Raw genomic sequence first — 238,787 nt, forward strand, 5'->3', positions numbered from 1 at the left:
GCTATTTGCAGCTTTGGAAAACTGGCTTTTTTTCAAAGCACACGGAGTTACAGTGCTCCTTTAATGAAAATATCCACTATCAGACTGCTTTTTTTTCTAAAAGCACTTTTACAAAAAAGTTTACCAAACACTCCGCTAATTTATTTCACAGCCGCTTATTCTCACATCACAACCGCTTATTCTCACAGCAGCCTTTTTTCAAAGCACAGCAATACCAAACCAGCCCTATGTTTAACACATACTCCCAAATACAAGTTTTCTCCCCGTTCATTTGTAACGCATGACGTCATGAGTCACGTTTTATTCGTGTGTAAAAGGAAAAGGGAAAGAGTACTGGAGTGGACTAATAAGTTTGCTAAGCAATGTTCAAAGCACTTCATGCATAAAACATTGACCAAAACGCAAACCTTGTCAAACATGTTATATTACAACTCAATTATTGTACCACTCAAATTAACCAATAATGATGTTTTTGAACACAATAAATGATAGTTTTGATAGTTTATCTAATGGAGCGCATGGAACCGTCAAAATTATAGAAGCAAGAAATTTTGTGTGTAAAAATAATATCAGCATATAAAAATAGCGGATTGTTTTAGTAGCTGAAGTTTTTTTTTTTTTTTGACCTAATGTGTTTTGAGTTCAAATATTTCTCCTCTCGTTAATATAAATTAGTATAAAATATCGTTCGTAATAAGAAAAATAATATAAGTAGGAAAGAAGATTTGAAAAAAGAAAAATCATTTGCATCAATAACGTCAACTTATTTTTACCATATTTTTAAGGGAATTATTATTAACACTCTAAAATTTTCATTGTACACTTCTCATAAATGTATTTTTTTAATTATAGAAAATTTTGAGTTCAAAATGAGATTTTTAAAATGACAATAACAATTTGTTGTTTAAGATAGCAATCCAAATGGTTTATATTTAGCATGAGTCCAAGACCAAGCCGCATTCTCACACCCCATTGTAATGAGGTGTATTTTGCATACAACATCTCCACATAAACCTTAACATTATAGGACGATCTTTTGCAGACACATGCAAAATCATGAGAAATTGTTCTGAATGCCAATAATACGGTCTAGTATGTTAAGTGTCATAATATAATTGGTTAGAAATTTTGAGAAAAACAAATAAACCAATTGTATTATGACATTAAATTTAACGTGTTGTGTTCCCACCAGACTGAAAATTCTTCAAAATCATATCAGAAGGAGGGGGTGCCAGGTTGCCTTTACGTACTTGTTGGTTCCTAACATTCCAAACATCGATTAGCTGCAATTAATACATAGACTTTAAGATTCGGACAAATTTTCAAAGATTTACACACTTGTTGGTTTCTATCATCGCAAACATCGATTAATAGCAATCTAATACATTGTGCGTTTAACTTTTGTACAACTTTTAAGGATGAAATTCTGTTTATTAAATAGAAACCATAACATTTCGAACTAGAGAATAACATGACTTGAGGGAAAAAATACTTACATGGATGTGTTCGACATTGTCAACTCAGACACTTTTCACAACCAACCGAGAGATACGAATTGGAGCCTTCAATTTTTTCGTAGTATATCAGATTTACATTGTTTTGTGTGTGAAGATCAATAACCACGAATGATTTACGTTACTTAATTTGTGTTGTTTACGTGTTAAATTTAAAAAATTTGCCGCATGCGAGGAGGTGTGTCGAGAGTATAAACTATACATTAGATAAATAAGTTTGTTTGTGCTTATAAGTAGTTAGGTTATTCCACACATATTATCAATTGATTTTATGGTGAAACTTCATACACAAACAACACAAAATGGATGACGTGGTGAACCATACGTGATCGTTATATTTCACGCGTGAGTAAGCTCTGATACCATGACATGACAGAAGTTGAAGTTCCACCAATATGTAAATAAATTGGCAATATAAATAGTAGCACAAATTTTATGGCTAGTTTGGGATTACTGGGTTTTATTCAAAATTGCTTAAGCTGTGATGTGAGAATTAAACAGTTATTAAAAAAAATATGTTTGGTAAAATATAAAACTAAAAGTGCTTTTATCAAAAAAAAAAAAACAGGGATTGAATTGTCAATACGTTAGTTTCATTAATTGGTATTGTTCACATGCATTTAATAAAAAAATGCGTTTTTTTTAAAGCATGCGTAGAAATGATTTTATGTAACATCTCATATCGCCCAGGGGAGTGGATCATGTAAGCTTTATATTCACATCTCTTCTTAGCACGACGCATTTTTGGAGCTCACTATCTTTGGATTCCATCGAAACTCCAAAGTTAAGCGAGTTCGTGCGAGAGCAATCTCAGGATGGGTGACCCACTGGAAAGTTCTGCTCGCGTAAGTTCCCATAAACAAAACGTGAGGGCATGGTAGGGGCCCAAAACGGACAATATCATGCTACGGTAGAGTCGAGCCTGAGATGTGGTTGAGGCCCAAGTCGGGATGTGACAATTTGGTATCAGAGCCAATCCCTGGCCGAATGTGTGCCAACGAGGACGTCGAGCCTCTAATGAGGGTGGATTGTAACATCCCACATCGTCCAGGGGAGTGGATCATATAAGCCTTATATGTATATTCTCATCTCTTCCTATCACGAGACCTTTTGGGAGCTCACTGGCTTCGGGTTCCTTCGGAACTCTGAAGTTAAGCGAGTTCGCGCGAGAGCAATCCCAGGATGGGGATGGGTGATCTAATTGGAAGTTCTGCTCGTGTGAGTTCCCAGAAACAAAACCATGAGGGCGTGGTCGAGCCCAAAGCGGATAATATCGTACTACGGTGAAGTCGAACCCTGGATGTGGTGGAGGCCCGGGCCGGAATGTGACATTTTACCTTTTGCTGTTTTGAACTCGTGATTTTGAAAATAAATAAATAAATAATTTCCATTTACCAAACACAACTAAGACCCTAATTTTTTTTTTAAGAAGTTGCTTTTAAAAAATTTTAACAACCCCAAATCAACCATTAATAAGAAAATATAAAGTTCATTTTTTCTCTAATATGTGATTATTATCAACAAATCTCACCCATCGATACAAAATTCTCCCTTAAACATAAGAGTGTCCTACAATTAACAACTTTCTTATAGGACATTAGTATGATTTATCAATAAATGTCAAGGAGACTTTTTCATAAATGCAACTTGCTGTCATTTCATACTTTTACTTAAAGTTTTATAATATTAGCACGAATAACGTTAAATTATAAGATAACAGAGAATCTATAAAGAGTTTCATTCTAAAAAAGTCTCGCTGACATTTCTCATATCAAGTATGATCTAGTAGGTTGGTCCCATGCAATATAATATTGGCGCGCGCGCCATCGACTAGGGACTGCAGTTGCAAACGTATCCGTAACAGATAGCTTGAAGCTGGAAGCACAGAAACTCCTTGAAACTCTACCCACCGACGGAACCAACAAGAACCCGCCTTGTGCAAGTGAATTTTCTTTTTTCTTTTGGGTCCGAAATTAATAAGAAAGTAATAAAAAAGTTATAAAAGTGAGAAAAAAGGGGGAAAGGATGGGATGCTGAATATTGACAGGGTACAAGTAAGCTTTATTGACCGTTGAACAACGTACTGGCCTTAAAATAACCACCACACACTCCATTAGAACATTTCACGACTTTCCTTGTCTCTTTTTGTTAATTACTGTTTGGATCCAAATTTACACCATCGGTCCGTGTAATCAAGGTCGTTAAGTAAACATAGTTCTCAACCGTCGGATGGAAAAGTGGGGATAATTTTTATTGTTAAAGGATAATATTATGATTTTTATCATAATATTTATCGTTTAAAAAATTATCTTGATATTTTCTTGTACAAGATGAGGTGCTGTTTGGGCCCAAAATAATAGTTTGGGCCGAGTATAGAATCATTCTCGGCCCGGAAGGCCTTGCGACAAGAATACCATGGATCGTTTAGTACGTGGGCCTCCAAACCTAGGTCGGCTAGGTCATAACGCAAGAAGTCGAGTCCTAATGCAATGAGGAGTCTCGGCAAGACCCGGAAGCGAATCCGGCTCGGTTAAGGACTAGGTTCACAATCCTAGTGAAAGTAGGACTGGTCGAGTTGGTACTGATCAGGAGAAGAAGACCTAGTCCGAGTAGGTTTTTAACTCGACCTTGGGGGGGCCGTTGCTATAAATAGAAGAGACTGCGCATCATTCTAGAGCCCTGCAAAAAACAATACAAAACTGCCCTGCGCAAACTCAACAACTTTGAGATTTTTTCTTTCTTTTTCGCTGACACATCTTCCGTTGGCATCAACAGCACTGTGAAAGCAACCGGTGATATCTTAAGTCGGCATAGATAGCTCTGTCACCGTAGAATCAGCCGGTCTCGCAGCATCTTCCGTTGGCATCAACAACACTGCGGCGAGGACGGTTGATTACCTATCCAAGTCTCGGTCGAGAAGGATTTCTGAATCCTTATTGGTCGAGGTCATCTCATCAGCCTTCTCGGCAAAGTGAGGTGTTACAGTTATTACATTCGGCACATTGAAAGCCGAATTTGATATTGAACTTCGTAAGAATAGTAACCTTGTCTTCAGGTTCGAGAGCCCAAGAGGCCGAGACGTGTTCCTTTCTTGGCCGCAATCGCAAGACGTAGAAGTCAGCCGCGCACCCAACGCAACATCAACAAAATTTACTCCTCGGCCGAGCTCAGCCGACGAGTTGGCACGCCCCGCATTCACCGAAGGACGTAGTTAGCTTATAGATTACTCGGCATGTGCGCCACGTAGGCTTGGTAGTTTCTAGGGTCAACAATTACAAATTCGATCCCTACATTGTAATGGTTATTCCAATTTGATCTTTGACTTTCGAATTGTCTCAAGTTGGACCTTTAATTATCTAAAATAAGAGGAAAGATTTGAACTTGAATGCAGAGAGAGCAGTTATTATCGTAGTCAATTTGACTATTTGTTTCTACAATTGTTACATAACTTTTTAATTTTAAATTAGAAAAAATTGACATTAGTTATAAAACTCAACAAGATTACTAATAAGTAAAATTTAGTTTGACAGAATTTTTTTTTTTAGTGAAACAAACAATGATATCAACTATGACAAAAAGGAGCCTTTCGAATCATCACCACTTGTGTGTTGAAGGAGATTGGTTAGTCATTTTGAGAACTAATGAATCACAAAAATGATCACGTAAATAAGACACTTACATATAAATCATATTATTCAGCCAAATCAGATATTGTCAATTTTCTTAAGATCAAAACTAACAATTCTAGTTGGTCAAATCTAATACCGGTTAAGGAAAACAAGTCCAAACTTGATTTGGTTGGTTTAATTTATATGATTTACAACCTAGTCGTAAGTAGTAACCTACTAGTAGAGGGAAAACATTTTGGTCAAAATAGATGGGTTAAGAAAATGTCAAACAAATTCTCATATTATATGCTAATATTTGGAACGAAAACGATTTCTTGCTCTTATCAAATCCATTCGAAAGTTTAGAGTTAATTATGAAGAGCTTGTAACTAAAGTGATAAAAAATATTTAAATTTTTACTCGATGTTATAAGTTCAATTCTATACTCCCTTGAGATAGAATTTAGGACTAATTTGAGACAAAAAAAATTATAAGACTAGAACCAGAAAAACCTCAAAAATTTAGGGGACAAATGTGAGATCAAACCTAATTATTCTTGTAATATTTGAATTCGACATTCTAAAGATACAATAGGCGGCACACCCTTTACACGCTCCCCCTCCATTTCTGACTAAATCCCAAAACCAAAGTAGGTCAACATAAGTCAATTCAATTCCCAAATAAACAAATTACGACCCAGTCGTTCTGACTTTACTTTATACTAGCCTCTTGTCACGCACAGTTAATTACGAGATTTTGTTTTGTATTTTTATTTATTTTTTAATTATAATTTAAATATTATGAAAGTTTCGCTTATTTTACTTCTCCCTATATATACACCCCCTCCATTTCCCGCTGTCGACCAAATCACACACAGCAAAGTGTTGGTATATGGTCCAGCCCATGATCAATGTTCTAGATTATTCTAGTAAGCAAGAGATGAGGCTGGAGCTTGCTAGACAATTCTAGAATGTTATTAAGTTGATGGAAGAAGCTAGAGAGTACTAGCTTCCTTGGTTGCAAATGGAAAGATCTAGAAGCTACAAGTATATGGCTAGTCTAGATTTTTCTATACTAGAGGTTTGAAGAAGGAACTAGAAACTAGTAGAATGCCAAGCCCTCACCTATAAATATGGGTGTGATGTAACCAATTGAGAACCAAGAGTGAGTAGCAAAGGATCAAGTCCAAAGCTAGAGTTCCACTCCAAGAGTGAGAGTGAGAGTGTTCCACTACACATTGTGTGAGTGAAGTTTAGAGTGATAGAAAGTGTGTGTTATACTTTCTTGTATCCATCAAGCCTTGTCTTTGGCTTGGTAAGACTACTCTTGTTGTATTCATCTTTTTTCATATAGTGAAGATTCCTTGTTTGGTGGACGTAGGCATAAATTGCCGAACCACATAAATTCTTGGCGTCCATTTTCTACTTTACCTTGTGCATTCTCTATCTTGTAGTACCGACATTCCTAACAAGTGGTATCAGAGCCCGGTTGGCTCGTACTACGAGATGGAAGGAAGTGGCACTATGATCAAACTCACCAACTCCAATTGGGTAACATGGAAGCCAAGGATGGAGGACATTCTCTATTGCAAGGATTTGCATGAGCCAATTGAAGGAGATGCCGCTAAGCCCGAGAGCATGTCCGATGCCGAGTGGAAGAAGATGAATCGCAAGGCTATTGGCACAATTAGACAATGGGTGGATGATAGTGTTTTTCACCATGTGTCTAATGAAACCAATGCTCGCGAGTTTTGGACGAAGCTTGAGTCCTTGTTCGAGAAGAAGACCCCAGCCAAGAAAGCCTTCTTGATCAAAGAGCTCATCAATGTGAAGTACAAGGATGGTTTAAGTGTAGCAGAACACTTGAACAATTTCCAGAATATCATCAACCAGTTGGCTACTATGAAAATGACGATCGAGGACGAGCTACAAGCGCTCTTGTTACTTGGATCCTTGCCAGACAGTTGGGAGACCTTTGTGGTGAGTATAAGTAACTCTGCTTCTAATGGTGTTCTTACTCTTGATAATGTTAAAAATAGCATGCTCAATGAAGAAACAATGAGAAAGACTTCTGGCACAGATAGCAGCCAAGTATTTGTCACAGAGAACCGCGGAAGAAGCAAGAGTAGAGGGCCTAGAGGTCATGGCAGGAGTCCTAGCCGATCCAAGTCAAGGTTCAGGGGTGCATGCCACCATTGTGGCAAAGAAGGCCATATGAAGAAAAATTGTCGAGTTTGGAAGAGAGAGCAAAGGGAAGGAAACAATCAGAAGAAAGATGATACTGGCAATACCACCGCTGTCATATGTGGTGATGTACCAGAAATATTGTCTGTTGGTGAATGTCTGCATATGGGCAACTCTGACAGAGACATTGAATGGATCTTTGATAATGGAGCTTCCTTCCATGCTACGTCCAAACGGGAGTTCTTCAGTACATACAAAGAAGGTGACTTTGGCATAGTGAAGATGGGGAATGAAAGCTATTCCAAAATTCTTGGAATTGGTGATATCTGCTTAAGAACTAATCTCGGCTGCCAATTGATGTTGAAAGATGTGAGACATATTCCTGATATACGTCTCAATCTGATATCCATCGGTACCCTTGATCGACAAGGATATTATCACCATATTGGCGAAGGAAAATTGAAGCTTACTAAAGGCTTAATGGTGGTAGCAAGAGCACGACTTTGTTGTACGTTGTACCGGTCAAATGCCAAGGTTTTGAAAGGTGAGTTGAATGCTGTGGAAGACTCATCTCTAGACTTGTGGCATAAGAGGCTAGGCCACATGAGCGAGAAAGGCCTACAAGTTTTGGCAAAGAAGTCTCATATTCCCTTTGCCAAAGGTACGTCGTTAAACTCTTGTGAGCATTGTTTATTCGGAAAACAAAGAAGAGTTAGTTTTTCTGTTCCATCTACAAAGAAAGGAAACTTGTTAGATCTTGTTTATTCAGATGTGTGTGGTCCCATGGAAGTCGAGTCACTTGGAAGAAATAAATATTTTGTTACTTATATTGATGATGCTTCACGAAGGGTGTGGGTGTATTTGTTGAAATCCAAAGACCAGGTGTTTTAGACATTCCAGGAGTTCCATGCCATGGTGGAGAGGGAAATTGGGAAACCTCTCAAGTGCCTTCGTAGCGACAACGGCGGCGAGTACACATCTCACCAGTTTAGAGAGTATTGTGTAAAACATGGCATACGTCATGAGAAGACAGTTCCTGGAACTCCACAACATAACGGTGTTGCTGAAAGAATGAACCGAACCATCATGGAGAAAGTCAGGTGTATGTTGAGGACTGCAAAGTTATCTAAGCAGTTCTGGGGTGAAGCTGTAAGGACAGCCTGCTATTTGATCAACCGATCTCCATCAGTACCATTAGGTCTTGATGTTCCAGAGAGAGTATGGACTGGTAATGATGTGTCTTACTCTCATCTGAAGGTGTTTGGTTGCAAAGCTTTTGTGCATGTGCCCAAAGAGCAGAGATCGAAGTTAGACTACAAAGCTACACCGTGCATCTTTCTTGGTTATGGCGGTGAAGATTTTGGTTACAGATTATGGGACCCATACCAGAAGAAGTTTATCCGAAGTAGAGACGTGGTCTTTTATGAAGAACAAACAATTGGGGATTCGGATAAAGAGGCACAACCAGATGGCGCAGTCAGAGGAGTTGATCCATTAGCTTCAGATGAAGAAAGTCACGATGACATCCCTGAAGCAACTGCCAATGAAGTGCCTGCAGAATCAGATAATGCTAATCAAGAGGAGCCTGATCAAGATGTGCCAGACCATGAGATTGCTGATCAGGGGGAGCCTAGTCAAGAAGAGCAGATTCAAGGAGAACCCAATCAGGGGGAGCCTCCAGCCCTACAAGAGAATGAAGATCAGGTCAGAAGATCCATCAGAAGTCGAAGACCGTCTACCAAGTATTCTTCATCAGAGTATATCATGTTGACTAATTATGGAGAGCCCGAAACATATGAGGAGGCCAGAGCTCATAACGACAGTGACAAATGGATGAAGGCAATGGAGTCGGAGATGGATTCCTTATCAAAGAATGATACCTATGAGCTGGTGGAGCTTCCAAATGGCAGGAAAGCATTGAAAAACAAGTGGGTGTTCAAATTGAAAAGAGACGACAACATGACAAGGTACAAGGCTCGTTTGGTTGTCAAAGGTTTTGGTCAAAAGAAAGGAGTTGACTTTGATGAGATTTTCTCACCGGTGGTGAAGATGACTTCCATTCGAGTTATCCTTGGTATGGCAGCAAGCATGGATCTTGAGCTCGAGCAGTTAGATGTTAAAACTGCATTTCTCCACGGCAATTTAGAAGAGGAGATATACATGGAGCAACCCAAAGGCTTTGAAGTCAAAGGTAAAGAAAATTTGGTGTGCAAGCTTAAGAAAAGTTTATATGGTCTTAAGCAGGCTCCGAGACAGTGGAATAAGAAGTTCAACTCATTCATGGTGAGTAATGGGTACAAGAGAACTCATGCTGACTCTTGTGTCTATATCAAACAATTTTCTGGAGGTACATTCATCATCTTATTGCTTTATGTTGATGACATGTTGATTGTCGGACAAGATGCTTCTATGATTAAAAAGCTCAAAGAAGAGTTATCTAAGTCCTTTGACATGAAGGACTTAGGGCCAGCCAAGCAGATTTTGGGCATGGAGATAATTCGTGACAGAAAATCCAAGAAGTTGTGGCTGTCACAAGAAAAGTATGTTGAACAGGTGCTTGAAAGGTTCAACATGAAAGCAGCCAAACCGGTAAGCTCACCTTTAGCCAATCATATCAAGTTGAGCAAAGAGTCATGTCCAAAAACATATGAAGAAAAGGAGAAAATGGCAGTTGTTCCCTACTCTTCAGCAGTAGGAAGTATCATGTATGCAATGGTGTGCACACGGCCAGATATTGCTCATGCAGTAGGTGTGGTGAGCAGGTTTCTCTCTAATCCAGGGAAGGACCACTGGGAAGCTGTTAAGTGGATTCTCAGATATTTGAAAGGGACTTCTAAGATGTGCTTGTGCTTTGGCGGTTCCAAACCAATCTTGGAAGGATTTACAGATGCTGACATGGGAGGTGACCTGGATGGTAGAAAATCTACGTCTGGGTACTTGTTTACTTTTGCAGGGGGAGCCGTGTCTTGGCAATCCAAGTTACAAAAGTGCATTGCTTTGTCCACAACCGAGGCTGAATACATAGCCGCTACAGAAGCATGCAAGAAGTTGTTGTGGCTGAAGCGGTTTCTCCAAGAGTTGGGTTTGAAGCAAAGTGATTATGGCGTTTATTGTGATAGTCAGAGTGCTCTGGACTTGAGCAAGAACACTACATATCATTCACGCACTAAGCACATTGATATTTGTTATCACTGGATTAGAGACGCTATCGAGAACAAGTTGCTGCAGCTGAAGAAGATTCATACCGATAATAATTCTTCAGACATGTTGACAAAGGTAGTCACAAAATCAAAGTTGGAATTCTGCATTAAGGCTGCTGGGATGAACTCCAGGTAACTTGGAGTCATGATCGGAATTCCTCCCTCATGGACTGGAGGGGGAGATTGTTGGTATATGGTCCAGCCCATGATCAATGTTCTAGATTATTCTAGTAAGCAAGAGATGAGGCTGGAGCTTGCTAGACAATTCTAGAATGTTATTAAGTTGATGGAAGAAGCTAGAGAGTACTAGCTTCCTTGGTTGCAAATGGAAAGATCTAGAAGCTACAAGTATATGGCTAGTCTAGATTTTTCTATACTAGAGGTTTGAAGAAGGAACTAGAAACTAGTAGAATGCCAAGCCCTCACCTATAAATATGGGTGTGATGTAACCAATTGAGAACCAAGAGTGAGTAGCAAAGGATCAAGTCCAAAGCTAGAGTTCCACTCCAAGAGTGAGAGTGAGAGTGTTCCACTACACATTGTGTGAGTGAAGTTTAGAGTGATAGAAAGTGTGTGTTATACTTTCTTGTATCCATCAAGCCTTGTCTTTGGCTTGGTAAGACTACTCTTGTTGTATTCATCTTTTTTCATATAGTAAAGATTCCTTGTTTGGTGGACGTAGGCATAAATTGCCGAACCACATAAATTCTTGGCGTCCATTTTCTACTTTACCTTGTGCATTCTCTATCTTGTAGTACCGACATTCCTAACACAAAGAACACTCAACAGAGAAAGAAAATTTGATAAAATCCCCCCCCCCCCCCCCCCCCCAAAAAAAAAAGAAATCCACACAGAGAAAAGCAAAATAATGCCTTGCGCTTTGGTGGTGCCGAACTCGCCGATTTGTTCGCCGTCGCAAATTCCCTCCCATTTTTTCCGGTCGTCGGCTTTAGCTTCCCCTTCTGCCTGTTCTTTACCTAGAGTCCTCCATGGCGCGCCTCCCACACCGTCGCGGTCGCCGGCTTTGACGACGCCGGCTTTTGAGTCTCGGTTTCAGAGGCAGGAGATAAGCGAGTGCCAGAAGCAGGCTTCGGGTTTGGCTCTGAAGAGGAAGAGGCCGAGGATGATTGATATTCCGGTGGCGCCTTTGGTGAATTTTAAGGTGGAGTCGAGTGAGGGTGCGGCGGAGAGAGTGGAGGTGCTGGAGGTTGATGAGGATGTGTATTCGGTTTATTGTAAGAGGGGGAGGAGAGGTCCAATGGAGGATCGTTACTCTGCCGTTGTCGATCTTCACGATGATTCGAGACAGGTAAATTGTGATTATTTCGCTCTCAATTTTCTGTTTGTTTCCCAGGAAAATTTCACAAATGGAAATTAGTATCTTTACTAGAAACTTCAAGCATTTAGCTTTGATTAGATTGTTTTACAATTTTATTTGGAGTGGAGCTTCAACTGAGAAAATTTAGGATGAAATCAAAAGTACAAGAATTGGGTTTCTATAACTTTTGAGAAAGATATAAAATTGTGGAATTTATGTTTTTGAATTCGCTGTTCGAATTCGTTCTGATTAGATTATGTGACTACAGGCATTCTTTGGTGTGTTTGATGGGCATGGAGGAGCAAAAGCAGCTGAATTTGCAGGCAAGAACTTGACTAAAAACATTGCGGATCGTTTGACGGGTGAAAGTGAAGAGGAAATCGTGGAAGCAGTCAAAGATGGTTATCTAACCACCGATGTCGAGTTTCTGAAGGAGGATGTTGCTGGCGGCGCATGCTGTGTGACTGCCTTGATACAAAAGGGTAACCTTGTGGTGTCCAGTGCCGGTGACTGTCGTGCTGTTATGAGCCGAGGAGGGGTTGCCGAGGCCCTTACATCCGATCATCATCCTTCAAGAATAGATGAAAGGGAAAGGATTGAGACCACGGTGAGCATTCAAATATGTGCACATGGATCCGAGGATTTGATATTCGTACGTCAAGATTGAAATGGAAGATCGTGGACTTTGTCGCTGATTGGATTTTGCGATTTTTGTTTTGCAGGGTGGTTATGTAGATTGTTGCCGCGGTGTTTGGAGAATTCAGGGATCTCTTGCTGCTTCGAGATCAATTGGAGATAGACAGCTTAAAGAATGGGTGATAGCAGAACCAGAGACTAAAGTCTTGAGAATAGACCCCGAATGCGAGTTTTTAATGTTAGCTTCTGATGGCCTTTGGGACAAGGTAATTTTAGAACTAAGCTCATTCATTCCGCTTCACGTGTCTTCGTTTAGAGTCATTACTTCGGAATTACCAAAATCTAATACGAAGTTTTCATCTCTCTTTTCCAGGTTACTAATCAAGAGGCGGTAGATATAGTTCGCCCTTTATGCGTTGGTGTTGATAAGCCGGAGCTCTTTTCTGCTTGCAAGAAGCTCGTTGATCTGTCAATAACGAGAGGTTCCATGGATGATACAAGTGTGATGATAGTCCAATTAGGTCGTTTCGTTTTATGATAATTGACCTTTTTCTTGCACTGCAAGTAAACTTTTGAAGAAAGTTGCAGAAAGGAAGGCAGGAGGACAATTCTTCTGGGATTTGGTACCAAAGTAAGTTCCTTTATATCAATGGTAGAAAACGAATGCAGGAAAGCCATGGTGCAGAAAAGCAACAATCGTAGGATCAATTGTAAATGAAAATTTGTATGCTCGCCGGAGATTTTGTCTCGGCTGTAGGAAGAGGGTACTAGAAGCACGTTACACGTTACGATAATTGTAATTTTTCCAAATTTATAATAAATGATCAAATGCTTACCCTTTAAGCTCAGTTTCTATTTCTGTTTTACTGCATAAGTAGCTTAATCGTTTATTTACGATTTGTCACTTTGTGGTCTTAACGAATTCAACACGTTATAATTTGAGTACAACAGTAATTATTCTGTAGTGGTCTGCTTTAGTACGTTGAACAAGGTTTTGGCTTTGTCTTGTTTAAGTCAACTTCTAGAGCACGTGCTTTTATTTTGGTTAAACTGTTGTTGGACCAGGTCACGGTCCTGTTTGGCAGCTGCGGCCTGCATGCATAGTATGCACTTGTTTTAGTGTTAAAATTCAATAAAAATAATATTATGTGGGTGAATTCGGACGTAGTCACCACCAGTCTATTTAGACTTCGCCTTTGCATTAGAAAATTTAGAACATGCACTAATCAAGTGATTTGTGACTGTGTTAGTGGACATCACACACTCCATTAGAACATTTCACGACTTACCTTGTCTCTTTTTGTTAATTACAAATTCGATCCCTACATTGTAGTGGTTATTCCAATTTGATATTTGACCATCTAATCGTCTCAAGTTTGACCTTTAATTATCTAAAATAAGAGGAGAGATTTGAACTTGAACGCAGAGAAATAAGTTATTACCGTAGTCAATTTGACTATTTGTTTCTACAATTGTTCCATAACTTTTTAATTTTAAATTAGAAAAAATTGACGTTAGTTATAAAACTCAACAAGATTACTAATAAGTAAAATTTAGTTTGACAGATTTTTTTTTTTAGTGAAACAATGACACACCCCGATCCTAGAATCAAGGCGTGTTGGCCGTCACGTGAGTGTGACGTAACCAAAAGTGCGACGCGGAAGCAATAGATAAGAGAAATACGAAGAAATAAAAAAAAAACAAATACTAGCAATAATATCCAACTGGCATGCTAGAATGAGTTTAAGTGTGAAACACATATATTCAGAGCATAAGTACTAGGTGCAGTCAAGTAGGACCATAACTAAATTACAACACCCGAAAGTGAGTCCTACATTTATGTAGTATGTCAGTACGTCATGGGAATCCTCGTGGGCCACCAACGCTGTTAACTAGAACCTGGAGGGGCGCAAAACAAAATTGAGTGGGTCAGTAAAACAAAGCTTTTTGAAAACATTTCAATTAATAACATTTCTAACCCCTCGCTGTAAAACATGTATACTTTCCCAGAAAATAACATAATATACATATAAATCTTCATATATCTCAAATCACAAATCTTTATCCAATAACAAAAAGTGTGCCATGCTATAAATGTCAATAACAGATTAAGAATGTATCAATATAACATGTGACATAATGAATCAACCGGAGACCCTGCAGTTGGTCCTGTACGGTTAATTTCATAGCTCAATATCCAAACCAACCGGAGTCACCACAATGACATGTACGGCACTACTCTGCACATAAATCGGAACTACCTGAAGTAGTCTGTACGATAACAATGGTGTAAGAATACGCTCTAGTGCTTCTCTCATCAACAGCTGTATAATAATCTAAAATCACCTACAGTCGGAACCACTCTATGGTCTGTACGACATGTCGGAACCCTCTCATGGTCTGTATGACATGCACCTACTTGGATCCAAGGTGAGCGTGCGGTGCAGGGTGAATAATATAAGCATTAACACCAGGGGTGCAGGTTTTAGCTTTCAACACGATTCACTTCATCGATAGTTCACATGAATAACATAAAACTCACCTGATACTCACATGTGCGTCCACAACACAATTTCACATATATATGCATCAATTACTAATTCATATAATTCATAATATGCATGCATGGCATTTTAAAAACATACTTTCATTTAAATTCAATTTATGGGAAATTCAGTAGTATATAGGTAATAATAGAAAATAACTGCCCACTCACTGGTAAGTCGAAGGGTCGTAACCCCCGTGACGTCCTTGAATGCGCTCATCCTCGGGATAGGTATCACCTACATGCGAAACAACTATAACAACGTTATTGAAAGCACATAACTGACAATTCATAATAACTTCTCATACGATGCTCAATTTGGGTATATGAATATACCAAAGTGACCTACTCGACGTCGAGGTATTTTTAGAAAAAAAAATTCGAGGCCGCACGGGCCCCCACGTGCGTCACCTTCTTCCTCCAGTCGCCAAAAAACTGGAGGTTCAATCTCCTTGTTCTCCGTCATTTATCAACCATTTTTCACGCATTTTATATCAATTTGAAGCCCTAAGCGTGTAGAATTACATTACACTACTTTAAGGTTAAAAAACATACGAAATCTCACCGGAGAAATTCCAAGAAAACCGGCCAACTTCGAACCCGGCGATCCCGACGTCCAAAACTTTCAAACTAAACACTCTGAGCTTCCTTAGGACCTTACTAAGCTCACTGTAAGCTTAGAATTCCCTGAAATTCAACAATTCACGCGTGCATGAACAATACTCAAATCGGACCTTGAGGTTTCAACGTGATATCGAGGGTTTCCAGTTCTAAAAATGACACCAATCAAATCAGGAGATTGAAAGGATGAAGAAACTCACTTTTTTGGCTTCGATCCGCGAAGAAATTGAGGGATTGGTGCTTTGGTCCGTACGGGTTCGAGAGGAAGAGAGAGAGAACTGCGATGGAGGAGAGAGAGAGAGCACGGGGAAGAACTTGTCCCGTGTGTGTATGTGTGGTCCACCCAAAACAAGCCATACTTTCATTCCCTAACCACACAAATTTCAAATAACTTTTAATCCATTTAAAATCTTCCAAAAATTTGGGAGAGTATGAATTATTCCAAATTATACGTCACACGTACCTTAGTCACCTTAAGGGTAATTTCGTCATTTTACAACCTCGATAAATAAAAACTCGGGACGGGCTGTGACAAACAAACAATGATATCGACTATGACAAAAAGGAGCCTTTTCGAATCATCACCACTCGTGTGTTGAAGGAGATTGGTCAGTCATTTTGAGAACTAATGAAACACAAAAATGATCACGTAAATAAGACACTTACATATAAATCATATTATTCAGCCAAACCAGATATTGTCAATTTTCTTAAGATCAAAACTAACAATTCTAGTTGGTCAAATCTAATACCGGTTAAGGAAAACAAGTCCAAACTTGATTTGGTTGGTTTAATTTGTATGATTTACAACCTAGTCGTAAGTAGTAACTTACTAGTAGAGGGAGGAAAACATTTTGGTCAAAATAGATGGGTTAAGAAAATGTCAAACAAATTCTCATATTATATGCTAATATTTGGAACGAAAACGATTTCTTGCTCTTATCAAATCCATTCGAAAGTTCAGAGTTAATTATGAAGAACTTATAACTAAAGTGATCAAGAATATTTAAATTTTTACTCGACGTTATAAGTTCAATTCTACACTCCCTTGAGAGAGAATTTAGGACTAATTTGAGACAAAAAAAATTATAAGACTCGAACCAGAAAAACCTCAAAAATTTAGGGGACAAATGTGAGATCAAACCTAATTATTCTTGTAATATTTGAATTCGACATTTTAAAGATACAGTAGGCACAACCTTTATACGCCCTCCCTCCATTTCTGACTAAATCCCAAAACCAAAACAGGTCAACATAAGTCAATACAATTCCCAAATAAACAAATTACGACCCCGTCGCTCTGACTTCACTTTATATTAGCCTCTTGTCAAGCACAGTTAATTACGAGATTTTGTATTGTATTTTTATTTTTTTAAATTATAATTAAAATAATAATTTAAATATTATGAAAGTTTCGCTTATTTTACTTCTCCCTATATATACACCCCCTCCATTTCCCGCTGTCGACCAAATCACACACAGTAAAGAACACTCAACAGAGAAAGAAAATTTGATAAAATCCCCCCCCCCCCCCCCCCCCCAAAAAAAAAAAGAAATCCACACAGAGAAAGGCAAAATAATGCCTTGCGCTTTGGTGGTGCCGAACTCGCCGATTTTTTCGCCGTCGCAAATTCCCTCCCATTTTTTCCGGTCGTCGGCCTTAGCTTCCCCTTCTGCCTGTTCTTCGCCTAGAGTCCTCCATGGCGCGCCGCCCACACCGTCGCGGTCGCCGGCTTTGACGACGCCGGCTTTTGAGTCTCGGTTTCAGAGGCAGTTGATAAGCGAGTGCCAGAAGCAGGCTTCGGGTTTGGCTCTGAAGAGGAAGAGGCCGATGATGATTGATATTCCGGTGGCGCCCTTGGTGAATTTTAAGGTGGAGTCGAGTGAGGGTGCGGCGGAGAGAGTGGAGGTGCTGGAGGTTGATGAGGATGTGTATTCGGTTTATTGTAAGAGGGGGAGGAGAGGTCCAATGGAGGATCGTTACTCTGCTGTTGTTGATCTTCACGATGATTCGAGACAGGTAAATTGTGATTATTTCGCTCTCAATTTTCTGTTTGTTTCCCGGGAAAATTTCACAAATGGAAATTAGTATCTTTACTAGAAACTTCAAGCATTTAGCTTTGATTAGATTGTTTTACAATTTTATTTGGAGTTGAGCTTCAACTGAGAAAGTTTAGGATGAAATCAAAAGTACAAGAATTGGGTTTCTATAAATTTTGAGAAAGATATAAAATTGTGGAATTTATGTTTTTGAATTCGCTGTTCGAATTCGTTCTGATTAGATTATGTGACTACAGGTATTCTTTGGTGTGTTTGATGGGCATGGAGGAGCAAAAGCAGCTGAATTTGCAGCCAAGAACTTGACTAAAAACATTGCGGATCTTTTGACGGGTGAAAGTGAAGAGGAAATCGTGGAAGCAGTCAAAGATGGTTATCTAACCACCGATGTCGAGTTTCTGAAGGAGGATGTTGCTGGCGGCGCATGCTGTGTGACTGCCTTGATACGAAAGGGCAACCTTGTGGTGTCCAATGCCGGTGACTGTCGTGCTGTTATGAGCCGAGGAGGGGTTGCCGAGGCCCTTACATCCGATCATCATCCTTCTAGAATAGATGAAAGGGAGAGGATTGAGACCACGGTGAGCATTCAAATATGTGCACATGGATTCGAGGATTTGATATTCGTACGTCAAGATTGAAATGGAAGATCGTGGACTTTGTCGCTGATTGGATTTTGCGTTTTTTGTTTTGCAGGGTGGTTATGTAGATTGTTGCCGCGGTGTTTGGAGAATTCAGGGATCTCTTGCTGCTTCGAGATCAATTGGAGATAGACAGCTTAAAGAATGGGTGATAGCAGAACCAGAGACTAAAGTCTTGAGAATAGACCCCGAATGCGAGTTTTTAATGTTAGCTTCTGATGGCCTTTGGGACAAGGTAATTTTAGAACTAAGCTCATTCATTCCGCTTCACGTGTCTTCGTTTAGAGTCATTACTTCGGAATTACCAAAATCTAATACGAAGTTTTCATCTCTCTTTTCCAGGTTACTAATCAAGAGGCGGTAGATATAGTTCGCCCTTTATGCGTTGGTGTTGATAAGCCGGAGCTCTTTTCTGCTTGCAAGAAGCTCGTTGATCTGTCAATAACGAGAGGTTCCATGGATGATACAAGTGTGATGATAGTCCAATTAGGTCGTTTCGTTTTATGATAATTGACCTTTTTCTTGCACTGCAAGTAAAGTTTTGAAGAAAGTTGCAGAAAGGAAGGCAGGAGGACAATTCTTCTGGGATTTGGTACCAAAGTAAGTTCTTTTATATCAATGGTAGAAAGCGAATGCAGGAAAGCCATGGTGCAGACTAGCAACAATCGTAGGATCAATTGTAAATGAAAATTTGTATGCTCGCCGGAGATTTTGTCTCGGCTGTAGGAAGAGGGTACTAGAAGCACGTTACACGTTACGATAATTGTAATTTTTCCAAATTTATAATAAATGATCAAATGCTGACCCTTTAAGCTCAGTTTTTATTTCTGTTTTACTGCATAAGTAGCTCAATGTTTATATACGATTTGTCACTTTATGGTCTTAACGTTATGCTTAATTCAACATGTTATAATTTGAGTACAACAGTAATTATCATGTAGTGGTTTGCCTGAGTATGTTGAACTAGACCTATAAACGGGTTGGGTTTATCGGGTTTGAGTCAGGTTCATTCCGATCCGTTAAGTTAACGAGTCATCCGAACCCGACCCGTTAAGCTAACGGGTTATCCTTTTCACCCGTTAACAATTATTATTATTATTTTCCTAGAGTTTTTTTTTGTTGTTAAGACTTTACTGAAATCACTAAAACATCTTCAACTAACGAGTGCTAACGGGTCTAACGGGTTGACCCAAAGTGACCCGTTAGCAACCCGATCCATTAAACATCCATCCAAATACTAATATTAAGAGGTCGGATCCAAAATACCAGGTCTACGTCGAACAAACTCCGCCTTCTGGACGTGTTTTGGCTTTGTCTTGTTTAAAGTCAACTTCTAGAGCACGTGCTTTTATTTTGGTTAAACTGCTGTCGGACCAGGTCACGGTCCCGTTTGGCAGCTGCGGCCTGCAAGCATAGTATGCACTTGTTTTAGTGTTAAAATTCAATAAAAATAATATTATGTGGGTGAATTCGGACGTAGTCACCACCAGTCTATTTACACTTCGCTTTCGCATTAGAAAATTTAGAACATGCACTAATCAAGTGATTTGTGACTGTGTTAGTGGACATCAGGACGTGCCAAACTTTTTTATCCACTCTTGTGCCGGCTTTTATCTTTTGTTTTCAGTCAACGAAAAATGAAATTCAAACTTGGTGGTATGAACAATTGATCAATTTATAATAAGGCCCACGCAACCACCATGGGAAGAAGGCCTCATTGGGATATATTGATGTGGAATACAAAAGTTGTTTGTATTGCTATTGAATCATTGAATTTTTGTGTTCATTGTATTGCAGCTCTTGAATCGAACTCCTTTGATTGTGCATTCGAATGATTTCGTTTAAGATATTGTTGCTTACTGAGTTTCGTAGCTGTTTTTTTTTTTAGTATATCGATATTTTTATACTAAATGGAGGGGGAGTTTGGCTAAACCACATAATAGGCAGCCAAATTTGGTATCGAATTTGTCATCCACGAGATTCGAACCTAAGACCTCTTACTTCCAAGTGAAGAGGAATACAACCAGACCGTAGTCATGAGTAACAAAACATTGCATATGATTAAATTTTTTTTTTTTTTTTTGTAGCTGTTTTGATAGCGTTGTTTACATTAGATGTTTTATACCTTTCTCTTGGGTTTTTGAACTCTTGTAGTTTCGTTTTGAGGTTTATTTGTAAGAAATGGTAATGGAATTGTTTATATTTAGGTCTAAAAACTTTGAAGAAGTTACTTTTTGCTCTTAGAAGTAATGTGAAGTGCCATCTCTTTGGGCGGAAAGCAATAATACTTATGTACCCCATTGTAGTTTTGATCCCCACCATTTTTTCCTCTAACAACCAACAATTTATGACTCATTTTGATGTGCTTTTAAAATGACTGAAAGCGATTTTAGAGAAAATATTTTTGAGTTCCAAAAGTACTTTAAGTGCTTTTTGCAACAAGCACCAGTTATGTGATTATTCCAGGAAGCACTTTAAGTATTTTTCCAGGATTTACTTGCATTTTTATTAAGGATTAGTTACAAAAACATTTTCACAAAAAATATTTTCAATCATTTTAAAAACACATCCAAACGAACTCTTAATCTATTAAAACTATCGTTTGTCATTGATTATCTTCTTAATTATTCAACCTAATTAACCTAACGGCTAAAAAATTGCCAAAAGTTAAAAAGTGGAGTGTGGAAATCATTCACGAATTAAATGGGCCAAGTTTTTCTTGGGCTTATACATTTTTGTCAAAGGTTATTGGGCTTCTCAGACATGCTTCGACTTTAAAATAAATTTTCCAATTTTGCATCACAACACCGTGTGCTATAATAGGCCCATAACTCGGCATTAAAAGAAAAAGAAAAAGAAAAAGAAAACCCTGTGTTATAGTACAAATGAATAATTATGCTTTTGCTTAGCCAAAAAGATTACATGTTAATAGGTTACTGGTAAACTTCCAAAAACTTATATTTTAAACAAGACGTGCTTATAAGAATCAGATACGAACCAAAAACTCAAGATTTCAAGTTTGGATCCACCTCACTAATAATAAAAAACAAAATCATCGATTTGAGATTCCGAATTTAAATCCTCCTCGTTAATTTTATTTGTATCAAAAGAAAAAGAAAAATTAAACGAGTAAACCTAAATTTACCTCTGTGTATAAGAAAACTTAATATTAAAAATGATTTTTATCACAAATGATTCTTGAAATTGATTTTCATCATCAATATGACATTTGAAATTGAAAATCAATTAATGTAATCCCTGAAAATAGGTATCGCAAATTAATATGGTCATTCCGTCACAATTCTGTTAAATTTTTTGTTAAATGCTGATGTGACACATACATGGGCCCCACAAGATTTATGAGTTTTTATCACAAATGATTCATGAAATTAACCCACACTATCAAGATGATCCATAAAATTAAAAATCGGATAATATAGTCATTGAAAATAGGTGTCGCAAATTAATGTAATCATTCCACCACAATTCTGTAAATTTTTTTGTTATGTGTGTGATTTTAATAATTAATTTAAAAAGTTGTCTAAATACCTTTTGACAATGAATTTTTTTTTCTTATAGTAAGATTTGATCGATTTTCAATTTTATGAACCATTTTAATATCGCAGGTCAATTTAGGGACATTTTGATGTTGTGGGTCAATTTTAAGAACCATTTATGAGGAAAAAAGACTTATGAGATCCATTTATGTGCCATATCAGCACTTAACGGAATCTTTAACATAATTGTGATGGACGAACCATATTGATTTGCGACACCTATTTTTAAAGACTACATTAATTGATTTTCAATTTCAAGGACCATATTAATGATGTGGTTTAATTTCAATGACAATTTGTGATAAAAATCCTATTAAAAAAGAATGTATTCTCGAAATACTTTCCTATATATATATCACACTTACTACATCTACATGTTACCATGTGCACAGTCGTTGAAAAAGGTCGGGTTAAATCCGGACCCGCATCTAATGACCCGGCGACTATCCACAACCACTTTTGCATGAAGAAGTTCAGCCAATGAGTAAAGCGCACGACAGAACATTTTTAACACGTAATTATTTTAAAATTTTTTCTCCTCCTCATCCGAATATTTTAAAATATTTAATTTATTTAATATTTTAGCTCTCGAAGTGGCCTGGGTGAGATCTCTGCGCCTCGTTTATATTTTTCACTGGAATAAAATTCCATTTCATAAAATCCCCTAAAAAAAAATCAGACCTGCGTTCTAACCCCCTTTCTCCTCAGATCTCTCTCCCTTTGTTCGCTTTTGCGGGTCCAAGGGTTTCGGTGCTGCTAGATCTCTCTCAGCGATTCGAATCCCTCTCCGGGTTCGAACGCTCTCTCTCTCTCTCTCTCTCTCTCTCCGCGGTGGACTCACACTTCACGGCTGCATCGCATCCGTAGATCCAAGCCGCCGATTCCGAGCCGTCGATCTGCTCCGCAGCCATGGCGGCCGCGAACGCTCCGATCACCATGAAGGAGGCCCTAACGGTCAGTTTTAGCTTCCGATTCGAATGCTTCTTTAGCTCAATTTAAATTTACACTTGCTTTTTAGCTGAATTAGTTGCTTTTTTGGTCAATGACTTCGCTCGATTTGTGATTTTTACTTCGTTTTTGCTACTTAGTTTTGTGTTAAGCTTCAGATAGATCTGAAAGTTTCTGGAATTTTCGGTTTCTGATCAGATCTGAGGAGTTGTGTTACTTAGAACTACTGAGTTTAGCACACGATTAACTGTTCACAGAGGTTTTGACAAAAAATATAAAGTGATTGATGAGTTTGTACGATAAGTGGTTGATGAGTTTGTATGATCTGATCTGATTGCAGCTTCCGAGCGTTGGGATTAATCCGCAATTCATAACGTTTACACATGTTACTATGGAATCCGATAAGTACATATGCGTTCGGGAGACTTCGCCTCAGAACAGTATTGTTATTATCGATATGAGTATGCCGATGCAACCTCTGAGGAGGCCTATCACTGCGGACTCTGCGCTTATGAATCCGAATTCCAAAATTCTTGCCTTGAAAGGTAGGTTATAACTACTTGTTCGCATTGCTGGAATACCTCTTTTTGCATATACGTGTTGTCACTTTTGAAAGGTGGTCTGGTTTAGTGGTCTGCTCTTGATCTGAATGCATCATGCATGTGTGCTGCTATTGCACCAACTTTTTGAACCTCAGATTACTTAATTAGTATGCAGTAAGTTTCGTCGTAGACTAATAGATTCACTATTCATCTTGCTGATATGTTTGCACCATGTAATTAGTTGAATCAGTAGTTACTATCATATACAATCTAAGTTTTTAACTTTATTTATCTACTGGATCTTACTTACCGGCGCCTTACCTTTCTTTATGAACCACAATTTTTTTAATTCTTATTGATCATGTGTTGTCATATCCACTTGAAGCTGGAGTCCAAGGTACTACTCAGGATCACCTTCAAATATTTAACATCGAGATGAAAGCAAAACTGAAATCACATCTTATGCCGGAGCAGGTACTCGCTTCATTTGTTTACTAGTTAGTGTGTTTTTCGCCATCTCTTGTATTTGCTTAAGAATACCTGGGTCTCGTTTTCTGCGAGGTTTTAAACAGTCTAGCTTACCTTTCCCCATTGTTTCTTTTGTAGATTGTTTTCTGGAAGTGGATAACCCCAAAGATGTTAGGTTTAGTCACTCAGACTACAGTATACCACTGGTCAATTGAAGGTAAGATGCCTTAAATAAGTTATTTGAGTATTATACAATCATACTTCTTCTGGCTTTTGTTGCATGGAAACATTACAAATTAATGGTATCAACTTGCTTGTTGTGTTAAACTTTTGGTCTTTATTTGTTTGTTCCTCGCTGCATCTCCTTGTAGGTGAATCTGAACCTGTAAAGGTGTTTGAGCGAACAGCTAATCTGGCTAACAATCAGATTATAAATTACCGCTGTGATCCTTCCGAGAAGTGGTTGGTTTTGATTGGAATTGCTCCTGGTGCACCAGAGGTGTGTTATTATGTCTATTTATGCCTGTCCAGCATTATTTCTTGTGTCCACCAGTTTTTTTTTTCTCAGCCGAGGAAAATTGTTAGAAATTGCAGAACTGTTGGGATCTTTAGCTACCCTGTTTGAGTTCCCATAAACGAATCCCATTTTCTTGAATCTTGCCCATTGAGTGTTTGCAGGCCAGCCCTCTAAAAGTCAGTCTTTATTTATATTCAAATTTGTACTTCTATTCTTAATACATTCAATATATCCTCATAAACTATTGTGGGAACTATAGTTCCCAATGATTGATATTGTGAAACAACTCTGCTTCTGTACTAGTTCTGTTTTTCTTCTCTTTTTTGTTTATAAAGTTCACAATTTTTCGGAAATTACAACCCCTCTCTTTTAAAGCCACTTCTCTGCTGTACTGCTTCTCATTGTTAATGTTGTTTTTCTAGAGGCCACAATTGGTGAAAGGAAATTTGCAACTCTTCTCTGTGGATCAGCAGCGCAGTCAAGCTCTTGAAGCACATGCTGCATCATTTGCCCAATACAAGGTATGCAAGTTTCACCCTTTCTCCTACTATTTATAATTTCCTGCACCTCGCACTATTCACAATCTATTAATACACAAACATATATGCATCTTTGAATATTGTTGACCTGGTGTCTCTATTTTGCACAGGTTCCAGGGAATGAGAATCCTTCAACTCTTATTTCTTTTGCCACTAAGACCCTCAATGCTGGACAGATTACATCAAAGTTGCATGTTATTGAGCTCGGTGCCCAGCCAGGTTGATATTAGGATTATATTAAATTAAAGTTATATGTTCATTCATGAAATGAACTGGCTGCCCGGTTCTGTTTAGACACATGATTTTTTGTTCCCTTACACAAAATCTCCTCTCCATTAAATCTGTAAGTGCTGATTATGGTTTCTTGGATAGGGTATATCTTTAATCATTAAAACTAAATAACCATGGAGATAGTGGTTACATCTACAACAACAACAACAAAGCCTTATCCCACCAAGTGGGGTCGGTTGTATGAATATTGGTGACGTCTGCTGGGAATATATATTGGAATAAGTTTAATATTATTAGCTCATAAACTTGTATAGGTTAAATTATATGTGATATCGACTAAGTTTGTACACGGTTGGCACTTTCAGTTAAAATCAAATTTTGGGAAGATATTGAATATATATTGTTTTGTGTTTATTTTGGTGATTTTCAAGTTAATGGAAGTAACTGTGAGTTTGATCATATTGCAGGGAAACCATCTTTTACGAAGAAACAAGCAGATCTTTTCTTTCCTCCAGATTTTAATGATGATTTCCCAGTCGCCATGCAGGTACTGAATTACGCCAGTGTTTTTTAACTAATTGTGTATACTGTACATATGTTAATATTGAATTCGTTTATCTGGCAGATGTCTCACAAGTACAGCTTGATTTATGTAATTACAAAGCTTGGGCTACTATTTGTGTATGATTTAGAGACAGCTAGTGCCGTTTACAGAAATAGAATTAGTCCGGATCCAATTTTCTTGACAACGGAGGCTTCATCTGTTGGAGGGTTTTATGCGGTTAATAGGCGGGGCCAGGTGTTGTTGGCTACAATTAATGAGCAAACAATTGTGCCTTTTGTCAGCGGCCAGGTATGTTTGAAATGTTTTTTTTCTTTCTTGCTGTGGTGCTATGGTATTGAAAGTAGCAAGTTGTTCTTAAAAATGTTATCTTGTTTGCATTTGCAGCTAAACAATTTGGAGCTTGCTGTCAATCTGGCTAAAAGAGGAAATCTTCCAGGTGCTGAGAATCTGGTAAGATATTCTTTTATAATTCAATTTATGCTTGAGTAGTACTAGATTTTCCACAGGGGCAGTATTTAAGTAAGCATAGTTAAGCTGTGTGGAATTAACTTGAAGCTCACTGATAAGAAGCACATTGGTTGCTTTTATTGTATCCAATTTGAAGTTGTCATTATAAGGAAGTTATTTAAACTTGAAGCTCACTGAAGATGTGCTTGTTAAGGTCAGAGAGGCAAGGGATTTCATCCATGTAGTGTGTAGAGATGAAATTTAATCCATAATCTTTTTTTGTTAACGTTTGGACAAGTTAATAACGCTTTGAGATAAGGGAGGTGAAGCTAGAGAAGGCCTTAATCTATATGGTGAACAATTATTGTTGATTGTTGGCTGGGTTGTACTTGGCTATCTCATTTGTTATGCCATGATTTGATAAGGTATAATCCTCTCTACTTTAATTTCTGATGTTCCTACATGATTTTTACAGGTTGTCCAGCGTTTTCAAGAACTGTTTGCCCAAACAAAGTACAAAGAAGCTGCTGAGCTTGCTGCGGAGTCCCCACAAGGAATTCTCCGCACACCTGATACTGTTGCTAAATTTCAGGTTTCCATTTTGCTTCTGTATTATTTGCACATGTTTCTTTCTTTAAGCAGTAGTTCTCTCTTCACATGACTTGTCCTGGAGGTGTTTCACATGTATCTAATATTTTTGTTTTCAATTCTATTTGTATCAAGCTTCTGGTATGCAGTTTGATGTGTTCTGGTAGTTCTTGTTCTTGGGTGTTTGATATATCTGAGTGTTCTCTAATTGGCTAGATCGAATACGAAGTACGTATAGCATTTTTCTGGTAGTAGAACATTTATGAGTAGTGTTATTGATGCTTTGTAGAGGTTAGGAGAATTAAATGAATTCAAGTGGCTGCATCTGTGTCAGAACCGGTGAGAAATGAATATATACTAAATGGTATTCTAGCGGACTAAACTGAGATACAGCATACTTGGTCAAAAGACATATTGTGCTTGATAGGTTTAGATTGTATGTTCATTTGTTTGAGAGGGTGAGAGTTACAATTCTTGCACTCTGCTAATGACTTTTGTTTTCTGATGTGTTGCAGAGTGTTCCTGTCCAAGCTGGGCAAACACCACCTTTGTTGCAGTACTTTGGGACACTCTTGACAAGAGGGAAGCTCAATGCATTTGAATCATTGGAATTGTCACGTCTTGTAGTGAACCAGAATAAGAAGAACCTTTTGGAGAACTGGTTGGCCGAGGACAAACTCGAATGCAGTGAGGAACTGGGAGATCTTGTGAAGGTTGGCTTTGCGATTTGAATTTAAATGTCGATTTTCAGTTATTTACATTTTTGGTATTAATCTCTCTGATTTTTTTTCTTGTAGACTGTGGATAATGATCTGGCTTTGAAAATATATATTAAAGCCAGAGCAACTCCCAAAGTTGTTGCAGCTTTTGCTGAGCGAAGGGAGTTTGACAAAATACTGATCTACTCAAAGCAGGTGAGGAATTGTTACGTAGTAATTGGTTTTCTAAATGTTTGTTTTTATATTTGTTAAATGGTTGTTTGGTGTCTGAGCATTGCCATTGTCTTTGTTGCTTTAGGTTGGCTACACACCTGACTATCTGTTCCTTTTGCAAACAATTCTTCGAGCAGATCCTCAGGTATTCATATAATACTCCGAAAGCTTATATTTTCTATTTAGTTCTTGAAAGCTGAAAGCATAAACAGATCGCGCACTGATCTTTTTTCGGTGAATGTCCCATCGAAAACAAAATCCTTCCGTTTGTATTTTTTCAGTTAGTACCCCCCGCAGTTTGATGTACTGTGTACATTTGGTTTGCAATTGTATATAGATGGAATTGAAACTTGTTTACGACGTTGTATAAATTTAAACTAAACCAGGTTAAAATGTGGTTTTTAATGTAGGGTGCTGTTAATTTTGCATTAATGATGTCTCAAATGGAAGGTGGTTGTCCAGTTGATTACAACACTATAACAGATCTCTTCCTTCAGGTGTGTTTACTTTCATGATTACTAACTTTTTACGTTATACTGTGCTCACCTTAGCAGTTATGGATATTATTTAATAAAAAATACGGCTCACATGCTTCTTGTTTCTCTTTGTATATTTTAGAGGAACCTTATTCGTGAGGCAACCGCCTTTCTATTGGATGTTTTAAAGCCAAATCTTCCAGAGCATGCATTCCTGCAAACAAAGGTTTCTATCATTAAAGCTACTTATAAATGATCTGTAGATTCCTATTTCAGCTGGTTGACATTTTTCATCCATGCAGGTCCTTGAAATCAATTTAGTGACCTTTCCTAATGTGGCTGATGCTATTTTAGCCAATGGAATGTTCAGTCATTATGACCGTCCTCGTATTGCCCAGCTATGCGAAAAAGCTGGTCTTTATGTGCGAGCTTTGCAAGTAAGATGTGTTGCAAATTCCTTTTCTTTTAATTGTCCTCTATTTCTAATAGTAACATTTGTGCTAAACATTTTGCTTCTGTTGCAGCATTACTCAGAGTTGCCTGATATTAAACGTGTCATAGTGAATACACATGCAATAGAGCCACAGTCACTTGTGGAGTTTTTTGGCACTCTGTCGAAAGAATGGGCATTGGAGTGCATGAAAGATCTTTTATTGGTCAACTTAAGAGGAAACCTTCAGATCATTGTGCAGGTACACCTTTTTTTTCTTTTTGCTACCGTGATGTTAAAACCATGCCTGGAGCATTAACTGAAACAATTAGTAATACCTGCGCAGGTTGCTAAGGAATATTCTGAGCAGTTGGGTGTTGATCAATGCATGAAGCTCTTTGAACAGTTCAAGTCATATGAAGGGTTGTACTTCTTCCTTGGTTCGTTTTTGAGCTCAAGGTAATCTGTTGAAGAAGTTTTCTTTATTTTCTTGTGTTTGGATATCTCCTCCAGTTTATTCTTGATTTTCATATAACTTTAAAATTTGATACAGTGAGGATCCTGATATCCACTTCAAGTACATTGAGGCAGCTGCTAAAACTGGACAAATCAAGGAGGTGGAGCGAGTTACAAGAGAATCAAACTTCTATGATGCTGAGAAGACAAAGAACTTCTTAATGGAAGCTAAGCTCCCCGATGCGCGTCCATTAATTAATGTTTGCGATCGTTTTGGATTTGTTCCAGATCTCACCCACTACTTGTACACGAACAATATGCTTCGTTACATTGAAGGTTACGTTCAAAAGGTACTATTTGAGGCTTTGAGTCTTCTTTCGACACTCTGAATTCTCTTTTGGGTTCCATCACTGAAAATTTTACTGGCTCATTGTGTAGGTGAACCCTGGGAATGCTCCATTAGTTGTGGGACAGTTGTTAGATGATGAGTGCCCTGAAGATTTTATCAAAGGCTTGATTCTTTCTGTTCGTTCATTGCTTCCAGTGGAGCCCCTTGTGGAGGAATGTGAGAAGAGGTATGTATTCACAATGCCACCCAATCCTAATTTTTACCCTTCCATCATCTTTTTTGTCTCTCACTTAATTTTCTTATTCTTTTCCCTCTCTCTAGGAATCGCCTTCGTTTACTCACACAGTTCTTGGAGCATCTTGTGAGTGAGGGAAGCCAAGATGTACATGTGCACAATGCTTTGGGTAAAATCATCATTGATAGTGGCAATAATCCAGAGCACTTCCTTACCACAAACCCATATTATGATTCACGTGTTGTTGGTAAATATTGTGAGAAACGTGATCCTACCCTAGCTGTTGTTGCTTACCGCCGTGGACAATGTGACGATGAACTTATTAATGTCACAAATAAGAACTCATTGTTCAAATTGCAAGCAAGGTTGGTGATTAGTATCTTATGACTAATTCTTTGTTCAAATTTCATCTCATTCGAGTACCTGGAGGTTTACTGACTAATTCTTTGTTACTAGGTATGTGGTTGAGAGGATGGATGAAGATCTTTGGGGGAAAGTTCTTGACCCTGAGAATGAGTACAGAAGACAGCTTATTGATCAAGTTGTTTCTACTGCCTTGCCCGAGAGCAAGAGCCCGGAGCAAGTTTCTGCGTCTGTTAAGGCTTTCATGACTGCTGATTTGCCTCACGAATTAATTGAGCTTCTTGAAAAGATTGTGCTTCAAAACTCTGCCTTCAGTGGAAACTTTAATCTGCAAAACCTGCTAATTTTGACAGCCATCAAGGCAGATCCGTCTAGAGTTATGGATTATATTAATAGGCTAGATAATTTTGATGGACCTGCAGTTGGGGAAGTAGCTGTGGAAGCTCAATTGTATGAGGAAGCATTTGCAATCTTCAAGAAGTTTAACTTGAATGTCCAAGCTGTTAATGTCTTGTTGGATAACATCCGAAGCATTGATAGGGCTGTGGAGTTTGCCTTCCGTGTGGAGGAAGATGCTGTTTGGAGCCAGGTTGCAAAGGCTCAACTTCGGGAGGGTCTAGTGAGCGATGCTATTGAATCATTTATCCGTGCGGATGATGCCACCCAATTCTTGGATGTTATTCGTGCTTCTGAGGATGCAGATGTGTACCATGACTTGGTGAAGTACCTTCTAATGGTTAGGCAGAAGGTCAGAGAACCCAAGGTGGACAGTGAGCTCATTTATGCATATGCAAAGATTGATAGGCTTGCTGACATCGAAGAATTTATTCTTATGCCAAATGTCGCTAATCTCCAAAATGTTGGTGATCGCCTATATGATGAGGCTCTCTATGAAGCTGCAAAGATAATATATGCCTTCATATCTAACTGGGCCAAGTTGGCTGTCACACTTGTGAAGCTCAAACAATTTCAAGGTGCTGTTGATGCAGCACGAAAAGCTAACAGTTCAAAGACATGGAAGGAGGTTTGCTTTGCTTGTGTTGATGCTGAGGAGTTCCGCTTAGCTCAGATTTGTGGTCTCAACATCATTATACAGGTGATTTTTTATTTTTTTTTTGCATCTGTTTGTCTCGTATACTTCTAAGGTGAATTTTTACTCTAGGTTTGCTCATATTTATACAGTTTTCACTAATTCTTTGTGTTGATTTGAATTTTATAGGTGGATGATTTGGAAGAGGTCAGTGAATACTACCAGAATAGAGGATGCTTCAATGAGCTTATATCTCTAATGGAGAGTGGTCTTGGGTTAGAGCGTGCTCACATGGGAATCTTTACTGAGTTGGGGGTTCTATATGCTAGATATCGTCCAGAGAAACTTATGGAGCACATCAAATTGTTCGCAAATCGTCTAAATATCCCCAAGCTTATAAGAGCATGTGATGAGCAGCAACATTGGAAGGAGCTGACCTATCTGTATATTCAATATGATGAGTTTGATAATGCTGCAACTACCATCATGAATCATTCCCCTGAAGCCTGGGATCACATGCAGTTCAAAGATGTGGCAGTTAAAGTTGCTAACGTGGAGCTATATTACAAGGCTGTGCACTTCTACTTGAAAGAGCACCCGGATCTCATTAACGATCTTCTAAATGTGCTCGCGCTTCGTGTAGATCACACACGTGTTGTTGACATCATGCGGAAGGTAATTGAATGTGCATATATTTATTTACGGGATTCTTAGATACTTGGTGCCCTCCCATCCAACAAAAAAGCATTGGAAGTTTAGATTTCATCTCCATGGCTTTGATGTTTACATTCTTCTGTGCTTGAAAATTGTAGGCTGGTCACCTGCTTCTTGTGAAGCCATACATGGTTGCAGTTCAGAGCAACAATGTCTCTGCTGTGAACGAGGCTTTGAATGAGATTTATGTTGAGGAGGAAGACTATGAAAGATTGCGCGAATCAATTGATTTGCATGATAGCTTTGACCAAATAGGCCTCGCTCAAAAGGTAAAATGCATTCTATTTCTAGTCTGTTCTTTGTTTAAGGTGTTCCATGTGCAAGATCCTTATATTGTTTGTTTGGTCAGATTGAGAAACATGAGCTTCTGGAAATGAGACGCGTTGCTGCTTATATTTACAAGAAAGCTGGAAGGTGGAAGCAGTCCATTGGATTGTCAAAGAAAGACAAACTTTACAAAGATGCCATGGAGACAGCCTCACAATCTGGTGACCGTGAACTGGCCGAGGAGTTGCTTGTTTACTTCATTGAACAGGTATGGAACTCTTTATAAGACTCCATTTTTTCACGAATTATGATTTTAGAATGTGAATGCATTCTCTATTTTATGAGTGCATTCTCTTCACTGTTGTTCCCGGCCTGCTGACATTTCTGATAATTCATGAATTTTCTTCCTCAAATTGCAGGGAAAGAAAGAATGCTTTGCATCGTGCCTCTTTGTCTGTTACGATTTGATAAGGCCGGACATTGCCCTTGAACTTGCATGGATGAACAACATGATCGATTTTGCTTTCCCATATCTGTTACAGGTAATTTTTTTGTCTTGTTCCTAACTGATTCTTGCGTGTAAATGGTTGTTGAATTCTTTCATCAAGTCTTGCTTACATGGTTGAGAACCTTATGTAACCTTCGTTGTACAGTTTATCCGTGAATACACTGGCAAAGTTGATGAACTGGTTAAAGACAAAATTGAAGCACAAAAGGAGATCAAGGCTAAAGAACAAGAAGATAAAGAAGTTATTGCACAGCAGGTAAACACTTTGAAATCATCTTATAAATTTGCATGCCTTCTGGTTCTAATCACGTCAATCCCCGCATTCCCAATTTACGGTTTGTTCTTTTCTTACACATCGTTTTGCATAATGACTTCTTGAGTTAACTTGCTTTGCAGAACATGTATGCTCAGTTGCTGCCTCTTGCTTTGCCTGCACCACCAATCCCTGGTATGAGCGGGGGTATGGGAGGAGGGTATGCTCCACCGCCACCTATGGGAGGAATGCCACCGATGGGCATGCCGCCTTATGGCATGCCACCAATGGGCAGCAGCTACTGAGGCATGTTGAACTATCCCTTCGGAGTTCGATGTTTGATTTTGATGTTTTAGTCAGTAGGGCAACCTATTTGATAGAACTTACCATTTAGTGTAATTTTATGAGGTTCACGAGCCCGTCACATGGTTTTATTTTGTTCTTCTGTTGTTTTATTATGGGTTGGAAAGGGTGCAGCTTAAATAATTGTGTCATAGGTTGTGTGGATATGTTCTGTTGTCTTGTAATATTCTTTTGTAGCAGAGGCATTTTTGTTTTGGCTGGTGGTTGAGGGCGAGCTTAGAATTTTCTCCTCTGTATTATTTGTTCTGGTTTTTCGAACCTGCCCGAGTCCGAGTATAATACAAAACAGTACACTCATCATTTTGGTATTGTGCTTTTGTTCCATTTTTTCTTGGTGTGTATTTGTTCCAACGATTTGTTTTCTGGTGGAAGCATGATCTAAAATATCCATAATATCCCGATATATTCATCGAAATTTTCGTGTTTTTGGACTAACGATATTTTTTTGGACTACCAATATTTTCAATATTATCGATATTTTAGACATTGCTAAGTCACTCATGTATCTTACCATGCAATGTATAAAGTCTAAAATATTGTATTAATTCATTGTATATAAATGATTATGGTGTGTTTAAATTTCTTTCATTAATTACTATATATTATCTACACTCACAATGTTTGCCAACTCGTTATATAATTAACTTAAATAAGTTATATCTATCATGCAATGCATTTCTTTCCAATTTTTTTGTGATAAATTAATAGATAATTGATTAAATAAACATCCTGTAAAGTTTCAATAAAAATTTCTAAGTTTTTCTTACTATTTTCGTGGTTTTTATTCAATTTATATTGATATTGATAATATTCCGATATTTCCATTGAAATTTCTGTGTTTTTGGACTATTGATATTTTTGATATCATTGATATTTTATACCTTGGGTGGAAGTGAGGCTTTTTTGAACGATTTCTGAATCGGTCTTTTGTATGTCATGGACCAAAGTATCAACTCCGGTGGTAGAATTCGGAATAATCCGACGGTACAAGTTGGCGGTTCATTTTGTTTCGGTGTGTTTACGTTTTCTCTTTTTGGTTCTGTCAAACGATAAATTTTGTTTGATTAGACATTAGATAAACCATCAACATGGTTTGAACTCACGTTGTCATGTAATGGCTCAACACCTCAAATTTGAGTCTAAAATTCGAAACTTACATGAGTTTTAACATTTGGAGCAAAATTTTCAGGGACTTGGGAAGCATGGAAAGCACTGCTACAACCAAAACTGACCCCTTCAATCAAACACGGCATTATCTCGCTAGACCCGAATCCAAACTTAAATCATATATCATGAACTCGAAAGAGAGTGAACCCTTAAATCAGTTGCTTCTACATAAATACTGTTATGATAAAAAAAAATACTTGCAAATTATGATAAAAAAATACAAATTTTCGAATTAACCATTCCCCTCTCAGGGTTGTGGTCATCAAACAAGTCCTTCCGTTCTGAACACACCTGACCTTTGTAATACTACAACGACTTCACAAAGAGTTATGTAAGGAGCCGTTTGATAGTCATTTTGTTTTGAGTTTTGAGTATTTGGTTTATGGTTTCAGTTTTCAAATTTTTAAAAACTAAAAGTTGAAATTGTATTTAATAATTACTCTCAGTTTTCAGTTTTTCAAAAAAATAATTGAACATTAAAAAGTGAAAATTTTAGGCCAAATTTTAAAAACTCAATAGAAAGTAATTCTCTTTTTTTTTTTGGTTGAACAGTAGAAAATAATTCTCAGTTCTTACTAAAAGTAACTAGCAAAAAAAATTTTAGTTCTCATTTTCCAAAAATGTGAACAAAAACTGAAAACGAGATAATTATCAAACGGCCGTACAGTTTTTATCCTTTCAGTTTGGTCCTTTCGGGCCTCCCGAGTCACTGAAGTTCATTGACCTGCCACTCTCTCCCACCAAAAAAAACAGAAGAAATTCTACCAATTTCCACATCGATTTCTCTTTATCCAATTTCCAACCCCCAGCGACATCGATCGACTGACGCAAATGGCTTACCAATTCGTTATTTGGGGTCTGATCACTGTTCTCTCGGCCCTGATCCTGAGAATCTCCCTCCAAATATCCGCCGGCAGAAGCAACAGAAAACGCGCTGTCGCCTTCTTCCACCCCTTTACCAATGACGGTGGTGGCGGGGAACGAGTCCTCTGGTGCGCCGTCAAAGCCATCCAGGACGAAAACCCCTCCCTCGACTGCCTCGTCTACACCGGCGACCACGACGCTTCCCCTCACTCCTTGACCGCCCGCGCAGTTGACCGCTTCGGCGTCAACCTCCTCCGCCAACCCAAGGTTGTCTCTCCCTCTTCCTTTCTCTCTGAATTCAATTTTTATTCATTAATTTCGGATTCGAATTGAAGGTGGTGCATTTGAGCAAGAGGAAATGGATCGAGGAGGCCACCTACCCGCGGCTGACGATGATTGGGCAGAGCCTCGGCTCTGTCTACCTCTCATGGGAGGCGTTGACGAAGTTCACTCCAACTTTCTACTTCGACACCGCTGGCTATGCCTTCACGTACCCAATTGCCCGGCTGTTTGGTTGCAGGGTTATCTGCTACACCCATTACCCCACAATCAGCTGCGACATGCTCTCCCGGGTCCGCCGGCGGAGCTCCATGTACAACAATGACGACTTCATTGCTCGGAGGTAGGCCTATTTGTCAATTTTCACATTTGCTAATTGCTGGTCATGAAACCCATTGAAACAAAATGGGTGGAAGATGATCACTTTTCGCATTTTTTTTGTTTAGCCGAAAAAAGAACTTGAATTGAATTGAATTGTTGTTGTAGCAATTTGTTGTCCAGCTGCAAAGTCGTATACTACAATTTGTTTAGCCGGATGTATGGGATTGTAGGATCTTGTGCTCATCTGGCTATGGTTAATTCGTCATGGACTCAGTCCCATATCGAAAAGCTCTGGAGCATTCCACAACGGACTAAGCGGGTCTACCCTCCTTGTGATACTTCTGGACTTCAGGTTTACTACATTTTACTTGGAAACTTGGTTTTTGATTTAAAAGCTTGTGTGTAATTGTGTAAGATGAGCTGCAAATGTGCAATTGCCTTTCTGTGTGATGGTTAACAAGTTGCTGTCTGTGTAGGCGCTTCCCTTGGAAAGGCCAGCTGAACCGGCTAAAATTATATCTGTTGCTCAGTTTCGGCCAGAGAAGGTGGGCATATAAACCTTATGAGCACAAGGTACTAAGATTTTGGTGGCTCATTTATAGGGCCTTTATTTGTTGTGGCTATTGGCTAGTCCTTCTTAATTGATTGTTCTGTTCTCAGGCACATGGTCTCCAACTTGAGGCCTTTGCAGTTGCCATAGGTAAATTAAATGCACACTTCCCCAGGCCTAAGCTTCAGTTTGTGGGTAGCTGTCGGAATAAAGCTGATGAGGAAAGAGTCCAACGTTTGAAGGATAAAGCAATTGAACTGAAGGTGGACGGGGATGTAGAATTTCATAAAAATGTCATGTACAGGTCTGTGTTAAGGATTTCATGTTATGCATCCTTTCATGCAACTTATAAGTAATGTGTTTCTCTTGCTCTTATTCTCTATTGAACCATGCATGCATGGTGTGTTCACAAGTTTAATATAGTTGGCTGGCTTGAGTTGTTGATTGCTTCCTATTTGAGGTTTGAACCATATCAGTAGTGAGACTAATATATACGGCATATAATACTTCTGGAAAGGACTCGGGTAATTAGCATAGTTTCCGCTTTAATCAAGTGAACCCTGTTTGGATTGTGTTATCACATTCTCAGCCTTGGTTAGTTTTCACATCTACAGGGACTTGGTTCAACTTTTGGGAGGAGCCATTGCAGGAATCCATTCAATGACGGATGAACACTTTGGCATAAGTGTAGTGGAGTATATGGCTGCAGGAGCCATTCCAATTGGTGAGCATCTAAAGTTATCTGTCGTTTGAACCGAACTTTTTATCTTACCTTAATGATTTTTTTTTTCCAGAGGTCGCACTTGGTGCGATGGCAAGTGCCTTCGCCTATGAGCGGTAGGTCTCGGGTTCGAGACTTGGGAGCAGCCTCTCCATAAAATGGGGGTAAGGCTAGCTGACATTCACCTCTCCCAGACCCTGCGTAAAACGGGAGCCTTGTGCACTGGGTACGACCTTTAATGATTTTTTTTTCCCTGTGCTGATATTCTTCATGTTTTCCCTTCTTGCCTCAGCACATAACTCTGCCGGCCCGAAAATGGACATTGTTTTACAGGAAGATGGATGGCAAACGGGATTTCTTGCCCGTACTGTGGACGAGTATGCAGATGCCATTCTCAATGTCATAAAGATGCCAGAAAATGAGAGGCTGGAGATGGCTGCAGCTGCGAGAAAACGGGCTGGCAGATATTCGGAGCAAAGATTCTATGAAGATTTCAAAGCTGCAATCTCTCCAGTACTCACTTAAATGGACTTCACATCAATCACAATATACTTGTAACTTAACAGAGGAGCTTTTTGCGTGGGACTTCAGTTGTATTGCATATTTTGTTACCCTGAGTCTTACCAGTAACTGATCAGATTGTGCTACTGTAACTCTAAATGTTTGGTAGTATCGGCTTTCACATCATATACCAGCATTCGATATCCACCGTCTACTACTCTTCACGACGCTCTTTATTTTCGGGTTCTCTGTCTTTCTTTTCCATATTATTATGGAGAAGTTGAGTATAATTTTTTTATTATTTTTGATTTTTTAAAAAGCGATATTATCTACATTAAGGGGTGGGGAACTAAGCTGTACAATGAGCTAGCAATAATATGGTTCGAATTTGTCTTTGGCAAGAATCGAATCTACGACCTCACTAACAAGTAAAGAGGAATACTACTCGATCGTAGTGCTGAGTGTCAAGTTGAGTATACTTCTAGTCTTGTTGAACAAGTGATAATAGTGGTGGATAGCATCTTATAACACATTCCACTGTGTCGAGGGTTCAAACTCTCTCTCCCTCTTTCTACATCGTAGCATAGATAATAATTGGATTATCGTTTGTAATAGAAAAAAAATAAAAGTTTAATGTACAACATTGGAAGATGCAAAATCTAACCAAAACTTGTTAGGGTTGTGAAATCCAAAGTCCATTTTTATTTTTTATATACTCCTCTCAATTTTTGGCAGTCGGATCGATGAATTGAAGAAGATTAACGAAAAAAAATTAATAAGGGTGTGTTGGAGGTGGTAAAAATTAGTGTGAATTGCAGCACTTTCCAACTTGTTATTCTATCAATAAACGACATGCCGTTCCGGTATAGAAAACCAAATGTAAGAACGTGGCAGGCACGCGCTAGGATTTGGTGTGGTGGCATCAAATTCTCATCTCCATTTCCTTGGATTACAGACCATCCACACCATTTGCTCGCACCACAACGCAGACAGTGAACAGTAAGCTATTAGCTCTCTCTTTTTCTCTCTAAATGGTTGGGCCGTAGACGACCATAAAAATGGCTGTTTCATTCCACTCGGTGCCGGGCTTCAATTCCACGGTAACTTCCATGTTCCCTCACCTGCTCCATCATATCTTCAACAGTTTCTACCTTTTCTTGATTTTTATATTTTCCTTTTCAAAGTTTTTGTTATTCTTCTTTGTGTTGAAATATATTCAACTGGATATGCACTTTAACAGCGAGGGCGGAGCTACGACATAGTGTGGCTCCGCCTTCTTGGTTTGGAGCAATCATTTTCTAGGTTGCTTGCTTTTTGTATGATAAATTAGGTAGGGTGGTGCTATCCGCACACTCTTTCTTATCTATCATGCTCTCTTTTAATTTTTATATATTCTTTGATTAATTTGATTCGACGGTCGAAAATTTAGAAGAGTATGTAAAAGGTAAAATGAGACATGTGAACAACACCGCTCAATTAGATATTAGATGGTGTTAAAGGAAGAATCTTGGTTCAAGGAGTGAAAAAGCTACATGAGCAGAGAGAAAGTTACCTACACTAGGATGGCACCGTCATGGTATTCAAAGCCAATCATGCATTGTGAGAAGGGTAAGTTCGTGGCAGTGCGTGATTGACTTGGTATACTGATGAGAAATTAGATGGTCAGGATAAGGCTTTCTTGTATTGGTTTAAGGTTTTAACTGTGAAGAGCTCCTGATGAAAGAGATGATTGTTACAGTCCATCGTGCCTTTAAATTAGACATTGTTGCTTTACAAACTATGTTGTATGTAGCGGAATAGTTTCATGCTTTCGTTGCTCATAAACTGGTTCAAGGGAACTGTTTCTAGCCATGAAAGAGATGATTGTTCAACAAAATATCTGCGCTTTTGTTATCTGTGACGAAAGACGAAAATATCTCAGCTTACAGTTTTATGTTTTGTTGTGGTCCATTCCAAATATCTTGGAAAGTGGATGCTTCCCTCGTTAATTTATGGAGGTTTTTTTGTTCTTCTCCGTTACAAGTTACAGGCTAAGTACCAGAATGTGTCAAAAGGTTCTGTTGGAGCTTCTATACCAGCGGCCACCACCCAATTCACATCCTTCTTTGGAGCGTTTGGACAAAGGAGGAATGTAAGCGAAAAACGATGGGGCTTATGTCTTTCAGTTGCAGATAGCAATCAGCTCACCACAGACACTGGTGTCATTGATAAGTCCGGATCTCAAACTTCTGATGCTCCCAATGGCTCTTTGGATACTTCAAATCCAAAGCAGGAGGCATCTCTTTCACCTGACGTTCAACCCAAGTAAAAAAGATCGCCGCTAACAGCAAGGGAGAGATTGAGGGTGGCCAAGGTTCTCAGTCGTTACACAGACTCAAAGCCATTGAAAAAATCAGCTAGGGGCAAGAATGTATTAGATGCTCTCAGAGACAGCGAGCGTGGGAAGAAAAGGTCCGGACTTCCAGAGGCCCCTACAAACATTTTTGACGACAGCAAGCGAGGAATGCCTAAGCAGGGCCTAACTTGGGATTTTCCAGGGGGCAATGATCTGTTTCTAATTCTCTTTTCATTTGTATTTATCAGCACGGTGATGTTCGCTACAACGTTCGTAGTTTGGAAACTTGGTGCCATCCATTTCAATGAAAATTGAGACGGACTGCGGTTGGCATCCCGGAGTTTTGCACCAGCCACCTTGATGCTTCTGTGTACTGAAGTTCTCGTCTTCCACAGGACTAGGGTTTGAAACCATTGTAGGCAAGATATACATATCAATGTAAAAAGATTTGCAGGGTTAATATTTGTATCATCAGTATTCAACATCTACTGCAAGTATACTTTTGTAGCTTCATTGGAGAGAAACATATGGTAAAGCTATTCAGTTCCTTTGAACTTCTTCCCTTGTTTTTCACTTCAACTACTTCAAAATTAACAAGAAAGTATTTCACTTTGTATTTTTGTTAAGATTAACATTGACTTTAGGGCTCATTTTATTTTATTTGTGTACTAGGTTTGCTTTGTTGACACACTCAACTCATGAGAGAATGTAAACTTACCTCCTTCAAGAGATATAACCTATAACTACAGATGTTGTCTTGCCATGCACCTAAACATAAAACTTTTTAAGATTGATCAGAGGAGAGAGACTTACCTACACTAGGTAGGTTAATAGATTTCAAACTAATAATCTAATGTCATGAGTGTAAATTTTTTCACACATCAATATATTATTAGTTTGAGATATCGCAGTAGTGCTGGTTCCAATGTAAATAAGTCGTTCTCCCATCAAACACCCATGACCATGAGTTCATCTATGACCAGAGCCAAGACCAAAGTGGCCAACCCACTGGAGCCATTTCATACTCAGATTTATATCGTGGCTCCTGCCGACGATACATTATTTAGGAAAAACGATGAACCAAACAAATGGGACCCAAAAGACATGCATTCGTGATATCAATACTAGAAAAAAGAAAAAAATTGAGGGAAATAAAGAGTAGGTTGAGCAGATGTCGTATCAATCTTTAAAGACCCTTTCTATTTTTTACAATTAATAGCGTCAATAAGTTAAATAATTAATTTAAAAAGAAAAAAAATCAATGAATATAATTATATTTAAACTGTCCTCATAATACGTAAATATAATTATATTTTGCCACAACAATAAAACGTCATCCTCCATTAACGCTCTTTTACACTGTTTGAGTGTAAAATCAAGGGCCCTATATATATGTACGTATCCTGCCATTGTTTATTGCTATTTCAAGCTCTTTTGTCTGCTTGTGTAGTACCAACAAACCCACGAGAGAAGAAGACAAACAAAGTCACTAAAAATGTGGGTATAGATGGAGATCTCACAAAACCCTAAAATGATCTTGTCTGACGGTACGTGAGAAATGTTGTGTTGAAAAATCGTCTATGGAGAATTCCGAGACCATACCATATATGGTTAGAAGCTTTTATCAACGGATTAAAAACGTAACATGTTAGAATGTTGTTAAAATTGAAAACTATTCAACTCGATAATACTTAACAGTTGTAATTGACTGTTAGAAAATAGAATATGTACGTTGCTTGTGTTGGGAGAAAACTATACAATTTAAATAATACTTAATAGTTCTAATTGATGTTTGAAAACATAGCACAAGTCATAGTGTCACGATGAGAAATCTAGAGCATTCAACATGAACTATACTTAACGTATTGCCTGAAGCATAAGGTCATCTTCAACCGATGGCTGGGCAAATGTCTCGTTTTAGCCATCTGGCCCTTCAAGATCCTCTAAGATATTAATATTTTAATGAACAGTACATGATCATATTTGTCTCCGTCTCCAACCGAGGGCCAAAGAGCTCGTTTTAGCCCTGTCACAAAAAACCGTCGACAACCGAGGGCCAGAGGGCCATAAGGCCAAACATAATTTATTATTTAAAAATTACAAATTAAAATAAAATGAAACAAATTTTGTGAAATAGAACTTATAGGAAAAAATGGAATTTAAAAAAAATATGAAACAAATTTTGTAAAATAAAAGTTATAGGAAAAAATAAAAGTTATATGAAAAATTTTGTACATAAAAAATAATAATAAAACTGTAAAAAAAAAAAAATTCAAATGCAACGGCTAGTCAACTAGCTGTTGCATTTGAATTTTTTCTTAAGAATCCTGTCGGTTATAACCGACAGAAAATCCAACACATTTAAAAAAAATTTGGCTAGCCTAGGGCTGGCTGGAAGTGGCCAGCCCTCTAGCCCTTTGGCCTTTTCTGATTTCGTGGGGCCCTCTCAGATTCCACAGCTCTCTGGCCTTGCCCTCGGTTGGAGATGGTTTTCGGCCCTCTGGCTCTTTGGACCATTCGGTTGGAGATGGCCTAACGAGTGAGAAGAAGGATACAATTATTCTACAATATTTAACGGTTCTAATTGACTATATAAAAAACATAACATGTTATATTATCCTGGTAAGATGAAATTGTTCAACATAAGCAATCCTTAGTGGTTCTAATAAATTGACTAATACTATTACAATTTATCATATGAGATACATTCTATGTGTGAGAGTGGAGTGCGAAAATTGTCATGTTCTAGTTGTGGGGATGAAAAAGCACCATTGGAGTCTGGAGAGGTTTCGATAGTGGTTGCTGAAAGCAACCAAGTCAGTACCCAGCAGCTAGCTGTATGTCACTTGGAATTGAGTGGTGTGGCAGCGTGCTTTGTAGGCTAGCTAAAGGTGTTTTAGAGTAAGTTAAAACAGCCTAACAGTGCTTATATAAGGAATTAAATATACGAGCGTTGTATATCTAAAGGCTGAAAAGCATTGTGCTAATATGCTCAAATTCTCATTTAAAATCATAATATTTCGTCTCTAACTAACATTCATGCTAGTACTTGTTTTGGGTTTGGATAAGGATCAAGTTACAAAGCACAGATTAAGACCATGTTAATATGTTATACCCCTAGAGTTGATGATCCCTCCAACCCGACTATTTAGAAGTTGTTTAATTAGTGCAACTGTTGTATGTAGCAGTATCTTCACAATTGGTGAAATTGGGTGAGACCAACATGTAAGTAGTCCAAGGCTTCCCAAGACTTCTCGTACAAGTTTGTTCTTTCTTTTCTTTTCTCGTTCTAGTGCCATTTATTTCAACTCGAGTTATTTATTCTTCAAACCCTAGTAATGGTGGAAAAGGTAACAATAGCCTCTCCTTTTTTTTCTTCTTCTGTTTCATGATAGCCTAGTTGGAAATAACCATCTTAAGGTGTGGAGGTGAGAGGGGACACAAAAAGAAAAGAAACATAAAAGATGATGCCTACATCCCATTTGAGTATTGTGAAAATTTTATAATGACAAAGACGAGAGACCTAATTTAGTTTTTGCCCTAGGGCCCCTAATTAGCCAAGGCCGGCCTGGTCGACAACTGCACTTAAGAATTTTTCCTACTACTGTTATCAAGTCAATCCATCTAATGCCATTGTCGGTACTGTTTTACTTAGTTGGATGTACAGTTGAGCTACTGCCAAATGCGTATTACTATCCGATTCACTAATTACCACGGAACCCTAAAGAGAAAGAGAGAAGAAAGAAATTGTACTGAGGACTTGAGGTGACAGCCGGATACATCCAAAAGCAATTTTCATTTGACCAAGTGTAAGGGCTTGGTGGAAAAATACCAATCACACATTATGAATAGTAGATCTTAGAATATGTGAGATTAAAATCAAGGAGGGATTGGAGGACTGAGGTTTTTAGAATACGGTTTACTAGTGTGTTTTCTGGCCATGGATTACAACTGTTGTTATGCTGGGACTGGAGGGGTAAGCTGGCCACAGCAGTACAAATCTGGTGCAGCTCCAGCTGCTGCTGCAGTAAGCAATGAGTCTTCTTCCAGCTTTCTGGTTCCACGGCCTCCTCCTCCTCCTCATGTGTCGAGCACTAATCAATTCCAGTTTTGTGGGTTGCCGCCTAACTCGTGGTCTTTGACGGCAGCTGACGGTTTTGAAGACGATAGAGATGCATCTGCTTCGAAGAGCCACAGGCAGGCTGAGAAAAGGCGCAGAGATAGAATCAGTGCACAGCTTGCTACTCTTAGGAAACTCGTTCCCAAGTCCGACAAGGTATATATAATGCCATTTTCTCTTCTATTTGTGGAAATTATAATTAACGGTCTAACAACATAATATAGAATATCTCGCACGCACACGACAGTAACACTTGGCCTAGTTCATTTCTCCCTCTTTCTCGACATTCTGCCTCCTTGATGATTCAGTCTAATAACGTAGCATAATATGTCTCGTGTACAGAGCCAGAAATTTCTTCTAGCAGGGGCAATTGAAAACAACTAAGAAAATCTTATTATAGTATGGTTATACACAATATGATATTAATGATGGTTTCAAATGATGATGTATCACTATTCTAATGTTACAAAAATTTCAATATAGTAGTGGAAAGTGTGGCAAAGTGATGAGAAAAAAATAAGTACATGATAGGAAGGAGAGGATTTTTTTGATTTGAATGATAGAACAAGAGCACTATTGCTTAAATAATATTTGATATGGAGTATAAGTAGAATGAATGTATGTTGGATATTAGATACATATATTTTCTTCAAAGATAACCATGTATATTATATAATTGTAGTATGCAACTAAACAAATGAATTACTTGAGTGGGGCATCTGCCCCCAGTGAGCCTTCTTTGGCTCCGTCCATGCATGTACGCATATAACACTTTGCCTAGTTCATCTCTTCCTCGTTCTCGACATCTGCCTCATTAATGATTCAATCTAACAACATAACATAATATGCTCTTTCTTTTTCTTGGTAGTCTAGCTAATTCATAATTCATAGTCTAACAATATAAACATAACATGCCTCATCATGTCGAGATAAAACTTTGGCTCATTCATGATTGACAGTTTCCGACAACATAACATCTCTTCTGCATGCATACATGACTTGACAGTCTCAACTAATTCATGATTAACAATTTGACAACATAATATGCATGTCTCGCAACATGAAAACTTTCCTCATACAAGTTGATCTTTGTTTGTGTAGATGGACAAAGCGGCTCTATTAGGAAGCGTGATCGATCATGTGAAGGAACTAAAGCGAAAAGCGGTGGAAGTGAGCGAAGCCTTCATAGTTCCAACCGAAGTTGATGAAGTAACAATCGACTGTGATCCTGCTTATGGTGTAACCTCCACCACTACAAGTAGCACTAACATAAACAGGGGCAATTTTCTCATAACGGCATCCGTTTGCTGCGACGACCGGCCGGAACTCTTCTCGGAGCTCGTTCAAATCCTCAAAGGCCTAAAACTGACGGCGGTAAGAGCCGACATGGCAAGCGTCGGAGGCAGAATCAAAAGCGTTTTGGTGCTTTGTTCTAAGGATGGCGAAGAAGCAGTTTGCTTAAGCACTCTCAAGCAGTCCCTCAAGTTGGTTTTGAGTAAACTTGCCGCGTCGCCAACGGCGCCAAACTGTCGAATTCGAAGCAAGAGGCAGAGGTTTTTCTTTCCATTCCAAGACCCAAACTAATTAAGAAGATTTTGGAGTTCTATGTGAATCAAGTGCTTTCAGTACTTGGTCTATTTTCTTTTTTCTTTTTAAAATGAGAAGGATTTACATGACACAGATATATTGTTGTATGCACTGTGGTATTAGTGCTAATAATATAATGATGTGTCATTTTTCTCCATATAGTATTGCATTATTGACACAGAACGTCACAATAACAATATATGTGTCATATAAATTGCTTTCCTTTGGCAATAAGGCAGAAGGATGTGGCTTCCTACCACAAGACGTGGAGTTCATTGACAGATACCATATAGCTTACACTTTCCTCAACTGATCGTATATAATTATTCGACTGAACAATGAATGATGTTTTGCCTACTTCTGTTCAGTCTCATGTGTTTGGTGGCTATCAGGCATCTTGTCATTGTAATTAGTAAGGAATTTGATGGCAATTATTTGTATTATTAGTACCTAATAAACTCTGTGGTATGTGCTCCCAATTTCTAGATTAAGGAGGGCTATAGTTCTATTTCACCTGGTGTCAAAGCTCAGTAATTATAATCTGGTTATGAAATGCTACAGGTTGAGCAACAAGTTGGGGTCATTGACTCGTTGGCCCATTAACTTGGACTTTGGAGACTTGTAGTGCTTGTCAAAGGGTTTGCTATTGACAAGGCTGTGATGGGAAATCCAAATAATATTTTCACGAATGGCAAGAGAGGTTTTAACGTAGAATTTTTATGTTTAGAGGAGATATATCACCAGATTAAGAGTTAGGCGGAAAAACATCAGTAAGTCCATCTTGTGCATGTCAAAGAGAAAAGTGAGTACCTGCACCAATTTGAAACTAAATTCAATCTAATTTAATCAATGCTACGATTAGTAGATGATTTGAACTTGTGACATTTTCAATGTTGAAAAGAGAAGTACTATTAAATCAAATTAATATAACCAGTTGAATCGTGCATATTTTCCCTTATTGTGAACTGAAGCTTTTGTTGATTGAATCTAAATTACAATCACGAATTGATAACACAAATTAAATTTAAGAATCTTAGATTCTCAAACACCAGACTTGAATATAATCCTCAAAAATCAAATACACAAATCAAAACAATTACGATGTAGATTAGGTTGCACGTGTGCGGTGTACCTAACTAAAGATTGGTCTCACATGAGATGGTGTTTGAAAGATGTAAAGTTTCACGTCAAAAACTTGACGAAATGAAATACAATTTGTACCGAGTAGTTTTATTGCTATTTACATCGATAACCTCCATTTTTTGCTAAAATGTGCACCTAGTTAAGTTGGCAATTTTTCAAATCGAGGCCTTTTTAGGAGGTCCCGATGGAGTCCCAAGCAAATTCCTACCCCTTCATTTTGGTGAAATTGGGTAATCAATAAGTTTGATATTGCCAAACTGTATCATGTCAGCATTTGAGGTTTAAATAAAAGATTATATGACTAATTATATCTAGCTACTCCACTTTCTTTAGGTTAAAACAAACTTTGAACTCTGATGCTATACAGTGTAGTAGTTGAATGTGATTATGTAATGTCTAAGTGCTAGAAAATAAAATTAATTTGATCACCAACTTCTCCATTGCAACTCCACAAAACTACCGTAGAAAATAGTTGCCTTGCAGTTTGTGCTTCCGTTCGTTCCACTAAGAAACGGATAGCTGTTACACCTTACAAGCGATGTTGTATGAGTACATTAAGCACCTTCGTACAGCTACCAGTAAACTCCTAACAGCTACCATAAGCATAACCAAATAAGCATAACCAGTAAACTCCTAACAGCTACCATAAGCACCTTCGTACGAGCATAAGAACCTCCGTACAAATCGCCACTAAGACAACAAATGCAGCAAACCTATACTGAACACACGCAATGTCATCGTCGGTAAGCGAAACCACAAAGTACCATTGTTGACAAGCGATGCCACATCATTGCTAGGCAAGACATTATCCGCTAGACGCGGTATATACGAAACATACACTAATCCGGAACGGAGTCCATCTTTGGCTTACCTCCACCTGCCGAGTTCTTTCCACCTGAGACGATACCGCATCTGTAAGATCCACCGCTCCTACAAACCAAGCAAGGCAAAGCAGCCACAAATCTGGCCAGGTAAGGGCGGCGCCGTTGTGAATCAGTCAAGAAGAAAAACACCGTTGGAACAAGCCGTGATGAGGTGTCTGATTCACCAACAACCAATAAACCAACCACAAGATGAAAGGGAGGGGTAGGGAGGCGAGGCAGAAGGAGCGGGAGGTGGAGGGGAAAGGAGTCGTTTCACTTTACTGGAGGGACTTGCTAAAACTTTTTATGGGAGAAAGAAGATGTACGAACACGTAGGTGTATTTTACAGGGATAACTAGTTTTATGTATAGCCTTAGTAATACGGTTTAGTAGTATTTCTCTTGACTTGTAAGTGAAACGTCTTAGATTCGATTCTTGCCAAATGCAAAGTTGAACCACATTATTATGGCAACCCATTATAAGACTTAACTCACTCTCCCACCTTCTTAGTGTAGATATTATCGTTTGTTAAAAAAAAAGAACAACAAAACAACTCATTGTAAAACTTAACTTACTCTCCCACCTCTTTAGTGTAGATATTATCGTTTGTTAAAAAAAAAAGAACAACAAAACAACTCATTGTAAAACTTAACTTACTCTAGACTATCATTTGTTAAAAAAAAAACAACACAAAACAAAACTAGTTTCATGTATGCAATCATGATAAATGACATGAACGCCTTTGACGGACATGGATCCTCTTCGGATCCATGTATCCTAATCATAGGAATCCACCAATCTGGACTATTGAAATTTGATTCAATGGTTAAAGTTATTATAACTTTAAAGCAGAACCCTGTTTATAGCTGTCAAATTTCAATGATCTAGATTAATGAATCCCTAGAATCAGGAGACATGCATCCCTGAGCGCTTTTGACAAATGACCCTCCTCAAGTTTGAGTTCCAAATTGCAACACAACCTGAAGTTTGTAATTGCATAAAACTAAAACGCATGTGCCATTTGTGCAATTTTTCCATCTTTCTTTTGATTAGAGTGCTAATTATTAATTAATCTCCCGAATATTTGGAAGCGTAAAGAATGAAGGGGGAAGGTGCAACTTCCTACTAAAAACACAACAACAAAAACCCACTTCTTCTTAAACCCCTCCCTCTCTAATCTAATCTCATCTCTAATTTCAAGAGAAGTTTCCAAAAAAAAAAAAACAAAGTTCAAATTAAAAAATGAACACAAAAAACAGAAAGAAAGAAACGCGTTTGGAGTTAATTTCCGTTATGTGAAATCAGAGCGGTTTTACGGTTCATGCATGTCACCACCGACCCCCCTCCATCTCTTCCACCGAACGGTTAAAACCCACTCATCAAATCAAAACTCCCCTCTCTCTCCCATTCGAATCCAAATTTCCAATCTCTCTGTTCTTATGATCGCATGACGACGATGGGAGCGATGAGCAGTGAGGATCGCGTGACGGGGTCGTGGAACCCGCAGGAGGACGCCACCCTGATCAAATTGGTGGCTCAGCACGGCCCCAGCAACTGGTCCCTCATCAGCACCGGCATTCCCGGCCGCTCCGGCAAGTCCTGCCGCCTCCGCTGGTGCAACCAGCTCTGCCCCACCGTCCAGCACAAGCCCTTTTCGCCTCAGGAGGACTCCATTATAATCCAGGCCCACGCCCTCCACGGAAACAAGTGGGCCACCATCGCCCGCCTCCTTCCCGGCCGCACCGACAACGCCATCAAGAACCACTGGAACTCCACTCTGCGGCGGTGGCGGCGCCAACTCGCCAAGTTGTCTTCCGAGTCGTCCTGTTCCGACTCGGCGGCCGCGCACGGGGAAGAGCCGGACTTGAAGCGGCAGTGCCTACGCGCGTCGCCGGAGCATGAGAGTTTGAAGGCGGACGCGGGAGGGGAGGGAGTGATAGTCAAGACGTCGCTGACGCTATCGCCGCCTGGTGAGAATGCGGAGAACGATGTCGCTGTGAAAAGTGAGGAGGAAGAACACGATCGCGAAGCGGTGGACAATAACGACGATGGGGAGAAATGTGCGGTGGAGATGGATGAGACGTGTTTGCTGACGATCATGCAGCGGATGATAGCGCAGGAAGTCAGGAATTACATCTACGGCTTACGGCCCGATGGTGGGCCCACATTTGGACTGCACTCCGCGCATCAAAACGAAAACGACGCGTAACGTCGATTACTTGGAAGGTTTCATTTTTCAATATTTTTCCTTTTTCTTTTAGTTTCTTCGGTTGGGTGAAATTTCGGTTTCAAAATCTTGGTGAACCTGGAAACCTCTCGTATGCAGTGTAATGCTTTTACTTGCGGGCACTAGAAATACAAGAGATTAATATGCCACATTGAAAAGTACGATGGGTTGAGACGTAACCACATTGAATAGAACAACATATTGGGGCGTAGCCACATTGAATAGAATGCATGTGATGCACCACGCTCTAATCCCGCAGAGGAAACCTAATACTAATATGGATTTAGATGTGACGTAAACCGAAACTACGAGAACAAGCATCTGCATCGATACATAGAAACAGACCACGTCGGTTCCAAAATGTTTTGATACACATACAGGAGACTTCGGTTGATGAACAATCAACCCAACAGAAACGCTAAAACAAGAACGTTCCAAACCTACGTTTTAGTTAACCACATTTCCTGCACAAAACTACACATCTCATAGCAGAGTTCCGCTCTCAAAATATAACAACGCGGTGCTTTTGTTACAAAAATTCCAGCTTAATGCTTCATTGAAATCAATCAACCTATCCAAAATTTAAAACCCTACACAGAATGAACATCCAATGCGAAGCACACATGTTCATCGACATTGGGGATTCCAAATTTTCGCCATTGGGCGTGCCTAAACCAAAAACCCTGACCAAATTAAGTTAGATCATTACCCAGAACAATGGTGTCAACCAGTCAATCAAAAGGGTATCGGCTCCTAAACCCAACAGTGAACCCTAAACAGATAATTTCCCGTAACATACCCCGCCTATGTCAAACTCTTAAAACACAAATGAATGAAACATTGCATAGCGAAATATAAACAGATTAACATCAAAATATTCCAAATCGCCACCGATGCTATAGGATATAAAAATAAATTATCTGACTGAACTGATTAAAGCAAAACTTGTTCCAAACGATAACACAAAGCGTACAAAACGACTACAAGTTCACTAATGGGGTACTGATTACTTGATTAGACAACAAAACATGGAGACGGAAGCGAAACGACGTCGATTGATGATCGGTGACAGCGAACGAGCAAACTACTTGGATCTCTGTCTCATCTTTCGGCGCTTCCTCTTCAACCTCCTCATGCGCTTCTTCTTCCACTGCAATCACCGCCGTAAAAAAATGCACAGAAAACGAATCAATCAACGGACACAAAGCGAGGACGAACAGAAAGCGTAGGTGATCGGGAGAGATTGAGAAATTACCTTGGCTCTCATGGTGGCGGTAAAACGACGTTCGCTCCCAAACCCTAGTCTTGAAAGCTGCAGAGGACGGAAGAAGATACAGTGGCGTGAGAAGGTTTGGAGTTCAGAGCTTTGCGAGCATTTATACTGGACGGAGAAAACCCTAATGTGTAGTCGGCTTTCATATTTGGGTTGGGCCGATTGGTGCAAAATCTTTTAAAAATCTAGAGGCCCATTATGTATATTTGGGGGAATGAGCAAGATTAGTTGGGCTCACATAGAAGGAATATGGAAAGAAGAATCATATTTGGGAGGGGCTCCAAACTTTAACTCATCGTTGTCTCTCTCTCCCTTCTCCCTCGTGTCTGACCTCCACAATTATGTGAGAATCTGAAGGTAAAATAGTGTCATGTCCACGAAAAAAGAAACCTTATTAGAGTTTATAAGAGGTTGGACTACCTCCATATTGCTAATTAGTTTATGGTGGAATCTCAACTTTCTTTATGTTATCAAAATAAGCTAGCCCACATGTGAGGTTCAACGGCTATACTTGCTCACGTCACTTAATTAGTGCTGTTCTTGTGGACTGGCTGTTGACTGGCCGAGAAAAAACCAATGCTTTTAGCTTAAACGGATTTTCACTGGATCGAAGCCTTTGACGGAAAAAATTGAGGAGTTGAGGAGGCGGCTGGCAGATTAGGATGCCATTGTGGTATATCCCCTGCTACAACCACCAGAATAGACTTGTATTAGATTCTATTATTGTACTTTGCTTCAATGTACACTTTTAATAATATATATAGAATAATTTGGTCATTATTTTTTACACACTCCGACCCGGAATGTCCACCTAGACTTTGAATCGAGCTGTGCTGGCCAACACCTAGAGGGTGACAAAGCCATAAAGTGTAAATTTAAACCTAAAATTGCCTAAATATAAGAGTGCACTTGTGAGCGGGAATGAACCCATTTCACAATTGATGACAAAGCATAAGTAAAGTACAGTAAAGTAGGATAAGAATTATACCATCGAAGGTAACCACGTATACCAAGATTTGCCAACAATTTTCACCAACACGAAAGCTCAGCACTTAAACCTAGAGGGGAGAAAAAAAAAACAAGGGTGAGTGGGCCTAAAAATAAAGTTTTGTAAAAACCTTTTTGAAAACATAATAACCCCTCACTGTAAAACAAGTATAGTTTCCAAAATATACATATTACGTATAGTAAGAAAATACTTACCATAGCTTGCAATATCTCAAGAATTTAATACGACATAATATTTCGTAAATAAACATATGACGTCTGTAATCACATAATCTCGCATAAGCAAACATATCATATCAAGTGCTCATCGACACACGCTGACACACGAGTTCATGCAAAGGTATTCTGACATGAACATGACTCGGTGTAACAATGATATACGCTCTAGTATTACAATCACGTGAAGATTGGCGCTATACGCAGCACATACGAGTCCTAATTACCTATAGCAATCTAGGATAGGGCTGGCACGTACAATGGATCCAAAGTGAGCGTACGGTGCGATGTACACATACAATGTGAAAGATTGGCCCTGACCTGTGCGAGTTCTAACACCAATGCAGCAAATGATGAACATATAACATAAATATAGTTATGCCACAGTGATTCAATAATTCTAGTTAACATAATATTATTTGTACCCATAAATATAATTATAGCATCAATAATAATATGTATACCTGTGCATCCCGTAGGACATAGCATAACTTCATAATTTATATCCATGTGCTAAATCTCATAAACGTCACGCAAATCTAGGCTTATTGTGGAAAACTCTTTATGAAATGTATAAATGGAAACTAACAATTATATATACTATATAAAAGAAAAGACCCACTTACAGTTATTTGCGATGTCACATTCGTTCGAGCTAGGAAGGCCGGAGTCTCCGATAGTCATCGCACCTAAGCATAATATTGGGGACCGTTAGTAAAACTCAACGAAAACAACTAAATTTGGGAAAATGGAGTGCGGATTTGGAATTAGTGCGTCAATTTACGTTAAGAAGGGTCTCGGGCAAATTTTGTAAAAAGTAAACAAAAAGTCAGTGGTCAACCCTAAGTCAACTATGTTAAAACTTTATAATTTCACTAAATGGATGCCAAAAATAGACTCAGGGCATTGAAATTAGCCTAGGAAGGTTTCTAGAAATTTCCGAAAAAGTCAACATAAGTCAACTAACGATCAACAATTAATTTTAACATAATATTCCTTCCTCAAAAGGAATATTCCCTTTCAATCTCTAAGTGGATCCGGGTCGAATTTGGCCCACGGATCTGGGTTTGGGTAAACGGGTCGTGGGGTTGCGTCGGTTCTAGGTTGGGCTTTTTTTCTCTACATCGAATCGGGTTGACCCATTGGGCTCGCGGGTTGTACCCGCCGGACCCAGGAAAGAAGAACACCGGATTCGGGCCGATTTGGCAGGGAAACTCCCGAGCTCCGTTCAAGCTCGATTTTATAACCAAATCTCACCATTTAATTGGCAAAATAAAGCTAAGAGAGTAGAGATTCAAGTTATACCATTTTCATTCACATCCATGGTCGAAAATGGCCAAGAAACGCTTGCAGCTACGGTGAGTTCGCTGGAGATCTGGGTAATAATTTTCCCGAGTTGATTTCTGTATATAAGCTACCAAAAACTCGCGTGTAAGCTTGAAATCGAGCTAGACATTGAAAACTAAGAGATAATGAAGGGGTGCGAGTCCTTACCGAGGTCGAGAAGTGAGGTGGTCGCTGGATTTATTCTTGGTGTTCATATGCAACGAGCACATAGGGAAGATAGTGTAGAGAGTTTGAACGGAGGAGGAAGATGAAGGTCACAACGAGGTGGTCATCGCTGGTGGCGGAGGACCTCATCGGAGTGGTGAGTTACATGGGTCGCCGGTTTCTCTGCGTTTGTAGAAAGAGAGCTTAAAGTTAGATGAAAGAGTTTTAAAATAAGGGAGGTAAGAAGGAAGACACGGGGACAAAGAGGAGAGGAAACCCACGTGCGTGGGTCCCATGAACACAGATATCCCATAAGAAAATCATAAAATAGTAAGAATGACTATTTTAAATAATGAATTTACTAAAATGCCCTTTTACTTTGTAGTTTCGTAAAATCTTCAATGTAGCTCCAAATTTGATTATGCTTGTGCATGCGCGCTCATATTGTCAAGTACTATAAGGATACGCTAAAAGAATATTTTGTACGTTTCACTACACGCTGGTCAACGAAAGTCAACACCCTCACCTCTAGGGGCATTTTCGTCAAATCACTTTTTAAAAATTTATAAAATCGTAAAATTAGGAATAAGTTGTCACAATTTTCATATGTAATATTAAATAAATTAAAAGAAAAAACTAAATCCATACAATTTAATTAATAAAAATAAAAAATAAAAAAATGTTGCACTACGAAATATTTCATTACACAAACAATTAATAAAATTATATTAAATTAAGAAATATACAAACCCAAAAAATTAAAAAACCTTGAGCAAACAATTAGTATAACTAAATTAAAATAAAAAATATTAAAACTAAAAAATGAAAAATGGAAAACCTTGCTCGACGATTTATTTTGTTGTGCAAAAATAAAGAAATTAAATTAAATTAAAAAATAAAAATAATAAAAAACTTTGCGCGATGAAATCTTATTTGGCACGACATATCTGATTTCTTGTAGTAGTGTCTCGAGATATCATTATAAAGTAAATCATCAGCACTTCACTTTTGATCGTGATAGTAAATAAACAATAATTAATTGTTAGACAAGTAATATGATGATGAGGGGATAATGCATGGGAAAAAAAATGTGTTACCTGAAAGCATATTTGCATTGGACCCCTTTAGATTTTGTAAATCAAAACTCGCAATTTGTAGTATTAATTATGTTTTCACACTATATAATTATATATAGCTACAATGCCAAAGTAATACATATCGATTAAGGACTGTTTAAAATTGTTTTCAAGTTTTTTCAGAGATAAATGTACTTTTTGAACAACAAATCAGTAGGAGCCTTGTTAAAAAGATATACACATTTAAAGTTAGTGGCTGGGAACTATTGAAGGTAGAACCGATTAATTTAGCCATCCAGATAATGAAAGCCAGCTTAATCTTTGAAAGGACGTTTTCCAGGACAATTATATTCCATTCAGCTGTATATGTGATATACACGAGCCATATAAAAAAAAAAGAGATGATCGACTACTTGTGTTTTTGAGATGATCGACTGCCTATCTATCTCTCTTATCTTCTGGTGCTGCCATCGATTATGAATGAGCTTAAGTTTACCAGATGTCCAACAAATAAGTTCCAACACAAAATCTTACACACAAATTCTTAATATTTACATATCATATATACCATGCATATAAATTAATTAGAGTATAGAATAGTACCCAATACCTGAATATCGATTGTATGTGATGTGTCTTTGAGTATTTATCAAATATGGAACAGAGCTACTAATTCTCCTTTTGGTATTGCCCCCGAAAGAGGAAGATTACAGTGGGATAGCCCAAATTTATTTAGGGGATCACCAGCCAAAAGCCCTGTTATAAGTGTTTGGGTGAAAACTTGAACTTTGGGCTCAAAAGGAAGTTAGCCCAGAAGAAGGTCTAGAAGGAAGGAAGCTCAAGGTTCAGCCGAAGCCCAGAAGGCAGAATAAGCCCTTTTCCCGACTAAGTGCAGATCACTTGAGCCACTTGCTCACCTGCCTAGAAGTCAAGTGGTGTAGACTAGCCAGCTAATCAGCCCAAAAGTACTTTATAATGGCAGTGAAAGTAAAAAGCTGACGAGTCACTACCCTTCAGCTGCATTCGGGCAAGATTGATGTTTCAGGCAGCCAAGCCAAATCGTCTATAAAAAGGGAAAGAGAAATAAGAGATAAGGACACTCAATCAAACAAACAAACAAACACACAAACTCTGCTCAAGCTAGATTTGCATACGAAGTTGTAGTCAGCATCAAGCCTTTATCCTTTTTAGGATCAACCTTCACCTCAAACCCTTTGTAAAAGCTCTGTTACCTTGTTTGAATCTTGTTGTAGTATCGATTTACTCATGTAAACTCATCTCCCAATTTCCCCTTCTATCTGTCAAACCCTTTGTAAATCACAAAGATAAGAAGTTGCAAGACGATCAGCCTTGCCCGACCCTCTTTGTTTTGTCTTTTCATTCATAAATCTAGTAATATAATGTATACTTCTATTTGTATTCAAGTTATTTCTAGCAAGTTTATGATTAAAAGATGTCTTGGTTCTTGAATCTGGTCGGTTTAGTGGTGCCCAACCATGTAAAAGTAAAGTTGGAATCGTCACTCATAGCATGACCAGATCTAAGTTCTAATCGTTCGGGCATATAAGATTGATCAATCAAAAGTCCTTGGTCTCAAGGCATAAAAAAAATAACTTTATGTTGACTTAACCCATCCACGACAATCCTTGATAACAAGAAGACCGAAGTTACTTGGGGCGCAAGTAATCAGCCTATTTCTTAGTTTTATTTCTGTTATATTATGATTGCCACAAAACGTTTAAGTATAGAATGAATTCAGATGGGAAGCCTCAAGGCCTAACCTAAGGCCCTACAAAGGCACCTATCTAGGTTTGTTCTGCTCTTCGGGCTCAGGTGATTAAAATATAACAGTTGTAATACTCCTGCAACAATGAAAAAGCCACTATATGTTCAAGTACTTGGTTAGCTTTGATTGCGAGTCTCAAGGCCTACATGTAAGGCCCCACAAAGACAACTTTCCTAGCTAATTTGGTCTCTCGGGCATATACAATTAAACGAAACATCTGTTTTACATCTATCATACTAAAGATGGCAGTGCCACGCCTGAACACTTAAAGTTAATTTTGATTGTGAGCCTCAAGGCTTACACTTAAGGCCCCACAAAGGCACCTTTCAGAATTAACTCTGTCATTCTCTTACAGCCCGCCAATAAGTAGAAGCCTGACAGACAATCAACTGGCACCAACCTCTTGGGGAGCTGGGTGCTCGTTGGTCAGGAAACGTCCCCATCGGAAATTCCTCCAAACGAACAACAGGAGAAAGATTTTCATGACATGAGTTTACTGTCACGTGGCGTTCCATACCAATGATATAAGGATATACGTTAATTTTTTTTCACATATCCTTGTGTTTTTTGAACTGGACGTTACAGTGACAGTGAACTTTCTCCTACCATATAGACTAGACACAAGATAGATGATTACAGAGAGAAGATAATTAATACAGGAGACATTACCAAGGACAATATTAATTCCTCGCTGCTCCCCTTGCTCATGTTGAACAGTACGAAAATTTCAATTTTCGGTAATGCATTTCCACATATAATAAATTACACAATGGATCAAACTTTCTGTTGAGATCAAGAAAGAACAATTCTATCTAATTATATATTTATTCGTAACTGTATAGGAAGAAAATTCTAACTAATTGTATCCTTGTATTTCTCAGTTCAGGAAGAAAAAACACGAAGAAAGATCAATCGAATTTCTTCTTTTATCCCAAAACTACATCCTAATGAATAAAATTCCCAATACTATAATCTGAGTTATAAAAATAAAAAATAAAGTCCTAATATTTATGGAAACGTTCCATCCCAAAACTCCACAACACTTTGAGATCTTTATGATAAACTGATGATGAATAAGGAACCTTACCTCAGATGGATCTTTCTGCAACATATTATAAGACCACCATCATTAATCAAATTGACAACCCCTTGTGTTCATCAAGAGCTTCTATCGACCGATCATACAGTAATGTGGTATGCTTCAATCCAATACTAAAATGCACTCTTTCCTCCTAATCAATCTTCGGGTATTTTTGGTTTCCAGAGTTGGATCTTGTAAACCAAAATATATTCTCCATGGAGACCAAAAGTACAATGAATTCTTGCATGCAAGCCTAGTATATATATTAAGCTTGAATTTTGAAAGGAATTGAATATATATATATATATATCTCTCTCTCTCTCTCTCTCTCTCTCTCCCGTTCTTCGAAAGAGAGTGACTCGAATATATATTAAGCTTGATCAAGACCTCGAATTCTTGATCCTCACAAATCCAATCCCTTCAAATCCAAGAAGAAAGGATCGCCGTAATCCCAAAGGCTCGGCACGCACTCTTCCTCGCTTGTCAGCGGCCACATCGACGGCGAAATGGGCCCCACTCCCCCCATCGAAATGTCAGAACACCCCGGTGCAACCGCCATAGGCTCCGTAGACAACCCCGATCCCACAAGCGAATTCATGACATCGTCGTGCGAACAACACTCCAGATTATTGTTATTCTGATGGTGTAGTTGTAGTTGGTATTGATCGTGACTAGAGTTTGGATATTGATACGAGGTTGATGATCTGTCAGATAACGAGATGGGGTACTGATGATGAAAGTGTTGCACCACAACCTGCTGCTGTTGCTGTAGTTGTTGGTGCAATGGATTAATGTTGTCTTGAGGATGATCTTGATCTAACATATTATTATGATGAGGATGCTGATTCAAACGCACGGACGAAGTTGCACCACCACCGGCGACGGCGGCAGCAGTAGCAACGTTAGGGTAGACTCCTAACCCTACTTCAACACCGTAAGGAACGAACCCCGAAGCCATGAGTGGGACCGGGTGAGCGGAGGAGAGGTGGGGCAGAGTAAGGCCGAAGCCGGAGGGGCGAGGGAGAAGGGGTCTTAGGGTTTGGGTGGACGAGCTCGACGATGAGGAGGAAGAAGAGGAGCCGCGCGTGGAGTTCTGGGACGAGGAACCGGAGGGCTGGAGGTTGAGCTGTGCCCTGGAACCGTAGAGGATGATGGCGGCCCGGTCGTAGGCGCGGGCAGCATCCTCGGCAGTGGAGAAGGTCCCCAGCCACTTGCGAGTGCGCTTTCGCGGCTCGCGGATCTCAGCTACCCATTTGCCCCAGCTCCGCTGACGCACGCCGCGGTACCTGAACTTGTTGTTTTCGGGGCCTCCTTTGCCCTTGCACTTTCTGTTGTTGTTGTCCGTTGTTTCTGTTGTGGCGGTGGATGCGGTGGTCGAGTTGTCCTCGGTGGTTTTGTTGCTGTTTTCTTGGGGAAGGTGATGATCTGGTGCTGCTTCAGCTGCCGAATCGCGGTCTTGGTCTTCTTCCATAGGGTGAGGAGGCGGCGAGCTTAATTTAAAGGTGGAAAACTCTGTGTGTGTAGGGGGGTGGGGTGGGGGTGGATGGCTAGAGCACTACACACCACCTCGTTCAGTGTTCTCGATTTAGTCGAAAGAAGAGAGGTTTTTCTGATATTGGGTCTGATTATTCAATGCCATTTTTTGTTAATGGTGGACTAGGGCGGTGGTCTCTCTTTCTTTAAATATATTTTAGGGTTTTACTTTGCTGGTTTTTTTTACATCGAGGAAGAGAGAGATTGTAAAGTGAGAGAGAGAGAAAGAAAGAGAGTGATTGCTGGGCAGTGAAGAAACAGACCGGCGCAGTGCGCACATTGGCTTTGGAATTTGCAATCAACAATTGCATTACTTCCAACCTTATTAGAATGGTACATGATGTTTATCATTTCATCATGTTCATATACCTTGGTTTTGAATGTTTTTGCTTTCCTTTTCTGAATAAAGTCTTCGTGACTGATGTAGTATTCTGAGTCGTACAATTAAGTGTACATAACACAAACGTAATATACTTAAGCTCAAAGTATAAGTAAAAAAATATAATTAGGTTATTTTCGACATCTAAAAATTACAAAATATTTAAAAGTCAAACTTATCAATGATCAGTTGGTTTATGACATGTGGAGCGTAGTTACCTGGTTTCATTCGGGTAAAAAAATCATGTTGGGTTTAAGCAAAGAAAAGTGTCCTTTAAGATCTTTATTTAAATTATATGACGTAGTTATTGATTAATAGATTATTACTTAAATATTGATTTGCAAATATAATTTGAACTGCCTAGCATAGGGTGTCCGAAGTGAGTTAAGCCTCACAATGGGCTAACAACAATGTGATTCAAATTCACTTTGGCAATAATCGAACTTAAGACCTCTCACTTACAATGGGTTAGCATTACTCTTCTTTCTTTGCTATTGCTTTTTTTAAACAAAAGATATTATCTACACTAAAGAGGATGGGGTTGACTTAGCCTCACAATGAGCTAGCAATAATGTAGTTGAAACTCGCCTTTGGCGATAATCGAATCTAAGACCTTTCACTTACAGGTGAAGAGGAATACCACTAGACTGTAATACTAAGTGGCTTCTTTGCTATTGTTAATTGGTTCCGACCTAGAGACAATAATTTGCGCTGCTCTACTTCCTTATACTAGGGGTGGGTTCAAAAAACCGAAAACCAAATCGAACCGAAACAAAAAAAACCGAACCGAAACTGCCAAACCAAATTTGGTTGGTTCGGTTTCAGTTTTTAAGGTCCGGAAACCGAACCGAATCGAAAAAAAATCATATATAAATAATAAAAAACATACTGGCGTCAAGGTTAGAACCCTTGACCTGGAGTTAGGTGTAGTTGCTTCAAGCCAACTTGATTGCAAGCTTTGTGTTGTTATAATTGTACCAACAACTTATTTATAGTTTCTAATATTTAATGCCTTATAAAATTTCTTAACTCTACAAACCCTAGCCGTCTCACTCCAATTTCAACTTTCACCTTTTCTCAAACATTCTCTCTCTCCCCCCTTCGCTGCTTCCTCTCTGCCTTTCCTTCCTCAATCTCTCTCTCTCTCTCTCTCTCTCTCTCTCTCTATCTCTCTCTCTCATATGGATTTTGGTACGAGCTTGGGTTCTTCAAATTCAAGGTTTTTATTAGGGTACCTCCAGTTTTAGCTCAGATCACAATGATGTGAATCAACTAGGTTCGAATAAAGTCGGAAGGTTTTGTGTAATTTGGGTTAAATTTGGAAGTTTTCAATCTGCATCGCACTTGCATCATGTGCTACCGATCTGTGAAAAAATAGCAAAATATTTGTTTATGTTTTGGGTGATCTTTTAGGGATTTCGTTTCATGAAGCTTTGGGGTTTTTTTGGTGATCCGTGGTGTGTGTTTGCATGTTTCTGGTGGCTCTAATGGTGAATTCCATATATTTTGTGGTAAATTTGTTTACTTCAAAGTCTTTAGCTTTATGTGTTGTGCAGGAAATTTCTGCTCCCATTGTAGACGGTAGGGATCCGACCGGTTACATCATATCCACAACCATTCAAGGCAAAAATGAAGAACCGAAAAAAAAAACAGAAACCGAACTAAAAAAAAATGAAAAAAATGAACCGAACCGAAATTTCGGTTTGGTTTCAGTTTTAGCAAAAAATCAAACCGATTTAAACCGAACCCATCCCTACCTTATACTGCAATCTGGAATATTTTCACCACCCTGAATGGTGATGCTTACTACCTTATTTATTATGATTTGATGAATTTAAATTTAAAAATTTGTATAGTAAATAAACTCAAATTTTAAATTTTAAAATTATCTAAGTACGTGTTTGCTTGCCCTCACTAAGTGTCACTGGATTATACTGGACTAACTATTAGTCCAGTCCTGTGTTTGATATCATGCGGGACTAGTGTTAATGAGACTAGCCCGGACTCGCCTAGACTAAAGGCATCACTAAAGGTTCTTAGCGACAGTCCTTGAAAACCATGGGACTAGCTAAGAACTGTTTCTCTCCGCTCTCTGTTTCACTCTTTCCTACTCTATCCCTCTCTCCTTGCCCAAAACCTAGAATCATGGAACCTCATATCTGCTTTTCCCGTGCACATCTCGAGTTTATTGCCGAGCTCGCTGTCGAAAGGTAGTGTTTCTTCTCGGCTCAGTTTCTCGACTTCCTTAACTCCCAATATCGCTCTTGACCTTCACCTTCATCTGCCGGGACATCATCGGCAAACTCCATGATGCCAGCCAAAACCCAGAAGAGAAAAAATACCAATCTACCAAAACCCAAATGAAATTCAAAAGCTTGTGAAAAATCCAGAAAAAAAAACCCATATGACAAATCAAAAGTTTTTTTTTAGAATGAATGAAAAAGAATGGAATTTGATGACGAGGGAGAAAGTGGTGAAAAAGAATGGAATTTGATGACGAGGGAGAAAGTAAAAAGAGAGAGACAGAGAGGCAGTTGGACGGGAAGGAGAAAAAAATGTAGAGCATTCTAGAGAGAAAGGGTGTTCTAGAAAGGTAAAAGAAAAAAGAAAAAGAAAAAAATGTAAAAGATAGAATTAAATATTATTATTTTTATCATTTTAGTTCTTAATCCGATACTACATCAAACGCTTTATTAAGTTAGTCTAGCTTAGTCTAGTCTAAGCCAGTCCAATTTAATTCCTAAAGTTAGTCCAGTCTGAAGTAGTCTGGTGCAACAAACGTACCTTAATTAGTAAGGAAAAAAAACACCGTTTACAATCGGTGTCTTGCATGCTACTTGTACTTAATTTCCCAACTTATCTTAAAGTTAATTAACAACGCGTATTTTCAAGGTGGTCAAAGTTGGCCATCACAATGAAAAAGGAAAACTAATGAAAAGGGTTTGAAAACTTTGAGTTTTAACGATAAGGACAAAATAAAGGGTAAAGTGAATAGTATCATGATTGATTTTTTAGTGTAAAAATGTGGTTTTTCATTAAAGTGAACAATACTGCGGACTTTTCGTTAAAACTCCCATTTGAAAAAGGTGATTCAAATTATTTTGAATTTATTTACACTAGCCTCTTCGCACGAGCTCACGCGTGGACGAAAGGTATTTTTTCATCTTATTTCTTATTTCTTAAATGTTTTTTTATTATAAATATCCAGCTTAATTATCGTAGTGTGACATGATTGTAAATATATTCTTGTCTTGATTCTGCACTTTTGCATGTACTTGGCCTTGACTGGAGGGGTTGGCATGTGACATTTTTGGGTCTCAACACTCGAATTTGTAACGAAAAACACTCCTCAAAATCCATCTCAGGAGATATGTTTGTATGAAAATATTTGTTTTGATCATTTGTCAAAGGTAAACAGTGGTGCATCATTGTTGTTACTAGTAACATCCAAATATAAAAATCTCTATATATTTTTTGGTGTTTGGAGAGTGAGGAAGGTAAGGAAGGCGCACCATTGTTGTTGTTGGACCTTCCTGAACTGTGTAAGGACATGGTACATATTCTCGAAAGCCTTATATGTGTTCTCTATCAATGGATAATGGATATCAACTACTTCAAGATTTTACAATGTAAATACTTAAAAGGCATTGTAAAAGATATCAACAAATGCATATTTCATTCGACATAGAAATATACAAACTCCAACCTATCTCTGAAACTCCTCCGCTGCAACATAGAAAACACTTCATTCAACATAAATTTCAATACTTTACCAACAATGCCAAATCCAAATTACCCCTTTTCCATCGATAACTCAAAAAACATTAAACAATTACTCATTTTCGTTAAAAACACAGTACAAAAAAACACTTCATACATAGACAATCCAATCATCTTATAATGCATACGAATCAAAGAGAAAGAAAACATTTGCATAAGAATGGTCCTTGAAAACATCGAAAACCTATCTAATTCACCATGAACATTTACAAAAGTGATGACACCAACGTGATGAAACATGATTCACAGACATCAATTATAGTAACATATACTGCTTCCTTTTTCATTTTTTCATTTTTTTTTTGGCCAAAACATAAACATAAATTGGGTAATAAGAGAATATTTAAAATTGAAACCTTATTTGTACGGTCCTGCTGCCTTAAGAAGCTCGATGATTAACGAGTTCGTCGCCCAATTTTCTGATAACGCATAAAATTATAGGAAAAAAAAGCCAGAATTAGAGAATAATCACTTGAAATCTTCTATGTATAGTGGATTGAGTAATGAACTGAAAAGGAAAAAAAAACACAGTAAAATAAAAAAGAAAAAAAATTTAGTTGAACAAACTTAAATATTTCGTACATTTAGGGCGATAAAGGCTTTTAGGTTTGCATTTGGAGATTAGGCTAACCTCATACCAATTGCTGCATGTGTTTTGGGAAGGAAATACCAAGTAAAATAGCCAGTAGATCACCACTTAAGACTTGCTTACTGAATCTTAGTCAGTAGCCACCAATTGAGACTTTTTTTACAGAAGAAGAAAGTGAGTTCGAGAAACTCGGAAAAGGGTGTGGAGGATGGTTTTTTGTACAGAAGATGAAATTAAGTTTGAGAAAATCATCCAGTTTCATTGTATGCACTGTGGGGATGGTGGCGGTTCCATTTCAGGTAACCGCTGCAACTACGTGGATGGGTGGACAGTTTGATTTATTTGGATTTCCCTTTTTTTATTTATTAACTTTTTTTTTCCTACGATGGAAAGTTAGAATATGAGAAATAGTTGTGGCATAATCAATCCACCTGTAAACGGATTAGGTTTCTTTTTAATTTTTAATTTTTTTTTCAATTACTGAAAGCAGCTTGAAAACTGTAGTATCTCCCACAATCTCACGTTTCTTTCCAATTTTTTTCATTTTTCGTTTTTTTGGATTGGTTTTTAGTGCATCTCTCACCTTATATATTTATCTACTTTTTTTTTTTTAAATGAAGATCAGTTAGCAATCACTTACCCACTACGTGAACTCTTGACCGGTATTGGTTTTAAATTCCGTTTTCTTTTTTTTCTTTTTTTCTTTTTTTATTTATTTTGTTTTCCAATACAGTTTTTTTGTTGAGATATGGTTTTTTACCAGTTTGTCCTTGTTGTTTTTTTTTTTTTGAATTTTTTGGGTTTTGATTGTGAAGGAAATAAATGGGTATTTTTGGCATTTTGAAAAGCTTCACCAAACTGGAGCTCTCCCTTTATATATACAGATAAGAAACACTTGGCGTAAAAAAGTAATATTGTTGGTCAGCTTGTGAATTCCCTGAAATATCCTAAATTCATAAGAGCTATATAAAATTTGGAGCGCCTGCACATTGTAAAAACCAAATTGCCCAAAGAAATAAGCACATAAAAGGCAAAGTAGCAGCACAACTAATATGGAAACATGTAGGCTTGGGTTTGTCTTTCAATGAAGAAACTCAAGTCCAAGTTGAATGAAACACAAAGTGACAGATGCCACCAAGTTTAGTTTACCTGGCTATTATGTGCCACCTGGTTTACTTTCATCAACTTTAAAAGGAACTGCCGCTAACATTCAAAAATTAATAAAGGAATCATCATGTATAAAAGAATGGAAAATACATTAGATATAAACGTTTCCTTTTCAAAACCCATTACCAAAATCCTTCACAGTTCACACCACTACTTTCCCAGCAGTTGTTTCGTAATGTCCATCACTTCCGCGATTTATCACCATTTCGTACGAACTCCAAACTCTACAACACACAATCACATTAGCGAAAACTCTACCATCCTAATCCTAATCAATTCATGAGCACAGAGATAACTAATGTGCCCTGTCTCCCATTATAACTAAAAACACCCACAAATAATATTAGCCAGCCATACAAAGCCACATACCACATCAAATATTAGGCACGATTTAGGTAATCAAATTCAGATAACAGAGTTCAGATAACGAAATTCAAAGAAGTCAAAATAGTAGGTCTTGGCAGGACAAAAATCTGAAGCACAAACCCAGTAAAAGTTTAGTTCAAGTTTTTTATACGGAACAAAAAATCAATAAAATACATAGACTAATAAAGAAAGAATTGGAAAATAATTTGAAAACCTAATGGAAAAAGCACGATTAATCGGAAAATGGATTATTATAAACAAAAACTCCCTATAACCAAAAAACAAAATCCATTGAAATAAAAATTGATGTACCTTGATGCTGGAAAGCCCCTCCTTGCACGCACCAAAAAAGGGATATGTCAATGAATGTTCACCATACTAAAGTGCTGAAAATTGATACATACACTGAAAAAGGAAAAGAAGACTGTAAACTAAAGCATGTCCTGAAATCGTCATAGTGAGCAAACAAAAATAAATTTACAAAAAGGATGGGAAAAAAATTATTGATGAGGAACTGGAGGTAGATGAGACAGTTGAATATCAGAGTGCGAAACGAACAAGACTAACAAAATAATAAGAATATTATTAAACAAACTAGAATGCTGAAACGGCTACAAAACCCTAAGAGACTACATTGTGAATGACTTATTCTTCATGCTAAACTACAAGCTATATTTATATGGAGCAAAACCTAAGAAACCCTAACTCAGATGGGCTAGGCCCAATTACTAAACTAACAAGCAAAACCAAAATACTAAACTAAACCTAAATACTAATATTTTCCAACACCCCCTGTCAAACTCATGGCGGTATACGACATGAGTTTGCAAACAAGCAAATGCGGACTAGCTCCGTTAGGCGGATTGGCAGGCATGCAACTTGACTTGACTTGATTCTTAATTCTTGACTTAACTTGATTCTTGATTGCAAACTAGCAAACTGATTCTTGATTCTTGCTGGCAAACTATTCTGGTTCCGACTAGCTAGAGTTGAGAGTATAGAAAGAACCCGTCACTAAATGGACAAGATTTCCATATCTCAATTGTAACAATGAATGAACAAACACAACATAATCACTCGAGTGGTCACAATTCCAAGCACTCGAATGATGAACACAAAACAATCTCAATCAAACCAAAAAATGGATGGCAAACAACCCGTATTTTCTCTTTGCCCCTGTGAGCCAAAAAACCTCCAACTTTTTCTTTCTTTTTTTCCCTCTTTTTTTTCCTTCCTTCTTCCTTTCTTTTTTTTCCTTCTATGCGAACCAACAACATTAGCCTTTTTTTTTCTTTTTCTATCCTTTCCTTCCTTCCCATTTTTCTTTCTATTTCTTTCATGCGAACAAACAGCAAAACCTTTCTGTTTTCCTTTTTTTTTTCTCTTGCAAACAATCAATACCAACTAGCAATCTAAAACAAATTACAACAAAGGCAAACAAATTGATACCAATGAGAACAGATTGTACCCTAAGGATTGAACCCACTCTGATACCAAGTTGAATATTAGAGTGCGAAACGAACAAGACTAACAAAATAATAAGAATATTATTAAACAAACTAGAATGCCGAAACGGCCACAAAACCCTAAGAGACTACATTGTGAATGACTTATTATTCATGCTAAACTACAAGCTATATTTATAGAGAGCAAAACCTAAGAAACCCTAACTCGAATGGGTTAGGCCCAATTACTAAACTAACAAGCAAAACTCAAATACTAAAATAAACCTAAATACTAATATTTTCCAACAGAGACTTCACCTTTAACTGTTGAAGATCAATGCTATCAATGTGGGTATCAAGAAGAGGAAGATAGCAGTTTCATGTTGGAAATGTGCCCTAAAACCAATCATATGATGATACTTTGCGGACATTTCACATGTTAAACTAATCTAGTTTAATATCAAGGGCAAAGATTATTATTTTAAGCCGTCTCATATAAATGTTATATGCTTAAACGATAAGTCCAAGGAATATGTAATTAGGAGAATGTATTTTAAAGAAATTAGATTCATGAGACCATTCTCTTTCGTATACATATCTTAAACGTTCCTGATTATATGATTGCCAATTGGGCATTGACAGTCCGTTAAGATCAGTACGTGTTGTGTCTTCTCTCAGGGAGAGTGACTGGTCTCGAGTCATTGGTGTGATTGACACCAAGACAAGCATGTAGGTGCTCAATAGAGAATGAGTCTATTGAACACGATCAACGAGGAGTTCTCATACTCATGTCACATGAGAACTCATGGTTGGGATAATGAAAAGTAGTCTTTTGACCTGAGGCATCATAGTTGTCTTGTGGTTAGGTTCTTGATCTTTGACTATGTCAAAGTCACTCTGTCAGAGGGTGTCCACGGCATAGTTGGGGTTAAGTCACTTAGCCATGGAGGTAAGTGAATGCGCAACAAGGGATCTCTAACCTTCAAACCGTTTAAGGGAGAATACTCTATGATATAATTAAGAATCTCTGACCAGAGTATGAATGAGATTTAGGAAGTCGTTCCAAATCACATTCAAGGTAATCATATAAGTAAATGAATCACATTGGATAGTAGACATGATTAAACTATCAAACCAAACAATGTGGTCAAGAGTATTGTATTAAAGAAATACCGTATTGCATTGTAATCCTAAACTGAATAGGTTCTCCACTTCTTCTGATTAGCTTGGGTAACCATGACATACTGCTAGGTGTCACTCATGGTTTGTGGAAGCCCTACATGTGTATAATCACTAAAGGGAGAATTGAAAGTAAGTTTCAATTCACAATCGATTTGAAAGAGTTCTAATCGCCCACTACCTCGCTAAAAGGAACCTAATGGATCGTACACCGTATAAGGTAGAGATTGAAGAAACAACAGAGATGAGTAAGGATAATTAAATGGTTTAATTATTTATGGCAATGATTAATTAATATGTTAATTAATCAAACGAATAAAGTTCGTTAAAGACCTCGGGTTAGTTTTGGGCCGCAAGGCCCAATGGGATTTGAATGTCAAGCCCATTAACTCAACTTGTATGACAACTTGAATAAACAAAGGGCTTGAAAGCCCAATAAACCCTTAAGGCCGGCCAAATAGAGGAGGGTAGTGAACTTGCTTTAATTGCAAGTTTGCCACTCCATTATGAGGTGGTATAAAGACAACTTTATAGCCATTTCATCCTTAGGGTTTTCTTTTGGGGAAAGGATGAGAACACAATGCTCTCTTTTTCTCTCTAAGAGGTCGGCCCCCTTGGAGGAGATTAGCTAGCAATCTCTCATCCTCCAAGGTCACTTATCTCTTCTTCAAGTCTCTCCTTGGTGTGGAAAAATTAGAGGTTCTCAATTTTGGGAACTTGGAGAATCCTTTCTACCATCATCCTCCAAGAAATCGATGGAACTAAGAAGCAAGGAATGAAGGCCCTCTCATTGGGTGATTAGCCTTTGCTTATGCAAAGAGGAATCAACAAAGGTATAAAATATCTCAACTCACTTTGTTCTTAAGTTGAGTCTTGGTTCACCTTTCTACTAGGCTTTGAATTTCATGGGTAATGTTTTGTTTTTGAGTGTATACAAGCATGATTCCTCCTTTAAATGTTAATTGCATGCTATAGATGTTGCTCAAATGAACATGTTTTTCACAAAATTTCCTTCATTTCATTCCCTGTAAAAACGAAGAAACACAATATTAACAATGATTCCGAATAGAACCTTGAGTAAATTTGAAGAATAGGAGAAAAGTACCATTTTATTGAGAAAAATGGGTTGAACTTGATAATTTCACTCTTTACTATGTCTAAAGCAACCTCGTTCTGCAAGCATACTGCAACATATAACAGATTTACATACACCAAGAGTTTTAAGGATACTTACTATATGCATAAATAAAATAAAAGCTTTGAAAAAGTCATCTACACCTACTCAGTTGTGGGCTGTGGCCTATGTGACTTTGGTTCCATTAAAATGGCCATATGCTGCTCGGCCTATCCCTCCTCCGTGGGACAATGCAGTACCTCTATCTCTCCTTCCTGCAGTGCACTACGTATGAGAAAATGCAGGAAAAAAACTGGAAAAAACTGGGGAAATGGATGAATAAAAACAATCCTAGAATCAAAAATTAAAACGCTGGATAAAAAGGAGATAGAAATCAAAAGCCAAAGAAACGAAAAGGAAACATTACAAAATTCAATCGAAATGGAATTCAAATTAAAAAATTGATTGCTACGCTTTTTCAAAATTTTATCAATTTCGGATTTGAATTCAAGAGTGATGAAGTTGGAGATCGACCTCAGGGAAGAAATTGGAGACTTGGATGCCCTGGGCGATGAGAGCGAGTAATCACTTGAGAGCCTTGCACTTGTCTACGAGCTCAAGTTCAACTGTGGGAATTCCTTATCTGATCTAATTTGTCTGAATCAAAATTCCATTTGAAGTCGATGCAACAAACAAAATTAATACATAATTCAAAAAATGGTGTACTTGATTTTGAAAAGACTATTGCATGCAGAGCACAAAACCCAGAACGGCAACAACAAAGAAGGAGATTTGTGACTGATTTTTTCAATCCTTTTTCTGTTTGGAACGAAGGGAAACCACACACTAATCTAGTGAAAACGAAAATGGATTTCCTTCCTATTATTCATCTCTAAATATTATTGGGGTGTGGGTAGTTACTGTTGAACCTCCCTCTAAACTCAGTTCAGATTGTGAATCCTCGAGAGTAAACCATCAACTGGTTAGCGCTTATTCCTTCTACATCATTTTTAGCACGTATTTACTTTTGATTTTTTTTTTCCTTCAACACAGTTGTTTTGTTTTTACTAGTTTGTCCTCATTTTATGATTTTTCTGGATTTGGATTGTGAAGAAAACAAAGGGGCTTTCTTGGCATTTCCGAATGCTTCACCAAACTGACCTTCTCCCTTTATATAAATAGAAGATAACTATCATTCCATATTTCTTTTAGGACTTTTAGCTACATTTTGAGAACTCGATTACAATTTTATTGTCCTATATGAAACTCAATTGTGATCCCATTTTGCCCCTTGAAACTCCAAAGTAGCCACTTCGCTCTCTAAAATGCGATTTTGATCACACTTTGACCCCTGCAACTCAATATTTACTCTATTTTCGCTTGTTTCTATGTATTCCTTTGAAAAACCATTAAGTTTACTTATGTGTCATAACTATGGTCCACTATAGTTGACTTGACAAAAATACAAAGTTCACACATCTAATTAAATGGTGTCACATAGATTGAAACCAAAAAAAAAAAAAAAAAAACAGTAGAATTTAATTAACAGACATTAATAACATTGTATAACATTCATCCCTTCTCACTGCATATCGAGCCACCTTATCATTAGTTCCTTTGATTAGTTATTTATTGTGTTCTTATGTTCTTAATGGAAGTGGCTGGGGAAGAGATAAGATGATTCTTTTTGTTTTTTTTTACCATTCAACTTATTTCAGGGGATATTTTGACATATTACCAATTATTATGCACTTAATTGTCTTTCTTTTCCACATATTTTATATTAATTATTTGTCATTCATATTAAAAAAATTGAAAATGGAATGGCTTTGTTTTTTATTTTTATTTATTTTTATTTGCCGTTAATGGCAAGTTACTTAAGTATAGTATGCTCGAATCGAAACATGTAATTAAATATAATTAAAGCTACAGTTACCATTCAAATATGGATAATGTTCGGGAAACCAAACTTTTTAATTCAAATTTGCAAAGCAAATGATATGGTTGTTGATGATTGGATTATTACTTAGGCGTTGATAAGGTGACACATTATTTGGTTTCCAAATTTGATTTAAAATTTTGTTCTTCCTATCATCTCCCTTTAAATAATACCGCATTTTGTATACCATCGTATGTGGCAGCCTATTTATAAGATCTAGGTGTAATTTCAGGTTTTTTATTTTTTTTATTTTTTTATATTTACTGCTTAAACGCAACAATATTACTCCTCTCACCTTCCCCGTTCTCTGGCTCCCATCCCTCCACCTGATCTGCTTTTGGAGATCAAAACATATAATGGGACTTTCGAAACAGTTTCTGCAGTTGCAAATCAAAATAAAGGAAAATTAGAAAAGAGCTTGTCATTATTGTCACCAATCTGAGACGAACGAAGGTAAAATAATGAGTGGTATACTTGTGCCCAATCTTCCTTTTGGAAAAGCCGTAGAAGAGATGCAACCAATTTTTTTCATATTTATATTAGCATATGGGCACACACAAAGTGTGAGAATTTTTTTTGTTTTGGTTTTATTTTTTTGTTTTTGAAATAGAAGGAGAGAGCAAGAGAGGAAGAGAGTGATAGAGAATGTGGGAGTGAGAAGTGTTTTTTTTTGCATTTTTTTATTTTTTTTTAATTAGAGATATGTTAGGATTACATGTAGGCGAGGCTTTGAAAAAAAAACAGCAAAATTTGGTTGTGTGAAATTACATTTTTGCCTCATATTTCTTATTCATGTTCTGTTTTAATTAGAGGGTTTAAATTGGTAATTTCATAGGGTTTTGGTTGACAATGAGTGTTTTATTAATTAGTAGAGATTTGATGTTTGTGGGATTAAGAACCCTTGATATCCAAAGATTGCTTGGAGGGATAAACCCATTGAAATTGCAAAATCATCATGTTGCAATTTAAGATCAAGTCCCAACTAATAAAAGAATATCAGATGTTTGTGGGAAGATTGATTTCCCAATCACTTACGAGACCAGATATTGCTTATATTTTAAATGTGATGAGTCAGTTTATTTATGTTCCAAATAGAGACCACATAGAGATAGTGATGCATATTTTGAGTTACCTAAAAGGAGCTCCAAAGAAATGCTTAAGTTTTTTAAAATATGGGTACATGGGGGTAAAGAGGTGTACTGATGTAGATTGGGTTGTAATATCGCTGATTGACGGTCTACATCAGGTTACTTTACGTCGGTAGTAGGAAATCTTGTGACCTGCAAGCAAAATGTAGTGGCACGGTCTTCTGTAGAAGTCGAGTATAAAAGGATGGCGCATGGCATCTGTGAACTCTTGTGGCTTTTAATTTTACTATCACAAAGATAAGTTTCAAGCCAAGGGGCCTATACTTTAATTTACGGATTTTTTTAATTGTCTCTTGTACTACAAATTATGTATAGCGACCTTATATTAAACCCTAGAATTTATCTCTACATACATATTTTTTCTGTCTCACATGATACATCCTTAAACGAGATCACGAACGAAAAATATCAACATGTATCAAACTATTAGTTGTGTACTTGTGTTAATATTTACTAGCATTTGCCGACACATTTTGTGTGCATAAACACATTTTTTTAGAAAATGAGAAGGAGAGAGGCTTCAATAAAAACAGTAGGACCTGTGAAATTACATTATTGCCCATCATTTTTTTTGTTTGATAGAAGATTAATTTGTCTTTTCACCCTTTTTTTATTGACAAAAATAATTTTATTAATTAGTAGAGATGACAGTCTATATACACAGTATGTTCCATGACTCGTTTTGGTGTTGTATGACAACTATGAGACAACCCTGATGTTAATAAAAAAAAATTCAGATAAAAATAGCATGCATGTGCTGTGGGAATAACATGTTTCAATTATAATTGTGTTCCTTTAATATTTTGTGGCTGACTTGTATAGTAATTTCTGTTTTGAACATTCAATATAACCATAACCCAACCATACAGTTTCATCGTGAAAAAAAAAAAGTTTTATAAATGAATCATTTGAAATTATGAGAAAAATAAGTGGGATATCTTTGCAATTCTAACACTGCTTAGCAACACCAGTTAGTACTATGGTTGGTATTCTTCTTCACTTATAAGTAAGAGGTCTTCAATTCGATTTTCTATAAAAGCGAATTTAAACTACATTATTGTTAGCCTATTGTGAGGCTAAATTCACCTCATTCCCCTTCGTAGATAATATCATTTGTTAAAAAAAACATTGCTTAAAAACATTTAAAGGACATTTTATAACAATTTCAATTTAATAAAAACTATGAAACTCGTGTTTCAATATTTAATTTTTGAAAACGAGAGATTAAAGTATAAAATAAACATTTTAAAATTTGAAATTGGCTACTAGATAAATTTCGGTTTCTAAAAAGAATGGAAATTAAAACTGGAATAATTATAAAAATTAATTCATGTACTCAAAATATAAAATTAATTCATAGATAAAGTTCAAACCAAACATGTAATGCGTCCACAATGTATAGTATAATGTTAGGTAAACAAACCAGAAAACCATTCAAACCAAACCACTTGATTTATAAAACCAAACAAAATCAAACGAAAGATTCTTTTGGTATGAAGTTTTTATTTTTATTAACAGGGGTTTAACCCAACAAAATTGCTTACAATAAAATACATAAAATAATACATAATACTAGTGGTATTGTTTTATTTTATTTTTGAGTAACTAGTGGTATTATTTGAAAAATATTATGTATCTTACTATTTTATTAAACATCTTGAAATTATGGGATTGAAAATTTGAGATTTGAGTTGAGTTATCAGATAAGTATTTGTGAAATTATGAGACTATAAATTGAAGTTATGAGCCACTTAGTACTACAATATGATGATATTTCTTTTCACTTATAAGTAAGAGGTATTATGTTCGATTCTCACTAAAGGCGAAGTTAAATCACCTTGTCTCAGATCAGAGATGCTAATGGGGCGGGAATTGAAGCGGGAGACACTGAAACTTAAATTGGCAACGAGTGCATGTCAATAGCAAAAACCTAGTGTCAGAGAACACGTATAATTAGTTCTAAAGCATTATGGTTCGATTATAGTTTGGGATTAAAAGAAATGGAAGTGACGCACGATTTATACTTAAAACGCAACCAACTGAACCAGGTCCATCCCTTATGCAATATCTTTGCTTGCAATAACTGCAAGATCAATACATTTACTTTGATGAAACAATTATCGAAAATGATCACTTCTTGATGTTAATTTAATGTGTGTTATTATTGGATGATTGTTGTGTTATAGTTGTCTTGTCATTTATATCATATAATATAAACCTTATTATAAAAAATTATTTTTGTAACTAAAAGTGTTGTACGTCTACTGGTATAAAGAAAGTGTGAAGAGAATTGTTGGTGAATACTCACTTCTTGATGTTGATTTAATGTGTGTTATTATTTGGTAATTTGTTGTGTTTTCGTTGTTCGTCATTTATATCATATAATATTAATCTTATTATAAAAAATCATTTGTGTAACTAAAAGTGTTGTACGTCTACTGGTATAAAGAAAGTGTGAAGAGAATTGTTGGTGAATACTCGATGAGGAAAATGACGATGATGATGATAGGAAAATTATCTTTCCATTGATTTTCAATAAGATTACAGAATCCAGTATTTATATGGTATCTCATCACACAAATAATTGACAGCTCACTAACTATTGCAAACTACAAATCCTAACTGTCAAAATAACAAACTCTAACAAACTGTGAAAACATTTACAAATTGATACTCCTAAGTTTTATTTTTTACACTTTGATCCATAATATATCCCCCCTCAAACTTGTTAAGAGTTGTCCCACATTGGTGAGGGACAAGGTTTGCTATGTGCTTATATGATCTTGGGCTACTCCCCATATTGCCAATTGGTTTTATGGTGGACCCTCAATTTCATCATGGTATCAGAGCGGGTTGTCCTCGTGTGAAGCCAAATGGCCACACGCGTTCCACGTCACCCAGTTGTTGTCCACGTGTAGGCTTGAAAATCCGCCACACGTGCGAGGGCGTGTTGAGAGTTGTCCCACATTGGTGAGGGACAAGGTTTGCTATGTGCTTATCTGATCTTGGGCTACTTCCCATATTGCCAATTGGTTTTATGGTGGACCCTCAATTTCATCAATATTAACCATAGTCATTAGTGCTGACATGGTTACTTAGTAATGAAGAATATAGTTAGTTGAAATGTGTTGGTAGGTAGTCATAAGGATAAGATTGGTTAGAATTGTTAGAGGGTATTATTGTAATTGAGCTTATCAATTTAGCTCCATAAAACCAAATGTAAACAACCATTTATAGCTATCCAGAAATATATGTAAAACTTCATACTCTCCCATCTTCTCTTCGAAAGCTTCTTCTTTGTTTTGTATTCAGAGATTGTTTAGAATAGTTAACATGGTATTATCGCCAGAAACGGTTCGCTGCCATTTCCGATCCTAATGATTATTCTTCTGCTGATGTTTTTTCTTCCGCTGATGATCTATCTTCTGTTGTCTATTTCTTTTCAGTTGAAGGTCTCTGGTTGTGCTGGAAACTACTGATTGGGTTCGCGAGTTTGTGCATTTGGTGTTGTTGCTGCTCGTTGAATCAGGTGTTATTCCTGCCATTTCTTTTGATTAAATGTTTGGATGTATTGATTTGATCAGGTGTTATTCCTGCGATATGGGTGTTCATATGATTTCTTAAGTAATACTGTGGTGAATTATTTTGAGTGTTCAAGGAAATGTCAGTCTTTATTGGTTTTACAGAAAGTATCAATCTTTCTTGAATTGTTAGAAAGTATCAATCTTTCTTGCTTTAAAAGGGAGTATCAATCTTTCCTGTGAAATTAGATAATAGTGCACTTGTTCTTCTGATTTAGTACAATTTTGCTTTAGGGTATATTGTGCTTTTCATCATGTCTACATATGTTGTTAAAGTTGAGAATCTTTTGGGTATGCTCACAATCAAACTGAAGGATGACAATTTTGCTAAGTGGGCTTTTCAGTTCAAGTAAGTTCTAATGGGATATAAAATGTTTGGGCATTTTGATGGTACGGATGCTTGTCCACCAAAATTTGTGATAACCACTGATATTGGGGTTACAGCTGAGATTAATAAAGAATATGTTGAATGGGAATCGATTGATATAGCATTACTTAGTCTATTATTAGCTACTCTTTCTGATGATGCTATTGAGTATGTTCTTGGTTGTAAAGTTGCATTTGAAGCTTGGTCCATTCTTGTTGATCGATTTGAATATGTGTTTAAGTCCAGGGTTAATCATCTGAAAACAGAGTTGCATACCATTCAAAAGGGAGCATATTTCATAGAAAAGTATATGTTGAGACTAAAGAACATAAGAGATCAATTAACTGCTGCATGAGAGTTTGTATCTGATAATGATGTTATAATTGCTGGACTTGCTAGGTTACCAAAGAAGTATGCCATAATTCGAACATTCATTCTGGTTAGAGAATCTACTATTACTTTGAAGGAGTTTCAGGCTCAGGTGTTAGGTGCTGAAAAATAGATTGAAGGGGAGCTAAATGTATTGTCATAAAGTATGGCTACTTTATACACTCAAGGCTCATCTACAATACCAAATTTATCTAATGCATCGGGTTCTAATCCCTTGGGCCATTGCCATATTCCTGCAACAATTGGTGGTATAATTCAACAACAATTTTCAATGCCTCAGTACCAACAGCCACAATTCAATTACCACAACAGTCACAATTTCCACAATAACAATTTCCTATACCTCAGTATCAACAACAACCATCATTCTTTGAGCCGTTGTATGGTTTTGGTTTCATGGGGAATGGATCAAACTTTGGGGGATCAAAACAGAATTTTGCACATAAGTCATTCAATGGTTTAAATTACAGAAAGAAAAATGGTGGGTATAAAGGTAAACAGTTCAACTCGGGTAGTTCTTATGGTTTTCAGTCTGGGAATTCAAGGCAGAATGGTTCTAGCATGTGGTATAGTAACACTGCAACTAGGCATATTGTGGTAATCGAATGTCAAATCTGCAATAAAAGGGGTCATACAACTGTCAATTGTTTCCATCAAAATTCAAGTACACCATCCACAAGGTTCTTGCTTGAGTGCCAAATTTGTGGGAAAATAGGGCATTCTGCACTTGAATGCTTTCATAGGGCCAATTATGCTTTTCAAGGTGCTTCTCCACCATCAACAATGAATGCCATGGCTGCATAGCAAACACCTCAATATGGTCAACAAGACTCCTGGATTGTTGACACTGGAGCTGTTCACCATATCACTGCAGATGTGAATGCCCTAAATCAAGTCACTCATTTTGAAGGTTCTGAGAAAATTACTATTGGCAATGGAACAGGTTTAACCATTGACAATATCGGTTCTACTACACTTAAACATAACTCTCATGAATTGATTCTTAATAATGTATTACATGTGCCAAAATTTGCAAGAACTCTTCTATCTGTGCTGATAACCAGAGTTGGTTTATTTGTGATGAGATTGAGTTTTTTATGCAGGACAAGAAGGCAAATGAGGTTTTGTATCAAGGAAAGAGTAAGCCTAAGGAGTTGTTTCAAATCCCAGTTGTTAAATGAGCAAGGTGAGTACAGTTTACAGTGCAGAATTCAGCTTTCTTGGGATAATTGGTCAAGTCAAAACTGTTGCATCAGAGATTAGGACATCCAACACATGAAATAATGGCTATTATGTTGAAAAAGTCAAATATAAGTATAGATATAGATAATACTCATAGTCTATGTTCTCATTGTATAAAAGGCTATCAAGAGTTTCATTTCTAGCTAGAAATGATAAGTGTTCTGTGCCATTTCAAAAGGTTCACTTAGATATTTGGGGACCATCTCCTGTAAAATCCATTGATGGGCATAGATACTATGTATTGTTTGTTGATGAATACACAAAGTATACTTGGATCTCCCCATTGTGCAATAAATCTGATACACTTACTGTGTTTATGAGATTTTATAATTTTGTTCACACTTAATTTGGAACTACAATTAAATGTTTGCAAACTGATGGAGGATGAGAATATACCAGTTTTGCTTTTAAAGGGTTTCTTGATTCAAAGGGGATTGAACACATGATTGCTTGTCCATACACACCACAGTAAAATGGACTAGTAGAAAGGAAACATAGGCATGTGGTGGATACAGGTATTACTTTGCTTATTGCTGCTAGATTATCTGCTGAATTATGGTATTATGCATGTGCACACTTATAATGGTCTGTAACTCTTTGTCATTTGAATCTCCTTATCAACTGTTATATACCAAATCACCTGACTTGAAATCTTTGAAAATCTTTGGTACTGAGGGATCTACTAGCATTTCTCACAATCTCAATGTCTCACTAACTACAGTTCATCAAGATATAAGTGGTCAGATTCAAAGTTCAGCATCTCCAATAGGCAATACTCTTTACTCCTCAACTGATACACATTCTTTGCTTCCTGTCATTGATTCTGCACAACTCCAAGTAATTCTTCCTATTTCTCCACCTCATTCTCACATTACCACTTCAAATATACATAATGGTATTCAAACTCGGTTGAAGACATGAGCTATTACAAGACATGATTACTCATCCTTTATTAATGCTTTACCAGAGTTACAATCATTACATTTCCATGAGTCTAGTGGTTCTACAAATTTCAATTGTATGAGTGGTGGATTCTCTTTTATTGATGATATAGCTGAAGTGACAGAACCTAAGAATTTTAAAGCAGCTTTTACAATGGTGCAATGGAAGAATACCATGCAAGAAGAGTTTGATGCATTGCTGGTTCAAGGAACTTGGAGATTAGTTCCTCTTCTAGATAACAGAATTGTTATTGGCAGTAAATGGGTATATAAGGTCAAAAGAAGTCTGGATGGGACAGTTGCAAGGTATAAGGCGAGGTTGGTAGCCCAAGGTTATAGTCAAGAACAGGGTTTAGACTACTTTGAGACCTTTAGTCCAATAGTTCGACACACTATAGTGAGACTGATTCTTGCATTGTTAGTTCAAAACAATCGGAGTTTACGACAGTTAGAATTGAAAAAATGCTTTTTTTACATGGAGAATTGGAGGATGAGGTCTATATGAAACAACCACAAGGTTTTGTGGATCCTAAGCACCCAACACATGTTTGTAGGCTTGTCAAATCTCTTTATGGTCTCAAACAAGCTCCACGAGTCTGGAATTCAAAGTTCACTAGCTTCCTACCTTATCTGGGGTTTAAAACCTCAATGGCTGACACAAGTCTATTTGTGAAAGAAGATGATGGTGATGTGGTTATCATGTTATTATATGTGGATGACATAATATTGACAGGCTGAAGTCTAGCAAAGATCCAATATGTTATCTCTCACCTTGCAGAAGTTTTTGACTTAAAAGATATAGGGCAATTGACATATTTTTTAGGCCTTCAAATTCAATATCAAGCAGATGGGTCTATATTTGTTAATCAATTGAAGTATACCACAGAGTTATTGAAGAAAACAAGTATGGAGTCCTGCAAATTTACTTCACCCCATTCGAAGCCTCATTCTCAAGTTCTTTTGTCTGAAGGAAGTCCTGTGGATGATCCAACACAATACAGAAGCCTCGTAGGGCCCTCTAGTATCTGACCTTCACACGACTTGATATAGCTCATGCTGTTGATGTTGTTTGTCAATATATGATACAAGCATCTGAGCTCCATATGCATTTAGTCAAAAGGATTATGTTATACTTGAAGGGCACAATCCATTGTGGTTTAAGGTATACGAATCACTTGACTTTACAATTTCAGTCTATTCTGACTCTGATTGGGTTGCAGACATAAATACATGGAGATCTATAACGGGTTATGTGGTTTATATTGTTACTAATCCATTTTCGTGGCAATCTAAACGACAATCCACAATATCTCGTAGCTCTACAGAGGCAGAATATAAGGCGTTGGCTCATGATGCAACTAATGTTTTTTGGATTCGTTCTTTATTAAAAGATCTTTATCAATTTCTTCCAGTACCACCACATTTACATTGTGATAATCTGTCAACATTAGCCTTGTGTTCGAATCCGGTGTTTCACTCCAAAATTAAACATCTTAAAACAAATTATCATTTTGTGTAAGAACGAGTACAGAAAAGAGATATCACAGTATAATACATTCCTACTGAAGAACATGTAGCTGATGTCTTCATCAAAGGACTTCACAATCCAATTTTCAGTAAACACTGCCATAATCTCAATGTTGGTACAAATACATCAGAGACTTAGTGGTGTTAACGGTGTCTGGAAAACAATCTAAGCTCTGATCGCTTAGCTTGAGGGGGAAGTATTAACCATAGTCATTAGTGATGACATAGTTACTTAGTAATGAAGAATATAGTTAGTGGAAATGTGTTGGTAGGTAGTCATAAGGTTGAGATTGGATAGAATTGTTAGAGGGTATTATTGTAATTGAGCTCATCAATTTAGCTTTAAAAAACCAAATGTAAACAACCATTTATAGCTATCCAGGAATATATGTAAAACTTCATACTCTCTTATATTCTCTTCGAAAGCTTCTTCTTTGTTATGTATTCAGAGATTGTTTAGAATAGTTAACAAAACTGAGCTGAGGGAACCGAAGGGATAGTTTGTGTCTGAGAAATAGAAATTTGGGCTTTGGCAAGGACTTAGTACATATGTCTGCAATTTGATCTTGAGAACAGATGAAATGAACTGAAATAGCATTGGAAATCACTTTCTACCTGATATAGTGATAGTCAATTTCAACATGCTTTGTTCTAGCATGGAAAATGAGATTTTTTTTGCCAAAGATAAAGTTGAAATATTATCACACCACAGTTTGGGAGGACAAGGAAGAACCAGATAAACATCAACCAATAGTTTGCACAACCAAGTATTTTCAGCTGCAATATTGGCTAAAGACCTATATGTAGCTTCAGTAGAGAACCTAGCCACTGTTAGCTGTTTCTTTGCACTCTAGCTAATAAGAGAATTGCCCAGAAAAATGGAATATCCACCTGTTGATTTTCTGTCTAAAACACAACTAGCCCAATCAGCATCAGAGAATGCATTATTACTGAGAGAAGTATAGCATGTTGGGAACACGTATAATTAGTTCTAAGGCGTTATGGTTCGATTATAATTTGGGATTAAAAGAAATGGAAGTGACGCACGATTATACTTGAAACGCAACCACCTGAACCAAGTCCATCCCTTATGCAATATCTTCGCTTGCAATAACTGCAAGATCAATACGTTTACTTTGATTCTGACAAAAAAAAAAACGTTTACTTTGATGAAACAATTATCGAAAATGATCACTTCTTGATGTTAATTTAATGTGTGTTATTGTTGGATGATTGTTGTATTATCATTGTCTCGTCATTTATATCATATAATATAAATCTTATTATAAAAAATTAATTGTGTAACTAAAAGTGTTGTACGTCTACTGGTATAAAGAAAGTGCGAAGAGAATTGTTGGTGAATACACGCTTCTTGATGTTAATTTAAGGTGTGTTATTATTGGGTAATTTGTTGTGTTATTGTTGTCTCGTCATTTATATTATATAATATAAATCTTATTATAAAAATTATTTGTGTAACCAGAAGTGTTGTACGTCTACTGGTATAAAGAACGTGTGAAGAGAATACTCGATGAGGAAAATGACGATGATGACGTGGGAGACGGATTTGCATGCAGGAGTGACGTGTCTGAAGACCAGAGGAAGTGCAGAAAATGTTAGGAGCAGTAAGCATGTGGTGGCCAACTAACGCCTTGGAACTCGAAAAAACAGTCGCAGCAGCAATTTCTGTCTTCTGATACGATGCCCTATCTCTCTGCAAAAACAACATATAATCAATATTTTATATAAATTATTAGGTGACTTTTTTCCCTTTGCTTGTTCTTCACTTTCAGTCTGGACAACTCTTGGAATATTTGATCAGCATTTTTGTTGCTGTAAGCAACGCATGGAGGGGAGCTGTTCCAATCCGAGCCACAACCTCTATCTCTCAACGCGATTTCTTATATTAATTTCAAAATTTTATCTTTTCCTTGTTGCAAGACAAATATGTACGAACAAAACAGGTAATCCATCATCAATAAGATCTCACAGCAGCCATTGCGAACGTAGTTTAGTTTATCTAGTAAACAAACAGTTTATCCAAAACAAAAAGAAAATTTACGTACAAAGAGACTAGAGTTGAGTTATTCACACTGTATTTTATTGGTAAAAAAAAAAAAAAAGGAAAGACACTGAACTTTGTTTCTGAATTTTTGAACCAATTCAACACGATGCATTCAACACACCCAGGCCACGTACACTGAAACATGATCTAAAGGGCATCGATCCAAACAGATGAAATAAGCATTTTCTATAAGGTGTAGTCATTGTTTATAAAGATGTAGGAATCATTTCTCAAAAATAAAATATGAAGTATAGAGGCACTTAAAAACCTTTTGCTTGTTACAGAATAATGGGAGAGAATGGGACTTATATACCCTTTTACAATCATGCTTAACTCCTAAGCTATGCTTAACTAACAAACACATGCTAATATAATTCTGACGTGGCATCTAAAAATATGCTAAATAATGAGCCATTAGCCTTTTGTAATATTAGAAAGGGAAATGATGTTCTCGCATCTATTTTAGCCTCTCACGTATTCTTCTTTGTTTTATACTATTAGGTTGAATAAATAAAATAAAAACAACCATCAGAATTAAACAAATATGTGTAAAAAGCTAAAAATGATGAGTGTTTATCATTTCTATGTTAGAAACCATCAACCCCCATTTGAACACACAGAAAAAGACATCAACTACGATCAGTTTTTCTCCTCCTGCATGGATTATATGCGCATGAACTGACGCGATGAAATCTTGGCTTTCCACTTTCGGCTGTTTCAATCTTTGTTGCAGCTTTTTTTCCCAAACCACATCACAGCCACTCATTTTAATTTACAAGAGTGGAAGGCTGAAATTTTATCGCATCAGCTCATGCGCAGGAGAGAAAAACTGCAACTCCCATACTCTTAGAACTGTGAAAAAGTTCAAATATGGGCTTTATTGCTAAAAAGAGCTCTAGTGAGCTGAGTTCTCATAAGATAACTCATGCAAGGACAGGGCATTGGGCCTTGACTAATCTAGAAGGATTGGAACGCAGAATTCGAATCAAACAAAAGCCCAAATAGGTTAAAGCTCACTCAATTCTAATTGTACGCTTGAAAAAGGTTATAACACTGCCACTCCATCTGAGATAACAGATTGTGTTTGCTGCTTCTCATCCAACTTTGAATCGCATTTTTTTAATTAGAGTAGTTTAAAATATCTTAACATGTTACATCTTTTAGCCTTTCGGTCTTTGCAAAAGCACCTTGCCTGCCGAATTATTTAGGTACCAATTTGACGAAAGAAGAAAACACAAAGATTACGGTCTATTTGATAACTATTTATTTATTTTTATTTATTTTTGTGTTAGTGGTATAGGGGAAATAAATAGAGTAAAAAAGGGGATGAAGAAGAGAGAATGAAGGATGTAGAGAGATGTATTACAAGACACAAAAAATAAAAACTAAAAACTAAAATCTATGTTCAATTCTTTTCACTTTCAAGATTTTGTTTTCATTCCTTCATCTTTATTTTAAGTTGTTTTCCTTATATACATCCCACATGATCTCAAACACTAAAATAAAATGCAAATTATTATCAAACAGATCCTCCTCTATGTAGTACAAATTCATACAACCATCTAAGTGAGCAATCTTCTATTTAAATATGTTGTTCAACGTGTTCGTTAATACCTTTAGCATCAACATAAATTGGATCCAACGGTTCTCATCGCACATTACAATTTACCACTTTGATTGCATGCATTTCGGATGAAAACATTAGAACAGTAAACCCTAAACCATCGCTCTCTCGCTCTCTCCAATTATACAAGTAAAAAAAAAAAAAAAACTATACAAGTCAACGGCAGTGAGGTGAGCAAAAGAAAGAGAGGCAATCGAGTTCTACAGGTCCTCATGAGTAAGGACTCTTGACCAACATTTCGTACTTTTCAACTGCACTTGTGGGGACCGCCACCATGACCTTCACAGATTCCCCCCGATCATCATCACCATCGTTAGAATGTCCAGCTGGCAGAAACAGGCAGTACCTATCGCTGCATATGGAACCAACGTGCACCGGCTTCCCCATCCCAAAGTCAACCCTCTCCAGCCCCAGCCTCGACCACTGCGACACGATCAGCACCCCCACCGAGTCCGGACAAGCCCTTCCCCCCTCCCCGCTCACCGACTCCACCACCCTCCGCACGTGCTCCTCCCCCACCCTCTCCTTTGCGCGCTTCACCAGCTCCGCCGCGTGCCACAGACCATTCTCCGCCAGTTCCCTCGCGCTGCATTGCGCGCACCCCAGCACGAACGCGTTCCCGTAGTATCCGTCGGGTAGACTCGGCCTGACTCGGTCACGTACGTTCACGCTGAATAAAATCTTTAGGGTTTGGTTTGGTGGGAGATTCAATGCTCGAGCCCAACTCCGCCACACGTGACCGGATAGGACCTCAAAGGATGTGTACGACGATGATGACTCGGTACTGAGTCGACTCGTTGACGCAGCGAGTTTCTTCAGCTCAATTAAATATTTTTTATGGAATGTGATCGAGGTGGGGGTGAGTCGTTCGTTGGCGAACCGAGTCACGAAGTTGGAAACGTCCGGGACCTTGCTGTACTCGGGATGACTCGCCGCGTTGGTTATTCGATGATGACGTGGATTTAATGCATGATGTACTGGTTGTGGGTCCAGAAGGTGGCGATCCCAAACGGGCTTGGGTTTGAACTCGCTAGTGAACCCGCGCTTCCCGGTTGCCAGCTCGGCAAACGAGTTGAGAAATTCCGCGCTTCCGATCCCGTCGCAGACGCAGTGGTTGAATCCAACGCCAAGTGCCGCCGCTCCATCTTTAAGCCACGTCAGTTGGACAACGAGCGGCGGGGCCCCTTTAAGTACGTCAGCGACTTGGAGCGACAATAGCTTCCTCCACTCGGCGACGTAGCGCGGAGCACGCTCAAAGTCAGAGACTGCGACATTGTAGGAGACAGCTTCTATGAAGACTGCGCCCTGAGCCCGACAGACCACTTCAAGACTGGAGCCATCGGGCTTGGGGTGCACTCTGCCTGCTAGAGGGTAGTAAGGCACCAAAGCGTGAGCCAGTGCAGCCTTGACGCGCGACGCGGTCGAGGTCTGATTCAGTCCCGGGCAAGGAGTGTAGACCAAGAGGTACTCGATGGTGAAGCGGAGGAAGAGCTGCGAGTCGACGGCGGAGAGGTTGAGAACGCAAGTCGGGGTGGGATCGGAGGGGGTGACGACCACGGCGTCCTTTACACGGAGAGAGCTTCCCATATCCTCAAGTATAACGATCAAATAATTGAAGAATTTAATTAAACCGTGAGTTTTGCGTTTTTTTGGTAATGTGAGGGGTAGAGGATTTAGGGTTTGTGGGTTTGCTTTTTCCAGATGAGCAATGTATGAATATATAAGAGACAGAAAGGAATTTGGTGAATGTTTAAGCAACCCAGGGCCATGTGTATGTTTGCTGTTTCGTTACTGTGAAAGATTTGCGCAAGATTCTCTGGGTATACTTTACGAGAAAAAATGAATATAAAAACAAAAAACTATTGTTCCCTCAGACTGATAGCTCTCTCTCCTACTGAGAGACTGATAAAGATGACTTTTTCCAACTAATCACTTAATCAAATACTTAACAAGTGTAGTCAATGATAGAGAGACTAAGTTTAGTGATGATTAAATCATAGAAGTTTTAACGAAAAACTCACAGTACTGTTCATTTTAACGAAAAATTATATTTTTACATAAAAAAGTCAAACCTGATACTATTCATTTTACCATTTATTTTATCTTTATCGTTAAAACTCAAAGTTTTCAAGCCATTTTCATTAGTTTTCCTTTAAATTATTACTTAAATGTTGATTAATATGTTTATTTTCTATTGGTAACATATCATTTAGTTTACAAATTTGATTTATTTAGCATTATCCCAATTTGTGTGATAATATTATGAGAAATACTAGGAATACTCTCTAAAAAATGGAACTCTTCGTAGACTTCTATGTCACCTCATGCATTTGCATGAAAATTAACGTTAAATATGATGTGATAGAGAAATTATAAAAAATCTCACTTTGAAAAAGTTTATTTAACCTTTCTCTAATATTATTAAACACTTACAAATCGAATTGCAGAAGTATATCTCACCAATAGTACCATAGAAGTAGGTACAATAACAGTTGCGTCCGTGAACGACGTTACAAATGCTTTATTGGAAAATAGAGTTTTATGAGCTTTTTTTGTGAAGAATCTCTAATTAAACTAATATACTTGAATTTGGCATTACTAGATTATTACTTGACTTAATATACATAAATCCTAACTAAAATCTTAATTATGGTTAGGTTTAGATGAATTTTGTGCACGTTTAGACAGGTATTAGTTTGTGTGGTGTTCTGATTATTCGCTAATGTATGTTTGAATTTAGTTATAACAACTAGGTGTTTTAAATAATATTTTGGGAGGTGGAGGGAACTGATGGACGTGGAGACTGATATCTGTCCACTTCATGTCTGCGTTATCTTATGCAAAAAGATATTGATACAATCATATACCAATATTACGTAAAACCTGTTTTGTGTGGTTGGACATCAAGATGAAAACTGGCCTTTTGGGGACTTTTGGCTTTTGGGGTGGGGTCTATAATTATAAGGCAATTTTAGGATTATTTCTCTCATTGTTTTTATCATTTTATTTTCTGGTGAGAATTTTAACGAAAAGTTCTTGATACTGTTCACTTTAATTAAAAACTACATTTTTACATTAAAAAGTCAATTATGATACTATTAACTTTACCCTTTATTTTGTCATTTTCGTTAAAACTCAAAGTTTTCAAGTCATTTTCATTAATTTTCCTTTTTATGGTAGATATGATTTCCAAAAGACAAAGTATTGTATCGAACATATTTTAGGGCGGGTGAAAACCAAGCGAGACGGGCAAACTTGGCTAATACTTTAAGGATTGTATTCGAAAATAGATTAGTCGCGTAATACAATAATTTTATGTGTTAAATATAGTGAATTATTCAGTTATAACTCATATTATGTCCCAAACTACACATTGTCAATTTTATCTATTATAATTATAATTATTTATCTGCCACATATAATATATATATTTGAATTTATTAACTTATCTGCCAACTCAAAGTGAGACAATGAGAAAGGTGCACATATTCTTTGTTCACTATGTATTAGTGTTTGTAGAATGAAAATGATTTGTTATTTATTCAGCCTTCGGGGTGTATTTTGGCTCATTTACCTCAAGTGTATGGTAATGCTCATCACTTTACTTATTATTATTAGATGTGTTTAAATTTTGAGATTGTGAATCATTTATGGGGCATTTTTGTTGATTGCCCTGAAGTGGTGGTATTGCTCATTAGTCACCACCCTTAACTGGTGGTAATGCTCACCACTCTTAAGTGGTGGTAATTATTATTATTGAATGAGTTTAAATTTTGAAATTTGTGTCTATTTACTACGTATGTCTCAAAATTTAAACGCATTCAGTAATAAATAGAATGATGAGCATCACGATCACTTGAGGATTCCCATTTCAGTTTTAATTGATTAGTAAATTGCTCAATTGAGTTGGAAAACAATACGGACGCTGCACATGAACAGGAATAATGTTGTTTGTGTAGTTATCATTTCGTTCCTCAATTGTTTATGTAAAGCAAAGCTACTACATTTCAATATGTATTTTTTTTATAATACATTTCAATATATTTTAAAGCTGGGATTTAAGTACTATTAAATGTAAACTAAACATTAATTTAGAGGGCATCAATAGGAAGCATTGTGCCTATCACATATATAATTGACTTTCTTACCAGATTATAAGCATTCTAATTGACAAAAGTACTAAAAGTTCACATATATAATTGACTTTCTTACCAGATTACATTTAGTCTATTCTTACTCATCAGTCTACGCATTATCACCGCTAAAGGGTTATTTTAAGTCTTGTGCCAACGGATTAAACCACAAACAGATTTTCTTTTCTCTATTTAGTTGGAGTAAATTTGAAACAAGATCACGGACTACTCTATGGAAAACAAATTGAAACGAAAAATGTGCCTTGAATTATTCTCTTGAAAAGCTAAACGAAGCTCACTGGCTAGAGCCTAGAATCTTAATTAGATACAATTTAAATATATACTTACGCTTTTTCTGTGTCATATATCTTCTGACATAGGCTTGCTTTAGAGGATGTTCTCTAAGTTTGCTGAACCTTAAAGAAAGCGCCCTAATTCCTCGGGTTTCCCTTTTAGAAATTCCTCCTCAGATATGGACTACATGAAAAAAAGTTGATGAAGTCAGCTGTAGATTTGGTATTGATGCCAATGCATCTTATGTGGAGGATGCCGTTAGTTTTGTGCTCGTCTACTCGGTTGGTCGATTGTCACTCTCCCTTTGGTTTAAATTGGTCATGCAGAACATATACTTGCTTGGATATGCACATAAAGTTGGAGACAGAAAGTTTAATTAGTCTCCCTTTAGAAACAGTCACCTACAAGCTAAATAGGGCTTAATTCATCAAGCATACGAACTCGAAACTTCATTTATATAAATAGAAATAATTAAATGATCGCCTATTTTATGTATTATAAAAATACGATAAGATAAAAAAATCATAATCGAGTTGAAAAGGAAATGAACATTATATGGACATAAGTATTTTCCTTTTTTTTTTTTTTTAACGAAAGATAGAAATATATTAAAGACGAATAGAAAGGTTTACATCCTTAGCAACAAGGAAATTAAACAGAAACTCAGGGCCAATACAATCCCAAGAGAAAGAACGTCCCTCCTTGAATACATACTTAGCCACCGAGTGAGCAGCACGGTTGCCCTCTCTAGGCACAAAAGCAAAAGAGACAGACCTCAGCTTTTGCGCTAGAACCTCAATGTCATCAAGAATGCATTCGATACTAAAATCAACCAAGATTTCTTTCTTCAGCATCAAAATAATCGTACTTGCGTCAGATTCAATAATAATGTCATCAAACCCATGGTCTATACAAGACAATAAGGCAAACCTGATGGCAGAAGCTTCAGCAGCAGCTGCACTGTGGCTGAATCCAGTCCCAGACCCGCCAGCAGCTTGGAGCAAACCAGCAAAATCCCGCCCCAGCCAGCCCACCCCCATACGCAGAGTATCTTTACACCAAGCCGCATCAGTATTTATCTTAATAGTTCTGAACCTTGGTCTCTTCCACTTGGTACACATACGATCACTGACCTTGATAGACTTCGGCATCCTCAAGCTGTGATCTTCTTGATCCGGAGCCAGACTGGCCTTGTACTCACCTGTGCTCTTTTTCCAGGCCTCCAAGATATCCAGAGGCTGACGATAGATCCCTTTAAAAACCACATCGTTCCTGTTTTTCCACAATCTCCATAGGCCAAAGGCAAAATCATGACAAATATCATCCGCATCGATGAGAGATGCCATGAGATGTCCACGGAAAGTCATATATATTGAATAGGGAAATTTTAGGGGGACTATATTTCTGTACCACGTTTATGTACTATCTGATGTGACAAGTGATGTGTATATGCTATGATAATTAATAAATTTATCTAATTGAATGTTGATTTTATGCATTACTTATCGCATGTGATGTTCCCTAGCATTACTCGTTAAAATTAAAATAATTTTCAAAGTTTAGGAAACTAAAGGAAGGAGGTAATGCATGCCTACCCCAGTAATTATTAGGATTCTATTTATAGGGACTAGAAGTTTATTTCTTTGAAAGTTAATTATGCTTCTATTATTGATTTCTTGCATTCTCTAAAATTGGTGCCTTGGCGGTTGAAGGTGAAGTGGAGGAATTATTTGCATTGAATTTTCCAAGTTTATTTTCAGTCTTGTCATATTTATATGAATGATATCAAATTGTCAATGCTCTAGCAAATAATGACACCTCTTCTATTAGTTTTGTTTGAATTCTTCTCCTGTTGTTATATGCCGAATTATTATCATCGACTTTATGTGGGTCTTTCAAGCTACAGCTTTTGATAGGTTTTTTATTTTTATTTTTTATAATTGTTATTTAGTTTGTTTGTTTTTATGGCTTTCTTTCGTTGTCATAATTAGGCTCATGCTCTTTTTGATATATTGTATTTTTCTTTCTATTAATGAAATTATCACTTAGTCACTTTCCATGATAGCAATGTTGGAGTGATACTTACTTTGTGATCTTAATTTAAAAAAAAAAAAAAAAGATTCCATATCTACAATTTGATTATGAACAGATGGTGGATGATCTGATCTTGTTTAAACAAATTCGTAATCTATTTCTGCCTTTTACTAGTGAATCCAATCTTATAAACAATTTGTGGAAATGCATCTAGCCATGTGGTCCATGTCATCTTGTTCAATAAAGTCATCAATATCATCCCTTCATGTGTTAATAAGAAGACTATCTACTTGAATCATATTTTGTTAATCACATGATATGACAATTAATGGTTCGATTCATTGTTTAAAACATTAAAGGTAGATATATCCATCAATCGTAACACCATATAATTCACAAAATATAATCTAAAAATATGACCTCCTAGCATTTCTCTATTACACAATGTGATTTCCATCTTATTTTTTAAGAGTTGTATTATTGTTTGTGACCTGCCCTCTGACTTTCTTTTTTTCCCTGGTTCTATAAATATGTTTCCCATATACTTTTGACTTAAAAAAAAATTGTAATTTAACAACAAATAAGTCCGCCCCCAAAGGATAATACTTGTGCTTTTTTTTTTTTTAATAAACTCATTCCCCACTTGCAAATATCTTCTATTCACTGTAGAAATTTTATAATAAGAACTGTTTAATTTCTTAAGTTTCATTTGAAGATTATTCATTCGAATCAGAGTTCGATTAGTCATCCAAATGTATTAATAAATGGATGGTTCATCATGAATATGTTACTCAATACTTACATTGTTGATTTTTTTTATATACATTTGAATCACTAAACGAACACCGATTCAAATTATTTTTTGTAGGAATGATTTTCAAATGAATCTTAAGAAATTGAACAGTTCCGATTATGAAATTTCTACGAGAATGATACATTATTCGCTAGAAGGAGAATGAGACCATCTCAAAAGGGATGCAAGTGTGACCCTTGAACAATAATTAAGGGTATTGAACCTAGCTATCTACTATAATTATATGTAGCAGTGAGATATTGCTTACGTAAACGAAAGGATAGGATCGTATGGATAGGTATATGACTAGAATTATAATTTTATAAAGACTTGTTGGCATGAACCCTTAATTATTTGTATGAATAATGATTCTTAAACATTATAAAAAAAAATATTCATAAAGCAAGTATGAGATTGTGCGTATGTTTACCTTTTTATAAGACCAACTTTGCAATTAGAAGTGATTCGTGAAAGTTAATCTTGTTTTGTTGCAATTTCATAACTACTAGCATGTACACGTATTCATAGATAGAAAATTTTCATAGTTTTGATTAAAACAACAAATTTTCATAGTTGAATGAGAATTGATCTCCTCGCACTTTATGGTTTCAAACCTAAAGATACAATAAGTCAATGAAAATAATGGACATAAATAAACATAATTTATAATGCATCAGTACAGAAAAAAAGACAGTGAGAATCATTTTCCTAGTTCGATTATATGTTTTGGCCTGCCTTTTAGCTAGTTCATAGAACGACAAATTAATTTCTCATTCCGATGGTAAGAAAACAAAATTAGAAATATGCGGTATCAGGTCAGCTGTAAAATTGTTAGGTAGCTGGGTGTAGTGTGTGTACAATAAGTCATGCATGACTGTGCTTGATACGATGATGACCATGACATTACCAAAGAAGCAAATGCGCCATGGTCAAATCATGACCTACCACCGACCTATTAATTTCTTCCTGAAAGATGCTCTGTGATCGCTCGGTGCAGTACTATCTCAGACTGAAAGAGATGGGAGATGGGAGGGATGATAGGGAGAGAGAGGAATACGAATCCCTTCAGCTTAACTTTTATTTAACTTATTAGGTAAATTACATAAGTATAGGATAAAAGAACAGTGATAATATAAGAAAATTACATTCTTATTCGAATGAGCGGTTTAAAGTTGTTGTAACGCCGGGAGAGAGGAATTCTCAGGGCGAGTTTGAGCCTCAAAGGTGAGGAGGTGGGAACGAAGATCAGGAAATTCCAGCAATGGGGAAAATTGAAAACAGCAGTGACAAACATCGAATAATCAGACCCCAACATAATCCTAACCGGATTAGTCTATACTAACATTTATATATTAGGTAAAATATACAAGTATGAGACTAGTAAAAGATAGTAAAGAAGAATTTCTTTGACAATAGAAGACGATTGGATTCTTATTTGAATAACAGTTCAAATTTGTTAGAGATTTCAATAATACATATATAAATTATTATTATTATTTTGTGTGTGTGTGTGTATATATATATATATATATATAATATATGTATAGACTTGGTGTTGCATTGTGCAGCATATGTGTATGTATAATAGGGAAAGGCTACTGCTGCGGTGCGCAGCAAGCCTACAGACGGCAAGGTTGGATTTCATTCAACCTTTGTATATTTTGTTGAATGGTTACAATAGTTAAAAGACATGATGCTTACTCAAATTGTATGAGTAAAATTAAAGATGTAATAAGTCGTACCTCAAAGTCATCATTCGGATTATTCTCTATATTTCTATATTTACTCTAACAATCTTAAAGTGTTATTATCGTCATGGAGAACAAGTCTGATAACATGACTTTGAAGATTATCAATCAAGATGTCTACAAGCTAGACAAATTTGATGGATCAAACTTCACCCGATGGAAGGACAAGATGCGTTTCATGCTTACTGTTTTAAATGTCATATATGTGTTGTACCCGAAATTGGAGCCTATTCGTGAACCAAGTGACAAAGACTCGGACAAAATAGTTGTCGATCGAAAGAAGCGTGAAGAAGATGAATTGGTATGTCGAGGACACATCTTGGGCACATTATATGATCACTTATATGACCTGTACTCACACATTCAATCTCCAAATGAAATTTGGGAAGCACTTGAACACAAGTACACAACGGAGAAAAAAGGTACCGATAAAATTTTAATGTTCAAATATTATGAATTCATTATATTTGATAACAAACCCATTCTAGACCAAATTCATGAATTATTGGTCTTGGTCTCAAAGCTTCATGAACTTAAAATAGTTATTCCGGATCATATGATAGTTGGGGCTATTATGGCAAAATTACCCCAAACATGTAATAACTATAGAAAGAAACTTCTACACACGGTGGAAGATATTAGTTTGGAGGATTTGCAAAAGGGTATTCAAATTGAAGAGGAAACTCGAAATCGTGATAAGAATTTTGCAAATCAAGATTCCTCTAAAGCTCACATTGTCGAAGGAAACAAATATAAAAAAAACTTCAAAGTCAAAATTGACAAAGAGAAGTTTAAGAAGATCAATTCCAACAACAATCAAAAGAAGCAAATACCCCTTATGACCCTAGTGAAACTTTGCATAATAATTCTAGTAGGTCCGTTGCATAGCTTGAGTATGCTAATGTAATTAGAAGTTTAATGTATGCCATGCATTGTACCAGGCCAGATATTGCATTTGTAGTAAGCAAACTTTCTAGATACACTAGTCATCCATGTACTGCTCATTGGAAAGTAATAAATATAATTTTTGGTTATCTTAAAAGAAATATTAACCTGAGTTTAACTTACTATGAGTTTCTAGCAGTACTTGAAGGATATTCAGATGCAAGTTGGGTAACAAGTGCTAATGATAATAAGTCTACATCAGGGTGGATTTTTAAAATTGCCGAATGAGCAATTTCTTGGGATTCGAAAAAGCAAACATGTATAACATATTCAACTATGGAATATGAATTTATAGCCGCAGCAGGTAAAGAAGCATAATAGATTAGAAATTTGTTATTGGAAATAGAGTTGTGGCTACAACCAATGCCATCCATTTCTTTATAATGTTATACTGAGGCTACTTTGTCTAGAGCATACAATAAGGTATACAATAGAAAGTCTAGACATATTAGCTTGAGACATGAATATGTCAAGCAATTAATAATTGATGGAGTTATTAATATTATTTATGTTAAAACAAGTAATAACTTGGCAGATCCGTTAACGAAAACACTTTCAAGAGCTTTGGTAGTTAGTACATCTAGTGGAATGAGGCTAAACCTTTTACTGAAATTTAGCCACCAATAATGGTAACCCGACTTTCTTTAGAACATCACTAGTTTAAAAGTTCAATGGGTAATAACAAGTTATTGTTAAGTGGTTGTGAAAGCACTGAAAATTAATATATAGCTCATTCCAGGATGATCAGTGCAAGACTGCTACGTTTAGGAGGATGAGTTTTGTCACTTAATGAGGTTATTTGTAGTTATGTCTATAGTAGCAGGGACATGGGAATGAACCTCACCTATATGAACATAAGAAATGGTGCCACTTCTACCAAAAGTTGGGTTTTCTCTTGTAAATGTTTATGAAACCAGGATGAAGCACAAGGCCATAATAGTGCTTAATTATTTCAGAAATTTCTTTAAGGAAATAAGACATAATCATGTGTGTAGTGATTCCGGTTTTAACATAAGAATAGGTGGTTTAAACTTAGGTCACCATCGCATTCGTTATAACTTTGAATTACTTACACTAATTAAAGGTTTAATTCGAAAGACACCTTTATTGTATGCATGATTATATCGGTATGCTTGTGATTAATTATAAAGAGAGGATTGTTAGTATATTATTTATCATATTATTGAAATTGGGAAGGATTGTTAGAGATTTCAATAATACATATATAAATTATTATTATTATTATTGTGTGTGTGTGTGTGTGTGTGTGTGTACTTGGTGTTGCATTGTGTAGTGTAGCATATGTGTATGTATAATAGGGAAAGGCTACTGCTGCGGTGCGCAGCAAGCCTACGGACGGCAAGGTTGGATTTCATTCAACCTTTGTATATTTTTTTGAATGGTTACAACCTTTAGTTAAAAGACATGATGCTTACTCAAATTGCATGAGTAAAATTAAAGATGTAATAAGTCAAAATTATTTTCTGAAAATATTAAATAGAAGACATGTCTTTGGATCAACACTTTTAAGAAGAGTTATATATCTTCAACTAAAATGAAAGGGTTCGATGAACAGGTGCTTTAATGCCTAAAAATACCTATTGTGGCATAATGTTTCATACACAATTTCAGAAAATAATTTTGACTTATTACATCTTTAATTTTACTCATACAATTTGAGTAAGCATCATGTCTTTTAACTAAAAGTTGTAACCATTCAACAAAATATACAAAGGTTGAATGAAATCCAACCTTGCCGTCAAATTAGGGTTTGGTTTTTTTTTTTTTTTCAAAGGTTTGGAGTTTTTTTTTTTTTTTTTTTTTTTGTGGAAACAGGTTTGGAGTTTAGGATGTCCAAATCTACAAATCTACAAATCATTTCCAGTCATTAATGGCTGCTCTTGCATTATTGAGCGGCTTACTTTCATAATCTTTTCTTTTCTAACACAGTGAGACAGACTAGGAGCCTCAAGAATAAATTAAAAGTGAAAAGGTTAAGTCAGAAAAATAGGTCAAACTTTGTCCCTACGGGAAACAAAAAGATGCTGTCTGATATCTCCTCATATCCCTGTAAAAAGGGAAAAGGTTTAGACCGAGATAATAACTCCTACACGAGAGATCAAGTTCTCTACTTTTTGTTAGCTTCAATGGATATGCATGGATCTGCATGCAATGCATGCTTTTCACACTCATGCATCGATGTCGATCGGCTCGGAGAATTTCCTATAGGCATCGATTCTTTGTCCAGCTGGTTTGTGATTTAACCCTTCACTTCTTTTCACAAAAAAGCCAGACCAAGACAATCTGCTTAAAGGCGATTTTATTAGTTTGCACTAAGATTGTTTCTTTTTAGGGTTTCGTCGTGATACGGAACGTTTATTTTGGTTTGATTTAACTTGTGATTAAGGGCGCAGGTCAGTCATCATTTTCCACAGCAGTACCCTAAGAGCTGCGACTGGAAAATTGGAAATATATGTTGAGTCGGCATCGTCATAAATTAGTCGGCACTGACGGCAAAATCTTTGTCCATAGGTACGCTTGTGGTCATAAATCATAATGGTGGTGGGATATGGGTACTCTTTTGAAGTCAGTGCTCTGGATGACTTTTGTTTTGGCATGGAAAATTGTTGAAACAGTTTAATATTCGTTAGAAATCATATTGAACATCAGAGATCTCAATCACCATTTAACAAAGTTAGATCACAACGTTTTTCTGAATTTCTGTCTTACAATGTCAATGAGGTGGCTATAGATCGCACACATTAATTGCATATTTGCTACCAACTAGCAATTTTGTTTTGGGAGTTTGTTAAGGTACGTCAATTCTCCAACTGGGGCAATTTCAGACATAACATGCAACAACGACAAACCATTATCTTATTAAGTGGCGTCGGCGCTATGAGTACTAGAACGCATTTAGTTTTGCATCAAGTATTCTATTAGCTCCAAGTAAACCATGTTTTCTCTAACTCTTTGAAGGATTTTTTCTACCTTTTTGTCTTGAGCCTCTGTCTCATAATCGTATTTTCTAATCAGAGCATATGTAGGTCTTTATTCACATGTCCAAACCACTTTAATAAATTTTCTCTCATCTTATCTTCAATTGCGACCACTCTTACTTTACCTTGGATATCCTCATTGTTAATCTTGTCCTTTCTCGTGCACGCATCCAACGAAGCATTCTCATCTCTGCTACACTCATTTTTCTATGTGTTGAAGCTTGACCGCCTAATATTTTGTGTCGTAAAGCATTGCTGACCTTATTGTCGTCCTATAAAATTTTCCCTAGTTTTAGTGGCATACGACAGTCGCATAACATACCGGATGCACTCTTCGACTTCATCCATCTACCTTGTATTCTATGATTGAGATATTCATCCAATTCTCTGTTCTTTTCAGACATTGATAAAATTTGAGTTTTAACATTTGTACATATAAACCACTTCTCGTTTGTAGGCGTCCACATGAACTAATTTTGTGACATTAATAAAATGTGTGTCGTAGTGATCTACAATAAAAAAATCAACTATCATGTGTGTGCGACGAAGGTAAATAACAAGTAAAATTAATAACTCAGCGTATGTTTGTTGTAAACAGGGATGTAATTAACCACTTTAGCTGGAGCAAATATGTTCCTTAATGCACTTGAGTTTTGAATCGACTCATTGTTGTTTAGATTGGTTGAAAGTAGAATATCACTTTTGAAATCTAAAGTAACCTATAAATCATTTAAGAGCATCTCTAAAAGATATGTTAAATGTAAAACATCAAAATGATATTTGATGACTTATATAGCAATTTGACATTTTGCATAAATTTTTTCTCCACCCCATATGTTAAATAAAAATGTAATTCTATAATTCCTTTACCTATTTGTGGGATCCAATTATTGAGACAATCAATCAAATACTTGGAACACACAACATCATTTATTATGAATTTCATCCCATCTATTAAACAATTATTAAATAAATTTGATAGCAGCTGTCAAATATGACAACAGAAGGCTTTGCCTTCAATTGCCTCAGCACCAACGTAAGAAAGTGAAGGCACAGCTGGAGAAAGTTTACCCATTTTTATTGTCATATGTCTATGTGGCAATTTTGACATCTCCTTTAACAATGCTCTAATTTGCTAACTCCCGATATTTTGATCAACCATGACTCCCGATATTTTGATCAACCATGACGTTAACGGACAATAAGACTATATACACTTGACTAGGGACCTTCAAAGTTTCAAAGAACTTATGATTCAAATGTTAAAAATACATGCCTATGCAACCATACCGTATTACCATGGCAATTGTAGCAATCAAATTCAATCATATAAACTCAAGTAAATGCCATTTGCCTTTCACATGTACATTAAGCTGAATCAATTAAGATCAATTACAAATCATTGACTAACATGGAGGATGGAGCACATGTACTCCCCCCTTATGCACCAAACTTTGAATTCTCTCGTTGTAGTTTAGATTAGTTGACAATAGAATATCGTTTTATTGAAGAACAAGACAAAAAAATAACTCAATTTATGTTTACTACATGTATAACCTGGGCCATGAAGAACCAACCCCAACCCAAATCAATCCAATGGGCAATATCCAGCTTACAAATCAATCCAGAAAAACCAACCCCAACCCAAATTCCTGCCCAATGGGCTTAAGCCCAAGAAGCCCATTCCCAAATTGAACTCCCTAAGCCCATTTCTCAACTGGGGATTCAAGAGCTGTGATCTTCATACAGGTGCTTAAGCCCCATACCCTCCGAACCAGCTAGTCACGTGTCTTGTTTTAACGTTCTCGTGTCGTGGGAGATTATGCATAACGCAATTGGCTCATTTGCTTATCGTTTTAGAATATATAAAAACCCAAACTCGTTAACGAATTCTTACTTGTACTTTACTAACATCTCTAAGTTTCTCTCGTCAATCGAACATCAAATTATAAAGCATTAACAACAAATAGAACATCTTAGTTGTATTTAACTAGCATCTCTAAGTTGTTCTGTGGGGTTGCCCATAAATTAGCCAAGTTCGCCGTTTCTATTGGCAATGAGTTTGTATGGTTAGAGAACCCTCTTGAGTTCATTCAGAACCTCCTCTACGAAGATTTCTCGTGGTTTCATTCGAAGTTAATAAAATATCGAGCTTTCATCAAATAAAACAAAACAATAAATAGAACATTGAGAAAAGAGATTGAAAATTAAAGCATTAACAAAAAATATAAAGCATTAATAAATAATAATGATTTATTAATTTTCACAAACATTTCCGCATAGGGATGAAATTTATTACCAAATTACTGTATCAACCGAATTGTCAACCGTATTATACCGATTTTATGCTAAACTTTTTGTGCCAGTTGGTATTGGCATGGTATTATACCGAATTGAAATTTTTTAGTACGGTATTGCTATTCGATATCATTACTAATAATATTATCGTACCATACCGAAAAATATAAATATATATTATACAATTTATATATATAAATAACTATATAATATTTCAATAATTTTAGTAAAAACCCATCATTGCCTCTCATTCCTTCGACACTTTCTCTCTTCGACACTCTCTCATTCTCTATAGGGATTGGTGTTGGTGTGCTTCCTACCTATGGTTTCTTACAGCAGGAATTCTATTTGGGTTTTCTAATTTAGGCAACAATATATGAGATAAAGTTATAAAAATAGAAAAAAGCAAGCGTTTGGGGCTTGACTTCGGTTGAAAAAAAAATAAAAAAATCAAATTTTGGCCCAAAAAGTGATCCAAAACAAAGAGACAATTATTATCATCATACAATGTCAACCAAATTATTTGACATACCGACATTCGACACACCAAAAGTTTAGCACGGTAATAGTACTAAATTTTGCTATAACAAAATTTTGGTATGGTAATTCATACATAGGTTTTGGTAGAGTAATCGTAAATGAAAACACCCCTATTTCTGGGGTAAGCCAAAGAGTGAAAATTGAACAATTTTGGCTACTCAAAGATGAGTAGAAACTCCTACTCAAAATTTGTGCTTATAATCAGAACCGTTCATATTATAAATCACACTATAAAGATCATCTCTACAAAAAATAAATTAAAATCAAGGTCGTTTAGTCAATCTATTGTAGCAAATGCATAAATGGTTTGTAATACTTTTACCAATACCGTTAATTTGTTTTTAAAAAGTTTGATGACTAAACGACCTTAGTTTTAATTGATTTTTTGCAGATGCGATTTTTATATGGTGATTTATAATATGAACGGTTCTGATTATAAACACAAAGTTCTATAAATTAATAGCGAATAATTTTGAAAAATTTTGAGTAGGAACCTACTCATCTTTGAGTAGCCAAGTGTTGTTTGTGAAAATTAAAGCAGTCGGTAGTCCGTCCAACGACAATTGGGTGGCTGACGTCACTGCCGGCAGATTGAACGGCCAGATTCCATATCCTTCTTACTCCGTTATTTTCCTTCGTCTGTCGATCATTACCCGCATCGACAGCTCCCACTTCCAATCTCTCTCTCCACCACCTCCGGACCCGAACCCGTCCCTGTTCATGGACCGCCGAACCCGTACCCACGCCCCGGCTGGCCGCGAGGACTGTTGGAACGAGGCTGACACGGAGGCACTAATAACGGCCTGGGGCGACCGTTACGTCCATTTAAACCACGGCATCCTCCGTCAGAAAGAGTGGAAGGAGGTGGCTGACGCCGTTAATTCCACTCAAAATGGCGGCGTCAAGCCGTCCAAGACAGACGTCCAGTGCAGGAACCGCATCGACACGTTGAAGAAAAAGTACAAGCTGGAGAAGTCGAAGCCCGGCCCGTCCAAGTGGCCCTTCTACCGCCGCCTCCACTCCCTAATCTGCTCAACTCCCTCAAACGCCACCGTATCTACCGACTCAAAACCCCCAATCCTCGCTCTCACTGGCAAATCCCCCGACCCAAGTCCTTATCCCCTCAAAGGGTCTCGCCGCGACGACGGTGGTGATGAGGCGGCGGGGTTATCGGGTGGAGCGGCGTGCAGGGAATTGGCGAGGGCAATTTCGAGATTTGGGGAAATGTACGAGAGGATTGAGATTTCGAAGAGGAAGCAGATGATGGAGCTGGAGAAGCAGAGAATGGAGTTCGACAAGGAGCTCGAGTTGCAGAGGTTGAATATGTTCATGGATGTTCAGGTGGAGCTCGGGAAGAAGATGAAGCTCCCAAAGTACTCACATGCTTCAGGTGCCGCCATTGCTGAGAGCCTCATGAGTAGTTTCTTGGTTATATTTGACCGTTAAGAATTACTGCAATGTAAACAATTATAACGCCTTTTGATAACTATTCCGTTTTTCGAATTCTAGATTCTCGGTTTCTTCTATTTGCTTGATAATTATTTTGTTTTTCGAATTTTAGATTCTCGGTTTCTTCTAGTTGCTTGATAATTATTTTGTTTTTCGAATTTTAGATTCTCGGTTTCTTCTAGTTGCTTGATAGGCCTCTGGTTATGTTCTAATGAGATTGTGTGCTGCATAACTTTAGCAGGGAAGAAATCGTAGAAGTTTCGGAAGGGGGACACGAATTCATATGCAACTGAGACGTCAAAGCGGCGGTGTCCCAAAATAATGTGTGATTATTTGTGCATGAGTAGTTGTTTTGCTTGATAATTATTGTACATTATGATTCTGATTTCAGTAGAGTAATATTATTTGTCAATAATCACATAATCCCTCCTTCCCATTTCTTTATTTTGATCAGAAATTAAGTCCACACATTTCAAATTACCAACAAAGAGAGAGAAAGAGAGAGAAATTTAGAGAGAGAGAGAGAGAGAGCATGAATTCACAGTATATATGAAGGATAGCTAAAATCACTAGCTTGTCCATGCTGGCTGATCAAATCAGATGAATTCTGGCAGAAATTGTTACTATTTAATCCACTCCAAGCAGGAAATCCAGTGAAAGTAGCCTCATCTAACATGGCACAACAAGAAGAAGAGCACGACGACAACGAGGGCGAATTCTTCGGAGCATAGCAAGCGAGACGAGCTCGAGCAACGGCCAGATCATGCTGCAACTGAATCATCTTCCTTTGCAACATCGATATGGCGCCAATGCAGCCGTAAACAGGGTCTCTCAGCCTCGCTTCTGCCTCGTAGGCAAGCGAATTCACCGTGTCCTCGCGCTGATCCTCGGGGACTTCGGTTAGGATCTTGCTCACATTGCTCGCCCCGAACACTTTGTGAACTTGGGCGAATTTTTTGGGATCGTCGGAGTGGAAATAGGGTGCGAAAATGCAGGTGGGACTGCATCTTCTCTTCAGTGTCTTGCAAGCTGCGCAAGAGGAGCTTGAACGGGGCTCATGACTTCCCTTCATGGCTTCACCAATTAAAAATTCTACTTTAATTCCTCTTAATGACTTATCTCCTTTCCATCACATGCATATATATAGCCTTGTACATATGTAATAAATGGTTAGTTTTTACCAAAAAAATATAATTATAAATGGTTAGTTCGGAAACGATGAACAAAATTTAGTGACATGTTATTTATATATTTTTAACAAGGGACGGATCTCGTGTATGACGAATTCGATACCAAATTAGGCTGCCCATTGTATAGTTTAGCCGAACTCTCCCACCCCTAGTGTAAAAATATCGATGTACTAAAAAAAAAAAAAAGTGGATCTGTGACACTGTTTTTTTTACATAATTTTTACATATGTTTTTGTGGATCCCATTATGTAATTTTTTTAACAATCCGATTTGTCTATCATTTAGAATATCGTTCGTAGATTATCCTTACAAAAAATTAGACAAATTCAAAACCATTAAAACATTCATTTATAGTAAATAAAATAAACGAATATGGTTCTATAAAGAAACCCTAAACCCTTAATCAAACAGGCATATGGTTTCAAATTTTGATGATTTTTGGTAGACATGATATTGAGGCAAGACCGAAAACATAGACGGTTCGAATCGTTAAAATATATTATTACGGAGTGAGTCCTAGATAAAGAGTGTATCAAACGTTATGTAAAAAATGATGTCACGACTCAGTTCCTTTTTAACAATACTAATCCATGTCCGTATTTTATAAATAATGGACTTCAAGCACAAAGAATCTATGTTCAGATGATATTCCAAATTCCAAATTATGTTTTAGTTGATTGGAGTGTGATGCAAGTTGCAGGGTCCTAAATTTGCATGAGCTATTTTGTGGTTCAAAATGAAGTTTTTCAATTCCATAATTCAATATTTATTCATTTAATTGAATGAAATTATATAATAAAAAAAAGAAATCGAAAATAATTGAAGATGGGGCACCATCATGATTCTGCGCCATTGGTGGCTATAATGGGAAATGATGGTTCATCAAAAGAGGATGGGATATCTCACTTGACAGAGTGACCAAAATTCAATTGAAAAGTAGATTAATCACATATCAAGAAAGTTGGATTCGTCCACAGGATGGAAAAACGGTGCAAAAGATAATGGATACGTAAGAAATTAACTTGGATCTTCAGTGGATAAGGATCCTCAATTCACTACGTGGTAGAATTGTTGATTTATTGAATTTCATTCTTATGATCATAATCGTTCATATTATAAAGAATTTTGTAAAGATCGTTGGATTTGTTCACAAGATAAAAAAAGGGAACGGTGCAAAAGATAATGGATTTGTAAGAAATTAACTTGGCTCCACAGCGGATGAGGATCCTCAATTCACTACGTGGTCAAATTGCCGGTTACAGAACTTTATGTTTATGATTGAAACTGCATATTATAAAGATCTTTGTAAAGATTATATTTGCAACAAAATGAAATTGTTTAGTTGTCGAACTGTATAAAAATAGATGGACGGATTTAGCACAATTATTAAAAACTGTCTACTTATTTGCTACAATTGATTGACTAAATAACCTTAGTTTTAATTGATTTTTATAGAATTGATCTTTACATAGAGATTTATAGTATGAACGGTACCGGTTATAAATATGAAATTGGCTACTAAATAAATTGAGGAGAAATTCGTCCTCAATCTTGGAGAGCCAAACATTGCTCAATTTGAAATTAGGAAAGCATAGCCCTAACATCATTTTTATTTGTGATTAACTCTTTTAACATAAAAACTTATCATTACCCATCATAATATTCTCATACCCGAACTTTTAAAGCTTACCAACTTAAAGGTCCGCTTGATATAAAGAGAATGTACATGTGAAAATTTGAGGAATAAAGATGAGTGGACAAGGGTGGAGGGAGCAACAAAACTAGAAAAGAAAGCCTACTAAAAAATTATTCTCGATTTTTCTCATGTGTAACATTTCATGTTCAGCTCAATTTCCGTCACTCCTTGTTCATTCCTACGTACTATAAACACACGCAAAATTAATATAGAATATTAGACTGCAACATTGATTATGTGAGTAATATTAGAAAGAGAAAAATTATAATATAGGACTGTAAACGAAGCGCTCTTAACACTTGAACTACAAACCACTTTGCCTAAACCCTTAATTTAGGATGACGTTTGCCAAACTCTCCAATTTAGTCCTCTTCGGTTTTATTCTCGGCTAATTAATTTTTGTCCCCAATATTTTTGAGCAAACGAGAGAATAAGTTGTCACTTCAGACATTTTTGTGGTAGAGACAGAGTGGAAATGCAACAAAGACGACATCAATGGTCAATAGTGCTCCTCCCTCCAGGAGCCCACTTGATGAAATGCATGTCGTTTTCCCAAAACACACGAAGAGAACCGCACCATGGAAAGTGTCCATCACGCCTTTGTTTTGGTTCGAAACCCAATCCGGTTATTGGTCGACACGCTCGGGCAGCAAGCGTGGGGCCAAATGTGCATAGAGAAAGGAATATGGGCCGGCCCAAAATTGAATGATTAGGGTTTATTTTTATTTTTTTGAAACACATCAATCTTCTCCTTTGAAAAAGAAAGAGATACTCCACTTGGAGGAACAGAGAATTGTGTTAAGTCATATAACAAGTTAATTATAACTAGATATCGAAATCAATATATACCATACGTTTTTACAATTCAAGTGAGTTGAATCTGGATATCTCTCACTTACAAACATCACTAACTCGTAAGATTAGTAATAATTGCCGTTGTGGGTGCGCATAAAAAACAGTGTCTTATTTAACATTAGCCCCTGACATACGCATTCGGGTGTGACAATTTGCTTTTTTGCATTGTTTTTTTTTTTTTGTTCTAATTCTACTGATTTTAGATATTATTGTTTTTTGTTAAAATATATTTTAATAAAAAAATAATGAACGCCCATAATCCAAATACATGGGTTTTTTATTTATGATTTTTTGAAATCCTAATTGGAAAAGAATAATTTGGGTATTATGAAAGTTTTATCCTTTTTACTTGTTCCCTTTATATATAGATAAAAAAATAAAATAAAATAAAAAGTGTCTTAGACTGTAGCAATATTTTTGTGGCTTGACTTTGGGAAAAAACTCCACTCACCCAACCATTCCCACTTATTAATGTTGATAAATGAAACTATTCATGTGTTTCTAGATTTGACGTTGTAGGCCACAACACGAGATCTTCTTATATAATCAGAGATTGCTAAAATGCTATTTAAAGAAAGAAAATGATATGCTAAGATTACTTGTGCGTTGTTAAAAACTTGCATGTAACAATGGTACGTAATGGAATATCTAAATTATTTTGAATCGCACAATGCAATGACATAGATTTATGTGAATCCCATTATTATCATCAATTACCGTTGCATTATACCCGTTCTCACGCGTTACTGATGTTAGCACAATTTAAATGAGCGAGGGAGGGAGGAAATTAACCGAAACAGGATTAAGACGGAATCTGGGTAATGGGCTAACAGTGGGCTTTTGATAAGAGAGACTACAACGGCCGGCCCAATATCATGTAGACTACATGAGGATTTGGACATAAGTAGACCTGTAAACGGGTCGGGTTTATTGGGTTTGAGTCGGGTTGAACCCGACCCGTTAAGTTAACGGGTCACCCGAACCCGACCCGTTAAGCTAACGGGTCACCTGTTTCACCCGTTATCACCCGTTAACAATTATTATTATTATTTTTTTTGCATAAAGTTTATTTTTTGTTATTAAGACTTTACTAAAATTACTAAAATATCCTCAACTAACGGGTGTTAACGGGTCTAACGGGTTGACCCAAAGTGACCCGTTATTTAACGGGTTGTTAACGGGTTCACCCGTTAGCAACCAAACCCGTTAAGCATCCACCCAAATACAAATATTAACGGGTTGGGTCGGGTCGGATTAACGGGTTTGGTCCAAAATGCCAGGCCTAGACATAAGCAGTACTAAAATATGCATGCAGCATATGCATATGATGTTAAGAATTACGATTATTACACTTAATTACAACTATAAGATAATAAATGGGGTTGTTGACAAATGTTAAGGAGACTCTTTTAGAAGTATGACTCTTTTTCACTAGTGGCGAATTCACTAAGATATCAGAATGATTCTTGACCCATCCTGCATTTTTTTCTTCTTGCCACCAAAAATTCAAATGTGTTCTCAGTCCAAACATTTTTTTTTTGTTCCAGGCTAGGCCTCATTTTTCTCTCCATCTTGCAGCCTTCACTTCCCCTCCTTGTTCTATCAAATTTTCTTTAACTTATATTTTAAGAAATTTTTTGCTTACTCTTTACCTCACATTCGGGTTTCTAGGTTTGTGCAATGTTTTTAGTTCCCTTTTCAAATTTTTATGCAAATTATTCCAATATCTCATGCTCTGAGTTCAAATACCTATGTAAAGCCCTCCACACAAGAAATCGGGCTCCATCATTGTTTGGCACAATGTTTTATAATGTTGACATGAAAATCGACATTAAAATGTCAAGTAACACATAATCTATATAAAATAAAATAAACCATTTTAAGAATCTATTTAGCATTTCTCTTTGTTGTTAGCAAGAAAGGCAGTGGATTTATAGTCTTGCATGTTTATTACTATTATAATTAATGGAGAGGACTGGTATTATATGCGAGAAGTCGACTAAAACCAAATAATCCAAACAAAAAAGGTTATTTCAGATGTTAGACAACAGCCAAGTCAAACAAGCTCTCTCACAAAATAAAAAATAAAAAATAATAATAATATTTTGCACTTTAGTGATAATTCTTTCTAATTAATTGGAGAATATCACATGTTTGACGCATATAAATGTCAAATCAACAACTTTTTGTTGTGTGTTTGATCTCTAAATTCCTTCAGCATATTATAGTGGTTCTTTATAGTGAATGCAATTTGCATTTTCGATCGTTATAAATATTGTATCGTTTTCAAAAGAAAAAAAAAAGCAATGTTTTAAGTAAATTAGCTCGAAATCCTTGATCCTTTTAAAGGTTTAGGGGAATGAATTGTTAAGACTACAGAGAAATCTTGAGGAAGAAGACTTAGAATTCTGAAGAAGCAGAGAGAGAGAGAGAGAGAGAGAGAGAGAGAGAGAGAGAGAGAGAGAGAGAGAGAGAGAGAGAGAGAGAGAGAGAGAGAGAGAGAGAGAGAGAGAGAGAGAGAGAGAAGAAAAGTTTGTTGTATTTCTTGACAATGAAGTAACAAATTTACAAAGTTTGTTATATAGTTTTTACAAAGTTTTATCACTAAGCTAAAGACTAACTACCTTATAACAACCTATGTTATCTCTTGACAAGTGTCACTCAATTTAACCATTTATTCATATTCCACATGGGTATTGGTTTTCTTCACTTCACTATTCTTACATTCCCCCTCAATCTCATGCTTAAGTGAGCTGAACATGAGATTGCCACAATGCAATTGAAACTATGGTGCAGACAATCCTTATCTAGGCAAGCTCAGCAACAATGATGGCAAAAGCTCTATACCCAGCCTCTGTTGAAGATCTGGAAACAATATGTTGTTTCTTTGAAGCCCACGAAATCGGATTTGAACCAAAAAAGACAATGAAACCAGAGTTGGACCTTCTGTCATTTGGATCTCTTGTCCAATATGCATCACTATATGATTGTAGATAAATAGGTCTTGATTGAAATTGAATTCCATACTCTAAAGTACCTTTGAGATACCTATTTATTCTCTTTACTGCAATAACATGTGATTCCATGGGATTGTGCATAAACTGACAAGCTTGATTGACTAAGAAATCTATGTCAGGTCTAGTGAAAGTGAGATATTACAATGCTCCGACAATGCTTCTGTATTGCTCACGGTTATGATAAGGTTTTCCATCATCTTTGAGCAACCTAAGATAAGGAAGACATGGAGTGGCACAGGGTTTGTAGTCTTGAAGATCAACTTTGTCCACTAACTTCTTTATGTACTTTGATTGGGAGACAAACAAACCATCAGAGGTGTAGTGTATCTATAGCCCTAAGAAATAGTTCAAGATTCCTAACTCCTTCATGTCAAACTCTTTTGTGAGATCTTCTATGACATTTGAAACCAACTGAGGATCACTGCATGTGAGGATCACATCATCAACATAGAGCAAGAGAACAACTGTGCCTAGTGATGTGTGTTTAACAAACAAAGAGGGATCTGCTTGAGACATTTAAACCTCAATCCTAGTAGAAAGCTTGTAAACCTCTCATTCCAAGCTCTGGGAGCTTGTTTTAAACCATAAAGTGATTTTTGAAGCTTGCAGACATAGTTTGAGGGATGACAGGAACTTTGAAAACCTGGAGGTTGTTCCATATATACCTCTTCTTGAAGTATACCATGCAAAAATGCATTTTTGACATCCAATTGCCTTAAAGTCCATTTAAACTGAGCTGCCAATGCTAGAATCAATCGAATTGTTGTTGGTTTAACCACTAGACTGAATGTCTCACCATAGTCTATGCCTTCTTCTTGGCTATACCCCTTTGCAACAAGTCTTGCTTTGTATCTGGATATTGACCCATTTGCATTCCTTTTTATTCTGTACACCCACTTACAACCAACAAGGTTTTTATGTTTGGGAAGAGAAACAAAGGACCATGTGTTTTGAGAATGGAGAGCATCAATTTCATCTTGCATTGTAGATTGCCACTCTGGTATTTTTGTAGCTACTTTGAATGTTCTTGGTTCTGTTGGTGTGAGATTTGCAGCCACTGAAGCAGAATAGGCATTTCTTTTGATAAGTCCACTCTTTGACCTTATCTGCATTAGATGCAGATTCATATGGATTGGTAAAACAACAGTGAGTTGTTCTTGTTGGAAATCAGGATCAACAGGGATAGTGAACTGTGTAATTTTAGGCTGATAAGGTTATGTGATTTGTGAATTTGAATTTGTATCTGAAGTATGTAACATAAGTGTTTGAATAGAATTTGAAGTACTACATGATTTTGTTTCCAAGAACTCTAAGGTTGTAGATGTAGTCAAGGATTCTGTGGCACTAGATGATTTTTGATTCAAGAGTTTTGAAGCTCGAGATGAGGATGAATGCACATGAGATAAAGGTAATGTGATCCGATTATGTAGAGAAACTGATGGTATTGATGATGCAAACAAATGTAGTGATGACATGGATGTTGGTTTTGAGATTTGATGTGTAATAGATGGCAGTTTTGAATATGGGAATTGTGTTTCATCAAAAAGCACATGTCTAGAGATATAAATCTTATTTGTACTCCCATCTAGACATATAAAACCTTTGTAGTTTTCAGCATACCCTAAAAAGATATAAGTTATTGTTTTTTGTTGTAGTTTAGAACTGATATATGGCTTCATTAAAGGCTAGCATGCACATTCAAAGGTTTTCATATGTGTAAGAACTGGAGGTTTTCCCATTAACAACTTGTAAGGAGATTGCATCTTTAATGTAACACAGGGCATTCTATTGATCAAGTATATGGTTGTAGAACAAGCAAAGAACTAGAACTATGATGGAAGTTTAGCTGTTTGCATTAATATTATAGTAGTTTCTAAAATGTGTCTGTGTTTCCTTTCAGCTAAGCCATTTTGTTCTAGGGTATATGGGCAAGATTTCTGATGAAAAATTCCTTTTGATGCTAGGAAATTTTGAAATTGGTGACTGGTATATTCACCACCACCATCACTTTGAAATGTTTTAACAATTGCAGAAAACTAAGTGCTGAGAAATATATGAAACTTAACAAATGTTTCAAAAACTTCAGCTTTATTATTTATTTGAAAGGTGTATCTGGTACATTTATCAATGAAACTAACATAGCACCTAGACCTTTCAAATGACAACACAGAGGCAGGCCCCCATACATCACTATGAATCACTTCTAATGGGTTTATAGATTTACTTGCAGAAAAAAAGAAAGACAATTTTGTAAATTTACCTTCCAAACAAGGTGTACAAATAGTTTGAGATCTGTATGTGGATGCAACGGCCTTAGTGTGTTGTAGAATTGCAGAAGTAATTGCATTTGATGGATGCCCTAATCTTTGATGCCATAAGTTTGTATTAACAGGTTTGGCTAGGTAGCATGCATGTGAATTTGATGCAAGTAATGTCTTATGTGGAGAATGAAATGGAATGAGGTAATAACCAACTTTACACAGTCCATTGAGAAGTATTTTCCCTGTGATTTTGTCTTGAACCCAAAAAGAAATATCATCACATATGAATCTACATTTATTATCTGTGCAGAGTTGATATATAAATAGTAGGTGTTGTGAGAGTTTAGGAACATGCAACATATTTTTCAGTGTAAAAATGTAACTAGAAGCTTGCAGTTTTGATGCACCAATACTAGAAATTGTCAAACGCAATGGTTATGGTATCAGTGCCTTGATATGGAGTAGCCAAATCCAGATTTGCAAGTTTTGAGGTCATGTGAGATGTGGCACCAGTATTTGCAACCTAAAACTGTTCAGGTGGTGCAGAAGGATTGTAACTTGCTTGCATTGCAGTGAGATTGACTGAGGGTGGTCTTCCTTGGTATGCAAAATTGTTCCTGTGGTAGCTCTAAGTAGTTGAATGCCCAAACTTCCAACATATTTGACATTGTATAATTGCACCATTTCCGGTAGATGGTGTATTGTGCCTTTGAAAACAATCTGCAACCACATGACCCATTTTGTTGCAGATTTGACAAGTAGGAATCTCATTTGGATGATTAGGACATGTATGTTGGAATGGTTTTGGAGCACCAAGAATTCCAGGGCCTAAGTTGTATGATGAAGAGTGAAATCTGGGGCCATTATTGTAGTGAAACCTGCCTCTTCTTTTTCCTCCATAGTTAGACCCTTTATATCCATTAGAATGAAATGAATTACCATTGAAATTTCCAAAGCCATATTGAGAAGATGATCCTTGACCATAATTAAACCCAGTAGAACTAGACCCTCAATTGGGATTGTAGCCTTGGCTTGAGGAACCTATATCAAAGCCCTGAGATGGAGATGGAATTTGTTCAAGACTAAAAGCTTTTCCTTTTTCTGACTGAGTACTTGCAACCATTGCAGATCTAAAATTAAACAAAAGACTCACAAGACTGTCTAATTATGGCTTCCTCATCAAGAAGCTGTCATCTAAACTATTTCAATGAAATCCCATTTTGTCTTTCTCGAACAACACATCGAAATGTATTATAATCAGCAAATAATCCTTTAAGAGCAAGAATGATTATGTCCACATCTTCAAATAAGACACCAGCTGCAACAATATGATCTCTTGCATCTTTGATTTTCTGTAGATAAACAGAAATGGAATCAGACCCTTTCTGAATATTTTGTAGCTCTGTCTTCATTTGAAAGATTGTGGCTTTTATGAATGTGGAAAATCGTTCTTTGAGACTTGTCCACATTGCATGAGAACTGGTACTTCCAAGAATGTAGGAAATCATAGTGGATGGCAGCGTAGCTATAAGAAGTTGCATAAGAGCACGATCATGCATTTTTCATACTTGATAGGCATCTGATTCAATTCCTTCAAGATTTTCCTTATCAAGAAACCTCTGTGGACATTTCTTCGACCCATCAACAAAACCAAGAATGCCATGACTCTCTAGCAAAAGATTGATCTGAAAACTCCATGCAAGATAGTTGGAGTCATCAAATTTTACTGTAACCGAAGATGATACAGTAGTAATAAGATTTGTAATGGGTGATTGCACAATTTACAATTGTGCCGCAGTGACCATTGTTGAAACAACAAAAGATTTCTTCACTTCGAACTTTTATCAAACATGTAACGTGCACTGTTATATCAATCGAGTATCTTCAAGTCTGAGAAGAGAAATATATGTTGTAGAGAGTATGCGGAAGCGTTAGAGAGAATAAAAGTTTGTTGTATTTCTTGACAATGAAGTAACAGATTTAGAAAGTCTGTTATATAATTTTTACAAAGCTTTATCACTAAGCTAAAGACTAACTACCTTATAACAACCTATGTTATCTCTTGACAAGTGTCACTCAATTTAACCATTGATTCATCTTCCACATGGATATTGGTTTTCTTCACTTCACTATTCTTACACGAATGGCACATTCAAGCCCTTTTATTTTTGGAAGTTAATACTATTATCATCATGGATTTTCTTTAGTAATATAATATATAGGCAAAAAAGTTGTCACCATCTCCTTCATCATAATTAATAACATTATGTAATGAATAATATGAAATCAGAACAACTAATTATCTCCAATTAAAAGAGAGGTGTGAGATTTTTGGAGAATTAGAACTATTGTCGAAGACATAAAATGGTTGGCTTCCTCTTTTAATTTAGTGGAATAGAACAATTTGTATATTTGGGATGGTTGTATTCCCTATCAAGCTAGGAATGCCCTGTTGTATGACTCTAGAGGACTCGTGTGTTCCAAAGGCTTCTCCCTTAATTAATTTCATTTTTTTTCCTAAAAAAAATCCAAATTCAAAAGATAGTAAACTTGGTTCATTGTGCAATAAATTTAAAAAGCCGATATTATTTTTTTATATCATGTGATTTACAAAATATAATCTAAAAAAACTAATTTCTCTAGCATTTTGCTAAATTTAAATCTTGATGGTGTACTTGTTTAAGACCTAAACGTGTGAACATTGAACAATCTAGGGTTTTTGGTTTGACAGTAAGTATTGACCATTGCTTGAAACTTAGAGGCAATTAAGTGCGTCCGAAAATGATGAACGAGCAAACAAACTGCAAAAGTAAGACAAAAGAAAAGTGGAAATATTATATTTTCAATCATCTTAATTTCACTCTTTCGTTCATTCTCCTCTTTCTTTCTTTCTTTCTTACATTGTCCTCCAAAACCATAAGTCGCATCTTTTTGTCCTTTTCAATTGTGGCCAAAATCTTTTCGTTTATTTTATGTAAATTTGTAATTAATTAATAGTATACACGTAATGTCCATACGTAATGAGTTGTAATATGTGTAAATATATTTGTTTGTCTTCAGTTAGTTATATTTAGCAAGAGTTTTCAATATAAATGGTACATTATAAACGGTGTCTCTCCCATATTGTATTGTGGTCGAGGTATTCATGCATGGTGCATTGACAACTAAAAAGATCGAAATATCAACAATATTAATACTAATGGTTATTCACACTTTTAAACATTGCAGTTAAAGAGATGGATGCATGGCACTTACTTTTTTATACGATTTTTCATTCACGTTCTATCTTTTAGAACATCATTCATAGATCATTCTTGCAAAATATTAAATAAGCTTAAAACTATTAAAACATTTATTTGTAATGAAGAAAATAAACGAACAAGGTTCTACAAAAAAAATCATAAACCCTTAACGATCATATGGTTTCACATTTGGGTGATTTTTGGTAAATATGATATTTGAATGAAGATCTAAAAGATAGACGGTTCGGATTTTTGAAATACATTATAAAGCAGATCGAATAATAATGTGTGCCAAAAGTTGTGAAAAAAAATGATGCCACGGACATGTCCGTCCCCATAGTTAAATATAAAAAGAAATGACTACAAAATATTCGTATAACCAATGTAGTTATATACAGTTATGCACAATGACATGATATGTTTGCACAATGACATGATATGTTTGCAAGCACATTTTTAATAGAATTGAATTTTACGGTTGTAAGTAATATCATTTGTATTACAGTGTGTCAACGCTATGTTTTTTAAGTAGCATTAGACTACTAGCTAGTAATTATAAGATCAATTAATTTCCTATATTTATGGTATTTCCGCACCGAATGCTCAATGCTTCTTGGGCTGGTTTGGTATTGCTGTGCTTTGAAAAAAAACTGATTCTGTTATGCTGTGAGAATAAGCTTATTTTTGCTGCTTCACGTTTTCAACTTTTTTTTATCCAAAACTGTGAAAATAAGCTGTTTTTAAGTGTTTACCAAACACATTTTTGAACTTAGTTTTTTTTATACCCATTTTTTATAAAAGGACATCAGTACTAAACCAGTACTAAAACATTCCACGTACAAACATGAGAAACCTGCAGTTTGAAATGGCTTCAATTAACATTCGACGTCCCCAAACTTTTTTTAATGCAAAATTTGGTAGGGGAATTATAAAACCCTAGAAGGCCTGACGTCCCTCCAAGTGGCAGCAACCCACGAATCCCTCCCTTTTTTCTTCACTTGCCATCATCTTTTCTTTTGCCTTCTGATGTCAACTTTCCAAACAGAAAATTCCAATAGTCCATGCAATTACGTTATTCATTTCTTTCCTTCCCCATCACTTTTTGTTTATAACACCAAAAAAATTATGAAACGTTCTTCTTGTTCCAGATTTCAACGAAAAGGTCCTCGAAAGTGTTTCGTTTGCTCTTTGGCCTGAACCTGAATCCTAAACCCTAAACTCTAAATTGCAACGGCGTAACCGAGCAGTTTCTCTCGTTTGTACCAACAATTGCCATAAGCATAGTGACATTACACATGGATGTAGCTCTTGTTCCTCCTCTAATGGTTTCCACGGGATTTTTGCCGACTGGGTCGTTGTTACAATCATTGGTTCACATATGCAACGAAGTTTGCTCCATGGAAAAGCTTCCGGTTTTGCAGGGCCGGAACATCTCCACCATGATAAGGAGGATCAAGCTCCTCGCTTCTCTGTTCGAAGAGATACAAGAATCAAACGGCCCGCTTCCTCCCTCTTCGATCCTTTGCCTCACGGAGCTTTTCTCGGTGATTCGAAGAGTCAAGTTTCTGATCCAAGATTGTAAAGACGGGAGCTCTCTGTGGGGGCTTATGCAGACTGAGTTGGTTTCGAATCAGTTTTACGTGCTGGTGAAGGAATTGGGGAGGGCTCTTGATATTCTGCCACTGAGTTTGCTTAAGGTGACGGCAGATATAAGAGAGCAGGTCGAGCTTCTTCACCGGCAAGCGAAAAGAGTGGAGCTTTTTAACCATCTCAAAGAGCTGCAGAGAAGAGAAGAGCTTTTGGTTTTGATGGGAAGCAATAGTGAGAAGAACAAAGGGTTCATAGATTTGGTCAAAGTGAGAGATGTTCTGAGCAGCATTGGCCTGAGAAACACCGTGGATTACGAAGAAGAAACCTCGAAGCTTGAGGCAGAAGCTCGCAAGCAAGCAGGCAGCGGAGGGCTGATTGTGGTGTCAAACATAAACAATCTCATTTCCCTTGTTTCGTATTGCAAGACCATCATTTTTACTGATGATGAATTCGAAAAACCGAGTAAAGAGGATATGAAACTGCAGTGTGTCCGCTCGGGTAGATATTATGATCATTCTTCATCTTCTAAATCGTTGATTCTCAATGTTCCGCATGAATTTCGCTGCCCGATTTCATTGGATTTGATAAGAGACCCTGTTATTGTAGCATCCGGGCACACTTATGACCGAAATTCGATTGCACAATGGATCAATTCAGGGCACCAGACGTGCCCCAAAAGCGGGCAGAAGCTGATTCACATAGCGCTGATTCCAAACTATGCACTCAAGAGTCTAATGCAACAATGGTGCGAGGAGAACAACGTTCCCACAACTGAATCTTCCCAGTCTTCTTCCTCCGATTTGGAGAGGAGCAACAGTAAAAGGGAATTGTACGAGGACGCCGTGGATCACATTTCAGTTGTAAAAGCTGCTGTTGATGCTGTGAAATTGACAGCTGAGTTTCTGGTGGGAAAACTAGCAACTGGCTCACCGGATATCCAAAGGCAAGCGGCGTATGAGCTAAGATTACTTGCTAAAACCGGCATGGATAATAGAAGGATCATAGCTGAGGCGGGAGCTATTCCGTTTTTGGTGACATTGCTGAAATCCCATGAACCGAGAATACAGGAAAATGCAGTTACTGCACTGCTCAACCTCTCCATCTACAACAACAACAAGATTCTGATCATGGCGGCAGGAGCAATTGACAACATAGTAAACGTCTTGGAATCAGGGAACACAATGGAAGCAAGAGAGAATGCAGCAGCAGCAATTTTCAGCTTGTCCATGATAGATGACTGCAAGGTAACGATTGGAAAGCACCCTAGAGCGATTCTGGCATTGGTGGGGCTTTTGAAAGAAGGCACTCCGGCTGGTAAAAAAGATGCTGCCATAGCACTCTTCAATCTTGCATTCTACAATGCCAACAAGGTGAGCGCTGTGTTTGCTGGGGCGGTTCCTCTCCTCATTGAGCTGTTGATGGATGACAAGGCAGGCATTACGGATGATGCCTTGGCAGTGCTTGCTCAGCTTTTGGGTTGCTCTGAAGGGATGGAAGAGATTGGGAAAAGCAGGATTTTAGTGCCTATTCTTATCGATCTCTTAAGATTTGGTTCTCCAAAGGGGAAGGAAAACTCAATCACTCTTCTGCTGGGGCTGTGCAAAGATGGAGGAGAGGAGGTTGCAAGACGTCTGCTAATGAACCCACGGAGTATTCCTTCCCTTCAGAGCTTGGCTGCGGACGGATCCTTGAAAGCTCGAAGAAAAGCCGATGCACTGCTTAGATTACTGAATAGATGCTGCTTTCAATCTCACAATCAGATTGGATGACAGTGTTGAGAGTGTTTGGTTAGATACAATTCAGGTGTATATTTGTGAAAATTAAGCACAGAAATGACAGTATTGTTCATTTGTTACTGCAAATTGATCCCAAAGCTCGAAGTGTTGTTTGTTTCCAGAACTGTATGTTTTCCCATTCATTTTTTAAGTCCATATGATTCATACCTTTCCGAAGAGAGCGAAAATGGTTCGAACCCAACATTTATGCACAGCAACCATATTTCTTGCCAGATCTACTAAAGAGCTAGATCGAAAATGAAATAATTGAATACATTTTATTGCTTCGTCGATTTTACATCAGTTTCTCGCGGAGGCAACAACCTGTTGCCCCACGCCGATGATAAAAGAAATAAGTAGATACAATGAGCAGCTGGAGTGACCCTAAGGGTATGACGCTCTTAATTTAACATACTACTGCTTAAAAAAGGGGAAGGAGAAGAAGCAATTCCAAAGACGAAATAGGTTACGAAATAGGTTTAACAATGTTAAACCAGTCAGACCGGAGCATGCCGGCTTTAATGCTGTTATGAGGGTGAGTTCCAAATCCTTCTGTGAACCACGATTCACCTATGACGAGGATGAGTATTTTGTATAGCGTTTCACAACTCTACCAATTCCAACTGAATGTGTGTGCCCTTTACCCTGTACTCCCAGAACCAGCTTCCACTATCCATCATGTTCAGTTCAATGGGATCTAATCGGGCGGCTAAACCTGCAAAATCAATGAAATGGTGCATCAATTGATGATTGCCTAGCACAGATTTAAGGATGTGACAATACATTCAGGTATGTGAGCGTGTAAGAGAGGAAGGGATTCAGTTCTAACTCTCAATGTTAGGCTCAACTCTACAGTCTCAGATATAAATTTCTATGTTTCATCAAACAATTTCCCCTCAGTCTTTAGTGACATAGCAGGAGACCAGAGTACCATTCACATACTCGCATTGCCAGGTATAATAAGTAAGACATTATGCTGATTATCAGTAAGAGTGCTTTTACGAAAAGTCAATTCTAGTCAGAGTTAGATATCTGAAGTCAACAGCCAAGTTAACTTTACAGTTTACATACCCGAATCTCCCGCTGTGATCTTCATTTTGTAGCCATTTGGAACTTCAAATGTATGATTTCCCTGCATCCGGTTGTAAGCAGCAAAATAAGCTTCGTAGATTTTACTTGTAAAATAAATTCATGATTTCTGAATATACGCGGCAAAGGTGACCTCCTAACAATTAGATGTAACTTCCATTTTCCAAAGTCATCGGAGGAAATATCCCTAATGGAATGAAGAGAAGCTTATGACTGGAGGTCATATCCCTAATGGAATGATAAATAAAAAATCTATGAAATTCAATGATTTCTGAAAAACTTTGTCTATCCTCCGTGCATATCTCCACTAATTAGTTGTCAATCTAACCTGTAAGATAACATCAGTTGCCTCAAATTCAGCATTTCCATGCAGTACAACCTTGCAAGCCTCGAGGCGTTGAACATCATGCTTCCAGTACACATTGTCTTCAAAGTTCCAGTCAATTCCATCATTTAGTACTTTTACATTTTGCAATTTACATCTTCCACACCTGCGGGATGAATAGACTGTAAGTATGAGTCCAATTGTAAAATGGGCTCACCATTTCTGAACAGTCTTAAAATGTAGTAAGGATTAACACAGCATACTACCTGTGCCCATATTGTAAAATGGGTTCACCATTTTGATCAATCCTAGTTGAGCCCATAACGTTATCAGCCTCTACAATCAGGCTTCCATCAAGCTGGACAGTAGGAAACAGATTAGCTAAGGAAACAATAATATTCCTTAATGTGTTGTATGTGAATAGTATGAACCTGAACATTCCTCCACAGAAACTCTGCAACTTCTACTTGTAACTCAGAGCCCTCGGATACTGAGCCTCCGTAGAACTGGTAGACAGAGACAATTTTCTGCTTAACTATTGAGCTCAATATTTTGAATGAGGAAAGGAAATAAAATAGGGAAGTGACTTGCCCACACCCCTTTTAGCTTCTCACATGCCCCTCTTTATTTGTGGCCATCATATTGAATAAATTAAACGAAACCAACGGCAAGGATTAAACAGGGGTGTGCAAGAGGCCAAAAAGGGTGTGTGAAAATCACTTCTTATAAAACAAACACAGCAACACAGTCTTGGTTGCTACATGAATTTCTAAATGACCACTTGATTATTACAGCATGCGAAAATGGAGGCATAACACAATGCAGATAGAATCTCAATATGGTATTTCGTGATAAAAGATTTCAGAAATACAATACAAACTAAATGCACATTCCAAGAGTAAAAGGAGAAAATGAGATAAAACTTGAAATCGCGCATTAGCTCACATTGACTTACTTTTTGTCTGGTGACCTCCCAAAGTGGGCCAAGAGCAGGGTGCAGAAGAATAAGAAATGGTGGTCCAGAACCTTGATATTTTTCATTACTTCCAATCTGCAGCATATCAGAAGCAAAATACCATAACTGAGCATCAAAAAGAAAAATCATAAAAAACAAAAAACTTTTATGGGTTGCTACAAGAAATGAATTTGCATTGAGCAAATACTTATGGGCTGTTTGGTATCCTTCTTGGATCCTTGTTTTATTTGTTTTTGAAACTAATTGAGTACTAAGTAACTTAGCTACATTCATCATTTTTTCTTAAACTTGTACAATTGTTTTCAAATTGACTACCAAACAACCCATTAGTATCTAATGATAGCTCACACCATATGGAAGTAAGTTATTAACATTATTACAACAGAATTAAGAGGATGTACCTCAGGAAGTTCAATATCACATTGTGAAAGAAGATCATGGGCATTCCGTAGGATATCCAACAGTGAACCATCAGGAGTCTACACGTGAAATCAACTTAAACATATTAAACTTAGGGAGAAAAATTACATCTGTTCTGTGCAAAGAAAGTGTAAACTTAATTCAGTCCAAGCTCTACTCCCAAACTGGAGATAGAAAACACATACATACTTGGTGTAAAGATTTCTCCGCATGTCTTCTTTTCCTCTTAGCAGATGATGTGACCCTTCTTCGTTCATTATAAACAATGAAGGTATCAAGCTTATCTGCCAACAGTTATTGCCACTAAAGTTATTGACCAACACGGATTGGTGTGCCACAATAATCCAGCATATAGACTGAAATAATACCTTCAATACCCTTATAACATCGAGATGGACATGTATTAAGAAAGCTGTCAGCAATATTTTGCATCGTGCATTCAAGCCTTCCACCAGAGACACTATGATAAATGAAAAGTGATTAGAGACTGGGTAATAATTATTCATGTGTGCTACATGTTCTGACTCTTCTTATAGTGCACATTGTAATGGTTAGCATACCATGCAGAGTAATTAACGGTTCGTTGGTGAAAGAAGGTAATTTGAGGTTATTGTTGGTGAAAGAAGGTAATTTGAGGTTATCTTTGTATATCTGCTATCAAGTATTACTGACGACAACAAAATAGTCACTTGGAAAAACAGCACTTAAGTTTTAAGAAAGTACCTGTGTTGTTTTCCAAATTGGTCTACAAATGTTATAGGCTTTTTAACATTCAGCACCATGCCTGGTAAGCTGTTTCCACTGTTACTTGACCCAACCGACTCTGCTGAAGGTAAATCTACATACAAGATGTTTGTATTGGCGGGAAACTCTGCCTGCAACCTTGAACATAGAATGGTTAATTAGTATAAAATGGAATTCATTAATAAGAAATCATATTGAATTTTCAACTTCTTCACGCTTAAAAAGCATATTCGACAAGACAGGAAAAGTAGAATGACGATTATCACTGAATAACAACAATGGAAATCTTTAACAGAGAAAAAAATATATATTGTATAAGCTAATATGAGAGTAAGCATGCTGCTCACATGCCAACAAGCATCAAGGTAACAAATCATATAATATCATGTAAACCAGATTAGAGATTTGGATTCACAGAAAAATGTATACCTATTTCGAGAATGAGGTCCATCTGCTATGCCAAACTTGTCGAACTCTGTGTACTCAATGCACGACAAACCATATGCCCACCTTCCATCAAGATTTTTTTTCTCGGTTAGGACATTAATTCCTTCTGTAGCCCCCAAGTTCCTCTTACAGGATGCAAACCCCAGTTTCTGTTGCAAGGCAAGAAGTCAAAACAGTAAACCAGAAGAACTTCCAAGTCTGTAAGGACTCTCTAGTAACATAGGTACCGTTGTGTAAACTCAAGCGAACTCCATAGCAATGAAAATTAGATAAGGAGTAGACTGTTTGATCTAAACAAACTTCCTGCTCTTTGGCAACTAAGGGTTAACTATTTAGCAGGTTCTAGAAAAGAGGGGGATCTAAAATAACTTTTTAACAAGCATACCTTGCCGTGATGTAAACCAATCCCTGCCAGTGCCAAGAGAGTCAAATCTGTAGCGGCCACAACATTACTGGAAGGTCACCATTACTTGGGTCAATACAGAGTTGGGCATCCAAATTAACAAAATTCTCCAAATGAAGGAGATTAATGGACGTATGTTAATAAATTTAACGGCTCACCTAACTTGACGTACAGTTGCACCCTTCCGCCCATGATCATAAAACCATTTGAAAATGCCTTTGTCATAAGCAAGTTTCCATATTACACCATGACCACCAGGCTTGCATACAGGTGCAAAAGGTTTTGTGATTATCCATTGCCCATTTTCTGCACCAATGGCTGGAACAAGGGGCTGAAAATGCACGAGTAATTAACTCAGCAATGACAGTCATTGCTCAAACCAGATAGACTATTACACTGTGGACAACTAATAATAGAAAATAATCTCGTAGTTTTGCATATTAAACCTGTTCAAAAAGTTGGAAACTTGATCGACCTCTTCTAAACCATTCAAGTTTTTCACAAAGAGAAGTTATGTGTTCATGGTTGTTCTTTGCAGAGCTTGTCATAATTGCAACAGGGGTGATGCATTGTTTCCCGTAGATCTTGAAGTACAAGAACTCTCTAGCCTTGAAATAGAAACACACAAAATGTAAGATGCATATAACTTCACCATCTACAAAATAGTCTTAATGTCAGCTTATTCTTGTCAAGTACTCAGCTTGACAAACAGACAACTTATACCTGAAGATCTCTTATAAGACCTTCCAATAAAGTCCGTCCACAATAAGGAAGCATTGCGGCAGGGAGACATTCACCTGTCTCGGGATCAACCAAACCAAGCCTGTCGGCAGAACCTCCCAAAGGATAAATTTCACCTAGGTCTGGCAAACCCTAAAATGAATAAGATCTTTTAGTTCAAGAAAAACCGGCGTTACATCCTTCCACGTCTAATGAACAAGATACCCCGGCACTAACCTGAATTCCCCATAATGCAGCTTGAGATGCATATTCTGCATTTTGAGAAAGATCAAGTCCACTGGGAGCATGAATTTCCAAAAACTGGCATTCCATTTGCTCTTGTATGCTTTTGGCCCAATTTGCAGTCTGCATTTCGACTCTCGATTGGGCTAGAATCTCCAATACTGTTATCTGGTATCTGCACCAAATATGTAATTAGATTAATTTCATTTCTCAATTTAAAAGGGCCAAAAGTGCTTTCTGCCACCAAAAGCACTTCTCGTTATGTTTGGCATAAAAACTGAAAATTGCTTCTGGGTCACAGACGCACTTTCTAAACAAGCATTCTCAACTGCTTTTCCAGTAAGCACTTGAATTTTTAATAATTAAAGTTTAAAAATTGACAATAAAATTCAGAAGGGAATAGTTAACTGACCCAATAATTCCTCCAATGCAGTTATAAAACTGTTCAATTTCTCCCAAATTCTTCAGGAGCTTCTTCAAGTCCTTAAAATCTTCATCATTCAAAGCCAAATCTCCAATCTTCATCCCGGAACCCTCGTCGTTCACATCCAATTTCTCAATCATTGCGACAAGCGCGTAAAGCGCGCTCTTCACCGAGCTCATCGCCGTCTCCACCTCGCCGTTGTCGAACTGGAGCCCCCAACCGAGCACATGCTCTTGCCCAGCAGCAACCAGGCACTTGAACAAGAACAGCTCTTCAGAGCTCAAATTGAGCGAACCTAAAGCCGCGGAGAAACCGCCGTTGCTGCCGGAATTGAAGAATCGCTTCACTCTGGAATCGCCGTCGATCACTCTGAGCTTGGCGCGGAGGGAATCGCAATCAGCGAGCCTGGAACGGAGCGATTTGAGGCGCGAGAGCTCCTGGTGGAAGTCGAAGTCGGGAGCTGACGGCGCGTACTCTACCGGAACGGTGGTGACGCGCGTGATACGACACGACGGCGAGCTCGATGATAAAGAAGAAGAAGTAGAAGAAGAGGAGAGAGAGTGGGAGTATGGGGGTTTGGCGAGGCGGAGAGAGGCGAGAGAGTGGAAGTGAGAGTGGGGAGTTTTGGAGGCGAAGAGCAAGCGTGTGTTGTTTTGGTTGAGAATTGGGGTTGTGCGCGCCATTTTTCACACACAGAGAAAGAGAGCCAGAGCGACTGACAGAATATGAAGAAGAAGAAGAAGAGGAGAGAGAGAGAGAGAGAGAGAGAGGAGGGAAGGATAAGGAGGAGATGCTGAAAGAATATACGGAGGTTGGGAGCGAGCGCGAAAGGGGTGGTATTTTTCGCTGCTGCTTCCAAATCCGTCCAACGATGGTGGAGGATGATGATGACGTGTCCTAATTTAAACGTACCTCATCTGCTGCCGCGTGACTGCCGACTGGTCCATTATACTTCTTAATACTTTCCGTCAATTTTCCTACGCATTTTAGTCTTTTTCTTTCCACGTTTATTTATTTATTTTTTTGGTTACCCCAAATAAAACAAATTCATGAAACGCGAAAAAGAACAAAATGGAAATGGGATGAACGTACAAAAATACAACGATACGTATAGTGACTCTCTTATAATCTCAACGTTTAGATGATGATTGTCTTACATATATTCACATAATTTATATATGATTGTTAGATTGTGAATAGATCTAGCATTTTGGACCCGATCCGACCTGTTAATATTTGGATGGATGCTTAACGGATTGAATAGTTAACGGGTGAACCCGTTAACAACCCGTTAAATAACGGGTCACTTTAGGTCAACCCGTTAGACCCGTTAGCACCCGTTAGTTGAGGATGTTTTAATAATTTCAATAAAGGCTTAACAACAAAAAATAAAATCTATGCAAAAAAATAATAATAATAATTGTTAACGGGTGTTAACTGGTGAAACAGGTGATCCGTTAGCTTGATGGGTCAGGTTCGGGTGATCCATTAAGCTAACGAGTCAGGTTCGAGTGACTCGTTAACTTAACGGGTCGGATTGAACCCGATCCAAATCCGATAAACCCGACCCATTTACAGATCTAATTGTGAATTGTATTAAACACATGCAAATTGTAAATTTATATATGATTGGTAGATTGTGATTGTATTAAATACATGTAAATATTGTGATTAATCCTGTTAGGTTAAGCTACATTAGACCATCTCCAAATGAGATATCAAATATGTCAAATAGAATTAAAAGACATTCAAGTGTTCTCCAATGGATATGTCATATATGATGTGGCATGTGAGTCATTTGACTCATTGCTTTCTAGCTGCCTTTTTTTTTACAGCAAACAAAGAATGAGTCAAATATATTTAATTTAATTTTTTTAATGCATGAGTCATATTAACAACCAATAGAATACAAACTAAAATTAATTTTGATTATTTTTTTGTAGTTAATGTAACTCTAGGCCTAATAAAATAATAAAATAAATATTTGACATATCTATTGGAAAAGAATAATATTTAGCACTGTATTCAATTTGTCACATCAATCATCAAATAAAATTTTGACATACTATATTTGATATATCATTTGAAGATGCTCTTAACACTAGTGAACTTCTTATGCAATTGTGTGGTTTTAAGGTCCAAATTAAGTTGGTCAAATGTTTAATATCAACAATTATAATTCTTGATTTTTCAAGTATTTGATTACAAATAAAGGAATAAGTACACATGCCTTAAGGAGTGATGGATATTTGATTCAGGAAAAAGAATTAGAGTTAAGTGAAAGAGGAGAAAGGAATTTAGGCTTGCTAATTCAATCATTGATTTCAATCGACGGCTAGTCTTCAGGTGGCAATGACATTTGTGGTAAACCTAGAGAAGAATAACCACTTTATTGCAAGTTAAGGCAAGTTGGAGGCAAAGAGTTGTGTCAAAAATAAAATGTCCATACTATCATTAACGACTATTTCACATAATGAATAAAAACAAAGTGAACTAAAGCTAAATGAGACGAAATGGCAGGTTTAATGGACAAATTGAGACAAACTAATTTTAGAGGATAAAATGAGCTTAAATGACAGTTTTAGGAAGAAAAAAAATCAATTAATAACCTCTTTTAATTGATTTTCTTCCTAAAACTCTACAAAATGAGACGAAATGGCAGGTTCAAGATACAAATTGAGATAAACCTGTCTAAAGTAATACTCTACAAAGAAATAACCTTTTTAAGTCATATAAAATCTCGACCCCAACTTAAGGCTAGTTATGTGTAGGAATAAACTCTATATTGTAATAAGTTATAATTTTTTTGAGTCACATCTTAAGAAAACACACCTTCACGTAATTGTAATTTTTGCTTCCAGTTGGGATTTGATGCTTCCTTCTTGCACAACCAACACAAATATTTTAAGTTAACTAGTTTTTCATATGAACCTTGGATGGCATCGCTGATTTGATAGAGAAGAAAAAAGAAAGGTACTCAACACACTTTATATACACAACAGAGCCGAGGGCATAAAAAAAAACGCCTTGAAGTATAAGTAAAAAAAAATACAAATGTAAAAGAAATAAAATACTTAACGTTTATGTAAAAGGAAAACTAATGAAAAATGCTTAAAAACTTTGAGTTTAACGATAAGGACAAAATAAAGGGTAAAGTGAATAGTATCAAGAATGACTTTTTAATGTAAAAATATAATTTTTCGTTAAAATGAATAATACCGAAATCTTTTCATTAATTGTAAACCTATTTATGACTTTATAAGGGTTTTAGACAATTTGTAACGGTCCATATAAGGACCATGAGTCCGGCCCGCTAAGTAAGCTTCAGCCTAGCCCAAAACCTGGCCTCTTCTTCCCCTCTCTCTCTCAGACTTTTATTTGGAAAATTCTTCCGTCCTGTACTACTTCCAGTTAAAATGAGATGTCAAAGACCGATGTAGATGAAACTAATTTTTTTTTTAATTTTCCCATTTTAACATATTTTTTTCTCTCAAAATATATTTTTTATTTCCAGTTTTAACGTTGAAATTTTTTGGGATCTTTTGATATGGGCACCTCAATTTTGAATTTTATAGATCAAGTATCCCTATCTTTTAGTGATTTGATTAAACTTTTTTTGTCATAATTTTGGTGCTATATGCACATTATATTGTAACAAATTTCCTATAATCTAGTCTTTTGATTACACTCTCTGTTTGAGATAATTGTAAAAAAAAAAGGAAAACTAATGAAAAGGACTTGAAAACTTTGAGTTTTAATGATAAGGACAAAATAAAGGGTAAAGTGAATAGTAACATGATTGACTTTTTAGTGTAAAAATGTGGTTTTTCGTTGAAGTGAACAGCACCGGGTGCTTTTCGTTAAAGTTCCCTAAAAAAAATGGTTAGATTCAATTTATTTTCACAATAATGCTACAATTTAGCAATAATTATCTACAATTTAAGATATTTTCTTTCCAAAATAGTTTAAAATATTTTTAAATCCCACAAAATCAAACGTACCAAAATAAGTTTTTTTTTTTAGTACGTTAAGAGAAAATAAGATTGATGTAACATCTCACATGGAAGTGGATCATGTAAGCCTTATATGTATATTCTTATCTCTACTTAGCACGAGGCATTTTGGGTGCTCACTGGCTTCGAGTTTCATTGGAACTCCAAAGTTAAGCAAGTTCGCGCGAGAGCAATCCCATGATGGGTGACTCATTGGGAAGTTCTCGTATGAGTTCCCAGAAACAAAACCGTGAGGGCGTGGTTGGGGCCTAAAGCGGATAATATCATGCTACGGCGAAGTCTAGCCAGGGATGTGGTGGGGGCCTGGGACAGGATGTGACAATTGAAAATAATATAAACGTACCAATACACAATGTGTACAAAATAAAACGTACCAAAATAAAAATAATGTACTAATATTAACAATATGTATGAAATCAAACGTACTAAAATTACAAATAAACGTACCAATTAATGATTTTTGTAAATTCAAATGTACCCGCATATAATATATATGTAATGTATTGCACCTAATAATAATTCGTCAACAACTATATTTAAAAAAACAGCAAAAAAAATATAATTTCACAAAAAAATTGAAAAAATTACACGGAGCTTTTATTGTTGATCACCAACTATTTGAAAAGAAAAAAAAAACCATTTGGAAAAAGAAATAATATTAAATGTTTGCATAAAAAAAAAAATTGTAATCGAAAAAACATATATGGAAGAAGAGAAAATATAGTTTAATTACTAATATCTGCACTAAATAAAGAAAATTGCATTATGCAGATAAAAGGATAAATCAAAAAATTTATTTTAATTTAAAAAAAAATATAATAATGATATGTAATTTAGCTTGAGGTGACTATTGATCAAAGCATTTTAATCAAATTTTAAAAAGGCACATATGTTTAATCTAAATGATATAAAAAAACCGTAGGAGATTCTAATTTTCCCAAATTTTTTTATTCTTTACACTATGGACTAATCCGACGGCCGGTAATTAGGATTTGGTTTGGTATGGAATTATAGTGCATGCAGTTTTCCTTTTTTGTAAAAATTCTAATTATTGCATGTATTATTATGTATAGGATTTGCCAGCTACTTTCACACTCCTAACTAATTAAGGTTAACTATAATCTAATGAAATTTAAACTCAATCGTCTCAAACTCTATATAGTTTAACACGTAGTTTTCTTAATAAATTGCGTCTTCTTTTCTCCAAGAAATTAAACACTTTAATCATGGAGCAAAAAACCACCGTCCTCTTTGTACTCTTATTCTCTTTGGCCTCCTTTCTATCTCTACCAATCCCATCCACCGCATCTCCGCCTGTATCCGCTGTTTTTGCCTTCGGTGATTCAACCGTGGATTCGGGCAACAATAACCGCCTGCCATTCACCCTTTTCAGAAGTGACCACCCTCCATACGGCCGGGACTTGCCAAACCATGTCCCGTCCGGAAGGTTTACCAATGGAAAACTATCAACGGACTTCATGGTCTCCAGACTTGGCCTCAAGGACTTGTTACCTGCTTACCGCGATCTGAGACTGACCGACCGTGAATTGCTAACGGGTGTCAGTTTCGCATCAGGCGGTAGCGGGCTGGATGATCTGACTTTGGCCGTGTCAAAAGCCACGAGTTTGGGGAGGCAGTTGGAGGAATTTGATGAAGCGTTGGGGAGGATGAGGAGAACTGTTGGGGAGAAGAATAGTAGTGAGATTGTAAACAACGCTGTGTTTGTGATTAGTGTTGGTACTAATGACATGGTGTTTAACCTCTTCGATCTACCTGTTACTGCGAGGAAAATCGAGTTTTCACCTTCAGGATACCAGGATTTTCTTCTCCGCGGACTCGGGTCTTTCATTCAGGTATATAATTAAATAGCTCTCGATCAAATTATGTGGTGAATTAGTAACATCATCTGGTGGTGTTACGATCAAATTCTAGGGTTTTTTGCTGTAATTTTTGCCATGCATGATTATGTTGGTTAATTGAGTCTATGATTCAAATGTTTTGTGTGCCTGCATGATTTGTTGTTTGAGGTTTTAGGTTGTTATGTATTCCAGTTTAGGAATCTTTATAAACTCTAGAGTTTATTTAGCCTATTGGAACTTTCTTCATGCAACACTTTCTGAATGAGTTGATTCTGAAGGCTTAGATGACTCCATCACGCCAACACCAAAGTGTTCATGCACGTTCTTTCCCTCACAAAAATCTAAATTTAATTAGACTTAAATGATGGTAATTAAGATCAATTTATATCAATTGATTGTTATTACTAAGAGCCTTCGATCAAGACACAATTAAGAGGTCATCTTGTACCCGTGTAGATGTTATGGCGTATAATTTAGATAAATTTGTAACGCTACGTCGACATGCAATGCTTATAATGTTGTTTGTGATATGGCAGAACCTGTACCAAAGGGGAGCGAGGAGATTCCAGGTGGCAGGTCTTCCACCAATCGGATGTCTGCCAATGCAGCTGACAATTAGCAGCATCTTTAACGGGCTTCGGCGTGTGTGCGTAGAACAGCAAAACACGGACTGTCAGGCTTACAACACCAAGCTCCTAGGCCTCATTCCTAGGTTGCAAGCCTCCCTTCCCGGATCCAGGCTCGCCTATTTCGACTCCTACATTCCCATCTTGGACATGTTCAACAACCCATCTAAATATGGTAGGTAAAAATTTCGGATATTGTTATGCCCCTTATCATACCCAATACCAATTTACAGTATCTAATATATAGTTGATATTTTTGCTAGTGTTTAGGCTTGTTTGTAAATACTTTTGAAATGACAGAAAACGTTTTTTTGGTGAAAATGTTTTTAGAACTAATATTTAGTAAAAACAAGTCTTTACTGAAAGAAGCACAAAGTGCTTTATGTGCTCATTTCAAGAGCACTTAAGTACTTTTGGAACCAAAATTTTCTTTAAAAGTGTTTTCAATCATTTTAAAAGTACTTCCAAACAGTCACTTAGTACTACGGTCTAGTGGTATTTCTATTCATTTGTAAGTAAGAGATCTTAGGTTTGATAACCGCCAAAAGCGAATTCAAATCACATTATTGATAGTGTATTGTGAGGTTAAGCCCACCTTCATAGTGTAGATAATATTGTTTGTTCAAAATAAATAAATAAACACTTCCAAACAAGATATCTTAAGCATTTGGACATGTCTCATGCATCATGCATGCAATCATATGTATATAAATGTCTTCTAGGGTTTTTCTGTGCTTAATTTTGTAATTAAATTGTTTATTTTGTTGTAAATCTTGATGTGTAGGGTTTGTGCAAACGCATAAAGGATGCTGTGGTACAGGGATGGTGGAGTTGGGCCCACTGTGCGGGGAGCTTTCGCTGACGTGTCCAGACCCTTCTAAATTTTTGTTCTGGGATTCCATGCATCCTTCCCAAGCAGCATACAAAGTTCTTGCTGACATATCTGCGAGGACGGTCTTACCGATCCTTACTGCTTGATCAATTAGATGGATTGATCAATCTCTTAATCTCTTAATTTTTTCAGGATATATGCATAGATATATTCTTAATTAATCAGTTAGATCCAAGAATCCTTTTTCCTTCATGTTTTAAAATATATAACATTGGTTAGCTTTTATTTTTTTGGGAAAATAATCCTTGGTTACTTTTGAAGCGTGTAATCGCAACGGATTGTGTTTAAAAAATAATCTTGCTCAATCCTCGACCTTGTATAAAAAATTCGTATCGTTGTATAAAAAAAAATAAAAAAAACATGTAATCAAACAAACGGCGAAAACAAATATTGGAAATTAAGCACTTTATTCAAGATGCAACATAAATGATAGCATGAGAAGTCTACAGAAATTAATACATGCATAGATCAGGAACATATTTACGAAAAGAAGAAGCATATATATAAGAAGGATAGTGTTATTCACACATATATTTCTATCTTTTACAATTTATTTGATTTGACTGTCGAAAATTGAGAGGAGTGTGTGGACATGAGTATCCTATAAGAATTTATGTAGTTTAATGCGTACTCATACATGTTGAGAATCTCAATCAATTTGACATCAAAGGGCTAAACTATAGTCTACAAAACAGGAGACAAATTGTATTTCCTTTTTGTGCTTTGGCTAAACTTACGAAAGATATAATTCATGTGACCTAAAATGACATTTCGTAAGGAAAACGTTAATATTATTTGCAGAAACATGGTTTCAGAGATAACATATAAAAGTTGATAATATTTTCGATTTCCAAGAAATATTGTTCTTAATCAAGCACCAAGATTTTGTTTTTTTATTGACTTAAAACTAATAAAACAAATAATACCTAGAAATAGGAACCTAAAAACTCACAAAACAATGTACATATATGACCACGAAACTGTGCATATTTGGTAATGCCAAAAAACACATTCGTCTGTTTTACACCTCGTTATTCAGCAATGTTTGAATCTTTGATAATAATGCTATCTATATATCATGGATCGATACAAGACAATACATAAAACAAAAGCAAATGACCGAACAACTGAACAAATAGTGGCGATCATTACCTTTTTGTGACGGTAGAATATGACAATGGTTAAGTTCAATTTCATGAATTTTGTCAAATTTAGTTTTGGAAAGTACCTCAAGATCTCACTTAGAATAACATTTGTCTCATTCATAAAGTGAGGTCCAGAGTACTTGCCATGTTCTTCCCGTGCTTGCCGTCACCGTAACCAGTACCCTCTAGTTTCTTGACGCCAAGCTTCGAGGACGACGACGAAGACAAAGTGAGAGATAAACTACAACCCATGAGTAGTTTTTGATGATTATCATCACCACACTGTAAACCCTTTCCGAATCCATGATCATGTTTTGGTGGAACTTTTAGTGACAGATTTAAATCTAAGTCACAGTTGTCTGTGTCCAAACCCTTCCTTTTCAGCATGTTTTGCCCTTGATGGTCTCGAATCACTGCGGTCCAACTATGATGATCTTGGCATGGCCTGTGGATCATGGTTTGACACAACTCGTCCCAAGGAATTTGATTCCTTTGTCCATGGCTAGGAGATGGAAGATTTGTATATAACTGATTTGCTGAAGTACTCATAATGTTGGTATTGTTGCTTCCAAGTATTCTTTCAGCAACTGAACCATAAAGTCCAATATTTCTGGTATTATGATCAAGTAGTGCAGTAGTCCTACTTGAACTGTAAGGACTGTAAATCTGGTGGTGGCGGCCTCGCCACGAGGAATGATCATTAGCACCATATCTAATACTCAAAAAAAAAAAAAAGATTGAAATGGTTACGAATAGGATTCAATGAAAAATGAAAAACAAAAAAAACACTTTATTTATAAATTGATCAAAATAGACAGTAAAATTAAGAGAAGTATTTCATACCTTAATCTGGAAGAAGGCCATCGGTTGAAGCTTTGTAGCATGGAGAGTTGAGTAAGGTTGTAAAGTTGGTTATCTCCACCTTCCATGAAAAATCCTGCTTGATCCGTCACAACTGTCATATAAGAAGAAAGCAAGATCAAGATTGTAAATATGTAAACCCTAATTTTTGTACTAATATTGTAGGAGTATGTGAGCCTGTGTGCAATTTGTTAATTTGTTCACCTTGATTGTGGTCTTCCGTCTTCTTGCTCCTATACATCTGATGATTAAAATCAAAACCAGAAAATATAGAACAATATTAATCAGATATGAACCTTTAATTTATATTTAATCATAGTTTTGAATCTTATAGACAGTACAATTAGTAGAGAAAATATATATGGATGATGAAATCGATCTGGAGCAAATCAATTACTTGAAGATGGCTCTTGACATGAGCTATGCTAAGACCCTTGACATTCATCAATTGAAGAACCAACTTAGGAGTTGCTCCTGCACCATTAAATCACAATTATTAGTACTCAATTAATTAGGAAATAGGAATTGACGGGGAAGCTAGGCTAATCTCATAACTTAATCACAAAAACCTAGCTTTGATTTATATGTACTACACTTACTTTCTTGTCCACCTAATCTTTCAACTGCACGAATAAAGCAAAGATGGAGATCAGGTGTCCATCGAAGCCGCGATGTCTTGGAACGAACATACTGCCTTACAGATCCAGAAGCTCCCTTCTTTTCATGATTCTCTTCAATGGTGCTATTGCTTGAGCTGCCACCGTTATTCCTCAGCTGAAGGCCTTCTTCATCCACCTCATCCTCTTCACCCTCATCGTCTTCGTGATCGTATTCCTTCTTGCTGGTAGAAGGGCTTGATTTAGAAACTTCTTCAATACTGGTGCTTTCACTCTTCATCCCTAATCTCTTTTATGTTTTGCTTCCCAATAATATGGTATTGATGGGCAAGTTAAGGAAAGATCTTGAGATCATCATATTTCTCTTTAGCCACTAAGTGATCCTTGATGTTTGGGGAGATCCATTCTTTGCATACAAGCTAGCTATAGGCAGTTGATGAGCTAGCTAACACTTGCAGGAATGGAGAAATTGGAGAGTGGAATTTTATATATATCCTTGCTAGCAATGACACATATATGGTATTAGGAAAAATTAGTATCCGGTCTCTAATGTTTATTGACTGAAACCTTATTAGTTTTTAAATTTTGATTGGAGTCCCTAACATTAATATGATAATGAATTTACATGTTTATTACATATTTTAAAAATAAAAATTAGTAATTGATGTAGGATTTTAATAATCACACCTCTATTAAACTCCTAATTAATTTTCAATTAAACATTTCCAAAATAAAATAAATTAGAATAAGTTTGTACCCATTAGTTTTTTTATAAAAATATTCTCAATTTTTTAATCTTAAATGTACCCATTCATATAATTTTCAATTTTTTTAATCTTAAATGTACCTATTTTTAAATATACCAATTTGTTATAAGTAAACTGTACCATTTTTTCAATATAAAATGTACCCAATTTTTTAATATAAAATCCATTCAAAAATTTTTAATTCATTTTTAAACTTATATGGGTACATTCCTTTTCGTTGATTTGCGAATGTATTTATATCAAGTTTAATCAAAAAAATTTACTAATGTTATTAAGCCTAATATTTTCTTTTTTTTCTATGTTTTGAAGAATGTAAGCATGTTTTGGTACAATAATTTTTTTTGTTAATTTTGATGAATGTACCCATATTTACATACACACACACACAATATAATAGAGAGTATAATTATATTTTATTATTTTTAATCTCACAAATTATGGGTTATATTTAAAATCTCATTAATATAAACAAATACAAATTTCAATTTTTCATTTTTAATTAAAAAAATATAGTAACTTACATTAATGTCAGAGACCGCATCCAAAGTGTCCCATGATATTAAGTATTTAAACGTCTGTTTCTCACTCTTCTTCTCTCTATATACAATATACAATATTATATGACCTTGCATATGTAATGCAAATTTTGTCCAAGCTTTCGGTATGTATATATAAGATACAAGAGAGTTGCTATTGATACTCTAAGACCATCTTAAAATTTAAAGTTTTTAGACCAGAAAATTTAGGTTTTAATTCAGAAATAAATTTTTTGCTCCAACCCTTCTAGGTTAAAATTTTAGCCATAGATTATAAAAGAATGAATTTAGGCTAATTTTTTTCTTAAATTAACTTTTTTAAAAGAAAAAAAATTATGTAGACTATCCTAATTTTATTTTATGAACACTTTAACCTAAAAATATTTAGGTTCTGACAAATCTTGAAAAATCACTAACTGACACCATGAAACTCGTAAAATACTATGAAAAAAATATGAAACACATAAAATAATTTTTTTTAATTACTTTATCCGTTGGATTTCAATTTGGACCGTTAGATATTTTTTTTTACTGTTGGATTTCATCAAATTAGATCTTAATCGTTGGATTAAATGGATTTATAAATATAAAACTAAAAAAACATACATATATGGTGGGTCAGCTCCACTAATCCTAGGGAGAATCCTGGGCTAAATTTGGCCCAAAAATGAGTTTTGAGTTTTAACTAATATTTGCCCCAAGGGTTGGAGTAAGTTTAGAATTTCAAATTTGAGTTTTACTACAAGGGTTGGAGTAGGTCCAAGATACTCATCTTGCACTTTAAATATATAAAAATATAAGAGAAAAAATGTACAAAAAAAGGGTGAATAATGATTTTTTTTCAGGTGTTAATATAACATTTCTCTACACACACACACACACATATGATACATGGATACATCAAATTATTTAATATAACATTTCTCTACACACACACACACATATATGCACGAAACTATACCAAAAAAAAAAAAGGAAAGAGAGTGCTGGGATTTCCTTTATATACTGTATATAATATATAGATTACATAAATTTGTCATTTCCAAATCTAGTTACTGTGTGCTTTATGCTTTATACTAATCATACGATATACATTTTTTTGTTGTTAATAAATAATAACATTTGTAGATTTTTGCTATAAGTAATAGTTCATCTTCCTCCGTTAGTTTAATTTGTGGTACAAATTATATGATTAGCATCTTTTTTTTCTTTGGCAATTAAGGGATCAATTTTAACATTTTAGATTCAGATTACTGTTACTGTTTCCTGTTTGTAACGTTGTCATGTCGATTAAGAGCTAAACATATACCACATGGGAAACTAGTAGTCAACTTTGAGTTGAAAAGAAACAGTGATTTGCACGCGACCTGTGAAGCAATGAGAATCCTGTGGTTGTACGTAGCTTTATAAAAAAAGATGTTTAGGTCGTCTGCTCGTGACTTGTGTTTGGAAGAAAGGATACCCCTACCTCATTTACATGCATTAACATTTAACACAGACACAAATATATATACTGTTATACACACACATACATATGAGTTGGCAATCATGGAATCGCCTGCCTTAGGTTTGGTCATTAATTTAAATCCTGTTGCAGAAATGTTGGATAAACCAGTTTGCGCTTAATACTATTTCGACTTTCTTGCGTTCAAGTTTGAATCTCTTTTCTCGTAACTTAGTAGAATAGTGAATCATCAAAACAAAAAATATAAAATCCTGCTAGCTAGCCCTTTCATATGCTCACTAGTCACCAGATTAGCAAATTTATATTAATATTAGAAAAACGCCACTGTCATTTTGCCAATGAATCATGGGTATATATTTGTCCTCACTGAAAGATCAGTTCCAAGTAATTAAACAATCATTTGGGAATGCTCTAGAATTTGGAATTCATGCATTACTGGCATCCAACGAACTAAAATTATTATTATTAGGATTTTAAATTATTAAACGAATCATTCTTAATTAATTATAGAAAATACTTGCATCTTCTTATGGAGAGCATGTACATATTCCACAATTTATGAACAACATATCCTCAACGTATAAATTATATAAATGCATGGATGATTCTTCATGAACATAATATTTGGTACTTACACCATCGATTTGTTTTATACATTTGAATGTATAAACGATCTTAAAATAAAAATTAAATTTTTATTAGATTCGAAATTTTTTATAGAAATAATTTTCAAAATAAAAATAAAAATAAAAAATTTATTATAAAATTATATGGTAAAAGATACGTTATTTTGCAAAGAGAGGATGAAAGTACCATCGATTATAATTAGGAATTTAGTTATAAATTTAGAACTTTCAGAACCTTTTAAGAACACCATTATATATTATGTTCAAAAAAAAGAAAAAAAAAGGAACACCGTTATATATAAGGCCGGCATGCGCGAGCAATATTGACCTTAAATATTTGAGCTTAAACCAAATATTCTAGCCTCGTGTAACTTGTAACCCTCATTAATGCAAAGCTTATATAATGCTGAATCTGCACGATATATATATATATATATATATCATCATCATCATCATGAAAATATGTAACCACTAAAGACTAAAGTCCTTCGCTCATCACAGGCATCCTGAGAGAAATCACAGCCGTCAAAGAAATGCTAGTTATGCCTCTTCAAAAAGTTCATCCACCATCACAGTCGTTTACTTTAAAAGAATTAAAGACGAGGAAAAGTAAGAAATGGTACTTAATCACGACCTGGATATATGATACTTTCTTCTAACGGCATCATTTTGTTATACAAATGCCATATTTGAAGTGGTTTAATCTCTTTCTCAACCTTTAAAGATTCTAGAAAAACTCAATCTATTTAGAGACATTTAGTCATTTATATGTGTCAAATAAATTGACAATTATCATAGCATTTTCACAATAAATCGTCAATTTTTTATTCATATAGATTACTAAATCGAATAAATTTTTATAAAAATGATTTTACATTGTTGAGAATGAATCCCACATCTTGAGAGATCTTGCCTAAGCTTATAAAAGGTTAGACTACTCATATTGTCAATTAGTTTTATGGTGGAATCCTAACTTTCTTCATGGTATCAGAGCAGGTTGTCCCACGTGTGAAGCCAAATAGCCACACACGCTCCAGGTGTTAGGCTTGAAAATTCATCACACGTGAGAGAGCGTCTTGAGAATGAATCACACATTGATGAGATGATGGACCTTGCATAGGATTATAAGTAAGTTGGGCTACAACTCATATTGCCAATTGGTTTTATGTTGGAACCTCAACTTTCTTCATGGTATTAGACGCGTGTGGCTGTTTGGTTACCATGAAGAAGTTGAGGTTTCACTATAAAACAAATTGGCAATGTAAGTAGTGGCTTATAATCACATGCAAGTCCCTCTTTTCATCAAAATATGTGAAATTCATTAATTCTCAACGTACATATACAATAAAAAGAATGAACAGTTCTTAATATGACATTTATGAGATAAAATGATATATAACGTTAAGGAAAATGATGAATTTCCTTCATACTAAGAACGAAGGAAGTATTATCCTTATACATATTGAAAGACAGATGAAGTAATATCACACCATCGTCACAAACTATACATACACAAATATAAAGTTTTGAACAAGAAGATTTATATTAAAAATATTATTATGATGATTTCGAAAGCAAAATTATATATCTTTATTTTTTTTTTCTGCACCTGACATTTACCAGTTACCATTGAGGTTGAGGGTTCTGGTTTCGCCTGTGAAAACTATTAAAATACAGAGGAGGAGAGATTTGTCTGAAAGATTCGACAGCACCCAACACCAACTCTATATGATGAATTATAAGTCAACTCCCATCGGTTTTCTTCTTCTTTTTTTCTTTTTCAATTTAGTTATTGCAATTGTTGATTTATTTTTCTTGCATGAAAACTCGTGATCCTGTTTATGCGGATCGATTTGCTTGAAGATGAGGATGTCTGTCTTTTTCCGGTATACCTAATTTATTAATAAGCAATCATCTATGAATCATCATGCATGTATTATTTATATTGCCATTGCGAATGCCATGCCATGCAATGCATATAATATACACACACACACACATATATGTGTGTGTCATAATAAACAACATATGAGAGTAACTATCACCATTGTCATTATATTTACTGCGGTGACAATGATTCTACGTTCAATCGATGGCTTTCAAATTTCAAAAACAAAATTGGAAGAAAAAAATATACAACAGAGACTCTCGCAATTTATTTATTTATTTTTAATAAACGATAAGATAATTTGTCTTAAGTTTAATTAAATTATGGAGAGAGATAAAATTTGACGCATAAATGAGTATAATGTTCTAACTAACTTGTTTAAAATAAAGAGTGGTACAAAAATTAACCTAATTGCTGACACTCTTTTTTATTGATGAGTTCCACGTACAATGGTTGAATCCACCTCTATTAAAGACCATTTTCTTTGACAAATGCTAATGAGACTCTCAAAGTTGGATTCTCCATAGACTCTCTATTACCTCACAGTTTAACGTTAATTCACGTGTTAACATAATAAAACATTGTGCTAAAAACATGATATAGAAGAGAGTTCATAGAGAGCCCCACTTTTTAAGAGTCTCATTAATTAGCATTTCTCTTTGTCTTTTATATAGGTAATAGTTAGTTAATTATCAAGTGTTTATCATTAACATTGTGCATGTTAGGAGGACTAAACTAATTATATTTTAAGCACCTTATTTAGTATTTCTATTGGTCGTATAAAACCTTAATTATTATTACTTCGAATTATATATGCCACACTACCATCCCCCAAATATATATATATATGTATATGCATATGTGTGTGTGTGTCAATACTCACCAAGGTCAGAGGGCTATGTATACCACATATTCTTTAACCAATTAATTATGAGCATGTTGAGTATATTTTGTAAATAAAACGCATGCATGCATCAAAAGGAATAACTTCAAACCTAATGATATTTTAATTAATCTCAAGGTATAATATTTAATCTCCCCTTCATTTCTGCCAATTTGTGAGGCTCACAAAGGCAATATGTTACCCATCGTCAGCAGCGAAGCTAACATGGAGTCATTGGCTGCTCATGACTTCAATAGTCTCATAATTCCAATGTATATTTATATAATATCAGTATATGACACATAACTACGACAAACTGAAAAAACAAGTCAAAACACTAAATTACGATTAGCTACTTCTTTTGTGAAACACTATGTATCGTTATTTGTAGCTTTTCTTCTTTCTTCTACTATTTCCTGTGTGGGACCCTATTGCCCGCAACAAGTGTTCCATAAAATGCCTCAGTCGACAGAAATCGACACAATGCAGCTTACTCGCCAAGTACCCACTAGGAGCTTGACGATACAATCCAATGAAATTATTTTTGCCGAAATTACGACCCCATTGTTATAAAATTCTGACTTCGCCACTGGGTAATACATTATGTATCCTTTGATAGAAATGTGGAGTAACATTCCAAAGAGTTTATAACTCAATTTATTTTTATCATAAGCAAGATTACCGTTTTGAGCCACATTAAGAGGAGAAAAAATAAATATTCGTATCCACCAGGACAAATACACCGCTCAAATTTTCCTACTGAGCACCCAACATATAGTAGCATATATACATGTCCATTTTTCCAAATGAGACTACCACGCTACGACGGAGCAGTCGCATTCAATCCGGAATAAAACTATTAAAAAAGAAAAATATCAGATTCCACGAAGGAACAATTTTACTGGGGGCATTTATATTCATAAGTGCCTTCTAGAGAAGCAATCCCACCTCGGACTTTTTCTGTTTTGTGTTCTTATTGGCTGTTTTCTTTGTCATTAGGTGTGAGACCAAATGTCGAGGAGGGCAAATTCCTGATCCTACCCGATTCTTTTTAGAGTAAATTGTAGCTATGGTTTCTCAATTTTAACTCAATTGGAGCAATGGTCCTTCAACTAAAAATTCATTACCATTGATCCCTCAACTCATCAAAACGTGCAGCTATGGTCCATGAACTAAAAATCCATTATCATTGGTCCCTCAACTTTAATTCAACTGGAGAAATTGTCCCTTAACTTTAACTCAATTGTAGCAATGGTCATTCCAACATAACTTGTTTTGACAAATTTTTTGACATGGTTGACAAAAATGATCATAATTACACACTTTGATAAGTTGTGAGACTCTAATTATATTCTCCATCTAAATGACCTGGAAACCCTAAGCAAACCAAAAAGCAAAAAACACAACTGCAAGATCATCCGGACGGAGGAATTTCCGAAAGGGTGTAGACAAAATTGCCACATGCACATATAAAATGACATCAACTAAAAGAGAAAGTTGCAAGGGGATTGTAGAGCATTTCTGAGTTTGATTCCCCTATAAAAGAAAAACAAAAGGAGAGAGTTGCTCAATCTCCGGCCAAAGGGTTTCGCAGCAATGAAACATAATTTTGGTCCTAAATTGTTTCCGTAGATCGTGACAAGCAACAGAAGACCTAAATGGTCAATTGCAGATTTATATTCAACTTACTTGGGCAAGAAGATATGATTAACATACGGAGGGAAATAAATGAGTATGAAAATATTCATTGGAAATAATAGACAATTTCAGGATTTTCTCAACAGTTTTAATCGCCGTGTTTATATGTTCCAGCACCGGAAATCTCATGTTATTTTTCTTCTTATGTGCATCATCAAAGCACCATGCTTCCTCAAATCTTAGTCTAAAGTTGAAAGTACAAAACGGAAAACTTGTAATTCTGTCTGAACTAAGATTCTAAGAAAATAGGCAGGGCTGTCAATCCAAAAGGTAAAAAGAACTCAGATACCTGACCTCAAGTTTAGCCGGACATCAAATAGCACAAGGAAAAAAAAATTCCCAGATTCTATGACGGAGCAGAGATGCTGAAGCGAAAGCCAGTCTTCCCACGGTCATGCTCAAATTGCTTCAGTATATAGTAGTAGTTGCACTGACAACAAAAAACGAGCTTGTTAAACCCTGAGACAATAGGGATCTTGCTAACCAGACAACCAAATAAAAACTAGGAACCAAACAAATACATGAACTCGGGCAAAACAACACACAAACACAAATGAAAACAGGCATGCATCACATGTATCCCCTTCAGAGGAGTTTAACTGATGAGACTCGAACAAGAACAGATTGTTTACAAGATCCATTTAATCATAACCATTTTCCAAAGATTTCAGAAGCATTCCTGAATCGTAATCACCATGTAATAAAATTAGATTGTTTTCCCAGACACCCAGTATAAAAGCAGATAAGACCATGAAAGAAAAACCCCTTTTGAAGAAAGAGGATCCTTATGCCCATTACTTCATCCAATCTATCTCATACAATACAAATCATGGATGCAAGAAGTATATGTACCATGAATTTCCTATCTCAAAATTTTACATCAAAATCAGATTAAATAGCTAACCTCTAGGCGGAAGAACTTGGTAGGGACAACAATCCCTGCTCCCACAGAACTTCGAAATGACTGAAGGAACTTCGGGGCAGAAAAGTTTCGGAATTCGTTCTCCGTCAATTTCGCCAGATTCCCTGCACCTGCGAAAATATGACCATGCACTCCATGTTGTTTTAACCAGCGAAGTGGAAGGTCAAATGAAATGTCTGCAAATGCAGAAACAGCAAGATCTCCTCCAACAGAATCTCTTCCAGGGGATTCTGAATTCTCCTCATTAGAATTATCTCCGACATGCCTTCTTGGTTCAGTTGGGCCTAGTCCCCTTGTCTTGAATCCCCACACTGTTGTAGGGCCCCCAACAGTGCAAACTGGAGAGAAATCACCACCCAGGAAGAACCGCTCTGGAAGGGATGAGGGCTTGTTCAAGAATCCACTCCCCCATGGAAAAATAACTCCTGCGGAGATCCCAAAATTAAGTGCAGCATGATAAAATCCTAATGGAACCGCATAACGAAGATCGAACTCCTGTAGCATACAGTAAGAGAAGAAAGTTAATAAGCATAATAACTAATAGGTCAAGAGAATAAGTAGAAAGGGGGTAAAAATCAATCTTTAAATTGGTTCTTTACATTATCCACATTTAGCCTTAAATATAAATGATCTGACTTAAAGCAAAAGGCCACATATCCATTGGCATTAAGAAGCTGCTACTTTTCATTACCTTGAATCAAGCTGCAAGATAACAATGCACACAAATTTACTACAGGACAAAGAAAGCTTCATAATACAGATTGTCAGAGTTTGAAATCTCTAATTAGCAAACGATAATATTGGGTTTCTTAATTTCAAAATATAAAGATAAAACACGGTAGAGAATAGAATGGTCTCATTGTTTTTCATTTCATGTTCTGCTTCTATTATGAGTAGCAAAGAGTATCAGTAATATACAAGAAAATGAACAGATTGTATCTGAATAATGTATTAAGTCCGCAACATGGGCTCTTCCAAGATGGCCTACTAGAAAAAAAGGACTGCAGTCATGGTCATCGTTCAAGAATATGAAATAGAAGAACAAACCCATATAAGAAATATTAGAAATAACTCATCATGCAATGACAATTCTGGGAAACATTCTATCATTAATAATCTAAACATGAAAGTATGATTAATAACATTTACAGATCTCTTAAGCAGGTGTTAACCAAAAGATTTAACATGAACGACACATATACGTTAAATTATTTTTTTCCCTTTTCCCTCCTAAGTTTGGCTTAAAAAGAAACTAAAATTTCCATAGTCACATATGAGACAAGAACAACAGTATACAGATACTATAATTCCATCTTTGAACATTTGACCAAAATAACTCCATGACCCAAATATAAGTGAAATAGCAGCGCATATGCCAATTCAAACACAGACAGATAGTGGCTTTAGTAATCAACAGAATCAAAAAAAAGAAGAGAATTTGTACTAAACCTGACGCAAAAACCTCGTGCTTCGATGATCAGGTGCAATGCCACCAATATGACTCGTCGAAACAAATGAGTAACCTCGAGTTGGCCTCAAAGGTGAATTTCTCCTATCAATCTTAAATGTGTATTTGATTGAAGAAAGTAATTCATGGCCGAGCTGCCTTCTTATTGACCTCGAGGCCAATTGTGATGGGTCTGCTAGGGTTCGCCAACCCAGATTGTATGCCAAATCATGGTGTTTTGATGAAATCAGTCCAAGAGAGAGCCCCATCATGCGCTCTTTATAAGAAGAGAATTCCAGCCAATCTTGGGAAAGCAGGAATGCTCGTGCCGTCATTGGAGTAACAAACCCTTTGAACCTAGGCAAAAACAGACCAGCACTTAACTCCGACGTTTGGTTGGGCCCATATGCCAAAGAACTATCCCACAAATCCCCATATCCGAGCAGATTTTTGAACTTCAGTGTTCCTTCAGCAGTCCATGACCTAGCCTACAAAAACATTACACAACTCTGTAAGTCATATATCGGGTACCATGCTTATGCATCTGTTCACATTTACGAAACAAGAGAACACAGCATATTATGGCTTTAAGCTCCCACATTTGCATTCATCACTTAACCCCACCTCCTAGTATTATAATATCATATGATCCTTCGAACGGAAAAACTAGGAGCAGCAGATATGGACAGGTTTTACCAGTATATTGGTTTCGATGTGGGATTTAAAATTTAAAACGAATGCCATCTATTTCACGCCCATCTGTGCAAGTAATTGTACAGCATACGCAGACGAATTTAATTTCAACTCTCTAGTTAATATCATCCAGATTTCCATTTCCTCCAATTTCTCAGCACCAAACAGTCTGTAGTAGTTCTACGTACTAAACCCTAATCTCACCAATTCAGCAAACCAAACCAATATATACAAATATATGAAGCATATAGCAACAAAAAAACGTACCGCCGGCTTCGTGTAAGCACCGATTTCGCCAGAAATCGGGCTCTTAGTTTCGACGACCTCCACAATAACATTGGTAGTTCCAGGCAGCTCCGGCGGGCCAGAATCGAGGGTGATCCGAACCGCATCGAATATTTCAAGCTGCTGAAGCTTCGCATTTGCAATTGCGGCGGCCTCGAGCAGCTCTTGCATGGTGGTGGCCTTCTTAATCCCCGCCAGCTCGGCCTCGATCAAATGCTCCTTCGTCTTCGTGTTGCCCTTGATCAGAACGTCGTGGACCCTCAGATCGACTCGCTCGGTCGACATCCGCTGGACCAGGTTCTCTAGCTTGGACTTCTCCGCGCGCAACCGCGCCTCCTGAGAGAGAGGCTTTCGTGGCAGAGGTGGCTCCTCGTCGTCGTCTTCGTCTTCCTCTTCGTCGATTTCGTCATCCATTTCGTCGGGTTCGGGGTCGCCGTCGACTGTGCCGTCGACATTGGAGGGAGGTTCCTCGTCGCGGTCGTCCTTAGGGTTTTGAGTTTCGGAGTCGGATTTTGCCATAGGGAGAGAGATTAGGGAGAACGGAGGGCGGCGGTTTGGAAAAAGGGGCAAAACGAGCGGCGGCGCTGATGAATTTTGAAGGCCACTCAGCAGTGACTTGCAACAGCGGGTGTGATTGTGTGAGGCCTACTCTCTTTCTGTTGGGCTTTCGCGGGTCGGAATTTTTTTTAACGTTTTATTCTTCTAATTATTTTTTTTTAGATAACTTTAACGAAAAGCTTCAGTATTGTTCATTTTAACGAAAAATCATATTTTTACATTAAAAAGTTAATCATAATACTATTCACTTTATCCTTTATTTTGTCATTATTGTTAAAACTCAAAAATTTTAAACTCTTTTCATTAATTTTAGAAACTAAAGTTACATCTTAATCAAAAGATACATTACGTTACATGATTGAACATTATAAAACGCAATATAAAATATTTTATAAAAACCATCTCAAAAAGAAAATACATAAACTCTCAAAGAGAAAATGGCAAGCTGAAAAAAAAAAAAAAAACTGGTAATGTGGGCTTAATAAAAAAGGAAAACTAATGAAAATGACTTGAAAACTTTGAGTTTTAATGATAAGGACAAAATAAAAGGTAAAGTGAATAGTACCAGGATTGACTTTTTAATGTAAAAATGTGATTTTTCGTTAAAGTGAACAGTACCGGGTGCTTTTCGTTAAAGTTCCCTAATAAAAAACCTCCCAAGAAAACTACCTAGAACAAAACTTCGAAATAGAAAAACAAAGCTTAACACACACTTGACCAACAAATACGAATCAATGTAATAGCGTAAACCACCTCACCACCTATGCAATCGTATATTATATGAGTCGAGCTTCATTACCTTATTATTTGTTTCGGTCGTAAGCGATACTCTTTCTAGTTATTAAAACTATGTCATATGTCAATGGAATATTAACTTTAGCTGTCAACTCATATTACAAGACGTAAATTAATAATTTCAAGTAGCAAGTAATTGTTATGTTCCAAAGTGTCTCTCACAAAGTCCAACTCTATTTAAATTGGACCTCAGCCTCAAGTAGGCCTGGGCAAAAAATACCGAGAACCGAACCGAACCCAATCGGTTTGGTTTTTTTTCCGGTTCATTTGGTATCGGTACAAAATTGGTTCAGTTTGGTGCTTAGTCAGTTCAATTTCGGTTTCGGTTTCGATTCTATGTTCAGTATCGAATCAATTTTAGGCCAAAAACTGATTTGGGCTTTTTTTTTTTTTTTTAACAAAATTGAAAAACAGGCCTTGTTCCTTAAAGGCCCAGAATCGAACCAAACCCAACCTATAAGTTTCGGTATTAAGTTGGTACAACTATTCATACCGTACCGAAATTTTGCTACGGGTTCGGTTTTGGTACCATCCCAGTACCGAACCGTGCCAGGGCTAGCCTCAAGCCCACCAAAACCAACTAAGGACTGGGCTTTCCACTGGTCCATTTGCTGGGTCCCTGCAAGCAAGGGCTCCTTTTTTCAAAAATTCAAACAAAACCTCCCTCCTCCTCCTCCTCCATCTCCACCACCACTATCACCATGTCCAACAATGATCTTTTCACCTCCCTAATCTCCGACGTCAAAACCTACTCCGGCAAAGACCCTCTTCTACCATGGCTAAGGTACCCTCTCGCCACCTCCATCTCTTCCTCGCTATCAGTTACCATTCTACTGTTTAACCCATTCGATTTCACATTGTGGTTGCAGAGGGATTCGAAAAATGAACGACTCACTCCCGCCTCACACTCTGAAGGAGAAGCTCCCTCGCTTCTTGCAGAAGTGTGCGCAGACGTTCGAGTCCGATCGACGATACCGAAATGATTTGCGCTACATTCGAGTTTGGTTAAAGTTGGTAACTTTCCAACCCCTTTCTTTGTGATCGAGAGTTTCTTCTGGGTATTTTGGATTTTTACTGATTCTTAGATACTGTTTGGTTACTGGGAAAATTGAAGTTGAGAAGTGTAAGGGGTTCGATTTGGGTTTTTCCAATTTTTGATGTTTGTTTTGTGGGTAGATGGATTTTGTCGAGGATCCGAGAGCTCTGTTGAGAACAATGGAGGCGAATCAAATCGGGACAAAGCACTCTTTGTTCTACCAGGCATATGCTCTGTACTATGAAAAGAACAAGAAATTTGAGGAAGCCGAGAAGATGTACCACTTGGGAGTGCAAAAGTAAGTGTTTAGACTTCAGCATTTGTTTTCATTGAATGTCTAGTGGTGCTATCAACGTATAGGGGAATTAAACCTTGTACCGAATTCGTTAGTGTTTGCTAGCTTGGATATGTTGTTTTGCTAATATGTAGGTTAGATGCCAACCTATTCATATGTATTGTACAAGTCTGGATTCGGGCTATAAGTGGCAGTAATTTGAATGCTCCAACCTCTAGTGGAGTGAGGGGACTTGTAACTTAAGCAGTTAAGAGCGTTTAACCTTGCATTAGAGGTCTTGCCTTCAAATTGCCCCCTTCCAAAATTGTTTGTATCAAAGTTTAGTGTATCGAGCTAAAGTACGTTATCAATGAAACTGGACACATTTTCTTTTCCAAGTTTGTTGAACATGGATATAGTGCCTTTTCGTAAATCAGTTGCCTTCTTTGATGTAATGGTTTGAATTGGACTACAAACTCTTAAAATTGCAATAGCTACTATAAGGGTTTCTGTGTATGTACATTTCTGAAAATTGAATTGCTGCTACATTACATCTTATTAACTTCCGAACAGCCTTGCAGAGCCCATTGGAGCGTTAGAGAAGTCGTACGAGCAGTTCCTTCAACGGATGGAGAGACACAGGAGACACAGAAACCAGGTAGTTTATTAATCTTCTTGTTGGTGTATGGGGATTGTAGTTTGTGTTGTTAGCACTCCTTTTAACTTTAGAAAACTGTTATGCATTGCCAGGAAAAGAGGACCTTGAAAAGGCCTCTGTCAGATAAGACTATCCCTCCAAATGGAGAAAGGAACAAAGAAAATGCCTGCAGGATCGGCCCCAGGCCTATAGAATCCCAACATGTTCCGTCTAGAAGTGAGCATCAAGTGACTTCTGGAAGAGGGTCAGAGGAACTGAAAATGTTTGGCGGCGATGATACAGTTGTGGTGAAGTTTGTAGACACTGCCATTGTTGGGAAGTCTGAAGCGGAAGATGCGTGTCACCATGGATTGGTGGATCCTACTATAAACATGAAAGAGGCCATGAGCGCCATCAATGACATGTTTCGAGAGCCTATAGAGGCGGCTCCCATTAGCAGAAGATCTCGACAATCCCAACCGAAGAACAATACTGTGGACAGTGGATTCCAAGTATTTGTTGATGACAACTTAGATAATGGAGGGAAATCCGAAAATATTAAGGGAGAATTGAGTAGAACTGCTACCCACCAGTCTCACCAAGAACCTTTAAACATTTTCATTGATGATGATGATAATGACGACAAAGATAGCCCTGATCAGAGTGACATCGGAAATCCGACAGATGATTCTACCTCACCTGCTTCACATGGAAATGTATTCGTGTTTCCAAATCCAAAAGATTTTCCGGGTGAAAGTTCCGGTGATTTGGCTGTTGAAGGCTCATCTCAACCGAGGTTCAGGGAGGATACAATGGTTTGTAGGTTTGTTGGGGCCACCATTTCGGATGAGCCAGAGGAGGTCGAAAATGCTTGCCACCATGGTTTGGTAGACCCTACAATCAACTTAAAGGAAGCCATGGATGATATCAATAACATGTTTGGGAAGCCAATGGAATTTGTAAGAAAGAGGAGAGTGAAAAACCAGGAAAGAGGACTTGATAGGAAAGAAGATTTTGGTGGGTTTTCTATACTTCCTGATGATAACTTGAACCAGAAGCAAGAGCAGAAAATGCCTGATTTACCGCAGAGATCAAGAGATTCAGATTTGTTCGAGGCCACTGTAACAACAAAGGAGGCCATGGATGAGATCAATAAGATGTTTGGAATGCCCCTGGACTTCTAGGAAGAATTCCAACTGCTAAGTGTGTGCGTGCTGCAGATTTTCGGGTTTGTTGTTGTAGGGAATGTATTGAGCTGTGTTGCTTTACTTCCTCATTCATCCATTGTACTTGAATTTTGGAAATCTTAAAGTAAACAGATTTGTGCTATCCTACTTTCCAATTTTAGTTTGATCTATCTATTTGTGCCTACAATCATGCATTTTGTCCCCTATTTTCTACAGATTCCAAAAAATGAGAACTTTCGGGCACTTGGGAAATCTAGGAAGCCACGATGACGATATCTTAAGTCAATCACTCACTGTCAGGTGCTTTAACTTTCCCACATCCCATAGTTTATCTTACAAAGAACGGATAAAGAAATAAATGAAACATGTCATTCCATCACTTTGCAGTACAAAACCAGTTTATTCAAGAAACAAAACAAATTTTCAGACACCGTAACATTTTCAAAACAAATTGAAAAAAAATGGAAAACAGAAGTAGCAAAGGTTAACTTTAGGATGAAAATTAATCAGTGAAAACCCGGTGTTCCGAATCAAGAGTGAGTAGTAGGGCAATAAGAAGGACGGAAAGCCAGAGGCCCTGCAGCATACACAACAGCCTCATAGTTCCTCCCCCACAACCTCTTGTCCTCGTAACGAAGCGGGGCGCCATAGAGCCCGTAATTCACATTGGTGAGCTCACTGCACTTTGCCAGGGGAGAAGAAACAAGCTTCACCTTGCATCCATGGAGTGGATGGTCCAAAAGATGTTGTGCAACTTTAAACCCTTCAAGCTGTGCGTAGAAGTAGCCTTTAACGTCCGCCACAAAAGACTTGTAGAAGCTGACTTGGCCCTTGTGGTTCTTGCAGATGACGCTGATTTTCGCCGAAGGAATCGGCTCGGCCCCGGCCAAGGACGATGTTCCGTAGCGGTCACAGCTCTGGCAGTACACCACGCCTTCCACCACCACTTTCTCCGGTTGCTCGGGGGTTTCCGGGGAGTAGTCGCTGGCGGTTGCGGATGGGAAGGAGAGGGAGATGAGGAGGAGCGAGGAGATGAAGATTATGAAGCTCCTGCTTGCCATTTCTTGGGGGTTAGGGAAAGGACTGCAGGAGCTTATTTTAAAAGTGCTTAGCAGAAAAGCCGGGTTGGATGAAGAGCGATTGGATGGGATGGTATTTATAGGTTATTGGTTTATATGGCATATTTGACGACACAAGCTAATCTTGTCGGACGTGGGAGCTACTAAGTTGCATGCCAACTGCCACTACGTGAAGGCCATTAGCCCAATACTAAATCTTTCCTATTTCTATGGTTTCTTATTTGGGTATTAAACCTTTTTTTTAGGTAAAAATGTATTTAGTTTAATGAGAGGCATCAGTAACCCCAGAGACTTCTAGAACCATACAAAAGAGCGTTTCTAGCTTGATGAGGAATACAACCATATTAAATACGTTAAAATCTCAACTTCATACAAAATTTTAATTAAAATGGATATGAAAGGATCCTAAATTAATAATAAATCGTAATTTAACTGGTTTAACCCATTGAGAATTTCATTTTTTTGGTTAAAAGTTCAATACTAGCTTTGTTCATGTATAATTCTTTTTAGGGTCATTTTGATTCTGGTCCCTAATCAACCTAATTGTTAGACTGAAATCTTGTTTGTTTAAATATTTTGATCAAGGTCTTTAACATCATTTAAGATATTTAACTCATGCATTTATGATTTAATGTCCCCCAAATTATGAAATTTAAACAAATTCAAAAATATTTTTAAAATATAATAAATATTAGAGTAATATTGTTCTTCACAAATTATCAACATATTAGAGTAATACTTAAAAATAAATATTAGAGTAATATTGTTCTTCACAAAATTATAGCAAGAAAATAATGTACCCACATAATTATCAACATATTTTTTAAAATAACTACTGATATATTTAAAAACATAAAATAAATACATATGATTAGCATGGGTACATTTAGCAAAATTAAAAATGGGTACAAATAAATTAAAAAATATGGGTACAAATACAAATAATGTCACATCCCCGCCCAGGCTCATTCCACCACCGTAGCATAATATTGTTCGCTTTGGGCTTACCATTCCCTCACAGTTTTGTTTTTGGGAACTCACGAGCAACTTCCCAGTGGGTCACCCATCCTGGGAGTGCTCTGGCCTCCTTCTCGCTTAACTTCGGAGTTCCGACGGAATCCAAAGTCAGTGAGCTCCCAAAAGGCCTCGTGCTAGGTAGGGATGGGAATATACATTTAAGGATCACTCCCCATGGGTGATGTGGGATGTCACAATCCACCCCCTTAGGGGCCCGACGTTCTCGTCAGCACATTTCCGGCCAAGGATTGGCTCTGATACCATTTGTCACATCCCGGCCTGGGTCCATCACATCCCGGGACTGCTCCATCACCATAGCACGATATTGTTCACTTTGGGCTTACCATTCCCTCACGATTTTGTTTTTTGGAACTCACGAGCAACTTCCCAGTAGGTCACCCATCCTGGGAGTGCTCTGGCCTCCTTCTCGCTTAACTTCGGAGTTCCAACGGAACCCGAAGCCAGTGAGCTCCCAAAAGGCCTCGTGCTAGGTAGGGATGAGAATATACATTTAAGGATCACTCTCCTGGGCGATGTGAGATGTCACAAATAAAACTTTAAAAATATGGGCATAAAAAGAAATTAATATATGGTACAAATTAAAACTGAAAAGAAAATTGGTACAAATTAAAAAAAAAGGTTGCAAATTAAAAATGGGTACAAACTAAAAATAAAAATATATGATACAAAATTTAGCCATAAATATAAATATATCAAATATAACATTTCTAACACTCAATGAATATATTTAGAAATAAAAAATATGTTATTATTGAAATAATTAATGACATTTATTAAAACCTAAGAACCTTGATAAAAAAAATTGAAAAGGAATAAAATTTTAATCAATGGGGTAGCAAAAAAAAGGATGAAAACCTAATTTCTCATTCTTTTATAGGAAAATTTATTGAAATTTCAAACAAGATGACACTTGAAATGTGTATGTTGTATGATTCTTTTTTTCAGCTTCAGTTGTCTCGTTTGAGAAGCTAAGAGCTCGTCCAAAACAGTTTTTAAAATGGATGAAGACACTTTTTGTGAAAACGTATTTTGAACCAATCTTTAGTAACAAATCAAATTAATCTTGGAAAAACACTTGAAATATTTTCTGCAAGAAACATACAACTGGTGTTTCTTGCAAAAATCACTTTAAGTGTTTATAGAACCAAAAAATATTCTCTAAAAATGCTTTCAGTCATTGCGTTTCTCAGTTGCATTCTCTAGTCCAAGTGCTCGGCAGTTTTCACTAGCATTAGATATCTCATGCATTATAAATGGAGAAGGTTCTAATTAGTTACAAAATTGAGTTGACAAACTTTTTGATAATTGTTGTGATTATATCATTATTTACAGGATCCACCTGTATTAGGGAATGACGTAATATATTTTTTGTGTGTGTAAATTATGTTAAGTTGTGTAATATTTTAAAACATATCGAGTATGTTAGAAAATTAAGAAAAGAAAAAGGAAAGATAATTACTAAACACTTTGGTAGTTGGTAGGATTTCCCAAAAAAGGATAATTTGGATGATTTTTTAAAAGTCCGAAACGTTTGGTGCAGTTTTGGTAAGGGGTGTGCTATCCACACATCTCATTTTACTTCTCACACACCCCTTGATAATTTATGTCCGTTGATATTCTTCAATTTATCCGATCCAACGGCCGAAAATTAAAAAGGTGTATGAGAAGTAAAATAGAGTGTGTCGAATGTGGATATCACATCCCTTTTGGTAATATATGAATTGCGTATCTTACCGAACACAATATAGCCTCATTTACTTTATTTATCCAATGTCTTCATTCATTGAATTAAAAATCCAATTTTGACCGCACCAACGCTGTTTTTTTTTTTTAACAAAAGATATTGTCTATATTAAGAAAAAAAAAAAGGTGAGTTTAGCCTCACAATGGGCGAGCAATAATGTGATTCAAATTCGTCTTTGGTGAGAATCGAATCTAAGACCTCTCACTTACAAGTGAAGAGGACTATTACTAGACCGTAATACTAAGTGACACACCAATGCCTTCTTAAATTCTAGACACTATCATCTTGCTACACTCTCACGCGCTTTTGATTTGTACACAGAAGATGTCTTTGAATAGCTCTTGATATCTTTGTAATGAAGAGATTAAAGAAGCAATATTAGAGAGGAAAGGAATGAATCAAACATACAACTTCTTGTACAATGTTGATATTTTTCACTTTAATTTGAAGGCAATTCACTACCCGTTTACATTGGAAATAGGATTCCGACAAAAGCAACAAATTCAAACATTTTTCTTACAAATTTTAAGTGACGCACCAACGTCTTCTTAAATTTTAGACACTATCATCTTACTACACTCTCAGGCGCTTTTGATTTGCACACAAAAGATGTCTTTGAATAGCTCTTGATATCTTTGAAATGAAGAGATTAAAGAAGCAATATTAGAGAGGAGAGGAATGAATCAAACATACAACTTCTTGTACAATGTTGATATTTTTCACTTTAATTTGAAGGCAATTCACTACCCATTTACATTGGATATAGGAATTCCGACAAAAACAACAAATTCAAACTTTTTTCTTACAAATTTTAATTTTGTGCATAAAGGAAATTGACTTTATAGGAGGGTAATAAGATCAACAATTTTTTATAATATGGAATCTTGCGCGGTCATAAAGTAACAAAAAGTGTAGCGGGGATGAAAATGTTTCATTAAAGATAATTAAGGTAACGTATGAGTGACCGTAATTAAAGATAAGATAAGAGAAAATCAGTTAAAATAGTTTGGACACATGAACCGAAGACCTATAGATACTTCGATTGAAAATGAACCTATGAGATGAAGTACTGGTTTGGTACTGAGGTGCTTTTATAAAAGTGGGTATAAAAAAAAAGCTGAGCTCAAAAATGTGTTTGGTAAACACTTAAAAACAACTTATTTTCACAGTTTTGGGCGAAAAAAAAGTTGAAAACATGAAGCAGCAAATATGAGCTTATTCTCACAGCACCACAGAAGCAATTTTTTTTCAAAGCACAGTAATACCAAACCAGCCCGAAGGCTCCAGAAAACTTAGGAAAACATGGATTAAACTTTAAGAAAATATATGAAGTACTTAAAGTTAACGGAAGTCTTAGTGTAAAGCCGAGCGCATCAGTATTCTAAAATTCATACCGCCGATCTCACTTAATAAAACAAAATTTGGTTGTAGTTGTTCTTTGCATAAAATAAAGAGAATTTCATTGAACAAAAAAAATCGAACAGGACAATTCGATCTTCCCCAAAACTAACAAAATTCCAACTTAATTAGCTAGATAGAATAAAAATTATAATTTCAATTACTCATCACATTCATATTCCCCAAAAGTAAGCAAATTAACACCCAAATAAAACACAAACTGTGTTCTAATTTTTTTTTGTTTCAGTTCACTTAATTAATCAATTGGGGAAAATTTGAAATCTAGAATTCTCTGTGCCGCCGCCGTACCGGAGCACACGAAGGGCACATAATCAGACCGTTGACGTTGCATACGGTACAAGGTTTAAACCCAATCTTCTCAAAATAGACCTTATGGCTCCCATCACACGTCTGACAGAGAACAAATCTCAGCCCTCCACACAAATCGCACGCTCTGGAGTCTACCACTGGTAGCCGTTCGATCAGCCTCTTCAATTCTCCTATGTCGTGGAGCTGTTTGACCTCCTCGGCCCCACCAATGAAGAGCCCGCCAATGAAAACCATCGGCAGAGTCAGAGTCTTGTTCCCCGTAATCGCCTGCAGCTCGTCCAGGAACTTCCCGTCCATAGACAGATCTCGCTCGTCGATGGGGACGCGAAATCCACGGAGAATGGATCGGACGGCTTTGCAGTCCTCGAAGGTCCTGCGGACGACGCGGAGGCTGGTGTAGTAGATTACCACGCGCTGGTCGGCGTCTGGTGGAGTCGCGTTTCGGTGGGCCCACAACCGAAGGACTGAGGTGGATATTTTGACCCGGTGCAAAATGGAAGAGCTCCGCGGGCTTAGGACCTCGGATTCGGGTTCGGGTTCGCAGAGGTTTTGGATATCTTTGAAGGATGAGCAGGAGAAGCTCCTCTGTGACCGCGCTGGTTTATTTGTGTGCACCCTGCTCGGTGATTTCAGCCATGGTGACCACATGATGGAGAGAGAGAGAGAGAGAGAGAGAGAGAGAGAGAGGGGGGGGGGGATTAGGGTGTTATAGTGACTAGTGAGTCTTTGGTGGGTCTCCGTTGAGGGTTATTTATGCAAATCACGATAGGAATTTTGGTGCCTAATTAGGTATCTGACGTTAAGTATTGGTCCTAGTCCTAGATAAGAAGAAAGGATATCTTTTTGGAATTTCAAAACATTTTTTGCTCACCAAATTTAAATAATTTCAACCTAGTTCTAGGTTCAGTCAAACATACGTTTTTACAGCTAAGTACAATGTGTCGAGTGTATTGAGTAATTAATCGTTGTGTGTACTAGTTATTGGTACTAGAACGTGAAGTTTGAATTTTGTTATTGAAATACTTCTAACGTCGATAAAGAAATGTCACTAGATTGAATGATAAAAAAGATAGGAACATCGTAGTTTTAAGCATCCTTTGCAATGAGAAACATTTTCACATATGTTTTTCCCTATACATATCTATATTTGGAATTACGGTAAGAGTTGTATTTGCCTGTATGGTCAAAGTATGTGCATGCACCCAATACAACCGTTTTTGGGCTTTAAATACATTTGTAATTTAAAGTTATAACAAGTGTGTTTTTTTGTATTCATATTGGCTAAATGTTAATAATTTAAGGAATTTAATTTAGAACTAAATTCAACTAATGTTGAATGTGATTATTTGGTCTAGCAACATCTATTCTCATTCACTTTGTACATATCATATTTCTATCTTCGTTTGTTCATGAGAAAATGTGTGGACTCACTATATTTTTTTTCGTACCAATAGTTGAATATTAATACACGATCTATTGATATTTATTTTCACTTATAGGTGAGGTAGTATGTTTGAATCTCATAAATAAAAAATTTAACATAAATTTATTTTTCACCCCTTAATGTAAATATCTCGTTGTATTTAAAGAAAATCTATGACTTTCAAATGATAAAATTTTGTTAACCAATTAATTCATTTAGAAAAAAGCTTAGTTATACAATTTTTACGAGTTCGGTGCAATGCTATGAACTTTCACGTAAAAGGCATGAAATCCATACAAAATAATTGTGAGTTATACAATTCATAATTATGCAAGTTTTCTATTATTAGAGAGTCACAAAGGTCCATCGTCTATTATTTTTAAATCTGGATGCAATAACTTATCCTTACCCGCTCACGCACTCGCACGTGGACGAACTGACTCAAGCATTGCTCTTATTTATCTTATCTTATGGCATCTTCTCATTGAAAATCTTTTATATATGAATATCCACGGGTTTCTTCTAGCATAATCTAATATTATTCATGTAGTTCAAACCTTCTCATAATGCAACAAGATTGTTTCATACTTTCTGTAAGAAAAATTGATCCCTTAATTCAAAAATGAGACAATTGCCAAACATGTGGTTTGGACTTTGGACACACATAAAAGATCTTTAGGGGGCGCGTAGTGCCGACTGCCTGTAATAAAATGTGTAAGTAGCATGTAATGCGCCGTAATTCAAAAAATGTCTTTTGCACGTGCATAAATACTATTGTTACTTATTTGTCTAATGAGTAATGGCGCCATCTCATTAAAATGTTGCTTCTTCTTTTCCTTGCATATATTGAGATATTAAATTTAAAAATATTTGGACAAAAAGTAAAACCACATGCAAATAATCATATAACCCATAATTATATAAGATAAGAGACCTTAATGGGTCCGGAACTTCTATTAATCCTATAAATAACGATACAGCACATTTGTGAAAAAACTCTAAAAAGCTACAATCAATTCGCTTTTCTTAATTCTCCCCTTCAAAAGGAAAAAGGAGCAATAAGGGGCACCAAACTAACCTCTCTCTGAAGGAGCACCAAACTCTAGCTTCAACGGCGCTGTTGGCCCTTGCTATGGCTTAGGCTGGCGACACCCTCTCCTCTCCTCCTCCTAGCCTCTTTCCCACCCTCCTGCACCTTCCACAGCTGTCTTTCTCACAAAGCATCCACATCCTCACATGCAAGGAAGGTCACAAAACCGTACAGATCTGAGAGTTTTGTGACCATCCTTGCAGGTGAGGATGTGGATGTTTTTTTTTTGTTTGTGGACGGATTTTGCACAATACTCTCATATCTAGTTTGTGGTTAGTGTTCTCTTTTTCTTTTGGGGCGACGAATTTTTGTGCGATGGAAAAATTAAGTGTTACAACCAAGTTTTATCGGGTCATATCCGTAATATACAAATGAGTTTGTGTTACATGCTAACCAATCGAGTTTAGGATAATTTCACACGTCACAAAGACGATAAACACAAGTATTGTTAGGTACAAGAACAACCGTAAAGAATCAAATGGAAATCAAGGGACGTAATGAAACAAGAGTTTGCAGAGAAAAAAATAATTGTACGGAACATGTTAGATAATTTTGTTGGGTTTGAGCCCACTGATTGATGGGCTTCGTCCCACTCTGGTTACTATGAGGCCCAATTATATTTCAAGATCTTTTCTATTTTTGTAGAAACTAGAAATGGGAGAATTACTGAATTAGTGTTGATGGCAGCGAGAAGAGGAGATTTGAAGAACGCTGAATTACTGTTAAAAAAAGGCGCGGATATAAACTGCTGTGATCAATACGGCTTGACAGCCCTGCATGCCGCGGCCATCAAAGGCCACAACCACGTTGCTCGGGTGCTTATCCGATTTGGGTCCGACTTGGAGTCCCAAGACGGTGATGGCCAAGCACCCTTGCATATGGCCGTCGTCGGCGGGAGCTTAGAGATGGTTGAGATCTTGGTTCGTAATGGGGCTAATGTAAATGCCAAGAGCAACGGCGGCGCCACCCCTCTATGCATGGCTACTTCTATGGGGTACGGTGATATAACTGAGTTTCTTAACAGTTACTGATTGCATTGAAGACCAAATATGACATATCCAAAAAAAAACACTATTGATTTGTATAGACACGTTATATATCGATTGGATTAAGGGAAAACGATGAATAGAGGAACAAGTTGGATGCCAATTTCACATTTGGTCCTATTGGGTGATACCATATAAACTTGGGAAACTTCGCTCATTTGTATTTTGCATTGGAGTTTTTATTAGTTCTAGTGAATTTGTACTCATTGCATTTTTGTTCTTGTGCTTTCATTCTAGTCTAATTCGTCAACTAAGTTGAATGATTTACTCATTTGACGGATTAGGCTAACGTTGCTAACGAAAAATAAGACTTTTTAGTCAAAATGATCACTGAGATTGACATAACGCTTCACTTTGATCCCAAAGTTTAAAATCGATAGAAGTGGTCCATAAGATTCTCCATCATCAATCATTTTGGTCATTCTCTGTTAAATTGAGGGTATTTTTTGTCAAATTAACCCATCCACTAAACCAATGGTTTCTTCAATTTAATGGACATTTTTCACATAATGACCAAAATGGTTGATGGTGGAAAATCTCATAGACCACTTCTATCGATTTTAAATCTCAAAAACCAAACTGAGAAGTTATGATAATTCCAGAGACCAAAACTACGAAGACGTAAATGCAAGACCAAAGTGAAAAACCAAATAAACGCGGGGACTATGAGTGCAAATTATGGCTCCCTTGGCAGTTGGTTCAAATTACACACCACCCGTCCCTACTGTGACCCTCACTCCACTCCAGCGCAAAAATGTACGCCTCACTCCTCCTCCTCCTCCTCCTCCTCACAAACCCGGTATCGCCGTCCTCCTTTCCGGATCGTTTCACCAAATCCCTCCCCTCTTCCCTCCACCGCCACGCGTCCCAAGAGTACTTCGAGCTTGGTCAACCCCTGCCGTTCGATCGTCTCACCCCGTCCTGCTCCCTCCGCGTCCTCACCCACTCCTTCGCCAACACAATCAATGGCCCTCCTTTCTCCACCCCCTACTCCCCGCCGTCCGGTTGCTCATCCTCCCCTCCCTGGTCCGGGTGGTCCCACGTCGCCCTAGAGTTTCGTGCCAAATGCAAAGGCGAGCAGTACGACCGTATCGCCGGCTTGTGGCTTGGCGGCGCTGAGATCCTCCGTACCAGCACGGCCGAGCCCACGGAGGACGGAATCTTCTGGAAGGTTCGAAAGGATATCACAAAGTACTCCTCTCTCCTCTCACGCTCCGGCCTCAACCTCACCATGATGCTCGAAAACGTCGTCGACTGCGACTACACCGGCGTTTACCACGTCGAAGTCCATTTCCTTTTCTACGACCATTTCCTTTCCTACGATAAAAACGCCACCGTTTCGCCTGTTAGGGTTTCTTCGATCATCCCAAATCAAATTTCTGCAATCGTCCCAGACAAACCGGCCGATTTGATCCTCCCGATATCAGATACCGGAAACAAAGGATCCTGGTTCCGAATCGAGGGCGAATTGGATTTGCACTCAAAGGCAATTCGAATTCCTCGGAACGCAAGGCGAGTCGTTGTGGAACTGTACGTGTCGTTCCACGGAAACGACGAGTTTTGGTACTCGAATCCGCCGGATATATACATCTCGACGAACCACTTAACGACGGGGAGAGGACACGGAGCTTATAGGGAGGTTTTCGTGACAGTGGACGGGGAGTTGGTGGGGTCGGAAGTTCCGTTTCCGGTGGTGTTCACTGGCGGCATTAACCCTCTGTTTTGGGAGCCGGTGGTGGCGATCGGGGCATTCGATCTTCCTTCCTACGAGCTAGAACTGACGCCATTTCTGGAGAAGCTTCTAGATGGAAAACCTCACAGCTTCGGAATCGGAGTGACGGATGCGATTTCGTACTGGCTTGTGGATGCCAATCTGCACATTTGGCTGGATCATCAGTCCAAAACCGTGCAAGCAAGACGCAGTTTTTTGCCTCTGCCTCCGGCAGTCAGGGTAAAGCGCCGCTCGCAGTTCAAACAGCTTGATGGGTCTTTCAGCATCAGGGCAGAGAGGAGTAGCGAATTTGTGGGTTGGGTGTTGTCGAGTTCCGGCAACTTCACCACCAGAGTTTCCCAGCAGTACGAGTTCAGGAACTCGATCAGCTTCGCGAACAGTGGGACTTACAAATTGGTGAAGCAGAAAGTGAGGGCGAAGAGGGAAGTGAAGGTTGTGGATCAGATGGGCGCGGCGGTGCTGAGGAGTAAAGTTAAGAGGAGGTACCCTCTCAATGTGATCACCGCCACGCTACCGGGGTCGCGGAAGGACACCTATTTGCTGCTGACCAATTTGTCGCATTCGTTGAAGGAGAAGGGCCTGCACGGAAGATATTCGAGGCGGGCTTTTAACCGTCAGGATTCGAGAGGGTGGATGGAGGTGAAGGACCACTCTGTTCTCCTTGGGAGTGCAGATACTAATCAGACTTTTAGTTGCAGAGATGAGTATGGTTGTTATTCAAGAACTATTGTTGCAAGATATGGCAGCCTCACCACGGATAACTCCACCTTCCATTGTTTGTCTGTCTCGTGACAACAACGGGACTCGTTCCCGTTGTTCTTCTTGTTCCGTTTGCAAGATTTCTTGGCTTCCAAGTATCTGGTTTATGCTTGATCATGTATAGATGTAATAATCTGCATTTTATTTGTATTATCTTATCATTCCATTACAGGTATGAATATAAATTTTATCTACGATCGTGTCGACGCTTAATTTGCGAGTCGAAAACAATACAAAAATGTCGAAAACGTGCTATTTCTATCTCACAGTTGGTTAATATATATGATATAAGATCGTACAGGTATAAAACAAGATGAGCAACTCCAATCACGAGTTACTTGCACCTCTCGAAGGACGCCAGAGACCTTTCTTACCGAAAAGAAACTGATCTCGGTAGAGGGCTGTAGACCAGTGAAGCGATTGCAGAATCGGTCTCAGCTTGTCGATCACTTCAACTGTGTCCCGAACCACTAGATATCCACCGGGCCTTAATACGCGATCCATCTCCACCACGACATCTACAATGTCGCATCTGACAAAATCGAAGACTAATATCAATCAAAATTGTTGACCGGTGTGCGAAACTAATAATAACATACTTTCATTAGAAGATCTGTAGCAATCAAAAGGTTATAAGAGCAGTGAGACATCATACTGTACCTGTCTGGAAGTTTTTCGAAGAGGAAATTGGAATGCAGCAGATCATAGGTTCTAGGGTAGGTATTCAAAGACTCGCACCAGTCATGGTATATTCCGATCAACCCTCTGTCAAAAATAACCGGCAGAGTATTGGGTAGATGAATGGGGACGACATTCATTACCCAGAGCTGTTGATCGGTAAGTGCTGCAGCGAACCTGAAAGGCACCACCGGTAAAAGAGGATTGGATTAGAGCAGCATTGGAGTGATCATCTGACCCCAACGGCTAAGCAATATGATGACAAAATATAAATGAAAATATCTTTACCCTCCAAAACCAGCATTCATATCCATTACATTCCGCACAGTCGACCAATTTATAGCAGCATTTTTTTTATAGGCATCTGACACAAGTGCAGTCCATTGAATGGTGTCCTTGTAGAACAATTCCTCCCCTTCCGGGTCATGATTTAGGCTTGGAGGTTTACCGGTAAGTCTGATAGGCCAGGGCAAGGGCCAGCCATAGCGAGGTAGTGGGGTAAGACAAGCAGTGAGAGGCGCGTACCTGTAACAAAAAAATAGGCAAAATTACGAGAGTCTAAAGGTACTCTGCTTAGACTAGTTTTCTGTTCGTCAAAAGCTTTACACAACTGCTGCTAGTAAGTGGCAGCGCTAGGAGAGAGGATAACCAGAAAATTACCATGCACCTACTTTCCTCTCTTTAGGACCACAAACAGGTGGATTGTTTTCTTTGCGTTTGAAATATCGGGCAAAGGAGATAGGCTTCTGATATATTACAAGCCCAATTCCAGTTGAATCGACAGTCTTAGCAACAACGTCCCAGCACATTGATTTTGTCAGAGCCTCCATTGCTGGAAGAAACATGATGAATATCAAACTTAGGTCAGCTCCACGTATCTTTGCTTTTTATAGTACATTTTATTGCTCAAGTCTAAACTCTAAAGCTTCCATGAAATGCAGTCCAGTAAAGAAAATAGAAGGTCACTATAAGGATGAGAGAAAGAGAGAAATAGAGTTGGACTACGAACATTTCCATACACTTGTATCTCTTTCATTGTCGCGATAAACTGGTGTAGCTGACCATACGAAAAAACCCCCAGGCCGAAGAACCCTGTTGAGCTCCAGTAGTGGTTTCCCTCCTACGCTAACCAAAAACCGTCAAAATAACCATAGAAAATAGGACAGAGAATAGTGCATAAAGAAAGAACTTCCAAACTTGATAGAAAGAAGTCATTTATTTAGACATGGTACCATCGGCATCCCAGTGAACCCGACACCTTGCACAATGAATTAAATCAAATGCATCGTTCGGAAATGTCAGCCTTTGCGTTCCAATCACTGAGAGAGTAGCAGGAATCCCCCTTTCAAGAGCAAACTGTATCTGAGCTTCATGTTCATCTTTCGGGGCAAATGACATGGTAATAACATTTTTATCCAGCAAATAGCCACCAAAGCTAGCAACACCACAACCAACATCTAAAACAACCCTTACATGCCTCCCCCATTCAATAACCGGCAAAGTCTGGGACGAAAAAAATAGAAACCAAATCAACATTTTCACAAGCAATGTAAAAGCAAAAGCGGGGGTAGCGGTGTACCTTTTCGATGAAATCAGTGTAGTGATCAACTCCTTCCTTGAACTGAGTACCACCCCCGGGGAAAATAAGATGGTCATCAGACTTCTTCACCCAATTTTGGTCCTTCTTGTACTCGACGAGCTTCGGGTGAGGAACATTGTCATACCATATCTAGAAACAGAGAACATCACCAATACATTATTGAATGCAAGTAAACAGACGAAGCCAACAACCACTTCACAATTCCAAAAACACTTTCCCAGAAAGGAAATCATGAAATTTTCCTGGAAAATTAAATTCAAAGCCGATTGCTTCAAGTATCAAACCAATAAACCCAATTCTGAAAACGAACCAAATCACCCGCCTTCTTCATTTAAATCAAGAAACCCATTTGAGAAAAACCAGAAACACACCAAATCACCCGCCTTCTTGAATCAAATCAACAGAGCCCATTTGAGAAAAACCAGAAACAAATCTTACCAAAGTAAAAATCTCACCATGTCCCTGCTCTGAGGCCACGAAACCGGCACCTTGTACCCTTTGGGAAGCGGCTCCAGGCACCGTGGGGGCGGCTGGGGGCAATGCCGCTCGCGGTGCTCCATATGCCGCCGCGACTGCAACGCCTTGATCGCCTTAAAATTGTCCAAGCACGGAATGTAATCGACCGCCACCGGACCCGTACAGAGGTTCCAATTCGAATTCCCAGAAACAGGGAAAGAGGGTTCCTCCCAAACGAGGTCGTCTACTTGGGTCGGCGCTCCGGAGGGGTTGGAGGGGGCGGAAGGGGAGATGGGTTGGGAGGTTTGGAGATCGGAGTAGAAGAAGAGAGGGTAAGGGGTGCTGGTGCTGGTGAAGAGGAGGATTGTGAGGCAGACGAGTAGGAGTGAGAGTGTGAAAACGAAGAGGAATTTTCGCTCTTTGAAAAAGCTGGAGACTGAGATTCCCATCGTTGTTGGTTGATAGCTCTGTGTAGACTGCAGAGAGAGAGAGAGAGAGAGAGAGAGAGAGAGAGAGAGAGAGGAGGAGAGAGAGAGAGTTAGAGAGGGAGGTGTATTTATATGGAGGGGGGAGGAAGGAGGTGATCGGGGGGATTGGAGATGGAGGGAGGAGTACGCGGTATTTTTATAAGGAGTTTCGAAATGTCGGTATCCGATGGAGTAGCTGCTCGTTTATTAAACTCCGTCTGCAATTAATTATGTTATTTTCATTTCTGTCTGGAACACTCGCGTCCACAGAATTAGCTACACTATCAAATCATTTTTGTATAAAATAACGGTGAGTTTTTTTATATTTTTTTAACAAACCATATTATGGGCTAAGTCATACGATCTGCTAGTAATAATGTGATTTAAATTTATTTTTTGCGAGAATTAAACTTAAGATCTTTCACTTACAAGTAAAATGAAATATCGCTAGACCGTAGTACTAAGCTACAAAATATCGATGAGTTGTAGTAAGTTATGTGAGTCATTTTAAGACCAAGATATGAATGCAAGCTCGGATCGTTTGGAAATGTGTTTTTACAATAAAACAAATCATCAATAATCACATTATATAGTTTACATTAAGAGTAATGTTAGGGAGATTAAAATTTTAAACCAAATTGCAAATTAAATGATGTGTCTCTAATAGGAAATAAGCACATTAATCTATACTTAAGTAATAATCAAACCATCAACAATCACATAATTTGGTTTGCAAATTTGATTTAAAAAATTTCGTCTTTCTAACATTATCCTTACATACAAAGGAAAACTAACGAAAAACCATTTTTAAAGGTACAGTGAATAGTACCAGTTAAGGGTAAAAATATGGTTTTTCTTTAAAAATAAACAGTACCGAAAATATTTTGTTAAAACTCCCTACATAAATAGTCTCCTTAGCATTACCGAAATACTATTGTTAGTAATGGATAGTGATAATGCCACGTCAGCTATAATCAGTCTAGCTAATGTAGAGATGGTTTTGGTTGACTGTTATACATGATTAGTTAATTAATGTATTGAAATTATAAGTAGATTGGTTAACTTGGAGCCTTGTATATGCCTATTTTTCTGTCAATCAAGTAAATTTCATTGAACGAGACTGATAATACAAGATAAAAATCAAGGTCTAAAATATTGATATTATCCCGATATTTTCATTAAAATTTTCATGTTTTTGGATTACCGATATTTCCGATATCATATATATTTTAGACCTTGATAGGAACTTTATATTTTAGACCTTGATAGGAACTTTATGTAGTACTAAGTTACTCATGTATCTTACCATGCAATGTATAAAGTGTAAAATATTGTACTAATTCATTATATATAAATAATTATGGTGTGTTTAAACTTCTTTCATTAATTACTACATATTTTCTATACTCACAATGTTTGCCAGCTCGCTATATAATCAACTTAAATCAGTTAAATTCATCATGCAATGCATTTCTATCTAATTTTTTGTGATAAACTAATAGATAATTGACTAAATAAACATCCTATAAAGTTTCAATAAAAATTTCAAAGTTTTTCTTACAATTTCCATGATTTTTATTCAATTTTTATCGATATCGATAATATCCCAATATTTCCATCGAAATTTTCGTGTTTTTGGACTACCGATATTTCTGATATCATCGATATTTTAGACCTTGATAACAATAACTCAAAGAGAGAGTCTAATACAGCCAAGCAAAAGCCCAACTCTACAAACAAAAATTATAGTAAAATAAGCCCTAAATAAGCAACCCACAGCAATATACAAACAAAAAAATATAGACTTAAAAAAGTAAAACAACCACCTCCACCCGTCCCACCACAGCAAGTCCACCACCGCCACATGGAAGAAAGACCAAATGACAAAAAGAACGAACGAAAAACGAGACTATGAGCACTCCCTTTATCCTACCAAATAGTGCAAATTGCACTTTAAATGTTACCAACAACCAAAATGCGTCACCGGATGTGATCCTTGGAGGAGATGCTCGATAAAATGAGTAACACGGGGTAGATGGTTGTAGATTCACGGTGAGAAAGTAATATTTGGAGAGGAACAATAGCTCAGAGAACACTGAAACACGAAAAGCTAAGACGACATCCGAAAACTAAGGCCATAAAAAGATAAGCAAAAGGAGGAGTTGGGGAAGGAAATGGGACAACATGGCTATTTACTGCTTTAAATGTCGAACTAAAAATTAAAGGTGTCATGTATCTGCATTCCTCCACCAAAAATTCGGCTCAGTTTGGTAAATTGCCGAAATACCTCAATGATACAATACTTCGAAATCGGTTTTATACAAATGTTAATAAAGCATGAGTACAAAATAATCAAAAAAGGAACTTGCTTGACGGAAACGGTTATGCCACTACCTCTAATCCACATTTTTTCTCAATCTACTATGCCGGGACCTGCGTCAACGTTAACTTCTCCCATTCCGGTGTCTTCTTCCTCCTCGCTACCCTCATCACCACTAACCTCCTCATTCTCCTGGCGAAGCTTAATCATGTGCTCGGCAAGTAGTTTATCATCCCGCTCGCTCACCTACATCAGTACACCATATTAGACCCATAAATACAAGAGTTTACGCGAAAAAGTCAATCAAGATTACTGTGGATTTGAAACTCATTGCTATGACTGCGCTGATAAAAAAGTAAGTTCTGTAGGTTCTAAAATAAGAGATTGATAATAAGTCAATTTCCGCTGAATATCTAAAACAGACGGCAAAACCAAGATTATATGTAAAACAGACAAAATATGAAGAATAAGGGTTGGCACTCACCACTCTGGGTGCTTCCTTCACTGCTAGTTTCCCCTTGTGATGTTCAATTTCTTGTGTGCACGCTACAATTGCATTGCTTAGAACTGATATTCCTTGCTCCTGCCCAACCAAGAACAGAAATTTTAAAAGTCATTAGTAAAGTAGCTAGTGACAACTGTATCACCAAGTTCACAACCGTCCGCGGGAAGGTCAACAGAAACTGTGCTACATTTCCAGCTTCCGAAAGTATGGTATTGGTAGAAGAGAAGTTATAACCAATGTTGTATCTATCGATGCAGGAATTGAAGAATTTGACAATATAAATCAAGCAATAAATAAGAACTAAGAGGAAACTAAATTAGCGCTAGAGTGGCAAGGTCAAACAGTATCATCGCTACACAAGTGCAGAAAAAAGGCTGTGATCCAGTAAAAGCCATCAGGTGATGTCTTAACTGACTCAAATTCAAAGGTTCAAGGTACGAAATTTGAAGATCTACTTCTTCACAAAAAGCGTGTTTAGGCTCAGAAACTCTAATGTTCCTTCTTTGCTAGATAGGAAAACAAACTTTTAAACCCTGAATCAAAACACTTGCTTATTCACAACAGCATGACCTACAATGTAGTCTATGCAGACATAGCAGACATTATCAGCGTGCCACTATACAGCTTCATGGGTAATCTAGATTTCTGCATGGTAATCGTGCAATTGAAATATTGAACAAATAAAGATTTAAATCACAGTTTGAGCAAACCTTATCAAGAGTCTGTGTGGTAAGAACATAAAGCGGAGGAGCAACCAGTTTAATTTTCACAGGACAGTCATTATTACCCGCAGCTTCTGCTTTCCTCATGGCATCCTGCAGATCACAATGTCTAAAATCAAAATCCAGCTAAAAAAAGATAAACACCGTGAAAGAAAAATAAGCAGAGGCCATTGGAGGACATACAGAACCTTAATGTGAAGGACACCATCAAATTGGAAGCACTTCATTTCGATATCAGCTCGGATCTTCAACGGTTGCGGGGTCATTCTTCTCCTAATATTCTTCACCAGAGATTCTTTAACTTCCTCTGACACAGCAGGAACCACCTTAGTGACCTACAATTCCGATGCAAGCGAGTATGACACCTCTACATATGTAACATAAACAAGAGAATATGAGGCAGAAACCTCGCACAAAAAGGCATTACCTCCTGTCCATCAGGGCCAGCCTCTTTGACCTCACATGTGAGGGTGCTAAGAACTGAATCAGGATCAGTCACAACTATTTTGAAAGCCTGCACAGAGCAATAAATCATGTTAACTACCTAAAAACAACACCACAAACATACGCTTGAACAGTGTAAACATCCTCACCTCGAAAGCATGACCATACTTCCGGTATAACGGCCAGCCAATATTGACATACAAGTCCTGTAACAAATAAAGTGAATTAGTAATAGCCTAAAATCATATGAAAAACGATAGGTAATAAAACATCAATAATTTGTTCCACCATCCGCTATTCAGATAAAGGCAGTAGCCATAAATCCCAGTTAACAATAACACAAAATCTTAGGGTTTGTTTGGAATTGCTTCTAACATGACTATAAGCGGTTTTGATGAAAATATTTTTGGAACCAATCCTTAGTAAAATGCAAATGAATCCTAAAAGAGCACTTGAAGTGGGGGCTAGTGCTTTTAGGATCCAAAAACATTTTCTCTAAAAGTGCTTTCAATCATTTTAAAAGCCATTTTAAAAGCACTTCCAAACGAAAGCCTTAAATTGTGTAAATTGCAGCAATGAATTTCTAACTCCAGTGTTGCAACACAACAGACCGGCATAAAAAAGTCTACTTTTCTTCTCCAATGTACAATTCTCACGAAATTCTCACAACCCAAAACATCACAAAACCCTAACAATCCAAATCGCACAAAAATTACCTCCAAATCAATCCCCAAAGTCTCGGCGACGTGGCGCATGATGGAGTGGACGAGCTTGCTCTTGTTGTACCTCTCCTCGCATGCCTGAATATCCTCCTCAGAAACCCTCCGCTTGCTCAAATCGATGTAGCCCTTCTCCTTGTCGACCCTGAGGACCATGACGGGCTCGATGCGTCCGACCTTGATGAGGCTGCTGACACTCCGAATCCGGCGGCGGGAGAGCTCGGAGAAGAGAATCATGCCCTCGATGTTGTTGTACTCGAGGAGAGAGACGTAGGCGCCCATGTCGGCGATGTTCTTCACCTGGATCATCACCGCCATGTCAACATCCGGGTACCGCGCTTCGTACATCCGGCACTCCAGGTTCGGTGTCTGGGAAGCCATGGTTGCTGCTGCTTCCCGGTGGATTGAATCGCCTAGGGTTAGCGTTTCTAGAGAGAGAGAGTTTCTGGTTTGCTTGGCGCGCCGGAGCAAAGAGGGTTAGGGTTTTGAGAGCAGAGAGGGATAGCTTTAGCTGTGATACTAGCAACTCAACGTCAGTACCGGAAACGCTGTTTTCTGCTTCTTCTTCTTTTTTTTTTTTTTTTTTTTTTTACTTTTCTAATTTTATGAATGGGCCGGGTAAAGCCCACCTAGTTTTTTTATCAATGGGCCGGACAAAGCCACCATAGCTCAAGGCCCAAATCATGGAAGTTAAGAGAAGAAAAAGTAAGTTAAAAAATGAACGTCGACAGCAGGATTCGAACCTGCGCAGGCAAAGCCCAACAGATTTCGAGTCTGTCTCCTTAACCACTCGGACATATCGACGGTGCGGTCTTCGTGGCACAAAAATTAATTAAATGAAAGTATTTATACATAAAGCACTTTTCTTGAAAGCATTGTTATTCGATGAACATGGAAAATTTCAATAAAAATTCGAAAACGTGTTGAAAAATTAGTAGTGTTTCTTGGAGATTGCTAGGTGTTATCCAGAAAAAAGTGCTTCTGAATACTTTTAAATTTGGATTACCAAACGTTTTTAAAAGCGTTTTCTAATTATTTGCAAATGCTTTTAGATATTTTAAAAATACTTGGAAGTGTTTTTTTTTTTTTTTATAAAAAAATACGTACTTGATGCTTTTTGCATGAGACATTTTAAATGATTTTGAAATCCATAAATATTTTCACAAATTACATATTCAGCTATTTTAAAAATAATTCCAAACGAGCGTGATCTCACCTGCTAATCAGTGTCAATTGCATAGATTATTGTCTATAACCACAATTTCTCATGACAAAAGTTGACTGCCCATTTCCTTCCCTCCAAAGAAAACATAAATAAAGAAAAAAGATCCAACCCTTTGATAAAGCATTCACAATTCCAGAACGACAAAGCAAACAAAGTACCACGACATTGCACTAACAAAAAGAAGTAAAGCAAAAGATGTCATGACATTCCAAAAGCTTCCACAACGTCCAACATGGCGAGCTCAGATTTTGCAGAGGCACCGGGACTCGACGCCGTGGGCCTCACAAGCACGATTGTGTCCACCGCTCAAAGCGCCAGGACACACCGCCACAACTGCCAGCAGCTCGCGGAGCACGTAAGGATGGTAGGAAACTTGCTTGAGAAGATGAAATCAACGGACTTGATGAAGCTTCCATGTACAAAGGAGCCGTTGGATGGTCTTGAAAAGGCTCTTGTAAAAGCGCTTCTACTAGTACAGGGTTGCAGAGACAACAGCTGCCTCTACATGTTTGCCCTGGGATGGAGTGTGGTGTATCAATTCCGACAAGTCCAGGCGGAGATCGACCACTACGTCGGTCTCCTAGTCCGCCCCTTGGTTTCTCTGCTTCAAGAGTTTCGCCTTCAGGTATGTCAACTCCTACGGATATACAGATAGTCTGATAAGATAACATTTTCAACCGAAATAAAAGTCGCGATTGATGGGATATTACAAATAATTAACTAGTACTATTGTGGCTGTGAACCTAGAATTTGAAGGAAGGCTTGGAGGCCATTGAAGAGGATCAGAGGTTGTATACACTTGATGAACAGGACATGGAGGTTCATGGTGTGGTGTTGAAGCCTGATCGAACAACGAAAGATGCAGACATATTGGAGAGGGCGCTGTCTCGAAAATATCCCAACATGGCTTTTGATGAGGCACTCCAGGAGGAGAAAGAGAAGCTGAATATCGAACTACAGCGAGCAATAACGATTAACGATCCTGATCAATGCCGGGTGATTGAACATCTTATTCATGTAGCAGAAAATGTTGTGAGTGGTGTACTGCCAGGAAAGAAAGTTGAGAAGCTTCTTGTCAACGAACCAAGTTATGTGGTGTCAGGGTACGTAGTGTTTGAGGGATTGAGAGTACACCAGCCAATCACAAGTAATTTTTCGGTGCTACTGTCACACCAACACGTTACCAATACACTTATGTTATAACACATGTACGAGTAACAAACATTTCTCGTAAAGCACATTTTAGTAACCTGAAATGTATCTCTGCGTAAATATTTCGTTGATTAAAAGCATTTTGTGGCACAGATGCATAACCAATGCCAACTCCATCTATACAGGCCCCGGGTTTCAGCTGGAGAATGAAGGCCGGGGGGAGTGGCAGGCTGAGCTTTTCGGTTGTTGCAGTGAGCCTTGTCTAAGTGAGTTTCTCAGACCTGTTAATCCCCGTTCTAAACGCTCTTCCTCACTGTTCGAAGTACCATGTTTAAACAGGCCTGAAGACCTGCATTTACCCCTGTGGAACATTTTCATGGATAGCCAATGTGGTGTCAAAAGGAAAAATATGTAAGCATAAGCAGTCTCTCACATAGCAAGCAAAAGTGCTTTTCACTGAAGCTCTCACAAAAGAGGCCTAATTGATCCGACCTTTTCCTTGGACTACAGCTCGAGAGCAAGCAGCGAGTAATCTGATGGCTTAGACCTGGTTTGGGAGTGAGGTGCTTAAAAAAAAAGCACCCATGAAAAAAAGCTGTAAGGGTTTTAGGTGTTTGGTAAACTGAAAAAAAAAAGGCTTATTTTGGAAGCTGCTGTGAGAATAAGCTGAAATCAAAGGAAAAAGCTGAAGCTGCTATTTGTAGCTTTGGAAAACTGGCTTTTTTTCAAAGCACACAGAGCTACAGTGCTCCTTTAATGAAAAGACCCACTATCAGACTGCTTTTTTTCCAAAAGCACTTTTACAAAAAAGTTTACCAAACACTCTGCTGCTTTATTTCACAGCCGCTTATTCTCACAGCACAGCCGCTTATTCTCACAGCAGCTTTTTTTCAAAGCACAGCAATACCAAACCAGCCCTTACTCTCTCTTCGGAGGCTGCTGCTGTTACACTTGCTGTATGAGAAGAAAGTTGCGGGAATTTTTTAACATAGAGGTACTCATCATATAAATCTTTCTACTTTACTACTCGAATAGTAGGCTTCTGCTTTCATCCGTCTTAACCGGAATTAGTCTCGTAGGGAAGTTGCTGTGACGACCTTCTTACTCACCTCATGTGCTGCTGTTGTGCACTGGTTCAAGAGCGACGAGAACTCGAACTCAGAAACTTTGAAGGTAAGTTACATAAGCTTCGGTCAATAGAAGCTTTTCTTTGTTAAGCACTTTTGCTCATGTTAACAGCGAATATCTTGCAGGTTGCAACGGAAGAAAGATGGTTCCTCCACCATTCCAATGGATGAAGCCTTAAGTGCCTTGTATGAAATGGACTTGCCACAAACGAGGAATGCGGGTTAGGTCAATTAGCTAAAAGGCAATGCGCTCTAAATCGCCTTCTTCATATACTAAAAAAGTTGAGGGTAGAATCTTGTCTTGTAAAATGAAAAATCAATATCAATATTAAGTGTATTGTATTCATTTTTTGGGCCTTAACACCTTCGAGAAATTCTTATATCTGACTGCTCGTATATCCAAGAGTCTCACCGTCGTCCACTTCTGGCGAGCATGCTGTCGAGTACAAGCAGTTGGACATAGGGTTTTCTCGAAAACCTTGCATTGCATCTCCTTTAGTTTGAAAATATCATGTCAAATAAGCCATTTTCTCTGGCTCAAGGGTGAGAGAGATGCGAATCCTAAGTTTTGTGTGAAGTGGATTAGCAGGATGAGCTAATGAAAGCCGTATGATTTAAAATGATTAGTCCGAATCACTGGATCCGCTAGAGAAAATATGGCTCAAATCGTTGCTCCCCTTTCATTTTTTTGGCATCAAAACAATTGCAAAACTACGGGAGGACAACAAACCGACCCACAGTTAAAACAAGGTGTTTAATGACCAATCACTAAACATTATTGGCTCGTTTGGATGTGCTTTTAAAATTATCTAAATCCGATCTTGTAGGTAAATGGATCCAAACCGAACCGACCCACATCAAAATAAATGATCCACGACTTAATCGCGGGCCGAGTAGTGGAGTCGTAGCCCAAGTATCATTTGGATCCCCTCAAAGCCCACCATGCACCATTCTGTTGGGTTTTAGTGACTGCGTCTCTCTCCCTCTCTTATCCCCTCTGTTCAGAGCTCCATAGCCGCGGAAGCTCAGATACTTCCCCAGATTTCAAATTTTGAGTTACTTGTGTGGCTATTAGTTTTGCTGCCGACCTGGAGCTGTTGGTTCGGAATCTGTTCTTCAAAACTCAAACATTTCCTGTTTGTTTTGCTCGGTACTGGGTAATTCCAACTGTTTATTTCATCTATAACGAAATACTCAACTCAACAAATCAACGACAACCCGTTGCGAATGCAGCTAAATCCCTCCCAAGGCACACTTGATACTTCATAACCTAGGTCAAGTTGGCGTTACCATATTTCGAGTTTTTTAACTGTTTGGATCTTTGTTCAAAGTTACTTCCCTACAGTAAATTTTTGTTTAAAGTTACTCCCCTAGTTGGGTAAACGTCTTCCTTTTAACATAAGAAATTTTGTGTGCAATGTCATATAAAGCTTGGTGACAAGTAACAACCTTTGAACTACTCGAATTGATGTATAAACTAGCCCTAGTCAGCAGTACTAGGATACATGAATTTGGTTAATACATTCATCATCTAATGGTCATATATGGCCAGTTATAAATCTTTTCCTGCATATCTAACCGCTAGATGGTAAAAGTATTAAAGTTTAAGGAAAACTAATTAAAAAAGCTTGAAAACTTTGAGTTTTAAAGATAAAGACAACATAAATGATAAAATGAATAGTTTCATGATTGACTTTTTAATGTAAAAATATGGTTTTTCATTAAAATAAATAATACCAAAAGTTTTTCGTTAAAGTTTTATGCATGTACCATAACCAGTGGAGTTCCACCCAACAGTCTCCAAAGGTTCACCAAAAAAAATCCGGTGGACCAGACTTTTTTCCTCCCCTTTTTTTCTAAGATATGTCAACTTCTATTCATTATTCGTAAATATGTAAAAACCAAAAAGATTCATAAGCTGCATTCAACTAATTTGGCTAAAATTTGTCCCTCGTGTATTTTACTCGTCTGATAAAACTAATAAAAGGTCTTAACTACGCAACCAAAACCTATAAACAGCTACAATCAACGCACCAGACAACATGACACCACTTTCAACAGCGACTAATTCATCATCACGCAGCAACAGCATCCCCGTGGAGCAGCGCCTGGTCGAAGTGCCAAACCCCTGGAACACACGGAATAGCATACGGTTTTAAGAAACGGGAAATGAAAGCATTGTCAAAAGACAAACAGTAAACGTAGGATAACGATGACAACGAAATTGAATTATGGGTTCCTACCATGTCCTTTGCCAACTCTCCTTAGTTGAGCAACATATTCAGATATTTTCTTGATTGCTTCCACCTACAAAGGTAAAAACACAGCATCAAAAATCATGCCGCAAGTGTCCCTGTAGAACCTTTCCAACTCAGGACAAATAAAAGAGGATATCAAGACTAACCTGCTCGGCCAAAAACTCGGTTTCAACAAAATCTGTTAACTGCGGATCTTTGTTCTTCACAGCAACCTGTTAGTCGTAAATTCGAGGATGAACACAGCATAATAAGATTGTGAATTCATAACACGAACCAAACGATGTTACTGGTCCAAATACAATCACCTGAACCTAATCATCTTACACTAAGAAGACAGCATTCAATAAGAACGGATGTCTTACACTGTGCAAGTGGAGCAGTTTTTCATTTGTCAGTTTCTCGAGCGACAATGCAAGCTCCATTGCTGAATCGAAAACATAGGACCGAGTTAGAGCTCAATAATTAACAGTTAAATCATAGTATATCAGTCCTATAAACTAGTCCAAAGACAGAAAATCATCGGCAACAACCAGGTGTTTGGTCCTTGCCTTTCTCGTTTCTCATTTAAATAAGCCAGCACACATTAAATTGGAAATATCACATCAATTTTCTTCAAAACTCAATTACAATGTTCTACAACACAACTAAATAAGAAATATTCATGTAAATCCCAAAATTTAGTTGTTGAAGTTCTCATCACAAATACACAAGCGAGGGCCGATAAAACTAACCATATAAAGCATCTCCTTTCTCTGGATGATCGAACTCCGACACAGGCATCAGAATCGACTGCAACTTCACTCTTCCACCACGCTTATTCTGGGAAATGCCGACAATAAACAAAAAGAAAAGTGATAACGAACTCGGTTTTACAAACAGTAAACTGAACTTAAGGCCCATCAGAGTAATAAAAACACAAAACATAATATACTAGACAAGGACTAAGACAAACACCTGGTATTCCATTAATTTCTCGGCATGATCCCTTTCTTCCTCACTCGATTCCTTGAAAAACCTGCGATAAAACGAAACCATAAAGAACGAAATCACTGTATTAAAATGCTCAAATTATCATAAAGTGTTTCCAGGACATTACTTGGCAAGACCCTTGAGCGCAACATTGTCCCTGTCGAAATAGGCGTACATAGCATGGTAAATGTACGAGACATTGTACTCCACACTGATATTCCACCAAAGAAACAAATCAACCGTTAGCGTGCATCAGAGCGTAAAAATACAACCGAATTTCGACAAAGATTAGTCGGACTCACAGTTGCAATACTTTTAGATACGAAATTCGAAACCAAACATTCATACACAAATCCAAGAACAAAGATTTACTAATCCAACCGTATACAAATCCTAGCAGGTATACGGATAGAACAATTCGCATTAAACAATTAAAGGCACAATCGAATATTTCTTCAAGATTTAAACTTTAACACACAAAATTAATTGCAGTAATCAAATACTATAGAAACAACAATTCTTTCATAGATATATAACACGTGAAGGGAAAAGAAAGAAAACCCACTTGATCTGCTCGTTAATGGCGGCCTCGCTTTCGTCAGTGAACTTCTGGCGGGCGAGAGACACTTGTGGGAGACTAGGGACGAGGTCGAGCTCCTTCTTCACCTCCTCAAACGGCTCGAAAACCACACCGGTAAGCGGCCGATTATTCGCGTTCTTCGAAGCGCAGACGACGACCCCACTTTCATTCCTCGCCGGAGAGAACCGGAGAATCGATGACATAGGCGTGGGGGAGGTCCGAGGCGAGAACGAGTACGAAACCGACGGCGGCGATGACGGCGGAGCAGAGGAATACAAAGGATCAAAACTGTCCCCGCGAGCGAGCGAGGGAGAGGAGGCCGGAGAAGCATTGAGAAGCATGATTCTGGAGAGAGAAACAGAGGAAAATAAGGGTTTTGAGTGAGTGTGGAAGTGGAGAAAGGGACTGGGATATATGGGTGGCCTAGGGCTGTGTGGACCATTGGATCAAAACCACGTGGACGACTGGGATTTATTTGTTGGGAGGGCGCGTGGCGGGGTTGTGGCATAGCTGGATGTGCTGTGGGATCCACGGAAATATCTGGAACTGTGGGGAGTGTGTTGAACTTTTCTGGATAATTCTATTCGTGAATCGTATCTGTTCATTGTATATCGTGCGATCCGTTTTTGTCAAGATATTTTGTTATAGAACTGATATTGCTTCTTGATTTGCAGATGTTATTTCAATCCCCAAAACGAATGAGAATTTCCGTCTCCTTTATGACACAAAGGGTCGGTTCCTTCTCCACTCAATCCGGGACGAAGAGGCAAAGGTTATTTTTACCTTTCAGTGCATGCCTTGAACCCTCGTCCAAAAAAATTTACATGACTTGAATAACTACTGCATTTGGATCGTGTTTCATTGTTCGATATGGATCCTTTCGATCCGCAAAATTCCACAACTCGAATAACACAAAGGGTCGGTTCGCCCTCCGTTCAAATTGCATTTCTTCCGATTAACTGATGGACATTTTCTCTATTCTGATTTCTTGAGAACGGGTTTTTCGCTGGAACCGGATCCCCTCCTAAGCATAGGGTGGGATCCTCTGATCAGCCCATCTGGGCCCTTCAAATTTGATCCAACAGTTACAAACATGAGGCTCCTCTAAAAGTTATAATTATTATAACCGTTTAATCAAATTTCAAGGGCCCATATAGGCTGGTCAGAAGGATCCCACCCTATGCTCAGGGGATCCGGTTCCTTTTCGCTGCAGTTAAAACTTTGCAAAGTCCGGTCTGTGCAATGACCTACGACGGCCGAACCATATGATAAAAGTATTAAAGTTTATGCATGTACCGTAATCAGTTCAGTTGAAAGATTGCCAACCCCTTAACACGGCAGTCCTCTTTGTTGGCATATAAAAAAGGGGTATGAGAATCATTTGCCCTTTTCCAGTGGAGTTCCACCCAAAAGTCTCCACAAAGGGTCACCAAAAAATCCGGTAGACCAGACTTTTTTCCTCCCCTTTTTTCTAAGATATGTCAACTTCTATTCATTAGTCATAAATATGTGAAAACCAAACAGATTCATAAGCTGCATTCAACTAATTTGGCTAAAATTTGTCCCTCGTGTATTTTACTCGTCCGATAAACTAATAAAAGGTTCTAACCACGCAACCAAAACCTATAAACAGCTACAATCAACGCACCAGACAACATAACACCACTTTCAACAGCGACAAACTCATCATCACGCAGCAACAGCATCCCCGTGGAGCAGCGCCTGGTCGAAGTGCCACACCCCTGGAACACACGGAATAGCATACAGTTTTAAGAAACGGGAAATGAAATCAGATAATGTTATTGTCAAAGGACGAACAGTAAACGTAGGATAACGATGACAACGAAATTGAATTATGGGTTCCTACCATGTCCCTTGCCAACTCTCCTTATTTGAGCAACATATTCAGATATTTTCTTGATTGCTTCCACCTACAAAGGTAAGAGCACAACATCAAAAATCATGCCGCAAGTGTCCCTGTAGAACCTTTCCGACTCGGGACAAATAAAAGAGGATATCAAGACTAACCTGCTCAGCCAAAAACTCGGTTTCAACAAAATCTGTTAACTGCGGATCTTTGTTCTTCACAGCAACCTGTTAGTCGTAAATTCGAGGATGAACACAGCATAATAAGATTGTGAATTCATAACACGAACCAAACGATGTTACTGGTCCAAATACAATCACCTGAACCTAATCATCTTACACTAAGAAGACAGCATTCAATAAGAATGGATGTCTTACACTGTGCAAGTGGAGCAGTTTTTCATTTGTCAGTTTCTCGAGCGACAATGCAAGCTCCATTGCTGAATCGAAAACATAGGACCGAGTTAGAGCTCAATAATTAACAGTTAAATCATAGTATATCAGTCCTATAAACTAGTCCAAAGACAGAAAATCATCGGCAACAACCAGGTGTTTGGTCCTTGCCTTTCTCGTTTCTCATTTAAATAAGCCAGCACACATTAAATTGGAAATATCACATCAATTTTCTTCAAAACTCAATTACAATGTTCTACAACACAACTAAATAAGAAATATTCATGTAAATCCCAAAATTTAGTTGTTGAAGTTCTCATCACAAATACACAAGCGAGGGCCGATAAAACTAACCATATAAAGCATCTCCTTTCTCTGGATGATCGAACTCCGACACAGGCATCAGAATCGACTGCAACTTCACTCTTCCACCACGCTTATTCTGGGAAATGCCGACAATAAACAAAAAGAAAAAGTGATAACGAACTCGGTTTTACAAACAGTAAACTGAAATTAAGGCCCATCAGAGTAATAAAAACACAAAACATAATATACTAGACAAGGACTAAGACAAACACCTGGTATTCCATTAATTTCTCGGCATGATCCCTTTCTTCCTCACTCGATTCCTTGAAAAACCTGCGATATAACGAAACCATAAATAACGAAATCACTGTTAAAATGCTCAAATTAGCATAAAGTGTTTCCAGGACATTACTTGGCAATACCCTTGCGCGCAACATTGTCCCTGTCGAAATAGGCGTACATGGCATGGTAAATGTACGAGACAGTGTACTCCACACTGATATTCCACCAAAGAAACAAATCAACCGTTAGCGTGCATCAGAGCGTAAGCAAATACAACCGAATTTCGACAAATATTAGTCGGATTCACAGTTGCGATACTTTTAGATACGAAATTCGAAACCAAACATCCATACACAAATCCAAGAACAAAGATTTACTAATCCAACCAAACACAAATCCTAGCAGGTATACGGATAGAACAACTCGCATTAAACAAGTAAAGGCACAATCGGATATTTCTTCAAGATTTAAACTTTAACACACAAAATTAATTGCAGTAATCAAATACTATATAAACAATAATTCTTTCATAGATATATAACACGTGAAGGGAAAAGAAAGAAAACCCACTTGATCTGCTCGTTAATGGCGGCCTCGCTTTCGTCAGTGAACTTCTGGCGGGCGAGAGAGACTTGTGGGAGAGTAGGGACGAGGTCGAGCTCCTTCTTCACCTCCTCAAACGGCTCGAAAACCACACCGGTAAGCGGCCGATCATTCGCGTTCTTTGAAGCGCAGACGACGACCCCACTTTCATTTCTCGCCGGAGAGAACCGGAGAATCGAGGACATAGACGTGGAGGAGTTCAGAGGCGAGAACGAGTACGAAACCGACGACGGCGATGACGGTGGAGCAGAAGAAAACAAAGGACCAAAACTGTCCCCGCGAGCGAGCGAGGGAGAGGAGGCCGAAGAAGCTTTGAGAAGCATGATTCTGGAGAGAGAGACAGAGGAAAATGAGGGTTTTGAGTGAGTGTTGAAGTGAAGAAAGGGACTGGGATATATGGGGAGTGCATTTTTGCTCTTAGCATTTAGTGCTCGCAAGATAATGAATTTTAAAATTTATGTCTATTTATTACACGAATTTTGAAATTCAAATTTAAATAGGGTTAAAAAATGCTCCGATATATGGGTGGCTAAGGGCTGTGTGGACCATTGGATCAAACCACGTGGACGACTGGGATTGATTTGTTGGGAGGGGCGCGTGGCGGGCTTGTGGCATAGCTGGATGTGCTGTGGGATCCACGGAAATATCTGGAACTGTGGGGAGTGTGTTGAACTTTTCTGGATAATTTGTGCTGGTCTTCTGGACGATCTTATAAATTCGTGAATTATATCTGTTTGTATATTATGGGATTAATTTTTATTAAGTACTTTTTATGTTTATTTTTAAATAAAATTATTTAAAATAATTTCTAATTGCACAATGTACGATGAACTGATATGATTCACAGATCTTCATAATTCTCACAAAGAGTATCTGGACTCTAATTTGTGGGGTTTCTAATTTTTGTTGGTTTTTTATGTAGCCAAAAATGGCAGAAAGCGTAAGAATATTTTTCTTTTTATTTCTCTTTCGGTTTCTCATTAAATTGGAAATTAAGTTTCCAATAGGACTCTCGACTTAAATATCTCCCTATCGTTGAGTGTAGATTTGAATTTAAATTTTTCCAGTCATGCGAAGAAAAATATGCGTACTTGATTTCAAATCAAATTTGAACTTAAAGATTAGTCACACTGGGACTAAGACACGACGGGAGGAAGCATTGAGGAATTTTTCGCAATAGATGAAAACCTGATAGAGCTTTTTGTATCTCACCATCTAATTTCTTGAATATGACGTATTAGCATTAGACTAAATGATCGTATAAATTATGTTAACATCCAATTGTCTTTTGTAAAAAATAGCACGTATTTAGAGTGTTCAAAAGTTGTCGGACACCGGTATAAATAGAAGAACAAATACAAGTCTTGAGCTCTTGACTCACCGAGCTAGTCTTCTTCTTGATAATAAAAATCCATCAGGATGAGGATCCTGTTTGTGAGATTTTGGAAATTGATTAATCGTGTCCGTTTATCGTATATTTTATAGTCAGTTTTTGTCATGTCAAGTACTGTTTGTGATTAATTTTAAATAAAATAATTTAAAATAATTTTTTACTGTATAAAATACGATAAATAAACATAATGTAAGAAACTTCAAAATTCTCACAAAAAGGATTCGGATTTAATAAAAATGGGTTGGATTGATTGATTGATTGATTGCGGAAGAAAAGGGATAGGAAAGGCCAAAACGATCGACATGACAAGATTGTGGTTATGACGTGTGACAAGCATGATTTTATCTTTAAGGTTTTTGGGGGGTCCTACACCCCTTTTTCTATAATATCCTTTTGAAAGACTTCCAAGTGGTTAGTTGGCAGTTTCTGGAAAGAATCATCTCCGAATCTCTTCTATTAAATTCATTAAGTTCATAAATTCAAGTCTTTGAAATTTGATTCAACAATTAAAATTATTATAAATTTTAAAGTGAACTTTTGTTTGTAATCGTTGGATTAAATTTCAAAGGCCCGGATTTGAGGCCTTAGTGAACTTGATGAAAAAGATCCAAAGAGGATCCTTTTCCTATTTTCAAAGTTAATTATCTATAATATATTATATATAAGGGAGAATACCAATTTAGTGAGACATTCATAAATCAAACACTGTAATGAGTTTTTAGAAGAAATAATTAAAAAATATAAGAGTAAATCACACGTGTAGTAAGAGGCTAGTAAATTATTACGCGAAAATGCAAAATATATTGCACATGATCTAATATTCTAGTTGTAAAATATTAAATATCTACTCATCCGTTCAGAGTTTGAAATTACCTCTTTCCTTAAGGTACTGTTTGGTATGTGGGACGGGACGGAACGGAGTGGGACGAGGTGTTCCGTCCTACGTTTGGTGTGCCTAAAACGGGTGAAACGCGTTGTTCCACGGGATAAATTTTGGGTGAATTTTCATTCCGCCTCACCTCGTAGAACAACTCGTTCCACATCTGTAGAATACAAAATTATAACCTCTTCGTCTCCTTCTTCTTCCTCCTTGTTTCCGTCCGAGGGTATCTTTGCTCCCTCTCCGTTTCGCTCCATCCCATCCCATTCCATTCCGTTCTGTTCCGTCCCGTCTGCATACCAAACGATACCTAAATTAATGTGAGATTTTTGAAATTTGTTCCTCCCCTTACCATAATAATAATAAAATGAAAAGAAAAAAATGATTCATTTAACCACCAGTGAAACTAAACTCTGCAATTTACTTAAGATAATATGATTTAAACATTGGATTGGGCTTAGGCTGAATGTACTCTTTTAACCTCTAGGTTCAGTCCAAGTCATTAGAAAATGGGGTGTATATTGGGTCCTTAACACCCATAAAAGTGGGCCTTATCATTGGTCCAATTCCTGCAATATAAGGGCCTTGGGCTTACTTGGTCCTACTAGATAAGCACTCCAATTTGCTCATTTGTCCAAAGCAAACCTGTTCTTGCAGTTGAAGTACAAATCCAATTTGCCTTCTCCTCTCCTCTTAGGATTATGTAAGTTAAAGTACAAATCCTATTTTGTAACTGGTGCAGTGAAAACCATTACTCATGTTTTGTTATAAGTAGCGTTTTCTTTTTGCATGCCGGTCATTTTTAGAACTATGTAAGTTGTAATTCGTCTGTTTGGACTTTGTGTAATGAATGCTCTCTACCATTGACAAAAAAAAGACATCTTCCCCTCTTAGAAATTATACTTTTATTTTTTATTTTTTGGGTTGCGAGATTTTAATTAAACCATACAATAGGTCATCAATAATTAGGTATTGAATTGTCATTTAGGTTCGTCGAATTTGAAACTTTCCATTTATAAATGACGAGAAATATTATTAGACTGTAATACTTGTAGAGAGGAGAGAAAAGAGAACCTTTAGATACAAGCAATGGCTCGGCAGCGAGATAACCAACGTTGCGGGGTTTGCAGAAAACCAGAATCAAATTTGCAACAGTATCGTGCATTTGTAGAAAAGCATGCATGGCGACGATGCTCATTTAATGCTCGCTTTGGAGGTGTCGTTTTTGCCTTGTGTGGTGGTGAAGAAGATGTCTGTTTCTCCCTTATAATTTATTTATTTATTGGGACTATTCTTAGAGATTCAATCTTACAAACTAGGAACCAAGGTTCTTACCAATTTATTAGAGCTTAGGTATCCAAGGAGAGATTTTTAATGTGTTCAGAATACAGGGATGTTACGTTATATGTCATTATATAAGTAGAGAGATTTTTTAAGTATCCCTCCACTTATAACATATGAGGTATATGCCCATGTTTCGGGCACACTGAAGAGTCTCTCGATATGCTTACTATTTTTAAGTTTAATCACAAGATGTAATTAATTAGAGCATCTCTAATTATGCTTACTATTTTTAAGTTTAAGTCAGTCCAAGTCATTAAAACTATGATTAGTTTAACCACTTTTATTTTATTTTATTTTATTTCAAATGATAGATTTATTAGATTAGGTGTTAAATTAGTCATTGACGGGATTTGAACCCATGTCGTCATGCAAGGACTTAACATCATTCTATCACTGTGATAAAGGGCCACTTGCGATTCGTTTAACCATTTAACTTCTCCTTATATTTGGGCTAAGAGCTCATTTAGGGAGCCAATTGGAGATGCTATTAATTAAACAGATTTGATTAATTTAGTTAGAGCTGTGTGTTTTTTTCTTTGCATTCAAGTTCAAATACCTCTCTTTATAATTTAGATCAATTTAGTAGAAACAGTCCAACATACTAGCAATTTCCGTAGTTTATCATATGCGCACTGTGATCAAATAATATAAATAGAACCTTCTCTTTTAACTTGGTGATGCTACTAAATTTCTATAACAGGCCAACATATTATAATTTACGTGTCTTTTTTATGAGAATGACTTGTATGATAAGTATATACTGTCACAATGGCGTCTCGTGCCAATAATACAAAGACATGTGTTAAGTTTTCTTTACATAACATAGAACGCCAACATAACGACGTCTCATTCAATACAAGCCACTCCCATCTTTTACAAAAATGTAGCCCTTAAGACAGGACTTGACTTGGTTCCAATTTCATACATAGGCCAACATAACAATGTACTCGTTCTATACAAGTCACTCCCTTCTTTTACAAGATGTAACCCTATAAGACTGGACTTGACTCAGTCTCAATTCCATACATAGAATGTCAATATAATGATGTACTCGTTCCATACAAGTCACTTCCTTCTTTTACAAGAATGTAACCCTATAAAACTGGACTTAACTCGGTCTCAATTTCATCAGTTCGTTCCTAGCCACCAAAAGAGCCAACATATTTGGCACAACGAGACGAGCTAGACCAGATAAAAACAAATAATTTACATACCAACATGCAAAGGAAGGAGGGGTGTTTTATTTTGGAAACATGAAAGAAGCATGGATTTGTGGGATCAGCTATATATTAATACAAGGACAGGGGCTTTGGGCTTCTTCAAAATCATATAAACTAATTTCAAAACTAATCTCCTTAACATTAGGTTTCATTTAAATAATCTGTTCAACTTACTTATGTCAGGGCCTCATTAATTTCTTGATAGGGCTTCGTTTGTTGTTTATTTCCCTCCACTAGTAATTTAGTATAACAATGTTTACACAGTATTCAAATCTGTCTCATATACAACTCCGCTCGTATAACTTTATCTCATATTGACGGTCTCAAACCCGAATAAAAGAGAAAGAAAATAATGTTAAATAGTTGATAGCTGACATTTCGTTTTCATGTCAAATTCTTATGAACAATGAATCCTAAAATGTCTCTTACATGAGAGCATCTTTCTTCTTATAAAGGAAGCGCCATGGCCAATAAAGAGGTCTGCGACTATAAGGGGTTTGGTCTATGCACTGATAGTCTTGATTATTAAATTTCTGATTATTTCTTGATCACAGATTTAATCATCAATTGTTTCGATGCACGCAATACACTGAAACATGATAAAATCTTCGTTTATGGTGATAAGTTTCCGTCATTAGGCACTTTTTTGTCAAATCTTGACTCAAAATTTTTTTTAGAACTTGAATAGGCCCCTTGTCCTCCATTACTACGAGTTTCTTTATGATTGTAATCGTTGATTGTTAGATCATGTCTAGTATCAGTAAGCAGTTTCAAGATTTATGATAGTGATGACTGAAGACTGATGGATTAATCACGGGTTCGTTCAACATTGCAAAATTTCCACAAATTATAAAAGCAATGGCTCCTTATATATGTCATGGATTGCCAAGTATATCTAAAATTATATCAACTAAAAAAATCCGTATGTTATTATTTTATATATTATAAATATTTGCTCACGAGATACGATCTAAACATCTGCTTTGCTAGTTGCTCATATATTTAGTTTATATAATTCCTTTTATTTTGTGAAATATCTGCTTAATTTGTAGTTGCTCAATGCATAAGACCAATTAATTAATTAATTATAGTTGAACATTATATATACACACACAGTAAGAATAATTTCATATACACTCAACTTATAAGACTATATTTGATTAGTTACCAAGCTTTGCATTTACAATTTTACCCCTCTATAATTGAAAGTTGAGTCTCTATCTCCTTGTTTGCACTAGTCTTTAAACAATACTTGGTTGCTAAAAATTCAGTAGCCACTCCTGCTTTTATCCAATTAGATTTGGATACGTATCCAAATAATTGAAATTGTAAACACAATTAGACACGTGTTCAAATCTGATTGGGTGAAAGCAGAAGTGGCTGCTGAATTTTCAGCAGCCAAGCATTGTTCCTGGTCTTTTATCTCCATTTTTTTCTTCATTCTCTTTCCTACCCGTGTCTCTCTCATTCTCTCTCTCCTCCTTCATCTTCTTCGTCATTTTCTCTCTCTCATTCAATCTCCCCCTCCTCCTCTTCTTCTTCATATTGTTCCCTGAATTTATGAGTGTTTTCTTTTCTTTCCTAAGAACGGTTGGAATTTTAGGAAAAAAAAAATATTTTGAAACCAATATTGCAAAAATGCTAGAACTTTGAAATTGATCTTACAAAGTGTTGAAATTGATCTTGCATAAGTGCATAAATTGTGAAACTGATCTTGCAAAATTACAGAAAATAATTTTTGCTGATCTAAAATTAGTTTGAAGTTTTATTGATGGTGTCAGTTTGTGGTTTTGGCTTGGCTAAGTAACAAGTGAGGGCATGGTTGGAGTTTTAAAATTTTGGTTTGCTTCTTTTTAGACTATATTTTTTGCTTGCTTTTTTCTTTCCTTAAAACGATTCAATACTAACAAAGTTGTATGAAATGCATTTTGTGTTTTTGTCTTCATAGTTAAAGCTCCCTATATACTACATTCAATCTGCTTCAGAAAACTGAAACATATTCAAGTTTTTTGTGTGTTACTCACATGCATGCATACCATATAAGCACACGGAGGCTCAAATATTGCACACCGAGAATACTGTGCACACATATATAAATGTTGCATTTCGAAAAGTGCATGATGACATTTTTAGTGTCCACCAAGAGCAAGTTTACTCAGAGGATCAATTCTAAATCCTTCTACAAGGAGCATGATGACACATATATAATTATAGCATTTCGAGAAGTGTATTAAGCAGTTTACCTTAAGGATCAATTCTAAATCCTTCTACAAGGAGCAAGTTGGCGAAAAATGAAAACATATATATCATGTATGCAAGTTGATAAAATATTAAAACAACAACATGCAATTGGGGTAGGCCCCATAATGCACTCAAGTGGAGGTTTTTAATGTATTTATAACACGGGATGATATGCCATATGATCAAATAGAGAGATCAAATAGAGAGATGTTCATGAATCATATAGAAGCAAACAATTAATGTAAACAGATCCTCACCAGAAAAAGGCAAATCCGGGAAAGAGTCAAAAGAAGAACGTGGAAGCCATACAACTCTTTTCTTTGACATGAAGAAGCGGGGCGGCGGCCAACTTCTAACGTTGGATCTTGACGGTCATACTATAGAAGATGGGGACATATAAATATACATTAAGTTAGTTAATTTAATTTTTAAAATTTCATTTATATGACTAATAACTATTTTTTAAGTTGGGGGTGGTCAAACCCTAAAACCAACAAGCAAAAGACGAACTGTAAACTTAATTTTTTTTATATTTATTATAAACGATATTATGCACTAATTTATATAGAATGAGAAGAGTTTGAACCAAATGCATCTGTTTGGTTTAGTGATTTATAACGTTGTGACACGGTTTGGAACTAAAGAATGCTACACCAAGAATTCAATGATACCCACGTACTCACTCATGCGAGATATTTAACTATTTATACTAAATTAATTCGCTTATTTTAATCTCAATTAGTTAATGATTATCTTTTTTCTAAGACACTGTAGTTTGATCTATATTAGGCACTTAAAGCCCCACACGTTCTCTTGTATTATAAATAGAGACTCCCCCCCATTTCATTTTCTCCAAGTTGTTTTCAATCACACTTTCTTCCTCTTCTCTCCACTACTCTCCAAGCTTTTCGAAATCAACATGGCCGGAACTTCGCCGTGCGCTTCCTGCAAGTTGCTGCGACGCCGATGCGCCAAAGACTGCATTTTTGCTCCTTACTTTCCTTCTGATGATCCCCACAAGTTTGCCATTGTTCACAAGGTCTTTGGTGCCAGCAATGTTAGCAAAATGTTACAGGTCCTACTTTTATATACATTCTCTACTTTTCATCTTTATTTCTCGTTGACGGGGTTCACGAGGGTTTCAACTTTCAACCCTCAAAACATCTTTCAACAACGAGAAGAAAAATATCACTAGACGATGGAAAAGCTAGTTGGCCTAAATGCTTTATTTAAAACGAACCATAACATTAAGCGTTGTCGTTTAATTGAATTATTCGTATGTATGTTGCAGGAGCTTCCGGCTCATCAGAGAGCAGATGCAGTGAGCAGTTTAGTTTATGAAGCAAATGCAAGAATGAGGGACCCAGTGTACGGATGCGTTGGGGCCATCTCTTACCTGCAAAACCAAGTCTCCGAGCTACAAATGCAGCTTGCTGTGGTCCAAGCTGAGATCCTCTGCACCCAAATGCAGCATGAGCCCATGGTCCCTACCCCACAACAGATAATGGACGATCCGGATGATCAGAAATCATATTTTCTCCAGAACAACAATCTCGCCCAGTACCTCAGTTTTCCCTCGTCCAGCAATGTAATCCATGACTCTCTCCAGAGGGAGAACATTTTTGGACACGACATGGTTTCTTAATAAACTTTGTAATATCATGTATTAGACTTTTAATAAACTAATTAGTCTGTTCTAATTTGTTATTTGGTAATTAAAAGTATCACATTAATCTACAAAGTTTCACACTGTTCTTGCGTAATATTACTTTTTCCTTTTCCCACACTTAAATCTTTAAGCGGATTTTTAAAGGCAAAATCTACAAGCACTTAATTTTGAGAGAGTCTGAACTCTGAAGCAATGGTTTTTACCTAAGAAGCCAAAGTTTGGAATTCATGGACCTCGATCCTGTTGCAAGAAAGACAAATCCCGAATATACTGCTCTTCTTTCCCAAAACCCTAAATTTCAAAAAAGTTTCCACTTAAGACAAAGAATATAAGGAGTTTCTCTACTATTTAATTGATAGTTCATTCTCATGTTTTCTCACATGGGCAAAGATACCATTGTGTTTGTTTTAAAGGTATTGAAAAGCACCATTCAGATAAGTGCTTTTAGAACTAGAAGTGAGAAACTACCACTAATATTCAAAATTTCAGTGGCTTATGTTAATGTTAGGCTTGCAGCTGCTGCTTTGCTTCCATTTCTGACTCAATTAGTTGCTCATTAAACTAGTAATTTCCAGCCTAATCTGCACGATTAAGAAAAGTTAAAAACGTGGCATGCCGCCACCTGTTGCAGATTGTTCTTCTAGCTTGTTCACGTGGGGTGTAGTGCAAGAAGTGGTTCAGTGACCAGTCCCTGCGAAGTATACAGTAACAGAAATTAATATCAATTTTTAAGAGATGCTATCTAAGCATTTTTTTTTTGACAAGGATTGTCTGCCCTTCTACTTCCAGTGCTTTTCTGTGTCTTTCTGTTTGTGTGGTCACGGTTAAATCACGTTAACATTTTAAATTGTTTTTTATAAAGATATAATAAGACAAAAATGAATAGTAATATAAAATGTTGACGTGGCTTAATCGTGACCATACAAACAGGAGGGCACGGAAGGGCACTGGAAGTGGGAGGGCAGACAATCCTTGCTTTTTTTTATTTTTATTTTATTTTTTTTATCTTTCATATAGCTGTTGTTAATACCTGTCATTCGATTGTATTCAATTTGTTCAATCCAACCGTCGAAAATTAAGAAGGGTGCCGAAAAAAAAAAAACACCACTCTAGTTCTTTAGTTCTACCATAATATGATTTTTTTTAATCCATCTCTCAATACAAGTGATTTCCAAACATTTTTTTTTTTATTTCTATGCACATTCACGATTTATATACTTTATAAATTGAATAAATAAATAAAAAAAGATCGAAATAAACATCAGTGATCAGTCTATAAAGAAGAAAAGAGGAATATTACTCTACATTATATGTCGAATCAAATGAAATAATTCAAATGGGTAGGGAAAAACAAAAGGCAACACCTGAAGATTCCTCAAGCTTTGTTTAATCTAGAAGCATTAATCTCCTAAGTCAAACTTAAAAGCATTTTTTATTTTTACTTTCACCTATCCCCCTATCAAATCCTTCTTTTTGTGCAGTTCTTTTGTGGGTGTTTCTTGCTGTACTTATGTGGTATGGTTCTCACCGGGATTAGATTCTCTCTGGATCTCCTTATTGAGAGTTTCAAGGATTAATTAATAACAACCGTTCATCAAAGATCGTGCGGTCATAATTTTTTTATTATATATTTTTTCATACAAAACGAGACTACTTTACTTTTGAAAAAATAAAAAGCATTCAATTGTGATCGCACGATCTTTGATGAACAATTGGCATTAATTGATCCCTTAGATCCTCAGATATCCGGAGAGGATCTAATTCCATTCTCACCAGTGCCACCATACAAGAAACTGGTATTAAAATATTAATTTTGGAGACTAATTGTTTGCTAAATTGTGGTTTTCGTGGACATTTTCATGCTTTTTAATTTCCTTTTGCTCTTATCTTTTGTAATATATTGATGAAAGGTGACTGATCTTGTAGTCTTCTGTTTGTTTTGGTTGTACTAAGGGATTAATCTTTCTCTTGTACTGATAATAATTTTTATTAACATTCCAAATATCTAATTCTGCACTAAACATTTTATATTTAGAAAGAAAAATATTTTTATGAGGAATGACGATTAGATTTTTAGAACGTCAATAGTAATTATCTTTCTTGATTGATAATTAGTTAATCTTTTAGAGAGTGATCAAAGAATGATAAGTTTTCCTTTCATAACGAGCACACAGCAAAACTAAAAGTAGTAGATTACTTATCACATCATGCAGGTCCCTCTTCACGAATAAGCACCTCAAAATTCGCTTGCAAGTTGCTAATTAACACGTTGGAGCATGATGTAGAAATTCCTCTCACTTCTGGAGAAGTTTTCATACAACTCTTTTAATTTTCAGCTGTCGGATGGAACAAATTAAAAAATATCGATGATAAAAATTAACAAAAATGTGTCAGAAAAAAAAAATGAGTTTGTAAATAACACTACCCTAATTTGCAATGGCAACTTGCACTAAGATTTCAGCATGAAGAATAATATTAATTTTGGAGACCAACTTGTTCTAGAGTTCTTGTACATGAATCGAAACATCTAGTGAGATTAGAGCAGAAAGTTTAGTTAGAGTCAAATGGCTTTGAAAACAAATAACTATACACCAGATTAATCAAAATTAATCAATTATATTTGACAAGACAAAGATATCTGTAATCTCTCCATATTATTTATCTATCAACCTCGATGTTTGCCGAGACAAGAATTGGTAGGTAGTGGGGGAGCCTTTATATTTTCTTTTGAGGGCTCGAGGTTAATACATAATACTTCCAAAACACTGGGTAATTGATTGGATCTCTTTACAAAGGCATCAGTTTTTTTCCACCTTTGTGCGATAAAGAAATTTCCCACTCTTGCAGTCTTGCTTTGGAGAGCATTCTGTCACGTCATGAATTGTATACACGAGAGAAACTTATTTGCAAAACGCTATACATTTTATTTTAAACTTATCACGTACCGCTGTGTGTTTTAACTTAAACGCTTGTTTGGAAGTGAAAAAAGTTGAAAAAACTTTTGATGAAAGTATTATTGGAACCAATCCTTAGTAAAAGTATAAATGAATCTTATAAAAACGCTTATAGTACTTCTTGCAATTTGGAAGTGAAAAAGGCTAAAAAAGATTTTGGTGAAAATGTTATTGGAATTTGGAACCAACTCTTGATAAAAGTACAAGTGAATCCTATAAAAATACTTGAAGTGTTTCTTGCAATTGCAGAAAACACTTCAAATGCTTTTAGAACTTAAAAATATTTTATCTAAAAACGTTTTCAGTTATTCTAAAAACATTTATAAACGAGCTTAAACTTGCTCGCATGGGTGCACAAATATTTACATGTTCCACGCCTCAACTTCTGTTTAAAAAGTTATGTTTAATTTTCTATAGCAATTTTTATATTCAGATAGAGATTTGATTCTACTGGAAGACACTAAACTGTTTGACCAGAAATGTAGGTAACAATATACAGTGTAGGTGGTTGACTTTTCAGGTTTATGTCTGTGGTTGGAACTGGGTTTATGGACGTGAAGATTAAGAAAGCTTAATTAGGGTAATCAAAGTATGTAGTTTGGACTTAGGGTTTGGGCCTACCAAATTTCTTTTAGTTTGTATGTTTGCCAAGAGCCGGAAACCGAATCGGCACCCTGATCATTTTAATTATTCTTGCAACATAAGTCAACCACCAATTCCTCCATCCCCATGTGAAAAATGTGTTTGCTTGTGCTTGTGATTCAGTATTAGTGCAGATCTTATTCTAATCAACATTAACAGCACTTTAATCACAACAAGTGGTCCATTAGTAATGGTGCAGACCGCGGTTCCCAATAAACAAAAGAAAATTGTAGGAGGTCTCGGATTTGATACTCCGAGTTGGAAAGTTTGCTTGACTGTGACCACGGGTAGGAATTCCCCCTAGTCTCTCCAGATCCCGAAGGGGTGGATAATTGTAGCTTGTCACCAATTGTCCCCGAAAGAAAAATCATTAACAACACTTTAATTACCATATTTGGTTAAACCAAGTAAGTAATGATGATTAAATTATGAGGAACAACAGTACATTTCTGTATATTATTAAAAGTAAATATTTCTTACATTCGTGTTATCATACTACAACACTAGCACTTTTTATAGACAGCATTATTCACCCTAGCTCACACAACCACTATCTCACACTTACAACTCGTTGGCCAAAGCTGCAGCTTCAAGTAGAAACACCGGCGAGTCATCTAGTTTCTGGTTACTCCCGTCGGTACCGCAAACTTGAACGATAAACTTGATGTTAGATGTGCCAGAAGGAACTGCTAGGTCATCGACGTAAAATGCTCCCACTCGTGCCGATCCAAGATACTCATGCACCCTTTCTGGCGCTGCTCCTGGATGGCCAAGTGCTCCTTGAGCTAGTTTTTCAACATAGATATTATAATTTGTGGATGGATAATCGTTCCCGTCTTTCAATTTCCAAGTGATTTTAAGACTAACGCTCTTGGAACCCTCAGATCCTGTTGTCCATTTGATATATTCACCTTCGACAAGCCATGAATCAGAAGGCGGAAAATCTGAATTCTGCCCACTAGTCTTAATTGAAATATGACCAAGCACTGCATAGTACTCTGTTGAATTCTGAGTACCCTCCTCTGACATGGACTTTGGTCTCCTTTCGTCAAATTCAGGCTTCGACCTGTAGCACAGAGCATGTATTTCTGTTAGTCTGTATCCATTCATTCCGATGCTACTCTCCTGTATGACCCATCCAGGGGGAGTTCCTGGGTTTCCAAGTTGACGTGTCATTATCACTTCATCAAATTTGCTTGAGAATTGGTTCAGGTTCCAGTTTACAAGAAGTACCGACTTTCTTTCGTTCAGGGTAGAAGAGAAATTAAGATGCAAGCCTAGTCGAGAATTAATATCTGATTTCACCTGCATTAATTGGAATATTCAGTTCAAAACTTGTCTGCAAGTGCACTACAAACAAAAGATTCTAGGGCAGCATCCACAAGTTGTCTAACTACAATTTGAACAACTTTAGTAACTTCAATGACGGAAGAGAGAGCTTACAGAATACGTTAACTGGAGAGGCAAATCCCCCAGAAGAACATCTCCTTGAAAGAGCCTTGTCGAGAAATCATCACCGTCTTCAAGGTTTCCTTTAAATGTGATGTTTCCTCCTCCGCTATAAGATGCTTCATTGAAACTATATTTGCCAACATAAAGTTTTTGCAAAGCTTAGGCACCGAAACTCTGAAATCTGGTATAAAATAGTGTTTATGCATAAGGTGCCAAATGTTTAGGGTTTAGGGTTTAAGAACTAAAACTTACTCAGCATGAACCTGGATACCATCTGGGGTTGCATTGCCACTAAACACAAGGAACGGCTGTGACAAATCAATAGGAATAAATTAGCATGCTTGACCATCTCAAAGATTTAACAACAATGCACTGCACCTGGAGGCATACTACTGTAAATTTCCCACCGATAGACACATAAAGGGGAAAAAAGCATATTAAGATAATTTAAGCCGGAAGTCTTTCATGCACAGGATTGAAAATTCGAACTTGTTATTATAACATTCCATATCACCAACACTCAAGCTCAAAGACGTAATTTTTTTTCTTCTTATTCTAAGTTATTTTGTTGTCAACAACTAAAATAAGGAAGTAACTCAAATATTTCCATTCACTAAGAAGAACGAACTCCCTTCGAACAACTAGAACTCAGAAAAGATAGTTCAAACTGCAAATTTGATAGTCTTTCAATGAAAAGAGTAGGAAATTAGGAATAAAAGAAGAAGATGGAAACCAAACTGCAATCTAACGGTATCTCATTTGACCAAGAAGCATCTGATACCACAAGGCTATTTGGTCCATACCTGCAACCCTTGGGAAGAAATGTTACACCAAGAAGCATCCGACACTTGCCCTCCGTCAACAGAAACATGATATCCATGACCCTGAACAATAATACAGAAAAATAGCGTTTAGATAACAGGTATATACAGGATATGAAGTTTATGAACTAGGTCACGCTTCCAATATCAATAAATGGCCCACTGCAGTATCAACATAGTCATAACAACCTGATCAAAATTTGTATAGAATGGTAGCACTTTAGGATAATTTTGTACCACCCCCCATGATTTTTCCACGAGGGACCACCAACTGCAAAACAATTGAATTTATTATGAGAAACTTCGGTAAATGTAATATTCATTCTATTAAGAAATCAACCAGGTCATATTCCGATCTAACTGGCGTTGATTACATAAAGTTCTTTTTTCCAACTAACCAGGTAAGCAGTTACAAAAATGTTAGGAAGACGACTGTATCATCATGCCTGCTTTTTTCAGGAAATAATGCATCATTATACTAGCTTTTGTCAAAAGAAGTGGAAATATCATGCCAGATTTTGTCTGTAAAATAATGTCTATGAACTTATGTTACTGGTAGTGGAAATCTGAAATTATAACTAAGGAACTATTAAGGAATAGTTTGTATGCTAATCAATCGAACTACAAGTTTATGAAACTATGCAACCAGGGGCGAGTCAATTACTGATTCTGAGCAATCTGAAAATTTGGTGGTTGATTAGTCTCATAGATCCATCCAGGAGCAAAAATGGCCGTTGATACATCGTCCTTTTTCAGCACATCTAGTGCAACACTTGTCTGATATGCAGAATTATTAGAAAAAACAAAGTGAACTACAAAAACGAGACTCCCGGATAAATCACTTGACCTTTACAACTATTTGTAAAGGCATTAGCCTTAAGAGTTAACATGTCATACTTCATATATAATGGCACTTAAAATACTCATTGGTCAGAGTGAAATATAACCTCGGCCTGTAAATCAAATTACAGCCAAATTTCTTGCTTTTTTGTTTCTTTTACTATTTTCAATCAGTAAGGGTTTGCACATTTCAGAAGTTACGATATTAGAGTGTCACATACATTCCATTGTCCTCCACCGAAACTGCCCCTTCCAAATACATCAATTCCCATGTAGACATCATACTTTCTGTCACCAGCAACATCTGCTGAAAGCCTCGGATAGTTTTGCTGCATGGTACATAAGTTTGACAGTGTGAAAGAAAAGTTAAAAAAACAAAACAAACTCCATAAGGAAGAAGTGGAACATACCTTCCATGTATAGTTCATAAAAATTCCATCACATATATCAAAAAAGGGTTTATTCTTTTCATTCAGTTGATTTTGCCAGTTAAGTTTACCATCAGTTGTAACACTGTCATACCTGCAGAATTAACAATAGTAAGACAAATATAAACTTTAAATTGAACCCTATAACATAAGGGGGCAAAAATATAAGCGACTGGAAGCATCATATCTCCAGACACCCACCATATGACTAAAGAACCAGGGGCTGAGGAATGCATTTTCTGTGTTAAATGGCAGACAAATGCTTTCAAATTAGGGATTTGGTCCGGCTTCAATTCAACCTCCATATTGATCTGCAAGTTGCAGTAATCATGACAAGTAATAACCAAAGTTCAATCAGTCTTGTAAGTTATAACAGAAACTTCCTATTTCTCATATCATCCGTCTTTCCTTGAATTGGTTAAACATAAAAAACCTCAACGGTGATTACTATGCTGACTTGCAAATATAACTTCTTGGGACAGCTGAACCGCAGCATTCATGTTTCCACAAAATACAACGTGCTCCTTTGTGTGTGTACGTTTGTGTTTGCAAAGAACTCAAATGTGTTGTAACTTATAATCCAATTCAACAGTTGACTGGTTAAGAATGTACAAACTTAAAAAACATTTACCAGCCATCCATCGAAGCTCAAAGCAACGGCAAGCTCTGCCAAGAACTCAGCATACATTTCAGCAGACTCTTTTGTCGACAGCAATTTGTTGCAAATAAGCTTCCCTTCATCCCATTCAGTGATGAAGGTCCCCAACACCTTGGATTCCAATATACAAAACCGATAAAGTTAGATTCCGAAATTCCTTTCAATCATTCATTTGGAACTATGAACGGCTAGAAAGCAAAACATCTCATGATCCACAACCGAAACATAACCAAATCAAAGAGTTCCCAGAAAAAACAACAGAGGACAACAATCCCTCTATTTCCCAACTGAATTCTCACACCCTGTCTTAAACTTACAAAAAGTCAACTCATTTCCACATTAATCACTTGAACACACAAAACCCAAATTCCAAAACATGTTTCCTTAAATTCCCCAAATCCCGAAGTTTCAAATTACCTTAACTCCATGTTTGTGAGCAGTATTGGTCCAACACGGAGGCGGAAGAGTGACAAGACTATGCGAAAAGTAGATGAAAATATCGATCAAATACCAATGCCATATCGCATACGCGTTCGGATTGGTCCCTCCCTGGATCCACTTATCATCGCCATAGCCTCCGGCCATGTCGTGGCAAACAATCACTCTGGGCCTGTCGGGCAGCGACAGGGAAGGCGACCCGGATTGCAGAGCAACCGTGGATTTGTTAAAAGGGTAGTGAAAGGACTCGAAGTAGGACCTGGACTCGAGCTCTTCGAGGGTTTTGATCGGATATGAGATGGGTACGGCGGGTTGGGTCGGGTCGAACGGCGGAGGGGTCGGGGCGGAGGATTGGTGGTCCGGGGCGGACATTTCGAAGAAGGGGAAGACTATTTGGGCTTTTCGGCGGATCAGGCGGAGGAGATTGAGGAAAGAGATTAGGGTTTGGCGGCTAATATAGGCGCGAAGACGGGGAAGAAGCATGTGACGGAGACAGAGAGAGAGAGATTGAGGTCGTTGTAGTGGTTCTCTGTTTAATTGGTGGGAAATTGGGAATTTTCAAAAGCAACAAAAGACAGACTTCAACTTGATTCGGTCAGGCCACTATCACAAATGCCATACACTTTTTGGTCTGTCGGAAAAGGATCCGATCCTTTTCGTGAGGTTTCCGTAATCTTCATCTTTCATCTTACATTACATTGTACGGTCAGAAATTATTTAAAATTTAAAATTAAATATAAATGGTACTTAACGAAAATTAACCACACCATATATGATATATAGACATGATTACGAAATCCCCAGGAAAATGATCTGGATCCGGCGAGGATCCTTTTCTGTCAATGTCAACAATACAAGAGGAAAAACCTTGGCTGCGCCGTACCTGGTCACCAGTCAGGCCGCTTTTACAAATGCCAGAGCCTGTTTGGTGCCTATTAGTAGTTGTACTTACATTATTCGTGTTTGACGTCTAACCATTCAGCTGATCAGATTTTTTTTATTCAAGTTTATCTTTGAACTGCGAGGGAGAATAATTTTATAAGGCAGCTGACCATATCATCTGTCACACACCTCTCACAAAAATATCACTTTATACTGACTCTGGACCATGGCTCGAAAATGACAAGAAAGTAAGAAACAATTGATACAGATGTTTCCTGTTCCGGTTTTCCCCACGAGGAATTTTCAACATCTGCATCTGCCCCAGAGTGTTCTTGTGAAAACACCATTATTTGGATCGAGTGGCCATTACTGTTCAATCTGCCTTGTAATCTACCAAATTGTAAACAAAGTAGCTTTGATTTCCTTCTGTCTGTAACATGGTTACAAAGAACGTAAATCAAATAAGGCGAGTAAAAGGGACCCCCAATATCGAAAACTAGCAGGAGCAAAAACTCTTTCACCTGCAAATTTGTCTCCCAACCGTTTTTGTTGCATCTGTAAGTTTTGTCTTTTGAACAAGCTTGGGGATGCCTTGGTAACTTTGCTTTGGTCCAAATATGATCCCCATGCGGCTTGAAATTCTTCCTATCACCTTCGAGATTTTTGAAAGGCTTTAGACTTCCAATCTTCCATAATGTCTGGATGCCCGAAATCACGTTCTGTATATTTATGCCTTCAAAGCAAGTCTTCTGTTCCTGTTAACTTTGCAAATTCACTTTCGTCGATAGCCCCCTTTTTGAGCTTCTTCAGCAAGCGGTATTCTCTTGCCAACTCATCGTCATCTTCAGCTGTCTGGATAGCACGTCTTTGCTTACCTGTTTTCTTCCTCATTGCAGCATCTGAAGCATTTGGGATCTTTTTGATTTTTTTGATGTTTCGGTTCTTGCTGTTTTGCTTCTTTCTTCGATTGTAGATTCTTCTTTAGTGACAGTACATAACGCCTCAATATCATACAAACAAACAGTAAATGATTAAGGGAGTTCTTACTTAAATTTGATCTCCTCCAAGTTCATGTCTTCAACAGGGATGAAACCCTCTGTGGAAAGCGAGTGGTGCTTTACCTCAGGCATTGCAGGGAGCTGCAGTAGTCCGAATCCCATGCCCAATTTCCCGACTTCAAGTTCTTTCCACCTGCATTAAAACATAAATTAGAGAAAAATAAATTTCTTGGCCTGAATTAGTACATGGCACTGTTAGACACCTGAAAATGTATGAGCAGTGATGTTCTTTATATGCACGCATGTAAGAAACAAATGCTCTTAATCCCTTTTCCATGACATCGCGGTCCTTTTTTGCGGCTGATCGAATCTGAAACAAAGTTTTAAAACGATGTCACTTAAACTACTGAAAAATCTCATCAAAATATTCAGAAAGTAACCTATCACTAAAATATATTGGACCAAAAACTTTGACAATAAGAGAGAGCACCTAAAACCAAACTCGTATTTTCAAGACAACAGCATGATGGATAAAACTGATTTAATGAATAGCATTGAAATACATGGGCAATGGCATCAATCTGTTTTACATACAAAATGCTGGCATCTTAGGTCACATTGTTGAACAATGTTCACAGAGTTAGAACAGTTGTGACGAGGAATAAATTTAGAATTTTTTTTTCCCACAACAATATTAGCTAAGGGGAAGGGTACCATAACATGGTGCTTACCTGAGGAACAACATCAGCAACATCATCAGAACATTACCTTTCTTGTAGAGGAACTCTTCTTATCCGTAAGAATTCCACATAAGTTTCCTCCTGCAACAGTGCAATGAAAATAAGCACCTTCAACATCATAATGAAAGCAACACAGGAAATAAGAAAAGACAAAATGAGTCAAACAGAGCTGTAGGACAGTTTCGTACATAAGGAAACAATTATGGCATAGTTATGGATGCTATAACTAAACCTTTGGTAATAGAAAAACGATCGCAGTTCCTTGTCTACCCATACGAGCTGTTCGGCCAACTCTATGCACGAAAACATTTGGGTCTTGAGGGGTATCATACTGCAGTAACAACAAATAAACGAATTATTTTATTTAGCTTTCAAAACTGGTGATGACCATAAAAATGCTACCTGCACAATACAGTCAACGCCTGGAATGTCAAGCCCACGTGCAGCAACATCAGTACATAAAAGGACGCCACTTGAGAGAGATGTAAATGAGGCTAAAGCTTTGTCCCTTGCGGCCTAGAAATTCAAAATTTTGAAAAAGCAAAGAACGATGAGGTCATGAAATACTAACTCAAAAATTGACCGAGTATGCTGATCTGTATTGTTTTACCTGTTTCATCTTCCCATGTAGAGCAATCAAAGGGAAACCCTTCAAAGGGCCAAGCATTGGAAGAACAAGTCCCCAGTAGTCAACACAAGCACAAGTCATGAACTATCTACAAAAGAAAACACAGAAAAATACGAGAATCACTTTGCAAAGCAAAACAACTTTTAACCTCGAAAGTAATTCGACCACATTCACTAAAACATACTAATCTCAAGTTACTCACACAATGGTCTTGTTAGACTTATTCTTAACAAGAAGATCCACAAGCTGCGACGGTTTCTTGTCTGCCTCACACTCCAGATACTGTATGTAGAGTGCACAGTCAAAGACGGAAATAATTCAATAATAGAGAAGCTAGACATTATGAACAAATTAGTATTTGTTGACGTTATGTTATAGAGCATACCTCAAGGGCAAGGCCAGAAGGTGTTTTAGAAGAGGCTAATTGTTTCCTTAATATCGAATCACTCGATTTTGTTTCGGCTCATACTTCTACCCTCACAGGATTCCTTAGTCCTGCTCTAGCCAGTTCCTCAACTGCCTCAGTTTGAGTAGCTGAAAAGAGACCAGTTCTTCGGAGCTTAGGTAATCGAGACATAATATCATTTATCTGCTTCTGGAACCCCATATCCAATAGCCTATCAGCCTCATCTAAAATCAAAATCTGCAACAATTATCGACGAAATGACCCTCTGTCAGCCATATACACAATCAAATTCCATGAAACAAATTTCAATCAAATCCCAAAAAATCAAATTTCAATCAAATCCCAAAAAATCAAATTTCAATCAAATCCCAAAAAATCAAATTTCAATCAAATCCCATCAAATGCGACTCCATTTACAAATGCATTACCTCAAGGTTCCGCAAATCCAAGCCATCAATGCGTTCCATAATGTCGAATAGTCTTCCCGGTGTCCCGATCAACAAGTTGGCTCCTTCCTCCTCAATTTGTTTCATGTCTGATTTCACTTGCCCTCCACCAACCAAAAGCACACACTTGATATTCGGCAGCGTCGAAATGAAGGGTTTTGCGACATTGTATATTTGCGAAGACAGCTCCCTCGTCGGAGATATAATCATTCCCATCACCTGCACAAGCACAAAATTTTCTTTTTCATTCTGTTTCTCTTCCATTTTTCGGCAACCAAACAATGTCTAGCAAGTAAACATTTTATTTTCTCGGCAACCAAACAATGTCTAGCAAGTAAACATTTTATTTTCTCGGCAACCAAACTGTGTCTAGCAAGTGAAACGAAAGAAAAATAATTAATGGTGTGGAGCAGACCTCTTGAGGTTTTGGAGTGGTTGAAGCTCGCCGGAGTATCTCCACCATCGGGACCACGAATGCTAGGTCCTTGAAGCTGCACAGTAAGGGGATTGTGGCGGCGTGAATCGGAGTGCAGAACTCGAACCCGCCTTCGGACAGGGCTTCCAGAACCAGTTCGGAGAGCGGCGGCTTCAGGTCGCAGAAGCGGGTGTCGCTCAAGGCGCTGTTGGGGTTGGAAGAGTCGGCGTCCATGGCTTTCTGTTTTTCTTCGCGGTTCGCACCGTTAGGCTTTCGGCGGTATAAAGGTTTCTCCTATATTCTCAACGACCTGTCGTTTTAGGGTGGGCATCAAAACGCCCAACCGGGCGATCCAAATTGTCACGTGCGGTTTCGTTCGGCCCAACTTTGGTTCAAATAAAATGTGATACGTATCCAAACCGGGCCGTGCGGACCATGTCGTTTGGTTGAAGGCAATGCCACGAGGAATGTCGGTTTTTGTCACAAGTGAAGACTGATGTTTTCATGCTTCAGAGCACCAAGAATCTCAGCGCCATTGATGAGATTGTAAGCGAGTTTCTGTGAGCTCGGTGGCCAGCAATGGAAGTCCGACTCGGTTTTCTGATATGGGTTACGGTCATCTTAACGATTTTGGACCGAGTTAACTCGGTCTCCGCTAGCTGCCATTTCAGTGTCGTCGACGATGACAAGCTCTATAACTACACTTTGGACTCTCCCATCCCTTTCTTCCCTCACGGCGTCCAAAGCGAAGATGGGTACTCTCTCTCTCTCTCCCTCCCCATTTCTCTCGCCATTTCTCTGCTACTTGATATGGGTTTTCGGATTATTCATGATTGTTAATTGTACCTTGTAATTTCAAGTTATTTCTTCTCACTTTCAATGATTTTATTCAATCTTTTAAAGCTGAAATTTGATGCAATTTGTGGAACATTTACCTCATCTCCATGTATTTTTCTTGTGGGCTTTGATATGCATGTCGTCCAACTGTTTGATTGCTGTGGTTTTGCTATGAGCTTTATGATTTCTATGTTAAATACATGAAGTTCTTGAAGTTGTGCAAATTAACGTGCTTCTGTCCTATTAAGCATTTTCGAAACTGGTTTTCAATTTTTCATTAAGCCGGCTTAATGTTCATTTATTCGAAAGAGATTCGGTTGAGCCATTCTGGCTTCTCTAGTTTGAAATTGGGTTGTATCTTAAACTGTAATAGTTGTATGGTACATTATGGTTCAAGGGGTTGCGGAGGTTCTTCGTGCTCTTGAGCTATGGTCCTATGGACATCGGTTGTATTCTAGCTGATATACATTGAAAGCATTCTCTTATTTACGGGGGCATTTGTGATGCATTTTTTCAATTATCAATTTGGTCAAGCAAAATTCATTTTTCCTTGATGTTAAACTTCATTACTACAGGTTCTACAAGGTGGCAGCAAATGAGACTGTGCTCTGGTTTCAGGTTCGCTCCATCAGGTCACACCTTTGTGTTTTTTACTGATATTTTGTACGACTATGATCATGATAATACCACAATGCAGTTGTTTGTTTTTTTCTTTAATGGATATCATGCTAACTTTTACAAGCATAAGCCTTATTAATGCCACTAGGTTCATTATTGAGTTTGTTTCCTTGACTGTCTGGAGCAGCTTTGCAATGGAATGATTTTCAATCACGACCCACCTAGATGTGTTGATTGCTGGGTAGATTTCTCAGCTCTGTTACTGTTATTTTCTTTATGTTGATATGGAAGGAACTGAGACTGGTGCAATTTTGTAATACTTGCACTTATTTACTTGGTACTTAGTTCCTCCCTATATTTTGATCCGTGAGGGAGCCGCTCCGGATGGTTTGCTCTAATTTTCTCTATCTCTGCCTCTAAAGACAAAAGAGAGGGTTAGAGAGATATGGGAATTTGGAAATTGACAGCTAAAGCTGGCACTTACACTGCTAGCTAAAACAACATGAGAGTTTTTCTAAATTTGAAATCTACGGAATTTAATAGAATATTGCTACAGCTTTCAAAGGTCCTAATTGTCATTTGCTTTCTTTTATTTTTCATGAATCTGATGCTTGCATAACTTTTATTTTGGATTCCATTACGGATAATTCTTTTTAACAATTGACCCGAGTATTACTGTTCACATATAATTCCAGGCTCTTGACTCAGGGTGTAATGGGCAGAGGTAGCTTTTTGTTAAAAATTGGATAAAACAAAGATAAAGATAGTAAAATATACTTCCTAGTTCCTACCCTAATTTCTATAGAATATCTTATTTATTTGACTACATTATCGAACATTGCAGGATTGTGTGGGGGCATCATGCTGTGATATGGGTTCTAGTGCGCTTGTGTCAAACAACATAGGAGGTACAGATGCTTTAATGTTTCATATGATTAATGACATAGCCCTCTGTGTACTTTACTGTATCTATTTCCTGTTGGTAAAATCGGAAAAAGGAATTCACATTCTATTGCTTATGTATGATAGTGGTAGTCAGTGACTCAATCATGTTTGGGAATAATCAAATTAATTTCTTTCAGATATTTCCTTCTATTGCCTAGCTCTGCAGAAGTAGATGTTTAATTTGGACATGTTCTGGAGCAAATAAAGCTTTAAGGGTCGTGATCAGATGTCGCTCTTGCAAATTATATTGTGTTAAACAGTAGCTATTCATAAATAGTCTGAAAAAAATTTGTGACAGCTGAACTGTTTAATGACATCCTATGCTCTGTGGCTTCAAACAAAATTCCTCTTAATTTTATGTTATGGTGTGCTTTGGTCCATTAGAAATTGGGAGCCTGTGGTGCCCTCTTTTTAGTTTCGAACAGAGCAGGAGACTGAGACCTATCTCATCTAATTTGGATTGAAAATTGTTCTATCTTGGAAGATTGTATTTATTCTTCTAAAATGAACCAAGCGGTAACTGCAGGTTACGATGTGTGCACTACCATTGGGCGTGCCTCAAGCATGGACATGAACATAATCGGTGAGATCTCTTTTCTATTTTTCTTGGAATCTCCCCCAGATATAAAATTGAATGATACTTTCAGGTTTCCATTAATGTAGCTTGAATATGGCATTGCACAAATATGTATGGACATTCATGCTTTCTGACCTTCACAATTGATTTGGTTTGAGAATAAATTTTCCGAAGATTTATGACTTCCTTGTTTTGGCAGACAGGAAGAATCCTAACACTGGTGTCATTGTTAAGATGTCAAGTAGTGGCCTGAAGTTCAACTGTTCGCTCTCTGTGTCTGTAATATGTGATCCAAATAGAGTTCAGGCAAGACCTTATACAAAATCGTCTGCATAATTTGAAGTGATCCTGGAATTCTGACATGCTTGGTTGATGATCCAGTTTCTTGTCTTTCTGTTTTACAGGGGCCACATTTACTAGAGAAAACTGGGAAATGCGACTACGTGAGTCCTTTCAGTTTAAGAATATCTTCATTTCTCCTTGCCTATCACTTAATCTTATAGAAGATGGGAGTTTACTTTGATAAAGTTGTCCATGGAATAGCGATATTTTGTCCATATTCTATGAACTGTACAGTGTATACTTTAGAGTATAGACCTCTGGCCCCCTGTCTTCAGCTTTTGTATACTAAGCTTCTTACCTGATTTAATAAGTTCCTTTAGCTTGAATCTTCCCTCGCCTTGATCTCCAGCCAAATTTATTAATTAAACTAATATGATTTGAATGGTAAACTTGTTTGGAACTGAATATGTGCTCAACCTGTTTCATTTTCCTGCTTATCATTAGTGCGCTTCTTTGTTGACTGAAGATGTGTCGAACCCTTTTTTCTTTCCCAGCTGGTGGCACTTTATCCTTTAGGCTTTGTTTTTGTGTATATGGTTCAGGTGGTGGTATTGACTATTGAGAAAAACCAGTAAACTAGCTAGTGTTTGCTGTTGTGAATGTATGAAATCATAGATTTCAAAATAGGGATGCATGAAGCTTTGAAATGCATAGCACTGGCTCTCTGTTGACAGTTCATTTTGTGACATTGAAAGCGGATTTGCAGTGTGTATGAACAATGTATAAAGTATGAGGTTCATAATATCTTCTCTATCTGACAGGCTACAGTATTAACGCATCCTTCTGGCTGTGCCAAGATTGAATACGTGCATGGAAGAGCGTGGGGCTGGTTTGGTACCTTAGGAATCATGTAAGAGTCAAATTTATTTCCAAAGCGATTTTCTATGTCTACTGTTGAAGTTTTTCTGAGTCATCGTAAGTGATTGATAATTGATCTTTATTTCAGAATCTTATGCCTTTTTGGAGCTTATCTGCTGGTTGGGGCAGCTTATCGATATATAAAACTTGGAGTTCGTGGAATACACGTATGTTCCTCAATTAGATCAGCTTCTTGCACACAAACTATTTTGTTATGCTTGCGTTTTGTCCATTCATCTGTCTTGAAATTGTTTTATGAATAGGTCCATCTATTTGCTGTGTATCATTTTGAAATGGAATTCAAGTTTTCTTAAAAATCGATCTATAGAGGAAGAACTAATATATGTCAATGAGTCAGGTAAAATGGTGGTCATGAATTACACATAGGAAACTGGGTGATACACACACACACATACACACACACAGTGTGTGTGTGTGTATCATACAGTGGATGATCTATGGAAGGAAATATTGAAGGGGAGAGAGAACCAAAACACGTGACCTTTGGGCAAGGGAATTCAAACTTGTGACAGTCATGGAATAGGGAATGAAGCCACATGTTCCTTTTACCATATTACTATAATTCCATATGTCACGTTGGAGTCAAAATCTATTCATTTTTTCTCACTTTTTGTGGCAGCATACTATTTAGAACATATAACATCAGTTAGATCACATTGCAATAGCAGAAAAAATCTTACTCGTAACTGGTACTCTAGAATCTGGTCAAGGTTCTAAAGTGCTCCTTCGGAGTTTAAATTCTGGTAATTTAACTATGATTCGGTGCTTGTCCTCATTTCAGATTATACCAAACTTGGACTTTTGGACCACCTTACGTCAAAGTACCCAGGTATTCTACTTAGGTTTATACTTCTAGTGATGTGGCACAGATATAAACAAGTTTCAATTAAATTGCCTTTTTCTTTTTCTTAAGCTCTCAATATATTGTTAATAACTGCTGCATCTTCTCCTTCCAGAGTCTGTTTGCATCCTTACTGCACAAATTTAGGGGATCTTCTCATGGTCATCGAAGCACCTATTCTCCTGTCAACTTTTGAGCATAGAGATATTTGTTTTAGGTTAAGCTGGTGACTTCATTTTGTATCATCTGTGCTCTGCCATCAACGTTTGGCAAACAAGAGAAAATGGGTCAGTATGCAGCAACAGCGTAGTGAAAGCTAGCACTTAAGCTCAGCATGCACCATCATAAAAATGGTGCCTTCTCCGTCTCACCTATCCTTTCCATCTTTTTTTTCAGTCACGAGTCATATTTTAGTTGTAATGTAAAGAAATCCTCCTTACCAAGTCCTCGTTTACTTGTTATTTTCTTCGTACATTGCTCGGCTGCTGTTCAGGCAATTTTGGATGAATGTTTCCTCAAGGATTTTAATATTTCTCTGGATAAAATGAAAGGTGAACACATTGGATGTTGAGTATCGTGCATTATCTTGCCAGTTGAATTATATGGTACCGTGCGACTATATTTTAGTATCTGATTTATTGAAATGTGAATATCTTGCTTATATGCAGTCTAAATTGACGGTTCTGATTCAGATGTTTGAAAAGATACCGTCACTGGACAGATATTTGTATGGTAGAATTATGTTAGTAATATGGTGATGTGGTGGGAGAAAGGCTCTTTGGAGTGTTATCCGATTCACAGAAATCCTCATGAATTGAAAGCATTGAAGGCTTACCTTATGTGCCATTATTTGTCTACTGATTCTGATGTGGCTAGTTAACACATTGTCGAGGTTCTTTGAAAGGCGCCAGAAGACACAGCAACTGCTAGTTGTATGGAAGAAGATGTCTGAAAGGTATAATAGCAAGGGTGAAGATTCTTTTCCACAACTCTTTGATACATGAAGTACAACCAGCTTCAATTGTCTGCCTCATTTCGAATTTTCCATTTGCAATGTGCTCCGTGTCTCTTCAGCCTCAGGTACGAATTTATATCGTTAACTTTTGCAATGAGATTTTATGCGTTTTGAACTTCTGTGTTTTAGGAGGGATGAATAGTATTTTCTTGGCTAAGATTTCTGGGGTTTATGTATTGTGAACTCTTTGTTCTTTTTCCTCTTCATGGTTTGGCGGGGAAAGGAAGGGGGTCCGGGGGTCGACGTGTTGGGTTACCAAGCCCACGATGAGTTGTCCTAAGTCTATTAGGAATTATAGTCTTAGAGGATTAAATTGTTTACCCAATTGGAGTTGTTATCCCAATCAGGGTGGTTTTTCCAATTGGAGAAGGATGCATAACTAGGTTCGAATTATGATCGTAATCCGTATTAAATACAACCTTTATTATGTCTATGTAAGGGGCTATTGCACTAGTTTGGAACGGGAGCAAAACAATAAGTTGTATACCACTCAAGGAGTCAGAGTGAGAGAATATTGTAAGAGCAAAGTGTGTGCGAGAGAAAAAGAAAAGAGAAAAATAGTGTATTTCTTGTTCTTGATCTTTCAGGTTTTTTCGTCAGGTTCTTAATTCTAGAAACTTGGCAAGATTCTTCGTTATACTCATTATTGATATAGTGAAAAATTGTTGTTAATGCCCCGTGGACATTAGCACATATAGCCGAACCACCTTAATCCTTGGTGTTATTTATCTTAGTTATTTATTTTAAGTTTTCGAGTTTTGTTCATTTTTTCCATTCTTAAAACTCGATATTCACAACATAACAGTTAAGTACAATAATGTTTATTAGCATTTACTTTCTGAGCTTTATTGGCAAAGAGACAATCAAACTTTCTTGTAAGAAAGATTATGCACTTGAATGTGATGATGGAAACTTGTAAGAGAAACAAAATAATTGGTTAATTAATTTGGTAAGTTTAGTTGTTGGTCACATCATTTTATTATTTGTTGTATTATTGAGTGAGAATTAAGAAAGCAAAGCAGGTGAGTGCCAACCACTTCTCTACCTAAAACCAATATTTCATCTCTCTCTCTCTCTCATGATTGGAAAGGAGAGAGAATTACTTACCTTAGAAGCCAAGGGAGATCATGTTTTTCTTTTGGGACCAGAAATGGTACTTGATTTAATGATTTCCCAAAGCACAGAAATTCCCTACGTTTGGATTTCATTATTGCCTTTAATAGAAACGTAATACAAAAAAGAAAATACGAAGAGATTTCTCAGTGTGCTGGAATTCATCAGTTGTAATATAATTGGTTGAATACTTGAATAAAAAAAAATTATCAATTGTATTATTACTCTTTTGTGTTTGGATCGTGTTCTTAGCACACTGACCGTGACATTTATAATGTTTCAAATTATATAACCCATCTCAAACGACCAAATTCTTATATATTTATTCTTCTCACACGATGAATCTCTATGGACCTCCGTCTCATATATTTCAACCAAATTAGATCACACCTTCAAATACAATTATACGATTTCACATGAGACTAATGAAGCCACCGCCGCTCTCCTCCTCCTCCTCTGCCGCCGCCGTCTTCCGCAAGGCTCGACTCTCTCCCTACCTCTTCACTCTCCTCGTCTTCATCCTCTTCGTCTGCGTCCTCTACGGCGAGGATCTCACCTGCATTTTCGGCCAGCAGCTCCAACTCACCTCCAGCTCAGACCCAATCGTCATCAGAACAGGTGAGTCAACCCACCCCATTCCACCGAGTTAACCAATTGAAACTTTGCAATTTACTAAATTGGGTCTTTTGTTTTGGGGCTAGGGAAGAAGAGAGAGAAGCTGCCGTTCGCCGTCGGCAAGACCGACGAAGGGTGTGACTTGTTCAGCGGGAGGTGGGTCTTCGACGAGTCAACTCGGCCGCTTTACGAGGAATCGGAGTGCCCGTACATCCAGCCACAGTTGACCTGCCAAGAACACGGGCGGCCCGACAAGGACTACCAGAAATGGCGGTGGCAGCCCCACGGCTGCGATCTTCCCAGGTCAGTAGCCCAGTCTTTAATAAAACGCGTCAATTCCTCGTTTTAATCGGCGTTGTTTGGGAAAGTTAAGCCGATATTTTGCTTTCACTTCGACAAAAAGCATCGCACGACAGTAACTTAACTCTCCTAGTTCTCGACCCTACCTACGAATCTCGTCACCGACAAACAAAACGGTTCTGTCCCTTTGTCCTTGTCTGATGAACCGGTTTTTGTAGTTAAGCCGGCTGGGTTGCTTCCCGGCCGGCTGGGTTGCTTCCCGGCCGGCCGTGTGGATGGAGCCAGATACGCTGCCGTCGTTTTGTTCCCGGGAAACCGAAATCCCGTACCTTTCATCTGTCCTCGTGGGAGACAACTAATGTACAGGGGCCCACTGTCGCACACGACAACGTGGATGGGTTGGGCCCAAATTGTGTACGGGCTTAGGGAGTACGATATTATGGGCTCTTGGGAACGGCCCGGACATAGATGGTTTCTTAATAATTGATTTTTACGTTGTTGCATGGGAGGGAATCGAACTCTAAGCATGTCTTAATCTTAACTCATTACTCGAATTTTCTCGACATTTGAGGTTAATCCCAAGGCCTTCTTTTGATTGGCCTATTAATAACAACCAAAATCATTTATAAGTATGTTTGGTAGAACAACTTAAAAGTGCTTCTAGGTCGTTATAAGCGTTTTTAGGAGAAACAACTACAATACTTGTTTTAACAACATTTCAACGTGTTTATATAAACACTTTTGGCATAAGCTCTTATGAGCATAAATATTTTCCGAAAAAAACAATCTCGAACAGGCTCTATATAATAATTGTCCCTAAAATTATAGTTTGAACTGTATCAAAGATTGTTAAAACGGCTAAGTTAAAACAACTTGGTGTGCAATCTGTATATTCCTACATAAATCCATACCAATAGCAGATGGCGGTTAGGTTCTATGCGTAAGTTCTTCCAGCTTGAGGTTGTGGGTATTGCATGGCATTGGTGGTGAGAGTAGCCAATCTCCTCTAAACTTTTTTGAAATTAAAAAAAAAAAACATTTACTTCCTAATAATAATATGCTTCTTCTGCATATTTGTCATGATTTTTCTTTTCATTTTTATTAATTGTTTAATAATTATTTTTTCGTTCACAGTGTCATTGGTATTAACTTTAATCTTGTAATCTTATAAAAATCATATATCCGTTATGTTGGATTTTTTTGTAACTTACCAATAGTATAACATGTATAACATTCTTCTCACAAATTATACAGCTTCAATGCCACTTTGATGCTCGAGACGCTACGAGGAAAGCGGATGATGTTCGTTGGAGACTCTCTGAACCGGGGTCAGTATGTTTCCATGATTTGTCTTCTCCACAAACTCATCCCGGATGATGCCAAATCCATGGAGAGCTTTGACTCAGACTCGCGAACTGTTTTCACAGCCAAGGTGATATTTCATTGTGGTTTTCACTTTTTCTTCATACTTCTCAATTGTACATTGCCAATTGTGCAGTCATTTACTATTCTTTGTTCCATAATGTGTAGACATACAATGCCACAATCGAGTTCTATTGGGCGCCGTTTCTTCTTGAATCAAACGCGGATAATGCTGTCGTCCATAGGATATCTGACAGGCTTGTAAGGAAAGGGTCCGTCAATAAGCATGGCAAACATTGGAAGGGCGTTGATGTATTGGTGTTCAATACTTATCTGTGGTGGATGACCGGCTTGGAATTTAAAATATTGTACATTCCTGCCTCTATCAAATTATACATTGCTTAAGTCTTCCTATATTGCTTAACAAAATGACAAAATGCCGAAGTTTTAATTTCAGACTAGGTTCCTTCAATGATGAGGTGAAAGATATTGTGAATGTGCCAACGACAGAGGCTTATCGTATGGCGATGAAAACTATGTTAAGATGGGTGAGGAGGAACATGGACCCCAAGAAGACGAGGGTCTTTTTCACTAGCATGTCTCCTTCTCATGGAAAGTGAGTACAGTTCTCTCAACCCTATTTATTCAAATCATGTATATAGCATGCATAATTGTGATTACCCCAATTCGAAAAAAAAACAGACAAATTGAAAATTTGAAGCTTTTTAGACGAGTAACTTGTGCTTGAAGTTTTCACAAGATTTAGGTGGCCTGACATTTGATATTTGACAGGAGTATAGAATGGGGAGGTGAACCAGGAGGCAACTGTTACAACCAGACTACTTTGATTGAAGATCCAAACTACTGGGGTTCAGATTCCCGGAAAAACATAATGGAGGTAATTGGAGAAGTATTCGGTAAAACGACGGTGCCCATTTCTTTTCTCAACATCACGCAACTTTCAAACTATCGCAAGGATGCACACACATCAATCTACAAGAAGCAGTGGAGCCCTCTGACTCCCGAGCAATTAGCCAACCCTGTTAGCTATGCTGATTGCGTACATTGGTGTTTGCCTGGCCTTCAAGATACCTGGAATGAGCTTCTGTTCGCCAAACTTTTCTATCCTTGATCGTGGTCCAAAGTGGTGAGTTCTCGTCCTTCCGGCCTTTCGGGATGGTCATTGCATGGTGGTGGCAATTGAATAGTGTAATTATCCATGAAAAATGTGAGATGGAAGGCAAAAGAAAGAGAGAAGAAGAAGATGTGGATAAAGGAAGGGCCCTTGGAAGAAGATAGATTGAATACTGCTTTGAAATGTGAAAAATGAAATTTTGTTATTAAATTTGCGTTTTGTGAAGGAGAATACTTGAGTGATTGATTAAAAGAAAGTACAGAATTATTGCAATGTTTTCAAAGCCATTTTGGTGTTGGTCCGGTTTCACAGATGGCTTCGAAGCCAAACGACATTGTAATTTTCGTTCATCATCACCATCATGTATCACTCACTGGACAACTTCTAAAAATATGTTGTTTTTAATGTTGACCATATATGCATCGTTCCATCGTTCATGTGAGTCAAACTTGGTCTCTGGTTCTCAAGGGACCGCAACATTACAAAGAAGTGAAGGTGCCATTCTGGCTTTTGCGGCCACGACATCAGAGCAGAACACCGGAGTTACCTAGAAAGACACAGGGTTTGCCCACCTATGGGATTAACCCGCAAGGGAATAAAGTTTCTCGTTAATTTTGTTAAGAGCTCATGGATAGAACTTGCTCCTAAAAATCGGCTTGTAAAAAAAAGGGTGTCCAAGATTGTAAAAAAAAAGGACCTGTTTGATATTCTATTTGAAATTTTTAAATCTTACGACTTAAACTAGACAAAGAGATCTAAAAAGAGGGAGTCGTAGGAGAGGGAGAAAAAGGAGAGAGGATGAAAGAAAGTAAGAGATGATTGAAAGAAAGGGAAAGAAGAGAGAGGATCGAACGAGATAGAGAGAAAAAAGAGTAAGAGAAAGAACCGAGAGAATGAAGACAGTAAATTGGAGGAGGTACGAAAAAGGTAAAAAAAAAAAAAGGAGAGAAAGAAGAAAAGAGAGATAGATTTGGAGTGAGGGGAGGAGGGAGAGAAAAGAAATGAGTGAGTTTAAGTTTAAAAACTCTAAAAACTAACTTTTTATGTTTTTAGATAATAGACTATATTTTTTAGTTAATCTTGAGTTCAATTTTTAAAAATAGTCTACCAAACAAGTTTTTAAGGCCTAAAACTTGAAAATTATTTTTGAGTTAAAAAAGCTGAATTCAAGTAGAATACCAAACAGACCATAAGGCCATCTCCAACCGAAGGGTCCAGAGGGCCAGAGGGCCGAAAATAGCCCTAAAACCGTCTCCAACCAAGGGCTAGGCCAGAGGGCTTGGGAATCTGGGAGGGCCCCACCGAATTTCAAAGGGCCAAAGGGCTGGCTGCTTTCGGCCAGCCAGCCAGCCCCGGGCTGGCTATTTTTTTTTTATAGTTTTCCTATTGCTGTCGGTTATAACCGACAGTATTAAAGAAGGATTTGAAATTCCTTTTTTTTTTATATAGTTTTACTATTAGTGTCGGTTATAACCGACACTAATAGTTTGAATTTTTTTTAATATAACGGCTAGCTGAGTCAGCTACCCGTTGGGTTTTTTTTTTGTTTTTTTTTAATTTTTTTAACTTTAAACATTTCTTTTCTTCTATAAATATGGTGAAGTTCTTTCAATTCTTCACTTCATTTGCAATATTTCCTTCTTCAATATTTTTCAATATTTCCTTCAATATATTTCTCAATATTTCCTTCAATATATTTTCCAATATTTCCTTCATCTATAATATTTATTTCAATTTTTCAATAATTTCCTTCAATATTTTTTCAATAATTTCCTTCATCTATAATATTTGTTTCAAATTTTCAATAGTTCCTTCATCTATAATATTTCTTCACTTCATTTGCAATATTTCCTTCATCTATAATATTTGTTTCAATTTTTCAATAATTTCCTTCAATATCTTTTCAATATTTTCCTTCAATATTTCCTTCATTTTTTTCAAAAAAAATGGCCTCATCTGCAATGAAAGGTAGGGCTTGGACCCAAAAAGAAGATAAAGCTCTTTGCAAGGCTTATAGATGGGTCTCAGAAGATAGTGTGAGATGGATTTCTCAAACAAGTGAAGGTGTTTGGACTCGTGTATCCAAAAAATACTTAGAGTTCTACGAATGCACTATTCCACCGAATACCCGAAACCACGAAAGTTGTTCTTCAAGATGGAAGAAACATCTTCATCCAAGTTTGAATAAATGGCATCAAGCACTATTAGCAGCAGCAAGTAGATATGAAAGCGGCGCCAATTACTATGACAAAGTTAGTGTTTTCACAATTTATTTTAAATGTTTAATTATATTACATTTAATTTTTGTAATTATATGTCATTATATTACATTTAATTTCATGAATTAATTTCCTAAAATTTTTGTAATTATATTTTCTAGGTACGCCAAGCGGAGGAATTGTATATGGAGGGCAGCTCAAAACCCTTTCAGTTTCACAGTTGTTGGGAAATTTGTAAAGGGTGGGTGTTATTTGAAGATCCACCTCAACATATAGTGGATCCTTTGGGAGCTGCATGCCCATCTATAGATATGAATGAAGATGGATCTCCTACCATTCAACAAACAAGGGTAGAAAATCCGACTCCGTCTGAAAGTTCTTTACCTAGGGCTATGGGACGAAACAAGGCCCGAAGGTTGAGGGAAAAGGGCAAGGCAAATGCTGATTACGCCACTCAACATGAAGTGGCGGCCTCATTGCGATTACTGGCGGAGTAAAATGCCCTTGAGGCGGAAGAAAGGAAGTGTAGACACGAAGAACGGGTCAAACAAATACAAGAAGAGATAGATGATAAGAATATGGAAATGAACACTTCGAATTACACTCCAATGAGTAAGGCCTATTTTGATAGGAAAAAAAAGGAAATTATGTCTCGGCGGCAATTGTTTACCTCTGACTATACTCCTACAATGACGGATGATGAAGATGATGTTGATTATGGATATTAAATTTAAGTCGTTGTAATTTTTAAATTTAAGTTAATGTTGTTTTTAAATTTAATTTGTAGTTTTTAAATATAAGTTGTTGTTTTTAAATTTAAGTTGTTGTAGTTTTTAAATTTAAATAATAAATTAAGTTTGGCCCTATGGTCCTTTGGCCCTCGGTTGGAGACGGTTTTTTGTGACAGGGCTAAAACGAGCTCTCTGGTCCTCGGTAAGAGACGGATGCAAATATGGCCATGTACTGTTTATTAAAATATTAATATCTTGGGGAATCTTGGAGGACTAGAGGGCTAAAACGAGCCATCTGGCCAGCCCTCAGTTAAAGATGACCTAAACTTCTTTAAGATTTTATATTTTTCCGACGTGTGACAATTGGGTCGTAATTAACAAATTTGGAAAACACCGCAACCCATCATGGGAAGAGGAGCACCATTTTCCTTGTTGTACAAGGCAGCCACTTTAAATAATTGACTGCTACGTTACTCATCAACTTTTGATCATGAGATTCATTTACTAACGCATGGAAAATTCTTTTGCCTAAAAATATTATAGAAAAATAATTTTCGAATAAATCTTTTTTCTTTCTACAAACTCTTGGTAAAACGCCATTTGCATAAATTTTTTATCAACCTTCATAAAACTACACTTTTTGTCAAATAATAAATTTACACAACGATATCTCCGAAAAAAAAAACAAGAAGTTAGAGACAACAATAGATGCACAAATTTCAGCTTTTCTATAAGGAGTAGGATTCTTTCCCCTTCTATTCTCATCTCTTTCCATCCCATCCTCTCACACATTGTTTTTTGTCTTATTGTCTATATAAAAAAAATCAATATAAGATGTTGATGTAGCTTAACCGTGACCGTTCAAATAGAAAAAAATAGAAAGGGAGAGAGATTAGGAGGGAAGAGAACCTTTCTATAAACATGATCCAGTACTGTGCATTGATTTGAGATACGAAGTAGAAGGGAAAAAGTGGCTTGTCAAGTTGTTGCCAAGATACATAAACTATCACAGTCATGATGTTGTTTCTCACCTAAATTCCCATCGATAGCATATAATTTGATTAAGGGCCTGTTGGATGGTGGGATTCCAAATCTGGGGATATTTTTTTTTTTTGGAAATAAATGATATTATCTATATTAAGACGGGTGGGGGAGTTGACTATGCTTCACAATAGACCAATAATAATGTAGTTTTAAATTTTGCATTTAGTAAGAATCGAACCTAAGATCTCTCACTTACCAGTGAAGAAGAATACAACTAGATCATAATATTAAGTAGTCAAATCTAGAGATTTAGATAACGTTATAATGTTAAATTGGTTGTCTCTAAAGATTCACAATAATACATGCCAAGACTAACAATAAGAAAAGAACGAAAAGAACTAGATTTCAAATGATTCTTTGCATATATTTCAAATGCATGCAAATCCGAAGTTTTCTAACTTTCAACGCAAATTTAGTCTCGTTGTTAAATCCAAATAATTTCTTTCAAATTCCTCGGTTTGAATGGAGCCTTAACAGTTTGACAGAAACTTAGATATAAATTAAATGGCAGAAACATATTTGCCACGAGCACATACTAGTTTGATTGAAGATCTTAACTACAAGGGTTCAAACTTTATTTTGTCATTTTCGTTAAAATTCAAAGTTTTCAAACATTTTTTATTAGTTTTCATTTTAATAAATAAAAGAAGCAGTGGAGTCCACTGACCCCAGAACAATTGGCAAACCCTATTAGCTATGCTGACTGTGTGCATTGGTGCTTACCTGGCCTTCAAGATACTTGGAATGGAATCTAGATCCTCTCATAATCTCTATGTTAAGAGACCGCGGATTGAGAGATCTAAACCACTAAATTTTAATTCTACGCCCCCTATTAGCTCATATCACTGTGCCATCTCACACAAACCAAGGATCCGATCTTTCTCTTCAATGATCTGAATCTTCGAGTCCCTATACTCTGGATCAAAAATCCGAAGAGGATCTCAATTTCTTGGAATGAGCTTCTACTTGCCAAACTTTTCTATCCTGACTTAGTCAAAAGTCTCATGTTCATGTGGATGATATTAAACTGTACTTCCAACAAAAATATAGGGAAACTGATCACAATGATATTTTTTTTATTAAAATGATTTTCTTCTTCATAATGTTAAGAATATTTGATCTCTAAATTATTAAAATTTGATTAATATGTCGTCAATTATTGTTGATTTTAATCAATTTAATATTTGCAATTGATTGATCTCCAATATTTTTTAATTTAAACAATTTCTGATAAAATATATTTGTGAAGCATTACATATATAAAGTTGCTGACATAATAAGAATCGTTCGCTATAATCACCAAAAGCAGTACTCATCAAAATAAAGATTAAAGAGTACTTTGGGGACCGAAGGCTTAATTTGCTTAGTGGCAAATACCACGAAAGTAAGGGACAACTAATCATTACTTGCTTTGATATTGATAATGTTCTTGCATAATTAGTGGCAAAATCTCCAAAAATTGAGGAACAACAAACAGAAAGCCATTCAATCTTGTAACTTCAGATCATCAATATGTTATATATTTCTCAGATATAACTTCTATAAACCCTAGATAAATTTCAGCATGGACATACAAACACATTTTCTTCCCTTTACTAAAATGCCAATTGAGACACCCTACCAGCAAGAAAACCATTAAGTTTGTGGTCCATTGTAAGCTGTTTATATTTATCGAAAAGGACAATTCGGATGCGATGATAACTCTAAACTTTGGAGTCGATATTATTTACTATTTTAGGAGTAGTCTTAGATTGGTCATGGAAATTAAACTTGCTATATATGGTGGCCTTTGCACCTTAAATTCGAGACGGTGGTTGAATAAAATTTCTACCAAACAATTAAAGTTTTGGATGATATAGTCAAATCAGTCATGGGGCACACACACATACGTAGGTGATGAGGTAATGCGTGGCTTTGATTTCATTCTCTTGCCAACTTGCTAATCAACTTGCAAGCAGCTAATAGAGACTATATATCTGTTCCAACGCAAAACATATATATAGTACACACGAAGATAGAATTTATATAGTTAAAGGGAGGCAAAGCTTGCAACTTGCATTTGTTTCCCAAACCAACTCGATTGTTTTAAAGTCAAGTTGCAGTCCAATGCACCTAATATTGATTCCTCAATGTCGACAATTACCAATTTAATTAACACAATGTGAAACGATATTTTAAAACTCCGTGTGTGTGCTTCCATGTAAAAATACAAAATTAAACACGTTAAAATATTGCACGTCAAATTTGAGATAATTAGTAGTACGTTTTAACTTTCAGAGAAAACGGCAAAGATAAACAATATATATCAACTAAAGTTAGTACAAATGATATACATACTGAAAATATATTTATCATAATCGGATCGTATGTACCTTTGACCAGGGACGGCCCGAGCATAGGATCAGAGGGCACATGCTTCCTCACCTTTTTTATCTTTTAAAAATCTTATATTGATTTTCTTAAATAATTGCAAAATCCGCTTTTAGTTCTTGAATGCCCCTCAGCATTTTTTTTCTCACTCAATATTAAATTATAAACACAACAATTTGACAAAAAAGTATATAAATACAACAAGTAAAGAAAGAAATTAAAGGAAAGAGTGAAAAAAAATTAGGAATTTTGTATCAAGTTGTAGAAGTTAGCTTGATTTGTTACAACCTTCTCAGTTCAGTTTCTAACTTTTTTCTCCATCTTTGATCAGATTGATGCATGTAAATCTTTTTTGGTCGTCAATTACTTATTTAGCTGTAATTCTTATCAGGTGCAGAATGCTCATGTTACGTGAATTTTATTTTATTTTTTATTTTTTATTTTTGAGAAATGATGAAATATTTCATAATATAGACCACTTAACATGATAATATCAATACAGTAACTGGTACTTCGAGCCTTGGATCCTCCTCTTGGAAGCTCCTACATACTTACTTTCTGGGTTACAAGTTGGGTAAGAAGATGACAGTGTAATCAGACGTGAGGGCGCAAGGATGATACAATGTAATTCGTAATTCGTAATTAACTTAAGCTTGTTCTGCTCTGCTTGTAATTGCAGTACTATTTGTCTCTGCACATCGGTGCTGGTGCAATATTGTTGCGAATCTTCACACTTTACAGCAGTTATCTCATTGGTATTGCCGACATATATGAGAAAAAAAGATTAATCCATTTCTTAGCCATTTTAATTTAAATAAGCTTCGCTATTTAATTAATATTTCAAGTACATAGTTGATAATAGTGTACAGAAATCAATCAGTATGCTAATGTACGGAAAGAATCACAGCTGATTCTCATTAGCTGTATACAGAATTAGTGATAGAGCATACTTTTTTTTCAACAAAAAAAAAAAAAAAAAAAAAACACCGAAGATTTGAGGGAGATCATATATTATTATCGAAAAAATATGTTCTAAGGGATTCGAAAGAGAGAGATCATATATCATACATACAACTCAGATATATACTATATTATTATCTGGTATCAATCAGCCAGTTGTTTCCATTAATTTGATCGGAAGCTGAAGAGAGAACCTTATTATTTGAACTAGGGTTAGTGTTTGGGTTAATATTCCTGCCCGAACAGTTAGTGATCAAGTTTCATATTTAACCTATACATACATTTTTAAGACTCCGTATATAATACGTAGAAACATGAAGAAATAAACATTGAAGAAATTAACAATTGAGGGACAAAGTCGCAGAATAGTTCTAATGAATATTGTTAATAGATATATATAGTCTTTTAATACAAATAAATTGGGTGACGGGTGTTTCGAATACAATGTTGTTAATATAGTTAACTTTACATAAGCAAACCATTTCTTAATTAAAGAAATAAAAAAACACAACAAAAACAAAACGAAAAGGAAACGAGAAAATTAGAAGGACGAACACACCACGAAATTAGACATAATTCATGAAATAATAAGATGATGTTTCAGAACATTATGTTGTTATATGTATAGATCGATTGAGCAATCTGAGATTACATGATAAAGGAAATTAAAGAAGCAATTTATAACATGGACTAATATACACGATATCATAAAACAACCTTTGACCATTTAAACCAGCTGCAGAGATCGAGCCTCCAAAAAAAAAAAAAAAAAAGAAAGAAAGAAAAAAATCACCGACGAAGAAAATGTGAATAATTTCATGAGGGTTTCTTGGTGTTTGGCTTATCGGCCATACTCTCAGCGATCTGAGCCAACGACTGCAAGTTGCAACGCACGATCGTGTCCACAAACACGCACGTCTCCTCCTTCGTGTTCCCGGGCGGCACGTCAACCACGTACGACTCGACGACGACGGTCCCCACTCCGTTCGGTGAGTCGTGCAGTGTGGTGACCGACCGGTAGTTCGTCAGCCGATGGTCCCCGCCCACCACGCTGAAGCTGATGACGTGCCGCTCGTCGTCCAGAATCTCCAGGCGCTCCGTGCTGGACCCCGCGGGAAGCCCCGACACCACGTGAACCTCCCGGACCGTGCCTACGTCACCGTTTCCGTCTATGACGTGGCAGCTCTTGAGGAAGTGCTTGTAGGCCTGTGGGTTGTCGAAGCGCCGCACGACGGACCAGACGGTCTGGACAGGTGCCTCGATGGATTGCACGACGGCAGAGCAGCACTGGTTGGGAGCCATCACGTGGGAGTGGTAGCGCGTGAGGTCGACTGCGGCTGCGACTGCCTGGGATTGGAATTGTTTGTGGTGGATTGTGTTTGTAGGGTGGTGATAATTAGGAGGGCTGATTGGTCTTTGAAACTGGATTGGTGAAGACATTTGCTTTTTGTGACGTATTTCTCTCTATGTATTTGTTGACAAGGTTAATTTAGGGCTGGGTTCAAAGTTTAGAGATGATCGTATATATTATGGGCAGAGAGGAGAGGAGAGGGAGAGGGAGAGGGAGAGAGTGAGGAAGGAAGAGAGAGAGAGAGAGAGAGGTGATTAGTTGTTTAAGTGGTGATGAGGTCCACTTGGATTAGTTTTCCTGTTTCCTCGGACAAAGAGAGAGAGAGAAAAGAGGGAAGGAGAATTTTTACTGAAAACACATCATTTTATGTATTATTTTACGTGTTATAATAAAAATAAATGATCATTAACGTACCTAATATGTCTTACTACCTTTATAGTAGACTAAAACATAACAAGTGAACGTGAATGGTGTAATTTAAGTGAAATAATAATAACGTGACATCATCGTGCTCAAAATATCTCCAAAGAGAAGAGAGAGAAATAAGGATTGGGGTTGGAGGGAGTGATGATGTTGATCACAAACATACGCCGGACTCGCAAGTGGATCCTCAACTTGCAACTATTTTCTTTTGGACTTTTTTTATTTATTTATCCATTTTCTTTATTTCCAACTACAACTTTTGCCACTTGTTTTTTTGTATAACCAATTTCTTGTTCTTGTTACCCAAAAAAGAAAAATCTAATTTCTTATTCATTTTTTAATTTAAACATTTTTTTAATTGCTTGTTGATTCTTCTGTTTTCAAACCTTGTACTTTTCTGTTTAACTTTTAATTAAGCCATCCAATAAAATGGCTTCTTTCAATTTTTTTTGTTTTTACTTTTCTATGTAAAGTAGGGTTTTTGAATTCTTCTAAAACGAGTCCATATCAACTGTTAGGAAAGATGATTTAAGCGTGTTATGTTGTGCATGCCGAATTTTGTATGCTTTCATTTCTTTTATCCTAGTTATTCTCTTCATCCACGCAATTTAATTTTTAATTTTTTCATATAGCAATTAGAAGTCAAACTTGGAAACTTATTTTCTTAATTACAAGAAACAGGCCGGGGAGTTATACTGCTACCTGTCTATAAATTAAAGTCAAGTATTGTGCAAACTTACAATACTACTAACGCTTGCAAATTGGCCTTTTTATTTATTATTTTTTTATGTATTAGTATTTTCTTTTTCAAATATATTAGAACTAGTTTTAACTTTTATCAAGTAACTACTCACGTAATGGGTGCTTACTGCTTTGTTTGAAAATTTTCAAAATGACTTCGTTTTACTATTTTACCCCTGTTAATTAAATTGTTTTGTTTTAAATTCTTAATTAGGAAGGCATTTCTTGAAATTATGAACGGTTCACATTTTTTGCCTTCCGGCTATATATATATATATAATGCTACAAAAAAATTATTAAAAATAAAAGGAAAGTTTGAGAGAAATAGTACTATAATGCTAATTAATCGACTTGATTTGCTAAGAAAAGTTCTTTCATATACGAGCATTGTTTTAAAAATCGGCCTAGGGGCTTAGGCGCTAGGCAGTGATCGAGGTATCGTCAGGGTTAGGTGTCAATCGGTGAACAAAAGCAAGGAGGTGTTAGACGCCCGACTTGCTCCTAGGCGATTCTTTTTTTAATTAATTAAGTTAAGGGGTTTTCTAGGAAGTAAACCTCAAAACAACCCACGACTCTCTCAGATAGGGTTTTAGGGCTCTCTTTGTGCCACAGCTCTTTATCGCTGTCACCATTCTCTCCAACGCCTTCTCTTGCAGTCTCCATTCCCCCCATCTCCGGTCGTATTCTCTCTTCGTCTGATAAACTAATACTCCACCGTTGTATTCTAGTTCTCCCCGTGTCCCGCTGTGACTTTTAGTCCCATTTGCACCGACCACCGCATATTTATATAATAATTAATAAATTTATTTAAATCCACCTAGGGTTTACCTAGGCCTTGCCTTGATGAGCTAGACCCTAATCCGTTGCTCGACTAGCGTTTAGCGTATTTTAGAACCTTATTTTGTAAGTACCAAAAAGAAGAAGAAATGGAGAAATAACTGGTTCAAAGGTTGATTACACCTCGTTAACCAAAAGAAAAAAAAAGAATGATTACACCTCTGTATCAATATCTCGTAAGTTTAAAGTCCCCACTCTCTCTTAGGTACCTCGTTGCAACTTTAAATAAATTGCAAACAAAGCGGTAGAACCTCTATGTTTTAGTGATTTTTAATTATTTAATTTTTATCATTAATCACGTTTGATTTCTTTTTTATTGTACTTTTTTTCTTCTTAATTATTATATCAACCTTAATCGTGCCACTCTTTGTGATACTATACTGAATTTAGACTTCTGAGTTATATTGTTAAGTGACACAGCCACTTGGATTTAATAAACAATTTGTGGCTATCATGTAACTTATATTTTAATTAACCAGACAAAGAAAATATGATTTCGGTTAATATTAAACAAAACCTTTTTTTTTCCTAAAGTCGGGGATCAGCAAAAGTAATTAGACGGATGTATAGAAACAGCAAAGTAATTGAATTCTATGTTGTATTATCATAATCGTACTTGTGTGAAAATGAAATTACTTTTCGACTTATCACGGCCATTTTGTCGGCTATATGACAAAGTTCATCAACTTCACCAAACTTACCTATCCACCAATGAAGATCCTTGGTCCTGAATTCAACTATCCACTACTCGACATCCGTATTGACCGCAGCAAGTTCATCAATTAAATCCACACAACACTATCCACGAAGAACTTGTAATTTAGTACTACTTTGCATCTGATGCTTTGTGGAAATGTTCGGTTTCGACTGATAATATAAGCTAGGATGGTGACAGGTGTTATCCACACAATTTTTTTTACTTTCTATACACTGTTCTTAGTTTTCAGTATCATAAGAAATTGAAGAATATCAAATGACATAAATGAAAAAGAGGTGTGTCGAAAGTAAAACAGAGTGTGTATATAGTACCATTCCATAAATAATTTTTTGCCTTTTAGTTTAGTACTACATTTATCCATGTTTGTAGCTAGATTCATCGTATTTCCTTTTGCAAAGCCAGTTACTAATTTGGATTTGCTTGCATAACAAGCTTTTGTTACAAGTGTTTTTTATGAAATTACGTCTGAATCTCATAGATAACAAATTCGATACCAAATTAAGTTTCTCATTATGCGGCTTAGTCGAACTCCCCCTTCTATTAGTGTAAAATATATTTTTGTACTCAAAATAAAAAATGAAAAAAAATAAAACCAAGATAAATTATCTCAAATGGTTTTTAAATTTGAAACTGCTGCAGACCGACAGACAGGAACTATTTTAGCCTATTATTTTGGGGGCTAGTTGAGTAAAATAACCCAGTCCCAAATGCATCATCAACTCAACTGGGTTCTATTTTATCAGTCGCAGGCTGCTCAAAACTTTAATTTTTCTGCTTTCTTCTTCTCATCTTCCAAGTAGTTGCGGCTTCTCCGTTTTTCTTTACAACTTTTAGCGTGATTCCATGCTTTTGAACTTTCATTTTTTTGTCCTTTCGTTTTCTTCCCTTAAATTCCACCCACTTCCACCAACTTGATTGTATTCAAATTTCCAAACCCACTCCCCTTCACATGGTAGATGATACTATTATTACAACTTGGTCGTTTTTAGTTGTCTTTGGAGAATTCAATCAATAGGACGAGACTTCAATTCGGAGAAAAATAATTGTCTCCTTATAGTCATCATATACTCGTTTCTTTTTACAGACTGATCGAAGTTTGAGACGTGCGGAAAAAAATTTTCTTTATTGCTTTTACAGGTTACGTGTATGTGTCAGTTTATAGTTTACATGTAAGAAAAGAATGATTCGTTAACCAAAATAATTAGTTCTTTATTATACACAAGGACTCATTTCTCATCATAAGTTTCTTACTTTGTTTAAGTTGAAGATTACTCATGAAAAAAAAAACTTATCTTTTAACCCTACCATTTTCGTTGAGATTAAATCGGGATATCTTTTCTTCATGAATGACCTTTAATTTAGTGAATAGTCATATCCAATTCAATCATTTCTAACAAAAGAGACCTTATAAATTACTTATACACGTGTTAGCTTATAGTTTACATATAAAAAAATTGACTCGTTAACGATAAGAAGCCAAAAAGTGTCACATCTCAATTGGGTTCTTCTATTTTACTTTCACTTGTTTTCTATTAAAAATAAATAAAAAATGGGACGGGCTTTTGCCTTTTCTTGTACGTCTGCTTTTGGGTCTCTGGCTTTTCAGCCTGCCCCTTATTTTCTTCTGAGCCTGGATTTCCCTTTTCGTTTCGATAAAAGAGTTGCTTATACCCTTTCAAAATTGGGACGCGTGGTATCTAGAGTCCAACACCAAAATATAAGAGAAACCTAGAGCTTAAGGGTTTGTGACAATCATCCTGAACCTCCATTTCGAATATTGGAACAGATAAGTCCGATTCCTTTAAGCGTTTTTCACTAACATTATCAGTTGTCATGAAAACTAAATCTCATTCATCGTCATGGAAACTAAAAATCACGACAGCTACACAAACTAAAGAATAAAATCATTCAGTCGTCTTCTGATCAAAACAATAGCACGCCATGGCTTCGAGGTGATGGCCGAAAAACCACGGCCACCCGGCTACGAGACCACATTAAACATGAACCAGTTGAGACCATAAAATAAAAACCAAAGTTGAGAGTTTTGCTACATTAGCTGGACATAAAATGAAAACCTAAAGTTCCATACATGCATTGATGGTTGCATCACAATCATGCCTAGTGTTACAGCAGTTCAAATTATTCAAAGTTCGAATGAAGAGCTAGCTTCTCCCCTTGTCTTGTGATGGTTTCAAAAATCGAAAACTTAGTCCTTACCTCTCACCACAGTTGAAGCCTTTTCATTTTTCATGATCATATGGAACGATTTGCTCTTGTCCTCTGCCACCATCTCTCTCAACACATCGTCTTCGATCTTCTCTGCCTGCCAGCGTGACGGGTCCTCCACGAACGCCTCGCTGAAAATCATGCTTGACACCCACTCCTTCCAAGTTGTCCTGCCATACTTGTCTTCTTCAAGAGTTCCGGTTGCCAAGAGCTGATACACATACACCACCTTCTGCTGTCCAGGCCGAAATGCGCGCGCAATTGCCTGCTTTGTCTTAGAAGGGTTCCATTCGGAGTCCAACAAGATGACCCGAGAAGCTGCTGTCAAGCTGATTCCCTCGGCACAAGCTGTGATCGATGCAAGCAGGACCCTTGAGGCTCCGCCGGGCTCTTCAAATTTGTCCATCACCTTTCCTCGGTCGAAAAGCTCCAAATCCCCTGTGAGAACCAAAACTTCTCTGCCTCTCTGCCACCCGAACACCCTTTCAAATAGTTCAAGAAATAGCCTCACCGGTGCAATGTTGTGACAGAAAATCAAAACCTTCTCATTCCTGACAACTTGGTAAACAAGGTTCAAAACAAACTTGACTTTTGACCCTTTGTGCAGATCATACTTGTACTGTTCAAGCTCCATCAGTTCCTCAGGACGAAAAAACTTCCCGGCGCAGCAAGCAGTCGTGATTAACCATGGATGTATCGATCCGAGGGTTATCAGAAGTTCAAGTTCCAGAGGATACCCCTTGTAGTTAGCCATTATGTTTTGCAGCCTGTCCAACATATCTCGTTGTATGTCGGTAGTGTTCATCAACAAGGTGTAAATCTGTAGACCAGGAAGGGTGTCTGAATTTCCACCTTCATACACATCGATGAACCCATTTGTTATATGCCTCAATTGATTTAGACCTTGGATCCTCTGATCTTCTTCTTCATTGGAATCAATCTTCTTGGCAATCTTATCCAAGAACAACTTTCGCGCTCGGGCTTCCATCAAATGGCGCGCTTTTTCCTTCCCTTTCTTTATCCTTCTGTATTTTGGGTCCAACGCCCTTAAAACTTCGTTCACAAACTTCGGTCTTGCCAAGCAGAGCGTGTTGAAGTATTCGCAGAAGTTGTTCTGGAACAGAGTTCCCGAAAGCAATATTCTCAAGTCCGTTTCAACTTTCATCAGTCCCTTCCTCAGCCTGGATTTAGTACTTCTCGGATTGTGCCCTTCATCTAGAACTACAAGACCTGGACTCTCACGCAGCACTTGCGCCATAAATTTTCTGTGCACAAACTTCGAGTCTTCGCGCATCAGCGTCAGGAATGAGGTATAACCCATGACAAGAACACTAGGCTGTGCATGCCACTTCTGTATTTTTTCCAGGCAATCCAACACATGCATGACATCATCCGTTGGCTTCGGGCCTCCTGTAAAGTTCACGGTCTTCTTCTTGAACACTCTGTAGGTTCTTCGACCGTGAATCAGATACACAGGTATAGGAATCTGCCATTTGATAAATTCTTTGTACCAGGTATAGAGTGTTGTCTTGGGAGCAAGGACGAGAGGTCGTTTCCCCGGGAATAACTTAAGGTAGCTAGTAAGAAATGCAATGATTAGAAACGTTTTCCCGGCTCCAGGGGTATGAGATATAACGCAACCACCGGTTTTCTTGGCTTTTCGTTCCATGAGTGATGGTTCCAAAGATCCTGCAACATTTTTCCACAGAAACTCAAAGGCCTTTTTCTGGTGGAATAATAATTTCTTTCTGAGTTCAGGAATTAGGGCCCAAACATTGTCATTTTCTTCCGACAAAGTCTCAGGATCATCCGGAGTAGTGCGAGTGTGGAAGAAATTGAATTCTTCATACTCAGCTCGCTTATTGTCGGGTTCTTCTACATTACTCTTTCTATCATATGTGTCCACACTGGCATTTTGCACCTAGAGAAACAGACAAGAAAACAGACATCGTTATTGTTTGAAGCAACATGACGGTAAGGTTACTCTCTTATTCAAATTCCGCATATGTAGTAGCACGAAGAATGCGACATTAGATTTTTTACGAATGAGTTTCCAATTGACTTACAAAGGGGGGAGAAACATCTCTTATTTCAGTGCTGACAAAACCACATATGCTGCAGATAATCCCAATTTCTTCGTTTAATTTAAATTCATGTCGGCAAGCTGAGTCTGACTTTGGTGGACTTGCATTTGCCGCAGCAGCATTTGATCCCTGGGAAACAACAACAAAGGCATTATTTAGAAGACTTTCCAGATTGTATTCTGAATTTTGAACTATCATTCTCAAACTTAGACGCAAGCGGAAACTCTAAAAGTTTACCTCATTATCTTGAAGGTAAGCTGATGCCAATGCCAATTCCATTTCTTTCCACAGCATCTCAGTCTCGGACATTTCCTCCTCTTCATCGTCATTTTCTGGCATTTCAGTTTCCTTCCGTTGGTCAGAGTTCTTTGCGGCCTTGAATTCGTTCCACTGGTCCATAATATTTGCATCTGGCTTATTTGTGCAGTCCATGTCTTTCAAGAATGAATTTATCAGTTCCTTGTATGCACCAGTATTTAAGCTCCTCCTTGGGTAAGTTCTTCCATTAGGGTCCCTTTTCGAACGAATAGAGTGATGCCTTCTGTATAAAACTCTGCTAGCTCTGCTAGTCGATACTTTTCCATCCCATTTCATTTGGAAGTCCATATCATCCAAGTCAGAATTATTCTTTCTCTTTGTTTTACGATTGTGATGGTAATAGTACTTGGCAGGAAACTCATCGCTCTCGTTTGCACCCTTTTCAGGAGTAGTGTTGACATTCCGATGACCATGTCCAAGGGTTAAAGGGTCTCTTCTGTATTCAACAAGGGCAAGTTCATCTCGATGTCTCTTCAGCTTACCCACACCTGATTTCACCTTCTTCGACTTGGTCTTGATTTTGTATTCAACGTCGTCATCATCATCGCTTTTGCATGCAAGTTCTTCCTCAGTTTTCCAATAATTGTCATCCTTACTGGACTTCAACTTCTTAGGACGAAACTTTTGTTCTGCCTCGGTGTTCTCTTCTGAATGACTTGCATGTTTGGCAAACAGCTGTGATAGCGGTATATACAATTCATCATCTTCTGAGCTGTAATCTACCTTATATGGCCTGCTTCGAACATAGCCAATCTCTATCTCTGATGGAGCATCACAGGCAAGGAAACGCTCAGGTTGTATAATTCGACGCTTGGAACGACGCAGGCCGACAAGCTCAGTAGATGGTGAGGGTACGCTTTCATCCATTTCAGGAGTAGGATCAGCCTCGGTAGCATCATCTGGAACAAATTCGACTACCATAGGTACGAGGAGCCCATTGTCTACTTTGAAATTTACGGCATGCAAGTAGTTGTCAGAATTCAACAGAGTTCGGTCATTGTCGCCTTCCAAAATCTGGTACACGATTTTGTTCTTCACTGATCTGATATCAAATATAACCCGCTTCATCACGGACGCCACAAGTAACCATGAAACATCGGATAAGAACGTCCCCAACAGCAATTTCGTTCTTGGTAGTGTTGGGCAGTCTGCAGAGCACTCCCAACGGTAGGGTTGATTCTCATAAGCATCCCGGTCAATCATTTGGAAGACGAAAATTTCATCAATTCCAACCAGTTTGGCTTCCTTGTTCAGTGTTGCTCTCTCGGTACCAAGAGGTCCTTGGTTCACATAAAAGTTCACATAGAATTGGCATGAGCACCGATCAGACTCATGCGGCACCCTTTCGATCGAGCTTATTCGAGCATCAACCATCACCTGCATTAGGGAGAGGTGGTCAAACTAACAAGAAGTCAATCACAACTTCCATAGTAACTAATGTTTTCTGTTTCAAACATTTACATCAAAACAATCCAGGCAAGCCGTTAGAATCTATCCAAAGCAAGATCAGAAGCTACACGAACTTAATAAAAACTAAAGAAATTAGCCAACAATGGCAGATAAATCGATTTCTTCGTAATTACTAGTAGATGGAACCTTGACATCAATAAAGGTCGTACCCAGTGCACAAGGCTCCCGCTTTACGCAGGGTCTGGGAGAGGTGAATGAGGATTAGCATTGTCAAAAACTCATATGAACTCCAGTATCAATGTGGAAGACAAAGATACGATAATTTGTTGCATTTCATAAGCAACAAATCTCACGCAACAAGCAGATTGATGACGGAAGACCTTTAATCAAAATCGGACAGTTGGTGCAGTCTCTATATCTCTCAACCACGAGAGGAAAATCATTATATTTCTTTTCAAAAATGCTAGTTTGTATACAGAGACTGAATGCTTTCTGCAATGCATTGGTCACAAAGAGAGTAAAAAGTAACAAAATTAAACATACCCATCAATACTTAAAAATATGTCATGTAAGAGTTCAAGAAACTCATGAATTTCGAGTGAAAGTGCCCAATCATAGAATGCTACTCACTGGATCTCGACTGCCTTCCTCTGAATCATCTGTATGTTCAGGGGTTGACAGCACACAAATATCAACACCCGGCCTCAGAAAGCAGGTGCAATCATACATATTTGCATGTCTGGACCTGACTCGAAGGTTCGCGAATGGACCTTTGTCCCTGATTATACAGGGATGATTGTTTCCAAAACTCATGGTCATCTTACCACGCCTGATGCTCAGAACTTCCACAGGTTGCCACGAACCACAGCAAAGAGCCTCAAAAGCTGTCAAGCCCAAAATTAGTAAAATGATGCAGATAAGAATTTTACAACTATTGCAACAATATTGTAAAACAAAAGATTCAGGGCATTTGGCGACGGCACAATAAAATTCTTGTGAGTTTCTACGCAAGACTGCCAAGATAAGAATGGTACACAAGCTCTTTTTATTAGCTGAGCAAAATTCCCATGTATATTTTGCTACCAACAAATGAAAATGTTGGGATAGTCACCCACGCGCGCACATGATCAACTGTCCTTAAACTCATCAACGAAATATGGAAATTTAGCTCATTCCATCAACACGCATGTGAGCGTCTGTCCTTAACAGAAGGATCATCAATGAAATAAGCGATTTATCTTATTCCATTACCACATCAGCATGACACGTGGTGTTACGCTGACACAAAGAGATGATCCACTTTTGTGCATTCAAGTTTACAAGTGTTACAGACAAAAGTAAATAACTCTGATTAGAGAAGCCATTGATTCACTCGAAACAAATCAAAACTACATAGCTTTATTTCTCTTACTTCTTACTCTCCCAGAATAAATGAATTATCATACAAAACAAATAGCAGATAAATGAAAAACATAAACTCTATCTATTTGTTGGGATAATTTCATTTCAAATAAAAAAACGAAAACCAAGCCAAATTATTCAAGTGAGGAGGCAAATGCTTACGATTAGCATCGAACGGATGCTTAGCCCGATACAGATGTCTTTTCCTCTTCATCCTCATGAGCCAATTGCTATCTGAATCTTGCAAAAGATTACCAGAACCAGTCACCAGTAAAATATCTGCAACGCCACCAACAACAAATCCTTGCCATTAGACACATTTCAAACTGAATAACTTTAAAAAAAAAATCTCAATAACAAAAAAACATTCGGCATATATATATATATATATATATATCGATCATATTCATATATATTATATATGCATGTATATATAATTTTAGTGTAAATATCGACCACCTGGTTCACTGGTTTGGTTTTCTTTCTGACTGCCGAGAGACTGTAAACCTAGCTATAGATATTTCTACCCATTTTCTCATCTCACCCCCCACCAAACCCTCGCACATATATATATGCCATTTGCGCTTTTGCCACACATGTCACGATTATGCTTACAAATAGGACTCACAGTTAGATATCCTTATTTATGAAAATAATAATTAATAATTTATATTTCTGGGATACAAAAATAAATGCACAAACCAAAAGGGTAACATCATTAACAGAGCATTTACACGAATATCCATCCCAACAACAAATAAATTAATATTTGAAAAAATAAATAAATTAATAACTTTTTTCTTCTTCAAAAGTCGGAAAAACCGTGAGTCTACAGTATACCTAGAAGACAGAAGCTGGTAACCCTTTTGACTCACATTTTTTTGTTTAATTTAGCATTAAAAACAATATTATTCTATTACTTTCCAATAAAAAGTTTTTAATCCAAATCCTAATCGTTTTAGGAAAATGTAAAAATCGTTACGCAACATTTTTAATGTTTTGGCTCATCAGAAAAAAAGGGAAGAAAGGTAATGAGGACGAGAGAAAAAGGAAAAGAATCTGCAGCACATCAATTCATTGTCACTAAAAAAAAACAAAATAATTACTCGAATTATTGGAGAGAGAAATTGAAAGAGAAAGAGAGACCTTCTCTCTTTTGCCCTCGGAGTTAGCTAAATTAGCTAGAAATGTGTATAACTTCCGTCTCTCGTAATTTAGATGAATTTAATCTAAAATATTTGATAAGAGCTAAAATGAAAGAGAAATCCTTATGAGGTGAGGAGACATAAGAATTTAATTTTTGGACACATTAAGAAAATGATATTCCCACATCTAAAATTCTACATGCAAAGCAAAGATTAAAGCAGAAAAAATATTTCTTCATGTGGTAACACAACACAGTCAATACATGCCGTACTACCAAAAATCACCGGAAATGTTCAAACAGCAAATTCACAAAGCAAGAAACCAAACAAATAATTGCCAAAAAGAAAATATATGCAGATATAATACTTAAATTCAAGATTAATTCAACTAACAAAACAAACCCAATTCAACTGGTTTGCTTACTGTTGGGAAGAACAGCTGCTACTCAAACATGTTGACCAAAGCAAGCAACGTTGACCTGCCTGAAGCTCTATAGGGAGATGGATGATCGGAGCTCGGATTCCGGAAGACCTTTTTCCGACCAAAAAGATAAGCCGAAAGCCTATGTGGGGATGCTCGAATTATACAGTGGGCGTTGGAGTGAGTGTAGTGAAAAGAAAGAGAGAGAGTGGAAGAGGAGAGAGAATCTGAGTGAGCGAGTCAGTGGGAGAAAGCGACGGATAAGCGGAGAAATCTAGAGAAAGCTTTTTTTTTTTCTCTGAAATCCTCGGAATCCGTGTGCTTTTTCTGCATGACAGGTCGTTGAGGGCATCGCGGTGAAGGGGTAGTAGTATGTAAATACGTGGGGTTCGGGAGGGCGTTTTGGGGACACGAAATGTCAAACAACGGCTGTGATCGAATAGAATTAAACTTACCCGAAACAAATTCATCGTTGTCATGATCATCTGGTCCGGAAAAAACTTACGCCTAAATTTGTATGATTGAATCAAAATATTGCTGTGTGCCAGCGTAAACACGTTTCATGTAAGTTGTTCTCGTGATGATAGAATGTGAGAAGTGGTTGCGTGGGGTCCACTTTTTGGTGATGAAATTGATGAATTTCTGGAATTTTGTGGCAGCAGTGATGGCAATAAACTCGTGGGGGTTTGTTGGGTGATGAACTCAGCCTCAGCAGAAACAAGAAATCTCGAGTTGTGGAAGCGAGGCGCATTTGGTCAAAAGACAATTTTGTCTCCTTGTTTGACCGTTTCCTTGCCCTGTCCCCTGCCGAAAGCCACTGAATCCGGCAGTTATATGGGTTTTAGTACAAGGCCCAAGGCCCGGCCCAACACAAAGCACAACAATTCTACAATAGACGACACTTGTTGTACTCTTCTTCCTGTACAAGTTATTCTCATTTATTATACTTCAAGAGAAATATTTGATCATTTCTATTTTTGGAATTTCTCCAACCACAATTCATTGACATAATCTTCGATTCTCATTGATTAAGTGCAAATAACGTCTCCCGGTGAAAGATTTGATGATACTTTTTCCAGAAGCTTTATTATGGTTATCTTGATCTTAAATTTATGATGAAAATGTGAATAACGACGATCATATAGATTTCACAGCACATGATTCGTTAACGATGTTATTTGCTTTCCAGGTGAAAGATTTGATGATACATTTTTTTTTTCTTTTTCAACAAGCTTTATTGTGTGATCCTCTGATCTGATCTCAAACTTATGATGAAAAACGCACATAATGCCATTGATAGAGATTATACTGCACAAGATTTTCCTATAAGCTCTTTTTACACGCGTTTGTAATGTATGTAGGAAATTGTGGGTACAACTTTTAATCCCGATATTTTCCTAGCCTTATGTGTTAGATTTCATGTTCCCTTTGCATTTTTGCAATTGTTCATCCCCTAGTTTATTATTAGGGATGTAATATCCACACACCCCATTTTACTTCTCACACATCTTTTTAATTTTCGACCGTCGGATCGTATGAATTGAAGAAGATCAATAGACAGAAATTATCAAGAGATGTGTGAAAAGTAAAATAGGATGTGTGAATAGGATACCCTATTATTAATGTTGAGAAGGGGAAGCGTATTGTACTTTTTTTTTTTTTTTTTTTGGTGAAAGATTGTTTTATTCCAACACAATAATTACGCAAGAAAAAAAATAAAAAAAAGACCTCCAAAGCAACGAAACAGCCCGAAACAAAGAAAATACCGAAGCAAACCCTAGCAGCTGCAAACCGCCGTCGCTGGAAAGCCGCTTGTCAACCAACTGAAACAAACGTCACCTGAAAACAAGATGAACAGCGCCCCAAAACTAGAAGGAAACTGAGCCAAAGCAGAACTCCAAAATAGATCCCCAAACACCGCCGAGCAGCACGCCGGTAGCCGCCACAAATCAGAGGAAGTAACCTGTTAGCAACAAGGCCAACAAAGTGAAACCCAAATCGCAGGAAGCCAGTGAGAAAGAGCAAACACACTAGCAACAGTACCAATCCCAAGGAAGAAGGTGGTGTGAACACCCAAGCGATAACTCTACACACCTTCTGGGGAAACGTGATAAATCGCGATATAAAGATGTACAAGCCAATCAGAAAGATGGGGCCGATTGGGATGAAGAAGGAGTGGAGTGTCGAGGAAAGTAGAGAAAAAAGGGGAAATAGGTGGGAAGAAGAGGGAAGGAAACGGAAAAATGAAGAAACGGAAAAAGGAGAAAAAGGGAAAAAATGGTGGAAGGAGGAGAAAAAGGAGAAAAAAGGGAAAAAAAAGGTGGAAGGAGGAGAAAAAGGAGAAAAAGGGGGGAAAAGGTGAAAGGGAAGTGGAAGGAAAGAAGGAAACAAGAGAAAAGGGAGCTAACAGAAATCAGGGGCACATGGGGTTGCATGAAAGTGGCGCTCAGGCCCTTGGAGTGGCTGAGGGAGAAGGAAACGAAATGGAAAGGAGAAGAAGAGGACTGCCATCGACCTTGGTCATAGGGTTGACGGCTACGGGAGAGATGAATCGAGGGAACACTCACAGAGAAGCTCTCACAAGGAGAGAAGAGGCTTACTGAAAATTTTGATGTTTTTATTTAAGAAAAGTAACGAAAAGGATTTGTAAAGTTTGATTTGAATAGTATCAGATTTGACTTTTTAGTGTAAAAATGTAATTTTTCGTTAAAATAAACAGTACTACGAGTTTTTCGAAACTCTATTTTTATTTATGTTCACAGTTTATGCATTATGTTTAGCACGTGTTTCTTTGTAATTCTACGAACCCTCTATTGCCGATAATTTGGGCCTGTAATACTGGGCCTTGGGCTTTGGGGCTTTGGATAGGCTTTCCTCCATGGACCTTGTTTCTCATAGTTTTGGTTATTTTGATTTTACGAACCCTCTATTGGCGATAATTTGGGCCTGCAAGTCTGGGCCTTGGGCTTTGGGGCTTTGGATGGGCTTTCCTCCATGGACCTTGTTTCTCATAGTTTTGGTTATTTTGTTGATTTGGGCGTATAGCTGTCTTCTGTTGTTTGTTTTGAGCCGTGGTTCGGTTCGTAATACTCATAAACAACTTGACAGTAAGTAATTTGTCCGAAAGGTTTGTTAGAAAGTTCTTTAAAAATAACTGAAAGTATTTTAGTTAATTTTTTTTTAAAGTCAATCCTTAGTAAAAATTCAAGTAAATCATGACACCATGTATGTGATTCTTGCAGGAAGCACTTAAAATATTTTTGGAATCCAAAATCATTTCACCAAAAGCATTTTCAGTCATTTAAAAAGTACTTCCAAACGAGTCAACTAAATTTTAACCAAAAACAAAACTCAAGCCATTGTGTTTGTTTTTCTCGTTTTTATTAGCGAGACAACTTATCAAACTAAATACACTTACGTAGCTCGAGCTCGACTCTTTTTTTTTTTTACCAGAAACTATAGCATAGCCTTTCATTAGTCAACCCCAAGCAATTACAGAGTGTCATTGGGTACATAATTTCAGTGACCAATAAATTGATCTGGAATGAATTTACACAAAGCAAACAAATAACATTAAACCCCTAGTAGACACCCACAAGCTCAATGACACAGTCACCAAGCGCACAAAACTACCAGTACAGATCTGTCACAATAAACGATAGCAGCAATAAAGAGATACCGGTAGACACAACAGTCATCACTGAATAACGAGACCACATAAAATCATCGCAAAAGTGCGAGACCATAACAAAGTCATCGTTAGCCGACGAGACTCACAATAACAACACACAAAGGCCAAGACCAAATTAGCCAAAACACCAGCATCACCGCGGTGCACAAGGGCGACAGGAACTAAACTACACCGAGAAAGATCTGATGAACAACTCAAAAGCAGGGGGACCGAGGCACTCAGGCCTAGATCACCTGCAAAATCTAGACAATGGAACTTCAGCGTCCACGCTAAAGCCGAGCCGAGCAAAGCCGCAACGAGCCGAGTTGCACCAAGACGCTCAAGCCAAGTCGAGCCCCAACTAGACGAATGCGCCAAGCTCCCAAACCAAGCCGAACCTCCAAAGCGAAAAGCACCGAAGCTGTGGAGGAGGGAGACACCACCATGGAAACCGAGTTGATGAGGGGGGATCCAGCCCACCTGCAACACAGATCTAAACCTCACACCAGGAAACGAGCGCTAATCAAAGAAAATCTTGAACGGGCAAAGCCTGGGTCGGGGTATAGGGCATAGATCCATGTATATTTGCACCCAAAATGGTGGGAGAAAAGCAAGGGAGGGGAGAGGAGAAAGTGAAAGGTCGGGAATGAGGGGTCGAAGTGAGGTGGTGGGAAGAAACGAGAATGGCGAGGGGAGGAAGATGGCTGAGAAGGGGAAGAGGGGGGAAGGAAGGGAGGAAGAGCTAGGAAAGGGAGGGGAGAGGCTGCCACCGGCCCCCAGCCATAGCTAGAGGGCGGCGGCAAATGGGGTGACGGCTAGGGTTTGTTGGAAGAGGGAGAGCTTTTTGGGAGAGGAAAGGGAGAGCGAAAGATAGCCTATGTTCAGCTCGAGCTCGACTCTATTTACTCACTCATCATGCCTTATAAGTTTATTGACAATCACAAACAGACGAGTGCTCATGCAGGGAAACAAACATAAGCGGTTTTCGCAAAGGCGCTCTCGTTACAAGTACAAGATTACTAACACTTTGAATGTTGCAGAAAGCAATATAACAGATTATCAGTTATTCGTGAAAGCAATATAACAAATTATCAGTTTTTCGTGAAAGCGTTGCATTTACATCTTTAAACATTCGAATATTGCGAAATGCAATGTCAAACGAGCCCTCCGTCGCGTTTACAAGCTCAACTGCACAATGTCATAAAAAGAAAACAGGAGAAGAAGAAAAACTTTAAGGCGGCGGCACGGAAGAGTGAGTCTCCAAAAGCACAAAAAACTTGTATTTCCGATGTTTCACCTTTAAAGATAACCATGATGTTTCAACTATTTTCCTGGTTTTTTTTGTTCCTCGTATCTACAATGAAAGAATTTCTTGTCAATATATATACATATATATATATAGATATAGTATTTTCAAGATGCACATAAGTCGTCCATCAACCCACCACCATTCAACATGGAATGGCCAGCTTAATTCTCCAATCTAAAACATATTAGAGAAGCAGCTCGAAATCTCCAAAAACAAAATAGGCGATCAAGCAAAAGAGGAAACAAGCACAAGGTCTGTTTCTTTGCTTTCAGAATCCGGGGATTCGGTAAGCCGCTCCCGGATCCGAGAAGCCACGGGACAGACTAATAGACCTCCACGCAACTTGGCCTTCACATTTCCATGGAATAGTTGTAACCTACGTCTCCGGATTGCATTGTACCTTCTGTGAATCCCCCCAAACCCAAGTCGGACGGTCCTAGATTGAAGTACCCTTGATCATTTTGGCTGGTAAGATTACTCCCCTCCTCTTGCTTCATGAAATCAAAACTGTATTCGAAGTCCAAAGGGGCCTGCTCCATGTGCGGCAGACTCCCGAGCAGCTTGGCGTCTGGATACTGCAGCTGGTACGACAGATTAGATGGCCCTTCGCTGCTGAGAGTCTCCATGCCCGGCTGACCAACATCAGGTCTCGAAACTTGCTCTGGTCCTGAATTGCAAAGGGAAATATCATCTGGAGGCATCAATAGTTCATTCACATCAAACATCTCATCCATATCAAACAACTCGCCCATTGTGAAGTTCTCTGAATAATCCCCAACAAAACCATCTCCGCCATTCGGATTATGATCCTCAACTCCGCGTTGTTGTTGATTATTGCGAAGATAATCCATGTCAAAGACCTCATTGACTTCTGGCTTCACCATACCGACAGGTTGTTGTTGATTATTGCGAAGATAATCCATGTCAAAGTCCTCATTGACTTCTTGCTTCACCATACCACTGGCTTGAGGGACCGCACCGGACAACGGATACATCCTTGATTCGCCCTCACCATCCTCCTTTTTCACATCAAGGAAAAGCTTGGAATTCTCGTCTGCACAAACCTCAGACAGACTCGAGGTTGAAGTGGAAGTAGAGCATCCTGGAGTTGCCGCTGCAGAAGACCCTGATGGTGTTGCAACCGAAGAAGTCTCCTGTGAAGACGATGGATGATTATTGACCGCGTGCGGGAGGTTGAGGCGAGCTCCATCTCCATACATGGCCTTTGCAGCCTCGTCATAGGCAAGGGCAGCATCAACGGCAGTGGGAAAAGTACCTAACCAAAGCCTACTTCCCCTGTCCGGCTCCCGAATTTCGGCAACCCACTTGCCCCAAGTCCTTTGCCGCACTCCCCTGTAATTGCAACGTGCATTCTCAGGCCCTCCCTTGCCTTTCATACAGCCTTTCTTGGACCCCTTGGCCGGCACTTTACGCTTTTTCCCCTCCTCTGTAGCCGATTCGAGTTGTTTGTTATGCTCTTTCCACTTCTCTAGCGTATCAGCGACCGAGTTCCCATCTCGTCTGCTCCGCGTCTTCCTCTTCCTTGAAGAATCCAATGGCAGAGACGGCATGTTAACACCTTGATCATAAGCTCCCATTCCTTTTAAATTACGCACAATCTGCAGTAAAAAAGAACCAAATTCCAATTAAGAACTGGGCACCAAAAAATCCACAACCTCGAAAGCAAACAGGTCCCAATCACACAAGTCCCACTCCAAATCACACCGCCTTTTATTAGGGTTTTATATACAGAGAAGTCCCCAAATAAACCAAAACCAAAACCGAAATGGATTACTAGCTTTCTTGGCCCATAAGTCCGCCGAAAAAACAGCAATTTTGGAAAACTGATACGCAATCGTGGTAGATTGGGGAAAAAAGAAAATCCCAAATCCGGAAACCCTACTTTCAGAAAACCCAATTACTCAAACCCCCAAATTTCAATCCCCCAATAAAAAAAATAGAACCGGAAACAAACTTCTCCTCCTCCAACAAATTGAAGCTTAGAAACCCAAAATCCAGAGACCCAACAAACACTTAAATCAAGCAAAAAGGAAACGCAATCGAACAGCTCAAAAGCTCAGCTAACCTCAGAATCTCCCGAGTCGACGATCCCCACTGACAAACTTCCCGATCGACACCGCAGTCTTTCGCCTTCCTCGAATCAAAACGACAATTTCAGACGCGATTTAGCGTTTTCCTCCTCCGCTCGACTGCAATTTCTGCGAGTTTGTTCTTCTTTTCTTGGTGACTTGTTTTGCGCTTTTGCTGCTCTTGAAGCTTCCAAGTTGATCGATTCCAGAATTCTTCAGGACTGATCGCTGGGACAGATATTTATAACCTTCCTCTAGATATTTCCGATATTTATTTTGTCTGGTGACGTGGCGATTTTCTAGTCGCGTCGTGGCGCTTCGAGGAGGAAACTTACCGGCACGTGTCACCCGAACGTTCGCGAACAAAGCGAGTGACACGTCGCTTTCTTCGTGCCGAAGCAATTTTTCGTCTAATACGACTTTTCTTGTCCCAATTTTGTCCGGGCCGAACTTGAAATTTGCGATTGTGCCACTGTACAGCTAATGCGTT

General features: G+C 37.4%; 35 protein-coding genes, 3 long non-coding RNA genes, 1 other non-coding gene and 1 pseudogene across 63 annotated transcripts; 18 read left to right on the forward strand and 22 right to left on the reverse strand.

Annotated features, from left to right (window-relative positions):
- Positions 1 to 11,279: 11,279 nt before the first annotated feature.
- LOC103427480 (probable protein phosphatase 2C 25) lies at positions 11,280 to 13,307 on the forward strand. Its single transcript, XM_008365535.4, has 4 exons — positions 11,280 to 11,814; positions 12,092 to 12,430; positions 12,546 to 12,725; positions 12,833 to 13,307. The coding sequence occupies exons 1-4, from the start codon at positions 11,374 to 11,376 to the stop codon at positions 12,995 to 12,997; spliced, it is 1,125 nt and encodes a 374-aa protein (XP_008363757.2). The 5' UTR covers positions 11,280 to 11,373; the 3' UTR covers positions 12,998 to 13,307.
- Positions 13,308 to 17,096: 3,789 nt separating this feature from the next.
- On the forward strand, positions 17,097 to 19,138 carry LOC114825896 (probable protein phosphatase 2C 25). The gene is made up of 4 exons (XM_070824897.1): positions 17,097 to 17,645; positions 17,923 to 18,261; positions 18,377 to 18,556; positions 18,664 to 19,138. Exons 1-4 carry the CDS (start codon positions 17,205 to 17,207, stop codon positions 18,826 to 18,828), a joined length of 1,125 nt encoding a protein of 374 aa, XP_070680998.1. The 5' UTR covers positions 17,097 to 17,204; the 3' UTR covers positions 18,829 to 19,138.
- Positions 19,139 to 22,376: 3,238 nt separating this feature from the next.
- On the forward strand, positions 22,377 to 33,407 carry LOC103432841 (clathrin heavy chain 2-like). Of its 2 annotated transcripts, XM_008371048.4 has the most exons (29): positions 22,377 to 22,832; positions 23,167 to 23,371; positions 23,754 to 23,842; positions 23,975 to 24,053; positions 24,208 to 24,335; positions 24,776 to 24,874; positions 25,003 to 25,111; positions 25,591 to 25,670; positions 25,749 to 25,976; positions 26,073 to 26,138; positions 26,611 to 26,727; positions 27,239 to 27,436; positions 27,521 to 27,637; positions 27,741 to 27,800; positions 28,066 to 28,152; positions 28,274 to 28,357; positions 28,434 to 28,568; positions 28,656 to 28,823; positions 28,908 to 29,020; positions 29,115 to 29,367; positions 29,456 to 29,592; positions 29,688 to 29,966; positions 30,058 to 31,060; positions 31,184 to 31,669; positions 31,807 to 31,977; positions 32,058 to 32,243; positions 32,395 to 32,517; positions 32,629 to 32,739; positions 32,880 to 33,407. In XM_008371048.4, exons 1-29 carry the CDS (start codon positions 22,788 to 22,790, stop codon positions 33,039 to 33,041), a joined length of 5,118 nt encoding a protein of 1,705 aa, XP_008369270.1. In that variant the 5' UTR covers positions 22,377 to 22,787; the 3' UTR covers positions 33,042 to 33,407. The 2 variants fall into 2 exon arrangements, with proteins under 2 accessions (XP_008369270.1, XP_008369269.1); XM_008371047.4 differs by having other exon boundaries at positions 22,423 to 22,832; positions 28,434 to 28,823.
- A 1,469-nt stretch (positions 33,408 to 34,876) lies between these two features.
- Positions 34,877 to 37,705, forward strand: LOC103432842 (GDP-Man:Man(3)GlcNAc(2)-PP-Dol alpha-1,2-mannosyltransferase). 3 transcript variants are annotated; one of them, XR_011583096.1, is made up of 8 exons: positions 34,877 to 35,397; positions 35,466 to 35,752; positions 35,896 to 36,082; positions 36,207 to 36,275; positions 36,391 to 36,584; positions 36,895 to 37,004; positions 37,075 to 37,227; positions 37,335 to 37,705. XR_011583096.1 is itself a non-coding variant. In XM_029105941.2 (8 exons), the coding sequence occupies exons 1-7, from the start codon at positions 35,098 to 35,100 to the stop codon at positions 37,119 to 37,121; spliced, it is 1,194 nt and encodes a 397-aa protein (XP_028961774.1). In that variant the 5' UTR covers positions 34,924 to 35,097; the 3' UTR covers positions 37,122 to 37,165; positions 37,294 to 37,705. The 3 variants fall into 3 exon arrangements, 2 of the variants coding, with proteins under 2 accessions (XP_028961774.1, XP_008369271.1); XM_029105941.2 differs by having other exon boundaries at positions 34,924 to 35,397; positions 37,075 to 37,165; positions 37,294 to 37,705; XM_008371049.4 differs by lacking the exon at positions 37,075 to 37,227 and having other exon boundaries at positions 34,924 to 35,397; positions 37,294 to 37,705.
- A 2,105-nt stretch (positions 37,706 to 39,810) lies between these two features.
- Positions 39,811 to 40,391, forward strand: LOC108173178 (uncharacterized; the record flags this gene model as incomplete). Its single annotated transcript, XM_017331787.3, has 1 exon — positions 39,811 to 40,391. A coding segment is annotated over one exon (342 nt), but the record flags the coding sequence as incomplete, so codon positions are not given.
- Positions 40,392 to 43,576: 3,185 nt separating this feature from the next.
- On the forward strand, positions 43,577 to 45,701 carry LOC103432844 (transcription factor bHLH51). The gene is made up of 2 exons (XM_008371052.4): positions 43,577 to 44,113; positions 45,059 to 45,701. The coding sequence occupies exons 1-2, from the start codon at positions 43,778 to 43,780 to the stop codon at positions 45,539 to 45,541; spliced, it is 819 nt and encodes a 272-aa protein (XP_008369274.1). The 5' UTR covers positions 43,577 to 43,777; the 3' UTR covers positions 45,542 to 45,701.
- Positions 45,702 to 48,572: 2,871 nt separating this feature from the next.
- Positions 48,573 to 49,935, forward strand: LOC103432958 (transcription factor MYB73-like). The gene has a single exon (XM_008371182.3). The coding sequence runs from the start codon at positions 48,998 to 49,000 to the stop codon at positions 49,757 to 49,759; it is 762 nt and encodes a 253-aa protein (XP_008369404.1). The 5' UTR covers positions 48,573 to 48,997; the 3' UTR covers positions 49,760 to 49,935.
- A 717-nt stretch (positions 49,936 to 50,652) lies between these two features.
- On the reverse strand, positions 50,653 to 53,997 carry LOC103432959 (uncharacterized). Of its 10 annotated transcripts, XR_011583100.1 has the most exons (8): positions 53,769 to 53,997; positions 53,580 to 53,688; positions 52,901 to 52,963; positions 52,502 to 52,595; positions 52,039 to 52,108; positions 51,471 to 51,732; positions 51,033 to 51,401; positions 50,653 to 50,927 (listed from the first exon to the last, which is right to left on the reverse strand). XR_011583100.1 is itself a non-coding variant. In XM_070825298.1 (7 exons), exons 1-5 carry the CDS (start codon positions 53,828 to 53,830, stop codon positions 52,096 to 52,098), a joined length of 330 nt encoding a protein of 109 aa, XP_070681399.1. In that variant the 5' UTR covers positions 53,831 to 53,974; the 3' UTR covers positions 50,653 to 50,927; positions 51,033 to 51,732; positions 52,039 to 52,095. The 10 variants fall into 10 exon arrangements, 4 of the variants coding, with proteins under 4 accessions (XP_070681399.1, XP_070681400.1, XP_028961775.2 ...); XR_011583098.1 differs by lacking the exon at positions 52,502 to 52,595 and having other exon boundaries at positions 51,508 to 51,732; XR_011583097.1 differs by lacking the exon at positions 52,502 to 52,595.
- A 3,502-nt stretch (positions 53,998 to 57,499) lies between these two features.
- LOC103432960 (ethylene-responsive transcription factor ABI4) lies at positions 57,500 to 59,217 on the reverse strand. The gene has a single exon (XM_008371184.4). The coding sequence runs from the start codon at positions 59,177 to 59,179 to the stop codon at positions 58,112 to 58,114; it is 1,068 nt and encodes a 355-aa protein (XP_008369406.1). The 5' UTR covers positions 59,180 to 59,217; the 3' UTR covers positions 57,500 to 58,111.
- Positions 59,218 to 84,023: 24,806 nt separating this feature from the next.
- On the reverse strand, positions 84,024 to 85,948 carry LOC103419209 (alcohol acyltransferase 9-like). The gene has a single exon (XM_008357324.4). The coding sequence runs from the start codon at positions 85,669 to 85,671 to the stop codon at positions 84,295 to 84,297; it is 1,377 nt and encodes a 458-aa protein (XP_008355546.1). The 5' UTR covers positions 85,672 to 85,948; the 3' UTR covers positions 84,024 to 84,294.
- A 3,171-nt stretch (positions 85,949 to 89,119) lies between these two features.
- On the reverse strand, positions 89,120 to 89,857 carry LOC114825897 (uncharacterized). The gene has a single exon (XM_029104944.1). It carries the CDS (start codon positions 89,855 to 89,857, stop codon positions 89,120 to 89,122), a length of 738 nt encoding a protein of 245 aa, XP_028960777.1.
- Positions 89,858 to 100,360: 10,503 nt separating this feature from the next.
- On the forward strand, positions 100,361 to 101,732 carry LOC103432850 (trihelix transcription factor ENAP2). Of its 4 annotated transcripts, none has more exons than XM_017331647.3 (2): positions 100,361 to 101,327; positions 101,559 to 101,732. In XM_017331647.3, exon 1 carries the CDS (start codon positions 100,589 to 100,591, stop codon positions 101,312 to 101,314), a length of 726 nt encoding a protein of 241 aa, XP_017187136.1. In that variant the 5' UTR covers positions 100,361 to 100,588; the 3' UTR covers positions 101,315 to 101,327; positions 101,559 to 101,732. The 4 variants fall into 4 exon arrangements, with proteins under 4 accessions (XP_017187136.1, XP_017187137.1, XP_008369279.1 ...); XM_017331648.3 differs by having other exon boundaries at positions 100,371 to 101,258; positions 101,556 to 101,732; XM_008371057.4 differs by having other exon boundaries at positions 100,400 to 101,258.
- On the reverse strand, positions 101,730 to 102,389 carry LOC103432849 (LOB domain-containing protein 21-like). Its single transcript, XM_008371056.4, has one exon. It carries the CDS (start codon positions 102,387 to 102,389, stop codon positions 101,856 to 101,858), a length of 534 nt encoding a protein of 177 aa, XP_008369278.1. The 3' UTR covers positions 101,730 to 101,855.
- A 12,484-nt stretch (positions 102,390 to 114,873) lies between these two features.
- On the forward strand, positions 114,874 to 116,937 carry LOC103432851 (U-box domain-containing protein 1-like). The gene has a single exon (XM_008371058.3). It carries the CDS (start codon positions 114,874 to 114,876, stop codon positions 116,935 to 116,937), a length of 2,064 nt encoding a protein of 687 aa, XP_008369280.1.
- A 265-nt stretch (positions 116,938 to 117,202) lies between these two features.
- On the reverse strand, positions 117,203 to 123,663 carry LOC103432852 (UTP--glucose-1-phosphate uridylyltransferase 3, chloroplastic-like). The gene is made up of 17 exons (XM_008371059.4): positions 122,723 to 123,663; positions 122,305 to 122,485; positions 122,071 to 122,220; positions 121,794 to 121,955; positions 121,506 to 121,678; positions 121,330 to 121,396; positions 120,927 to 121,093; positions 120,477 to 120,635; positions 120,122 to 120,213; positions 119,943 to 120,037; positions 119,735 to 119,812; positions 119,313 to 119,408; positions 118,789 to 118,863; positions 118,624 to 118,715; positions 118,361 to 118,523; positions 118,015 to 118,075; positions 117,203 to 117,658 (listed from the first exon to the last, which is right to left on the reverse strand). Exons 1-17 carry the CDS (start codon positions 123,415 to 123,417, stop codon positions 117,546 to 117,548), a joined length of 2,619 nt encoding a protein of 872 aa, XP_008369281.1. The 5' UTR covers positions 123,418 to 123,663; the 3' UTR covers positions 117,203 to 117,545.
- A 4,230-nt stretch (positions 123,664 to 127,893) lies between these two features.
- Positions 127,894 to 130,392, forward strand: LOC103432853 (GDSL esterase/lipase At2g40250-like). The gene is made up of 3 exons (XM_008371060.3): positions 127,894 to 128,600; positions 129,143 to 129,407; positions 130,017 to 130,392. The coding sequence occupies exons 1-3, from the start codon at positions 127,974 to 127,976 to the stop codon at positions 130,208 to 130,210; spliced, it is 1,086 nt and encodes a 361-aa protein (XP_008369282.1). The 5' UTR covers positions 127,894 to 127,973; the 3' UTR covers positions 130,211 to 130,392.
- A 680-nt stretch (positions 130,393 to 131,072) lies between these two features.
- LOC103432854 (uncharacterized) lies at positions 131,073 to 133,221 on the reverse strand. Its single transcript, XM_008371061.4, has 5 exons — positions 132,730 to 133,221; positions 132,528 to 132,604; positions 132,335 to 132,371; positions 132,113 to 132,224; positions 131,073 to 131,981 (listed from the first exon to the last, which is right to left on the reverse strand). Exons 1-5 carry the CDS (start codon positions 133,025 to 133,027, stop codon positions 131,387 to 131,389), a joined length of 1,119 nt encoding a protein of 372 aa, XP_008369283.1. The 5' UTR covers positions 133,028 to 133,221; the 3' UTR covers positions 131,073 to 131,386.
- A 7,412-nt stretch (positions 133,222 to 140,633) lies between these two features.
- Positions 140,634 to 144,657, reverse strand: LOC103432855 (uncharacterized). The gene is made up of 4 exons (XM_008371062.4): positions 143,940 to 144,657; positions 142,982 to 143,467; positions 141,515 to 142,027; positions 140,634 to 141,040 (listed from the first exon to the last, which is right to left on the reverse strand). The coding sequence occupies exons 1-4, from the start codon at positions 144,474 to 144,476 to the stop codon at positions 140,957 to 140,959; spliced, it is 1,620 nt and encodes a 539-aa protein (XP_008369284.2). The 5' UTR covers positions 144,477 to 144,657; the 3' UTR covers positions 140,634 to 140,956.
- Positions 144,658 to 145,937: 1,280 nt separating this feature from the next.
- On the forward strand, positions 145,938 to 148,586 carry LOC103432857 (uncharacterized). The gene is made up of 5 exons (XM_008371063.4): positions 145,938 to 146,094; positions 146,180 to 146,324; positions 146,487 to 146,644; positions 147,194 to 147,278; positions 147,371 to 148,586. The coding sequence occupies exons 1-5, from the start codon at positions 146,012 to 146,014 to the stop codon at positions 148,439 to 148,441; spliced, it is 1,542 nt and encodes a 513-aa protein (XP_008369285.1). The 5' UTR covers positions 145,938 to 146,011; the 3' UTR covers positions 148,442 to 148,586.
- Positions 148,587 to 148,974: 388 nt separating this feature from the next.
- Positions 148,975 to 149,505, reverse strand: LOC103432858 (non-classical arabinogalactan protein 30). The gene has a single exon (XM_008371064.4). It carries the CDS (start codon positions 149,503 to 149,505, stop codon positions 148,975 to 148,977), a length of 531 nt encoding a protein of 176 aa, XP_008369286.1.
- A 4,282-nt stretch (positions 149,506 to 153,787) lies between these two features.
- LOC103432859 (uncharacterized protein At5g39865-like) lies at positions 153,788 to 154,747 on the reverse strand. Its single transcript, XM_008371065.4, has one exon. It carries the CDS (start codon positions 154,679 to 154,681, stop codon positions 153,986 to 153,988), a length of 696 nt encoding a protein of 231 aa, XP_008369287.1. The 5' UTR covers positions 154,682 to 154,747; the 3' UTR covers positions 153,788 to 153,985.
- A 2,479-nt stretch (positions 154,748 to 157,226) lies between these two features.
- On the forward strand, positions 157,227 to 157,577 carry LOC139197816 (protein VAPYRIN-like). Its single transcript, XM_070825796.1, has one exon. It carries the CDS (start codon positions 157,227 to 157,229, stop codon positions 157,575 to 157,577), a length of 351 nt encoding a protein of 116 aa, XP_070681897.1.
- Positions 157,578 to 158,346: 769 nt separating this feature from the next.
- Positions 158,347 to 160,277, forward strand: LOC103432861 (peptide-N4-(N-acetyl-beta-glucosaminyl)asparagine amidase A). The gene has a single exon (XM_008371068.4). The coding sequence runs from the start codon at positions 158,347 to 158,349 to the stop codon at positions 160,114 to 160,116; it is 1,770 nt and encodes a 589-aa protein (XP_008369290.1). The 3' UTR covers positions 160,117 to 160,277.
- Positions 160,205 to 163,481, reverse strand: LOC103432860 (probable methyltransferase PMT23). The gene is made up of 8 exons (XM_008371067.4): positions 162,817 to 163,481; positions 162,341 to 162,490; positions 161,994 to 162,264; positions 161,771 to 161,881; positions 161,422 to 161,593; positions 161,050 to 161,286; positions 160,744 to 160,938; positions 160,205 to 160,615 (listed from the first exon to the last, which is right to left on the reverse strand). The coding sequence occupies exons 1-8, from the start codon at positions 163,264 to 163,266 to the stop codon at positions 160,411 to 160,413; spliced, it is 1,791 nt and encodes a 596-aa protein (XP_008369289.3). The 5' UTR covers positions 163,267 to 163,481; the 3' UTR covers positions 160,205 to 160,410.
- A 1,994-nt stretch (positions 163,482 to 165,475) lies between these two features.
- On the reverse strand, positions 165,476 to 168,562 carry LOC103427484 (eukaryotic translation initiation factor 2 subunit alpha homolog). Its single transcript, XM_008365542.4, has 7 exons — positions 167,992 to 168,562; positions 167,425 to 167,481; positions 167,259 to 167,345; positions 167,020 to 167,166; positions 166,820 to 166,924; positions 166,089 to 166,187; positions 165,476 to 165,850 (listed from the first exon to the last, which is right to left on the reverse strand). Exons 1-7 carry the CDS (start codon positions 168,373 to 168,375, stop codon positions 165,698 to 165,700), a joined length of 1,032 nt encoding a protein of 343 aa, XP_008363764.1. The 5' UTR covers positions 168,376 to 168,562; the 3' UTR covers positions 165,476 to 165,697.
- A 154-nt stretch (positions 168,563 to 168,716) lies between these two features.
- TRNAS-CGA (transfer RNA serine (anticodon CGA)) lies at positions 168,717 to 168,798 on the reverse strand. The gene has a single exon. It is a non-coding gene; the product is annotated as a tRNA-Ser (tRNA).
- Positions 168,799 to 169,206: 408 nt separating this feature from the next.
- On the reverse strand, positions 169,207 to 170,100 carry LOC139197460 (uncharacterized). Its single transcript, XR_011582897.1, has 2 exons — positions 169,963 to 170,100; positions 169,207 to 169,856 (listed from the first exon to the last, which is right to left on the reverse strand). It is a non-coding gene; the product is annotated as an uncharacterized lncRNA (long non-coding RNA).
- Positions 169,368 to 171,085, forward strand: LOC103427485 (cell number regulator 13-like). Of its 5 annotated transcripts, none has more exons than XM_070824903.1 (5): positions 169,368 to 169,844; positions 169,967 to 170,366; positions 170,557 to 170,637; positions 170,711 to 170,782; positions 170,882 to 171,085. In XM_070824903.1, exons 1-5 carry the CDS (start codon positions 169,452 to 169,454, stop codon positions 170,914 to 170,916), a joined length of 981 nt encoding a protein of 326 aa, XP_070681004.1. In that variant the 5' UTR covers positions 169,368 to 169,451; the 3' UTR covers positions 170,917 to 171,085. The 5 variants fall into 5 exon arrangements, with proteins under 5 accessions (XP_070681004.1, XP_028961778.1, XP_070681001.1 ...); XM_029105945.2 differs by having other exon boundaries at positions 169,967 to 170,322; positions 170,525 to 170,637; XM_070824900.1 differs by having other exon boundaries at positions 170,557 to 170,782.
- A 139-nt stretch (positions 171,086 to 171,224) lies between these two features.
- On the forward strand, positions 171,225 to 171,844 carry LOC114826132 (uncharacterized). The gene is made up of 3 exons (XR_003775009.2): positions 171,225 to 171,365; positions 171,451 to 171,544; positions 171,625 to 171,844. It is a non-coding gene; the product is annotated as an uncharacterized lncRNA (long non-coding RNA).
- Positions 171,845 to 173,406: 1,562 nt separating this feature from the next.
- On the reverse strand, positions 173,407 to 175,697 carry LOC103427486 (ferritin-3, chloroplastic-like). The gene is made up of 8 exons (XM_029105946.2): positions 175,291 to 175,697; positions 174,853 to 174,936; positions 174,711 to 174,771; positions 174,488 to 174,575; positions 174,119 to 174,180; positions 173,903 to 173,968; positions 173,742 to 173,805; positions 173,407 to 173,626 (listed from the first exon to the last, which is right to left on the reverse strand). Exons 1-8 carry the CDS (start codon positions 175,644 to 175,646, stop codon positions 173,574 to 173,576), a joined length of 834 nt encoding a protein of 277 aa, XP_028961779.1. The 5' UTR covers positions 175,647 to 175,697; the 3' UTR covers positions 173,407 to 173,573.
- A 1,085-nt stretch (positions 175,698 to 176,782) lies between these two features.
- LOC103427487 (ferritin-3, chloroplastic-like) lies at positions 176,783 to 179,187 on the reverse strand. Its single transcript, XM_029105947.2, has 8 exons — positions 178,723 to 179,187; positions 178,283 to 178,366; positions 178,143 to 178,203; positions 177,919 to 178,006; positions 177,550 to 177,611; positions 177,334 to 177,399; positions 177,173 to 177,236; positions 176,783 to 177,047 (listed from the first exon to the last, which is right to left on the reverse strand). The coding sequence occupies exons 1-8, from the start codon at positions 179,076 to 179,078 to the stop codon at positions 176,995 to 176,997; spliced, it is 834 nt and encodes a 277-aa protein (XP_028961780.1). The 5' UTR covers positions 179,079 to 179,187; the 3' UTR covers positions 176,783 to 176,994.
- A 7,521-nt stretch (positions 179,188 to 186,708) lies between these two features.
- LOC103427488 (LOB domain-containing protein 12-like) lies at positions 186,709 to 187,583 on the forward strand. The gene is made up of 2 exons (XM_008365546.4): positions 186,709 to 186,908; positions 187,125 to 187,583. Exons 1-2 carry the CDS (start codon positions 186,753 to 186,755, stop codon positions 187,476 to 187,478), a joined length of 510 nt encoding a protein of 169 aa, XP_008363768.1. The 5' UTR covers positions 186,709 to 186,752; the 3' UTR covers positions 187,479 to 187,583.
- A 3,941-nt stretch (positions 187,584 to 191,524) lies between these two features.
- Positions 191,525 to 196,556, reverse strand: LOC103427489 (cytosolic endo-beta-N-acetylglucosaminidase 1-like). The gene is made up of 11 exons (XM_008365547.4): positions 195,715 to 196,556; positions 195,271 to 195,408; positions 194,841 to 194,950; positions 194,622 to 194,733; positions 194,433 to 194,540; positions 194,036 to 194,148; positions 193,561 to 193,642; positions 193,354 to 193,434; positions 192,803 to 192,858; positions 192,542 to 192,677; positions 191,525 to 192,403 (listed from the first exon to the last, which is right to left on the reverse strand). The coding sequence occupies exons 1-11, from the start codon at positions 196,216 to 196,218 to the stop codon at positions 191,660 to 191,662; spliced, it is 2,184 nt and encodes a 727-aa protein (XP_008363769.1). The 5' UTR covers positions 196,219 to 196,556; the 3' UTR covers positions 191,525 to 191,659.
- A 459-nt stretch (positions 196,557 to 197,015) lies between these two features.
- Positions 197,016 to 200,529, reverse strand: LOC103427490 (DEAD-box ATP-dependent RNA helicase 18-like; annotated as a pseudogene).
- A 147-nt stretch (positions 200,530 to 200,676) lies between these two features.
- On the forward strand, positions 200,677 to 205,860 carry LOC103427491 (uncharacterized). Of its 2 annotated transcripts, XM_008365549.4 has the most exons (11): positions 200,677 to 201,005; positions 201,663 to 201,705; positions 201,893 to 201,946; positions 202,550 to 202,613; positions 203,177 to 203,233; positions 203,427 to 203,533; positions 203,632 to 203,670; positions 204,331 to 204,419; positions 204,516 to 204,594; positions 205,230 to 205,277; positions 205,405 to 205,860. In XM_008365549.4, exons 1-11 carry the CDS (start codon positions 200,830 to 200,832, stop codon positions 205,483 to 205,485), a joined length of 837 nt encoding a protein of 278 aa, XP_008363771.2. In that variant the 5' UTR covers positions 200,677 to 200,829; the 3' UTR covers positions 205,486 to 205,860. The 2 variants fall into 2 exon arrangements, with proteins under 2 accessions (XP_008363771.2, XP_070681000.1); XM_070824899.1 differs by lacking the exon at positions 201,893 to 201,946.
- Positions 205,861 to 205,957: 97 nt separating this feature from the next.
- On the forward strand, positions 205,958 to 211,116 carry LOC103427493 (protein trichome birefringence-like 33). Of its 2 annotated transcripts, none has more exons than XM_029105948.2 (7): positions 205,958 to 206,369; positions 207,801 to 208,035; positions 208,119 to 208,335; positions 209,587 to 209,764; positions 209,863 to 210,062; positions 210,140 to 210,310; positions 210,487 to 211,116. In XM_029105948.2, the coding sequence occupies exons 1-7, from the start codon at positions 206,343 to 206,345 to the stop codon at positions 210,824 to 210,826; spliced, it is 1,368 nt and encodes a 455-aa protein (XP_028961781.2). In that variant the 5' UTR covers positions 205,958 to 206,342; the 3' UTR covers positions 210,827 to 211,116. The 2 variants fall into 2 exon arrangements, with proteins under 2 accessions (XP_028961781.2, XP_028961782.2); XM_029105949.2 differs by having other exon boundaries at positions 210,152 to 210,310.
- A 7,635-nt stretch (positions 211,117 to 218,751) lies between these two features.
- LOC103432868 (abscisic acid receptor PYL4) lies at positions 218,752 to 219,792 on the reverse strand. The gene has a single exon (XM_008371074.4). It carries the CDS (start codon positions 219,591 to 219,593, stop codon positions 218,970 to 218,972), a length of 624 nt encoding a protein of 207 aa, XP_008369296.1. The 5' UTR covers positions 219,594 to 219,792; the 3' UTR covers positions 218,752 to 218,969.
- A 4,425-nt stretch (positions 219,793 to 224,217) lies between these two features.
- On the reverse strand, positions 224,218 to 232,679 carry LOC139197593 (SNF2 domain-containing protein CLASSY 1-like). 4 transcript variants are annotated; one of them, XM_070825301.1, is made up of 6 exons: positions 231,232 to 232,679; positions 229,825 to 229,941; positions 228,892 to 229,145; positions 226,771 to 228,228; positions 226,516 to 226,662; positions 224,218 to 226,370 (listed from the first exon to the last, which is right to left on the reverse strand). In XM_070825301.1, exons 2-6 carry the CDS (start codon positions 229,880 to 229,882, stop codon positions 224,430 to 224,432), a joined length of 3,858 nt encoding a protein of 1,285 aa, XP_070681402.1. In that variant the 5' UTR covers positions 229,883 to 229,941; positions 231,232 to 232,679; the 3' UTR covers positions 224,218 to 224,429. The 4 variants fall into 4 exon arrangements, with proteins under 4 accessions (XP_070681402.1, XP_070681403.1, XP_070681404.1 ...); XM_070825302.1 differs by lacking the exon at positions 231,232 to 232,679 and adding an exon at positions 230,122 to 230,706; XM_070825303.1 differs by lacking the exon at positions 231,232 to 232,679 and adding an exon at positions 230,119 to 230,260.
- A 190-nt stretch (positions 232,680 to 232,869) lies between these two features.
- On the reverse strand, positions 232,870 to 233,809 carry LOC139197594 (uncharacterized). Its single transcript, XR_011583104.1, has 2 exons — positions 233,272 to 233,809; positions 232,870 to 233,191 (listed from the first exon to the last, which is right to left on the reverse strand). It is a non-coding gene; the product is annotated as an uncharacterized lncRNA (long non-coding RNA).
- Positions 233,810 to 236,253: 2,444 nt separating this feature from the next.
- On the reverse strand, positions 236,254 to 238,541 carry AP2D38 (dehydration-responsive element-binding protein 2A). The gene is given in 2 exon segments (NM_001294018.1): positions 236,254 to 237,826; positions 238,294 to 238,541. A coding segment is annotated over 1 exon segment (1,248 nt). The 5' UTR covers positions 237,806 to 237,826; positions 238,294 to 238,541; the 3' UTR covers positions 236,254 to 236,557.
- Positions 238,542 to 238,787: the final 246 nt, after the last annotated feature.

The sequence above is a fragment of the Malus domestica genome, chromosome 07 (assembly GCF_042453785.1).
Source record: "Malus domestica chromosome 07, GDT2T_hap1".
Classification (NCBI taxonomy): Eukaryota; Viridiplantae; Streptophyta; class Magnoliopsida; order Rosales; family Rosaceae; genus Malus; species Malus domestica.

What these genes read in the sequence shown, in the direction of transcription:
- LOC103432868 (XM_008371074.4), bottom strand. Translation starts at nt 219,593, where the DNA reads ATGTCTTCACCAATCCAGTTTCAAAGACCAATCAGCCCTCCTAATTAT.
- LOC139197593 (XM_070825301.1), bottom strand. Translation starts at nt 229,882, where the DNA reads ATGAGGATGAAGAGGAAAAGACATCTGTATCGGGCTAAGCATCCGTTC. An exon ending in GCATCCGTTCGATGCTAATC is followed by an intron (nt 229,146 to 229,824) that starts GTAAGCATTTGC and finishes TGGGCTTGACAG; the next exon opens with CTTTTGAGGCTCTTTGCTGT. An exon ending in AGGAAGGCAGTCGAGATCCA is followed by an intron (nt 228,229 to 228,891) that starts GTGAGTAGCATT and finishes TCCCTAATGCAG; the next exon opens with GTGATGGTTGATGCTCGAAT.
- LOC103432959 (XM_070825298.1), bottom strand. Translation starts at nt 53,830, where the DNA reads ATGTGCTCGTTGCATATGAACACCAAGAATAAATCCAGCGACCACCTC. An exon ending in CACCTCACTTCTCGACCTCG is followed by an intron (nt 53,678 to 53,768) that starts GTAAGGACTCGC and finishes GCTTATATACAG; the next exon opens with AAATCAACTCGGGAAAATTA. An exon ending in ATGTGACATCGCAAATAACT is followed by an intron (nt 52,596 to 52,900) that starts GTAAGTGGGTCT and finishes GAACTCGCACAG; the next exon opens with GTCAGGGCCAATCTTTCACA.
- LOC103432855 (XM_008371062.4), bottom strand. Translation starts at nt 144,476, where the DNA reads ATGGCAAAATCCGACTCCGAAACTCAAAACCCTAAGGACGACCGCGAC. An exon ending in GCACGAGGTTTTTGCGTCAG is followed by an intron (nt 142,028 to 142,981) that starts GTTTAGTACAAA and finishes TGTATGCTACAG; the next exon opens with GAGTTCGATCTTCGTTATGC. An exon ending in CCAAGTTCTTCCGCCTAGAG is followed by an intron (nt 141,041 to 141,514) that starts GTTAGCTATTTA and finishes TTTTGTTGTCAG; the next exon opens with TGCAACTACTACTATATACT.
- LOC103427488 (XM_008365546.4), top strand. Translation starts at nt 186,753, where the DNA reads ATGGCCGGAACTTCGCCGTGCGCTTCCTGCAAGTTGCTGCGACGCCGA. An exon ending in ATGTTAGCAAAATGTTACAG is followed by an intron (nt 186,909 to 187,124) that starts GTCCTACTTTTA and finishes TGTATGTTGCAG; the next exon opens with GAGCTTCCGGCTCATCAGAG.
- LOC103432854 (XM_008371061.4), bottom strand. Translation starts at nt 133,027, where the DNA reads ATGAAGAGTGAAAGCACCAGTATTGAAGAAGTTTCTAAATCAAGCCCT. An exon ending in GACGGAAGACCACAATCAAG is followed by an intron (nt 132,225 to 132,334) that starts GTGAACAAATTA and finishes CTTATATGACAG; the next exon opens with TTGTGACGGATCAAGCAGGA. An exon ending in TGGCCTTCTTCCAGATTAAG is followed by an intron (nt 131,982 to 132,112) that starts GTATGAAATACT and finishes TTTGAGTATTAG; the next exon opens with ATATGGTGCTAATGATCATT.
- LOC114825897 (XM_029104944.1), bottom strand. Translation starts at nt 89,857, where the DNA reads ATGGCATCTCTCATCGATGCGGATGATATTTGTCATGATTTTGCCTTT.
- LOC103432852 (XM_008371059.4), bottom strand. Translation starts at nt 123,417, where the DNA reads ATGGCGCGCACAACCCCAATTCTCAACCAAAACAACACACGCTTGCTC. An exon ending in GTCTTATAAGAGATCTTCAG is followed by an intron (nt 121,956 to 122,070) that starts GTATAAGTTGTC and finishes TTCTATTTCAAG; the next exon opens with GCTAGAGAGTTCTTGTACTT. An exon ending in GATCACAGCGGGAGATTCGG is followed by an intron (nt 117,659 to 118,014) that starts GTATGTAAACTG and finishes TTGATTTTGCAG; the next exon opens with GTTTAGCCGCCCGATTAGAT.
- LOC103432851 (XM_008371058.3), top strand. Translation starts at nt 114,874, where the DNA reads ATGGATGTAGCTCTTGTTCCTCCTCTAATGGTTTCCACGGGATTTTTG.
- LOC103432960 (XM_008371184.4), bottom strand. Translation starts at nt 59,179, where the DNA reads ATGGAAGAAGACCAAGACCGCGATTCGGCAGCTGAAGCAGCACCAGAT.
- LOC103427487 (XM_029105947.2), bottom strand. Translation starts at nt 179,078, where the DNA reads ATGCTTCTCAAAGCTTCTTCGGCCTCCTCTCCCTCGCTCGCTCGCGGG. An exon ending in GCGCGCAAGGGTATTGCCAA is followed by an intron (nt 178,204 to 178,282) that starts GTAATGTCCTGG and finishes GTTATATCGCAG; the next exon opens with GTTTTTCAAGGAATCGAGTG. An exon ending in GAAAGGAGATGCTTTATATG is followed by an intron (nt 177,612 to 177,918) that starts GTTAGTTTTATC and finishes TTTTCGATTCAG; the next exon opens with CAATGGAGCTTGCATTGTCG.
- LOC103432842 (XM_008371049.4), top strand. Translation starts at nt 35,098, where the DNA reads ATGGCTTACCAATTCGTTATTTGGGGTCTGATCACTGTTCTCTCGGCC. An exon ending in GTGATACTTCTGGACTTCAG is followed by an intron (nt 36,083 to 36,206) that starts GTTTACTACATT and finishes CTGTCTGTGTAG; the next exon opens with GCGCTTCCCTTGGAAAGGCC. An exon ending in CTCAGTTTCGGCCAGAGAAG is followed by an intron (nt 36,276 to 36,390) that starts GTGGGCATATAA and finishes TTCTGTTCTCAG; the next exon opens with GCACATGGTCTCCAACTTGA.
- LOC103432861 (XM_008371068.4), top strand. Translation starts at nt 158,347, where the DNA reads ATGTACGCCTCACTCCTCCTCCTCCTCCTCCTCCTCACAAACCCGGTA.
- LOC103432850 (XM_017331647.3), top strand. Translation starts at nt 100,589, where the DNA reads ATGGACCGCCGAACCCGTACCCACGCCCCGGCTGGCCGCGAGGACTGT.
- LOC114825896 (XM_070824897.1), top strand. Translation starts at nt 17,205, where the DNA reads ATGCCTTGCGCTTTGGTGGTGCCGAACTCGCCGATTTTTTCGCCGTCG. An exon ending in TTCACGATGATTCGAGACAG is followed by an intron (nt 17,646 to 17,922) that starts GTAAATTGTGAT and finishes ATGTGACTACAG; the next exon opens with GTATTCTTTGGTGTGTTTGA. An exon ending in GGGAGAGGATTGAGACCACG is followed by an intron (nt 18,262 to 18,376) that starts GTGAGCATTCAA and finishes TTTGTTTTGCAG; the next exon opens with GGTGGTTATGTAGATTGTTG.
- LOC103427491 (XM_008365549.4), top strand. Translation starts at nt 200,830, where the DNA reads ATGGAAGTCCGACTCGGTTTTCTGATATGGGTTACGGTCATCTTAACG. An exon ending in GGCGTCCAAAGCGAAGATGG is followed by an intron (nt 201,006 to 201,662) that starts GTACTCTCTCTC and finishes TCATTACTACAG; the next exon opens with GTTCTACAAGGTGGCAGCAA. An exon ending in CATGGACATGAACATAATCG is followed by an intron (nt 203,234 to 203,426) that starts GTGAGATCTCTT and finishes TTGTTTTGGCAG; the next exon opens with ACAGGAAGAATCCTAACACT.
- LOC139197816 (XM_070825796.1), top strand. Translation starts at nt 157,227, where the DNA reads ATGGCAGCGAGAAGAGGAGATTTGAAGAACGCTGAATTACTGTTAAAA.
- LOC103432958 (XM_008371182.3), top strand. Translation starts at nt 48,998, where the DNA reads ATGACGACGATGGGAGCGATGAGCAGTGAGGATCGCGTGACGGGGTCG.
- LOC103427493 (XM_029105948.2), top strand. Translation starts at nt 206,343, where the DNA reads ATGTGCTCCGTGTCTCTTCAGCCTCAG. An exon ending in CCCAATCGTCATCAGAACAG is followed by an intron (nt 208,036 to 208,118) that starts GTGAGTCAACCC and finishes TTTTGGGGCTAG; the next exon opens with GGAAGAAGAGAGAGAAGCTG. An exon ending in CACGGCTGCGATCTTCCCAG is followed by an intron (nt 208,336 to 209,586) that starts GTCAGTAGCCCA and finishes CAAATTATACAG; the next exon opens with CTTCAATGCCACTTTGATGC.
- LOC103427486 (XM_029105946.2), bottom strand. Translation starts at nt 175,646, where the DNA reads ATGCTTCTCAATGCTTCTCCGGCCTCCTCTCCCTCGCTCGCTCGCGGG. An exon ending in AGAAATTAATGGAATACCAG is followed by an intron (nt 174,576 to 174,710) that starts GTGTTTGTCTTA and finishes GGCATTTCCCAG; the next exon opens with AATAAGCGTGGTGGAAGAGT. An exon ending in AACTGCTCCACTTGCACAGT is followed by an intron (nt 173,969 to 174,118) that starts GTAAGACATCCG and finishes TACGACTAACAG; the next exon opens with GTTGCTGTGAAGAACAAAGA.
- LOC103427485 (XM_070824900.1), top strand. Translation starts at nt 169,452, where the DNA reads ATGGCGAGCTCAGATTTTGCAGAGGCACCGGGACTCGACGCCGTGGGC. An exon ending in AGTACACCAGCCAATCACAA is followed by an intron (nt 170,367 to 170,556) that starts GTAATTTTTCGG and finishes CCATCTATACAG; the next exon opens with GCCCCGGGTTTCAGCTGGAG. An exon ending in GGTGTCAAAAGGAAAAATAT is followed by an intron (nt 170,783 to 170,881) that starts GTAAGCATAAGC and finishes CTTGGACTACAG; the next exon opens with CTCGAGAGCAAGCAGCGAGT.
- LOC103432849 (XM_008371056.4), bottom strand. Translation starts at nt 102,389, where the DNA reads ATGAAGGGAAGTCATGAGCCCCGTTCAAGCTCCTCTTGCGCAGCTTGC.
- LOC103432857 (XM_008371063.4), top strand. Translation starts at nt 146,012, where the DNA reads ATGTCCAACAATGATCTTTTCACCTCCCTAATCTCCGACGTCAAAACC. An exon ending in CCTCTTCTACCATGGCTAAG is followed by an intron (nt 146,095 to 146,179) that starts GTACCCTCTCGC and finishes TTGTGGTTGCAG; the next exon opens with AGGGATTCGAAAAATGAACG. An exon ending in TACCACTTGGGAGTGCAAAA is followed by an intron (nt 146,645 to 147,193) that starts GTAAGTGTTTAG and finishes ACTTCCGAACAG; the next exon opens with CCTTGCAGAGCCCATTGGAG.
- LOC103427489 (XM_008365547.4), bottom strand. Translation starts at nt 196,218, where the DNA reads ATGCTTCTTCCCCGTCTTCGCGCCTATATTAGCCGCCAAACCCTAATC. An exon ending in TGAGCTTCGATGGATGGCTG is followed by an intron (nt 194,951 to 195,270) that starts GTAAATGTTTTT and finishes TGCAACTTGCAG; the next exon opens with ATCAATATGGAGGTTGAATT. An exon ending in TCTATACAAATTTTGATCAG is followed by an intron (nt 193,435 to 193,560) that starts GTTGTTATGACT and finishes ATTATTGTTCAG; the next exon opens with GGTCATGGATATCATGTTTC.
- LOC103432841 (XM_008371047.4), top strand. Translation starts at nt 22,788, where the DNA reads ATGGCGGCCGCGAACGCTCCGATCACCATGAAGGAGGCCCTAACG. An exon ending in ATACTGTTGCTAAATTTCAG is followed by an intron (nt 26,728 to 27,238) that starts GTTTCCATTTTG and finishes GATGTGTTGCAG; the next exon opens with AGTGTTCCTGTCCAAGCTGG. An exon ending in TTGAAGGTTACGTTCAAAAG is followed by an intron (nt 29,368 to 29,455) that starts GTACTATTTGAG and finishes CTCATTGTGTAG; the next exon opens with GTGAACCCTGGGAATGCTCC.
- LOC103432858 (XM_008371064.4), bottom strand. Translation starts at nt 149,505, where the DNA reads ATGGCAAGCAGGAGCTTCATAATCTTCATCTCCTCGCTCCTCCTCATC.
- LOC103427484 (XM_008365542.4), bottom strand. Translation starts at nt 168,375, where the DNA reads ATGGCTTCCCAGACACCGAACCTGGAGTGCCGGATGTACGAAGCGCGG. An exon ending in ATGGTGTCCTTCACATTAAG is followed by an intron (nt 166,925 to 167,019) that starts GTTCTGTATGTC and finishes TGTGATCTGCAG; the next exon opens with GATGCCATGAGGAAAGCAGA. An exon ending in CCACACAGACTCTTGATAAG is followed by an intron (nt 166,188 to 166,819) that starts GTTTGCTCAAAC and finishes TTGGTTGGGCAG; the next exon opens with GAGCAAGGAATATCAGTTCT.
- LOC103427480 (XM_008365535.4), top strand. Translation starts at nt 11,374, where the DNA reads ATGCCTTGCGCTTTGGTGGTGCCGAACTCGCCGATTTGTTCGCCGTCG. An exon ending in TTCACGATGATTCGAGACAG is followed by an intron (nt 11,815 to 12,091) that starts GTAAATTGTGAT and finishes ATGTGACTACAG; the next exon opens with GCATTCTTTGGTGTGTTTGA. An exon ending in CTGATGGCCTTTGGGACAAG is followed by an intron (nt 12,726 to 12,832) that starts GTAATTTTAGAA and finishes TCTCTTTTCCAG; the next exon opens with GTTACTAATCAAGAGGCGGT.
- LOC103432844 (XM_008371052.4), top strand. Translation starts at nt 43,778, where the DNA reads ATGGATTACAACTGTTGTTATGCTGGGACTGGAGGGGTAAGCTGGCCA. An exon ending in TCGTTCCCAAGTCCGACAAG is followed by an intron (nt 44,114 to 45,058) that starts GTATATATAATG and finishes TTGTTTGTGTAG; the next exon opens with ATGGACAAAGCGGCTCTATT.
- LOC103432860 (XM_008371067.4), bottom strand. Translation starts at nt 163,266, where the DNA reads ATGGGAATCTCAGTCTCCAGCTTTTTCAAAGAGCGAAAATTCCTCTTC. An exon ending in ACACTGATTTCATCGAAAAG is followed by an intron (nt 162,265 to 162,340) that starts GTACACCGCTAC and finishes TTTTCGTCCCAG; the next exon opens with ACTTTGCCGGTTATTGAATG. An exon ending in GAGAGGAAAGTAGGTGCATG is followed by an intron (nt 161,287 to 161,421) that starts GTAATTTTCTGG and finishes TTTTTGTTACAG; the next exon opens with GTACGCGCCTCTCACTGCTT.
- LOC103419209 (XM_008357324.4), bottom strand. Translation starts at nt 85,671, where the DNA reads ATGGGAAGCTCTCTCCGTGTAAAGGACGCCGTGGTCGTCACCCCCTCC.
- LOC103432859 (XM_008371065.4), bottom strand. Translation starts at nt 154,681, where the DNA reads ATGTGGTCACCATGGCTGAAATCACCGAGCAGGGTGCACACAAATAAA.
- LOC103432853 (XM_008371060.3), top strand. Translation starts at nt 127,974, where the DNA reads ATGGAGCAAAAAACCACCGTCCTCTTTGTACTCTTATTCTCTTTGGCC. An exon ending in GACTCGGGTCTTTCATTCAG is followed by an intron (nt 128,601 to 129,142) that starts GTATATAATTAA and finishes GTGATATGGCAG; the next exon opens with AACCTGTACCAAAGGGGAGC. An exon ending in CAACAACCCATCTAAATATG is followed by an intron (nt 129,408 to 130,016) that starts GTAGGTAAAAAT and finishes CTTGATGTGTAG; the next exon opens with GGTTTGTGCAAACGCATAAA.